General features: G+C 48.2%; 14 protein-coding genes, 2 long non-coding RNA genes and 1 other non-coding gene across 31 annotated transcripts in view; 6 read left to right on the top strand and 11 right to left on the bottom strand.

The window, feature by feature from the left end:
* Positions 1 to 1408: 1408 nt before the first annotated feature.
* On the bottom strand, positions 1409 to 22904 carry HNRNPR (heterogeneous nuclear ribonucleoprotein R). Of its 4 annotated transcripts, none has more exons than XM_015883529.2 (11): positions 22770 to 22902; positions 16862 to 17027; positions 14499 to 14617; positions 14003 to 14110; positions 13377 to 13490; positions 9661 to 9837; positions 8533 to 8668; positions 6598 to 6803; positions 5803 to 5952; positions 4176 to 4297; positions 1409 to 3981 (listed from the first exon to the last, which is right to left on the bottom strand). In XM_015883529.2, exons 1-11 carry the CDS (start codon positions 22842 to 22844, stop codon positions 3372 to 3374), a joined length of 1983 nt encoding a protein of 660 aa, XP_015739015.1. In that variant the 5' UTR covers positions 22845 to 22902; the 3' UTR covers positions 1409 to 3371. The 4 variants fall into 4 exon arrangements, with proteins under 4 accessions (XP_015739015.1, XP_015739014.1, XP_015739017.1 ...); XM_015883528.2 differs by having other exon boundaries at positions 16862 to 17030; positions 22770 to 22898; XM_015883531.2 differs by lacking the exon at positions 16862 to 17027 and having other exon boundaries at positions 22770 to 22904.
* A 3641-nt stretch (positions 22905 to 26545) lies between these two features.
* DNAJC8 (DnaJ heat shock protein family (Hsp40) member C8) lies at positions 26546 to 35372 on the top strand. Its single transcript, XM_015883508.1, has 9 exons — positions 26546 to 26702; positions 27762 to 27863; positions 29060 to 29116; positions 30124 to 30190; positions 30782 to 30876; positions 31692 to 31763; positions 32789 to 32880; positions 33735 to 33810; positions 34590 to 35372. The coding sequence occupies exons 1-9, from the start codon at positions 26634 to 26636 to the stop codon at positions 34710 to 34712; spliced, it is 753 nt and encodes a 250-aa protein (XP_015738994.1). The 5' UTR covers positions 26546 to 26633; the 3' UTR covers positions 34713 to 35372.
* A 241-nt stretch (positions 35373 to 35613) lies between these two features.
* Positions 35614 to 47554, bottom strand: LOC107323934. 3 transcript variants are annotated; one of them, XR_001559371.2, is made up of 4 exons: positions 47448 to 47554; positions 40482 to 40675; positions 38360 to 39286; positions 35614 to 38213 (listed from the first exon to the last, which is right to left on the bottom strand). It is a non-coding gene; the product is annotated as an uncharacterized LOC107323934 (long non-coding RNA). The 3 variants fall into 3 exon arrangements; XR_004309534.1 differs by having other exon boundaries at positions 38360 to 40675; XR_004309535.1 differs by lacking the exon at positions 47448 to 47554 and adding an exon at positions 44942 to 45036 and having other exon boundaries at positions 38360 to 40675.
* On the top strand, positions 39226 to 47538 carry PTAFR (platelet activating factor receptor). Its single transcript, XM_015883507.2, has 3 exons — positions 39226 to 39301; positions 41082 to 41264; positions 44031 to 47538. The coding sequence occupies exon 3, from the start codon at positions 44087 to 44089 to the stop codon at positions 45131 to 45133; it is 1047 nt and encodes a 348-aa protein (XP_015738993.1). The 5' UTR covers positions 39226 to 39301; positions 41082 to 41264; positions 44031 to 44086; the 3' UTR covers positions 45134 to 47538.
* A 187-nt stretch (positions 47555 to 47741) lies between the features above and the next one.
* On the top strand, positions 47742 to 83722 carry EYA3 (EYA transcriptional coactivator and phosphatase 3). Of its 7 annotated transcripts, none has more exons than XM_015883499.2 (19): positions 47769 to 47862; positions 53659 to 53750; positions 58761 to 58855; positions 60855 to 60898; positions 62243 to 62325; positions 63079 to 63145; positions 63785 to 63927; positions 68015 to 68152; positions 72947 to 73029; positions 73772 to 73955; positions 75220 to 75359; positions 76614 to 76697; positions 76871 to 76960; positions 77371 to 77429; positions 78199 to 78359; positions 79463 to 79577; positions 80075 to 80196; positions 80456 to 80556; positions 81358 to 83722. In XM_015883499.2, exons 3-19 carry the CDS (start codon positions 58823 to 58825, stop codon positions 81436 to 81438), a joined length of 1728 nt encoding a protein of 575 aa, XP_015738985.1. In that variant the 5' UTR covers positions 47769 to 47862; positions 53659 to 53750; positions 58761 to 58822; the 3' UTR covers positions 81439 to 83722. The 7 variants fall into 7 exon arrangements, with proteins under 7 accessions (XP_015738990.2, XP_015738984.1, XP_015738989.1 ...); XM_015883501.2 differs by lacking the exon at positions 47769 to 47862 and adding an exon at positions 47989 to 48150; XM_032448967.1 differs by lacking the exon at positions 47769 to 47862 and adding an exon at positions 50923 to 50983.
* A 453-nt stretch (positions 83723 to 84175) lies between these two features.
* On the bottom strand, positions 84176 to 86096 carry XKR8 (XK related 8). Its single transcript, XM_015883491.2, has 3 exons — positions 85563 to 86096; positions 85292 to 85485; positions 84176 to 85174 (listed from the first exon to the last, which is right to left on the bottom strand). The coding sequence occupies exons 1-3, from the start codon at positions 85991 to 85993 to the stop codon at positions 84420 to 84422; spliced, it is 1380 nt and encodes a 459-aa protein (XP_015738977.1). The 5' UTR covers positions 85994 to 86096; the 3' UTR covers positions 84176 to 84419.
* Positions 86097 to 86209: 113 nt separating this feature from the next.
* On the bottom strand, positions 86210 to 90337 carry SMPDL3B (sphingomyelin phosphodiesterase acid like 3B). Its single transcript, XM_015883492.2, has 7 exons — positions 89989 to 90337; positions 88958 to 89055; positions 88276 to 88419; positions 87908 to 88080; positions 87568 to 87748; positions 86916 to 87049; positions 86210 to 86706 (listed from the first exon to the last, which is right to left on the bottom strand). Exons 1-7 carry the CDS (start codon positions 90258 to 90260, stop codon positions 86335 to 86337), a joined length of 1374 nt encoding a protein of 457 aa, XP_015738978.1. The 5' UTR covers positions 90261 to 90337; the 3' UTR covers positions 86210 to 86334.
* Positions 90338 to 90407: 70 nt separating this feature from the next.
* RPA2 (replication protein A2) lies at positions 90408 to 93421 on the top strand. The gene is made up of 9 exons (XM_015883497.1): positions 90408 to 90535; positions 90623 to 90717; positions 90906 to 91007; positions 91141 to 91254; positions 91688 to 91762; positions 92105 to 92218; positions 92533 to 92640; positions 92819 to 92913; positions 93028 to 93421. Exons 1-9 carry the CDS (start codon positions 90520 to 90522, stop codon positions 93110 to 93112), a joined length of 804 nt encoding a protein of 267 aa, XP_015738983.1. The 5' UTR covers positions 90408 to 90519; the 3' UTR covers positions 93113 to 93421.
* An 864-nt stretch (positions 93422 to 94285) lies between these two features.
* THEMIS2 (thymocyte selection associated family member 2) lies at positions 94286 to 100886 on the bottom strand. The gene is made up of 6 exons (XM_015883490.2): positions 98595 to 100886; positions 97335 to 97445; positions 96534 to 96674; positions 96224 to 96424; positions 94911 to 96095; positions 94286 to 94797 (listed from the first exon to the last, which is right to left on the bottom strand). The coding sequence occupies exons 2-6, from the start codon at positions 97426 to 97428 to the stop codon at positions 94703 to 94705; spliced, it is 1716 nt and encodes a 571-aa protein (XP_015738976.1). The 5' UTR covers positions 97429 to 97445; positions 98595 to 100886; the 3' UTR covers positions 94286 to 94702.
* A 124-nt stretch (positions 100887 to 101010) lies between these two features.
* Positions 101011 to 112171, bottom strand: PPP1R8 (protein phosphatase 1 regulatory subunit 8). The gene is made up of 7 exons (XM_015883493.1): positions 112045 to 112171; positions 108594 to 108654; positions 106055 to 106208; positions 105263 to 105483; positions 104520 to 104664; positions 103852 to 103916; positions 101011 to 103661 (listed from the first exon to the last, which is right to left on the bottom strand). The coding sequence occupies exons 1-7, from the start codon at positions 112107 to 112109 to the stop codon at positions 103308 to 103310; spliced, it is 1065 nt and encodes a 354-aa protein (XP_015738979.1). The 5' UTR covers positions 112110 to 112171; the 3' UTR covers positions 101011 to 103307.
* Positions 107323 to 107488, bottom strand: LOC116654360. Its single transcript, XR_004309556.1, has one exon.
* An 83-nt stretch (positions 112172 to 112254) lies between the features above and the next one.
* STX12 (syntaxin 12) lies at positions 112255 to 120030 on the bottom strand. 2 transcript variants are annotated; one of them, XM_015883494.2, is made up of 10 exons: positions 119843 to 120030; positions 118954 to 119023; positions 118424 to 118523; positions 117150 to 117287; positions 116670 to 116713; positions 115129 to 115200; positions 114701 to 114806; positions 114141 to 114213; positions 113898 to 113980; positions 112255 to 113387 (listed from the first exon to the last, which is right to left on the bottom strand). In XM_015883494.2, the coding sequence occupies exons 1-10, from the start codon at positions 119952 to 119954 to the stop codon at positions 113295 to 113297; spliced, it is 891 nt and encodes a 296-aa protein (XP_015738980.1). In that variant the 5' UTR covers positions 119955 to 120030; the 3' UTR covers positions 112255 to 113294. The 2 variants fall into 2 exon arrangements, with proteins under 2 accessions (XP_015738980.1, XP_015738981.1); XM_015883495.2 differs by lacking the exon at positions 115129 to 115200 and having other exon boundaries at positions 119843 to 120029.
* A 1219-nt stretch (positions 120031 to 121249) lies between these two features.
* On the bottom strand, positions 121250 to 125962 carry LOC107323924 (guanylate-binding protein 1-like). The gene is made up of 15 exons (XM_015883489.2): positions 125742 to 125962; positions 125549 to 125661; positions 125356 to 125465; positions 125068 to 125273; positions 124804 to 124956; positions 124630 to 124730; positions 124149 to 124512; positions 123939 to 124066; positions 123754 to 123863; positions 123475 to 123659; positions 123159 to 123401; positions 122807 to 123087; positions 122523 to 122735; positions 122192 to 122458; positions 121250 to 122059 (listed from the first exon to the last, which is right to left on the bottom strand). The coding sequence occupies exons 1-15, from the start codon at positions 125932 to 125934 to the stop codon at positions 121844 to 121846; spliced, it is 2883 nt and encodes a 960-aa protein (XP_015738975.1). The 5' UTR covers positions 125935 to 125962; the 3' UTR covers positions 121250 to 121843.
* A 3941-nt stretch (positions 125963 to 129903) lies between these two features.
* Positions 129904 to 132125, bottom strand: CITED4 (Cbp/p300 interacting transactivator with Glu/Asp rich carboxy-terminal domain 4). Its single transcript, XM_015883728.2, has 2 exons — positions 132019 to 132125; positions 129904 to 131775 (listed from the first exon to the last, which is right to left on the bottom strand). Exon 2 carries the CDS (start codon positions 131761 to 131763, stop codon positions 131146 to 131148), a length of 618 nt encoding a protein of 205 aa, XP_015739214.1. The 5' UTR covers positions 131764 to 131775; positions 132019 to 132125; the 3' UTR covers positions 129904 to 131145.
* Positions 132126 to 216059: 83934 nt separating this feature from the next.
* On the top strand, positions 216060 to 224832 carry CTPS1 (CTP synthase 1). 2 transcript variants are annotated; one of them, XM_015883683.2, is made up of 19 exons: positions 216060 to 216184; positions 216294 to 216471; positions 217126 to 217296; positions 218512 to 218612; positions 218718 to 218834; positions 219080 to 219163; positions 219474 to 219554; positions 219970 to 220121; positions 221013 to 221145; positions 221477 to 221565; positions 222063 to 222157; positions 222682 to 222744; positions 222824 to 222867; positions 223413 to 223509; positions 223607 to 223662; positions 223748 to 223844; positions 223991 to 224135; positions 224501 to 224591; positions 224715 to 224832. In XM_015883683.2, the coding sequence occupies exons 1-18, from the start codon at positions 216107 to 216109 to the stop codon at positions 224583 to 224585; spliced, it is 1866 nt and encodes a 621-aa protein (XP_015739169.1). In that variant the 5' UTR covers positions 216060 to 216106; the 3' UTR covers positions 224586 to 224591; positions 224715 to 224832. The 2 variants fall into 2 exon arrangements, with proteins under 2 accessions (XP_015739169.1, XP_015739170.1); XM_015883684.2 differs by having other exon boundaries at positions 216079 to 216184; positions 216302 to 216471.
* A 414-nt stretch (positions 224833 to 225246) lies between these two features.
* Positions 225247 to 242748, bottom strand: SCMH1 (Scm polycomb group protein homolog 1). Of its 2 annotated transcripts, XM_015883681.2 has the most exons (15): positions 242654 to 242748; positions 239691 to 239774; positions 238604 to 238672; positions 238080 to 238150; positions 237558 to 237792; positions 236587 to 236675; positions 236033 to 236276; positions 232116 to 232348; positions 231599 to 231725; positions 230623 to 230823; positions 229931 to 230116; positions 228344 to 228475; positions 227009 to 227212; positions 226663 to 226796; positions 225247 to 226354 (listed from the first exon to the last, which is right to left on the bottom strand). In XM_015883681.2, the coding sequence occupies exons 2-15, from the start codon at positions 239713 to 239715 to the stop codon at positions 226229 to 226231; spliced, it is 2076 nt and encodes a 691-aa protein (XP_015739167.1). In that variant the 5' UTR covers positions 239716 to 239774; positions 242654 to 242748; the 3' UTR covers positions 225247 to 226228. The 2 variants fall into 2 exon arrangements, with proteins under 2 accessions (XP_015739167.1, XP_015739168.1); XM_015883682.1 differs by lacking the exon at positions 228344 to 228475.
* A 23-nt stretch (positions 242749 to 242771) lies between these two features.
* The window catches only part of LOC107324023, a 6735-nt gene continuing 5713 nt past the window's right edge, over positions 242772 to 243793 (top strand). The window contains exon 1 of the long non-coding RNA XR_004309536.1: positions 242772 to 242963. This is a non-coding gene — a long non-coding RNA (uncharacterized LOC107324023). The remainder of the gene's footprint in view (positions 242964 to 243793) is intronic.

Raw genomic sequence — 243793 nt, 5'->3', positions numbered from 1 at the left:
CTTGAGAGTTTCTTTAGAAAAAGCTTTAAGCAATGCAGTTGTCATTCTTTCTAATGATTACACTATAGATGATGAGTCCTGAAAGCAAACAGTTGCTACAAAAAAAGTAAACAAACCTTTTTATACTTTGGGAAACGCAGGTTAATGCTTAATGAATTAGTAAAATTAAAAACTGAATTTAGTAAATTGGTTATGTTAAGAATGTGCAAGTAAAGCCTATAACAACATAACAGCTGTAAAATCTTTTGCACAAGAGTTTTGGAATTGCTATAAATCTAGCAACCTACTTTTTTATTACTTATAAATCAAACACCAATACAGACATTTAAGCAACTGCTATAAATGAGTGATCAAATGATGACTACAATCCCATTTCATGGCTCCTCCTCCAAAACCAGCAGGACACTGATAGAACTTTAATATTGGCTTACAAATTGAAATCCATTTTCAACATACTTTAGAAGAGGAATTTTGCTAAGTTATACTGAAGAAAAGATCGAAGCAGATGCATGAGAGTAAATTTATTTTCTTTTGACTATATATCAGAATTGTGCTGAGAAGATTCTTCCCTCGAGTGTCTCTCATCACGTACAGTAGATTTTCCCACTGTGCTACAGTATTTTTGTCCCATTTTTTTTATTCCAATAATTTTGTTAGATAAGTTTGAGTCCATTGTACATCAATATTGAACTAAGCTGTAGTACACGTGATCTTTATGGATTCAGTGGGGTGCTGTTGCAAATTTAAGAGGTGAACTTAAGTATCCATCAATCACATAAATTGCAAAACTTGGTAATGCTATAAACTCTTACGGATTTGCATTTTCAGTTATAAAAATGTATAGCTCAATTGTCATATTCAATAAAAATATTTGGATAATTAGCAATTTTGGCAGAAACAAATACAAGATGTAGCTTTACAGTTCTTGAGGAAGACAATTTTTGTTACTTAGGTGCCTTGTAAACATTAGAATTGAAGTGTTTCACTTCCCCACACCTCCCTCCCCCCATAAACATGCACTGGCGCTTCATCTCTCTTGGGCTAACACTGGAAATCCACTGCATGAGCTGCTACCTCTCTTCCAGGATGGACCAGTATTTAATTTTGATTCCAATTAAATTGCCCTAAATCAGATCCCTTCACAATGATTAATGCAATATAAATATCTATTAAGACTACAGGGTTCTGACCAATATTGCAAAGCCTAGGTAATCACTATAAAGTCATACTAATGGAACAGATTTGCCTTGTATTAAAACAAAATTACAAGCCATATCCTTACCACAAGCAAAAGCCTGAAACGCATACCCAGGCAATACCCCTCTGACTTCACTGCTCAAGTAAGGAACAGAGAGGACAGGATTTGGCCCCATTAACTTTATGAAATAAAAAACAAGAACACAAAGAAAAAAAAAAGAAGGCTTTAACATACTGAAATACTAACTTAGGAAAACATTTTTTTTATATTAACAACCAATTACATTAATTTGAAAGGGAGAGCCTGACAAAGGGGCAAACCCATATTTGCGAACCAGACATACATCCTCGCTTCAATTAAAACTCAAGTCAAACCATGCAATTACATACCAGTCCCACAACAAATAAAGCGTGGGAAGGCTCATCCTTCTGTTAACATTCTGACCAAATACAATTCAAAGACACCAGACAGGAATAGAAGACAAAGGGAGGAGTATGACCACTGAAGCTTAACTTGCCCAATAGTCTGTTTATAATGCTGTAATCGAGTATGAGCAACATATCTGATTTGGATGTTTAGAGGTCCGGCAATAGTTTTCTTTAGAGAAAGATTAAATCCTTTTGTTTCTCTTTCTTGAGAAGCTAATATTCTTCACTGGGGTACAGAAATGGCTCAGATGCAACGGAAGAATGTCATGACTTGCCAGTTAAAATTGACATCTGGGAACGTCCAAGACAAGGGTCAATAAAAGCAACACATAATACCCCAATAACATAGCTAGGAATCTCCCCAAAGGATAAGATGTAATTTTGAAACAGCCTTTATTACAAGGCATGAAAATTCTAAGGCAAATTGTTCATCATGGCAGAACATCAAATTAAAACGTCAAGATAGAATTATGGAGAACATGGAGAGTATGTTTGTGTTATCTGTAGCAAAAAGTTTGTTGTGCCACAGCACCTGATTTATCAATTCTCATCCCTACTCAAATATTATCTTTAATTCAATAGAGATGATCGAGATCGAAACCATTTGTGTGTGTTTGTACACTGAATACAATATGGTTGGATCCTAACATAAGAGCCTCTAGAGGGACTTGACAGTACATAACAAAAAGGAACAAAATTAACACCATTGTAGGCTCTGCTTCCTTCTCCACATTAGAGAATTACGTTTGAATCAGATTTCCAGGAATGTTTGGGTACAGTTCAACACTTAAAACAAAACAAAATAAAAAGCTGCAGAATTAGATGCTGGTAAGTTACTGAACAGCAATTAAACGAAGGGTGCCCTTCAGGCTATTGGTAATTTCTCCTAGTTTTCAGTCTGATGTCCACAGTGCTACATGTTGGAAAGCACGAGAAATTTTGCATGAATTTGATCACTCACATAGGCAGTTATACTTTGAAAGCAATGTTTTTCGCAAGAATTACCAATGAAATAATGTTTTAGGACACAATTGAATTTGAAATAGGTAATGTTTTGAATAGATTTTTGAGTTTTATTGAAATCTTACATGAACAAGAAATTGGAAATACAATCACATCAAGGAACAAATTGCCACGGCTTTGACGTTTGAAGCCAAACAAATTTTGTAGGGCAGATTTTCAAAAAGGTGTGAAGTTATAACAATTTAAAAACACAGTTAACCTACTTCTAGGAATGCAAAACATACAATCATGTTATTTTCAATACAAGAAAACTTAATTTGTTGTAATTTCTTAAAACTACTAAGACAAAGCACTAGCTTTTACTTTTATGTACAGCATACTCCTATGTAGTCTATCCCAAATCCAAAAAAAAGAACTGTCCAAAAACCAGAGGTTCTGCAAAATCATGATTGAACAGTGTGCCATTCCTGCTTTTAAACTGCTAAAATGAAGCCTAAAATAATAAAAGCATTGAAACCCCAGAAGGAGTTCAGGAATTCTGCAAGCCCAGTAATGTCCAAGTGCATTTATGAAAAAAACAAAAAAACAAAAAAAGAAAAAAAAGAAAAAAAAAAAGAAAACTAAGAGACTCGAGTATATACACAATAGAGTGATTCTTCAGCCCAATACAAATGGTAGCCAATCGCTACTGAAGGATGAAACATTAAGCCAATTTTGTTTTGTAGTATGTAGAGCTATAGCCAATTCTATGTTTCCAAAATTCTCGATCCCTCCTCACTTGTCTACTTCCACTGTTGCCCATAAGTATCCTGATAAAATTCCTGGTTGTCATTATTGTAACCATAGTTACCGGCATAGTCACCACCTTGCTGGAGCGGCTGCTGAGCGATGGGTTGGGAGCCCCAGTTCTGCTGGTTATTGGTCTGGCGCCGCTTGGAATCTGGCTGGTTGTACCCATCTGCCTTTCTCTTGCCTCCTACGTTGCCCCCACGGTTGCCCCTGGCTCCACGAGCACCGCGTCCTCTCTGCTGCTGTGCAGGACCCCCTCTCCCACCCCTGGCTCCTCTTGGCGGTCCCATGGGTGCCCCCCTCTGTGAATAGCCAGCTCTACCTCTTGGTGGTGGTGCTCCCCGCCCCCTAGGTGGTGGAGGTGCACCTCTCCCACCCCTTCCTCCTCCTCCTCTTCCTCTTATAGCATAGCCATCTTCATAACCATAGTAAGGATCTTCATATCCACCACGATAGTTATGGTAGTCATAGCCATAATAATCGTAATAATCTTCATATCCGTAATAGTCAGGGGGATATCCATATCCACCTCTCCCTCCACGGCCTCTGCCTCTAATAGGAGGTGGCATGCGAGGCGGAGGGTAGTAATAATAGTCTTCATACCTATTAAAAAAAAGAAACACACATTAATTTAGCTTGAAAACTCTCCCAGAAGAAAGTATAAACTTCCCCTTGTTAATTACCAACATCACGGAGGGGAAAAGAAGGAAAAAGGGGGTTCAGTTTCTTCTAAACTCTGTGTTTTACAGCAGAATTTAACTTTGCAGTATAGTAGTAATTCAAGAATGAACACTCACGCAGTACTTCTGGAGGCCTGCCTGGCAGCCTGACGTTCTTTCCTTTTCTTATCCGGTGGCTTTGCTAACACTATTTCAATTTCTTCCCCTTCTATCTCTTTTCCATTCATTTCATTCATAGCCTGTACAAAAATTAGAAGAGAAACAAGGAAAACTCATTTTCAGCCAAGAGGAAACCAGAACTTTCAGGGGGAAAAAAAAGAAGTTGGTCGGGCTACTGCTTTGTATGTCTTGAAGAGAATTCTTCCAGGTTATTCTTTCAAGCAGTTCAAATGAGGCCAAGTTAAAAAAAAAACAACACATTTTCTTTGTATCAGAAGGTAAAAGAATCTCAAACCATATGGAGCATTATATTTCAAAAAGTTACAGTGCTACATCTGATTTTTATGTTCCTGAACTCCTTAGAAATAGTTCAAAGAGTTCTCACTACACACGCTGACATGAATACTCCGTGTACTTGCAAGGAAGGCAGAATGCACACATGAGAGACAGCATTTTTATATTTGGACTATCGGAATGCACTGAAAGAGTATCTCAGAGGACAGCAAGTATTTTTACACATAGCTGACTGTGAACAAGAAAGGACACACACTTAAGGGGGCAAAAAAGAACAACAAAAGTTGAATCTTGGCAACTTCATGAAGTAATACAGCAATCCTCAAGTAACAGACCACGTGTAATCTGTAATTATCAAATGCATGCACAAATAGTACTTGATGTACATACACAAAGTACAAGTAGGACTATACCTCCCTGTTCTCTGCTTGGAGTTACTGCCCTGCACTGAACGTGTCTGGGTACAAATACATGAATTAATAAAAGGCTCCATATGTCTGCACAGACCTATCTTCAAAAACTGTAACAATAAGGGTTTATTTGAAAGAAGCTCAGAGAGTACAACAGCCACTGGAATCAATTAATGAGTTCCATGCAATCCATATCATAATATCGCTTTCATTAAAAACAAACAGCACAAACATACACAGAACTAACCCACAGAATTCACAAACCAATTCAGCAGCCATAAAGAGGAGTCAGACAGGGCAGATATACTGCTGCATGCTACCTTAAGTTTGAAAATGAAAGACCCTCTGAACTATGTAACCCCATACACTACACAGCTTAAGAGACTCCATGGCATAAGACATTTCCTCCACCACCTTCCTGCCCCCACGCACGACTGCTTTCAAATACTTTTTATAAATAAGGAGTAACTTCTACAAACTACCCTGCAATTCCTACACAATATTTCTGCCATTCCAAAAACTACACAGTCTTTAAATAAGGGTCTTTGAGAGACAACTGATACCTTCTGTCGCTTCCTCAGAAAAACTGTCTAGGTTGATTATTTTTTCCTCCTCTTCTCTAGACTCTGCTGCATTGGTCTATACCTCTTTTCCAGTCTACTTGTTAACTTGGAACAGTTTTGTTCCTTGCAAGTTTCACATCCTCCTAGCTACTGAAATCATAGGAACAAAATTATTAGTAATAGAATTTTCACAAAAGGAGCCCTGCTATACACGCTCTAGAAACTGTCATAAGATATTCACTGTTAAGGAATTTCTAAAAGCATCTTCACAGAGAGCTCCTCACATCTGATCTAGATAAGCAAGAATAAACAACCCACCTTCACTGCTGCACCTCTGTCCTCAAAATGAACAAAAGCATAATCCTTTAGTTTCTTAACTCTTTCCAGCTTTCCAAATTCAGAGAAGGATTTCTCAAGAATTTCTTCTGTCACAGTAGTGGCCAAGTTTCTTACAAATAAAACTTTCACCTGATGATTAGTGAAAACAGAAGTCTTTAGAAGTCAGACATCAAGGAAAATGAACATTCACTTAAAACATTAAAGAATTTTTGGCTAACCTTACAAATTCCATATCCATTAACAAAAAAGAGTTACCTGTATACAATTCCTAAAATTTATCTCCTTCCATACTTTCCCCTCCAAGACCAGAAAAATATTCAACACTGATTTTCTGCTCCTGGGATACTACAAGTCCCAGTAAAACTTTAGTAAATGATCTCAAGGGTAACAAAGATTTATTAGAAAAACTAAGGGATAAAAGTCACAATATCATTCTCTATGCTGCATTTCATCTTCATCTCACTCTGGAAAAGTTTCATAAGTTACCTACCCAGTGTGCATCAACACAAGCAGAATGGTAACAAGACAGACTGGTGTGCCAATCCAGGAGGATAAACCTGTACGTTATTAATTTAAATGTGAACAAACTGAACAAGTTCCTCATGTGTTACACAGCCAACTAAATCACAGTGCTCAACCCACAGCATTTTGGATGGCTTACTACAAAAAATGTCCTGTGACTTCACTCCACTCCCTCGAACTAGTAGCATCACTCAGCTAAACCAAGTTAATTACTGCAGAAAGAAACTCCTCCCACATTCAGTTTTCACTTACCTTTGCCATGACTTCTGGATCAGGTTCCTCTACTGGATCAGCCCATTCAACTGTAACAACATTTCCCCAGACTTTCACTTTGCCACTCATTAAGCGACGTCGAGCTTGTGCTGCTGACTTGTGATCTTCATATTCCAAGAAACAAAATCCTCGATTCTTCTTTTTATCATCAGGTTGATGATATAAGATTACATCCACCAAACCCTCTGAAAAACATGTCTTTAGTATTGAGCTTTAAGAGGGAAATAAATAATCCTAAGTCTACTATAAAATGCCTTCAATTTGCTTTTGTTAAGTTTAGAGGCCATGTATTACATCTGAAAGGGATGGGGTGTAGGCACAATAAAACACAACAAAAATATTTATCCAGTTTATCCAGAATCAGGTTACCTACGTGGTGAAACTCTCCAGAACAAACTTACCTCAAGACTAGGCCCTGCAGAACATCGCTGTGAACAGTTCAAACAAAGTCAGTTTTCCATGTGGTTTTACCATTTTTACATTAGTGAAAAACCATCACAATTAATACACAGCATCCCCCAGTCCTCCAGGGGAAGCTAATGGAACTTCACTGACATCTCTCATAAATAAATAAATAAAAGAGGAGAGACAACTAAATAAGCATTCACTTTCCATTTTCCCCACTTCCCTGCAGTACTAATAAATAGCAATCCTAAAAAAAGAAGCAGTAAGTTAAAACTCCCCTACAGGACAAAAGCAGATCAAGACTTCAACTTCTCATAAAGCAGAAGCATCCTTTCAGTGATGTGCCAATTTCTTCCTGCTTGCTGTACATTCTGGTGAACAACAAAGAACTAGGACAGAAAATCTGTCACTCCTATTTCTACAGCAGCATTCCCCCAAAATAATTCTCTGTTCCCTTTTTCCTGCCACTCCTCAACAACACATTGTTTGAGACTCCCACAAATGCTTCTCAGGTGTGAAAGTTGAACCTACTGTAATTTGTTACAAATACAGAGACTTCAACATTAACCTAGAATGGATGACAGAATTGGGACCTCCACTGTTTTTTCTGAGTTCGTTTGTGCTGTTTCCATTGCAAATCATCTTACAGCATCAATCATTTAACAAGCATTAAAGCAGGTACTGGTCCTTTTTTCTTGGTGGAAGAAAAGCTGAACACAAGTCAGCAGTGTGTGCTTGCAGCCTAAAAGGCCAACTGCATCCTGGACTGCATTAAAGGAGGAGTGGCCAGCAGGGAGAGGGAGGTAATAGCCTCCATCAGCTCTTTTGAGACCCCATCTGCAGTGATGCATCCAGGCCTGGAGCCCCTGGCAGAAGGAAGACATGGAGCTCTTCGAACAGACCCAGAAGAGGCCACTAAGATGGTCAGAAGGCTGCAGCAGCTCTCCTGTGAGGGAAGGCTGTGGGAACTGGGCTTCTTTAGCTTGGAAAAGAGAAGGCTCTGGGGAGACCTCACTGTGGCCTTCCAATACTTAAAGGGAGTGTATAAACAGGAGGGGGAACAGCTGTTTAAGAGGGTGGATAGAGGCAGGACAAGGGGGAATGGATTTAAACTAAGACAGGGGGTGTTTAGTTTAGATATTAAGACGAAGTTTTTCACCCAGAGGGTGGTGATGCACTGGAACAGGTTGTCCAAGGAGGCTGTGGATGCCCCATCCCTGCAGGCATTCAAGGCCAGGCTGGATGTGGCTCTGGGCAGCTGGTTGGCAACCCTACACATAGCAGGGGAGCTGAAGCTAGATGATTATTTTATTTCTTTTCAACCCAGGCCATTCTATAAGTCCATGATTTTATGGTCTACCATAAAGTATATTTCAAAATGAAATTTTGGAATAAGATTTGAAAATAATTTAAATAAGATCTGAAAGCATCAGTCACGTTACTACAGCTATGAAAGAGGCTGAATGGTATTTTGCAATCATTACAAAAAATCATGATGAAGGTGTTTACCTGTGACTTTATTAAACTCTTCCAATATGTTTTCCTTTGTCTTGTTCTTTGGAATTGACCCAACAAATAATCTGTTGTTTGCCACAGAGATGCATACTCCAAGGTGCTTCCCAGGACGGATTTCGTAGTTGTCACACTGAAGAAATAAGAAGCCATTCACTTGCATTATCCAGTACAATATGGCTGAAAAGATCCCCATAACCTTAATATCATCTGCTTCAAGTTCTACTATCCCCATACAGAGTACATTGAATTTGCATTGCAAAAGAATTTCTAGAATTGCAATATTTAGGTCAGTGTCCATTTGGACGCTTCTAAGTTCAGGTTTTCCACAGAAAATTTGTATACTAATGAGAAACTAATGCACAAGGAACAACATGTAACATACAAACTGCCCGGGGTAAGTTCACTCACCTCCGGTTTACCTCAGACTTCAAACCTACTTCTAGACAATGAGCGACTACTTCCTGTTCTTGGACCCAATATCTTTCAAACAGGACACAGTGGGACTGAAGTTTAAACACTGGACAGCTTCTGAAAGTCTCTTAATTCTGTAAAAGCTTTCAGCCATTTAACTGTGACTATATGCATATAGTCAGCAGCACAACAACTTCAGTAACCTTGTTCACATCTAAGAATTATACAAAACTTTCCCAATTTTTACCTTAAATAAAACAGTGATTCATACATAAGATAACTTTGCAAAACAGATTCAGATTAAGGTCATAGCAGTTGAGCAAGAAGTTTATCTTCTAAAGCTGCTTTACCTAAACATCAGCCCCAGATCCCACTGGTACCTGTGCAGCAGAAGCAGCAGAACCCCGTCATGCAGAAGAATCTCAACTTGAAAAATTCACACTTATCAGCACTAAAAGAACCTTCCTTTTTCTATTAAGAGTGATTAGCTAAAAATTTAGTGTGCCTCATTTTCCTTTCCTCCAGTAGCCTGTGGAAAATACTTCACCTGGATGCAAATCTGACTTCTCCAGATAATGGCGAAGTAGAAGATGAGTGTGAGAAGGGAATAAGATACAAGACATAAGGAATCCATTGACACAAATTTACTTAATTGGTCCAACACCCAGGGAAAAAAGGCCAGTCTTTCACCAGGGGCATATTGTTACTCACCAGTTTGACTGCTTCCTGAGCTGCATCTTTGCTACAAAAGGTAATGAAAGCATAACCTCTGTTTTGACCAGAAAGAGGATCCATCATGAGGCGAAGATCCCAAATTGCACCAGCTTTCTCAAAGAGTGGCACCAATTCATCTTCATACAAGTCCCGGGGAATCTTACCAACAAAAACCTATAAACGAAGCGGACACTTAACAAAAGCTTTTTCAAAAATCTAAACTTTTAGTACTTCAAAGTTCCAGGAAGGGAAGCAATCTGCATCAGAAATAATCACAACAGAAACGCTGTAGTCTTCGCTAGTAATCACATTATTTTATCTGCTACTAAAGCCTTCTAAAATCCCAACATCAGTGTTAGATTTTGCATATACAAAACCTAGGTTTATAATTTGTATCTAAGAGACTGACCTTTCCACCACTGAAGAGGTAAATACTTCTTACCTGGTCATAAGACCTTACAGGCTACCTAGGCAGGAATCCTGCAACATTGCAAACCAAGCACTTCCTTACTCTTGCAGTATTTTCATATCATTCCCTAGTCCAATCTTGATTAGAAAGATACAGGAAAAAAATAACAACACAAAACCCTAGATATCCTTAATAAGTTGCCCTAATGCACAGCGTCACTATTAACATATATCTTATCTCTCTTCTGTTTTTGTTTCTGATTACACTAACTCAATATTTGCCTACAAAAACCTGGAAATCTCATTTTTCTTTCTCACACACAGCAGTGACTATTGAACTCAGTACAGCTCACCAATGCTAGGCACACTTTGATGTTATATTGGCATATTTTGGTTTTAACTCCAACTAAGTATTAGTCAGCTCTTCATCTTTCAAATTAAAAGAACCTCTCCTGCAACACCCTGCACACCTGCTTAGCAGATAATTCCAACACTGAAGGACATACAGAATACCCACGTAAGCATTGATAAGAACATCAATGGCTGGGGGGACTTGATGATTGATTTAAGAAATGTGGAACACTGATCATTTTAATCCAAACAGAAATCAGATCTTTTATACGTTTCTTTACATTACACAAATATTCCTAAAATACAGTTTCCAGAATGTTTACTTAATGGAGCTTAGACTCTTTCATTCAGTGTGAACAACAATAAAAAAAGAAACAGTTTTATTGTTACTGATCATAGATTTAATACCAGAGCCTATGGGTCTGCTTTACAGAAAAGCTCAGAAATCCCTGCAATAGCTGTATCCATATGCGCTGCCTACAGCATTTCACTCCAAAACCCACGCAGAGTTTTCAAAGACAAAAAATGATAGCATGATGGTAGTGCACATGATAGAACTCCAGCTTGCTATTAAGACAGGGAAACCATCAGTGGAAGAACTACCTGATTTTTCTATGCTGAAGGCTTCCCCTTCCTGCTTTTCTTCCAGTATCTTTGACTAAGTCTCTTAATTCCTATATACAAACTTCTGACTACCATGACTTCCACAAGAGGAAATATATGCTACAGACTTAAACAAGCAACAGAATTAAGCATTTCACTCTAACACATTCACCCATGACCTACATTCTAGAGTGACTTCACATATAGACCAGGAAGACTAAATGTCTCTATGGGAATAATGATACATCTAAGTGAATCTGGCTTAGAGCCTGTACATCTGAATGCATTAACAAATAAGATCAACAGCAGACATGAGAAATACCAGATGAACATCTTGAATGACTTAGATGAAACATCTACAATAGCCTTTTTTGTTATTATTTTAGGTAGAGCAATAAGCTTGAAAAGAATCTGAAATACTACAGAATATGCGTACCATGTCTTGCCTCATATTTCAGTTCCACGTGACTATTACTATAAAGAATCAGGTTAACATCAGCATCTCAAGAGCTTCTTCAAAACATCACCTGCACGTCATAGCACTCTTGATGCACTTTGCAGTCAACCTTCTAAATGCCAGATTTAAGAGCAAACACATGTGGGCCATCACCTGACTAGAAATGAGCTTACAACCCAATTCTGTTCATCCCTCATCCACTTAACTGAAGTATTCCTTGCTGTGATGGAAATTATTGAAATATTTATAACATTTGCTTTTCTTCTCAGCACATAATCTTGAAATTACTATGTACAAATTACTACTGTCTTCACATCCTCTTATTTCATTTGACCACTGCTTTTTAAATACTTTGAGCTACTTTAAGTCAACTTAAATTCTTATTATTTATACAAGATTACTTTAAGATTACTAAAAAAATAATACTGTTTTTCAGCAGTGCTTGTATATACACTTAAGTAAGATGATAAACTGTAACTAGAATGGAGAAAGTGCACCTAAGTAGCGCACGATGAGTGGTGCAAGCGATCAATGACCATCATTCAGTGTAAGGATCCATTCTGCTTCAGAAAAACCTATTTGGTGCACAAATACTTAAGGCAGATACATCTGATGAAGAAGCTTACGTAGCATGCATTTTCTTGAAATCAAAAGCAGTACTTGCATATCCTTAAAAAGAAGTTTGCCATTGCTGGCATCAGTGACAGCTCTGGCACCAACAGCTCAGCTGGCACAAGGGATACATCTCTCGTCTCTGCATACTTCTAAACACAATATTAGAAGAGAGGTTTTTACACTACCATACAAACAGAACTTAGAAAAAAAACATCAAGAATATACAACACCTGACAATTTGCTATAGGAAAAAGAACATCACAACAACGTACCAAGTCTCTGGGGTACAATATAGTCTGTAACATCCACCATAACATAAGATTGTGTTTTAGATCTTGATTACTATTTCTCTGAGCTTAACAGCTACAGGCTGAAAAAAATACTTCTGGATGTTTTATTAAGGTAAGATGATCAGTATCTCAACTAAACTGAGCTGTAATCAGGCTTGAATTGCTACTAAATGCCAGCACTGGTTCAGCTGAGGTAGGATTTTTGTAACTCGTTAGCTGGGCTAACCCTGATTCATAGGAGAAGCATTTATGTTCTTAAGGGTGTTTCCAGAAGTCACCCATTCTAAAAGCTTCCAGAACCTTATGAGTACAAGAAAACAAGCTCAATACAATCAAACACAGTCAAGGCCAAATTTACAGCTTTCCTCTGACCTCCTACAGAGACTAATCATCACCGATAGCACAAAATACTTGAGTTTTCAAGTATTTTCAGTCTTCAGGCACTGTGCAAAGTAACATTTCATATCACTGTGTATCATATCACCATATGTTGGCAAAACAGACGTCTAAACCACCTTCCAGAATAAGAAATGAAAAGCATTTCAAAAACAAAGAAGATACGATCCTCTCAGTGTAGCGGTTTCACTATCAGATCATGACAGCACTGAAGATGTGTTTTGTAAAGACTGGTGACTATTAACGAATTATTTGCTGTCATTGCAATCTAAGCTGACCTCTTCAAAACTTTGCATGAAGTATCCTAATGCAATTCACTCAAGTCTTTACCTTCTTCCAATACAATGCATAGAAATATTTGTTACTGCTTACTGAATCTTCCCATTATATCCACCTGCTTTCTTCTCCTCAAACAATGATGCATTTTTCCTGCAGAATACTGAGGGCTAAGACTAAAGAAGGAAAATAGAGATGCAAGCTTTCCTCTGCAATGTTTTAAACTTTCCCTCGCAGTATAATTTATTTGCCAGTCTTTCTAACAAATGACTTTCCACAAACACACAAAATAATGGCGTTAGTCTGTGCATACTAACCTCTGTTCCAATACCAGGCTGAACACCAGAATACACAGTATCTGGAGGAGGGCCCCCATATTTTCTCTGTCCTGTAGTTACATCCAAAGTGTAACCAGTCCTCTCTAGCAAAGCCTGAAAAAAAATGGAAAAGTATTCACAATATAGTTACACACAGAGGGTGGGGGCCACAAACAACAGAATCTGTTTCTGAGGTTACTGCAACCCTTGTTTTCTGTTTGCAATATCTTATGTAGTGGCCAAGGAACTCCAGAAGTTCTCACTAGCTTTTGGTTTTGCACAACAGAAAGACCATGTCTTAACATATTCACCAACTCCAAGACTCAGTCTTGTTGGAATGCCCAATTAGTCTCAATTTTATCAGCTTGTACAAACTAGTGTAAAAAAGACAAGATAACTCTGAAACAGATTATTATTCTTTGTGAAGTTCATGCCTGTTGGTAATTGTGCAATCAGGTACATCTACATTTCAAGCAAGTATTCTCTCTTTTCAATCTTGCATACGTTCCTTTAACGTGTGGATGCTCTTATCAAAGCAATATTGATGCCTTCCAAGCATTAAGCATTACAATTCCTTCAGTCTGCATACAGGTAGTACAAAACAATCAGTGTTTTCAACACGTTACCTTGATCTTTGCTTCATCTGGTCCCTTTGTTGATTCCTGTACTTTGCTGCCTTGTTTCTCTCTTTGCCTGTAGGTCTTCATAACTCCACATAAAAATGCACTTTTGTTCTGTAGATACAATTTACAAAAGAATTAAATCGGGGGTATGAAAAGCTCTGGGAATATACCAAATCCATACCGTGAAGTCACTAGATAAGACAATGCCAGGTACCAAAAGAATCCTCTTGATAAATGCAACAATTAACTGATCAAACTAATAGGCATGGAATTTCAAGCTATATTTTTACCTTATGTTCTCAAAAGCACTCATTGTTATTATCTGGGAGCTTTAGTTTTGCACGCAAATACCCACAACATTTAGGGAAACTTTTAAACAGGCCCGTGATCTGGGTTTGAAACATACAGAACATGAAAAGAGTTTCTACGTATCAGCTCTCCTGCCAATAGCGCACACTATTACACTTATGTGCTCACACTTCTGGAGCTCTCACCTTACCTGTACATGCGACAGGTCACTTTCTTTAAACTGCTGTAATACAGAGAGGGCTCCTTCTTCATTAAATTCCCTAAGAGCATCAATTGCTCTTTCATCAAGATCGACATAAGCTACCAACCCTAAAAGTTAAAGATAAAGAAGTTACAGATTTCTATTAAATGTCATGCAAGCTAAGAACTATGCAGTTTGCTTTTAAAAGTCCATAACAGAATTATATATTTAATATAATTACATATTCCTACACAAGTATATGAAAAAATATGAGTACAACAATGAAAAAAGTTAAATTAAAATGTATATACCTAAGCATTAACTGAAGTGCGAGATTACACCCCATGTGTAACAGCTTTCTAACATTCGGAAATCCAACAGACAACTCTGGCTCTCTTCTAACAATTTGGGTTTTGTTTGACTCTTAAGATTCACACTTCATTCTCTTGAATGGAGCTGTTCTAAAGTAAGCTGACATATGAACATTACACGTAACCTAATGTATGTGAAAAGGAACTCTCTAACTGAAGATCAAACACTCACAAAGCGCTACAAAACATTCAATAGAATGGTTTGGTCACTCTTTCCTCCTTACTTCAAAGAGCAAAAATCAATAAACTGCTTATGCCTAAAAATTGATTGAATTTCACTTAGTTTGTTGCTCTGTGCAGTTCGAGAGCCAGAATTCAAAAAGCTTCTGTTTTGAGCCCTCTCAATGTACCCGAAAAGGCTAATGTTAATTTTACAGGTACAGACTCCCCCAAGAAACACTGGACCAGTTCTGAAGCACTTTTCCTGTTTCAGGATCTTTAACAGCTTTGTGGGGTTTTTTTGCTCTCCCCTTTTGCAATGCACTTGCACAAGCTGTGGAGTATGAGGACTTTGTGTTATTAACACCTGAGCTATTGAAACCACACAGGGAAAATTAGGACCAATAACTCCACATGCTTTGCAACAGCTTGATTTCCAGAATGCAGATGATTTAACTGCTACTTGCTTTCAAAAATGCAAAGTAGTGCCAAGCCCAAGGACTACATTTCAGAAGTGATCCTGCATATCGGAAGGCACCTGTATCTTTCAGATGAGACCTCAGCAGATTAAAAAACCCAAACTTCAACTTTCAATTTAGCTCTGGTCTCAGAAGCAGAATGTTTCACTGACAAACCCCTGCACAATGTGAATATCTGCGGTGGCTTTAAGGAAATGCAAATAAATGTTGTCAGGTTACTCATGCGATGGAATTATACTAGGTAGTTTGGTTCTGGGCTGAAAAGCTTTTAACTCCCTTGAGAACTCCTCACGACACAACCTAACTAGCACACAGGTTAGACCCCACAAGTTCCTCTGTCCAGGCATTTACTCCTTCTCTCAAAGCATCCAGTGTACATCAGCATGACCCACAGTTAGAAAGTGCATGGCTATGCCAATAAAAGCTTGTCAAGGCTCGATGAAAGCTCACTGTGAATGACTTTCAAAAGGCATCATTCACATGACCCAGAATGTCATAGTGATGAAGGGATAAAGTATTGGTTTTTGAACTGCCTTCGTTTCATCGGTGGAATTTTGACTCTTTTCAACAAAAAACTGTCATCGTGCCACCAAGGCATTGAAGATAAGCACATAAAGCAGTTCTACTGCTTCTTATACATTTGTTCACAGAACACGCTCTAAAGAGAAAAAAGAAGCTTCTGTCTAAGGACAAACTAATACGGGAGGATGGGATGTTCTAAAAATCAAATAGAGAAACCTTGGTCTATAAAGAAACCTTTCCTCTAGCAGTTGCAGAGACCACTTGCTACCAGCAAAATATTACTCAATTTGCTAGATAGCTTAGTCCTCATTTGGTAAAAAAGCAGTTAGGATCAAAGTGAACTTCTCAGTGGACTGACAGACATGGGTTAAACTGTCCACTCAGAACTAGAGAGAACACTAAATCCACAGGCAGACTCAATTCAAATGTAGTCCCAGGCAAGACAAGCTCGTTGTTTCCCTCTCTAGGTCATCTGTCCAGCCCTTGAGTGTTTAAGAACCACTGTGAGGAGTTGACAGTAGAAAAGTAAAAGCAAAATGATGATTTGGATTGAAGGAAAAAAAATATGTACAGTTTAGTATGCTCAAACACATCTTTATTTGACAGCTAAAACTAGTGCTCTGTGCCCTAAAGCAACTAAGATAACACATACAACACTAAGGACGTGTCAAATATTCAGTCAATGTCAAACCCAATTCGCCTTTAGGGAAGTCAAAGTAGCAAAACATTTAGAGCTACACAGATCAAAAACAACGTATTTTTAAACCTTAATCTATAAAAATTGGAAAATGGTATGCCCTCACTTTCATAACCAATCAGAAACAAGAAATGCATATTATACCTGTCTGAAATATTTCATCAAGTCTCTCTGCCACCTTCTGTGGGAGGCCTGCCTCTATCAGTGTCTTGTAGTGTTCTGTGTGAGTTACACTGGAAGTATCCATTGGTTCTTCCTCTTCTTTTAACTGTACCGCATTACCATTCACCTGATTAGCCATTTTATTATGCTGCTGGAAAAAATTCAGGAGCTATATTACAATAAGCCAGAAAAAACTAGTTTGTAGGACAATGCATGATTTATCTAAACTAAGTTGTATACATGCTGCAAATGACCTGTATCAGAAGTTTTATTTAATATCTTTTGGATGCAGCTGATCTAAGTTGCAAAAGAAAGTACAACCCTTAATACTGCAGAAAATGTACATGGAAGAATTTACTTTTATTTTCTCCTCCTTAAGTGTACTTCATGTACAGAATGATGGCTAAACTTTCCATTGTCAGCGAGTTCACTGGTTACCATAGCAGCTAGAATGCACTGGGATACGATCATAACATCCTTCAAAGAAGAATCAGAAGAGCTAGTTGCTATTTCCATTTCCCATTCCTCCGCTTTTAAAACAATCGGTTACAATTCAGCCAACACATAACCCTGCAGGGCAGCTTCACGTACACAAACGTCAATACTTGTTTGCTAATTTGCACTTCCTTCAAACCCAACGTTCTGCATGAAACTAACCAAACACTTTCTTGTTGCACTAACAGAACTCATTAAGGATAGGAAAAGAAAAATTGCACTCGCGAGCACAGTAAAATTGCAAGCTGCAACGGAGCTGTTTGCAGGCGTTTGTACTCAGATCCCAGCTCTACAAATCAAACTGCTTTTATACCAACTTACTGGTTTCAAAGGAAGCCATGACTGCAGCGTCTCCAGTTAAAGACTTGCTTTCAGGATTAACTGAGAAATGCACAACTGTCTTGTCAGACAATTTCAATGGGCTTCGCCCAATTCATTAAGAACAGTTTCCATTTCTCAGTTCGCCAGCCAGCTGATACGTGGTGCTCTCAGATACAAAGGCTGACAAAGGACAAATCAACTACCCAGCAGAGAACATTCGGATGATCAGTTTTTGAGTTCAGAAATGAAATGAGCCTCAGGCTTTAAAAGAGAGGGAAGAAGTCAACGATCAGCAGTGAAATGATAACCAGATAGACATATGCAGCATGGCAAGAGCAATGCAATTAAGTACTGGAACACAGATACGAAGAAGACTCAAGAACAAGCTCAGTTTTCATTTTTAAGACTCTGAAACCTCAAGCTATTTACTATGCTGAAAAAAACAAGATAACCACATCTAAATCAACCCCATGTACATCCATCCCTTCTAGACTACACCTTTGTGGAAAACAGGCTATGATTTACATTCCTGAGCCAAAAAAGTTGTTCTTTTTTTACTACAACAGCCTTGACTTGAAGGGCAACCTTAGAGATAGAACACAGCCTCATGTTAATTCTCTATCAGCTGTTCATTTCTTTATGCAGAGAGGAAACGAGGTGAAGTCTTCCATAGCTACATGGCATTTATACATACATTCATTCTGTTTCTTGACTCAGAAATCACTTTCTGTCAGTTTACTCCACAACAGAAACTTAATTTCTTAAAAGCAAACGTGATTTTAGCCCAAATACAGGAGAAATAATTGATACCTTAGGACTATAGTAACACTTACATCTCAATACAGAATTAACTGAGCATTCAAACACTGACTGAATGCCAGGATTCCACACGTACGGATACAAAACATCATGGCAAATGAAAGCCAGGCTGATGTCTGCAACCTAAACTGCATCTGCAACAGCGCTAACTTGAAACAGTGCAGGACAAAGGGCTCAGTTACAGAGAAAATACTTTGACTATATATATCAAAAATGCCTCAGATGTTATACAGAAACAAAGATATACAAAAGATCAGTGGATTTTTGGCTTCTTTTCACCTCCTTACTGCTTTATAGCATCCATTACTTACACACATCTTCTCCATACAGAAACAAAAACCCAGGAGGCTAATCCAAGTGATCAATCCAGAAAGCTATTGAAAACAATTACAAGGGCCAACGAGGTTCGGAAGGTTTATAGCAACCTTACAGCATTCACTTTTTCTTCTGTGAAACCAAATAGGTTTCCAAGTATCAGATTCTAATACATTCAGCACTGCTGAGCACGTTCTTGGACTTGGGTAGAACTGAACCAAAAGCTGAGCACTATTCTGTGTCAGTTAGAAACACCTCAGCTCCAATAACCCAGAGCCATACAAGATCTGCAGCCCAACAGCACTGAGACCTTCACACCCATCAGTGTGTGGAGCTCTACCTACCAGCTCCGTATCCCATTACTACACAGCACCACAGCTGACCAAAGGCTTTTCTAAGTCGGCTTTCAGTCAATTCAATGTAAGTCCCAGCACTTTAATCATTAGCCGTACAATCCATCATCCTTTAATAACTATCAGCCTCAAAAATAAACTTAAAGTCAAATGCCGTCTGTGTCCACCAATCATGAAAGCTGTGTTTGGCTGATGAAATTTCAGCTATTTCCTGTCCCACAACCTTCACTAGGAAGATACTCTGGGAAGCTTTTAAAACAATGCAGCTGTCAAAACACCCAAATCCCACCAGCAGCCTGAAGAGATGTATTTCTCTTCACCTATTACATTAATAGATGCTACTTTGGCTTTGCAAGCACAGCCTCAAGTCTGACATCAGATGGATTTTCCTTTCCTGATCAGCAACAAGAGAAGCTGCATCTCTTCCAGCACTGCAATCCTCAGCCTGCATCCAGCACATGCATGAGTGAAAGCCATCACTGAAACAAGCCCCTCATGTAGATCTCCCTCTTGACATCTGCTAATGCAGCCATTAAGACAATGCGGCAGTAAGGAAAAAATGATTTCATGATGTTTTTTATTCTCCTCTAAAGAAGTTTAGTAGTGAGTTAATGAGTGATTGTGTTTGTACACAGTGTGTGTGTGGCTCAGCCTGACAGGCCACAAAGAAAAGCACAGGCATCAAATACTGTGCTCCACAGTCTCCTATATATTGAGAAAGAGGGAGACTGAATAGCAAAGACTTTTGGTGTCCATTATAAGCAAAGGTTCACATTAGAATGTGTTGGGATATGTGTTTGCTTTTATTACATGCAGAAATGGATGAATTTAAAACAGCATATAAAAAACGTGCTTACCGAGCGAGCAGTAAATACACATTGGGGGCAACTTTACACAGCCAGGGAGGTTCCATTGGTACCTGAAACGCTGCCCACCTCCAGCAGCTCCCAGCTGCAGCACTGCAGGCAAGGGGAGGTGATAGGGGGTGGGTTTGTTTGGCAATTCACACAGCTGTAACTGCTCCTTCTGAAGGCCAGGGATACTCACTCATAGCTGACATACTTGGGAGCCATCCACTATCTGTCACCTGGAATTCCTGCATCTCAAAAGCTGGACTTGCAGAGTGACTTGTCCCTTTGTTTTTTGTCAAGTAGATGCTTTTGGATTAGTCAGAAATGAGTTTCTTATTCTTAATAACTCAAATGGCTCTCAGTACTTTTCCCAGGGATAAAAAAAAAGCCTGCAACACACATCAGCACCAGACAGTGCATGGCAATGGGGATAGAGAAACTTAATGTCAGCCTTACTCTGACAGTCACTGGAACAGCCACGAGGTCACCACTCCTTCTGTTAGACCCATACTCCAACAGAGGTTGCCACCCACAAACAAAGTACTGACCACTTAATTACACATTCCCAGTCTAATTAACTGAAAACATGCTTAATAACAGCTTCATGGAGCAGAAACGGCAACTTCTGGTAGAGGGAAACAACAGTGTTAACTACGAAAGGCAACATATTCATTATCTATCAATGCTGTTTGCAGCTTTGCTATGTAACTTTTGATTTCATGCAGTAACTAAAACACTTATTTAGCTCAGGTGCACTGGAAGCATTACTAAACTCGTGCATTAAAACAGCACCCAAGTCATTTCTGACTGCTTACGTTGCTATTCCTCCTATTGAGCACGTTATCTGTAGGTCCCTGTTATCTACAGGAGTTAAATCAGATTAAAATAGCGTTAAGCTGTGACCTTATTGCTTTAAGAAACGGTTTCAAATGAACCACAAACACGGTCCCTATGAAGTGTTGAGTTACACTTCAAAAAGATTCTTATCTAAGCAGAAAGAAGCACATGCACAAGGAGATGGGAACTCGCACAAAGTCTGAATGGGGAGTTTATTAAAACCTCATTAGATTCCTGCTACACCCCTTTATTTCTTATGTGAATGCATTACTGCTATTCCCTTTGTACAGCCATCACAGAAAGCACATTTTAATAGCTTCATTACGATACATTATTTATTAGTATGAACTGTGGGAAGACTTGTTCGGAAGTTATCACGCCCTGAAAGACCTACATGTATTATCCCAGCTGCCAGCACTGAGCTCTCAGCCTTTCCCAAAGCATCATCTAACAGAATGGGATCTGAGAAACCCCATTGTGATGCTGACCTAAAAGCCTATAGCACAGCGTCCCCACCAAGTGACTCACATGCAGGTTAGCAAGATGCACACTTGTTTCAATACAGCTACATCAATAACTAATAGGCTTTGCTAACTTAAATACAGTCTGAACATCCTCCTTCCTAACTGGACTTGGCCATTTCGAGCTCATCTGCTTGGCTGGGTCATACACAACAACACAAACAACACTCCAAGCTGTGCTTCAATCCAAACAAGCATTGTACTGATGAGTTGATCCTAAAGGAATGTGGCTTTTCATTTGCTTGCAGTGGGTTTTGTTTTCTGCCTTAAGTTCAGTGTTAGCAGGAAGCTCAAACATTGCACTAACAGCAATGGCACCGAGACAGCAATACAGCATCTAGGAGATGAACCCAGCGAGCAGACTCTACCACATTGCAAACGCAACAGTTTGCATAGAGAAGTAAAAACGACACTAAGATACAGGACTCTGGGAGAACTTTTGCTTTGCAGAGTCACACAAAACAATCTCAAATCAGAAACGAAAAACAAAACGAAACAACCCAGCACCGGGTACATTAACATCTTTAACAGCAGGAAAGCATCACTGCTGGGGGTAGGGGAGGGGAAAGGGGTTGAGGGAGATCCAAGCAACTTCCTTCATGGAGTGATGGCCGTTAAGGCCCAGTAACACACAGTATCACAGTGTTGTGTGGGTTGGAAGGGATCTTAGAGATCATCGAGTCCAACTGGGATTCGAGCCTCCTGTGTAGCAGAGCGGCACTTCTACCACATGCGCCACAGGGGATTCGAACCCGGGCCTCCGGTGTTGCAAAGTGGCGTCCTTAACCAGAACTTAACAAGAGCCTCGTTTACAACATAACGATAACAACACGCGTTTAACTCGGAACGTTTCGGTAACAACCTTAAGTAAAAAAAACACCCTTAAGCGAAGCGCTGAAGGTCTCCCTGCAGCTGCACCGCGCGGCGCTGCCACAGCGCCGTGTTTTCCGCCCCATCCCTGTGCAGCCCCCCCGCACCAACCAGCGGCAGCTCCACCACCTCGGAAGGGCCGCCCAGGAGCCACCACGGCCCGGCAGCAGCAGCGCGGCCCAACCCGCTCCGCTCCCGCTCTGTTCGTGCCGCCCTCCCCCGCTGTTCCTCAGTACCCGCCCTCAGGCCGCTCCCGGCCCGGTTCCCTCCCACCATCACCACTACCATAGCCATCACCATCACCATCCCCATCACCGCCCCCCGAGCGGCCGAGCCGCGCCCTGCGACGCCCCCGACCCCGCGCGGCGCTTCGGGCCCGCCTCCGCCCGATCCGGGCCTATCCCGAGCGCACTGCGGCCCTCCCCGCCGCGGGGCCTACCCGGCCGCGGAGCACCCGCACCGCACGGGGGAGACTCCCCGGCGTCCTCGGCGCCTCCCGGGGACTCACCGGAGCAGGCCCCGCTCGGCGCAGCTCGGGCCCAAGCAGCGACGGCAAATGGCGCGCGCTCCTCCTTCTCCTCATGGACGGCGCTGCGACCCCGGCAACACGCGGGGTTTCCCGGAACTGTTTCCAGGGACCGCAGCTTCGCCCACTCACAGCCTTCAGCTCTAAACGAGCAGTCGGCTCCACCTATAGGAAGAGGGAGGCGGGACCAAGCGTGACTCGTGAAGACCAATCGGAGGGAAGCGCTGTAACCAATCAGGCGGCGCCTTCAACCCGGCGCGCCGGCGGGGTCGGAGCTGCGGCTCTTAAAGGGGCAGCGCCACCCGCGGCCTCGGAACAAAGGGAGGGAGGGGGCGGCGGAGCTCCGCCCTGCGGCCCGGCTGGGACAGGGAGCCCCTGGGGTCCCGGTGGGGTCCCGGTGGGCGCTGCCGGGGGTTGAGCTGATGGCTCTTAATCCGAAGTGCGGCCTAGTGGGTGTATAAGGGAACCAGCCCTAAGCGAGTGCTATGAGTGCACTCCCCCCATAAGGGCTCTGTGTGGGACCTGCTCTGAAGGACATGAGCTGGGTTTCTGCTGCCCAGGTGTGCAGTAATTAGCTAATTAACCTGTGATTAAATAGTGTTTGCCTGCTGTGCCTTATTTGCTCGCTCAGGCACAGGCTTGAGCAGCTCATTGGCAGCACTGCTTTTCTCATTGGGCTTTCTCTCACCCTGCAGCCTCAGAGCTATAAGCAGAGCAGCCCTGTGCGGTTCTTGCTCTCTCAGTACTAAATCCAACTGCAAAATGTTGCTCCTGAAAGCTGCATGTATGTTAACATGTATGTTAACATATGTACTTAACATGTATGTGAAGTGTGTGTGCTCCCATTGTGAAGCTGTGTGTGTATGATGGGTGTAAAAGCAGCTTTGGGATCTAGAGGTTGTATCTCCAGTTTCTAGTCTTGACTTTGGGGTCTAGCATAGAGCTGTATGGGGTACAATTACTGCCTCAGCCTTTTGCATTGATTAGCAGTTCAGCTGATTGGGAGTCAGTGATGTGCTTAAGGAGTTGTCACAGCACAAAAATGAAGGGGAATGGAGGGACCTAAGCAGAATTTGGCATTAAACATGGATTCACTTTTAAGCTACCAGATGATCACCATGAATCACCTTTACAGGATCTGGCACTATTGCTTTTACTCTATAACATGGAACGTAAACCATTTCTGTTCCAACTGGTTCCATCAAGCAGTGGTTGATGGGTTATTTCTATGATGAGGTCTATGAGCTTTGTTTCATGTGACCTGACCAAATTCTGATGTGAAACCAGGTCTGCATCCTCCTTGCTCTGAAAGAAATGCCTCCTATTTATTTCCAAGGAAGCTACAAAACTCACTGGTCTCCATAGATGCTCAGTGAGGGTAATGGGTCCTATATTCTGTACATGGAATGCCTTTAGCCAGGAGTAAGCTGTGACATGAAGGCAGCAGGTTAGTCCAGTGCAAGACAACAAGCTGAGCCTGTAAGGAAGTTCCAGATGTACTGGAACAAAGAGTAATTATAAATGTTTGGTTATTTATTGCTAGAAACTCCTGGAATGATGTTACAGGTCTGTACAGGTGCTACAGGAATTACTGGTATACAAGACCTGATTTAATCAGGACACACAGGGTTTTTGTTCATGAATGCATGCTGTAAGTGGCTTCTGAGCATTAGGGTATTATAAGAAGGATCAGTCCAACCCAGAGGGTCAGTAGAATAACAAGGATGTACCAGCGCTGGAAGGAAGGGGAGAAGAATCCCCTTCTTTTTGTACAGAAGGGATGGCTAGTGGTGCCATTGGTTATCCCAGAGCAACAGAGGAAACGTGGAACAAAAGCCCTTTTATGGCCTATTGCATGGCTGCACTTTGGAGGCCATCCAGCACCATCCTTGCAGCTTTCAGGTCTTAGGCTGCAGCTGTTGGCCACTCAGCATCAGAATTGCCTGAAAACATGAAAGCAAATTTCCTTAAGCTTCATCAGTAGATCTGGTATTGCTACTGTGCCAGGGGACATCAGGGTTTGTAACACGTCCCAGAGGCATGATAGGCAATAGGGATCCACATCAGAACACTCATAACACCTCCTAGCAAATTCCCTCTACCAAGTGCACATAAACAGGAAGGGGAATGGCTGTTTACAAGGGTGGTCAGCAATAAGACAAGGGGGAATGATGGTTTATAACTGAGACAGGGGAGGTTTAGGTTGGATATTAAGAGGAAGTTTTTCACCCAGAGGGTGGTGACGCACTGGAACATGTTGCCCAAGGAGGCTGTGGATGCCCCATCCCTGCAGGCATTCAAGGCTGGATGTGGCTCTGGGCAGCCTGGGCTGCTGGTTGGTGACCCTGCACATAGCAGGGGGTTGGGACTGGATGGTCCTTTTCAACCCAGGCCATTCTATGAGTCTATAATACTTACAACCAGACAGCGGATCTTATTTTATACCCTCATTAAACAGTTAATGAACAGAAGAGAGACACCGAGCAGTTTATTTGACATTGCTGCCAACCACACCGTAACACAACACATGTGGATAACTTTGGCCAAAGCACACAGTCTGCACGGCTGTCTTACACCGCACATAAACACCACCCAGCTTAGTCATCATCCTTCAGCTCCTTGATCTTGTGCTTGTGGCGCTCGATCTCCTTCTGCAGCCTCTGGATCTCCTTCTTGTGGTGATCGATCTCCTCCTCGTGGTGTTTCCTTAAGGCTGCCAGCTGCTCCCGCTCCTTCTCCCTATAACAGAGCACAACGCGGGGTGGGCCCCGCACACACCGGGGTCCCGCAGCGGGGCAGGGCTCAGAGCTCAGCCCCCCCTCACAGAATCACAGAATGACTCGGGTTGGAACGGACCTCAAGGATCATGTAGTTCCAACCCCCCTGCCTGGCAGGGCCACCAAACATACACCTTTACTAGATCAGGTTGCACAGGAGACCCCATAGATCCCCATAGAGACCTCACAGACCCCCACAGAGACCCCATAGATCCCCACAGAGACACCATAGACCCCATATTGAGACCCATAATCAAGTGCCATGGCCCGTCAAACCTGGCATCCTACAACCTCCTGTGCATGTCCTGTCCAGGCCCTAACCACTCTCCTTAGTCAAACTTCCCCCTAACATCCACCTAAAATTCCCCTTTTACCTCAAACCATTTTCCCGTGTTGCTATATCAGTCCCTTTCCAAGATTACTCCCCTCCTGGCAGTAAGTTCCTCACGGTACTGAAAGCTGGCAATGAGTCATCGCCAACCTCTCTTCTCCCAGGCTGAACAAACCCAACCCCTCAGCCTGTCTCTATTGAGGTGCTCCACCCCTGATCATCTCCTGTCACTCCTCTTGGACCCTTATCCATAACTCCACTGTCTATTTTACTCGATGCTTCACACCCGTGTCACCACTGAGTACGCTCCTCTCTGCGCCTGCCTTTTACCGATACGCTCTTCCGCTCACGGATAGAGCCCGCACCTCGCCATCGGCTCCTTGCCCAGCTCCCGAGTTGCATTAACAAGGCGTGAGTCTCCTCACCTTGCTCAGGGGTCCGTCACCCCACCGTTCACACCTTGCCCGCACTCAAACCTGCGGATCCGAGCTCTGCACGCCGCTGCTTGTTTGCTGACCATGATGCTCATCTCAGGCCGCCGCAGCGGCACAGGCGCCATGTCGCCTGCCCTGACACCGGGATCCGCGCGGTGACGCGGCCCGCCACCTCGCAATGTCCGCGCTTCCTCCGCCCTCTGCAGCGTTACCACGCGTCGCCCGCGATCAACGTGACTGGCAGGCGCCTTCTTGGTGTCGTTGTCGCGCTGGCGCATGCGCACAACGTCACGCGGTGCTGGCGATGGCGGCTCCTGAGGAGCGCGGGGCGGGGGGCGCCGCCGAGGAGGCGTTCCTCACCTTCTACAGCGAGGTAACGGCGGCGGGGGGGCTGCGAGCCCGGCCCCGCTATACCGACATCAGTCTGTCCCCTTACGCTAAAACGCGGCCTAACATGGGGGTGCGGCCTGGCGGGCGGAGCGGAGCCTGTGTGGGGGCGGGAGGGGGCGGCCCGAGAACTGCGGTTGTGTGGGGATGTGAGCGGCACGATGGGCTCCGCTGTGGGCTTGCTCTGTGCTGCTCTATGCTGGGCTCTGTTCTGCTCTATCTCTCTGTGTGCTCTATTTGCTCTCGTTTCTCTCTAATGTTGCTCTGTGCTGCTCTATGTTGCTCTGTGCTGCTCTATGTTGCTCTGTGCTGCTCTATGTTGCTCTGTGCTGCTCTATGTTGCTCTGTGCTGCTCTGTGCTGTTCTCTGCTCTGTTCTCCTCCCGCTGGATCCCCGCAGCTCCTTTGCTCTGTGTGCTCTGCTGTCAGCTCCCAGCTCAGCCCGTTGTTCCTGTGTGGGAGCTGGAGGGGGATGACCCCACTTTTTCTCTGTGCATCCCTCAGGTTGCTTAATTGAGCACTGTTCAGTGAACATCTACGTATTCCTTTCCCTAATGATGAATAGTGATTGACAGTCCGGTCTTTGGTTTGGGTTTACAGCGAGAGGATGGGGAAGTAAATTGCGCTGACTGGATAAAAATGGTCAGAGTGAAACGTATTTGCTTGCTTACAGTGATGTGATGGCATCCAATGGGCTCTCCTGGCAGTGCTGGGTTAAAAGCAGCTTTGCAGCTGGTATCCAAGGTATCAGGATGACGGCACTGGGAAAGTGTAGGAGTGAAGTGAGGGCAAAAAGGCTCCGTTGCTGAGCAAGACGTGGAAGACAAAGACAGAAATGTTTTCTGGGTTTCTTTTATAGCTAAAAGATGATGCTGACGGTGCTGTTACACTGTGTCCTGCTAATGTTGAGTTACTACAGGCTTGAGATGAGCAAGAGGTGTTGTGAGTTATAGCACCGAATGATAACAATTGGTGTAGCCATCACATAGGAAAGCAGGTAAATATGTTGTTATGGTTGGTTAATGAGAGCGTCTTTTGTTCTGCAGGTGAAGCAAATTGAAAAACGAGATTCTGTTCTAACATCAAAAAACCAAATTGACCGGCTGACCCGACCTGGATCTTCCTATTTCAACTTGAATCCTTTTGAGGTTGGTCTGATCGTGTTCTCCTGTCTGACATAGCACATCCCATTCTAGATTTACTGAGTATTTCTTAATGGAAAGAGGCCAGAATCAGAAAGGTACCGAATTCTAACCATGGATTACAGTGCAGGAGACAGGAGGATGATCTATATGTGCTTGTTTTCTTTATGGCAGGATGAAATTGTTGTTGCCATGCTTCTCTTGTTTAACAGCACTGGCAGAGTAATGCTAACTGCTTTGTGAATGATAACATAACAGGTGGCACGCTGTCAGGTTCCCTTCTGACCACTGTGGTCTTAGGGTTTCTGATTGTCCTTTATTTTGGGTGTTCATCCCACTGAACTTCTGTTCATAGAAGGATAGAGAGACTCACTTGTTATAGCAGAGAGTAATCCTGGAGGAGTCACTGGGAACTGCATAACTCCATTGCATGATGTATTGTGTTGTTCCAGTTGCAGTTAAAATCTTACAAGGAAAACACTGAAGGGAATACATTGTGATGTTCTGGGTATTCGTACAATCACAGATTGGCTTGGGTTGGAAGGGACCTTAAAAGCCCACTCAGTTCCAACCCTCTGCCATGGTGAAACTATTGCAATAGGTGACTTGCAAACTAAGGTACAGCATCATCCACAGGGGTCCAGAAGCAGAGTGCAGCCGGTATTGAAGGAGTCCATTAAATGGTACAGAGACTGGAGTGAAGTGCAGACCCTGCAGCCAAGTTCTGTGATCCATAGTGGTTCCCTGGGCAACGTGAGATGTTGGCAGCATCAGGAGAACCTGACAATACTGACTCCTAGAAAGAGCAGTGTTGGAATGGGGACTTGAGCTGTGAATTCATAACTATGGAAGTTCTGTGACCAGACTTAAAGCACTGGGTTGGGCATTGCTCAGAATCTATGTTCAGCTGTTCCCAGCCTCTCTGATATCTAAAGACAAACAGAAATGCAATGGAGTTTATTTTCTGCCAAATTACATTGGCACACTGAAAGAAACATAGCACTGCTAAAAATACAGTGTCCCAAACATGGTGTCCCTTAAAACGTTTCCATTTTACTAGGTGAAAACTCATATCCTGAAGCAGCTCCCATTGGGGTGAGCTTTCTGATGTGCCTGTATGCTGATGAACCAAGTTTTCAGAGCTTGCCCACCTTGAAACGTGGGGCATACAGTTGAATTTGCTCTGTTGTTGTCTTTTTTAGGTTCTGCAGATGGATCCTGAAGCTACAGATGAAGAAATAAAGAAAAGGTTCCGACAGGTATTTGACTTTTGCATTTGAAGCTTCTGAAATGAAACAAGAAGCTCTGCAGAGATTGTGCAGCTGTGCTTGGGAATGGGGAAAGCAGTGGAAAAGCTGTGTCTGGGTAGAGACAAGCAGCTGTTTTGTGAAGAAATGTGTAGAACAATCTTTGTATCTGTGAGGGGAAAGCTGGTCTGTGCATGGTTTGCTGCTTTGTAACATGAGTGACTGAGCCAATGTGAACTGAAATGCCCACGTATAAGCAGTGTATTGAAGTTTAGTCCAAAGAGGAGGTCAACATTTGACATTTACCTTTCTCTTAAATACATTATCTTTGATCCAGAAGTATTTATTTTTGAGATTTCTTTAAGAATTTCACTGTTTTTTTTGTGGTTGGGCTACCTGAGAGAGCAGCAGCCCTGCTCAATGCCTCCTCTTCTTTGCTCTGTGTAACACAGGGAACATTATTCCAGATTTCATATTCTGCTGGCAATAGTCAGTGTCCTGTCTGCTCTACAGAGACTGCAGGGAAATGTTTCCTTAATTTTCAGTGAAGGAGTCTAAGGAAAAAATGTACACATCTTTTTAAGTAGTTTAATATTTGAATAACTTTAGAGATCCTGGAGGACTTCTTGGGAGATGCAGGAGAAGTGGTAAACTATGGCTGAGGATGGTCTTTGTACATTTGTTTCTTTTTAAGACCAAAGGTTTGAAACTCATGTGTACAAGTGGTTCACGTCAGCCCTGTGCTGCTGTGGCTGGAAGGTGTCTGTATGGCTGCATTGCCCAAACTGCAGCTTCTCTTTGCCTTTTTGTTACAGAAGTTGGACCTCAGTTTCACTGAGAAACCTTCATTAACTCTTACCGATGTTTAGTCTACTGTGTTGTCGTCTGATTTGCTTGTATACAAAGGGATGTCATCCCCTCTGATTCCTCCTATCTAAGCTGTTCTCTCACAGAAAATACTGAAGTAGTCTTCTCTTTTTTTTACAAAGATCTTGATGGCAAGATTGTTTCTTTTGCAGCTGTCAATATTGGTACATCCAGACAAAAACCAAGATGATGCAGATAGAGCTCAGAAGGCATTTGAAGGTAAGTGACTCTCACCCTTGGCTGAGCTGCAGTTGGGCTGTTTTATTCTGTTTATATACTGTTTATTCTGGAGCTGTTTTAAATGCTTGTAAGGCCCCACCAAAGGACAGAATTGCTGCAGAGGTGTTTTAGACGAGGGAGAAGCAGATGTTGGCAGCTGGTTGGCATTTCAGCAGCAGCATTTCACTAGGTGGCAGTAATGGTATTGTTAGTTTGCAGTAGGACCAACTCATCCATTGGGCTTCAGGATAGTTCAAGAAAAACTGTTTATTCTGTGCATTAGATTTTATTCAGAGTGTGTAACAGTAATAAGATGGTTTCAGAGGCACTGCCAACCTCAAGCTAAACCTTATACCTTGTAACTAAATCACTTGATAGGATCGATGCTTTAACCCTATAATGTTCAGATGTTTCTGACAGTCTCTGACACTACCACACCCCACATCTCATTTGACTGATATCATGAAATCATTTACCTGGATGTAATAGGGGAAAAAAAAAACACAAAAAACCCTCAAAACCCTACAAAGTAGCAGTGATGCCTTTTGATTGTGACTACTGGTACTATTAATGTTGGTACTTGTTTTTTAGCTGTAGATAAAGCATACAAGCTGCTGCTAGATCAGGAGCAAAAGAAGAGGGCTTTGGATGTGATACAAGCAGGAAAAGAATATGTGGAACATACTGTGAGTATCCCATAAACTGTTCTTAATTTGATATTTTTTGTTTCTCCTGGTTGTTAAAAGGTGAACTGAACAAAACTCGTGATGCAGCTGTGCAGGTGGACTGAGCTTCTCAAGGCATGAACGGCTGTGCTTTGTCCGAGGCTGCGTTTGTGCTCAGTACAGGATAACTCAGTGAAATTTGGTACCTGAAGTAATTAGGTCAAACCACAAGATCTGACCTAAATAGTTTTTTTTTGAGTCTGTGAATGAATGATGCAGTTCAGATCTGTGTGGGTGGAAGATAATAGGTGGTGAAAGCTGAAGACTGGGAAGTTTTGGGGAAAAACTTGACCTATAAGATAAGGAAAGGAGCTTGGATTGCAATGGTCAAGACGTTGGTTGAGTAATATGAGCAGACTATACATAACAAGCTGATATGGGAGAACCCAGATGCTGTAAATCAAGGAACACTTTATGTTCTGCTTGTTATTGTTAATATTTCAAGCATTGCAATGCAAAATAAACTTCCTGCTAGTTTGGATGGTACATGTTGGATGTAAATGTACCTTAAAAACAAACTAACAAAAAAAATAGGGGATTATGTTGAATGAATAGTATCTGTTATTTTTAATGTCTGCAGTTCATATGACATTGATCGTGTGTATATTCGGGCTGAAAGCCAGGAGATTTTCATGTAAAATAAAACATAGATCTAAATCAAGAACTTACAGTCATCCAAACAAACAGTTCTTCAAATAGAACACAATACTATTTAGATATAGTTGGGGGATCCTTATAAAGCTTTGTAGGCTATTACTTTCATTCTTAATCTTTAGGTGAAAGAAAAAAAGAAGCAATTAAAGAAGGATGGAAAACCTCCCAATGTAGAAGAAGATGATCCTGAAGTTGTAAGTTTGTGTGTTTCCAAGTGACTGAGGAGTACAGAATGTATTTTAAGGAATGGGAATCTAAACCAGTATGCAGACATTTCTTTGTCTGAGAGTTGTAAATCCTTCTGCATACAGAAGAGTAAGTTGTGACTGTAGAAGTATCATGTATTGAGTAATATCCAGCCTGGAAGTAGTTTGACTGTACTGTAAAGAGGAAAAGCATTATGATGTTACCTAGATCAAAATAACCAGTTCTTTCCTAGGAGCAAGGCACTATTGCTTGTCCATCATACACTCTTGTTTGACTTGAATTTCATTGTATGTTCTGAATGCTGGAGACATTCTTACTGTCAGCAGAGAGAACCCATTGCAGCATGTCTAAATGTGCTTTTAGGGACAAGTTGTAGGAAGGCTTGTTTCTAGCATATTGCACTTGAGGATAGAGTTGCTGTTTTGAGGATAGATCTGCTGTTCTGCAACAAATTCGTCTTACAAATTCATCATTTTTTTTCCTACAAAGTGTTCTTTTTCCTTTTGGTGCCATCCCAGCAACTCCATAATGTTCTTATTTTGCACTGATTTTCAGAGGTCTTTTGCTGTTCTTTAATAGTGAAGTTTGTTTTAATTACAGTGATATTTTCCACTGCAAAGCCAGGGCTAAATTGTTACAACACATCAAGGATGTCAGCTGGGAAATCGGCATCTATACAGTGACCATTTAACCTTCTTTTAATATGTCAAATATTGTGGCATTGTAGAACTCGATGGACAAAATAGGAGAGCTTGAAATGAAGTTCAGTTTAGGCACAGAATGAAAATGAAATATTATTAGGTTATTAAGTAGCTGCTTCCTGGTTACATTAGGGCTAGAATATAACCATTTCCTATGTCTCTGCTATGGACTGAGCTCAGTGCAGGACATATGCATGTGCCCACACAGCCTTGCTTTACTTTCTTTTTATGCTTCTCACATTCTTCTGTAGAATAGATTTTTCTAACTGTGTTAACGTGCCTTGTTTTAAGACCAAATGTGTGTTTTACAGTTCAAACAGGCTGTGTACAAACAGACAATGAAGCTCTTTGCTGAACTGGAAATTAAGAGGAAAGAAAGAGAAGCTAAAGAAATGCATGAAAGGTACCAATAGCATTTTGCTTGTGCAGCTCAGGCTCTGCTTTGCCCCTCACACGTCCTAGGAAAAGATGAGAAATTAGAGAATCTGAGGAAAATAAATGTTTGAACTGACCTTTGGGAGCCATCTGGTCCAACCTCCTGCTGAAAGCTCAGCCTTGGATTAGATTAACAAGGATCCTGTTAAAATGAAGCTTGAATACCTCTAATGATGTAGATTCCGTGTGTTCTTTATTGAGTACAGATGTCTGTGCTTGAAGAATGTGAATAGGGAGCTTTCCCTCCTATTCTTAAGATACATTTACTATGCTTAAATACTCTGTAAAGGCTGGCAGAATGAAATGGTTTTAAGTGTTGTTTGCGTGCAAACAGTTGATTTTTAATTTTAACTAGTTGCCAGAAATATCTTGTGGCACGTGTGATTGTAATCAGTCGCCTGTTGCCTGAGTAGCTGCTGTAGATGCACTTCACAGAGCAGGGCTTCTTGCGATAAAAATAAAGGGAAAAACCTTCTCCTTCTTACTTGCACACTCATGTGTTTATTAACTTCTCAAAACATGTACCCTGAGCAGTTGTAGATAGTTATCACTAGAGTTATTAAGGATTCCAACTTGTTTTGCAAGAGATGACTCACTGATTAAATGTGTCTGCTGTCAGTGGTGCCATGCTGTCATCTCTGCTCGCTCTAGTTTTGAAACCAATTGTTTTTTGCTGTGCAGCCACAGGAGTGCATAATTACTGACAAGAATTGTAATGTACCCAGAAATTGGAAGAGCTTTCAGAGAGGTGTTGAAAGTGTCACTTTGTGTCTTTAATGTAGGTGCTTGTGGTTCACAACTTCATTGTGGCTTCCCTTCCAGGAAACGACAAAGAGAAGAAGAAATTGAAGCCCAGGAGAAAGCTAAACGAGAACGAGAATGGCAGAAGAACTTTGAGGTAATCAGCAGCTGATCTAGCCTGTAATTCTTCCTTTATTACACACCAGAGGGCAAGTTCTATGGCATAGAGAGCAGGGTGGGCAGGAAAGAATTTAATAGCCATGTGCAGGACCTCCTTAAAGGATGTGCCAGATTATTCATTTACACTCAAGCTTAGTCCCAGACTATGTTCAAGAGGCCTTTATACAACAAGATGTCTGGCAGAAAGTTCTGTGTGCTGGGCTGGCATCCATTGGAAAGCAGACAGATGGGATTTCTTCCAGTGACTTAAATGGGCAGATTTTCTCTGTTCATATGTTGTACCATATGGATACAGGAAGCTGGGTATCCTGGAAAACACTGAACTGACTGCATTTGTGTAATGCTGCTGTGTTGAGTGCACAGTGGAGTTATGTCATTTATTGCCAGGTACAGCAATGTGAGCTGCTGGTAGCGTTGCTGGCAGAAGTTCTGTGATCTGTGGTCATTGTGGTTGGAGGAGTTGGGTGTTGTTGCTCTGCAGATGCAGGGAAGGATAAATGCTGAGGAAATGTGAACTCATATTACAAGCAAATAATGATGTACCAAAAAGGAGAACTGCAGAGCTATTGATACTGCTCCTAAACAGCTGAACCTCTGCACTTGCAAGCGTGTTCTCCAGCTTTGCTGGTGCATGTCCTGGCTGCCAGGGTGCAGCATAAGGGGCAAATTGATACTGATCTCTCAAAGCTAGTATGCAAAATCTATTCTCTGGCTCTTGCAGTTGTTAACCTTCCTCTTTTTCTCCTTTGTTTCCAGGAAAGTCGGGATGGTCGTGTGGACAGCTGGAGAAATTTCCAGGCAAATACAAAAGGCAAGAAAGAAAAGAAGAACAGGACCTTCCTGAGACCTCCTAAAGTAAAAATGGAGCAGCGTGAATGATCTTGGCAGCACTGCCAAAGAGCAGCTCCCCAGTCCCCTCCCTGCTTTTAAGGACTCATTGTCACCTAGAGTAAGAATTGCTTTTTAGTAGACTGTTTGTTTCCAGTTCAATTAATTATTGGTCAAAGTATTTTTTGTACTCAGTCCATTTGAACTAGGGCCATAGTCTGAACCCAGCCAGGAACTCGCTAAATGTAGAATACATGGCTTAGGAGGGTCCTCCCATTATTGCTGTCCTGTCTGTCTGCTGCCCTGTAACTCGATGTTTTGTACCTTACAGAGATTGTGCTGTTTCACTATATTCATTTCTAGTTTGAGAGCTGAACCAAGTGTCAGAAATGCATCTGTGCCTGTCCAGGCATCATCTTTCTCAGCAAGTTCAGCTTCAGAAAGGTCTGAGCTGATTCTGGAGATGTGCTTCCATTACTGTTCAGTGCAGATGAGCTGCTGTTAAGAGACCTGCAGCCCCCCACTGCATTGCATGGTGCTTGGAAGGACTCTTCTCCCAAGATCTAATTTCCATTCTGAAATCGCAGCTCTCAAGCTTACACTTCTGTTAATCTCAGACCAGCTGGTCACTTTCTGTAAAGATAACAGAACGTCTCAAATAATAGTTAAGTTGCAATGGTCTGTATGTAAAATAAATTTTTACCCAAGTTACCTTTTTTTTTTCTTTTTTCTCTTTTTTTGGCGAGGAATTATTCAAAGATACAATTGTAAATTGAATGCTGGCCACTGAGCTGTTACTACTGCTCAGTAACACTCGCCCTGGTAAGGTTTTGTAGTTGTTCCAAAGACGTAATCAAGCTGTGTTAACACACAGTTCTCTGCAGGAAAAGCAGCTCCCAAACATGCCTTCCTTATAAAACTAAGGTAGACTGAACTGTACAGCACTGCTGCGTTCAGACAGTGAAATTCCTTTTTATTGGCATTGCTTGTTCCTTCATCACCTGGGAATGCTTTGGAGGGACACAACTTCTTTGAGGCAGCAGTTAGACTTAATCGTGGGGAAAACATGAGCTCACTTTAGTGGTGTTATCTCTGAGATGCATCTCCTCTGCTTCCCGGATGAAGGGCTGTAAGAGACGAGCAGTGCTGGGCAGTAGCTCAGAGGGTAGAGCTCTGTTGTGCAGAAGATCCAGCTGGAGTCTCTCACCCAGAAGATGTTGTTGCTTTCACTCAGCTGGCTCTGGTTCCCGTCAAAGTATTGCTCACTTGGAGTTCTCTCCCAGTGACTTTTCTCCCAGACATTGCTTTTGATTTTGAAGTCTTGGTAGCATTTCCTTTCACATAGTTTAATCACTTTGCTGACACATGGTACTGACCTTTCAGATCTTCTTTTCACACTTGTTTGTCTCCCCAAGTAGAACAGGATGAGTCCTGTTAGAACTTGAGATGTTTCTTATGACCCATGTGAAGTTCCTGATTCTCTTTCTCAGAAATGCATCTGTTTATGAGTGTGACCAATGGAGCGACACAGCACTGACCCTGAGGGCAGCAGCCTTGAGCTCCTTCAAGTCATTAGTTCCACTGAATGTGCCTTGGCCAGGGCACAAAAATGTGTGTCTTCGAAATAAGGTTGTTCACTTTCAATTTAGCTGCTCCTGTTTCCTTTCTTCCTGTCCCACCTGTATGTTTGTATGTCTGAATATGCAGTTTTTCTCCTGCCTTATCAGCCAAGTCCTCTGAAGGTTCTCACCAGCTGGGTGGGCTTTAGCAACAATAAAATACCTGGCCCCTTGCTGTCTATTTCCCTGCTCTAGTAAAGGGAGCCTGGGAGGTTAATTTAGATCCTTTTGTTCCTTGTTTGAATTGCTTGGATGGATAATAAGTGAATGTGCAATGCGGGCACCCAATAGATGCAGTCTGAGCTGTTGCTCGGCCTCTGCATTGTACAACAAAGCTGTGAGATAGACTGAATGAAACACACTTCAATTTCAAGAGGCAGAGATGATGCAAAGCCTGAAACCCCCAGATCTTCTTCTTTGGAGCTGTTTTTGGGTCAGTGCTGTGTGTAGGCTGAAGTATTTGTCCTTGATATGTAAAACAAGAAATCACATCAGTGGGAACAAGGAGATCTCTAGGAATCCCAAAAGGATTTGGTTCCCTTCAAAGGCCAAGGGGTTGCCTTTCCCTTTGCAAATCAAGCTATGACAGCTGTAGAAAACCTGAGCGATAAGACAGAGATGAAATCTGTTCTTGAAGAGGCATAAACCATTGTGTTACTTAATATTTATCTTGGGTTGTAGCACACACTGGTGTGCTCTCATTTACTCCTGCTGCTCAGGATTCCTGGTAGCGAATAGATCAGAATTCTGTTAGGAAAGGCAGAATGAAGTGGAAAACAGTCCTCCTTGCTGTGAAGCCATGGGGTGGTGGTGGTGCCTTACAGATTACACAGATGCCTGGTTTTTAGACATGCTTTACTGTATTGCCTTCATAAAGAGTACATGAAAACAAGCAGAGGTACAGAGGGAAACCAAGTCATCAAGTTTTTCCCTTCCTGAACCCAAGAACAAGAGGTTATGGAGGGAAATGAACAAGAAATTGGTTGAAAAGACACAAAAATGCCAACTGAGGACGTCTCTGCTACATACTGACAGATGCTGGTAGAGATACCTTCTTCTGCTTATCATCTCCAGCTCCATGAAGCCAGGTGCATTGGGTCCAGCACCACCTTGTCTATGCTGAGTATGTGGCTTTATCTTCTTCTGGACTTCTTCTTCTTTCCCAAGAGATGCCCTGTCCTTGTGAATGCATGGAGAACCCTTCTTTCTCCTACCCTGCCTATTTCAGGAGCATAACTGTAGCTCTGGGGGATTACCAATAGGAATGGCAGTGCTGGATAGAAGGACCCAGGTGGGAGATATCAAGGGCAGGTGCTCTCTTCTTGCAATTAGGAGGGTTTTGTGCTAGACTAGGCTCTCTCAAAGCAAACGAAACTGAGGGATTGGGCTTCAGCATAGCAAGTTTCCTTCACAAAGAGTTTGGCTGTTGCATGCAGTGCTGTTATCTGGAGCGCACAGGCTGTCATGGCTTCCTTTTCTTCCTATAAACAGATGTAGAAGCAAGGCCTCCTCTGCTGGGACAGTTGCGATTCACACAGGAATGGGATCTGGGTGTTGTCTCTTGTCTTGTGCACCAACCTGCTGCCCCAGGGCCTGACAGCAAGTGTGGCTGCGCTGTGGGCTGAGATCTCTCCCTATTTCCCAGGGCTCTGCTGCTGCAGTGCGGTGCTCCTCTGGCTGCTGGCTGCTGCTGCTGTTTTGGCAATGCCTTTTGCTGCTAGGACTTGGTGTTGTGCTCAATATGGGCACAGAAAGGCTTTCAGACTCCTTGGGCAAGAACAGCTACACGCTTTGGGAGAGCTGAGTCTCTCATTTCTAGCAGGAGATCTGTAGTTTGACCTCTTCCATACCACTGAACTGGACTCTTCACATTGCCAGCTTCTCTGGCAGTACCTGCTTCATTGAGGTTTCCCATCCGAGACACCCGCACGTCCTACAGTGGCAGAGAAGTCACAGAATCATTAAGGTTGGAAAACCCCAAGGTCCATCCCCACCCCCACCATGCCCACATCCCTCAGTGACCACAGGGTGACCTGCCAAATACAGATCCAGTCAAATTAATATTAACAGTGTTCTCACCAAAGCAAGGATGCAAGTTGAAGATAATGGGTCTTATTGGACGCATCCTTTTCAGCTGCAGGCACACCCTGTCTGGACACTTTGCTGTGTTGACCAGCATTCTTCTGTGCCCCTCCCAGCAGTGGTTGTTCAGCCCTTTGTGGCTGTCCCAGCTCTCAGAATCCTCATGCCTCCTTCGTTGCAGAAACCAGTGCTGGCTCTTGTTAAGAGAAAGAAAAGCCAGCAGCATTTCCTTGTTAAACAGCCTGCGGTGAATGCAGGCAGCAGAAGGAAATGTGGAATCTCATTACAGCACAAGTGACTCAGAGTGGTGTTATGCCTGTAGTCTGTGCAATGTCGGTGCACACCTGGGGAAACCCCACATGAAACCTGAGCAATGCCCTGGGACTGTGTCAGTGAGCCAAAGAGTGAGCGAGCCCCAAAGAAAGAGTGTTCTATCCATCAGGCTGCAGCCTGGGGTGGATTTCTGGCCAGTGTTTCCTCATGGTCCTCTGGGACTCCCACGCTGAGCAGCCCGATGCTGACACAGTGCCTCCCTGTAAGTCAGCTGCTGCTGCTGAGGTGTTGGAACAAGCATGGAGTGCTGCTCTGGCTGCTACCCATGCTTGGAAGGGAATGAGAAGCCTGGAGGATGCTGAGCCCGGATCCCTGGCGTGGAGCTGCTGCAGGTGGGGCTGCCCCATCCCAGGGCACAGGATGATGGCAGAGAGCAGCGAGCCCCTGTCCTGCACAGCCATTTCCCTGTGAGATCCGTGCTGTGCACCAGGGTGTGGCTGGGGCATATCCGAGCCATGTTGCAAGTGCCAAGAGGGAAGTGAGTCACCCACCTGCGAACCAGCGCCTTCTTTCCTGTCCCTGCTCCTCCTGGTAGAGCTCCTTCAGTCCTGGCTCAACGCTGCTGCTCACGGAGGACCAGCGCCTGCTGGGCTGGACAGCCCCAAGGTAAGGACATCCCATCCCTTCTGCTCACCTCCCTCCTTCCTGAGCTCACCAGCTCCTTATGCTCTGTCTCGTTGCTGTGTGGATGTGCATCCCCCTGAGGTCTCTGACCCGAGGCTGCCCTCACCCTCTCTGCCTGAGTGCCCCCAGCAGATGTGTGTGTTTGTGCCCTGAGTGGTGGCACGGCCCTGTGCCCTGCTGGGAGCTCACAACCACAGAGTAGCAGTGGAAGCACAGGGATGTGGTGGTAGTACAGCCTGTGGCTGTTTGTCTGGGGGCTTCGTGTAACAAAACCACCCAGAGCCTGCCTGGCTCCACGCAGGGCACATCTGCAGAGCTCACCCATTGCCTGGGACTGGCAGGGCTCACACCCACTTGTGTCCTTGTCCCACACACAGCACTTCATTGCTCCCATCCTGCCGGCACTTCGTGTTGTTCCTATTTGCTACCCTTGTCACTGAACAAAGCAGCTGTGTGTGTGTGCAGAGCCCACCTGCTCTAATTGCTGCTGCTCTGCTTGCACTCCGTGCTGAGTTTTTCTCCCACTAATTCAATCCCCAGGGATTTGCTCCTCCAGGATCCAGCATCCCGGATACAGCGAGCAAAAGTATCCTTTTTTCCCCCTTTTCTTAATAAAACTAAAGGCTCGTTCAGGATGGCATTCAGTGCAGGTGGACTTTGTGTGCTGGAAGACCCAGACTGCTCTGTAAGTCGGGCTCCCAAAACCACCATGAGTTTGAACGCTGGATTCAATGTTGTACATTCAGAAACAGCAGCAGCGCAGCCCCAGAAGAGCAGGGAGTGATTTCTGACCAGAACTCCTCCCCAGCCCCAGACGTCCCAGGCTTTCATTTCCTCTAAGAACTTGGCTGCTCAGGACAGCACACTTTGTTTTGCAGTTCTGCAGCCTTTGCTAAGGGTCCCCTTCCTGCAGTGACATGACATCCTCACCGGCTGCTCTGTCCAAAGCCAGGGACCAGTTGCCAGCCAGCCTCCCTGGAGTGCTTTTAATTTGTTTTTAATGTAAGTTCCCAGAATCGCTCTCACAGGAAGGGCACAAACAGGGCTCTGGCCACTTGAGGAGGACCAAGGTCTTTGGTTCAGCTTTGCAGAGCTGCTAGTGCCTCCTGCATGAAGCTTAACCCCCAGCATGGGAGCTGCAGTTTGGAATGTGCTGGCCTACCTGGGGCTGTACCTGAAGCTTTGCTGTACCGGCAGCTTTGCTCATCACTGGCATCCTCCTGTGCACCACACCGACTTGCATCCCTGTGATGAGTTCTCCTCTGGCTGCCCCAGTCGTGGTGGTAAGAACATGATGGCGAGTGGTCCAGGAGAAGATCTGCCATGCTGTGGTGTCCCAGTGCCTGCAGAATGTACCTGAGATCAAAGCAGATGTGACACAGCTGTAATCCTGGGTCTGTTTGTACCGAACACAAATGTAAGGAGACTGCTAAAGAACGAGTCTATCTGGGAGGTATACAAGTCTCCTGGCACTTCCCTTCCTTCAAGTTATTGGGTCAAAACTCTTCTGGCTTCTGCCACTCGTCTATTTAGAAGAAGGTTGTTCAAATGCCACCTGATCCCAGGGACGAGGAGTGGATTCCTATTCTGCTCCTAAAGGACAATTCCAACCCTGCCTTCCTTTGGGATTATCAGAAGATGTTTTGAGGAAACAGCTCTAAGGACTTTCCAGATCTTTGCTGCGGTTGATTGCCTTTCCTCTACAAGGCTATTTTATTTCTCATTTCCTTTGAGCTGATGTCACACGTTTCCTCTTCTCTAGTGACTCTGCAGTCATGCTGCAGTTGCTCCCATTCTGGTGTCCTCTCCTTGAGAGCTGCCCTCGTGGAGACCTTTCAGACCGTGGTCAGAGCAAATAACTCTTAGAAGAGGACCGAGCACACTCAATAAGACACCGATCTCTACTCAAGCAGAAGATGGGCACATTGCACTGAATCCATTTGTGGTAAGCACGAAAGAGATTTTATTGATGCTATTCCTGCTGAAAGATGTTTATCTGATGTCGTGGCCATCAGCCAGTGAATCCTTACTGGGAGAGCATGGCCCATAGGAGAGACTGGGACTGGAGTCTGTGTTTCTCCCAGCCACTTCACTGTGCAGCTGGTGACTTCCACCTCTAGTTCTTCACACGGTAAAGCTGATGATAGAAAGCTCTGGGGAGTGTACTGGGCACTGGCTTTGGGCTACAGCTACCAGGGATGTGTAACACAGTGCAGCCTGATGCAAGTGGGTATGGGACCCATAGCTGCCAGCTTGAACTCAACTCAATTCAACTTTTCTCTCATTCTGGCACAGAGAATGTTTGTGTTTTATACAAAGGGGAAGTGCCTCAAGAGGAGAGACTGAGTGAGATGACCCATATGGTCACAGTGGCTGAAATAAGTCTGAATATGTTTGGAGGGGAGCGGTGCCACGCTCTCTTCTAGTTGCATGATGTAGAACATCTGGCTTGGCAAACTAAAAGGGAAAAACTCTCCTGAGATTCCCTGAAGGACCTTATCAGCACTGGCACTGCACAGCCAACTACTGCCAAGGTAGATGAGTTTGACCAAGCCCTGCCAGAGCTGTAGAAGGCATCGTCCCCTCCCACCACCCATCCTGCACCTTTACCAGAGCATAGTTACAACTTAGAGCACATCCATGCGTTCATCTCTCCAGTCAGATTGCAGCCCCAAACCTGTCTTCCTTCTGTGTAAGGCTTTGCAGGTGGGGAGATGAGCAGGTTTAATTTTCTACCTGCTCAATCCAGCAGCTGGGGGCAGGTCTGGAAAAAGACAGCAGGGAAATTCATAGAGCCCCAGCATGCAGCAGCAGACATGCAGGGATGGAGGGATTTCACTGCAAGCAGAACCTAAATTGACTTTGTGGGTAACATCAAAGATCCCAGCCCCAAACAGCAGAACTGTCTGCTGGAGGTGACAGCCAGTCAGAATGGTCAGTTTAGGATACAGATTTGAACCAACTATGAGGTCTGTAATGATCTTAGGTAATTAGGTCTTCATTTTACTTCTTATTCTGCTGTTAGAAGAGTGCATCAAGCACAGAGATCTGCATGAGTCTCTCTTCTCTCTTCACCCCTTCCATGAAGCTTCTGTGCCTGCTGCCCCCTGAACCAGGGATGCAAACCCTCTCATGTCTTTACCTGGGGTTGGTCCCCACTGAGTGCTTTTCATCTATAAATGAGGGTGCAGAAATGGATGACAGTAGGACGTGCCTTGAACCCTGCATAAATCAGAACAGGGAGCAGAGCATCCAGCAGCAATGAGAAGGCCCCATAGCAGGACATGGGCATCCAGAGTTGTCACATCCATAGGGCACCAATGAGGAGTGAGGAGGGACAGGCTGGGGAAGGTGACTGCTGCCTTCCTCTCCCCCCAGCAGGGAAGTACAAAGAAGTATGAAGGTGTTTGCAGAGTTTTCTGAGGAAAGGGGCAGTTTTCTTGAGGTAGAGCTGACTTCCCTATTTGGAGAGGAAAAATGCAGCACTGCAAATGAGGAACCAACCAGCATGTGGGCACAAAAGTGTCTCAGAAAGGGTTTTGTGCCCCCGCTGCTAGGGAAGATGCAGTTTTGAGGCAGAATGGTGCTTGCCGAGGAGGAAGCTTGCTGTAAGACACTTGTTGTCTGTGGGGCTGGCAGAGCACAGCGAGCACATTGCAACGCGCAGCACTTGGCTTTGCCCTCATCATTTGCACAAGAAGTTTAGGCAGTGTGACTGGTGGCAAGGTTTACATGGGAAACCATCACGTCCTGCATTTTACAAACCCTGTGTTGGCTTGGATTTGTTACAAGCCCTGTGTGATGTGAATGAGCAGCCTCACACACACTCTTTTTGGTGGCTCCCCACCACAAAATAGCAACTCTGTGATAGTTGTCTCCCTCCGACTTCCCAAGGAAGCAAAGACCAGCAGAACTGGGAGAGGTGAGACCAGTGCCTTACAGGGCAATGGTGCTAGAGAGAAGAGCAGACCTTGTGTCCTCTGTATGGTAAAATAAGCAGGTTGGAGTATACAAGGGATTGATCTGAATCCCACCCAGATCTGAGATGAGAATACAGATCGCATTGATGGTGCAGAAATTTGATGTCAAAGCTGTAGGTAAGGTCTGAAGAACTACTAAGTGAGGCGGGGACTGGTAACATTGAAATCCTGAAGGCATCTCTTCAGTGACTGTGTTTGTCATTTACTTTCACAGGAAAGCACAGAACTGCTGCTGCTCCAATTGCATTTGATGCAGAACTTGGGGTATGTGGGGAGGGGGGGAAGAAGAAAGAGAAAGAAAGAGCCATGTCAATTTGAGAGAAGCCTGAATTCAGAATGAGGGCACAACAGAAAACAGGCAGGCTTTAATAAAGAGAACTAAGAGTCAAGAAAACCCTGTTTGCCAATAGCAAAAGATGAAGAAGCTCAGTCAGTGTAGCTGGGAGGAGAGGAGGGGATGGTTTTATGTGTTATATGAACCTTTGTGCAGAAGTCTTTAGAGATTAGTGATCTGAGATCTACAGAGTAGCAAAAAACACTGATGAAGGCCCAGCGTATGGTGTGGGAATGGGATAGATGTCGGGACCCAAGGGGACAGAGCAGGTGCCTGAACCTCAAACTGGGGCACTGTGAAAAGCTCCTATGTTTCCAGACAGCTGAAATAGAAAGCTGAGCTTTGGCTTAGCAATGGCACAATCCCAATCAGCTCTTTTTATGCTTCTTATTTGCAGATAATAGAAAAGCTACAGCAGGAATTGTGGGTCACACGTGTCCACTCCACAGCACGATGTCTGGAGAGAGCAAAGATGCTGCTGCAGGCAGTGTGTGCCCAATAGACTCTGAGTTTCGCTACAGCCTCTTCACTGTTTTCTACAGCATCATTTTCATTCTGGGCTTTGTTGCCAACTGCTACGTGCTCTGGATTTTCAGCCGTATTTACCCCACTAAGAAACTCAATGAAATCAAGATCTTTATGCTGAACCTGACAGTAGCTGACCTGCTCTTCCTGGTCACAATGCCACTGTGGATTGTTTACTATCACCACCACGGGGACTGGATCATGCCCAAGTTCCTCTGTAACGTGGCTGGCAGTTTATTTTTTGTGAACACCTACGCTTCTGTTGCCTTCCTGATGGTCATTACATACAACCGTTACCAAGCTGTGACGAATCCTATTAAAGCAGCTCAGTTTACCACCCAGAGAAGGGGTATCTTTCTGTCAGCAGCCATCTGGATCATAACAGTGGGCAGCGCTTTGTATTATATTTTTGATGATAATACGAACGTGGAGAAGATTGGCTCAAATAATTATACACGTTGCTTTGAGCGCTATGACTCTACTGGCGATGTTACACCTGTTCTTGTCATTCACGTCATCATCTGCACCCTCTTCTATATCATTTTCCTATTTATCCTGGCCTGGAACATCATCATTATCAGGACCCTGTTCTCCAAATCAGGGCAGCAGCGGAAGAAAGCTCATGTCAAACAAAGGGCGCTCTGGATGGTTTGCACTGTGCTGGTTGTGTTCATCATAAGCTTTGTGCCTCATCACATCGTGGACCTGCCCTGGACACTGACTGTTCTGGAGCAATGGAAGAAGGAAAACTGTCGCTTGCGCCAGCAGCTCAATGATGCTCACCAGGTGACTTTGTGCCTCTTGAGTATGAACTGCGTGTTGGACCCAGTCATCTATTGCTTCCTCACCAAGAAGTTCCAGAAGCACGTATCACAGAATCTGAAAAGCATGAAAGGGAGTCGCAAGTGCTCCAAGCAAACCACAGATACGGTGATTGAGGGCACCATCCATCAAGAGGATGCTGTTGGGTTCTAGGTCAGTCGGTTTTGACTGCAGAGACCGAGGTACATGAATGAGTCACTCATCAGACGAAGGCACGGAGGGACATGACTGGAGCAGGATATTACTTTTCATTTTTCCTGTTAGAGGAATGAACGCTCATTTGTGACAGGACAAGTGCACAAACTGGAATGCAGGAGGTTCCCCCTGAACATCAGGAGGAACTTTTTAATGTGAGGCTGGCACAGATTGCCCAGAGAATCTCCTCCTTGGAGACCTTCATAAGCCACCTGGATGTGGTGCTGGGCAAGAGGCTCTGGGTGTCCCTGCTGAAGCAGGGGTTGGACCAAATGGACTCAGAAGTCCCTTCCAACCTCTGTCGTTCTGTGATTTCTTCTATCGCTCTCAACTAGCAGAACTGAAACTTGTAAAAATCTGTGAGAAAAGCATCTGTCTGAGTTGTGGGCACTGCCAGCAGCTCAGGCAACCTGCTTTAACCTGAAAGAAATGCGGTGAGTGTCTGCAGTGAGCAAAGTACACTGCGATTATCCATTACGTCAGCCCTGATAGCACCATGCCTGGTCCTTCGCCTGCTCAGCTTCCAGGAAAAGTCCAGTATCAGAGCTGTAAGACTTCTAAACAACCTGGTGGAACGTGCTGAGCAGCTGTTAGGAACTGGCTTTGCTCACAGCTTTTGTCACCAGACAAAGGTAACACAAGGAAGAGAAATCGGCAGTGCCTCAGCCCCCATCCCAAATCAGCTCCCCAAAGGGGGCTGCTGTCTGCCCTGGTTTCTTGTATGACTGCAGAACTGGAAAGTAAGTAGCCTCTTGCATTCAGATTTTGACTAGCTGGTAATTTAGTGCCTGTGGAGATCCCACCTCATTTTGGATGCCCTGGGTAACAGAAGACAGCTGTCAGCACGGGCAGTATGAGGAGACAAAAAAAAACCAACTTTAAATGCTTCTCTATCTTCATTCTTATTTATTTAAATGAGGATTGTAAAAAGCAACTGCGCATTGTTCCTTCCTTCCATTGTGCCTTTTTATTTCTGCTGGCTGGTTCTTGATAATCTACCACAAATGAAGTATTAGGTTGGGTCACTCTCTGAGTAAACCAGTGATGCATAGTGATGCAGTGCACTTTGCAGAGATGAAATACATGCAATTGGGAAAGACTTGAGAGTCCTCACTCAGGGCTGGCAGCAGCCAGTAGGGCCCTAGGGTAGTTTTCCAGGGGTGCCTATTTCTGTTACAAGTCATGAGACAATTGAGGTTTATTTTTCTGACTGTGATTACTCAATCCAGCACAGGAAACTGGGCAGGGCAAGGAAGGGAAGCTACTTGTTTTTAACAATCATTTTTTGGTTCCTCAAACTACATGGGAGAGTCTGGCCGGTAACGTAAGAAAAGTCTATCTGACATGGCAATACTTGTTGTGTTCTCAGCAGCTTTCACATGCCCACCAGTTATGAGGAGAAGGTGAAAGAAGAGCTGGAGTCTTTCCAAAGATAAAGACCAACATTGCTATCAGACCTGTCTATGCATCAGTGGAGATGGGTGTCCTTCAGCTGTATCTCCTGCAGCTCCTCCAGCAGCTTTTGTGCTTATATGTGTAAATGAGCAAAAGCACTAAAAGGCTTTTTTCTTTTTAATGCCGTCTCTGATGGTGAGCTGTGCACTCAATTCTGTACCGGGCAGAGAGCAGAATGTGACCATGAGGCAAATGCGTTCCCTCCTGGCTCCACTATGGTCACTCACACAAAATACCTGCTGACACCTCTTGGTAGACCCACGTTCAAAGCTTTGCTCCACATCTGCAGCCACCCAGTGCACAGCGAGGATCACAACGCTGCATCTAAAAGCCCAAATCCTGGGGAGCTGGAGGAACGTGCTTCAATATATTTGCCCTCCTGAGATGGCACATTCTGGCTGAGATGCTTTTCCAGCTGGCAAAGCTTTCCTCCTCACCACCTACATGATGGTAGATCTCACTTGCTTCATAGCTGCCAAAGCACCCGACAGAGCTTGAGTCTGGCAACTCTTGGAGGAAATGGAAAGGGATTATTTGGTGTATAAGTTGGTCTTCTATAGATCACTGGGAAACTTACAGCCATGTTAAATACACACAGGGTTAAATCCACACAGGGCTAAATCCACACAGGGTTAAATACACACAGGAACAAAGCAAACAAACACAGAAACCAGCTGTAAGACAAGTGAGAGCTGAAGGGAACAGATGGAAACTTGCTTCTAAGGGGAAGGGTGAACGGTGCAGGAACTGAGGCCACTTCACGGGATGATGTCGCAATAACTAAGTCAGCAAAAAGCCATTTTAAACCAAATCTGACCTTCTGCTCCTGGCGCTTCTATGTTGCAGGACGGGGGTTTGATTTGCAGTTGAAACCTCAAACGTTCCTCTAAATAAAGCGTGTTTCCAAACGCGTTGCCTTTCAAGGTGTCCCTTAAGGTCTCCTTTAATGTCTCCTTTCTTCTCACCTCGCTGTATTGACACACACGGCACGTTCTCCACACACACAGTGCGGCCTGTCATGGTGACAAGGCTTTAACACCGAGGCCCCACAGACCCCATTGCTCCTTCCCCCCTCACAGACCCCATAGCGCCCGCCTTCTGTATGGCGGTGATGTCACTTCCATTATACCCTCATTCTGTTTCCGGGTCCTGCTGCTGCTGCGGATCCGTGGGGCCGCTGCCATGTCGGATGCGGGTCCCGTTCCCGGGTGCGGCTGTGGGGCCGCTTCTCGGTAAGAGCTCATTGAATGTACCTGGATGAACCTCCGCCCTTCATCCCCGCCGCCGTTCCGCTCCTTGGATCCCAACGGGGCCGCGGCTCGGGGGAACGGGAGGAGCGCGTGGCTCCGTTACTGTGGGCCTGAGGAGATGCCGAGGGCCGCTCGGTTGGATCCCAGCGCTCGGCCGCATAGAACCGCTGGTCCGGCCCGGTTCGGTGCTCAGGGGGATCCCGGTGTGTCCTGACGGCGCTGGGGAAGAGACTGAGCAGCTCCCTGAGCTCGGGAGTGAGGATCGGTTGTGTGAGTAACCGGGAAGCACGGCCTGTAGGGAGCTGATTGTCCCTCTCTACTCGGCTCTTGTGAGGCCCCATCTGTTGTACCGTGTCCAGGTGTGGAGCCCTCAGTACAAAAAAGACATGGAGATTATGGAAAGGGTCCAGAGGAGGGACAGGAAGATGATCAGGGGCTGGAGCACCTCCACTATGAGGACAGGCTGAGGGAGTTGGGTTTGTTCAGCCTGGAGAAGAGAAGGTTGCGGGGTGACCTCATTGCAGCCTTTCAATACCTGAAGGGAACTTACTATTTATTCCCTTAAACTCTTGGAAAGGGCTGACAATAGCAGGACACGGGGAAATGGTTTTAAGTTAAAAGAGGGAAGATTTAGGTTGGATGTTAGGGGGAAGTTCTTCACTAGGAGAGTGGTTAAGCCCTGGAACAGGCTGCCCAGGGAGGTTGTGGATGCCCCGTCCTTGGAGGTGTTCAAGGCCAGGTTGGACGGGGCCATGGGCAACCTGATCTATGGGGTCTCTATGGGGTCTGTGTGGTCTCTGTGGGGATCTATGGGGTCTCCTGGGCAACCTGGTGTAGTAAATGTGTATGTTTGGTGGCCCTGCCAGGCAGGGGAGTTGGAATTACATGATCCTTGAGGTCCCTTCCAACCTGGGTCATTCTGTGATTCTGTGACCTGTGATTCTGTGTGTGACTGGGCCTGTGGTGTGGAGCTGCAGCTCCAGGCAGCCCTATGGCAGCTTTGCAAAGAGGTAATTCAGAGAATAGAACGGTTCCTTTGGACGAGACCTTATTTATAACAGTAATAGTTGGGTTAGAGGGGACCTCAAAACCCCCCCAGCCAAATCCCTGCCATGGTCAGTCTGCCAAGGGCCCATCCATGGCCTGGGACACCTCCAGGAGTGGGGCACCCACAGCTCTGGGCACTGGTGTCAGTGCCTCACTGCCCTCTGAGTAAAGAATTGCATTTCATATCTAACCTAAATCTTCCCTCTCCCCTGGTGGAGCTTTGTGCTCTTCCCACGTCCTGCCACTAGTTATGGAGAGAAGAGACCAACATCTTCCTCTGTACCTCCTCTCCCCAGGAAGCCACAGGGAGAAATGAGGCCACCTCTTGGCCTTGTCACCTCGAAACCGAACAACCCAAGTGTTCTCAGCCTCTCATAGGTCAGGTCTTCAGCCCTGTTACCAGCTTTGTTGTCTGGGTACGTTCTTATTATCTGTAAACCTGCACGTTTTTGTCTGGATGGGTTTGTTATGGGCTTGCACCAGAGCTTGTGCAGACATAACCAAAAGGATGTGCTTGGGCTTGGCAGTGCCATGATCAATTGGACTTCATAGCTGTGTTGGACTCAGATCAGCTCTTGATGTTCCTGGTTTGTAGAACCATAGAGGTTTGAGTTGGATAGGCTCTTTAAAGGTCATCACCTCATTCAGCTCCCCTGCAGTGCACAGGGACATTTACAGCTTGATCAGGTTGCTCAGAGCCCCATCCAGCCTGACCTTGAGCATCTCTGGGGATGGGGCATCCACCCCTTCTCTGGGCAGACTGTTCCAGTGCTTGCTGTGCAGAATTGCTGAAGCTTTATGTGGAGCCAGCTCTGTGCTAGGGTGATTGTTTGGTTTCTGCACTGCATGGTGAGGTTAAATTGCTTCCATACTGAGGCTAGTCCTTGATGTGGACTATCTATAGCAAGTCAGATACATAATGGATCATCATACCAGGCCTCTTTTTTCTGTATGGAGCCAGCTCTACTTCCATTCCTGTGATGCACGGAGTCTATAGTCTGTTAACTTCCAGCTAGCAATTGAAACTCAATCATATTTGCTATTAGGATAAGACTTGCACAGTTGTCATCTGTCTCAGTTACTTGGTTCTGTGACTTTGCAGATCATCCTAAATTCATGGTACCAAATGAGATGGGCTTTTGGTTAGAACCACAGCAATTTGCATGCCTCAAATCACTGTTTTCATAATTAACAGCTTAAAAAATGCCTAGAGGTTATTTAGTTGTATTGGTTTGCAGAGCTGTGGACCTACAAACCTGACTGTGTGCTATTAACTTCTGTGGGTTTATTAAATCATCTCACCGGGTGTTACTTTGTACTTAATGCAGTTCTGCAGATTTTACCACACAACCAACATTACGCAGCTGGATTCTCACTTGTAACCTTTAAAAAGGCAGCCGAGGTGAAGGTCTGGCAGTGCTCGAGCCCTTAGAAATAGTGCAGTGTCCTTCTGTGGCTTTTGCCTGTATCTCAACCCTTCCATGCAACGTCAGTGGCAGTTGTGGCACCTTGGTAACTGTGTGTTGTTGGTTTATGGGGCGGATTGGATTGCAAAACTGTTACTTCCCTATCACAGATGTGTGCGGCTTTGTAATAATTCCCAAGTCATTACTGACTTCTGAAGGATTTACAGCTTCTCAGAACTTTGCCTGGTAAAAAGTTGAGGTGTTTGGGTGGGTTTTGAATTGATAACATCATAACCTTTATTAAAAGGGTTTCCGTGTTTTGTGTTAATGTGTTGGAATATCTCTCCAGCAAATTAAATGTACTCTGTCCTAGCTTTCATGTACTGAAGGATGGTTACATATGGGTACAATACTGTTGTGGTTTGTTAAGTGAATGAAGAACCTGAAAGTGGTGTGTTTCTGTGTGAGTCACGTTATGCATCAAGATTCAAGACATACAGCAGTTGTTATATGAGGATGGACATGATTAACACAATGCCACCATTCTTATTTATCAGAAATAGGAACATTTTAAACTTCTGCCCTGCAGATGTACCAGGACCTGTCAGGATGGAGGTGCAGGAGAAATTTCTGAGTGCCTAAAGGGAATGGTGAGGATTTGATATTTTCTGTATGATCTCCCAGCCAGCAGTGCTTACAAGCAGAGCACCTCCAAGCATTGCTGCCTCCAGCAGCAGCTTGTTTTGGCCACCTGAACCATGACCAGCAGCACACACTGATTTGTTCTAAGTTGAAGGAGGCATTTGTCAGCTTTTCCTTGCTTTGTCTTGTCTTTAATTTATTCCTTTTTTTCCCCCCTTTCATCCTAATTTGTCCAGAGGTTTTTAATTTGTTAAAGGGCAGCAAAGCAAGCTGCTCCTCAGCTGTGGAATCATACTGGGCTCTTTTTTCATCTCTTAGATAAACTCTGGAATTAAGAATGTGGGTCATCCAATTTTAGAGGCAATTAAAAAGTACTTTAGCTCTGCAGAAGATGCTCTGCCCTGTAGTTTAGCCCTATCTAGAAAGCTGTTCTCCCATCCCAAGGAATTCCTCTGTTGTGTTGTCTGTGTTTAAATGCTGATAGTCCTATTTGTCTGAGAGTCAGCTGGAACATAACATAAAGTGCGTGGCAGTTTTAAGCCTTGGGTGATGGTTTTCTGTAATTATTATATATTATTATGTAAATCTATTTTGAAGATTTTACAGAGTCGTTTTGCTAATTTCTTTTCCGTGATGATTCTAGTTGCCATTCTATATTTGGGAAAGCATAAGAAATTCCTCCTTAATTATAACTGATTTGAGATGAACAAAGAATGCTGCATATTCAGTGCCGTTATCATTTGGAAAAGCAGGTAATGAATTACTTTTCAGAACAGAGGAAACTGAGTGTCAGCTCTTTTCAGAACTGAGTGGCAGCATTCTGAAATATGTTTAACCATAGGCTTACAAGAAGAAGTTTCCCCGCACTTCTTTCCTGGTAAAGACATAATTGTGCTCACGTATGAGTTGGGGAAAATGCTGTCACAGAAAACAGTTCTGTTGAATTTGAGGTTTTAAAGTTTTGCATAGAAGTCTGCTCTCATTTGCAATAATTTTGTTCAATAGCACTAGAAACGTTCTTGACATTTCAGAGACCATTGCTTTGGTTTTTCTGCATGTTAAACCTTTGTTTCCTATCCAGAACTTTTGGGGCTCAAGGAGAGGAGTTCACCTTTGTAGGTGGTAAATGGGCTCAAAGGTAATAAGAAATCATTATTTTCTTTGTTACCTTCCCCATACTCTGGAGAACTTTGCAGACACAGACATGTTCTTCTTTTTCCACTGAACACATTCTTTCTCTCTGCCATGCCAAGCCTGCTGCTTTGTTGGCATTTTTAGATATGAAGAAAAAAAAAGATATTTTTTAAGCCAGGAAATGAAGAATACTTACACTTATTTGGCCTGAAGGAAGCCAAGAAGTCCAGATAGGTCAGACTGTGGACTGTGGTCAGCAGCTAACACAGAGATGTGGGTGCCCCATCCCTGGAGGTGCCCGAGGCCATGGGTGGGCCCTGGGCTGCCTGATCAGGTGGGGGACACCCAGCCCACAGCTAAGGTAAGGGCTGGATGGGCTGTGAGATCACCTCCAACCCAACCATCCTGTGCTTCATGGGAAACATGTCATTGTTGGAGATAGAGGACAAGGCAGGGATGTCCCCTCTGCAGTCCTTTGTGCACAGGGATCCCACAGCCATGTCTGCAGGCAGCGTGGCACCTGGAGGATGTAGGGGGGCTGCCAACAGCACCGATGCCACGGGAGGGAGTGGTATAATGAATATGCTTAGTTACAAATAGTGACAGTTGCTGAGCATCAAAAACAGGCATTTAAACTTTTTTTCCAGAGTAAAAAATCTCAAATATCCAGTACTTCATTCTTTCCTTAATGATTTTATATAGATATATTTTTTTGAGCAGGTTACTTCAGCAACTGTTGTTGCTAAGACACAAATAGTTACAGATGTCCCCAGGACTGATTGCAGGTGATAAATACCATGGCTGCCTCTCTTGCAAAATAACAAGAGAAATATGTCCATTTACTGCAGTGCCACCTTTTAAACCTAATTATGGTGACAGCTGAAAGTTTCTCTCTAAGAGAAGTGTAGCTTGGTTTCCTGGCAGTGTGTGGTGGTGCCTGTGTTAGTGAAATCTCCCAGTTGTGGTATGAGTTGAATTCTTATGTAAAGGGGAGTTATTGGCTTTGTTACTTTCCTTATGTGTGTATAATTCATGGTGCTGTGCTTTGTATGTTAAAGGTGGTGCATGATGGTTCGTTGAGCTGTTAGATCCATCTAGAAGAAATCATTGCCCATTTTCTGGGCTCAGTGGGAGCTGTTTTGCTCAAAGATGAAGCCGTTATTTCCAAGTTTTCTTTTTGTGGAGAAAAAAAATCCCCAACACAGTGTGTTTCCCCATTTAAAAATGTCCCTGTTGGGTTTCAAAATCAAATTGAACAGAGCTGCAGACAGCCTTAAAATTGGTGATGCTACAGGGATTTGAGAAGAGCAACATGAAAGTTCCTGCTGGTGAAGTGAGCAGTGCTTAGGCTAAATACATCTTTGTGTTACAGCATTGAATTCCTCTATTTTTATATACCACACTGTGCACCCCCCGTCGCTTTAAGATTGTGAACATTTGATCAAACCATGAACCTCAAGTCCTCCAGATCTGTGTTTACATGCTTGTCGTGGCCACGTGTACCCTTATAGATGAGATGCATAATCTGCCTTCCCTGTAACTTTTGCAGGTTTTTATTCCGAGTCTTCCCCAGTTAATAAAGACGGAGAGAGAGATCGAGCGTAGAGAGCAGCAAACAACCCAGCAGATCTCACAGCAAAGGTTTGTTCTCTGGTGTTTGTCACAATATTTGGGCAACCCCGTGGGGTGTGGGTGTGTGTGTGTGGGGATGGAGGAAAAGCAAAGAACAGCCAGGCAGAAATCTTTGCCATGAGATCTGCTGAGCTGTTAGAGATAGGAGATCAGCAGGCTGCTGTGTGGCACTGGAGAACTGTACTTAACAGTGGATTTAACAAACCAAAGCTTGACGTGTTGTAAACTGCCTTACAGATGGAATCTGGGGGCAGTTTTATTTCTGGAGAGCAAAGACTGCTGCCTGAGGAGATGGATGCTGGCAGCATTACTCAGTAGAGTTGGGGCTCTCACGTTTTGGAGTTAGAAATCCCACTTCCTTTTCCCTCTTACTGCATCTGTGTTTTCCTGGCTGTCTAACACTGAATGCTTGCCTTAGTGTGTCATCGTCTGGGTGTGGTGTTACCCTCTGCTTGTGGTGCTCAGGGATGTGATTTAACAGTGGGTTGTTAGAGTTAGGGTAGTATGGTTAGACTGAGGTTGGACTTGATGATCTTGAAGGTCTTTTCCAACCCGAGCAATTATATGGTGTGTAAATTGACTTGTGAATTCATGGTGCTGCTGGTTGCTCTACTTGTGAAAGCAAATGCTTTGTTTCTTAGTGGAGGAGGAGAGCCAGCTGCTCATGGCTGTCTGTCCTTCCATGACACTGTAGTGCTGTGTTACACACCTTTCCTTCTCAGCCTCTTTCCATTGTGTTGAATTTGTGCTCAGACTTACCTGACAAACCGTTTTATGGGGAAAGGCATCTGTTTACTCATTCACTTGGTTTGTGTTGTTGTGATGGCACAGTGTTAAAAAGCATTTTTATCTTCTTGACTGAAGGAAGGGCAAACAAAGCACACGATTCCATTCCTGACTGTTCCGAAGGTGCCATCTCAATGTACCACCCAACCCAGCAGCCAGGACGGTGCTGTTATTCATGTCATCTTGTAATCAAGAACAAAACAGGAGATTCTGCACAAGCTGTGATGAGTGCCTGTTCTTCCAATTCTTATGGGAGCTCTTAGGAAGAGAGCTGGGTTTGCTGTCCTCGTGCAGGCAGAATGCAAGTTTGGCTATTTGGGATGTCAAGTTAAAAGTGTTCTGACAGCTTGACTGATGAAATAGTGTCATAGTTGGGTATGAGGGGATATGAGGAGGGAGAAAATAGTGAAGAAATATTGCCGTAGAACAAGGAAGTTGTGTGCAGAGGCGCGTTCCATTGGAAAAAATGAGAAGCTTAGACTCTTCTTCTGTTGCTTAATTCCTAGATCCACTTCTCTTTATGGTAAACTTCTGGCCCTTGAGTAAATGAGAAATGGAAATAACATAGATCCCATTATTAAGCATATCCCAACAAAGCATTTTGTTTCAGATTCTATTAAATAGTTTTAATTTCATTAGGTCGGCTTAGTTTTTTTTTCCTGAAGGAAGCAGTGGCTATTTTGAAGTAAAACAAAACCATATTCAAGCAGCTTTTTTTTCTTCCTAATCAGTATAATTACAGCTCATTGGTTTTATCACATTATCCTTGCCTTTAATTATTTGCAGCTTGAGAGAAGAACTGTTATTTTATCTGAAGCCAAAGCAGATGGGCTTGTAATGAACAAAATTAAATAGCAGTCCAGCCCGATGCTAATAGCTGGTAGCTTTTGGAAATATATCTAAAATATCAGCATTGAAAGAGTTTGATCAATATATGCTTTGCATTTGGGGATTTTAAAAATAGGATTTATTGCAAGAAACCATACCTGGGCTTTCAGCAGGGAGTTAGTGCTGTGATGTTATGCAGAGCAGAAGGCAGACAACTAGTCTGTGTAATTCTCTAATCCACACCTATGCTTTAATGCCTTGTTTTGAGATTTATGTAATGTGTTTCAATAAACTGAGCATGCAAAATGACCTGACGTGCAAAACGCCTCTCCTGGCTATTGCACAGCAGTGGTGTGCTGGGCAAGTTGGGGTTTAGCTGGCTTGGCTGTTCAGCAAGTCCATTTTAAATTGAAAACTGTTGTTTAATTCAGATATTACAGGTAAATAATGAAAAACATTCCATATAGGAAAGAATTGTGTGTTTTCAGCTTTTTGGAGCCTAAGTTTTGACTTCTTCTTTTTTTCATGTTGTTTCTTTCACATTGCTAACACAGAATAGCTTGTGGCACACTTGGTTGTGGTTTGTCAAAGCCTTTTCATTCATAAGCTCAGTCCACCATGGAAGTGTTCTGACCATCACACCTCACTGTGGCCTTCCAGTATTTGGAAGGGGTGTATAAACAGGAGGGGAATGGCTGTTTATGAGGGTGGACAGTGACAGGACAAGGGGGAATGGATTTAAACTGAGACAGGGGAGGTTTAGTTTGGAAGTTCTTCACCCAGAGGGTGGTGACGCACTGGAACAGGTTGCCCAAGGAGGCTGTGGATGCCCCATCCCTGCAGGCATTCAAGGCCAGGCTGGATGTGGCTCTGGGCAGCCTGGGCTGCTGGTTGGTGACCCTGCACACAGCAGGGGGGTTGGAACAAGATGAGCATTGAGGTCCTTTTCAACCCAGGCCATTCTATGATTCTATGAACTTCCTAGACCTCCCCCTCCCAAAAAGTATAATCAAAATGTAGACAGGAAAAGTGACCAAACCCAGCTCTCCCAAAACTGTTGGTCTCCAATTTCTTCTTTTCTGAGGTTAGTGAGCAGTTGGGAAGCTGTGGTTTTGCGTGGGAAGGGGAGGAGGGCTGATGGCAGTTGATGTTCTGTATATAGTGATGACGTGGTCACCTCCACTTACGTACAACTGCCACAGGATGGGCTGAGTGCAGTACCAAAGCTATTGCAGATCTGCTTTGGTATCTCTTCTGCTGCGGTTGCCTATGGTTTAAAAATGTTTAATAATAGAAGCTGTGCGGTAAGCTTATCTAAATAAAGCACAGCTGCCTTGAGCTTTATGTAGGTTAAAAATCTAATGCTGAAGTTTTGAGATGATGAAAAAAAAACACAAAAAACAATACCGAAAAACAGCTGTTGGCCTTGAACTTTTACTGATCAGCTGTTTGCCAAGTCAGATGATCCACCAGGTTCAAGCTGAATGGATGCAAGGTGCTGGGGTTGCTTTTTGGAAACCCAAGCACTGCACCCAGCTTGGAGGCTCAGAGGAGGTTGGCAGCGCTCAGCGCTGCAGTGCTGTGCCCATAGCAGGCTGCTGGGGATGCTGCATGGAAACAGCACAGAGCAGTGCTCACTGCAGCCTCCTCCCATGTGCAGCTGTAGCTGGCAGCAGCTGTGCCCTGCCTGCCTGCAGTGTGAGCCATGAAGCATGGAGTGCGGTTCCCCCGTCTCTGCCCCCCGTGTCCTTGTGGAGTCAGTGGTGGATGAGCTCAGGGCACAGCAGCTCTCTGCACACAGGCAGGGTGGGCAGTCTGGGCTGAAAGGCCACTGAGTCAAACATGTGCCACAGCTGAGTGTGCATCCCCAGTTTTGGCAATGTGAAAAATAAGGGGAAGAGTAAATGAAGCCATAATATTACAGTGGCTGTCAATGGAAAAGGACATCCTGTGCTCTCACTTGCATGCTCTTGCCTTTTTTCCTCTCCTTTGGCTCCCCTAAAAATGGGTCTGTGTGAGGCTGGAGCTGAGCCCAGTGGAAGGATCTTAGCAGAAGTGCTGTGTTTTGGTGGCTCTTTTCTATGTGTTTTTTTTCTGTTTTATTGTTTTTCTCCATAGCACAAGATCAAATCCAGCCTGCATCACAGCCATATGGCTGCTGTGCCCAGCACAAAGGAAGGGTATCATGCAAGCAAGATTGGGTTGCTGGAGGTAAGGGAGAAGCAGGAGCTTTTCCTTCCTCAGCAGCTCCAGCTGAAACTGTGGCTTAGGAAACCTTTGCTAAAGAACAGCCCTGTCACTCCTCACAAGTCCAGCTGTGCTGCTTAAGCACATCCCTGTCACCCAGAAATGCACGATGCTTCTTCTGGTTGTTCTGCTTGCTTCTCTGTGAGAACACTGAGACATTTTCTGCCCTACCTGCTGTTTCTGGAGCTATAGATTCTCTAGAAGGCAGTGTGACAGTGATGTTTTTTCCATACTGATCAGTTCAGTTTTGGAGTTCAATAAGAAAGTATGCAATGAAACTGTAAAATCAAAGGACAAAGGAGCAGGACCAGACTGATGTGATAGCAAATTCAAACATCGCTGCTATTGGCATTTGTATCCCACACCTGTAGTTATAACCTTTGAATGACGCAGCTTCTTTTCTGTCTTGGGTTTTCTGTATTATCTCTATGGTTAACAGTTAAAACTGAGGGTGAAAGTTGTAATGGTGCCAACGTAGGGGCCAGCTTTGCTGAGTGGGCTCTGGGAAGAGGGGATCCCAGAAGACCAAGTCAAAATATATGGTCAATGGTCAATGAATGCTGGTCTATGGCAACTTTTTGGTGCAGTATATAGGAACTCTGTGCTAAATATGTGACTGGGTTACTGTCTGTTAACTTTTTGGTGCTCATCAAACACCTCTTTTTTGAGGGCTGCAGTTGGAATAATAAACTTTCTTTGTGAACTTGACAGTAAGCAGTGCTGTATGTAAATTCACGTACGCTCTTGTCCTGATTTTGTGTGTGTGTGTGTGTTTGTTATATAAATGTTCTAAATTAAAACAGGTTAGATTGAATCACTCTGTTTACTGACCTAGTAGACCAGACTCGATCATTTAAAGTGTCTTTAAAATCATGGTGCACGTGTCTGATTGACACGTTAGCTTCTGTGGTCAGTATGGTACAAGCAAATGATGTAGAAATGTGCCACGTGATGAAAAATGTCTGTAAGTTGAAGCTTAAAGCTAAATCCCTTGTTTATGAAATCTTTCCGTATATGAATTTTGTCTCTTACTTGCGAGATGGCAACACGAGTTTAGAAAGCTTGTGGGTGGAATATATAACAATTACCATTCTCTGATAGCCTAAATGATAAGTCCCCCCAAAAGTACATAAAGCTATGAACACCTTTTTTTGACAGGCTTTGAAGACTGCCGAGGAGGACACGATTTGAATCATTCAAGCATTAAAATAGTAATACCCATGGAAGAGCCACAAGATTTACCCGAGCAACCAGTAAGTACATTTAAATAATACTCAAGGTGGGCATGTAAAACTAATCAGTGATCTCACGAACTCAGCATGCAGTTATTGTATTTAATAATGGGCAGTAAGGCTGTCCTTTATTAAAGCAGTAATAAAAGGAATGTGTGCCTAAACTCTGTAGTGCTTCTATGTAAAATTATGCCTAGTAATTATCTGTTTTGCTGAGAAAACCAGACCATTTATAATCCTAGAAGAAATTAAAAATCACTGTTTTAATGACAGAATCTGCATGCTGCCTGTTACCTTATAAATAAGTTTTAGTTATTCTTGTGCCTAAGATCTTGAAAAGGTTCCACAACCCTAAGCATGCCATCATCTCTATTGCTGGAGAGCATTATTTACAACCCTTAATTGAACAGGGCACTGATGTAGGTAGGTGTATCTTAAGATAGGAATTGCTGTCCAGACTTCCTAGATATCTGTGATTCTGCCACATTAAAAATACCGATGAGGTTAAATTATTTAAGTTATGCTTTCTGACACAACGTGCAAATCATTATGAGTGTGTGTGCATAAAACACAAGGCTAATCAGCAGAAACAGAATTGGAAGTCTAGATGTCTGCAGGATTTAAACTAAAATAAGAAAGGAAATATCTGTTATTACAGCATTACTTAGCCAAAATTACCTTTATTAACCTTTATTATTCAGGGCATAGGAGATGGAGCACGGCTTGTTTTTGGCACATGAGAGCATTACCTGTAAGCAGACTCTTTAATTGTTTGCTGAAGGTTTTCTATCTAATTTCATTTAGGTACCTTTTGCTGCTCAGTCATTCTGAGGCAGAATTTGAGACTATACTGATCAAAGCTGTATGATGTGATATCATCTTTTCAGCTTTATCACCCAGAACTGATACTGCACAAACTTGTTTTCTTTCTCAAATGATTTTTCTTTTCCTAATAATGGTCATTGCAAACTGTTGGTGACTGAATCTGGAGCCTGTAGGGAAGTCGTCACACTTGGAGTTAAATGTGTTTTACTCCCTCCATTTAGTGTGCATTCTGCTGCCAGGGATGCTAAACAGGCAAGACTTTTGTCCCTATTTTTAGATGCTTTTTCCCCTTTCAGATCTCAATTTAAAGTGGAAAAGTCTGTGTGAGACTCAGTGCTGGAAACCAAATATAAACTTGGGAAGTAAAAAAGTGAAGGAAAGTTTAGAGAGAAGTGACCAAAAGTGACATTTTCCATGACAAAAATAGTTTAAGAAGTGCTATTATTTGGCTTTTACAAGTGATTTCTTGTAGTAATCTCTTATTTGTTGAATGCATTGTGGACACATGTAGTTGATTCTTATGATATTTTATTTAATCCTGGAAGACAGGAAGTGACAAAAGTCTTTTTGCAAGGGCTGATGAACTTGTGTTATGTGCATTGCAGACACCCACAGAGCTGATCTGTTTGGAAGGAGTTCTCATATTGGGCAGTAAATGTGAATGATGGGGAGAACCCTGAGGTGGGAAGGGCTGCAGTGCTGCTGAAAAGACAGAGGAAAAATGGCTGTCAGGTGTTTGGGCTGAAGGTTTTTCTCAACTCAAATTGCCACGGGGATGGTGGTTAAACTCCACATTCCTGACTGGTGTACAGTCCTTTCTTCATAACATTGCTACAGGCAGTAATGCTACCATTGCTTTGGTTGTGTTTGCTTCAGCAACTCATCATCTGGTTGGTTGGGGGTTGTGCTTTCCACTCAGAAATTGGTCTATGAATATCAGTCTGAGTGGAGGTGATCTGACCTGAGGCAGAAGCTGTGTCTTCCACCCTTTTCCCTTTCCTTCCTTTCCCCTTTGAAACTTCTTTTTCTAATGAAAACTTGTTAGTTAGCTGTACAGTTCAATGCAAGGCTTTCTTTTCAACACTAATGCAAACTAAAGTAACCACTGGTGATGTCCTGCTGGAGGTCAGTGTGTGCTGATTCTGCCAAGGACAGCTCTTTTTAGTTGTGCCTCTGAACATTTCTGTCCTTGCAGGTGAAGAAAGCCAAGATGCAGGAATCCCGAGAGCAAAGCTTGAGGTATGTCACTTTGAATTTTATTTTAGTGTGAAGCAATTACTGGTGCTCTTATATTATTATAAGCTTCCATTTTAGCAGCATGCATATTGCTGTATTTGTCAGAGAGATGGGACAAATATAACCCAGTTTTGTGTTGGCTGTAAGAAAAATAAATTAAGCAACCCTTTGGTATTAAACCTGAGTTATATTAGTAGTTAGATTATTATTAAAAAAATAATAATGAAGGGAATGCTTTGACAAGAAGCAGTGAGCAAACAGTGTGAAATTCACCACCTAAATGTTAGAATCTGCTGGAAGCTGCACTTCCAGCCAGCATAAGGTGAGAGGAGCCCAGCCTAGGAGTGCCTCTGCTCTCCTAGGTGGTAAGTGATGGAAGATAAGAGCACTTGGGATGAATTTGTACTAAAGCACAGGTGTGTGTATGTTGAGGAGCAACAGTGAGAATGCAAGAAGAAACAAGGGCTGATATAGTATAACCAGAAATTGTATCTATTGTCACATTTTCCATAGTAAGTGATAACTAGAAGTAGCTGTACAGCTCTCAACCTACTTGCAAGCTGCATGCAATTTGACAGCCACAGGTTAACTGTCTCACAGAATCACAGGACTTTTTTCCCCCCAGAACAGCAGTAGATGAATGCTCCGAATCTTCACTGGAATGTGGGGTTTTTAATTGCAGAACTCAAAGGCTACTAGCATTGCAAAAAGATTTTCAGTCTGGTTATGAATGTTTTCAGAGGGGAGAAATGCCAGTTAATGTGTTTTGAGCAAACTTAATTCCTTCTCCCCAGCCATAGGAAGGAAAACAACACACATAGGAGAGCAAATCCACAGCACTCACTGCTCTGCTCTTCCATCGCCTCACCCTGCCCAGCGCTGTCCTGCTTGCCCCAGGGTTTCACCTCAAAGCCATCAGGGCAGTTGAAGGTGGGTGGATGAAGCATAAGCAGCCCCACAATTTTTTCTGCTCGTTCAGCAAATTAAACTTTCATGGAAGAGCCTGGTGGGTGTCTGAGGTGCTGCAGAGGAGCAGGAGGCTGTGTCCAGGTGGGAGGAAAGAAATTTGTGTTTCACACTGCAGATGGCAGTGCCAAGCTGCTGGGTCTGCTGGGCTGCAGCTTCATGTGGAGAGATGAGTTGCTGAGTTAACGTGCTGAAGCTGATGGCAGTTTTATGTCTAATCAGAGATGCAGATCTCTCTCTTAGGTTCTCTGTGTGAGATAACAAAAACTAGCTCTGCACACTTTGGTAAGAGTCAGTTTTTCTCAGTGCAAAAGGCTGAAGATATCAAAGGATGTTAATGCAGAGTTTCAAAGCACTAATATTACAGTTTGTTTATTCTAGCACTCATGTGAGCAGCACAGAAGTCAGCGATCAGAAACCTGAATCTTCAAGCCTTGGTTCAAACCTTCCCATGTCAACTGAGAGTAAGTATCTTTCAGAATCCTTCAGCTCCCAGTGTGTCTGTTCTCCTCATTTCTGCCACTGATCTCATTACTTTTGTAATTCATCAAGTGCAAACTTCATCCCCTCTTTGTAATACTGTCCATGCTGTCAGTTGTAAGGTGAAGGTTTGCTGTGGGGCTTACAAAGCATTAGTGCCTGTGTGTGTGATGGTAAGCAAACTGACAGACATATTGCTTAGCTTGGAGATCACTGCACCTTATGGAGTGGTATGCCATAAGGGGCTGTATGGTGCCAGGTTCTGTGCTGGAGGTCCAGCATAACCTCACTTTCCTGGTCTGATGGACAGCTCATCATTTATCAGGTCTGCTCATCTGAATTCAGGATATTACAATGGCTGCTGGGTTAAAGATATACCAGCTCAAGCACCCCAGTGCTATAAGTGGGACCTGTCTCATAAGGGTATCTGAGATGAGTTTGAACTCGGGTTGTGCAGCCTGAGTGACCGTCTCTTACCGGTTCTAGAGTGTGATTGCTGTGGATTTATTCAAAAAGAAAAATGGAAGCACCGCATTATATGCAGTGAATTGGCAAGAACGTTTTTAATGTGTTTTAATGCTGTGGGTTTTGAGAATTTACTTCAAAACAGATATCCAAGGTACTAAACGACCTTCTTGTGTTGGTGAAAGTCGTGTGAGTGTTCAGGTAGTTAAGTGAATTTAGTTGTTGGTTTTAGAAATCTCCTGTGTAATTACATAAACTATTTTTTTTTCCAGTTATGACATGCACTGACTATATCCCAAGGTCATCAAATGATTATACCTCACAGATGTATTCTGCAAAGTAAGTTGAACAACTGTTACTAAATTCAGTAGCTTCTTTCTGAAGTCATCTTTTAATATCATTATGTATTTCTTTAATTACTCTGACCAAACTCCCCTATATGCTAGGCTAGGCAGCAGGCACTCACTGCTGTGCATGCTGAGCCTAGCAGAAGTCATCCTTTGGCTTCAATGGCCATTGTCTTATGATCCCAAGGATAAACAGATCTCTTCAATTAATTAACAATATGGTGATCTTGTTGAATAGTATTTGAGAGAGAAACAAGCATATAAGAGGAGTGTAAGATGTTACCATATTTCAGCATCATAAAATGTTTTCTCATTGTGTGGTACAGGAGGTCTAAATCTCCCGTGTTTGCTTTTTTATAGCCTGTTTGTTCCATTAGTTTTGATGCTGCTGTATTCTGTTAGCTTTAGGATTTGCTGCTGTAAGGCACCATAGGTGAAACTAACTGCTCATGCCTGTTGGAACATAGGGTTCCTTCTGCCCTGCTCCCCCTGCCCTTACAGTCACAGTAATTGGGGATTGTCTCTTCTTTCTAAAGTAATTTAATAATGTGTCCTCTGGCTTGGAGGCCGAAAACTGCTTATGTGAAAAGTTATGTTGGTTGGTTTGTAACTTTTCTTCCTTTTCAATCAGGCCATATGCACATATCCTTTCTGTACCTGTATCGGAAACAATGAGCCCTTACCCTGGTCAGACTCAGTACCAAGCACTACAGCAATCTCAGCCCTACACCATCTACCCTCAGACCACCCAAACCTATGGACTACCTCCTTTTGGTAAGAAATACATTTGCAAAGATTTCTCAGTGCTTGCAGTTATTTTCTTACATCTCATTAGAAAGCAAATATTAAGATTAGGTGTATTGGAGAGAAGCACATAGAGGAGAGCACACACTTAGCTTAAATTGTAGATCAGCATGAAGCGATGGGAAGATGTGTGTAAAGGGCAATAGCTGTGGTTTCATGTGAGTCATCTCTAGATGAAACTTCATCTTGTAAGACCTTTTTTGTTTTTTGTTGTTTTTTTAACAAAACTGCTTTCCTGGACAGTAATTTGAATGTAGCCGTGCAGCGTGCTGAAAGCTTGCCGGGTAAGAGTCCTGTTGTAACTGAACATCTGAAGCTTGATGACAAGGTTTGAGCTGTTCCTTTGTATGTGTGGTAGCAGAGGTAGTTTTGCTCCTCAGTGCCTGGCTCTGTTGTGAGAGAGGAGAGAATGTCACCCTTCTATGCAGGTAACACAGGGAAAAAGTGCTGTCAGCTGTGACGTAGCCATGAAATGTTTGTCGTGGGGATTTTTGTGGTCGTGCTGCCTAGGTGAATTAACAGAGCCACTACAGTGCTAAATTCTTAGGGTATAAGTTTTCCTTAGCTGAAGAACTAAATGCCTTTCTGTCCTAAGCCGAATCATATATATGTATATGTATTACAAAGGAATTAATTTGTCGTGTTATTTTTAAAGATGGTATGGAAAAACAGATGCAACTGGGCTCATTCTTATTAGATATAAGTGATATGTGGTTTGGCAGAAATTTCTACCTTTTCAAGAATGGTCAGTGTATAAAGCTGAAGTACTCACCTTTTTTCCTCCTTTTCTTTCTTATTTTTCCTCCCATGTGTTATCAGAAAGGAGGTTTTTCTATTTGTGCTTGAGAGCATCCTTAGGAATAGAATGATTTGACCACAAGGCTTTACTCGCACAGTATCAAATCAAATTTGTGCTGTATTAATTCTAACAGCCTGAATGCCATAAGGAAGGAGCTTTGCAGGGTGTCACTTGTAGGGTAGCTAGGGCAGTTGGTCTGCTATCTTGCTCCTTGTCTTTTTTGTGCCATGGTAGTGTTGGCTGCCCATAACAGACATTGGAAAGCACGTTTCATCCCTGATACCTGCATTCCACTTTCAGTCTTTTTAGTGCATCCAAACATTGGCTTGTGGTTTCATTTCTTTCCCTGGGTTGGTGCTTATTGGTTTGCTGTGGGCAGTGCACTGAGCCCACTTTGAAGGTTCATAGGCATTCGGCAGTGCTGCGTGGTGATGTTTGTGATGTTTTGGTGGTGGTAGCTGTGGTTACTGTCATTTTTTTGATTACTTTTTTTTCCTGTAATTAGGTGCTTAACTGTCAATTTCTACTGTTGCTTCAGAGTATCTTCAGGAGACCTAGGCAAGAGATAAGCCTTTTCTATTGATTCCATAGCAACTCTTGTCCATTAAAGTTCTTCTGAAATGCAATCAATTCACTTACTGAAATGTCTTGATAAGGATTTTGTGGAGTATTACTAAGTAGCTGAATTTTTAGTCTAAATTTAAGTGTTATGGAAATGTTAGAAGTCACATTTCCATCATACTGGAGTAGTATGAATGTCATCATACTGGGAAGATGGACAAATCCAGGTGGATGATCCAGGACCAACCATGTGCAGTGCTAAGGGCAGTCTAATTTTGTTTCTACTCACAGTATTTCTTTGGGTATGTGAGAACTTGACTAGATCGACTAGTTGGATTAGATATTTTACTAGCAGATCCAACATTTGCATCTCTTCTTATTGTGGGTTTAATTCTATGCCAAAAAGAAGACATCATGGATTAGGAGCAAAGAAGAAGTATTTTATATGTGAAATTCAAGCCAGCTGTCAAACACTCAGTTCAGGGTGCTGCTTTCAGAGAAGAGATGGCCTAGGTATATAAATATCAATATATATTCTTTCTTTTATATATATATATACATATATATAATCTAGTGTGTGTATCTGCCAATTTTCCTTGTGCTATAATAATTTTTTTGGCATTTAATGCCCTGTTATGTGCCGAACATAACGTGAAAATCAATATTAAAATAAGAGTGATGATATATAAGTCTTGTGGCTTCAAGCTGTGTTAGAAGCACTGTAGATACAGTGGTTTACATGGACTCAAGGAGAACATACAAGTGGTGATCCACTGTGTGGGGCCTTTCTGTCTCCATAAATGTGCCCTATGACATCCCTTTGCCTCAACTGCAGTGCTGCCATCTGGTGTGGGGGTGTTTTGTGCTCCCTTATCCTGTGTCATCCTTGAAGCTGTGCTGCTGCAGAACAGCAGGAAAGGACACACATCACCAGGGCCGGGGTGATCACTGACCAAGGCAGTTGTGGAAGGCTGGGTCTGGAAGATGCCTGAGTTGGCTGCTGCACCTGCATCCAGCCAACCCTGTGGGCACCTCTGACGTGTTTATCTGATCTGGCTTTACACCCCTTGTGTGATAAGCGTCCTGCAGCGTTCAGATGTTGTTTGTGTTTCACCATCACAGTGGTAGGCATGTTGGTATGCTCTGTGACTGTCTGATTTTGGTGTTCTCTGCTGCTTTCCCACCGATCTTGCACTGTAAGGAAATGCTGGTTACTGTCCTCTCTAAAAGCTACTTAAAAATACCACACCTGCTCTCTTTTAGGAGATCTGTTTCCCATGTATTTGCCCTGCAGTTTCTACAGTATATCTGCAATCTTCCTTAAATCATTCTTCCACTATTATTTGCTAATTACTGTGGCTTTCAAGGTTTGAAACCGTAATGAACAGGAATCAAAACCCTGAAAGACCATACAGATAAATGACTTTATATGACTCGTGGCTGCCAGTTTTTTTTACACACCTTCATGAGGCTGAATGGATTTTGAGATGGAAGGTCATCATTCTGCTAGCCCTGAACAATGTGTCTAGCTCCAGATGGCCTTTCTCCCTCTGCTTTGTGCATTCCTTCTTGTTTCTGAGTAGATCTTCCCAACTAATTCTTGCTTTTTTACTGCAGGCCAGAAAGAAGTGCCTTCAACTAGGTATAGATTAACCCCAGCTGGTTAGATTTCTTGCAGTGGAGATTGCAGCAACTTTAACTGCTGGCTGTGTTACGTACTCTGAGCTGATAACTGGAGTCATAAATGCAATTAAATGGTGGTCCTGACCACCCTTCTGTCAGTCTGCTGTTAAAAGACTGAATGTAACTCTCTTCTACCCACTTCAGAAGATGGAATATCTAATTCCAAGGGAAGTTTTTCCTGCTTCCCATAAGCAGATCTTTGTCTGGGAAAAGCTGCAGCATCTTGAATCTTTAGCAGTCAGCTTTCAGACTCCAAGACTTATAATTGCAAGAAACAAACAAACAAAAAAAAAGAGTTTTGAGTTCAGAAACAGTTTAAAAAGAAAACAAACCTGAGGAGCCCTGAAGAATCAGGCCTTGGTGAGTTCCTGAGGTCAGACACTGTTGTCACTGCTGCCAGCGCAGCAGAATGGACCTTAATGCAGCACCTGAACTGAAACCACACTGCCTGCGTGTGCCACGTGCATAGGGATTAAAAATCACACTGCTGCGTGTCCTTTGGCCAGTATTGGTACCGATGGGCATGAATGATTCTAGAATAACAGCAACTCTAGGGGATAATTTCCAGTCTTTTTTTCCTTTGAGCTCTATTTTTCCTTGTGTTCAGTCTATGAAAAGGACTGACTTTCAGCTTGTTTTTAAGTATTTGACCCCAAACTTAATGATGGGGTACAAGTGTTGAACTCGGAAAATTCCAACCCCAGTTGGGGATCAGCAATGCCTTCCTACCCACGTGGCAGTGAGCCTTACTGTTACACTAATGGATTTTTTTATTTGAAAGCATTGGAAGTTGGTCTTGTTGGTGTTTTTAATGTTCTTTTTTCAGCAAGTTTTGACAGCAGCCCTAATCCATGTGCTGCCTGGCATCCAGGACTTTTTATTGCAGAAATTAAGCATTTTCATGTATGATTTGTTCCTTGTTTTTGTGACGAGCCAAAACCTTACTCTGAGGTAGCAGTGTGCTGTTTGGTCCCAGCATGTTTATTTATAACTGGTCCGATTTATCCGATTCAGGTGCACTGTGGCCAGGTATGAAACCTGAAAGTGGTTTAATTCAGACTCCATCTACAAGTCAGCACAGTGTTCTTACCTGCACTACAGGGTTAACCACAAGCCAGCCCAGCCCAGCACATTATTCTTATTCCATTGAAGGTAACTTGGCATGGTTTTTATCTGCATCTCTCTCCACCTAATTGAGTACCACAAATAGAGAGGCTTGCACGTTTGCTCTTGGTTTGTGCATGCTTCTTTATGCTTTGTCTCTTTTCTATTTGTGCGTGTGTTTGTGTTTGGTTTTGTATTTGCTGTGTACCTCTGTATGCACCAGGCTGGCTTGTTGGTGCCATGCTGATGGACTTCACAGGGTGAAGAGCAAATGGGATGGGGAAAGGAGGCTAAATGTTGTGTTCTTTTGCATGTGTTTACTGGGAATGTTCTTGCAGTTCTTTGTTGGTAGATTTTAGCTTGAAGTCAGTAAATACACTGACTGAGACTGGATTTTGTTGTTGTTATGTCTGAAAGCAGAGGGCTCATGTACAATACATACACACACACAGCTTATACCCTCACACATTGCTTGTGTTGCTGCGTGAGGCCTCCAGCGTGTTAGATCTGCTAGGAAATGAATTTGTAATTACAGAACTGGCCTACAGATACTCCCAGTGCCAGCAGTGTCATATCTAAGAAGCCATGTGCTGAATTTCACCAGCTTCCAAAGCAGTTTTTATATGTAGATAGGCTATTGGGCTGAATAATCATATTTTGTTGCTTGTGGCAAATATGTGCAAGTAGGTTTTTCTTTCAGACTTGAATTTTTGCCACTTGTGCATGGGTAATGAATTATGAAAATTCATCTCTATGATGTTTAGGAAGCAGTTTGAGAGTTCTTCGTGGTTTTACATGTGTGATTCTAAGACTTCAGGGATCTTTGGTTCATCCTCCTGCTCAAGGAACAGCTGGCACTGGATTCAGAGTAGGTTGCTCAGGGCTTTCTCCATTTAGGTTTCACAAACCTCCAACAGATGGCGATGAAATCTCCTCCAGTGACTGTCATGATGGTGAAATGTTTACCTTTGTCAGGTCAGAGCATCTCTCCCTTCATGTTGTGACCATTTCTCTTCTTCTCCTGCTGTACACCTGCATAAAGAACCTGACTTTCTTCTTGATAACTTCCTTTTTGATATGGCAGGTTGATATCAGACCCCACTGAAACCATCTCTGCAGCACGAGCAGCCTTGCCTGAGGATGGTTTCCCAGAAGTAAAGAGGCTTGTTACTTCTCTTTATCCCCCCCAGAGAAGATGATGTTATTACTTTTCCATATAACACTGTTCTGGCTATGAAGGAGCTTAATGAACTGTGGTCAATTAATGATCTATTCAGGAAAGTTTTGGTCAACAATGAAGCATAACAGCATGGTAACATCAAGTGCAGGAACTAAGGAATGTGTATAGGAGAAGCCATATAATGCAAGGAATAATTCTGTAGCCAGCCTGCAACTGAACCTAACAAGATCTTCTAGGTTTAAAGGTTCCCCCAACATAGATCTTAATTAATACAGTATGAATTTGGTTCCATTTACTTGACTTCATTAGGGGCTTTCAAGCTTGATTCTGCTGTACAGCCTTCCCTTGCAGGGTGTGTGCTTCAGCTCCCTGACCGTTTTGGTGGCTCTGTGCCAGACCTGCTCAAGTTTATCAACATTTGTCATCTGCTTGAGGCCCCAAATTGAATGTCGCATCCAGATGTGGTGCCAATGCAGAGGGGAGTAGTTAAGTAATGAAGAGGTTTTAGCATGGATTTTGCAAATAGAAAAGACATATAATGCTGTGGTACTTCTCAGCCTTGACTCACTGCAACAGTAGATAGCCCAAGAGTAATGTTTATTCTTAATTTACTTTTCAAAGTTACAGTTTAAGATTAGAAATACAACAGGTGACACCAAGTTGAGTGATGCAGTTGATAAGAAGGAAGAAAGGGATGTCATTCAAAGGAACCTGAGCAAGCTTGAAAGGTGAGCCATTGTAAACCTAATGAGGTTCAACAAGGCCAGGTGCAAGGTGCTGCACTTGGGTCTGGGCAGTCCCAGATATACGTATGGACTGGGAGAAGAGCTCAGTAAGAGCAGCCCTGTGGAGAAAGACTTGAGCAGCAGTCTGCACTTGCAGCCCAGAAGGCCAACTGTACCCTGGGCTGCATCAGCAGAGGGATGGCAGTGGGCAGGGGGGGATTGTACCCCCTGCTCTGTCCTCATGGGACCCCATCTGGCTGGAATACTGCATCCAGATCTGGGGCCTCCTGCATGAGAAAGATGTGGATCTGTTGGAGAGGGTCCAAAGGAGACCATAAGGATGCTCACATGGCAGGAGCTATTCTGCTATGGATAAAGGCTGAGGAAGCTGGGGGTGTTCAGCATGGAGAAGAGGGGGCTCTTGAAAAAACGCTTCTAAACAGGAGGAGAGTAACTTTTTACATGTTGTTTTGTTGGTAGGCTCAAAATTGTTTTTCTCCAAACAAGGCAGTAGGGTGATGCACTGTTATATGGTGCTGCTGGCCCAGCAGAAACGTTTGACAGTGCATGACCAGCATGGTTTAGTCTGCAGACTAACTGTGGACTGGACTTACATAATATTTAAACCCTGGTGATACCTCAGGTGCACTTAGTGGCTAAGAATGTGTTTTTTGGTAGCAGCTGGACAAGCTGTGGCTGTGATGGTAGGGGCAGAGGCTCCGTGAAGTGCTGGAGGTGACGTGCTTCCTTAACCTCTTCTTCCCATGTGAACAAAGCAGCCAAGTGAAACGCAAAATGCATTAATCACCATTTCCCTTCCCTGCAAGTGGGGGAGAAAAAGAGAAGAGAGAAGAGACGTGGCAGCTTCAAGGCACAGGTTTGTGTTTGCAGATCTGTGAACACTGAGGTTGTGAAATGGTTGTGAATAGTCCTTTTGGCACATCCATGCCAAACATCTTGGTGTGGTTTTGGCCCATTTGCAGGTAAAGGGGCTGACCCACAGAGCAGAATGAATTGTGTGATTTGGGTAGTGAGAGCTATTTGTAAAGAACTGATGTGTCGTGTTGTATACGTAAGGGATAATTCTAAATCTTGGAATGAGACCAGAGTTTATAAGGTAAACCACAACGTTCACTGTGGGGAGGCTGTGTTTTAGCAGAGTCCCAGCTCTTGGAAGCTCTTTCTTTGTGATACCTTGTGTGATCCATCTCATTGGCAAAGCAGCCTCCTCAGATCACTATAGATGAAAAGGTTTAGAATGATTCTGGCTTCTTAGCAGTTCATCTCCTCCAGCTTCCTGGCAGCTTCACTCTGTTTGGCAGGAGTGCCAAAAGTGCCCTCATTTTTTTTGAGGTTCTCATTGTAACACATACAGTTTGGAAACTGTCCCCAGCTCTTCAGCAGCTGCTTATGAGGAGTATCCACTGCTGCTTCTGATAGCTGCATAGCTACTGTTTGCACTTGAGTGTTTTCATTGCCATTATCACTGTTCAGTGCAACCTTTCCCCCTTTTCCTAATGATTCACCTTCCAAAACTTTCTCCCACCTGTTTTTGAACACTATCAGGGGATTCCCAAGGCCTCGTTACTTGCCTTCATTTTTGCTTCTGCAGAAAAGACCTCCTCTCATACTTTGTATTTTTGCTCCTCTCATACTTTGTATTTTTGCTCCTCTCATACTTTGAATTTTAATGTATCTTTTAAGATATAGTTCTTTTGTCTTTTATCTTTTAAGATATAGTTCTTTTTTACATCCATTTTGAGCCATGTTTTAGATCTGTTCCTCTTTCCAGGAGATGATCTCCATGTAGTACCCGTGTTTGCCATAATGCAATGTCTATTGATTAAGAGTTTGTGGTGGGGTCTTTTTCCCTTTGCAGCTTCCTTAGAACAGAAAGACTGAAGCCTTCAGGATCCCAAGCTCTTCAAGTCTTGGGTTGAATTCTGCATGGATGTGATTTGCAGGAAGGCTTGTCCTGTAATGGTAGTATAGTAGGTGATACCGTGGATTTCTGCAAGCCTTTTCCTAAGTGTCTAACTACTGTTGGTTTTGTTTGTGCGCAGAGAAAGAAGGTTTAGCACAACACAGTACTCCTTGGTAACCCTTGATTTAGTACATGCTGGCTTCGTTTGTACTGATTTCAGTATTTCTTTCCACTAATCCTTGGGGTTCCTGAAACCCTGTGTGGACCAATATTTAATGGTATGGCCCTAGAGCTGTAAGACCATAAAGGCTGCTAAATGACTCTTGTTCCCAGAGGGTGCTCTGGCTGCTCTCTCTGTTTTAGAAGAGCTGAATGCATTGACATGAAGACTATTAAACTAACAACTCAATGTCTCTAACAATTTGTCTTACATGAGAAGTTCTTTCAGGATCTCTCTTCCAGAAACTAGATGTAATGTCACAGGGCATGGGGAGAAGCATTCTTCATATATTATTTGAAATATTTTTGCTCCTTCCCTGTTGTTTTGATATTAATTCCAGAGAAAATAGAAACTTCACTATTACCAGAACTGATTTAAACACATTCATATCTCTGGTCTACTCTGATTCATTTCTAATTGCTGATAGTTAAATATCAAGGTGTGATCTTTGTCTTCTTAAAACTTGTAATTAAAGGTATGAAGCTGTTTTAATTGAACTCCAGATGTATAGCAGGCATGGAAAGAAAATGTTTTCTATTTAGAAACTTTGGATAAAGTTTCTGAAATACTGAAGAAAAACGTTTTTAAAGATCCCTGTGTGCCAACTCTCCTCCTCTCTAAGCCCAGTGGAAATATAGCTGGTTTCTAGATACAGCCCAACACTTATTTTGTCTGCTAGAAGCACAAATACATGCATATAGACCTTGTAAAAACTTACTTTATACCTGAAATTGGTCCTGTCTCTCATACTCATCATGAACGTATATATATGCAGTAATTCTTAATTTTACAGCATCAACTACCAATGCCAGTCCAGTCTCTACATCCTCAACTGTTGTCAATATTTCCACATCAGCAGTAGCCAGCATCTCACAGGTAAAATTTCCTCCTTGTTATATTTACGTGCAACATCTTGTTCACTTCTGTTTAACACATTGTTCAAAACTAACATAAGAAGGCAAAATATTTGCACCACTTTAAATGAAAAGCAACGAGCATTAAAGTTACAGGGCTCTGTGTGGAACTCAAAGTCAGCAAGATTACTTTGTCTGCATCTTTGACCACGCTGCTGTTCCCTGTGGCCTTTGCAGCAGACTTCCTTGAGCTGTCCATAGCTGCTTCCTTATCTGCTGTTTGTGTTGGAGCCTTAAGCACAGCACTGAGATCCTCCATGAGAGACAGAGGAGAAGAAGCAAATGAACAATTATTAGAACCAAACTAAGGGAGGGTTATGTTTGGACATCTTTTGAATGCCTTTGTTTTCCCATGGCAAGAGAATGAAAACAATAAGCACAAATAAGCAAAGAAGTGAGAGTGGACTCGGTACTCCCTGTAACTGTCACATCATTCACATAAATCCATACTTGAGGGAACTGGAGGCAGAGGAAGGGCCCTGTGTTTACTGGCCTTCTGTGGGCAGAACTTACCTGCCTTGTAGGCATTGGGAAGTTGTATCTCTCAATCCTTTTGGAGGATTTCCTACGTGTACAAAAGGAAATAACATAAAGTTAGATTGTGCTCTTGCTGACGTTTCTCTTTGACAAACATCACCTGGTATAAAAGTCATCGTAGATAATGCTGTCTGAATCCTATCGTAACTGATCCTTTCCTCTAATAGGAATATCCTACGTACACAATCCTTGGCCAGAGTCAGTACCAGACGTGTTACCCAAGTTCTGGCTTTGGAGTCATAACACCAGCAGACAGCAACGCGGAGAGTACTGCATTAACAACAGCTACGTACCCATCTGACAAACCAAATGCCATGGTGCCTACACGGACGGTGCAGAGACATTCCTCTGGTAATGGTTGCATCTTTAACAGGGTAGCAGTAGTACCTGATCTCTACCAAGTCCTCAGATTCATTCAGACAGATGGAAATCAAGGATAGCTGACTGCCAGTGAGCAAAGCATTCGTGTCAGTGGACTTGAACGTGGTAGTGTTCAAAATTGCTCTTTTGTTTACCGTATGGAATTCTCCAGACAATTGGTGGCAAACAGCACACGGTGATGTTGGAAATCTAGAGGCATGGTTCCTCCAGTCTTCAAGAAGTATTTGTCCTCTATTTGGAGTGAACACCAGGAGACCTACCCTCCTGAATTTGTTTTCATTTGATTGTGAATGCTGTAAGCAACTGACCTGTTATCTCAAGGCACTGGCCAAGGGCAGGTCCAGCTGTTAACATTCTCATTGACATTTTCTAAGTTCAGGAGCACTCTTGAATTGACCATCCTACATGAATTTTCATGAGTATTGCTCAATTTTCATGAATTACTTCATGCTCGAGACCCAGACTGAATTCAAACTCTTTCAGGTTGTCTTGGCTCCATGGTCAGAAACTGCTCTGGGTAATCTGACTGCTAACTCTGGATGAAGACATGGCTCACTCTGTGCCTTTCTGCTGTCCTGACAGAGTTCTAATCCTATTTCTCAACTAGTCAGACAGACACCAGGGATGCTGAATCTTCTGAGTGAACTGTTAGTAAGGATTCAGGGATTATCTCCCATTGTGACCATAGTACTCTGTACATCAAAACACTTATTCATTTATTTTAGAGTCCTTTCCCTTTGGCAGGAGTTCTTACCAGTTGCAGAATAGGCTCTGTAGTTTATTGATATTTCAGTAATGGCCATGCTGCTTGGCCACATCTTCGTCTCCAGGGCCAAGTATGTTCCTGTGATTGATCCATGGGGGTATGGCAATGCAGCTGTAGGGTAAGCATGTTTGATTTACAGTTAGCATCCTGTGGGTTTGTGTGTGATGAACACACTGCAGGTGTCTGTACATGGGCTATTGTTTAACTGTTGGTCAAAAGCTGTATTATGGTGGAACAGGAGTGAGTAGTGTCAGCAGAGGTGAAAACAGCACGTCTCGTATGGGATTGTTCAACACAGAAAAGGCATTTGACAAACCTGGGAGATCTAGGATGGACAGACATTACTCAATACTTACTTCTGTAGTTCCATTCCAGACGAAGAGCTTCTGATATGGTATCAAGAAGCATTAAAAGAAGCTGCTGGATAATAAAACAGGGGATCAGAGCTATTTGAATTCTTTTCTGCAGGAGATGCATCCACAAGTCCGTCATTGTCGAGGGCGACAGCAAGTAAAGAGTCAGATGAACAGGCGAGAAAAAATATCCCTGGGAAGAACAGAGGGAAAAGGAAAGCAGACACCTCTTCTTCACAAGACAGTGAGCTGGAGGTAAGTGGGAATGTTTTCTATGGGCAGAGTTGCAGAATGGTGTGGTGGTAAACATTTCTCTCTCTTTATTTCTTTCTGTATCCTTGGAAATGAAAGGGGATAATCTAGGAAATTCCTATAACTTGTTATTTGGGAATTGCACTAGATTAATTTTTCAGTGGCTCTTGACAAGTTTCACTTAAGCATGTCTTGGAATCTTAGTGGTTTCAATGGAGCAGACGTCTGGGTGTTTCTAGTACAGTCTCCTGCTTGGAGCAGGGCTGTCCCCATCAATAAAACAGGGTGACTGGCATCGTTCAGCCAAGTGCTGAGACTCCTAGGTTAGAGATCCTGCATCTGCCTGTTGATGTGTCCTGAAACTACCACACCCACCTGCAGAAGGCAGTTTTCTTTCTCCAACCAGAATCTCCCATGCTGTAATTTGCCCCCTTCTTTTTTCCATTGCAGTTTTCTATCCAGCACTACAGAGGAGAACTTGTCTACATCATGTTGGCAGTTCCCCTTTCATGTAGTTGTGGGCTGTTAGCAAATCATTCTTGTTTTGTCTCTAAACCATCACACATCCCTCAGCCCTCCTCTAAGCTGGTGACTTTCTTAGCAGTCCTTTGCTGGCTGTTCAGTTGAACAGGGGATGCCATACTCCATGCCAAGCAGAGTGGAACTACCTTCCTTCCATCACCTTGCAGTTCATCTTATCTACAGGGAGAGTGTGCTGCAAGTCTTGTTGCACCTGGTGTCCACTGAGCCATCCAGAACTTTGCATCTTGGACTTATATGAGGGGTTATTCTATCACATATGCAGAATCTGCAATTATTCAGCCTCTTGTAGTTCCTCTTGGCTTAACTTCTCAAGTTAATCTGAGCCCATCTGTACTGAAACTGTTTGTCATGTCAGCAAATCCTCATTATTTATCTTAATAAAGGTGTCTGTGATAAACACCAAGGTCATTTACCTGATGCTGTCTACATCACAGGCAGTAAATTTCTACACTAGCAATGCTTTAAAGTTCATTATCAGTTTGGGCTTGGTTTTTTTTCCTTCTCATTTTGTAGCTGCAGAAGCAAGAGAAACTTAGAGCAAAGTGTGACCAAGGGTCTTACCCTGTGTGCTTGGTTTAATAACTCATTTAGCCTGTGCGATGACTACTGTTGTTCATATCTGCAACTATCTACAAAATAAACCCTAGAGCTTGCTTTATTGTAGGACCATACTTAGAATATCTCAGCCCTAACTTGCCTTTATTCTCTACACAGCGAGTGTTTCTCTGGGACCTGGATGAGACCATCATCATTTTCCATTCACTTCTCACAGGATCTTATGCTCAAAAATATGGCAAGGTAATACCTCCTCTTATGTGGAAGGAAAATAATCTGTTCTGCAGAAGTAAATGCCAATTTCTGCAAAATGAATAGAAAAACGATAGCTTGTTTTAAATATATAACGTGATGTTTCTAACTTGTTGCCAGTTTTGGGGAGAAGAATTTGACATTATTTCCTTTTGTTTTGCCAGGATCCAACTCTGGTGATTGGCTCAGGACTCTCAATGGAGGAGATGATTTTTGAAGTAGCTGATACTCACCTGTTCTTCAATGACTTGGAGGTACATGGCAAATGTTTTTGTAACACAGAGTTTGTGAGGGCAGATTTGCTTCTCATCAAGTCAGTACTGAAATGTAAGGATCTGCCAAAACTGAACGGGTTCTAAACATGTCCAAATTAAAAGGGTATTCTCTTTTATCAAAGACAGGCATCCTGAACACTTCTGTGTCATGAGCTTTGCTAGCTCTCTTAGGGGTTTCTACTTGTGCCTAAAGCATCAAGAGTATTGCCTGCTTTGTATTACAGTTTCATCCTGAAGCAGGAAGCACTTTGCTTACAATGTTCCTGCTTTGAAATGGAGATGTGGAGGAAAAAGTGACCTATAAGCCAGTATCTCTTTTTTAGTCTGCAACTTTTGGTATCTTTCTGGATTACAAGAGCAGCTTTTGACTTTTTTTCTGTCTCAAACAGGAGTGCGACCAGGTACACATAGAAGATGTGGCATCTGATGATAACGGCCAGGATTTAAGGTGGTGTACTGAGCAGTGCATAAATGTGGAACATGCAGTCTAGTTTATTTTGTGGGGCTTCAGAAAGGGACCAAACTGTAATGGGGTTATGGAATGGAGGTCAGCATTGTGCAGGGGCTGAAATTTAGCAGATGGTGTTTATAGATGGTGTTTATTTGCTGGGTGGTTTATTGTGTTGGTTTCTTGGGGGGGGGAGGTTGTTGGTGGGGGGGTGCAGGTTAAGACCTACAGAAGGTTAAGACTTGTGGAATTTCAATGTGAATTATATTGTCTGACTTGAATATTACCTGTGTCCTCAGTCATGTGAAATGAGTGGAACTAGTGCTCCAAATTTGATGATTTTTGGCATTTGAGTCTGCCTATATTTTGCACCCCTGTGTGAGCTGACCATATACACGCACACAGGCAGAGTAGATCAGTATTCTATTGCATTAGTGAGCTGAACTGACTCATGGGGGAGGTCTGAGAAGTGTCTGTATTTCAGGAAGAAAGAAACAACACTGAGATTTATCACTGCAGAACAAGAGGGTCTAGTGGGAAGAAGGTTTATACCAAAGAGAAGAGAACAAAGAGCAATGGCAGGTTTTGTATTGGAGAGTGAGCAAAAGGGGTTGCATCAATGTATTTCAGTTCACAGTTCAGGACTGGCAGCAGGTGTAGCTGGGTGTTAGTGCACACTGCCCAGTGTGGTGCTTTTCCAACCCAACTGGAAAGGTCACCATGATTCTGACACTGTGACACACGTAACAGATCAGTTTTTCTTTAACAGCAACTACAATTTCTCCACGGATGGCTTCAGTGGCACAGGAAGCAATGCCAACCACAGTTCATCAGTCGGTGTCCAAGGTGGAGTAGATTGGATGAGAAAACTGGCCTTCCGTTACCGTAGGGTACGAGAGATCTACGATAAGTACAAAACAAACGTTGGAGGTGAGTGCTGCCGTGCACCAGGACGTGGGACACTGAGCAGTTGGTGACACCAGACTTGGTCTTTCTTGGTAGCAGTTCCATCCAGTAGCTTTTGCTTTCCTAGATGTTTGAACATGAAAAGTAACCATTCTGGGATCAGGTCTCTGTGGAATCTAAGAGGGTGCATCTTCCAAAACTGAGCAGCATTGCAGTGCAGTCTCCAGGTTACCATGTATTAGATAGAGGTCAGTCAATCCTGTATCTCATAGAAAGGTCTGGCTCTGTGTCCCATTGCTACTTTTGAATGAAAGGCTGCCTATTTCTGCACAGAATGGGCCTAAATGACCTACATATCACTCCACTTAGGCCTTTTCACATGTGTCTTCATGAAATCTGTTGCTGTGCCATTGTCACCAAGTTATACGTTCACCCTTTTGGCTTCTGTTCTTGAGGTCTGACACGACGTCTCTAAGTCTGTTCACAAAGTCACTTATAATGTTTCTATTAATGGCTTCCCTTCCGAAGCCAAAGCAGTAATGAAAGTGCAAACCACAACTGTATTTCATAGCAAATGTCAGTAAAGTTCTGTTTAGTTTGAATCTTGTCACTGACATCCTGAGAAGCTGGAGCAGCACTGGGTGACTTGGCCTGCTGGGTTTCAGGTTTGGGTGCCTTTAGCCTGTGCAAAAGAAACTCAGTACAACATTTTCTTGGACTTAATGAAAAATGGGTGATCAAAACTATAACTTTCAGGCATAGAAGTATAAGTCTGCATTTCAGTGCTCTACTGTTACCTTGTTTCTGGTAGGGAGCAGATTTTTTGCATCTTTTTATATGTGGGGAACCCAGATGTGGAGTTTTTCAGGACCCATCTGAAAATACGTGGTGACATCACACAGCACCTACTTTTGTGTTTTGAGAAATGCATTTTATTTCATGTGTTCTGAGGGCTACACAGGGCTCCATTGTGTCGCTGGAAGCTGATTTCCCCTGTTGTCTTGTTATAGTCTCAGCTTTCAGATGACTTCAGTATGATATTGGCTATGACAGGATAGGCAGGTGTTAATTGAGCCATGGCTCTGTCTGTGTTAGACTTAGCTGAGAGAATCTGTGTTGCTTTCCAGGCCTTCTCAGCCCACAGAAGAGGGAAGCTCTGCAGCGACTAAGAACTGATATAGAAGTGTTAACAGATTCTTGGCTGGAAACTGCATTGAAATCCCTGCTACTCATACAGTCCAGGTATGGAAACTGGAAACATATCTGTTGCTTTCTCAGCAATTCTTCTCACTTAGTGCAGTTACAGTCGTGCCAACATGTAATTCTAGGGCTGCTTATCACAGAAACTTCACTGCTGAGCACTCTGAGATCTTCCTGCAACAAAGTCCGTTGTTAGGAACGTCCTTTTAGTAAGACTGTGCTCACAAAATTGCATTCCTGCAGAAGAACCATCTATTCAAAATAAATTAAACAAAGAAAGGCAACCTGATCTAGTAAAGGCGTATGTTTGTTGGCCCTGCTAGGCAGGGGGGTTGGAACTACATGATCCTTGAGGTCCCTTCCAACCTGGGTCATTCTGTGATTCTGTGATTCTGTGAAAATCTGAGCCTTAGAGAGGCTGGGCAGCAAAACTGATGGTGCCTTTGGAAAGCTGAGTGAGCTGCCCAGGGTGGCCTTCAGCACTACAGGCTGCTGATAAGCTTTTAAAAGTGCTTTCTTTGTTGTTTTCTCCCTTTCAGAAAAAACTGTGTGAACATCCTGATCACCACGACCCAACTGGTGCCAGCTCTTGCCAAAGTTCTCCTCTATGGATTGGGAGAGGTGTTTCCCATTGAAAATATCTATAGCGCAACAAAAATAGGTAAGGGGCTGTGCTGGATAGCTGCCACTCAGGTGTTTTTTGTGGATCAGCTGGGATTTTAACACAGGAAACAATTTCTGCAGCTAAGCAGCACTTGTGACTGAGGAGATGCAGATGATTGCTAATAGTGATGGCTTCAGGGCTTAGAAACCACAGTGGGCATTCTCCCCATCCCAGTAAGACAGGAATGTATGTTTGTTTTGGCTTGTTCAGGCTGTTTCTGCCTAAAGCTCATTACGGTGGGATTGTGTTTTGGCAGGAAAAGAGAGCTGCTTTGAGAGGATCGTGTCCCGATTTGGAAAGAAAGTCACCTACGTGGTAATTGGAGATGGGCGTGATGAAGAGATTGCAGCTAAGCAGGTGGGTTTCTGTGGATATGGGGCAATGGGTTGATTCAAAGAGGAGCTACAATAGCCCTCTCTTTTGCAGGGACTCTTTTTTCCAAGTCTTGCTTCTTCAGGCCAGTCAATGAGTGGAACACTTTGCCTTTAACACAACATCTGTCACTATTTAACACAGGAGTTACCTGGCTCACAGGTTTAAATTTCCTGTTTTCCTCTTGTTTAGGATTGCAGTTCTGGTGTATTTGCGATCTGTTAGTGTAACACTGTCCCTGTAACAGCATTGTGGTGTAGAATGCCTTGATCACAGCATGGAGAAAGCAATTTCACAGCAGCTCTGTGGCAATCAGGATTTGTTGCCAGCAGTCAGATCAATACACAGCATCTACCATCAAGTCTGAATCACAGATAAGGAGGGACTACCAGTTTGATTGATTTGGACAGGCTATCCACTTGAAATTAAAGGTGACATGCACAGATTGCTGTCAGGACAGCATCTCTCAGGCTTCACACTGTGTCAGAGCTGTTGTCTGCCTGGATTCCCTCGCAGTCCTGGGAAGGCTTTGCTCTGTGAAGCTGCATCTCACACCCCAGCGTGGAGGTTTCCATTGTGACTGTGTGAAGCAGCTGACAGTCAGTGCCTGTCACAGAGAGGTGTGCAGATAAGACAACCTTCAGATACCGCTGCGGCTCCTTTCTAAACGTGCTGCGCTCTGTCAGTGCTGTCACAAAAGCTGTATTGCATAACAGGTGTACCTTGACTGCTTCCACCCAGCTGTAAAATCACCCCAATAAAACTGACCTTATCTTCTCGTTCCAGCACAACATGCCTTTCTGGAGGATCACAAACCATGCAGACCTTGTGTCCCTCCACCAAGCCCTCGAGTTAGACTTCCTGTAAGAAGCCGGAGCAAAGATGTGACTGCGGCTCCTGCAATCTCTCCATCACTGGGGAGGCAAAGATCTCCTACAGCTGGGGACTCCATTTTCAGCTTGATGAAGAAAATGTACCTAATGCAAACTGTCCAGTAGGCTCCAGGTCATTTCCTCAGGAGCACAGACCCGGCCGAGTCCAAAGGTGTCCTGTGAGAAGCACTAGACTCAGCAGAGCTAGAGCTTGACTGGCGAAGAGACTGATGGAATCCAGCTGAATTCTTCTGGCAGGTAGTCTCCAGAGGGAGGGGGCGACACAACTCTTACAGACACTTCTGCTTTTCTATTCAGCTTAGTTATAGAACCCAAGTAAACAGAAAACCTTATTTTTATAGAAAAATACTGATGGCGGAGCTGAACCTCCCTTGTTTTGCAAAGCCAAAAAGAGCTCTTGGTTTGGTTTGTTTGTTTTGTTTTCCATGGGAAATATTAATGAAAATGTCAGAAATACCTCTACTGCTGTGCAAACGTGTCCTCTCTCCTTCTCTGGGTGTTCAAAAGCAGTTAATTTATTATTATGTCCTTACATTGTTTCTTCAATGTGGGATTGATCCCATTCTGGGATGTAAGAGGTTCCTTGTTGCTGTTGGTTGTTCCCATTGGCTTCTAGGCAGTGTGTCTACAATGCACGTAACTGAGCCCTGCTAACGAGCAGGGAGTGATTGGATTCAAGCTGTCCATGACCCAGACCATAAATCCCACAGATTGTTCCTGGATGTGAAAATGAAGCTGCCAATGAACCTCAGAGACAGCGCAGCACTATTGGAGAGAGCTGAGACCTGAACAGAGCCCTCATTTGAGCTAGAAGTGATTCGAGAGAGAACTAAATTCTCACGAGTGTTACAAGGAAGGATAATGGGAACTGATCTTTGCCTCTGCTTTTCTGACTCCATTTGTGAGAATATGTTCCCTTTGGTAGAATCAGATTCAATTGTCTTGTATTCTTTGCATTAGCCTAACTACATAGTTAGAAACAAAATAAAGCCCTTGACGGGAGGTACTTCATTCTGTAACACACTGTGACTTGGCAGCCTGCAGCACGCTGGCCTCAGAAGTGATGGATACACTGATTTATTTGATTTGATTTGATTCTTTTGCTACCATCTCAGAATATAAGGCTGGGGTCGGTGTGCTGCAGTACTGCTGGCCAGAAAGGCAGCTTTAGGCTGGGGGCTGCTTTTGTGCCAGGTCAGGCTGTGGGCAGTGCTGTCTGCCATCCAGCTGTGCCCCCTGATGGCACCAAACCAGCAGATGCCTGAGGTTCCTGTACACAGGATGGATGCCTGCTTTGCTGTTGAGCCAAACACCGCAGCTGCACCCAAACCCTTCCAGTCTGTGTTTCCAGCTCAGCATCACCCAGCTGTGTCCGCTGGGGGCCAGTTTCAAAGGCACAATGTTACTTAGGAAGGATGCTGGCTGCTCAGGTTGTGCCCACGGGAGCAGGTGATGTTTGCTGCATTCCTTTCATGGCATTAATTACTGAGGAATCATTTCTATCAGTGCTGGGGTGGCTCAGCACACGCGTGGATGTGTCCTATAAGGGACTGCTGTGAAGTGTGTCACTGCTGGGGCTGCTGAAGGTGTGGATTGGATCCTGGTTTCAGCTCTGGTTTTGGCTGTAGAGATAAATGCAAGTCAGAGGAGTTTGCTTTTATCTGAGATGGCTGCAGGAGTGGGAGCCCTTCCCTTGGCACAGATGACACTGCAGCCAGCAGCTCCTGCTTTGGTTCTTTAAAATGTTTGAAGGGAATTTTTAAGATGGTGACAAACCTTCAGCTGAGTGTGGACCTATTGCAGCCAGTGGCGTTTTATACTGATATTTATACGTCTCCTTGAATGTATGTAAAGTACTTTTATAACAGGAGGTTGGTGGTACATTTCTGTGTTTGTTTAATAAAGGCTGATTTTGGTTTTTCCCTCTGCTGGCTGCTCCTCAGCATTTTCCTGCCTCACCCAGCAGAGGCAGCTCCTTTAACCTGAGCATTGATTTCCTTCTATGTCCCTTTGCTGTTCCCAACCCGGCTGCAAGTTGAACTGCTGACAAATGCCAAATGGAAGCAGCCTCCTCCCGGCTCCTCACTGGGCTCCCACATCACTGTGCAGGCCCTGGGGCTGCCCTTCGTCCTGTGGTGGGAGCTCACAGAGCCCCTTGTGTGCTCACATGGGAGCCCTGGGGCTGCCGCGTGTGCTCTGTGTAATGGGAACTGTCCTATGAACTGGAAAGAAAAAATAAAGTCTTTTATTTTCTATAATAGTCACCGTTTCTGCCTGTTGTCCACCACCATGGTCCCTCCTCAGCCTCCACTGTGGCCGTGCTGGCTCAGTGCTGCAGGGCTCCCATTGCCTGGGCTCTGAGCCTGCAGTGATGGCCAGGGAGCTGCAGTGCCAGCACTGGGTGCCCATGCTACAGCTGCTGCCCCTTCAGCCCCACAGCAGCTGATGTGGGGCTCAGCCATGGGGGATCCCCATTGGTGAGGTCACCCTGCAGTGCCTGGGCTGCTGCTGCTCAGTGCTCCCCCCACACCAGGACCCCCACAGTCCCACCCCCCCTGCCCCTCTCAGCCACATCTCAGCACCGTGCAGCCTTCAAGTCTCAACATTAAAACAGCAAAGGTAGAAAAGTCTGATTGCAACCAGACGCTCGACAAGGAGCCGTCACATTATGTCACACCGGGGGTGACGTTGGCAATAGGCACCAGGAGAAGCACAGACAACCAGGTTTTATGGAAAACGTGTGTAATAAATAACAAGAACCAACAGTGAACCAGTGCACAGTCCTACCTAGCACAGAAGGCCCAGCACTGAGCCTTCCTTCCTGCATCCCTGCTGTGCAATGAACTGTCAAACTGCATCCTGCGGACACACAGGAAGAAGCAGAGAGAACCTCCCCAACAACTCCAACCACTCGGATAAGGCACAATTCCACCCCAGGGAGTGCAGGACGCAGCCTCACACAGCAGCTGCCCCATTCAATAGACGCGGCTCTGCCAATGCAGCCAGTGGGAAGTGGGTCCGTGCGAGGCAGCGCAGCCGTGAGTTCACCAGGTCCGGCTGTGAGACACCACGGGGCTCACAGGGCTCTGAGATGCTGCGGAACTGCACGGCGCCATCAGCTCTTCCATGTGCATCCACTTCATCACCGCTCGGTGGCTGCGCTCGGACATTGGGGTGCAGCCACCAGTAATAGGTGACGCGCAGCAGCAGCCCCAGGACGTAGCAGGACAGCGCAGCCCACAGCGCTGGTTTGAGGTGTGGGTGCTGCTCCTCAATGGGGCAGCCCCAGAGCCAGGCCAGGCTCAGCAGCGCGATGTCCACCAGGATGAAGCTGTGGTAGATGATGCTGCGCTGCAGGGTCCTCCCCGGGGCCACGTTGAACCAGCTGAAGTAGAGGATGACGGCCACCATGGCACGGTAGAGCTGCTCAGGGCCCGGTGACTCCATGAAGTCGGTGCCCTGCAGGCTGACCCAGATGAACATGGCCAGCCACACCAGTAGGAAGTGCACGGCCACCCCATAGGGCAGCAGCAGGGCAAAGAGGGCGAGCGCCAGGATGCGGGGGCAGAGGAGGAAGAGGTTCCATAGGAAGTAGATGACGGAGGAGCCCCAGCCCATCTCGTACTTGTCCTGCAGGAAGGAGCGCAGGGACTGGTGGTAATCCAGCAGGGACCAGGTCACACACAGGAACGCCGTGCAGATCCCCATCCCTGCAAACAGAGCAGCAGCCATTGGAGAACACAGACCTGGTGCTGCTCCGACACAGCCCAGCACCGCAGCCCGGCACAGCCCCGACCCCCCAACCCCATCAACCCCCGGCCCCGCACCCTGTGCCGGCTCAGCCTTGTTGGTCCTCAGGACGCTATAGAGCAGCACCGCGAGCTGCGGGGCGTTCTCCAGGAAGGTCTCGAAGAGTCTCAACATGCTGATGTCGTGCAGCACAAACGCCATGTGGCTCCGCTCCTCCCCCGTCGGCTCGGTCCGGCACAGCCTCCAGCCCAACCGCAGCGCCCGGCAGCACCTACCGGAGCACGGGGCGCTCAGCGGGGCCGAAACCGCACCCGGCTGGGAAGGAGGGGGACGGGAGGGAGCCGGTACCGGTAGAAGAAGCCGAGCTGCAGGACGTGCATCGCGGCCAGGAGGCGCCGGGGCAGCTCGGGCCGCAGCTGCGGCGGATCGGATCGGAACCACAACCAGCTGCAGGCCTGCCGGGCGGCGGAGCAGGCGGCCCACAGCCCCAACCCCAGCGCCGCGCAGCCCGGCTGCCCCCCCCGAGCGTATCCCACCGCCACCCACACGTCCGCCCCCACGTCCCACGCCGCCGCCGCGGCTCCCACCGCCAGCAGCAGAAACTGCCACGGACCGAACCGAGCCGGGTCCCGAGCCGCCATCCCCGGGGCGCCCCGCCCGGCACGGAACCGCCCCGCCCCGCAGCGCCGCCCCACGGCCCGGCTTTGGGCTCCCCCGTCGGAACAACACGCTCCTCCTCCCATACAACGCAGCGCTGCTCTGGAGCTGCCTCCAAACATCCGCTTGTATGAGCGGATCTTGTATGAGCAGGGCAGCTGCTGTGCTGCCTTTTAACACGCGGTGAACTACGGGTGAGTTACAACCTACATGGAGACCTTCATCTTGTGCCTCAGGAGCAGCAGAAGGAAGATGAACACCCCGCTGAGGCTCAGCCTGGCACAACAAGGCATTGCAACCACCCTGAGGCATTAAGCTTCCCTATAGAAGAGCTCAAATCACATCACTTTAACTTTTACTACAAAGCACTGATTACTTCTCAGTTCTCAAATAAGTTCCCAATTCCAAAAGCTGCCGATTCACACACACTATGAAGCTGCCCTCCTCTCTGTGCTCTCAGTCCTTACAGTGTTTGCTGGGGCCCAAAGATCCCTAAGAGCAAAGAGAGGAATAAAAGGCAAATGCTGCTGATGGCGGAGGTGGAGCTGTTGGCTTCCAGGCACTGCTCGTATCTGCTGAAATCAATTTCCTTGATGGCACAAACGTGGTCGACGCGGCAGGTCTCCCCACACGGGGTGAGATCGTATCTGACAGAGTTAAACTCATAGTATCGCTGCAGGTACTTTGCATCCTCGGATATCCTGTCCAACACCGTCTGCATGGATTGTGTGGAGCCATCAGGCACCTGAAAGGCGCTGCTCAGCCGATATTCCTCCTCCCATACTGGGCCCAGCAGGTTGGCACGAGTTAAGTTCAGGTAATAAGTCACCATGTCCTGCAGGGTGAGAGAAATGGAACCAAAGGCAGATGAAGAAAGGATCGGCCCTTGAGTTCAGGATACGTGCCTTCATGATGCTCTTACAGCATCCCTGTGTTAACTATGAGACTGTCAGAGCTCAATTCCTGCATACCCCTCTTGTGTCCCATAGTTCTGCCCATGGAGGAATAAAACACTCCCATAGAACTGCAGTGGGGATCCCCTACCTGCACCTGCAGGGTGTCTGCATCGTAATCAACCACTCGGATCCCAGGGTTGTTGGCTCCGTTGGTCACTCCAGGTAACGTTGTTTTCCAAGGGGTCACTCCAGGAGCCAAGAACATGACGTTGATTGGGGAACCTTAAATAAAGGGCAAAACCAACCATGAATGGCAGACACCAGCATCTCAGAAACAGATCACTGCAAACAGCCAGCTTTAATTCTAACAGTACATGTATAAAGATCATCACATTGACCAGCACAAGGGACTGATCATTGGACTGCAGCTAAAAAGAGATATTCCAAAGATGGCTCTTGTAGTGAACATGAGCTCAAAGGACACCACACAGAACCCCAGAGGAAAGGTTTGTAATCATCCCCTTTTGCCTCAGCTCATGTCCAAAGCCAACCAGCACAGAGCAGCACCAGCAGCACGGCTGGAAATGATGCGAGGGGAAAATGGAAGGAGGGCAGCAGCTGTAGGCTGGGCTCAGGGATCACTGCTGTGTATTTTAGCAGCCATTTTAGAAAGCAAGATAAGAATGAGCCTCTTTGGGCTTTCTCAGCATCCAGCCAGCAGTCACTGAATGTTCTCACTGTCAGTGATGCTCTGGGGGTTGGCAGTGATATCATGCAACCATGAGAGCAGCCAGATCTACCTGTATCGCTGTAAAACATGCGGAAGCTGTCAGTGTGATGGTGTCCAAAGAACTGGGCCGCAATCACCCCGTGGTGCTTCTGCACTATATTCAAGTATCTCTCATTGAAATCCCTGCGGAACCACGGCTTGCCTCGTTTCTTCTCAAAGAAACCAGGAGGGACGTGACCCACAATATAGACCTGCAAGAACAAGGAGCTGCACTGAACACACTGCCCATGCTTTGTATAGAGCTGTCAGTGACAGCATAGAGAGGAGATAAGGAGCAAGAAGAGCTTCCAAACTTGGACTGAACCCTCTACAAAGTCATTTAGTTTCATTTTTAAGTCTTATTTTAATACCATTTCTTCTGCTTTAGAGGCGTTGGTCAATGTTTCCTCCAGCCATTGGAATTGCCCTCCGGGATCTTCCTCACCCGCTGTCTGGCTGTTCTGGTCATAGTACAGGTTGGTATTGAGAACAATCATTCGCCCCCTGGTATTTGGGCTGGGCAGCTTCTCACTGTAGAAAGCTCCTGCAAAAGGCAAGAAGGGAAAGCAGGGGAGGCTGAAGCATAAAGAAATTCATCACACGCTGGAAAACACAGCATTAAATTGGACCTTTCCTCTGTAAATACTGTTGCTCTGAGCATAAGAGCATTGAAAACTATTTGTGGTGCTCTCCTAACCAACCCCATAGTGCTGCTAATGTGCACCAGCAGCGCCATTACCTGCTCTGAACAGAGGAATTGAAGCTTCATTCAACCATGAACGCCACAGTTCTGCTGTTTGGTTGTAGATCCTGTTCTCCTTCCCTGGAAACTGATTCTTGGGGTGGAAGTCGTGATTTCCCATTGCTGCGAAGACTTTAGTATCTAAGAACAGAGAAAAAGCAGAAGGGAGATGTCTGTAGTTGGTTCATGGTTCCTCATCATCAGAGTCTCCAATGACTCAGAATGAACAGCTGGTTCAACAGCATTATAAAGGTGTATCACCCACAGTGCAGCCACACTGAGTGCGGATATAACACTGCAAAGACCCCTCCCTATGGATGCCATGGGGCTCCTCAGGGCAAAACACCCCCCAGATACGTCTTTACAGAGCAGTCAATGAGCTCTCACTGTTGTAACACTTCTCCCCTCACTGCTAAGATGGATTCAATAGAACTTGTGCAGTATTCTACCTAAATGAGCAATAAGAGAAACATTTATTTTCCTCCCTCCTGAGTGTGTTAACAACAGTGTGTCACACACCTCAATTCAGACACACCTCAACCCACACAACAGCTGAGAAGAGGACAAATAAGTCAAGACCTTTTCTGGGCCTTCCCCAGTTCTCTCATTGCTCCACACAGATTAAACCTTCCCATCCAAACCTGCACTTCTCTCCCCTTCCCATCCCCTCCCATCCTACCTGGAAATACCTGTTTGATCAGCGAGGTCAGGTTTGCGATGATGTGCAGAACCTTCTCTTCTCCGAGCTGCTCATCAGGGACATGAGGAGTATCATCCCTGGAACAGCAGATAGAACATAGACGTTACTTGTGACTATCAAGGCACGTGGGCAGAGCAAGGCACTGAACGTGCACCTGAGCCTTGTTTTCTTCCTTATCTCATAGGAGATAAAGTCAAGGTCTTTGGGGTAGGAACTTGCACTGTGCACATGGGCTGAAGCAGAGAAGCAGGAGGAAATGGCTCCAAGTGGAAAGCTGCTCCGTTTGGTTCTACTTTATATGTGGGCACTAGAAGCAGGTTTATCCCATTTCAGCACATTTATCCCATTCCAACGTGTTTAATAGATGCTACAGCTGAGTGGGGCATCACGCAAGAGAATATAATGCAACCTGGGGTCAGAACTGGATAACAGCAGGGAAGCAAAAGCTGCCTGCGTTCAATAGAATGAAACAGAATTGAAAAGGAACCCAATGAATGCTCCAAGTAAGGTGAGGATTTAACATGGCTACAGCCCATGGCAATAGACAGGAGGCATTTAACAGCTAAAGCCCACGGCAATAGATAGGGGGCATTTAACACAGCTAAAGCTGAGTCTATGGTAATAGACAGGAGGCATTTGACACAGCTACAGCCCATAGCAATAGATAGGGGGCATTTAATACAGCTAAAGCTGAGTCCATGGTAATAGATAGGAGGCATTTAATGCAGCTAAAGCCTATGGCAATGGATAGGGGGCATTTAACACAGCTAAAGCCCACAGCAATAGATAGAAGGCATTTAACACAGCTACAGCCCATAGTAATAGATAGGGGGCATTTAACACAGCTAAAGCTGAGTCCATGTAACAGACAGGAGGCATTTAATACATCTAAAGCCCACGGCAATGGATAGGGGGCATTTAACACAGCTACAGCCCATAGCAATAGATAGGGGCCATCACTTTGGGACTCAGCCCGCAGGGACTCAATACAATCGGTGCTGTTTCCTCACCCCGTCCATAGCACAAAGTCCGGCCGTGCCCGCAGCCGTTTCATGGCGCTCACAGCGGAGCTGAGCAGCGCCCAGGGCGCATCACATTCGTAGCTGCCCCACGGTCCCCCCGGTCCGGATCCCCCCGACGGGCAGCGCTGCCCGGCCGACAGCGCCTCCTCGTAACCGGGATCCCAGTGTAGGTCCGTCAGGTGCCAGAATGTCCCCGCCATCACCGCCGGCTGCAGCAGCACCAGCAGCGCGGCCGCCCGCACCGTCACCGCCTCCATCATTGAACCTTCACCTGCACGGCCCGCCCCGTCGGGGCACAGAGCCGGGCAGCGCCAGCAACCAACATGGCGGCGTCGGCATCAGCACCGCCGGAAGAAGGAGGGATGTGATTGGATCTTAGCGCTGGAAGAAAGAGAGAGGTGATTGGATCTCGCTATCGGAAGCTGGCGGAAGACGGAGGGCTGTGATTGGCTCCTGGTAGCGGGGCGCGGGACGCGGTGCTGGAGGAGCGGGTGGCTCCGCAGTCGGTGCTGAGGCGCCATGTGGGGCGGACACGGTGCGGGACGGGCGGGTGTGGGGGGATGTGGGGTGTGGGGTGTGAGATGGGTCTGCGCAGCTCACGGCTCCGATCATCCCTTCACAGGTAACTTCGATGGCGGTTACGGCCCCGCGGGGGGATACACGCAGTCACCGGGAGGATTCAGTTCACCAGCGGGCGGGCAGGCCGAGAAGAAGCAGGTAGGGCTGGGCTATGGGGCTGGGCTATGGGGCTGGTTATGGGGCTGGGCTATGGGGCTGGGCTATGGGGCTGTGGGGCTGGGTTGTGGGGCTGTGGGGCCGGGCTGTGGGGCTGTGGGGGCCGGGCTGTGGGGCCCGGGCTGTGGGGCTGTGGGGCCCATCACGTCCCCCTTCACCCCCCCCCACAGCGCAGCCGCTCGCAGAGCATCGTGCCCTGCACCGTGTCGCAGCTGCTGGCAGCCGAGCAGGTGGACGAGGCGTTCCGTATCCATGACGTGGAGATCTCGCAGGTGGGCACCCCCTATAGTCCCACACCCCCGTATAGTCCCACACCCCCTATAACCCCACACCCCTCTCCCATTAAGCTGGTTCTGATGGGCCGCTGGTGTCTCACCCCGCCCCCTGACCGCCCTCCCCCCGCAGGTCACCGTGGTGGGCATCGTTCGACACGCAGAGAAGGCGCCCACCAACATCCTGTACAAGGTGGATGACATGACAGCGGCACCCATGGACGTGAGGCAGTGGGTTGACACCGATGTAAGCAATGGAACCGTCCTGAGGTGCTGCTATGGGGGTAAAACAGTGTGTGAGCTGCATCAATGGATGTCCCTGTTAGAGCCAGGCTGGGTGCTGCGGTAACAGTGATCAGTTGGCAGTGAATGTGGCTGGAGATGAACAGCTGCACTGAGCTGAACAACTGGAAGTAATTAAAGAGATTCTCAGTTGGTTTATCTACAGGTTTGCCATAAGATCCTGTGACTGCTCCCAGAATGCACAGCTGGCACTGATTGCTGTCAAGCCGACAGTGCATCCAAATAAGGATTTCCCATCTGTAGCTACATTTACCTGACTGCTTGTACTGATTGAATGGGTGTCGTTTGTGTTTGATTGAGATAGCAGTCCTAAAGTTGTTTAGTATGATAACTGAGAGATGGATCAGCAGCTCTTTGCTTTCTCCTTTCTCTGTAAGGAGGCAGGTAGTGAGAATATCGTGGTGCCCCCAGGAACTTACGTCAAAGTTGCTGGTCATCTTCGGTCTTTTCAGGTAAGGTCATGTGCGACTCCACAACAAACAAGGCTGGGGCAGCAGCATAAAGGGTTGGTGATGTGGCAGAGCAGGAACAATAATCACAGCATGTTATATAGGAGTCAACTCATAGCAGTCATCCTTGAGATCATGCTGTATGTGTTAAAGCAAAGAGCAATTGCCAGCTGGATCAAAACTTGCCCAGACATGGGCATTTAAGTTGAAAACCTTTGCTAACTAAAGGCAGATGGACTCCCCACCCGCTGCTGCTCCTGTTCCTAACTAGAGTGCTTAAGTTCTATGGCAACCATGTTCCTGTTGCTCCCCTGTTAATGGTATTTGCTGTCTTTTCTCTGGAAGAACAAGAAGAGTTTGGTGGCGTTTAAGATCATGCCTCTGGAAAACATGAACGAGGTCACCACGCACATACTTGAGACTGTTAATGCGCATATGATCCTCAGGAAGAACCTTATGGTGTGTAGTTGAAGGTCATGGTTCCATTACAGCTGTTACTGGTGATCTAAAGGGAGGGACCTCTGGGTTCAGTGGGAAACTGTGCAAGTTGTGGGTCTGGAAAGGCTGAAGGGCTGCAATGGGGTGTGATGAGAGTCTTGATTTCCATTGAGAGACATTCTCATTGCGGCCAGTTTTACTTGGTTTCTGTTGGAAATCTATCTTTAATTATTATGCCTCTGAAAGAAGGCTAAGTCCTTCATGTCCTTCATGCCTTGGGTTTGCAGCAGCCTGTGCACAACAGTTCTTTTATTCAATTACTCTTGTAATTGCAGTCAGCATCAAGAGCACCTCAGTCGTTTACCTCTGTTGGAATGAGTGACGTGGGGGCCTATGGTGGAGGCAGCCTGCCTGTCAATGGACTCACAGCACATCAGAGTCAGGTGGGTGCCAGCACCTTCTCCAGAGCACAGCTGACACAGTGGGTGCTGCTGCTTTGTGTTGTAGGACCAAGAAATAAAAGCTCAGTTATTCTTGGAAGGCTGATAATCCTTTTTTGGCCCCGCTGTTCAGTGCTGATAGAGCTGAGCTGTGTGCTGATGATGGTTCACGTTCTTCCAGGTGCTGAACCTGATTAAAAACTGCCATTCTCCAGACGGGATGAGTCTCCAAGAGCTGAAACTTCAGCTCCACAATGTCAGCATACCAACAATCAAGTAAGTGTGTAGAAGCTGATGTTTTTGGGGGCGTCAGGTCCCACGTAGGTGGGAAATGGTTGAGAGGAAGGCATTGATGTGAGCCAGGTACTAATGGACTTCTTTCCTTCCAAGGCAAGCAGTTGAATTCCTTAGCAGCGAGGGACACATCTACTCTACTGTGGATGATGATCACTATAAGTCTACGGATGCTGACTGAAGCTCTTTCCACCTGGATTTGCTCCCAGCCAAGTGCTTCTCGGTGTCTCGAATTAACCTGCTGAGCTTTGCAACTTGGAAGGTGATGTTTGCTTTCTAACATGTGCAAGTCCCACTTATTCAGTGATTCCCCACACCCCGAAATTCAAGGACAATGTAGCCAAGAGAAACGTTCTGTTAATGTACAGTAATCATGACTGGATTTATAATTAGTTTGTGCACTTAAATCTATATTTGTACTACGAGGTGGTCTTGTTACTATGGCTTTTGAATACTATTTTCATTAAAATGTAAACTAGGGTGGTCTTAAGCTTCTGTGGCTCTGGAGGCTTTTGCTCCTTGCTAAAGAAGGAAAGCATTTGCCATTAGAACTCAGCTGTGTGGGTACAAACAGCCTGTGCCGTCACAGGATTGGGTTGTCTGTACTTAATATTTGCTTAAGCTTTTGAAATGAGTTGTTTCAAGGGGTCGAATGGATAAGAACGAACAGCTGGATATGAAGACGTGAATGATTCTAATGAAAGAAGCTGCAGGTTGTATCTGGGATCCACCTGGAGTCAGGATCATCGCTGCCAATAGGAATAAAGGACAGAGCATTGTGGATATTGGTGATGCAGCAGGGAGGAGGTGATGAGTTTTGTTTCCTCTTTCTCTACCTGGCCTTGCTTTGCTCACAGAGGCAGCATCCTGAAGATGGCTCCTGCACTGTGTCTGTTCTCACTTGATTTCCTGTAGTAGAAAATGCAGAACTGAAAGCTGCCTGCTGGGAATCGACAACCGCAGCAGTTTGTGAGCTTCGTAAATATTCAGAATCACTTAACGACCCTGTGAGGAGCCCAGCTGTTCTCCATAGACCGAGTGTGGTTTCTGTGGTGAGTGTTTAGCATTGCTAAGAGGCAGGACATAGGATTGTTGGAGCAGTCAATGGATGGGAGCCCTGTTTGCTGCACTGTGCTGGTCTGCTCGTAAAGAGCTGGTTCCTATTTTCTCCTTAGCACAGGACCTACTGGAGGAAGCTTGTTCCTCCCTGCTTATCAGCTGTGTGAGTGGCTTTCCACAAGAGCTGCACACTATGGCTTTCAGCACAGATTTTTATCTTGTCTGAGAGGAGGAACAACACAAATCTGAACCCAAAGCTGCACAATGAGAGAGAAAATAAAAGCCCAAACAGCAGTTGGCTGATAAATGGAACTTAAAGGTTTATTTTCCAGCTCTGATTTGTACCTGCTTGTGGTCTACAGCAGCTGGGACTGGAAATTACCCCGTGTTGGTGCTTCTCGTGGTGTCTCCTATCAAGTTCCCAGGATGGTTGCCCCACTGTACGCTGCTCTGGTGCAACTGGAGAGTCCCATAGGCAACAGCTGAGGACACGACAGCGTGATATCCCAGCACAGCAGAGCAGGGAGGATTTATTCTGCACATGTGGCTGCTCCTCAGGCACGTGAGCTGCTTGCATTTGTGGATAGTGGGGACATATGGAGGCAGATAGAAGTCATGCTGTGGATCGCCGAGGTTGTATTTGTTTAATAGCTTTAATTTAATGTAAGGTTTAAGAATAGTCAGAGTCTGGACAGCTTCAGAAACTGAGGGGTTAAAAAGGAAGAATAGTCTGCACTTTGCGAATTGTCTTCTGAACGCTGCTTTCAATGGCTTCATAATTGTGTTCATCATCGCTGCTCTTCACATCTGGAAGAGAATAGCACAGACAGTGCGTGTAATTGAAGCTAGGCCATGGCAGGAGCCCCAGCCTGCTCCCCTTCCCCTCAATGGGAAACCCACTGGGGTTCGCATCCCCTCACCTGTATTTCCAGGACTGTCATGGATCTGTGGGGCTGGCAGCCTGCGGGGGCACGGGCTGTACTTGTTGGGGGTGCTCTGCTGGATGGGGGGCTGTTCTGCCTTCAGAGGTAATGAAGGAGCCGGGTGGGCTGGGGGGCTGGTGGGGCGCTGGGGGACGGCAGGGCGCCTTCCTTTGGGGTGTGCCTGGTTCTTCCTGCCCTGGTGTGTCTGTGCCTTTGGTTTGGGGGGCCGTGGGGGTGGTGGGGCCGAGCCGCCCGGCAGCTGTGCCAGCAGTTGGTAGTAGAAGGCCTCGGTCAGCTCCTCCACGTGGGAGCAGTGCGTGGATGGGCTCTGTGTGCTGACGGGCTCCTCGGTGAGGACGAGGGAGAGGTCCAACCAACGTGGCGGGATCTCAAAGCCCTCATCCGGCTCCTCGCAGAAGCTGCTGAGCAGGAAGGGCTGGGAGATGCGGGCCTCCAACCGCAGGGAGGAGAAGGAGCCCAACACGTCCCGCTCCATCGACGGGTCCGTGGCCGCCACCCTCACATCACATGGCAGCGCCATCTGTTCCAGCAGCTCCTCCAGCCCGTACTTCTTGTTGTCACCCACCTCCTCCACGAAGCCGCCCCCCAGGTCCAGCGGCAGCAGCAGCTCCTCACCCTCCTCATCCTCTCCATCCTCGCCCTCGCTGCGGCGGCGGCACAGTAACCGGGTGCTGCCGTTGTTCTGCAGCAGCCACTGGGCCTCCAGCCTGTCTCCCACACTAAGTGGCGGCACGTCATCCCCGCGGCCCTCGCAGTCCTGCGTCACCACCACGTGCAGCCGCTGTCCTGGCTGCAGCCCGGCCGCCAGCTCCTGCACCCCCACAAACTGCCGGGGCCGCAGGCGGAACCGGCCCCGGTAGGAGCTGGAGAGGAGGAAGCGGCGGGTGCTGCTGCGGGCCGAGGCCAAGACCCGCCATGTGTGGGAGCAGCCGTGGATCTGCAGCCGCTGCCCCTTGTGCAGGCGGGAGGCCCAGGAGCTCTGGAAGATGGCGGCGCCGTGCGGAGCCTCCAGGATCTCGGCCTGTGCCGGCAGCAGCTCCTCCATCCCCAGCAGCTCGCTCAGCAGCAGCGGCCGCGCAAAGTGCACGTCTTGACACTCCTCTGTCACATCCTCCACGTCCACCTCCAGCGTGGAGGGGATCTTCACCTGCTCCCTGCGCACTGCGGGAGCACAGCCGCCCTCATTTTGTGCTCACCCCACTATAGAGATCCCTTCCCACACCCCACTCCTTGCAGCCTCCCATCCCAGCACCAAACCCGTCCCCTGGCACCTCCACCCCAGCACTCACAGTGCATGATGGCCTGCACCTCGTACACGGGGCTCAGCAGCAAGGCGTGGGGGCTGATGCTGGGGCACAGCAGGGGCTGTGTCTGCCCTCCGCTCTGCCCCACAGCCTGGAGCAGGGTCAGGCCCTTCTGCCTACTGCCCTGCACGGGGGGTCCCTGTGATGTAGGATGCGACGATGGAGCTGGAGAGGGCTGGAAAAGACCTGTGGGATGGCAAAGCTGAGGACCCTGCGGCCACAAAGGGCTCCTGGGGCGGAGGGCCCTGTGGGGAGAAGTGGAGCGGGTGGGATAGATTAGAACTGCCCGGCTTACCCTGAAACGTGGGTGGCAGCTCTGACTTCTGCCCCGTCTGCACATCCTCGCAGATCACCTTCTGCAGTGTCACAGCCGTCACCTTCAGCAGGTCACCGGTTGACAGGCAGCACTCGATGCCAGAGATCTCATATACGGACCCTGCGGGGGGAGGAGGGACCTGTCACAAACTGGACCTGGTCACATCAACTGGATCTGCACCCCGTGCTGCCCCTGTGTCTCCCATTCATGGGCTGGGGGGTGGAGGTGCACCAGCTCCACTGCTGCCCAGCAGAGCACAGGGATGGGGAGCTCTCAGCAGTGTGGGGACTCCAGGAGAGGTACAGGAAGCTGCCAGCACCAATCCTACCCATAGATGTTTGCAGGTTGGTTGGAAATGGGGTTATTTCTGCCCAGTTGACTCATTCTGAGCCCTGATGCTTTGATTACGGGGGGGTAGAGACTGTTATTGGTCACACAATCTGCTGCTGCTGACCTGGATGAGTGGGGGCTGAATATGGTGGAGCTCAGAGCAGCTCTATGGGGTGGGCAGCATCACCTGGGCTGCACCCACAAGTGCTGACAAGGTGAGAAGGTTCTCAGTTACCTTAGAGAGATCCTGGGTGAATCAAGGAGATTGGAAAAGCAAAGCTCCTGACAAGGTTAAACGTGCCTCCCTGATGAGTTACTAAGCAGTGTTAGTCCACCTGAACTGCTTCTCCTCTTTACAGGGCAGGGCAGGAGAACCCAGGCTGTGGTGACATGGAGAGGGGATGTGGGGGGGTGGCAGAGCCTTGGAGGATGCAGGTACCCTGCACTCACCTTGGAAGTAGACACCGGAGCAAATCCTGAGGATGCGGGGAAGGGTGGTGGGATCCAGGGAGCAGATGTATTCCTGGAAGGAGACGGGCTCCATGGCTGCACTGCTGGGTGCTGCGGGACACGGCAGGGAGTGAATGATGTAGGAACCAGCTCCGGGCTGTGCTCTGACTTTGCATGCTTTTCAGTTCCGCTTCTCACAGTAGTTCCCTCTCTGGCCACAGCCCATCTCTGCTCTGTGACAAGGGCTGTTGTCCTGCTGACACCCCCAGCCTGGCACCCACCGCAGCACTGGTGGTCAGGGGGTCCACGCCACGCATGGGTGCAGCAGCCTCAGCCAACAGAACGCTTCCCTAATGCTCAGCCTTGCATATCCCAAGCTGTAAATACGGGCATTGTTGTGTTGCAATCCCAGCCCCCTGGCCATATTAGTTGCCCTTCTCTATGAACTCTATGAACCCTCTTGAACTTAGGGTTCAATGCTGGGTTCAGTGCAGCCATGGGAAAGGGGGGCTGGAAACAGAAAGGATTAGGTCAAAAGTCGGAAGGGAGGAAAATATGTTTAAATATAAAAGATCATACAGGAAAATTCAATGGTCAGAAACCTACAGTGGCCTAAAGGGAACAGTGATAATTAGTAAAGCCAGCAAAACCAATACCACGGAGCTGCTTCCAAGCTCAGGAGCAGCAAACACAGTTAGAGAAGATCCTGAGGACTGTTCTTGCTCTTCTTGCTGAGGCTGCCATTCACAGAAGTGAAAATCAAACAACAAAGCAGAGTCAGCATAGAGGAAACCCAGCACTTGCATAGCTCTGCTCATGGGCACTTGGTGGTGGAGCCAGGAGGGCTGGGATGCCCGTAAGAAGCCACAGAGCAGCTGCAGGAGGGAAAAAGCAGCTGTCAGGGCTGTGTCAGCCCCAAAGCCAAAGCCTTGGGCTCAGTAAAGGAGTGGAATGAATCACTCCCAGTGTTTTCACTTCCTCCTGCCCCAGCACTGTCTGTAGGAGGACGAGGCCAACAACCCCAGGAACCATTGGTTCAACACACAATGAAACTGCCTTATTCCCATCCGTGCTCAGCCCTCACTTCCCCCATGGCAGCTGAAGGATGTCACCTCACTGGGTGTCCCCTCTGAGAGTCCCAGCACAGAGGGGTCCTGCCCAGCAGGGCCGTGCTGTGCAGACAGGTCAGCTATGGCAGCACAGAGGGCATGGAGACTGCAGCTCCTCACCACGCATGGAGCACAGAGCACTGTCACCCACCTTTTAGCTTTTATCCCCCTGAAGCTCTAACGGTCCATCGGGCAGAGCAGAGGACTTGCATCAGAGGAAGTTGCCCCAATCCTCCAGGTTCATCTTGCTGACAGGAAGGTGAATGCAATTGCTCTTTTCCTCCAGAGCACAAAAACACCTTTTGTTATCATCGCTGATAGAACAAGGTGAAAAAAGGATGATGGAAATGGTTTATATACATTCAGGCGCTGAATTGGGTATGAGAGTGAGGCAGCTGACACCAACACCCTCATGCAAACGAGTTGTCATCTGCATGTGGGGCAGCCAACACACAGTGATCAAAAGAGGAAGACACAGAACCTATCAGATAGATGGGCCCAGCGATATCAGCCCAGGAAAAGCTGTTGGCCAACACTGGCAGAGGGTTCCCATCAGCCCACACAGCTCCTGGCTGCAAAAGATAGAGCGGACAGGAGGAGCCCTTTTATAAGCAATGGTGAAGGAAGTTCCATCTGACTGCGATGGGAAATGCTGCTGTGCCAATGAGGGAGCAATGCAGAAGGCTGCCCGGAGAGGTCTGGGCTCATAACCTGATGCTGCCTGAAGGTTATGGAAGCCTTAGATAAAGGATTTGAAACTTCCAAAGGGGGAAAGTGATGTCTCAAAATGACTTTGATATTTCGGTCTGGTTGAGGTATTTGCTCGAGGCCAAAGTTCTGCTTTAAATTCCAGATATCCCACTTCTCTGTGATGAACAACACTGGGTGTTCCTCTTCATGACTACAAGACTCTCATAAATAAGAACTGACCACCTCCACGTGTGTATTCTCTCCTGTTGATGAGGAGGAGTGAAAGAGCAGCTTGGTGGGCACCAACCAGCTGGCTGAGGTCTATCAGCTGCAGCACTGCATCTAAAGGAGAGCTCTTTCCACAGCACAACAGCTCAAGTGATGCATTCACAGGCAGGAGGGTTGGAACTGGATGATCCTTGAGGTCCCTTCCAACCCCAGCTGTTCTGTGGCTCATGCTGGGCTGTCTCCTGGCAGAGAGAAGGCTGCTCAAGGTATGTTCCTCTGCATCATTTCCATGTTCACTGTACTTCCCTGAGTCCATGGATTGCTCTCTGCTGTCCCTGAGATGGATCAGTACCTCACTGGGCCCTTGGCAAAGCCCTCAGCTGTGCCACATCCTAACCAACACTTTGGGATCTGTGCTGAACCAAAGGGCCACATCCATGCCCGTGGACAGGCCCTATAAGTACACGACATCCTCCACCCTTGCACGTAGGGCTGCTTGCTGCTGAGTCCCTGCAGTAATTCACAGAGAACAAATGGACCATGGCAGATATATCAAATAACCAGAGTGGTACTTGGAGCACATTCGGTATTTAAAGCCTCCTCAATCATGTTCTGCAAACATGTCTGAATTGACCAGGATGTGCAGGATGGTACCAGATGGCATCCAGTTATACACGAGGTGGATGTGGGCTCTTCAGCAGCTTCTCCTCTTCTTAAAGCTCCCCTGAAAAGGACGGCATTTCCTGGAGATCCATAGGAAGCAAAACACGACACAGAGGCAACCATCAGAACTGCTGGACAGCCATGGTCAGTGTGAAGGTACAGGCTGTTTGGAGGAGGGAAGCAAAAAGAAGACAGGGACAGTGGGAGTTACAGTCACTGATACCAGTGAGTCAGGTACCACTGATGGGTTACAAGACTTCCAGGGAAGGCTAATTTCAAAGATAATGACCCAAACCAGGTCTGGCTGCCCTCAGCTGGGCACAGTCCTACTTTCCCCCCTCTACCTCACACTACCATTCCTGTACACCATGCAGGCAAGGCCCAATAGCACTGCAGAGCTTCCATGAACGAGGACCTTCATTCCCTGGGTGAATGAAGACACAGCAGATGCTTAAATATTCCTGAATTGAGAAGAACTACTGATCTTTAGCCTGTATCTTACTACATCCAACAAAGCTTAAGGATCCCCCCCAGCAGTACGCAGCAGGTTATCTTTAAGCAAGCCTCAGTTTACTGCTCTTTACTACAGCTCTCCCAGGGCAAGCTGCAGAGACACAGTGTGACAAAGGACAGCACAACAAGGTGAGTCTGCAGGCCAGAGCCAGCAAGCTAAGGCAACAAACAGAGCTAAGCTGGGCTCTGAAGTTTAATTTTGGTAGAGAGATGATTCAGAACCTCCACTTAGCAACAAACCCAATGATAAGCAGCACTATTTTGTCCAGAAGTGCAACGTGCTGCAGCACAAGGCAGCAAAGCATCAAGTCACAAGAAGCTGCTTTAAAAGCTGCAGCCTGAGCCAGCCACTAAGAACAAGCCTGCAGCAATAGGTTGCAGTGGCACAACTCCTTTAATAGGCCACAACAAATGTACAATCTCCACTGCAGAAGAAGTGTAGACTGGGAACGAACACACTACGCTCTCCAAACTGGCAAAATCTGCATTTAATTTACAACATAGTAAAGGTTACAGGTAAAAAGCTCAACAGAAAGTGTGAAAAGGCCTATTACATATTACACAAGTGTACAAACTTCTGTACAAAGCCCCTGGATGTTATACTGTCCCCTCCTGTACTGGCCAGCTATGGCCGCTAAGCTCTGAAATAATGAGAGCTTGTACAAACCCAGGGAGGAGAAGAGCTTTAAAAACCAATAAGCAGTAAAGCTTCCCTTTTCAAGAAAGATCTTGCAAAGAGCCACTGGCAAAACCAAACAAACCATGAAAAATAATAATAATAATTAAAAAAGAAAAGGATTTTAAAAAAAAGATGATGACCTGTTCAATGCTTACTTGCTCTAACTAGTCTTACTGTAAAGAGTTGCCTTCATAAAACGGACTGGCTGGAAACAGAAAACTCTACGTCCTGGAAATAAAGAAATCAAGTGTGAGATTTATAGGGAGAGTACGGAGTGTCTGGAAGAAGGATGTCTCATTTTCAATAGCAACTAAGCACAGAGTGGCACAACTATATCATGGAGAAGTTACCAGGTTTATCAGAGTAATAGTTTGAGCTAGATACGAAGGCATGGGGGGGAACAAACCAGTCTCTAAAGGCATCACTCCTATGGGTGGGGTGGCCACTAGCTCTATTTGCCTCGACGCCATGATAGATGCAATCACTCTGCAGATGCAGAAGTCACACTGATTTTGAAGCATCTGTCCAACACAAGTCTGCCTACAGCACAGAAGAGGCACTATAATAAAGCACTGCTCCAGAAGCCATCATATGTTCACAGAAATTCTTAGCCTGGTAGCTACAGTACTGTACACACTAATGAACAGCTGGGTACCACTGTCATTTTAGTGCACATTTCCTGGAGGAATCCTCCAAACGAAGGAATGTGGCTACGTAGCTGAACTGCAATATATAGTGTTAACATCAGAAATAAACCTAAGGAAAAAAAAATACCCCAAAAGGGCTCTGGCCTCACCTTGTATAAAGGCATATGATCCGAATAAACCTGAATCAGATTTTCAAATCTAAAATGGAGGATCTCGTGGGCTAGAAACAACGGCCCAAATCACATCTCTCACTTTACTCAATGGGGAAAAATGAAATAGTTAAGAAAAAAAAGGAGAAAAGCTCATGTCGTGAAAGCAACTTGAACTTGGCACAATGCTTTATCCAGGGTGAGGCAGAATCTCTACTGAGAGTTTGTATTCCAGCTTTAGGTTGCACATAATTCTTATTCTCTGTTAGCAGCAGCCAAAATACTGCAGAGATTGCAGTCTTAGTTGTTAAACATGAGAGTCCTGTAACACCGCTGATGGCTGCTTACGTTTACCTGTGCCTTGCTGCACATTCTAAGCTCAGAAACGCTGTTTGCAAGTAAAAATGAAACTGTTTAAGTTAAAAGGGCCACCGAGTTTAAAAAAGTACCTTCTGTGTTAACTCCACCTTGAGTTATTACTACGTTGTTGTTGATTCTTTGTACACCGTAGTTTCCAGCCACCAGTCAATTGCTCCCAGGCTTGCCATGCTTGTTTGCTGCCTCAAACACCGACACAAGCTCAGATCCATCCATGGGTGCCCCTTTATCCACCCACAAAGCAGTCTGTGGTACAACACTGGACCACGGCTCAAGAAGCCCAGAGATTCCTCACCCATGTCAACTCCAAGTTCTCATAAACTCATGTGATGCTGCAGTGCTTTAGGTGGAAATTAAAACAAGTTTTAGCCAAAGTAGGAAAAAAAAAAAGAAATGCCCCACGTGTGTGAGGCTTTGAAAAGATAAAACATAAAAGCTGTGTTCTGCAAGTTTTAGAACTCAGGAAAGTGGGATTTCTGGAAGGCCTGGCCCCAAGAATATCAACTTCTGATACAGCTGACCTGCTATGAGCAAGCCTGGCAGGAACGACGTTACTCATAGTAAGCACAACACCTAAATACACACATTTGCAGGGTCATGCCATAAATGATAACTAAACTGTGTGATTCTGCCCCTTCAACTTATATGATCAAAATTCATAGTAAAGACCTCTGGGGATAGAGGCTAAGAAAAGGCTGCCATATATTTTGGTTCAAAGGGAGATGGTAGCTATATTGTCGTTGTCTTTTTTTTTAAACAGTTATAAAAGTGTTTGAAGACAGATCTTTAAAGGATTATTTCATTTCTCCAATCTCCGTATTACATCTGGTTAGGACATTAAAATTTCAAGAGGACAATACCACACATGAACAGTTTCTGGAGTTCGTAACTCCCACCCTCCCTCAACAAAACCTAACTCAGATCAGTAGGGAAGGGGTTGGCTTCTTGCCCGGCCATGCCTCCTTAGCATATTTCTTCTTCTTGGGTTCATTCACAGCTTCAGGATTAAAGACAGCAGGATTTGGAGCTGGGTTCATGTTAACTGTTGAGGGTACAACAGGAGTCAAGTCCACATCCGGGGCAAGATTGGGGTAGGGCATTGGCAGACCACCAATGAGCGCTGTCCCATGGACGCCGTGTGATTGGGAACCCGCATCATTGTGAGTTGGAGGCAAACCACCATATAATCCTCCGCTGTAGGGAAAGTTTTGCATACGCCGTGTTGCAGAGTCATCCGTGGTCAGTGAGCCCGGATTGTCCAACCGTTTTTTCTGTAGAGGAAAGCATTTTAACAGTTATTCAAAATACAAGAAACATGAAAGCTACTTAAACTAAATGCTACACAATTTTTGTTACAAAATCGTTTCCACCACAGCACATTATGTTTCTAAGGTGTAACCCACACGGTGAGTTAATCACTGTAATAGCGAATTGATTAGAGAGTTGAAAGTCACTTTGTACCTTGACAGGGACTACTGCTGTCTGTACCATGTTCCTGAAACGCCCAACAGAAGGGTCCACATCCTCTGCAAAGGGAAGAACAGTGCAGCTTTCAGAATCAACAGAGGACAAAACAGAACATCTGTCAAGTAAGGACATAAAGGAATCTACATGAAGAATTGGTACGTGCATCTACTTTCCTAAAAGCCAGCACTCTAGAAGCCTTCAGAAAGCAGAAGCATGCTTTAATAAAGAACAGTGACTGTTGGGGACACCTAGTGGTTTTGTCTCTTTGGTTCATGAATTACTCTGACAAGGAAAACTTCCATTCAAATAGAGAACGAGGAAGTGATCTAGGAGGAGGGATAGATGGACAGTCAAGTTTACACCGCTCAGACAGAAAGGAATTGTGGGCTGAAAGGTGCTGCTGGACTGTGCATGCTCAAAGGCACAAGAGCTGGTCCTGAAAGGTCTTGGGAGGCCTTGAAGGAGTCAGAAGAACTCAATGCAGCCTCTAAGGAAATCAAACATGAAGATGTTCTGAGAGCTATATTATGAATAAGAATGGTTGTTATGCATTACCAAATTAAGGCATGACTTACGAATAACTGCACTACGAATATTAACCATATAAATATTATTAATGTCATTAACATAAAACAGCTACGGAACTGGAGTGAACTACTTACCTGGGTTGATGATTTCATCATCATCACTAAATGTCACTCTGGAATTCTTCCGTTTTCTCTTTGGTCTCTGAATATCCAAGTTTCCTTCCTCTATAGTTAGTGTGGAAATTCTTTTGTTGTGGGCTGTATTAAACTCTGTCAGGTTCTAAAAGAAAGAATTAGAGAAGAAACACTTTAAGCAAGAAGTGTGTGAAGTCTGCTTTTATCAGCAGCTGTGCATGCCAAAAGATTTCCAAAGTTTCAACTCTAGACCCCTAGGAAGAAAAAACGTTTTGATGCTGGAACAGTTCATCTAGAAATGCTGTTGAGTGTTTTTGTAGTGATGCTAAAAGCAGAGGATTAGGACCAAATGATCCTGAGAGCTCCTTTCTAAACTCAATGACCCCGTAATACCATGCAAACTGCTTTGCCACTTTCCACCAGCTCTCCACTTACTGTTATCTGGCAATGGGGAACAGCATGGGAAATCACCAGTGATATAGTTGGCAAGAGACAACTCTTTGGAAGGTCTGCAGTCCCACTGTGAAAAGACTACTTGAATAGTGGGATTATTAGAGTACTGATTCTGGGATACCCTATCATGGCAGAATTAGATGATCTGTATGTACATTTCTGCCAGCAGAAGACACCTCAGACCATCTTCATGAACAAGAAATGAAGAACCTGAACCAAGCAAACAAGTAGAAAACACCACCTGTTGCAGATGGGTAAACCACCTAAGAACAGTGGACCATCATACTCACGTCGAGCTCTGTCTCCTCTTCTGGCAGGCCCAGCAAACCCTTGAGCTCTTCATCTTCACCACCCATTTTCTCATCTCCTTTAACTGCTGATGGCAGTGTCTGAGGCTTCTCTCGCAGAGTATAGGCCCGCGTAGAAGCACCGAATGAAACTGTGGAATCAATGGGTATCTGCTGGGGTTTGTGAGCTTCCAGACGGATATGACCCAAGAATGTGCCGTGTGCTGAGAAGAACATCACAATGGAAAACAATGTTAAGTCATCTGCTTGAGCTCACAGCGCTCAAACCTTGAGAAGTTCAAAACCTGTACGTGGTTTCCAGAGATACAAACCAATGAAGCACTGCTGAAAACATCAGCTGTGTGTATTTTACCTACCATCACACAAACTAAGACAGACTGCAGAAGATCCTGTACGCCCCAAGGTACCCTGTCTGGAATCATTCTCTTGGTGGAAAACACAGTATTTCAGCTTTCAGATCTTAAAAACCACCCCCAGAATAGAAAGTTTCATCACAATTGCTGAAGGTCAAGTGATTTTCTTTCACTCTCTTCGTCTCTTAAGAGTCTAGAAATGCCGCTTTAAACATGAGGGGAAGCAGAAGTAAGCTGCCTGGAACATGCACCTACTTGCTCTTAACCACTGCCAATCTTTCACTAAGATGCTATTTTAGATTATGACCATCTGGCCACACAGTGCAAACAAGAACAAAATAGAAAAGGAAAGCATATCTCATTCAAAAACGTTGAAGCACTGAAACAGTAACACTGTTGGATTAAATGCTCTGCTACTTACTGCTGTTTAGATCTATGAGGAAAACCCTCTTGAGATGTTTGTGATAGACCAAGGCAGCATGGACCCGAGAGCAAGACTGGTGGTCAATGGTAAAATCGCACAGATCAGGATTTCTCCCAAAGAGATAGTATTTCTTCTCATCAATGATGAGTTTCTGAGGTAGAATAACAAACAGAAGAGGATATTAGACACCTAGAATCTTTTGGAGCTTCCTGTAAAAATTCAAGAATGTGAATAAACAAAGTAAATGCATAACAAAGCATCATAAACTGACTGATATGTCAGCAGTGTTTGACACCATTTAACACAGAAATTTCCATTTTTCCATTCAGAACAGCTGAATGTGGGAGATGCCCAGTTACTCCTGTCTCTAACATCTCACTTGATGCATCAAGAACCACTGTTTAATCAGAAATTCGCCTTCAAGCAGAGCATCTGTTGACAAACAAGGTCCATGTGTAAATAAAATGAGAACAGTTATATTCTTCCTGTTGGAACACCTGATGCATGCAGGTCTCTCCTTTGAACTTACTTGTGCCTGGTGAAGAACTGCATACATTGAAGACTCACTATAATTCAAACTAGAACAATACACTGATAGACTGAAAGAGTCTCCCAGATTCTTGTATCATCTGGGTACTTCATTATCACTGTCTCTTTGCAAATACTGGTTTTCACAAGACCACCCCTTTTCCTCTGCAATCCCTAATCAACACTTAGCATTCCAATGTTCTCCCTTGCCACATTTATTGCCCCTTAATATTATAGTTGTTTCACCCAGCTACTGAACTGCGAATAGCATTTGTTATAAGGCACCTTTTGAGAAAGGTGAGCTGGGCTTTGTGGGGATCCAACTTCACACCAGCAGCTCTATGACAAGCAGTACACAGTATTGCCCCCATTCAGTACAGCACTGAGTGCTCTTCCCAAATTCAATACCTCCGTACCCATGAAATCTGTGGTTTCAGTTTGTGAGACAGGTGAGCCTTAAATTCTATTTATGCATATTCAAACAAGTTACCTAAAGAAAACTGGCATACAAATAAATGGATCTTTAAAAGCTTGTTTCTTACTCCATATTTCAGCATTTAGCTGTTTTATGACTTCAAGGACCACAAAAATCGATCTCATTCTTGTCCAAAATCTACTCCAAAACAAAGGTCCAATAGGTTTTCATTCACACTCATTAAATGGCGTTTCAAGAGGTTTTGTGAAGATTGTGAAGATTGAAAGTCTTGCCTTTACTTCACTGTAATGTCTCTAAGATTTTCTGTGCCTCTGAGCTATAACCCAGTGTCATCCTTTACACACTGAGCTTAAACACTGCAGGGCTTGTTTTCATGTTGCACTTTTCAGACCCAGCAATCACAAAGTATTCCTCAGACCTCTGGAAGAGACCTGGGATACAGATGGCTCGGTTAGTATCAAGTGCTCAAGGAGCCACTGCAGCAAGCAGGACCTCCAGGCTACACATCCTTACCATCCATCCTTGGAATCTGACAGGACCAGGATGATATTTCTACATGACAGTTTAACAATACTGATTTTGTTTGTGTATTGTCTAAAGCCATGGTGCATTCTCAGCTTCTGCAGTGCACTCTCCTGCCTGCAGTCTGGATCAGATCTCCCTTGATAGCCACTGTGGATTAATTTAGCAGCGAGCTCCATATAGGCTCTTCCATTCTCAAAAATCCAAAAGAAATATGACAAGAAAAACCTTGTCTTGTAGAATAAGTAGAATAATTCTCCCAGGTGGGAGGGCTGCAGTGAGGCCACCTGCCAGAGACCCAGAAAAACGACAAAGGCACTGCCAGCTGGCTTTGCTCACCATCTCTTTACATGGCCTGAAAGAAATACTGGAAAGCCTGATGCCACGTACAGTCCTTACCACAGATGCTATTGATAGGATGGCAGTGGGATGGCTGAGCTGGCAAGCAGTCCTAATTCAGCTCTGACCTCTGAAACTTCTAAAGCAGTTCCTAACATGCAACAATACTGAAAAAAAGACACGGATCATGGTTTGAAGACAAAAAAAATGCAATGGGATTGAAAGCTATTGTGGGCTAGGGAGAGCCAGTGAAGGATAGATGCACTGAAGGATAGTCCAAGTAGCTGGTAGAGCCAACTCACCTACACATTACATGATGCAATGAAGTACAGTGAAGATGTGATTACACATGTTGGTACCTAGTTCCTTTCAAATTAAGGCTGAGCAAAGATCTCACACAGGTCAATGCTGGCACTGCCAGCTACCTGTGCTTTCAAATGTGGACTAACTAAGAGCAATCTCTTAGAACAATCTATAAAATCAACAAGTTATGGACTGTCCCCATAAAGCCTCATTTTACTGGCTTCTGGCCTGGGAAAATATAAGCTTATTAGTAAATTCTCTGTTTATTTTTCCTTTGCAAAGCATATTCTGGTATCTTAATCAATTTATAAAATACTTCTGAGTAGGTGTGGAAAGTGCCATGTGATTTTCTACCACCGGTGTCTTTATCTGTGATACACTCAGCACACACACAATCTGCTCTCATACCTCAATGAGTTTGTCTCCTTTGACTACATCCAAATGTAAGCCAGGTGGAGGTTTTCCTGCCCTGGAAAACAAAGAAAATTAAGTCTAGTATGAAAGTATTTAGTGAGAAGTTCATTAATAGCAGAGCTAATACTCTATTAGATCTACAGATCGATGCAACACAAATGTAAGTAAATTTATTTGGGGAAAACAAAGATTAAACAGCCAAAAATTGTCCTTTTGCTCCACGCAGGTTCCTTCTGCCTACACATAAACCACAGATGTTTACAATGAGTTGAGCTAACAGAACGCAGGGCATTTCAAGCTTCATTGCTCCAACCATAAGACAGCGACTTCACAAACCAAATAGAGCAGCTCCCAACAGGAAGCCCACAAGGAGAGAAGGGGACAGACTGGACCTGTCAGTGTAAGGGCCTCCCCAGGGCTCTGTTGTCACATTACCTTAAGAACAGCCAGTCTCTGAGCTGTTGAGAGGAACAGGATCTTCTACCATCCTCCCCCCCCTCCCCTAGAACTGATGATGGTCAAAAACATCTGAAGGGTTCCAAGCTGAGTAATACAAAAACACTGGCTACCAACACAGATAGCATGGAAGAAATGACAGCATTCAATGGGAAGGGGACCTTATCCTATGAAGCAGCTTCATTCCTTTGGGAAAACCCTTCAAATCAGCACGTTCTTAATTGCCCTCCACAGCAGGTCCCCACGAGCTCTATTTTCTGGATGACTTCTGAGAACCGTGGCTGCTTTAACTGAACAAAGCATTCCATTTGGATTAAAGCAATTGTAGAACTTCACCTTAATACTGTTTGTTGCCTTGTTACAATGCACAGTTCCACACAGACTGCACTGCTTCACTCAGGTTCCCTTGGTTACCTGCTTAGGAATAAGGTCTCCATACTGCGTACAGAACTGCATATAGAGCCTCTGAAAGAAGGGCCATAAATACCCCATTAGAGAGAACTAAAGGTCCTATGGCATCTGCTCCTCAATTCAATTCATTCCCTCAAAATACAGCCCAGCAGTTGGACATGGAGAAATCCAGGCCTTCCCATAGCAATTCCAATTGAAAACTGCTTAGTAATGATTAGCAATGATGTATTTCAGAGGGACATCATCAAACTAAAGCAACATCCGAACTGGGTTTTGATAGAACAGCAGGGTTATGGATGCAGAAACCATCTGAAATGGAAAGCCTCACTGAAGCAAACCCTATCCAGCCCATAGAGAAATCCGGAGCTTTAGCTGCTCAGGACACAGACAGGCCAAATCCAGTCCCACTGTGTTCGTTTAAAATCAGGTCAATTATTTAGGTTTTTAATTGTGGGCTCAGAAGACTAATTAAGCCACTTCCTAACATCTCAGTGTAGGTGACTGCTATGCACATCCTCATGCTGAACTTCAAGGACAAGGCACAATTTCCAGAGCTCTAGAGCTCACCAGAGACCTGTGTAAAATCACTGTCAGGATATGTAACCCATACCAGCATGAGAACTAAACCAAAGCCCGGACTTTAAGCCATTGAAACCCTTGAACTTCTTTTCTACTACAATATTATCCATGTTAAGGAAGAACAGATACAGCAACAGAGCTCAAAAGCATGAGCAACAGTTTAAAGACAAGAAAAAAACCTACAATACTGGGCAGTTATGGTTAAGATATATTTCTTATATAGGTGTTTGTAGCCCTTACAGCAGCTCCATGTGGAGACAGAAATGAAACCAACAGGTAAGTAAAGACTGTGGCTTTGGTTCCAATACAAGTTAATGAGATTGGAAGGCACTCCCTGCAGAAGAAGCTGCTACTCACCATGAAGACTCCCCAAAACATGATGGATTCTGAACACCCACAGCTTTCCCTGCTAAGATCCTCCCGGCTGTCCAAACCAAAGTTTGGGTTATAAACACACTGAGATTCTCTGGAATTCAGAGCCTCAGACTGGTCCAGCTCTGTCACTGTGAGCCAGTTCCACTCTACAGAACCACTCTACAGAACTCATCACTTAGTGAATATCCGGACTATATTTTACACTAGTAAACTCTGGTTTACTTGTGAAGTACTTCAGGAAGTTATAGTAAAAGATCATTCAGATAAAAGGGGAAAGAAAGCAAAAAAGATTGGAATTGTTAGGCAGAAACAGGGCCCCACTCTCCCGAGGTGACCTCTTACTGCTGGGTGTGAAAACCCCGGCTTGGAGCGGATCCCAATGCAATGGATTGTGCTTCAAACCTGGGTCAGGTCAGCAGCAGCACGGTGCAGAAAGCTGCCTGGCTGTGAGCCCCTGCCCTGCCTGCAGCAGAGCCAGAAAGCAAGAGAGATGAAAAGGCCATTCACAGGCACAGCCCTCCTCTCCATACGCTATTTCTTTAGGAACTGTTCTGCAACAGCATTCAAGCAACTGAAACTGAGCACTGAGTAAGCCATACATCTCCCAGCTGTTCCATCTACAGCTTTCAGTGGCAGAAGTCATTCACATTTATCACCAAATGTAAGTCAAGTTGTTCCACGCTGCAGGTGCCCCATCCCTGGAGGTTCTTGGGGCCATAGATGGACATGGGGCAGCCCTGCCATGGCAGAGGGCTCGGAACTGGATGATCTGGGTAGTCCCTTCCAACCCAACCATGCTGTGGTTCTGTTTGCTGCTTTGATCTAAATCATATTGCTGTTCTGCACGTCACCATCTTGTCTCACAGAAATGCTTGATACTGCCTATACCCAGCTCAGACACTACTTGGATTTAAGGTTTAGATGGGTTTACAAACGAAAACTGAAAAGCACGTTGGCCATGCACATTGAGTACTCATTGAGTCCTGCCACCCAGCACTAACAGCCCGGACCTGCAGCCGGATGACTGTGCAATTAGAGCGGAGTGCTCTCACCATCCATCGCCTTTCAGCTCGGCTGTGCCATGATCCGCTGCTCCCATCCATCCCGAGCAGGGCCCGGCGGGGCAGCGGGGGAGGCCGCACTCCAGCCCAGCTGCGGACACGGCGCTGTGCAGAACACCGGCTGAGCCAACCCCAAGTCCCATCCCCTCCATCACATCACATCATCCCATCACATCCCATCACACCATATCGCTCCGGCTCCCCGCTCTACCTCCATCCCCACACAGCCGCGCCCGCCGCCCCAGCGCTACTCGGTCGAGGCGCAGCACCGCCACATCTCGGCCTCACACAGCACCACTCCGGCCCGAGCCGCCCCCATTGGGCCCCGCAGCGCCGAGCCGGGCTCCCTCCGGCCCACACCCCCGACCCAACGCTGCCCCGCTCCCCTCGGCCCGCTCAGGCTCGGCCAGGCTCCATCCCCCCGGCCGTGAGGCGCCGCAGCCCCGCGCTTCGTCCCGCCCCAGCGCCACTCCCCCGGCTCGGCCCGACCCGGCCGGGCAGCCGCTCTCGTCCCTCTGCGAGCCCCGCAGCAGCGCAGAGCCGTGCGGCCGCGGCCCGCTCACCAGCTGGGACACTCGAAGAGCGAGAGGCCGCCTCCTCCTCCGGCCGAGTTCGCGTTGGCCGCCATCTTGCATCTGCCCCATTCAGGCGGGGGGCGGTCCCGGCGTGCTCCGCGCCGAGAGGGGCGGGAACGAGCTTCTCCACAGAGCGGGGCTTAGAGGAACCTGATTCTATCGCTGTTTAATCTTGCAAAATAAAGAAGCTCCGACAAAGGCCTTTAAAAGTGTTTATTGATAGTTATTAGATGGAATGATGGCGTAAGTAGTGCAAACCAATGTGCAATTTATTGGGAGAACACCCCTCCCCCTTCCCAGCTTTCACATGTATTTTATTACGCAGGAGACGTGGAATAAAGGGTTAGATACAAAATGGGTCAGTATGATGCATTTACCACACGATACCGGACAGACTGCTGATCCCTCAGTGCGTGTCAGTTCAGGGCTACAAAGTGGGGAGCTCAGCTTTGTGTTTTAGTGCTTTGAGAACCAAAAATGGAAGAGATTTATTCATCCAATGATAAACCATCAGCTCATTTCTTCAATGACATTGCACTGCTAGATTGGGTGTCCTTAGACTTACAGGACTTACAGTACTCAACCGGTGCATTAAAATAAACCAAAACAACCCCAACCATGCACAAAAATTAATAAAAGCAATGAGTCTCAAGGCTAAAGTGACCGGTTCCTGAGCACACTTGTTCCATCTATCACCCATGCATACTTCTTGCTTTTCAGATCTGCAGTGGCATCTTTTCAATCAAATTTAGAACCACAGCCACCCAGAGACTAATAAAACCATGGGGCAGATACCAGAGACTTGAGAAACTGCTGGATTAAGGTAATGAAAGTTAGTGTTGTGCCCTCTTTGAATGTCGTTCTTATTCCAGTCCAACAAAGTTATCTGTACATATAAAAAGTTCAATGTCTGCCACTTGTCAAGTGAAACAAGACATCTCCAATTATCGATCACACTTCAGCATACAGTCGGGACAGGGAATAATACATTACAGAAAGCAAAACCACGAGATGTTAGTTACATAAAACAATATAATTTGTATATAAACTGATAAATACTGTCTCCATGGTTCACTAATTCCAAATACTAGTTGTCTGCACATTAGTTGCTAATAACTATTACTAGAAGTAGTTCCAGCTTGTGCTCTCTCAGGGTGGTTTCATTTCCAAAACTAGTCTGCCTTTTCGTGCTGGGGGAAAATATTCTCAGCAATGAGACAAGAATCCATGTGAAGATTTCACCCTCTTGCCCACCAGATAATTAATCCTACGAGTATAGAAGCCACAGCAAGACCAAGAATCAGGATGCAGATCTTCTTACGGGATTTCTTCTAAAGAAAGAAGAAGAAAAAGCCACTGATACCATGAGCAGATGAGGAAGAAAAAGCAAGTTTGGCAGCTTGTGTTGCTAAGTATGGTGAACCAGAGCACTCAATACCTGTCATTATTCAAGGGAAGTACCAAGTACGCAATTTCACAAGGTCTTTAAACAGCATATGCCACAACTGAAGGTTTAGTTTTAGGTCTAAGAAATCCAATTAAGTCAAAGCTAGCAGAATTTGTTACATTTTAAGGCAAATTCAAGGCTTTACTTCAAGATAACTACAAATAGGGAAGCCGACACCACCTAATATACATTTCATGCAAAGGTCTGCCACCAAGGCTGCAAAGGAAAGCTAAACCTCTCCAACTATCTGGATTTTCCAGGTAAAACAAATGAAAACAATCCCTCCTGTAGTTTGATGCAGAGATAGTACTGCATTTCTACAGCTTAAATGATGTAGCATACAGTTACTGTACTTGATTGTACATTTACAATAATACAAGCATACATAATTTACCTGATAATAGGCAGCTCTCTGTAACTGCTCACTGGCTCTTTCCACATGAACTTCTGCACTTTCCACATTTGCCTCTATGCTATCTGTGGAAAAAAACAGAGAACTTGTAAAACAATTCAGACTTCTGGTGCTTAAAATAAAATAAATACAACATTTTTTGTACAAAATATCAGAAAAATTGAACTACACAGAAAGAAAGTGCAGCTGAACTAGAAAAGAAGCTCCTTATCCAAACACACTTACCAATCATATCTCCTTGGTCATGAATCATCATGGCTAAATCCTTAAATATCTGATTGACATCCAAAATGTCGGCCTGAAGACAAGTTTGACAAGTTATACAAAACACTGGTTACAGTTCTTTTGCAGCCTAATTCTTAGTGCCTCTTCAGAACACACCACTAGAAATAACTGAATAGATGCCATCACTCACTGACTCAGGTGACTTGATGTTGCTATTGATGGAACTTGGGATTAACATAAGAGCTTGCAATATTCCCACTGCTCATTATTTTTTCCATGCCACTAGCAACTAACAGAGCAGGGAATTGAGATGAACACTGTCACGAGTTACTCCTACCATCTCTGAAGGACCACCAGTGAACACTGAAGGAAAATATACCTAGTCTCCTTAAACTGGAGCAGGGAGATTTATCTTGGAATCAATCCTCTCTACAAGGAACTGTTCCTTCACCTTCAGGTCTCCTCAGCCCATCCCATTAGATAGCACTGCATGAATTCTTTGGTTTCTACCCTAATATTGTTAACTATATGTTAACATAAGCGCAGGATCTACTCTTCACCTCTAATTGCCTGATTGCCGTTTCTCTTTCTTTAATAAGTTCAAGATCCTGTTCAGTTATCGCCACATCTTCTTCTTGAGACTGCATTTGGTTCCAGTCTTCACCACTGTGAAGGGAAGGAAGGATAGTAAAACACTGTTTCTTTCAGCACAGGCATATTTTCTCACTATAATTACACTGAATCACCAGCATGTTAAAGCTGAAAAGATTCCTACAGAACACCAGTCTTGCAACTACAGGCTTATGGCAACAATTACAAATGAGAACAATAATGGGGACAGACCAAGAGAAGTGAGGAAACTGAAAAGCAGTACATGCATAGGATAGTTTGTGCTAGGATGTGACCATTACCTATAGCATTATAGAACAGACCTCATTTCAGGTTGGTTTTTTTTTTTTTTAAGTTTGTTTTTTAAGAATATCTGTACCTTCCTTTCCTCTCACCATCCCCCACAAAAAGGGGGGAATCAACCAGGGTGAAAGTCTTGATGGAGAGCAGCCTGCAAGCACAACATTATCAGATCAAAAGAACACCTGACAAGCATCCTGGCTCTAAGATTCTCACTTGCTATCTGCCATTTGGGGATACGAAGAAAGGGTTTAGTATGTTAATTCATTAATTTAGCAAGAACTACAAATTAAAGTCACACATCAAGAGAGATGTTTAGAAAAATCTCTGCACACCTACCCTGATGACAGTACTTCATAACTGCCACGTAAGTTACACACACTGATTACAGTGAAGGCAGTACCAATAGTACAAAGTCATCTATGTGTCCAGCACAAAAGAGTTCTTCTAGGGTAATATCTCCCTCTTCTTCTCGGAGGCAAACGTATCTGAAAGCACTGTAATATACCCAACAGGCACGTTGTGACATAACTCTACGTAGTAAGTTCCAAAGGCTCCAAGTGCAAAAAGAAATGACAATAAACTACTTGACTAGATGGGATACAGCAGAGACATTCAGGAATTCAGCTGAGTTGACAGGAGAATCTTCAGGTGTTTAGGGCACAAGTTTCTGATGTGCAGCACATAAGAACAATTTTAAATGCAAAGTAGTTGCTGCACGATACTGCATCTCACTGAGATGAGGGCCTCTGCATGAACAGGTATTTATGTGGCACCCCATGCAATAGTGAGCAAGACTTCAAACTCATCACAGCATCTTTATGACTGAACAAAATAGGGCTTTCACTTCTGACTCAGCACGTGGAACCTCAGGACTAACAAAGGGGGACACACACCAAACAACTGATCAGGAGAGGATGGATGAGACATTTCAGATAGGTGCCTCGAGTTAGAACATTGCAAGGTTTATACAGATAAGGCCTACATACTTCATCCTCTATTTCTCAGGCATGCATAGTGGAAACTGACACAGTAATCACAAATGCTTCTGCAGTGTCTTGAGTTCACTTGACTCACACTGTAGAGCTGATGCAACATTCTGCAAACTCATCTGCTATGCAGGCACAAAGTTACCGCAGAATCTATATATATGTCTGATATTTTATATCGATGTAGACTACGCATGTTCTGGTATCAATTTGTTATTTCTTCCAAGTTTAGAGCAGCCTCATCCACTGCTTTACAATGGCTCCATCTGGGCTCATAGATAACACCCAAACTCATAAAAGAAGTAAAGAGTTTTTCTTGTGGAAAGAGTTATGTGACAGAAAATACGTCTGGTAATCTTGTGCTCACAGTCCAGAACACCAGGAGGGCCAATTATCATATAACAGAGACTGAACTATTCCCAGTGGGACAGCCTACATTTCAACAGGGTCAAATACTGTCATGCATTTCTTTTCCTAAATGCTGTGTATTAGCACTGTAATAGCTGCATAGCATCCTTCTGTTTTTCATTCAGCTATAAAAGAGTTGTCCAAGATACAATATATCTATAACAATTTTAATTACACATAGGTTAAGAGTGTGCCCCGAGAATGCAAGAATGCAATTCTTTACCTATCAAATGAAACAAGCTGTTCTTCTCTGAACCGCTCATCAGCCTGGAATAGATAAATGAGGTGTTAATATTTCAGATCAGCAGAACTACCAACAAGCAAAATCAACAGGAATATACTGAAGAAAAAGGCATTTGCTGTCCAGAGACAGCATTGTCTCTTCAACTTTCAGATTTAACCTAAGGGAATTTAGACCAGATTTAGATTCATCTTCAGACTTAAATTCAGACTGTCTCAGCAAATCAGAGGCAGCTGAAAGGCAAAGACAAGAGTCTATTTACTCAGATCACTGATGTATCATCAGCATATCAAGATGTGTGCCTACTAATTACAACATCTGGAACAGCAAAACAACCTACTGAGGCCTCATTTGTGATCAGTAATGCATCAGTAGACAACCATGAAGCCAGTGGGCAAAGACAAGATCTCCAAAATGATTTGTAGTCCACCATATCACAACAGAATGCCTACAAATACTTACAGAGATACGGGAGCCAGCTCTTGCCCTTGCTACAGTCTCTTTTTCCTTCTCTGACACTTGCCTCTGTACTGCCTGGAAATTATTTAAGGCTGCAGAGAAATCATTCATTAAACGTTCTTTCTGAAGCCTCTGTTGACGCTAAAGAAACAAAAACAAACGTTCAGATATTACCATTCGTGTTACTGTAACCATCAGACTCTCCAAAACATAAAATGAAAAGTAAATGCTAACATGTAAGTGATCTTCCCAGCATTCTGGGGTAGAAACAGGAGAAAAAAAAGCCCATCACACTTTCATGTTATACCAAATGCTCTATGCTCTACCTACTGTGGAACTGCCCTGTGCATGTTTCCCTGGCATGTCCCCTTTGAAGGTTGTGACATCCAGTACATGGGAAACAAGTAGCTGAGAAAAAGACTTGACCCAAGGACAGTCAGTACTACAGCTGATTCTTACAGTTGATTTTCCACTACAGAAATTCTTCAGCTTCACTCACTTACAGAAGTCACTGCCACATTCAGCAACATGGACTTTGCTTACCAGAGTGAGATTAACTGAAAAACACTTTCTGAACAAATACACGAAACACTGCCGTATTTACAACTGGTATTTAAACCTTTAGATAGAGAATTGGATCTACTAAGACAACATCTGCTGACCCATATCCACAGATCATCCCATAACAGTATCACAGGAGCAGGTAAATCAGTATTGTGGCAGTGATTTAAAGTGGAGACAGAAGACTCCAAAGGCAGAGGCCCATCCCTTCCCTTCCCCACAGGAAGGGATGCCCTGAAAGACTGTTTTGCCAGAGACAAAGTCACCTCAGCAGGTTTCTTTAAATGTGAGTAACCTGAGTCAGCTCCTTCCCTCCCCCACCTTCAGTTCAGGCCATAAATCCCGTGGAAGGAAAAGTTTTTTTGATGTAATTACAATTCATACTGACATTCAGCTTGCACTGAGTTTTTATCCTAAAACATGGTCTCGCATCACCAGATTGCTCTGTAAACAAGATTATTTTCTCAGAAATAGAACTACATACTCAGCTTTCCCCAAAGTTTTAGAGCTATCTGCTGCTGATAAATGATTCCCCCTCAGCATCATACAGTCAGGATGTAGCTGACTGAGTTCGTCTTCCCACTTCAACAACTGCTTTCATTGCAGAAAGCTGCTGTATCTTCAGCTGTGCCAGTTTAAGCTCCGTGAAATTGCACTCTAAGCCAGCTTATCAAGTAAGCAACTAAAGAAAGCTCTAGAAAATTCTACCTGCATACCTGTTCAGAAGCAGACAGAGGAAGTGGTAGAGATCCCAGTTCTTTGAGATACTCATTGGTCGCTTTGGCCAAGCTGTTTGCAGAGTGCTGTAGCTGTTGTCTAAAACAATAGTTCAGAAATAGTTACACAGGTTTCTTCCAAAAAGCAACCCAAGCATTTCAATCTTTGCAATAAAGACCAAGTAAGGTTTCTGAGCTCAAACATCTTTAAGAACTCAGATACTGAATTCCTGCAGATCCATGAAACTTCACAGAGAAGAATGATACAGATTCAGCTCTGGGAAATGCAAGGCCTTCCCCAGTCTTCCAGCTCTTATGTTTTCCAACAAGGTTGTGATTCAAAGCTGCTGGTGCAAAGGATCTACTGAAGCAACACTTCCATTAGCATCACAACACAGGAAGCCATTCACATACAATTAAGTTTATATTAAGTTTATGCAGTAAAGCATCTCTCCAAAGTAACTCCCTCCTTCTAAGAATAAAGGTGAAAATAAAAGAGCCTAAACAGTGTTTATCCAATTCATACTTACAAGTTTTCCTGCAGTTTGCTGGAGTCCTGCTTGGTTCCCAGCTGGCTCATCAAATTCTTTATCTGAGCAGCTGAAGACAAAGAGACCACAAGATTAATATGAGTTCTAGTGTATTTTATCCCTACTTTAAGCTAGAAAGCTTCTCCAGTGAAGGACCTCTCTCAACATTTTGCTTAACTCAAGCTGATAACACAACACTTAGACTCTGCATTTCAACATCCCCATTAAACTGTTAATATACCTGCAAGGTAACCACCCCTTCCCAGCCTCAGAAGGGAATGTCTGAACAGATGAGCCAGCTGACTCGCTGTATTCTGCAGCTTCACGCTCTTTAACGTCAGTAAGAGATGCTGGGAGCATCGTGTAGGACAAAAGTCCACCTGGTGGGCTCCTAGCAATTCTCCTGCTCCCTCAAGCAGCAAGGCAAGACCAAGAAGAACCACTTAACACTGTTCTAAAGGCAGCTGATTTTCCCCTATAGGGAAAGAGAAATAAGGAAGTGCTCAAGGCTTCAGTTTCTCTTCTCCTCAGGCCCTTTATCAAACACACAGTACAGTTAATGACTGTAATGGTAAGTCAGCTGCTCTGTGTGCTCCCACCCACCCTGACTGAAGCTGTAAGACACTTGTTTCACCTCCAATTGGCAGCACACCGGGAAAGGGCGGCTGCTGGGCATGAGACCCGGCCATAGCATCCTAAGAGGAGCTGAACTAATTAAAGGAGGAAGCGAAAAAGAGAGGAGGAGAGAAAGCTTTATGACATTCACTCCTCTCAGCAGCACAGATGCTGTTTCCCCAGCCATCCCTCCGCTGTCACAGGCAGCAATGGAGCCCCGCCTCACCCCGGGCCCTCAGCAGCTCCCACCGCGGCCCTGCCCGCCGCTACTCACTGTACTGAGCGATGCGCTGCACGTTGGCGCTGCATGTTTGTATGATTCCACTAAAATCCCTCGGCGGGGCCGTCGCTCCGGCCCGATATGGATCCAGCGGCCCGTACGACATGACCGGCTGAGTGACGGCTCCTCCGGGCCCGGCTGCCAGCACCCCGCCGCTCTCTGCGCATGCGCCACCGCTGCTGACCGAGCGCCCGCCCTAAAGCGAGGGGACGAGGCCTGCGCATGCGCGGTCGAGGCCTTTGGTTGCCATGATGACGGGAGCCCGCCTTAGAAAGGGATGGAGGCCGCATGAACCAGAACATGGGCCTAATCTGACCCAGCCCTGTCCTGCTGTCATTATAAACTCACCCCAGAGTGGGATTGCTACACACCAAAGTAAAATCTGCCCCCAAAAGTGGCACTGGGGTTGCCTCAGGGTGAGACTCCATTTGGTACTGAGGTGAAGTCTCGCACTGTCCCACACTTTCACCCACAGTTCTGCATCCTGCCCCCAAATTCAACATCTCCCAAATCCCAAATTTTCACCCTAAATTCCCCGTCACCCCATCAAGTCTGCGTTACCTTTAAATACAAGGTTCCCCAAATCCCCTTTTACTCAAATCCCACAGCTTCACCCCAAATCTAGCATTGCCTCAAATCCCTCCTTCCACCTCAGATCCCACAGCTTCAACTCAAGTCCCACATTGCTCTAAATCCTACAGCTTTACTGTATTGTAATGTACTGCATTACCCAAATCCCACGGCTTCGCCCCAAGTCTCACATTGCTCCAATCCTTCAGCTTTATCCCATATCCCCCAGTATCATCCCAAGTCAAGTCCTAAATCCCACAGCTCCACCTCAAGTACTGCATTGCTCAAATCCCCGTCTTGCTCTGAATCCTCCAGCTTTGCCCCGAGTCCCGTGTCACCCCATAACCCTGTTTCATCCCAAATCCCCCAGCTTTGACCCAACCCCCCTTTGCCACAAATCTCATGGTTTCACCACTGTTCCCCCAGTTCCATTCAACCCCCTATGGGATACTGCAGCTTCTCCTGCCCCTGCTGGTCAATGATGCCCAGGCTTTGTTACACCAGGTGCTGGAGAGCAGCAGTGCCAGCATGAAGATCCAGGCATTTTTGTGGCTGTTGCCATCAGAATTGCACCAGAATGCCCCCCACAGGTTCCCAAAATGGACAGGGAGCCCTGGTTGAGGCTGGCCAGGTGGTTCATCAGGAAGGATTTGCCGCTGTGATAAGGCTCCTAATGGCCACCACCACCAGGGGCTGGACCACCTCCTGTAGTGCTGTGGGGTAGAAACAAACACCCCACACTTTATCATGTGCCCTTCTGTATGATGTCCTATGGTATGGAACATCCCTTTGGCCAGCTTGGGTCCCTGGGTGGAAAGTGCCACAAGGTGGTGCCACGAGGAGACAGAGCGAAGTGTAATTACTGATAGCATCCAAGGTACAGGTCTCATAGTGCAAAGATCATTACTATGTTGAACACAAATACCATGTTAGTTTCTCAATCAGCAGTTTTAACATATTGAAAGTCAAGATCATAAGGCACAGCAAAATGACATCTTCAGTCCCACTCCTAGAGATGGTAAACAACGTGACAGACACGTAAATAGCAAGTAAAGTGCTAAATGATGTTGTTCCAAAAAAACACTGGTATATCTGTGCCAAAAATACCACAATAAGTAGCAATTATCAAGCTCATAACACATGGTATGGTATATTCCTTTGGCCAGTTTAGGTTAGGTATCTCAGTTCTGTCCCCTCTCAACTCCTTGTATCCCTCAGCCCTCCTCATTGGCAAGGTAGAAGGAGAAGCTGAGAAACTGAAATGTTCTTGGCTCTGTACAGAACTGCTCGGCAGCAACTAAAATGGCACTTTGTTATCAATACTGTTTTTCTCCTAAAGCCAAAACATAACATCAAACCAAATGCAATGAAGGAAAATTCAATGCCGTCGCAGCTGAAACCAGGACACAGGGATGGATGGCTGGGCTAGAACAGGTGCTGCACTGCATTGCTGGCAATACCCACTACTTTGCCGACCACACCAGGCAGGAAGAGTGAAGCCACATTGCCCAGGAGGCTCACAGCTGACCCGATCCATGAGCGTTTCTTAATTTTCTTCTTCTCCTCCTGCAGCCGCTCAATCTGCCGCTCTGCTGCCTTTGCCTCACGCTCGTAACCCTCCTCCATCAGCCTCCGATGTTCCTGTGGGACAGATAGTGCTGCTAGTACCACTGCACGATGCCACAATGCATCCACAGCGCGCTGGTACCACTGCACAACACCATACAGCCACAACATGCTGGTTCCACCATGCAATGCTGGCACAGTGCTCACCTTCAGGCGGTGCTCCAGCATGCGGTCCTGCTCCTTCAGCCGCAGGCGCTGCTCCTCCAGCAGTCGCTGCTCCAGCTGCCTGCAGTTCTCCTCCAGGCTGCGCTGCTGCTCCTTCAGGCATGACATCTCTGCATCCCTGGCTGCTGCCTCCTTGGCTGCAGCTGCCTCCCGCTGCTGCTCCGTCATCACCAGCCATGCATCGGTAGCATGCAGCATTTGTGCCAGCGGCTCCTTCTCCCGCAGGAACACCTCCAGCACTGCATCTGCCTGATGGTACAGCTATGAGGCACCGCCTGCACCACCACACCAGGCTCCATCACACCCCACTCACCTTAATACCCTTTTCAGGCCACTGCCGGTACTCATCCAGCACACTGCACAGATCATCCTGGAACCGCTGTGCACCACCCGGTGCTGCGTAGTCCCCACAATGTATGCGGAGCTCCACGTCCTGCCACAGGTTCTTCAGCACCTCCTGGCAACGCTTCTCCGATGCCTTCTCATTGCTTAAGCAGAACTCCTCCTTGGCTGCCTCCAGGTCTCGCTGCACCACCAAAACAGGTCTGAATCGAACTGAAATCACCCCCAGAACCCCACAGCGTGACAGTGACTCACCATCAGCTGACACTGGTAGGTGCGCTCGTTGTCAGCAAAGGCACGGGACAAGAAGAGGGTGATGGCGTGGCGCTCCCAGCGCTGGTGCACATCTATCAGCGTGGCACGCGAGTCTGTGGGCAGCACCAGGTCCTTCTCCATGCCCTTCTTGTATTCAGCTACCGCTGCTGCCACTGCTGCAGTGTTTTCAGTCCTTGCCAGCGCCGTCACCGCGCTCTCCACACAAGGCACTTCACCTTTTGCAATGGTAGCCACATATTTCTCTGCCAAGGAAGCCAGCACTGCGGGAGACACCACCAATGAGACACATCACACCCACGTGCCACCCCATCCTCATGCCACCACCACTCACTGGTGCCCGTCACCTGGCGCCCGCCTGGCAGCTCCTTCACCGGCGCCTTCTCCCAGATGTATTTGCAGAAGGCATCCGCCTGTTGTCGGAAGCGTGGCTGCAGTTCATCCTCCCGCAGCTCCTCCAGCCGTGCCAGGTTTGCCTCAGACGTCGGCCTCTCCAGCACAAACAGCTTGCGGTGTATGAAGAAGTCACACAGGCAGCGCCGTGTCTCATTGTACTCCTGCACCTTGCGCCCGTGCCCTGCATTGCCAACGTCATCAGCAAGGTGCCACCCCCCATAGGGACATATGGTAACACACGGTGATGACTGTACCGGGCTTTAAGCGCAGAGCATCCTCCAGGTATTCATCCTCAGTCAGCAGTCGCTCGCCATCCCGTAGCTGCAGTGTGAAGTCACGCACAGTCCAGACAAAGCTGGGGAAGACGCGGCTGAACTCAGCTGCTGGATCTGCATCCTCCACCCGCACGCGTATGTGATTCGTCAGCTCTGTCACCAGCCTGCAGGACCCACATCAGCACTGTCACCATGTGAATGCTGTCACCACCATGGGAACACATCACTGTGTCACCGCCCTCCCACTCATCCCCATACCGCAGCTGATCCAGCCCCTGCTGGTCGATGGTGTGCATGCTGTTGTACACCAGAGTGCTGGAGAGCAGCAGCGTCAGTGTAAAGATCCAGGCATCGTTGTTGTTGTCACCCTGCACATACAGTTGGGTTTATGAGGGCTCAGGGAGCTCTGAGGGGACCTGGGGCTGCTTACCCCTGGCACTCACCTTGTTGGGGTCTTCCTGCCCCTCAGTGTCCAGCAGCACCAGTGCCACACCAGCCTGGCGTGGGTGCGGCAAGCACCACATCCAGATACCCTTGGTCTCTGCTCGCACTGTGGGGCCTAGTGGGAAACCTGTAAGCAAAGAACCATCAGAAAACCCCAAACTCCTCAAAACATGCCCCAAAATGGATGTGGTTCCCTCCCACCAGCTCACCAGTACGCCGCTCTGCCAGCCGGTTCATCAGGAAGGACTTCCCGGTGCGGTACAGCCCAGCGATGGCCACCACCACCAGGGGCTGGGTGACACCACGCAGCACTGCCAGTGCTCTGGGGTTGAGTGACAGTTGGTTGCTGCCATTGTTGTACACCAGGCAAAGTGGGGCTGGCATCGGGAACAGTGGGTGGGGGGACGGTGCCACATCCTCCTGTTGTAGGGTGGTGTCAGTGTGCCATGGGGAGGTGCTGGCCTGGGGGATGTCACCATGCTGTGGGATAGCATCACTGGTGTCATTGCTCCTCAGGAAAGTGTCACCTTGCCAAAAGCTGGAGCCCCTCTTAGGCCACTTGTTACCAGTTTCCTGCGTGGGGACAGCACAGTGTGGGAACACAGAGACGACGTGGTGTCAGGTCACGGGAACATGGAGACAATGTGGTGTGGGGACTTGAGGACATCACAGCGTGTGCCCCCCATGTACCTGCTGTGCCATCTTCTTGGCCTCCCGGCAGAGCCGCCCAACCCGCAGCACTGCATCCCTTTGCATTGCATCCACCACTCGCTCTGCCAGCGCAGCCAGATCTGGGGACACAGCATCCTTAGAGGGGGTCCCCACTGCATCACCCCCATCAACCCTCAGGACCCCCCAACTTACAGGCACCGCCCACCTGCCCCCCTCCAGGTTCTGTTTTAGGTTTGCAGTCCAGCAGGTGGGTGCAGAGCTGGGTTAGACCCTCAGCATTGCTGTCGGCCACACGGAACAGCTTCTGCTCAGGGAACAGCGTGAGGACACAGTGTGCTACGGGGCCTGTAGGGACAGTTGGGTGACATGGGGACAGGAGTGGAACAGGCGGCTGTGAGAATGTGGGGATACAGAGACATGGGGGCTGGGGACACGATGACTGGGGACGCAGTGCACCTTGCGGGTTATCCAGTGCTGGCTCCAGCTCGTGGTCCTCAGCCTCCAACACAGCCTCTTCCTCGGGTGCCAGGGCTGTGCTGTGCAGGCTCCAGATGAAGGGCGGCAGCACGAAGCGCAGCAGACGTATTTCATCTTCTTCATCCTCCTCGTTCTCCTCCTCCTCCTCCAGCAGGCGCAGACGAAGCGGCACCTCCTGGGCGTAGCTGTGTAGTCAAGGAAAACAGCAAAACAAACGAACAAAAGCCGAAACGGGGAAACGAACCGCACCCTGAACATAGAGGATACGCGAGGAGCTCCAGCTGTTCCTGTGCGTCACCACCGCCATCTCCACTGCTATACACCAGCACGCTGCCCAGCAATAGCTGCAGCAAGAAGAGCCGCAGCCCGGCGCCATCCTATGGGAGGAGGGAAGGGGGAGAATTGGGGGGCGCTCAGTGGGGGATCGGGGCCGCCCCCCCCCCCGGACCCCGCTTGTTACCTCCGGTTCCTCTCCCCCGAGGAACCCTCCGGCGTGCAGCAGCAGCAGCTCCCGGTCGGGCCACTTCGGGTGCGGGCATCTCCTCATCCACAGCCCAGGGCTGCCGGGGAAGCCTGTAGGGCAGCGGGGAAAGAGCGGTCAGAGCTCCGCCGGCCTCGCTGCGCCCACTCTTCCCTCCTCCCAGCTCCCTTACTGCAGCCTGGTCCTGCCAATTGGTTCATAAGGAACACAGAGCCCCCGTCGGGCGGCCCCAGCGCCGCCACCACGTACAATGGAGCGGACAGAGCCCGCAGAGCCTCCAGACCCCGGGGGTAGAGCCGAATGTCCCCCCCCGGCCCGTCCGGAGCCGCCAGCAGCAGCGGCTGCTCCATGGGCTGCCGCAGCATCGCTGATAGTTTCTGTTTCGATTCATAGAAGGAATGAAACTCACGCCTGGTTCGCCGCTGTCTGGCTCTCCCCATTGGCCATTCCGCAGGCTAAAAGCGAAAACTTGGCGGCTATTGGTTTTCTTGGCTGTCAGTAGGCGCAATACGTGCTGTGATTGGCTGCGGGGAGGGAATTTTGGGGACAATTCGAAGCAATTCGGGGATTTCAGCACTCTAAGCTGTTCGGTTTTGATTCGGTGCAGCTCAGTGCTTTATGTGGGCTGTCTGCGTGTAGCTGTTGGTATGTCCATTGCTTTACCATAAGGGGATCCACAATGGACCAACATTAAGACCATGGACAGATGGGGTTGGGATGTTGGCATGTCCATTGCTTTGCCATAAGCACTATAAAGGGGATCCACAATGGACCCAACATTAAGACCATGGACAGATGGGGCCCCTCACAAAGCACAGGCACTGGATGGAGTCACTGAATGCAGCTGTTGAATTGCAGTATCTGTACTGATGGGGTGTCTTATAGACACACCAACTGAGCAAACTGCTGTCAGGATGTGAAAATACAGCCAAAAGGGAAGAACCAACACTGGCAAAGCTTGTATTATGTATTTTTCCTATGGAAGTGATATCAGTTGTAACAACATCACTGAGCTTATTAGTGTTCATCAATGGACAGCCCTGCCCTGCGGTTTGTTTAGTTAACAAAGCTGTGTTTCTGAACCTGATCATTTACACATTACTTTGTCTATCTGAAAGGACCAGCAGCTGCTGCTGGGCTGTGCTGCTCTCCCAGGGCCACCGGGAGGCAGCAGCACCCTATGGGTGTTCTGAGTGACCCCGGGTGTCAGATCTGCCCTTCAGAAAGGGAAAGGTCTTCAGAAACCGCCTCTAATTGAGAAGCCTGCAAGATACCTGGGCTTACATTGGGGTCCTTAAAGCTCCCATGTGGTGCCCTTGGGCTGAGCTGCTCTGCTTGGAGCAAGATCTGCAGAGTCCATCCTTTTCTCCTAGCTGTCTTGTTGCCACTCTCACACCATGACAGAGGATTTACCTCTCTTTTCTTTCTTTTTCTGTCTTACTCCTGCAATGCTATGTATTTTAGCCTGCATTCCAGTGATCTGTGAAAGCATGGGAAGGTCTTTTAATGCAAGGCCATCCCCTTGCACTCCTCCAGCACGCTCAAGTTCTTCAGAGTTCTCACATAACCCTGATCAGCAGTGCAAAAATGAAGGAGCTGATGGAGCATCGTGCTGCAAGAAGCATCGTGCTGCAAGGAGCCTCCCCTCTGCCTGCTGGCCATGCCAAACTGCAGGATAGGAAGCTGTGTCCCCTGCCTGCAACCCTGCTGGGCCCTGGGAGCTGAGCACACTGAAGCAGATGCAGAAGTTTACATGCTGAAAAGATGAGGAAGGCCTTTTCAGCTCTGAATGTTCTTTATTCTTTGCAACGGAAAGTGCCTTTTCCTGAGATGTGCTATTTATAAACAGCTGGGGGCAGGGACTCTGGCAGCTCGACTTTCCTTGCCTTGAATTCACCTCCAGATCCTTCAGACATAAGTGAATAGAGCAGATCTTGCAGCCCATCTGCTGGGACACCCTGCAGCACCGCCAGCTTTGAAAAACACTTTGGAAACACAACTTAATTTCACCCAATAGGGAAACACTGCCCTGTGCCCCTCCAGCAGACCAGCAGCTCTATGAGGCATTGCGGAGCTCCTCTTCCTCAGGGACACCACAAACCTTTTCATCAGAAACACTGAAGAAGGCTGTGTTTAATTATTAAAACTAATGCTCCTTCCCTGATCTAACTGTGACCCCTCTGCAAACACAGCTTGCTCTTGGCACTGCTCACAGAACGGAGTGGGAGAAGACAAGAAAGCTGTTGAACTGAGGTCTCCTCACCCACTCTGTGCTTCATGGGTCATGAATAAGAGACAGGCTTTTGGAGCAGGCTGAACTTGGAGAATTCCCTGGAAATGTGAACTCAGGGATATTTCTGGCAAATCTGGAAAGGAAATTATCTTTCATCCGGAGGCTTCAGGATGCAACGTAGCCCTCTTTGCACTGAAAGGTCCCAGCGCTTCTGAGCTATACACACACACAAATGGCAATGGGACTTGGATGGCTTGCCATAACTTCTCTCACTTTGCTACAATGCCTTGTAACCGCCTTTTGCATTTACAGTTGAAACAGGAAAAGCAGGACTTGGTCCATACCTTGGTGTAGCAATTATGAAGCAACCTAACGGCAGCCTGAAACCAGCATCTGAAAGTTATGAGTGTTGTAATGTGCCATAACCTACTACATACCCCAGAAGGGACCTCCATCTTACAAGTGCTGCTGAGAGATGGACCACAGAGTAACCCAGTGGGTTGGATCAGAGACCTGAGTGCAGAAACCCTCTTCTCTCCCCCTCCTTCAGCACACTGAAGATGTGTCAGCTCCTCTTCCTCACCCTACTCTGTGCTGCATAGGTCACATTAGCACCATACCATGCAAAAGTTGCTACAAATGCAATATTATCCTTTGGAGTCTCTATAGAGGTGGTCAGTGCTTGAATCAACCAGCAAGCAACTGAAATAGGAGAAACTGGGAAAGACATGAGAGCAGTGCAGCACTGAAACAAGGATGTGGAGTGATGCCATTCTGTGAGGCTTTCAGAATTTGGCTGGATAAGGCCCTGAGCAATCTGCCCTATCTCTGAAGCCAATCTTGGTTGGAGCAGATTGAACAGTGACCTCCAAAGGTCCCTTTCAGTTCAAATCTTCCTATAGTTCTGTGATGAATAAGTGGAAAATAGAACAGCCGGTCCTAATTATAGCACTGGAGAAATACATGACACACTGTGCGTTATCTGCAAACTTCATCATCCTGCAGACATGTGGGCTGAGGACAGAGGTGTAAAGAAAGGCCTTTTCTTTCTGTACTTTCACACACACACTCCCTGCCTCGAGGCCTGGTCTTCATGAGTATAACTACAAAACCTATTTGGATTATAACAGAGGACAGGAGTGCCCCAGCCACCCCATCAGGAGCAGGCAATGGGATGGGAGAACCTTCCTTCTTCCCCAGCAAAGACAAGGGACTCTTGTAGAGGTGCCTACAGCATCATTTGACGGAGACAAAAGCACATCCTGCATAGAGGCTACTTTTGTCCTCAGGGCTCCCCAGCTGTTATTACACTGTCATTCAGCTGCAGGGTGGACGTGGTTCCCTGCTTTGTAGCTGTGACCCTACAAGCCACAACGGTGCATCACACCGCCTGCTCCCCCCGCGGCCACAACCAACATCCTATAATACACCTGTTTATTTTAGGTTCAGCTCTTCTGATCTGAGGAACAAATCCAGCTGTCAACTTCTAGCTGCTTAACTACAGCCTCTGTGCAGAGAAAGCAATGCTCCTGCAGGTCTCTGACAGCCTGCTGCCCCCAAGCAGACAGCTCAAATGGAGCTCTCACACTAAGAACTAATCCAAATCGTGGCCAAAGTTATTCAGCCACTTGAACAGCAGCATCCACAGCTACAAGGAGACACTTGGGAATATACCTGCAGTGCAAGAGGACTGGTTAGGAACCATACAGAAAGAAAGAAACTCGGCTCTGGGAGAGAAGGAAATCCCAAAGGCCACCTTGATTTTTAGGACCTTTATGGCATAGAAAGCAGCAGAGGCCTCTGAGTAACTCAGCTGATGGAGCTGCATGTGGTCTGCAAGAAGAGTAAGGAGAACCCATGCATTTGTGCGAGCATCATGGGGTCAGCAGCAGCCTCCACCTCAATCCAGAGAGCACCTCACCTTCCCAGCCACACTATGAGGACTGACTTCAATCTTTAAGCTCCAAACACAACCCTTACAATTCAGGTGTCAGGCTGGTGGTGATGGGATTCACCAAACAGCAGCAACGAAACCACTTCTTCCCAGTGTTCCACATTGCAACCCATGGCAGAGACAGCTCTACACAAACGCAACACCAGAGACGTTTCAGCTTTTATTTGCAAGTTCATCTTACATTCTCTCTCGGCCGTTGTCAGCAGCAGGGGGCAGCAGCAACTAAGAGTTACCGGCAGCTTTCCATAGAGCCTGGAAACGAGAGACAGCGGACGAAACAAAACCCCACCGGCTTTTAACAGTTCACCTTCCCCAAGTAAGGGAATTAGGAATCGAGTCATCTTTATCGCTTTCCGAGGGTGTTAGATTTACACCGCCCTGTGTGCTCAGCACAAAGACCTTGGGTTGCATTGACCACCTGAAGCGCAGCTTGAAAACTATCCCAGGCTTTCTTTTTATCCTTAAGCCAGCATCTTAAAGCTGCAGTGCTCTCCACGCATCCTTCCCAGCAGTCCCAAAGCCAAATAACAAAAGGAGCCCTTTGCAAATAAATAATCATAGGAAAAATAAATAAGATTAGCTCTGGAATATACAGTTGCACGGTCTTTTATTTGGTTTCAGAGGTGGAAAAAAAGTGGAGCTAAACTGCAGCTTTAAGCCTCGTGCCTGAATCAGCCTCTAACAGTGGGTAAATTGTTACAGTCCATTGCTAATTGTACATGTTGGAGACCCATAGTTCCACAGGGATGAACGTTTAGGCACCTATGCACACCCTTCCCCAAGGCATAGTTTATTTTGTAGGGGAAAAAAAAAGCCTGCTGGAGGGGAAGTGCCCCTTTCTGAGACACGGCTGGAAACCTATTCACTGTCACAGCAGAAAGTCCCAAGAAATAATCTAACCCCACCCATGTTTGCAAGGGCAAACTGGTTCAAACCATGCAGCAGGGAGACAATCCTCTCCTCTCTCTCTGGGGATCCTTTAACTTTGCTGGCACTGCAGAATCCTTGAGCAAATCCAGCTCCCATCAGGGCTGCCAGCTGCCCACCGCTCCCTGTGCTCAAAGCCTGGTCGTGGAAAGTCGTAAGTCCATTACTTCCATTTAAGCCAGAAATCCTGTTAGTGCTATTTAGAGGCAGCTCTACAGCAAGAGCTCTTGATCTGCTCTGTTTGGGGTACACACTTTCCCCCCACCCCCATGAACTCCCAAGTGAAAAAACACACAGAAGAGAAAAGCAATCCATTGCAAGCCAGTGTCCGATGATTGTCTCTTTAGGGAGGTCAGGAATCCAGACAGGGTAAGGCAGGGGAAGGGAGGAGGACGGCAGGTGGAGAAGGAAGTCAGAAACAAACTCAAAACCACTAAGACACAAGGAGGAGCTCAAAGCCCCTCAACAGCTGATGGCACTGGGTTGCTGTTTGCTAACAAAGTCTGAAATGAAGTCGAACTCGTTCTGTCCCAAGAACAGCTCTGGCAGCTCCTGAATCCGGTCCAACCCCAGTTCCAGGACAAGGGATGTCAAAACCTCCTCGTCTATGAGATCAGTGTCCATAACGTTCAAGGTCAGAGCTGGTGAGGGCATGTGCTGCATGCCTGGGTGCTGGCTCGGCCCCACTCTGTACTGCTGAGCACCAGCTCCCATGGGCCCGTTGCTCATGCCCAGCGGGTGCCCCTGGTACTGGGTGTTGAGTTTTTGTAGGTGCATACTAGCCATGAGCTGCTGGGTGCCCACCGGCCCCATGTACTGCTGCTGCTGCTGGTTCGGGCCATTGAACATCATGGCATTCTGCATCTGGTGGTGGCTCATCTGCCCACCGAGGTTGGGTCTGGGCCTCATCGCACCATCCATTCCGGCCCCTCCATACGGCATCATCTGCCCCGCTGTAGGTAGCGTCCTCAGCACATGCTGCCCATGCTGCGGTGGTCCCTGCAGCCCGCTCACACCCATCCGGTAGCTCTGCAGCCCGGTACCACCGTGGCTCATGGACATCATCATGTGTTCAGCCATAGCTCCGAGCCCCTGCAAGGCGACACGCGGCTCAGCGAAAGGCTCCCGCAGACAGCAGCGCTTCCCACTCCCGTCCGAGACGACTTCCACCGAGGCTCCCGAAGCAACCCCCACCTTCGCCCCGGGTGATGGAGCCGAGCTGCAGCCCGCCCGCCCGCAGCCGGTTAAAGCCCGGCGCGACTCGAACCGCGGCGCCCCTCCGCACCGCCCCGGGGCCGCAGAGGGGAGCCCGGCTGTGCCCGCCCGGGTACGCACCGATCCGGGGCTCCACCGGCTCCGAGCACCGACAACACCGCACTGCTCGGCACAGCTCTGTGCAGGGCGAGCAGCTCCCTGTACTTATAGAGGAGCGGGCAGGGCGGAACGCACAGCCCGGCCCCCCAACACCCATTGGAGGCTCGGCGCGGTGCTGCCCGGCCCCCGACAGCACAATGCTCTGCCCAAAGCCCGGCCTGGCCGCTCCATCCCAGCACGGTCCGATACGGCAGCTGGTGGGGCTCTCTGTTGTCGCGACATGTCATAGATACGGTGTGACATGTCATAGATACGGTGTGAAGGCGGCCGGCTGCCTTCAGCACAAAGTTGGCACATCCCCACCATGTTCACCCCCCGGATCTGAGACGCTGACTCCTTGGGCAGGATTGGGGGATAGAACCGCCCTGCAAGCCTGTGTCATACAGACTCTCCCGGGACTCATGTAAGGGTGGGCCTGGGATGCTGGAGAAATACTGGCAGGCCATTTCCCAATCCATGCAAGCAGGGAATGGTGGTGCATTCATGTGAAATACTAATTTGGAACTGCATTTCCATCCATTATCTTCTCTTAGGTTTGGTATAGCCCTCTCCTGCCTCCTGAGCAGGGACATCATGCACTCCTGAGTCACCCACCTTTGTCTTCCTCTTCCCCACTATTGCTCTGACAAAGCCTTTGCACCCCATCACACCGTGGTGGCTGTGCTGGATTTCTTGCTCACACTGAAGGATGTGCATGTAGTGGTTTGTTGAGAGCTGCTACAGCCCAGTCCCTACAAGCAGGGTGCACCATGAGAAGGGCTTTTGCTTGCTTGCAGTTCTTGCAGCATGGGCAGCAATGGGACGCTGCTGCTGTGCAGTGAACCCTTACCAACACCATGAGTGAGGTTGCTCACACAGCAGCACCAGGCAGATGCTCTCATTGCTCTGCCAGCAGTGCCCTCCCAGCAGGGATGCACTGATGCTGTCTCAGCACAGCTCATAGTGAGGTGGGTGACTGTTCCCAGCAGAGATTTGCTGGTATAACTCTTCTTGCATCAATGTCTTTACTCTGCGTGCAGTTTTGCTCACTGTGCCCCAGTGTAACCTACCTGCTTCTCTGCAGAGCTGTGCTGGCCAGGTAATGTTACCATGGGTAGAGACCTCAGCAACACACTGCGGTGCTCCCTGCAGGACCTGATTCTTCCCCCCACTGTGTGAAAGCATTTTTCCCCTTTATTTTCTTGTTCTGATGGAACTCAGAGATTTCTTTCTGCAGGCATTAGTGCTGCATGGTTACCCACTTGGAAGGCAGGTGATGGCAAAGCTAAACTTGCTTCCCCAGCTTCTTTCCACCTTTGTGTGTGTGCTCTCCTGTGCAGCCTTTAACTTCAGCATTACAGTTCATAGCTCTGATAATAACAGCTCCTTTCTGCAGACTCAGAGCAGGCAGTTGCATGGAACTAGACAGCATTTACATCTTCTGCACAAACCTCGTGCTCGCAGACCCTGCTGAGGAGGAGGAAGTGCCTTATAGAGTGTTTCAAAGGTTGCTAGAGTTGTTTGTTTTTAACTGTGTTATTTCAGTAATAAGGCCCGAGCATCCACTGTCACAAAGGGGCTGAAGTTGGGCAGCACAGGCATAGCAAGGGAGCAGCTCATCATACAGCACTGACCTGAGGGGCTCCTCTTATGGAATAACTTAAACAAGTGGGTTTGCTCTCAGGGCTGAGCAACCAGGAGCAGCAAACACCTTCCCATCAGAAAGGCATAGACAGAGCTCAGGGCATTGACCTCCGGGATGTTCTGAGAGCTGCTTTTGTTTGTGTCACCTTCTGCCTCGTTAAGTGCCCTGGATGAGTTTCAGGTGTTGTTGGTGAGCCTCTAAACCGATGAATCAGTTGTTTAATTGGTTAATGTAATTATATAATGATTGTTTTTTTAACGCCGGAGATTTTCCCAAATGCATTTTGTAGGGCTCACAAACACGTGCTCTGCACATATACCCAACCTGGAGGAGAGTGTGCCAGAGCCAGAACACTCTCAGTTCTGTGTAGGGCAGGAGCTCCTCAGTGAGTGCAGCAGATAGAAGGGGCTCTCCATGTTTAAATTGAAGACCCTCAGGGTGGTAAATGGCTCATTCACTTTGCAAACAAGTCAGTAGATGAGAGAGAAAATCTCCCTTTTCACACCAGTTTATCTCCCTTCTCCTTTGGGAAGCAGAAGCCAGAATAGCAACTCATCCATCCTGAGCATCATCCAGCCAGGGATGGAGCACTTGTGGTCGGGGTCAGCTCTTTGATCTGCCTTACGTTGTCATGTTTTACCTGCATAACCTGCAGTGTTTGTAGCAGGAAAAGGAGGGGTAAGGGGCAGGGAGATGTGACCACAGAGCCATTAATCAGCCCTTGGATACAGTGGAGCCTTTCTGGGAAAGCAGATAAACTGTTTGCATATCAACTCTGACCCTGGGGGCTGTTGGTTGGTCACCTCTGCCTTAAGTCACCACAGAGGCCACATCCAGGAGCATGTGGTGTCATTCACAGCTTCCTGATGTGGGATTTTCCCAGTCTGCCTGCCCTGGTGCCATCAGCTCTGCTCTAAAGAGCGGGGTGATAATGCTGCAGCATCCAGGAGATAACAGGACAGATTGGAGAGCTGACCCCAGCCAGAAGAGCTCAGTTTCTGGCTGAATTATTTTCAGGCTGGATGAGTTGCTGATCTGGTTTCTCCTTCCCAAAGGAGAAGTGAGATTAGCTGGCGTGAAGAGGGAGGGGATTTTCATGCTTCGTGCCTGGGAATTAATGAGATTGCTGCTCTGGAGGCACCGGTTTGGCTCTGCAGGACTTTGGGATCTGGAAGCACCACCTGTGTTTGTGTCTCAGGTCAAGGCACACACAGGTTCATCAGCTCAGCAACCTGAGCATCAGGACATTGCAAACCTTTTCCCTCCCAGGGGGGTGCCTGCAGCCTGCTCTACACTTACACTGTGTTACTTGTGCTTTTGAATATAGGTTTCCTCTCCTCATATTTTATCCATCATGACTGCACTGCTCTGGTGATATCACTGTGGTAAAGTCTGCATGTTCCCAGACCTATGGGGACAAGAGGTGGGAACACACAGGCTCCATAGGAACACACACTCCATAGGATGTAAAAGGTACCGGTGGATGGGGACAAGGTTATTCCTCTGATTAAGCTGTTCTCACCATTCGCTTTATCTTAAACCCACCCAGCTGCTATGGGATGTAATTCACCTTTGCAGGGAGACTGCAGAACAACTCGAGTAGCCACGTGAGCCACGTATTTGGGTGTAAACAGAAGGATCTGAGGAGTCTCGTGATTCAGAATGGCCTGGATTGGAGGCTGACTCCATGCTTGGCTCTGCAAAGCTCCTACAAGATAGAATTTAGAAGTTCAATTAATATTAGGCTCCTTGATGTGGGCTGTAGCTCTTGTGTCTCACAGGAGTCTGTGACAAAGGTAAATGCTGGCCAACAACAGCATCTTTTAGACACCTGTTACCAGGGCTATTTCTTGTCTCCAGGTAGGCAAGTGAAGGCACTGAACAGGATATCTCTGGAGGTGTCCAAGGTCAGGTTGTATGGGGCAGCCTGGTCTAATGTTAGATGTGGAGATGGCACCCCTGATCTCACCAGGGGGGTTGGAGTTTGATGATCCTTGAGGTCTCTTCCAACCCAGGCCATTCTATGAATCTATGATTCTATGATACTATGAACTGCAACCCCAAATTCCCTCTCCCCATTGTCTACATGCTGAAGGATTAGGGTTAGGGTTAGAGTTAGGGTTAGGTTCCAAAGGCACAGACGTAGCCAGGCCAACAGCTGAGCTTGGTGTCAGTGTGCTCCAGACACTGAGCTGCTGGCCCAGCTTGTAAACAACATTTTTTTTCCCTTCCCTCTGGGCTAATCGTGTTCTGTGGGGGCAGATAACATCACTGGAATCTTTCCAGTGTCCTTTGCAAGCGCCTCCTGCTTTGGACTTTGGTTGAGACGCACACGACTGAGACACGAGCTTCCCCCATTGCTTTCTCTTGCCTGCTCTCTGCTCTCTCTCCCTGCCCTGTGCCTGTGGTTTTCATCCCGCTGTCTGTGCTCCATGGGCTGCACCCCACTGCTCTAATCCAGCCCTGGTGATAGACAGGCTGTCCTTCTGCAATAACACAGGGCTGTTATTGCATGGCCCCCTCTTCGCTCCCCATGGTCATCCTGCCCACTACCAACTGCATTCCCTTCCCCTGCACAAGCCAAGATCCCCTCTCATGCCCGGAACCTGTAGGTCTATGTCAGCTTAAGAAACCCAAGGCCTGGCTGCTGCTGGGTGCTGCCACGGGACCTTGCTGGGTATCGTGGTCACTGGGGTCTCCCTCAGGCTGGGTTGGAAGCACATAGCAGCAGTTTATCTGGTGTTGAGCCTGTTGAGTCAGGGCTCCCATTGCATGGCCACGTCTTGGGACCCTTCTTCCCATTCCTCCCAGCATTATCCTATTGAAATCTGGCCTGTGGAAGCACAGCTTCCTTTCCCAATGGTTGGGGTGCTCCTCACTCTGCACGGCACAGACCTGGAGGTTATTTCTCATTATCTCTTGGTGCCCATATGGCAATGCACTGTGCTGGCAGTTTCTCTGCTCCACTGAAGCTGTTGTGCATTTGGAAGCAGGGAGCAGCCATGGCCATAGTCGTGGCTTTCTGTGGGGCTTAGGCTGGAGTTTCTTGCCCTGTCACCAGAATGAGCTGTTGCTGTTTATCTGCCTTCTCTTTTCTTCATGTTATGCAACCTCTTTTTCAACAGGCAGTGGCTGTTTTTCCTCAGGTCAAAGTGGCTTTGGAGAGAGAAAGAGAAACAGCCTCCTGTCCACCACTCATTGCACTGTGTGCATTGGAGAGGTGCTTTGAGTCCTTTGCATTGTGTTCCCTCAATTCAGGTCCCAGCGTGGCTTATGGGCACAGGGTGGGCTACAGCAGAGCTGGGAACAGATGCTCCTCTGGGTATATCCGGACCCTCATGGCTATGATGATACTTCCCTGCCTCACTCTGCTCCTCTCATGCCCTGGAGGGTATTAGGATGCCTGAGTGCTTTTTGTCTACTAAGCAATCTAAGATAGGGGGAGGAGGAGGGAGAAGCCCTGGGTAGATGTGAGCTTGTGGGTGGGTTGGGTGCCTGGTTGCTCTGCTTGGTGTGGTTGGGGAGGAGGAGTGCGTGACTAAGGGCCACTGAAAGTTGTGTCCTGGGAGAGCTGCCTGGGATCCAGGTCACGGGGACCTGTTTCTCAGGTTCCTATTTTTGTTACTCATCAGCTCAGTATTCCTGAAAACAAATGGTGTTGTTGTCAGCTGATTGGCAGCACACGGTGACGGAGCGTGGCTGTGTCCTGTGGGAGCTGCTGTGTGTTTACATAGCTGGATTCCAGCCTTGCTGTGCCCACCAGCAGAGCACTGTGGGCTGTGCAATGGGGAGCTGCTTTCAGAGCAGCCTCCTCCCAAGCCAGGGCATGAACATGTTTGTTTTGTTTTGAAGCAAGAAAGAGAATAATTCTCCCATAGTCCATTCTCCTGGTAAGAGCTCAGAGGGAGCCCTATCTCCTATCCCAAAACCAAAGCAGAATGCACCTATTGCTATTTATGGTGAAAGAAGCACCACTATCCAGCTCTCATTGGAGTGCTGCTACCTGGGTTTCAGCAATCTTGTGTTAGCAATAAGGCTGAGGCAGCAGATTTGAGCAGTACAGTGGATGTGTGCCAGCTGCCCCAGGTCACCCCAAGCAGGGGGGGTTTGCAGAGGAAGCCCAGTGTTCATGTAGATGCGTTTTTTGCTTACATGAAGAAAGTGGGCTGGATGCTTAGGTGAGTTTTATCACTTAATTGGGAATAAGTGAAAAAGATGCAATAGCTGCAAATGCGGATTCTTGGCCAGAATCCATTGAAATCCACAGGAGATGCTGGCACATGTGATGTCAGGAAAACAGTCGCTGCTGCCGTTGTTGGGATTAAAATGCAATTGCCCTTTTTGGGAACAGTGATTGCTGAAGGCATCTGTTGCGTAAGGGACAAGCTGGTGAAAGTAGCAGAGTGCCAGGAGGAGGGAGGCTGTGCTGTGTGCATTGGAGGGGAGCTTTGAGTCCTCTGCTCTGCATTGTGTTCCCTCAGTCTGGGTCCCAGCAAAGGCAGAGTTGGGGTAATCCGTGCTGGTGGGTGCAAGGAGGATCCTGCTTTGATGCAGGATGCAGAAGTAGGAGTCACAGAATGGGGTGAAGGGAAGGAGAATAGGAGCCAGAATATGTGGCAAACCTTGTGCATGGGAGACCTGTTTGGCCAGGGGGGTTTTGCTCCATGTCTGCATTTTTGGAGGCAGCTGAATCATCTGGGGCATTTCTCTGCTGCTTCAGGGAGGGGTGCTGTGGGTGCTGGCGATGGCACTGTGTAAGCAGGAAGGAAACTGGTTGAGATGGGAAGCAAGATTTCCTTCTTGCTGTGGATATGTGGCATTAGTTTGGCTCTCTCTTTTGCATAAGATACACCCTCAGTTTTGGAGACCAGTTTGGATCAGTGAACTCACAACCAAGTGCCAGCTGTACATCAACAAGACAAACCCCAAGGCAGAAGTCCAAAGAGCTCTGGGACCCCAGGAGCTGAGCTCCCTGAGCACTAAGCAGAGAGGAGCACTGTGGTGATGGGAGCAGGGTGAGAATGAGCAAACAGGAGCCAAACTGCAGCCAGGGCAGTGATCCCTGGGCTCTCTTCTGGGCACTTAAGCTGGAGATTGCCAGCTAGAAAGGTGCTGTTTGCTTCTTGAGTTATAGGAGTTACCGTGAGCACACAAACACTGCAGGTACTCCTGGAATGATCACCCTTCACTGCTGATAACACGAGCGATGCACGTGTCCCATGGCTCCATCTAGATCTTGGTGTGTGCTTCATAGCCTCCATTTTTTTGGTCACTGGGGAATGCTTTGAAGCCTTCGATGGGGCGAGCCAGTGTCACTGCTCAGGAATGTGGCAGGTATTGTCTGTGCAGTGTTTGGGTCCCAGTTTGGGTGTGTAGGGGGCCGTGGCAGGACAGCCGGGTTACTTTGTGATGAGCAAAAAGGAGGCAGTGCAGGTGAATGGCCCCGTGGTGGCAGCCATTGGGGTAGCTGAATATTTTGCTGCTCTTGCATGATGCCCACTGTGCTGCTTCCTCCAGGGCAGCTGCATTGAGATGCAGGAGTGGTGAAGTCTGGCTGATCCCTAAGTGGGCTGCAGGGCTTTGGCCATAGGACTCTGTTAGAAGAAACTTGCTTCAAACCATTCAGATCAAGGCTTTGTCCACTGCAAAAGGGGGTGGGGGTACATGAAGAGCAGCTCTGATAAACGTGGGTGTCTCTGTGTCAGCTTTCTCTTCTCTAAGGCCCCAACTCTCAGCCTTTCTCATAACTAAAAAGCTCCATTCCCTGCATCATTTCCATGGCCCTGCTCCAGCAAGTCCATATCTTTCTTGCATTGCAGTTTGCACAGTGCTGCTTCTCTGAGAGCTATAGGGGCGGGATAAAGCATGCCAGGAGGTGGGAGACCCCTGAGCTACTGCAGCCATGGTGTTTGGCTTTGCATTGGGTGAGTAAAGCATTACACAAGGAAATGGGGAAAGGTAGAAGTGTGACCATCCCCTGCTAGCTGCTGCTGTGGGGTTAACAGCATGAGCAAGTTTTGAAGCTGGTGTCAGGAAGGATCAGGAGGAGATGTGAGGGGTTATAAATATCCGGCTCTCAAGGGGCAAAGCAGTGAGATACTAATTTCCATGAACAGACTCCTGGAGTGTGACACCCTTTTCCCTCTCTCATGTGGTTGTGTTCCAGATAACAGAAACCACTGCTGATTTCCTGGACTCGCCATCTTTGTCATGAAAACCCCCAACAGCAGCAGTTTATATATAAGGCTTAAGGAGCAAATAGAGCTGCTATTCTGAGAAGCACTGAAACCAGCAGCTTTCCCAGCTCAGCACTTCAGTTCTAGTTCACAAGAAGCTCAAGGCACTCCAGAAGGAAAGTGGGGCTGGGCTGTAAAAGGGGCAGTGGAAGTGGGTCCTGGAAGGGTTTCCTCCCTTCTCTGCTTCTGCTGACTCCATGCAGTGCTTATCAGGAGCTTCACCAGGGAACCTGCCCTCCTGGGAGAAGCCCACAGATGCAGCTGCCTGTTAGAGCTGCTGCTGCAGGATGCACACTGGAGATTATTGACTCTGCCTGTGCAACTTGGGACCTTTCAGTGCCCCGGGCTACAGCAATACTGCACTTGTCACCAGGTTGGGGCCAGATATCTTTGTTTTTTCAGAGAAAAATATCAATGAGTTGTCAGGAGCTGAACTGCATGCAGGAGTCTGAGCTGGATATCTTCCTAGTGTTGACCACGGGGTCAGATCTGTACTGGGACTTCAGTGCTGCTGCACCTTCCCTGTGGTGGGAGATGGGGCTGTGCCTAACAGGGCCAGCAGAGCTGTGATGCTGAACCCCCATAGATGTGAGGGGTGAAGTTTGGCTAAGAAGGGTCCTGGCACAGTGATGAGATCTAATGCACAGCCCCCAGCACATCAGGAAAGTGGAGGAAATGTTGGTTTGGGATGAGAAAGCATCAGCAGAACCCTGGGTGTGCTGGGGGGTTTATCCTGGAGAGGATACAATTGAGGCAGGCAGGAGCACACATACAGCAGAGCCTGCTGGAAGGTGAAGGGCTCTCTGCTATCTCTGATGCCCAGCAGATGACACAGAGGCTTCAGCTTCAGGAAGGAGGCTTCCTATTAGACCAAGGGAAGATCTTGCTTCTATTCAAGCTTCAAAATAGGACAGTGCAAGGGCAGCTGATAGACCTGTCTGTGTCCAAGGTCTCCTTGCATCCCAAGGGGAGGCCAAGTCCAGTCTGTGGGCTTCTGTGGTCCAAGAAACTGGATGGTTTGTTGGAAAAGGAAGCTCCCATAGAACTGAGGCACATAGCTTTCAATGTGCAGCATCTACCTGCATCTTCCTTCTCCTTGTGGAAATAACACCCTTCAGGGCAAGAGAGCATCAAGCACCAAACTGGGAGCACTGGAGCACTGTGTGTCCTGCAGGGCTTCCCTCCAGCACTGTAGGTAGCTGTGCTGCCTGAGTCCCACCTCACAGCAAAATGACCCCTTCTCTTGGTGCATAAAGCAGATGATTTCCAATATGTCACCAACTCCGGCTGTGCAAACTCTGGGCTTTTGCAAGCTACAGTATTGACAGAACAAGGAGTTAAACAAATACTGTCTTCTGCTGTAACGTTTGTTATTGTGGGCCACAAACCACAGGAAGCTTGGCCTGGCTCCAGCATAGAGACCTGCATAAAGATTCCCATGTTAGCAGCTATCTTTGAGATGCAGCCTCAGTGTGGGCCTTTCCCAGAGAGGATGCAGAGATAATGGTTTAAAGGGGCATGTAAACCATCTCTCTCACGGAGAGCTGCCTCCTGTGCTCCAGGCTTTCCTCTTCAGCTCCCAAATACAGGCAGGATCTTTCAAGGAACACATATGCATGGAGAGAGGGGCAGCAGGCTAAATGAGGCCGTGTGCTGGATTTGCTCAGCTTCAAGGAGTGACCCCAGCAAAATACCCCAATCCATGCCAGCTTTGAATCCTTTCACAGCAATAACCTTTCCCGTGTTCTCTGATGGAGTGCTGGGACTTGGCTCGTTACAGGTCTTAAATACACAGCTTTAACAAGGACTACATCCGTTGTGCCTATACATTAAAATGCTGGTTGGTGTTAAGTTCTTCTAGCTTACATTACTGGTGCCTCTTCCATAAGATAGAAAGAGAGAAGGGTTGAGGTAAGTGGAGAGCAAGCGGGTGGACTTAGTCATCAATTGGCTCCTTTCCCTGAAGCAAGAGGAGTTGCTGAGCCCTCAGGGCTCCCTGTGGTTGTGCTTCCAGAGGTGTGTGTACAGCCCTGGGTGCTCCCATAGAGATGAATGACCATTCATAGTCAATGACCATTCACAATAACTGAGGAGGAAGTGCAGATAACTGCGGGCAGCTCAGATCTTCCCTTCCCTTCCCTTCCCTTCCCTTCCCTTCCCTTCCCTTCCCTTCCCTTCCCTTCCCTTCCCTATGCCCTTGCCCTCCCTTCCCTTCACCTTCCTTCCCTTCCCTTCCCTTCCCCTTCCTAACCTTCCCTTCCCTTCCCTTCCCTCCCTTCCCCCTTCCCTTCCTTTCGCTTTCCCTCCTTCCCCTTCCCTTCCTTCCTTCCTCGCCCTCGTCCCCTTCCCTTCCCTTCCCTTCCCTTCCCTTTGCAGCACATGGCTACAGGTGAATGTGCCTCCAGGCCAGATGGAATTGAACTGGAAGTGAACATTACTGGTCTCAGAAATGGGTTTACATTGGGGCCAGAACTGGCTGGGAATACTTCTCTAGGACTTCTGTAGCCTGAACAAAATATCTATCAAGAAGTTATGGAATTGAGGCCAAATGAAGCAGATTCATTCAGGAGATGAAAGGTCTGAGTTGAACCAAACCTGTTTCAGAGCAGTTTTAGACTGAGATGTCTCCCACTTTGACATCCTGAAATGCCTTGTGGGAGGGATCTTATAATCCAGACAGATGAATGCATGAGATGGACATGGAAGGAGGCGAGTGAGGAGGCAGTGTGGAGCAGTACAGCAGGGAAAGGATCCTGGTCCCATTGCTATAGGGGACGTGGTCCTAGAGCCTCCCCCCAGGATGTGCCTGAGCTCATGTCCCACTCCTGCTGCAGCCCCGAGGTTGTTTTTCACCGAATGGAGGTTTTTTTTCCCCGAGGTTTGTGCAAGATGCTCTCAGACAGAGCTATAAATACCTCAGTGCTTCCTGTGCGGCTCTACAAGGAGGAAGCTGCTTCCCCAGCAGGGGAAGGAGGCAGCGGGCGTCCTCGTGGGTGCAGGCAGCTGTGTGTGCTGGGGTTATGGGGGGGTCCTCCTTGTGCACCCCTCTTCCTGGGCTGGGGATGGGATGCTCGGGAGGAGCTCTGCTGCTCTGTATCAGGCTGGGTTTAGCTTTGGTGTTTCTAGAAAGCAGGATGTGGGGAGAACGTGGCAGGATGCTGGGCAGGGTGAGGAGTGTAAGAAGCATTCAAAGAGAGTGAGATACTATTAATCCTTTCTGAACAAGGTCTGCTGCATGAGAATATCCTGAAGTGCTGCTTTTGCTGATGCAGACAGCGACAGTCCTGGAGAGGGAGTTTTGCAGTGGATCCAGTGGGTTTGCATCTCAAGAGAGATGAGGGGAAAAGGCGACCTCTCATACTTCAAGACCAGGTTGGACAGGGCTCTGGGCAACCTGATCTAGTAAATGTGTATGTTTGGTGGCCCTACAAGGCAGGGGGTTGGAACTACATGATCCTTGAGGTCTCTTCCAACCCGGGTCATTCTGTGATTCTGTGATTCTGTGATACCACTGTCACTCTGCTACTGGAGTGGAAGGGGAGGAGTGCTGGGGCCGACCCACAGGTAGGGGATGGTGAGGCACCTGTAAGCACCTCATGCACTAATCTCCAAGATTGCTGCAAGGCCTGTGTGCTATCTAGAAGCATGAAACCTCCAACCAACCTCTGGGCCCTCTATGCGGTCTCCTTTGTCAGCCTCCAGCACAGATATCCTCTCTTTTCAGAGCTATTTCTGTGTTTATTTCTATGGGGAGAGATGCAGGAACATAAACGTCCTTTGGGGAAGTGGAGGGAATGAGCTGTGCCCAGCGGATGGGCCACACCTTCCCAGTGATCCTGGATGGGACTGGGGAGGGTTTATTCATCAGGAAATGCATTTGGGTCACATAAAGATGGTTTGCAGCATTAGGATGTGACTGCCAAGAGTTGAACACAGAGAGTGGGCACTGCTCACGGGTGCAGGCTTTGAACTCTTCCAAACTCCCTGTTGCCTTTGCATTATGGTCCCAGTGAGTAGCACTGCAGGTTGGGAAACCAACAGCACCTGACAGCACCTATGAGTGATGTGCAGCCTTGCAAAGGAGCTCTCCAGTCTGACTTCCCTCAGCCCATGGGGCATCATTCAACTGCTGCACTCTCATTTGTGGTTCGTTGTGGAAGGCAGAGCCTGAATGAGACGGAAGCATCAAGCTGATGTTGCATGTTATTTTGTGAGGAACTTGCCTGAGGTTTTGCATTTGGGAAGCCCCAGGGCTCAAACTGAAAACAAAATGGGTACTCATGCAATTTCTGGTCCCAGAGGAAGCTCCATTCACAGGAGGTGCCAGGCAGAATCTTGGCTGTCACTGAGGAAAATGGGTCTCGAGTGGAGGCACTCAGACTGAAACACACTGAGACTCAGAGGGAGAAGCAAAACAACCTGCTTCCCTTCGTGCCTTGAAGTGATCATTAAAATGATCTCTAAGCTGATCTGTTGATACAGCAGAGTTTTGTTTGGCTGCTCAGTTGCTGGCTCTACTTTGCAGGTTAAGAAATGGAAGAGCAGCCCATGGGAGATCACCCCTGGGTTCCCCATCATCGTGCAAGAAAAACGATGAACCAATAGAGAACTCAATTGGGCAGCACAGATATCGACCTGGGGAGAGCAGCCCCAGCACTGAGCGATGTAAGAAGAGGCAGGACATGTCAAAGGAAACCCCCACATGGGACAGCAGGTTTTGACCTGGAGCAGCACCAGTCACCAAATGCTGAGAGCCATTTATGGACCAGCCAAGAGAGAGGAGGCTTTTCACACCTCTGCTGTGTGTGTCAGCTCTGATGAGAGGGGCTTTCCAAGGGCAAGACGAATCCAAAGTGGGAATGCGGACACGTGCTGTGTGGGGGATGCTGATGTGATGAGGTATTTGCAGAACCTGTAGTTTCTGGCTCGTGCTGCTTGGAATGAGGATGTGAGGATGTGATTTTCCCAATAGTCAAGAAGTAACTTGAAGCATTAATCACAGGAGAGCCCTGCTAATGAGCCCAGGAAAATCCAGCAGTTGGGGCTCTTGCAAGAGAGCTCAGTGCCTCCTTCTGCTCCATCTTCTACCCCGATGGAGCTGAATGTGTGAGAAGGAGCCTGAACGTGTGGGAACTCACAGCTGTGCAGGTCAGCAGCCCCTGGAGATGAAGTTTGTACTGCCCCATGGATGAATGCAAATGTTTTCCTATCATTGGAAAGCAAAATGACAAACCATCTACTTCCATAAACAACAGTTCCCATTGGTGCTGAGGTGATGGTAGTCCTTGCAAGTTTAGGACACATTACGGTTGCAGGTTCCCTGTGAAAGCAATGGCTGTGCTTGCTCAGCATACTGTACTCAGCCAGTTATAGATGCAAGCTCTTGTTCAGCTGCTGTTTCATGTCAGCTAATTGCTCCCCACAAAGTGCCTCCTCTTTGGCCAGCTCTCCCACTCAGCCCAATGACACCTCGATGTAGCCCAGCTCTACATGCAAAACCTTGCACAGCTATTGTGTCAGCTTTGTGGGCCCCTGGGACAGGTCCTTTTGTAAGGTCCTCTCATCTTGGTGGATCTCAGTGCTCTGCAGGTTATCTGCTCAGCTATCCCTGGGGATGGATGAGGGCTCTGGTGCAGATTCTGCCTCCTGCCCATTGTCACAGGGCTGTCTGGCACTTTGCAAGAGGAAAGAACGATGTGCCTGCCTCTGAAAGGTACAGTTTGTGTTATACCAAGGACAAAGTGACGAGATAGAACACAGAGTGCAGGCAGAGAGGTTGAACTGCCCATTACAGGATCTGCTTTCATGCATCTATCTCACAGGCTGGGGCTGAGCTCAGGTTTGTATGACCCCGCTGTGGCTCCTGCCCTTGGGGCTGCCTTCCTGCTGCAGCTTGGCCCCGATGCGTTGGGAACTGTTTGTCCTGACCATGCGAGTGGGTAGATCTGGGATCAAGCTTTGCTGATTCTCCTCCAAGGAACAGGAGGGAAGGAAGCAATTTCTGTAAATTTAGCAAGAAGGTCCTTACATCTAATTGCTGGAAGTGGTTGGGGAAGCTGACAGACTATAATCAGCTCATCAACAAAAGCAGAGCTCCTCTGCAGCACTCAGCACCACTCCGGTCCAGCCCAGAGAGAAGGGATGCTGCTGTTGCTTTGTGTTAATTGGGAATAGGAAGGGGTGGCACAGCTCTAACAAGCAGGAGGAGGGCTAACTGTGGTTGCCAGGTCTCTTATTGATGGGATAACGTTCTTGAAATGTGGTCTCTCCATCAGGCTTTAGGGAATTGCAGCTGTGTGAGGTGATGCACTGAGTCCCTTTGCTCTGCCCTTTACACCACTCACTGCTGCTCCATGGGGAGCCTGCACCCTGACCCTGAGATAACTTGCAATTACAGACTGAGTCAGCCAAGCACACCCCAGAGGTGTTATCCCTGGATGCACAGGCTGAGACAAGAAGAGACTTTTCCTTGTAGCCTCCCACAAGTGCTGGCTCCTTCCAGATCAGGATAATGTACTGCATTGTGGCAGTGCACCACAGCAACTGCCTGCAACCCAATGTCCTTCTATGAGCAGGAGATGGCCTTGAGGAGGAGAGAAATGCATGGATCTGGTCTACCCAAACCATGTGGCCTCGATTTGTACCAGGGAAAGGTCAGTTTGGGTATTAGGAAAATCTCTGAAGCAGTGATGATGCATTGGCACACACTGCCCAGGGCATGGTGGGGTCATGGACTCCCAGTTTCATGGGTACTCCCAGTTTGCTCTGTCTTGGATGGAGGTGCCTGACACCTTCCAACCCTGTGACTCTGCTCTTTGACCAGTGATCACACACTGCTTCATCAGCCCCTGGACCGTTGTGAGGGTTTCTCTATCTATAGGACAGCACTGTTGGCCATGAAGAACAGTTCTCCACTGTCACAGCCACATAGTGCTCTGGCCCTATTCCTCTGTGATCTTGTAAGTTCCATTCACAATTGCTCTGTCCTGTAGCTGCGAGTGATGAAATACATGCTCTCCTGCATTTTCCAGCATTCAGATCAACTGGGATTACACCAGTGCCCATAATTTTCCCTTTTATCACTCTAGAAAACCACTTGCAGTAGTGTGTGTCATCTGATTCGATGGTCTGGAGTTTCCTCAAGCCAAAGCCATGCAGAGGTCTAAGATGTATAGTGTCAAAGACTCTACACCCTTTTCCTCTACAAGGACACTCTGGTCAAGGGAAGATTTAGGTTAGATGAGATGAGGAAATTCTTCACTCAGAGGGCAATGAGACCCTGATACTGCTACCCAGAGCTGTGGGTGCCTGAGGCCATGGATGGGCCCTGGGCAGCCTCATGTGGTGGGGGACACCCAGCCCATGGGCAGGGGTTGGGGCTGGGTGGGCTCTGAGTTCAATTCCAACCCAGCCATTCTGTGGCTCTATGATTCTATGACATAAACTAGGCAGGTGGGGTGGGCATGGAGATATGCAGGGGGCTGAGCCCACCCGGAGGAGATCAGCTTCTGTTCTGGCAAAATCTCTAGTAAGGGTGAAACCTCTACCTTAAATTCCTGCAGCTCAGCTGAATGGCAGCTACTTGCAGTTCCCAGTAAACACTGGGAAGAGCTCCAAGTGCTTGCGTGGCTCAGATAGAGACTGCTGTGAAGGAAAGGTTTTAGTCCCTTAGGGGCAATTTCCCATTAAAATGGAATTTGAGAAGTTTCATTCTGATGCCAGTAGCAAACACAGAAAATGTGGTAATTCCCTTTAATGGGAAGGAAAACCCTTGGGACTAGCTAGAGAATGAGCTTGTAGGTACACAACAGCCAGGTGAGGACTCATCCAGATCCTCCCAAGGCCACAGAGGTCCCTTAGCAAAGCATCCTGCAATTTAGAATACAAAGCAATATCTCCTGTGCTGTTAGGTAACAAGCCAGCTTGAAGGTGTGGTGACAGTGAGTGTGAACAGGCTGAGTCACAAGGCAGGAGTTTAATGCTCATGATGGGGGATCATGGCTGGGAGAAGGTGCTGTGATTGGGTGGACTGTGTAGTCCCCTATGACGTCAGTATGTGGACTGCAGGGCCATCTGTGTTACTGGCCACAGAAGAGCAGAATCAGTAACATTGGAAAAGTTCTCTAAGATCATCTAATCCAGCCACCAACCCATACTTCCCAAATTTCCGGGCCCACGTTGACCACCGTTGCTTTGCATTCCTACCTGCCCACAAACACTGCTTAGCCCAGTGGTGGAGATTCATCCCCAGGGCATCTCAGAGAGGATGAATCCCTTTTGTGGTGGGAAGGATGATTTTAGTTTGCAAAGCCAGAGCTTTCTTGGCTCTCCTGGGGCCAGCCCTGTGTAGATGCAGATATTAAGCTGATGCAGATATCACTGTGTACAGAGTGCTAACCTGAGCACAAGGACAGCAGGAGAATCAGCCGGGATTCAGTGAGGGCACAAAGCAGGAAGGAGTGGTCCCATTTCTATCATATTCTGGGCATATTCTCATTCTTCCATTGCAGAAATGAAGACATTTGTCACTGCAGCTCTGGTTCTGTGATGTGCTGGCTTTTAAGCTGCTTCAGGTCCCAGAACCACAGGGGATAATGCTCCTTGAGATGAACACCAAAGTCCTCCCTCCCTTCCAATGGTGCTGGAAGAGATTTGGCAGCTCCGGTGCTGCCTGCAGAGCGAGGAGGTGTAGGGCTGTTGTGGGTCCTTCTATAGGGCAGCCTGCAGAGGGTTCACAGTGACAAAGCTGCTCTGTCTTCCTACCAGGACTGCGCTGCCAAGTACAGAGCACCAACACTCTCAGGCATTGCTCTGTGTCTGCAAATTGTGCTTCCCCAGGGTTATTTTGCTGCTGTCCCCATTAAGATGTGACAAGGCAGAAGGAGATTTCCAGCTCCCCTATGGCCAGGACTGGCATCATCCATGGGAAAAGACAGCAGGGAGCTACTTCAGGTGAGCTGAGTGATGACAGGCATTAGCCCAATGCCAGGGTGCTCCCTGCCCTCAGGTTCTTGGGCTCAGCTCATTGCTCCTTGCCCTCCTGTCCCCACCATGGCTGCTGGGAAGCAGGGGATCTCCTGTCTCTATTTGGGGAGGGTGTGTTGGTAGTGCTAATTCCTGCTTCTGGGAAGGAGCAGATGCCTGGTGTCCAGTTGGACCTGTCCCTTTGGCAAGCACTGGGGGAGGATGTGCAGGAGAAAATGGGTGACCTTACAACACGTACTGCGGGCTCTCTTCCTGGGTTTCACAATCCCTAATTTGGCTGGGGGAAGCAGCAGCCTTCTGCACAGCAGAGATAGTAGATGTCTAATTCACAGGCGGGCGTTTCAAGTCCTAAGGCTGGCCTGGATCTGCAGGTCCTGGAAGAGTGTTGGGATTAATGCAGAAACAAGGATGTTCCTTTCTCTTGGTGCTGCTCCCTGTTTACCCTTCCAGGCCTAAAGCCACACTGCTCACATCACATCCAATTACATCCTCCATCCATTGGCCCCCATAGTTTCAGCTTTGCAACTGATGTCTGTTCTTCCACGATCTCAAGGAGATTCTCCTCGTCCTTGACTGCTTGAGGCCATTATTGGGACATGCTGTTGTAAGCAGGAGGTGAGGTCAGTGGGGAATTAGCAGCTCCTCCTTGCAGCCCTCTCTAGGTGCCTGTAAATGAGTGGTAGATTGGTAACATCACGAGATGGTCTGGAATGAGCAGAGTGGTTCCGCCATCACTAGAGTGTGAGTTCATATCTGAGCTATGGAGACATGGATGCAATTAGCAAGGTTTTTCAGCTTTAAATATACAGCGGAAACCCAGAGAACATATAATCAGATGTTAAACATTGTGATTAATGCTGTCTAGATGAGCATCTCAGCTTCTTAAGGAATCCAGACGTTCTCCGCCCTTCCCAGTTTCCATGGGGCAGGCAGTGGTGGATGCAGGCAGGCAGCAGGCTGTGAGCAGATGGCACTGGTGGGTACCGGTCCACTGGGCCCAGCAGGGAGCTGCTCAGACACATGCAGCAGAGATGAAAGCAATTAACAACCTCTTGGTGTATTTACTCTCATGACATTGCTTTGCACCATCCATCTGGTCGTACCAAGCCATGGGTTGGTTGGGGAATGGGTACATGTGTGCTGGGCTCTGTCAGGTCATTGGGGTCATCAGTCACCTGGGTCTGAAGAGCAGATCTGGAAGATGCTGTGATAGCGATACTGTGATAGAATGGATATTTAGGTTGGATATTAGGAAACAATGAAAGAGGAGTGAAGTGTTGGAAGAGGCTGACAAGGAAGGTGATGGAATCACTGTCCCCAGAGGTATTTGAGGGAAGGGTGGATGTCACACTGAGTGATGTGATCTACAGCAGTCATGGGCATGGGCTGATGGATGGACTGTATGGTCTTATGGGTCTTTCCAATCTGAATGGTTCTATGATGCCGTGGTAAAGGTTGGATTAAAGACCTCACCTTGGGTGCTGTGTTTGTGCCAGTGGATGAACAGCTGTTACAAGAACAAGCTGTGCTTTGATACCCTCAGTGTAAGCTTCTTGATGCACGTGTTGCTTGCAGTTGACCTGTGAAGCAATTGGAAAGGGGGAAGCACTGAGCAGGTGCTAAGGACTGCTTGAGTTATTAGTGCAGTCACGTGGAATTCAGCACTAACCTCGGCTATAAAACCATCCTTATGAACGTGGGTAAATAGAACCATCTCCATTTACCAGCAGGGAAAATGGAAGTGTGAAGGAGGAAGGGGACAGGTTCATTCCCACCCAACAACAAGTTGAGAATGGCCCCTTTGGTTACCAGTTCTGTGCTGCAATCACTGAATGCAGTTAGCTCTCATAAAGTGCAGGAACAGGCAAAGGCACAGAAACTGTGACAGAAGCCTGACCTTAAAGAGGCAAAAAGCTCTGTATTTTTGCAGGGGGTACCTGGAGCAAAGCTGATTCCAACAGAGCTGCCCCATGCAATTAAGCAGGGTTGGTTTTTGGAGGTATATTCCTCGTCCTGTGTCTGTGTGAACCCACCATGCTCGTATCTCTGTCCTTTCCTTTCAAGGTGGAACAGGGCCATGGGAGGTAGATTCCAGTCTGCAGGTAGTGAATGGGGCCTTTTTGCACAGTTCTCTTTACACACAGAACTGTGACTCCTGGAGCAAGATACAATCTGTCCCACACAAGGACAGAGCTCTGCTTAGTGACCCATCGCGCTGGGCTGCAGCCCCTACCTGAGCAGTTTCTCTGTTCTGAGAAGACAACCAGAACAGCCTGATAGAACCCATTCCTTGGTGCCTTGGTCTCTGGAGGTCACCCTGAGTGCAATTACCTTCTCCAAGTGCAATGTGAGGAGATCTGGCAGAGCCACGAGTGACTCACAGTAGTGCATTATAACCGGTGTAAAGCTGCCAGCTCCAAAGTGACCTTGCTGTGGCACAGTGTGCTGGCACCTCCATGGATCTCAGGCCTTGAACAGCCAGCAAGGACCATTCCCAACCCCTCATCCATGCCAGGCACATCACTGCCTTCAGCTAACTGTCTGGGATAGGTGTGTGGTTAATAGCAATCTACTGTATGCTTTGTGCAAAGCACATCTGCCTCTTCAGACTCCCTCACTGGTGGCTGTCATTACATTTATAACATTAACCATCCTGTTAATTCAGTGGGGACACCCACATTGCCCATGGTGTGGAGAAGCCATGGCACTTTATCCATCACTTCTGGAGCTGCCTCTGGGCTAAAGACCCATTGCTTACTTCAGGAAGGAGCTGTTTGCATTGAGATTCAAACCAGGGACTCCAACTTGGGAGCATGAAGATACTTTTCCTCCCCTGTTCAGACCAGACACCAGCAGGTGTGATCAGCCAGAGATGCTCAGGTGTTTGTAACTCCACTGTCATTTACAATGAGCTCACAGTCACTACTCCATGCTTCCATAGTATTCAAAGTGTCCTTTTTTTATAGCACGGGTATCCTCCAAAACTGATGGCTTCACGCACCCTTGCAAGATGTCCCTTCCTTGCCCAGGAGTTCAGCTGGCAGCACCAAAAGGCACCCAGCAGTCAGCATACAATTACATGCTGCAACATCAGTCCAGCAACATCACTCTGGGGAAGGGCTGTAAGTCAAGTGATGGATTGCCACATGGAAAACCCTCATTGTGTTGCACTCAGGAATTCCAGGTGCATTCAATTGGGTTTGCCTGCTCTCTGTCCAGAGGAAAACACCAATATGACTTTTAAAATGGGGAATAAACCAAAATAACCACGTATTTTTTTTGTTTTTATATTTATTTTTCTTGCCCAGGCTGTGAATAAAAACGCATTCTCTTAAGAATCAATACATTTATATGCAGATTCCCAGCGCATGAATAACTCATTGCTATAAGAAAGGCGAAACACTATAGTGGCCTGATTATGCAGTTGTTTTAAATAAGCAAAATTAGTTGTTAATGAGACCCCTATGCATATTTAGGGAAGCTGAATAATTTATTAAAAGCCAAGAAGTGACGGCTGGAGAAGAGAGGGGAAAGCCAAGCCGCTCTTGTGAGATTGATTGTGTTACTGAGCTCAGTGGAGAAGAGGGCACAAATTAACCCTTTCTGAATAAGACTCAGCTAAAAGCACAGGCATTCATGAAGGGACTCTGCAGATAGACCAGGAAACGTTCCTGTCCTGAGCTGAGCCAGGCACTTATTCAATGGTGCTATGAATTAAGGCTCATTGTTAGGTGGTATCCCAAATGTTGGGCAGCTCGAGACCCCACAGCCCAGGAACATCCATATTTCAGCCCAGTTTGTAAGGAATTTTTATAGAGAGAGTGGTGAGATGCTGGAATAGCTGCCCAGAGAGGTTGTGGGTGCTCCATCCATGGAGGTGTTCAAAGCCAGGATGGATGGGGGCCTGGGCAGCCTGGGATGGTATTAAATAGGGAGTTTGGTGGCCCTGTATGCATCAGGGGGGTTGGAGCTTTGTGATCCTTGAGGTCCAACCCAAACCATTCTATGAATCACCAGCCAAGAGGAAGAAAAGTGCATTTCCAAAGGCCCCAGGTCATAACTGTAGGACAAGAGAGGGAACCTCCTGGCTGTCAACAACTGTGGCCATAGTCTAGAAAGTCTGCCCTGAACTTCCCCATAGCAGGAAAGCATCTCCCATCCCGGGTGCTCACAGTCTGCCCAGTTCCTCGTACCATTGGCTGGGAGAGATGTGGTCCTACATGGGGTTTTTCTATCAACATCTCACCCGCCAAGATGCCCCTTGGAAACTCAGCTGTGTTGTTCCAGGCAGATAAGAGAAATGGGTGCAGAAATCTGGGGAGAGGCCAGACCAAGAGGTAACTCTTATAGGAGCTGTGAGGGATCACAGAGGTCACAGGAGGTGTTTCATCTCCATGGGGTGGATGTGGCTGCCCCAGCCAGCAGTGCTGGTGGCTGAGCTGGAAGGAGGTTTGATCTTCCTGCCTGGGACAAGCTTTTGCTTGCAGGGATTTATCCTTCTTCTTTGTTTGCTGTGAAGGTGCTCAAAGACTTTCACAGTTCCTTTGGAGTGAGTTTTACATCAAGAGATTGGAATAACCCATGCTAAGCTCCCAGCAGAGTCAATGGCACACTCAAGGGATACTCATTGCTGGTGATTTCCCTGCTCACAAGCAGCACAGACTGCAAACAGTGGCCCCAGAGCTGGCATAGGTGTGCTGCTGGGAGCCTACAGGTGCCCTCAGCCCTGGGGAGCCTTACAGTTGGGTTGCACTTCAGATACGAAGGGAGAATGTTTTCTTAGGGAGGTGACGTTGGACTGAGGGCTAAATTGATTTCCATAAATATTTGAGCAAGGCTGAATTATTTATGACCCTCCGGTGACACAATAGAACCGATGGAATCGTCTGTGAATTTTCCAGATGATTTAGTTTAAAAATGCTGCTCGTTATTATTTATGTGGGTCAGATCTCCCTTTGCTCCTGGCTAGGCCTTGCACATGAGTTACATAAACACAGAGTCAATATACAAATCTCTCCCTTTATCTGTCTTAATCTGCCAGTCAGTAAGCGAGCAGCAGCCTTGGTGCTCTGTGGTGCTCCAGAGGGACTGTAATCAGAAACCTTTGTCATTCAAATGAATGCAGAGAGGAAAGAAAAGAAAGGAAGAAAGAAGGAAAGAAGAAAAGAAGGGAAGAAAGGAAAATGAAAGAAAAAAGGAAAGAAATGGAAATAATGAAAGAAGAAAGAGAGGAAGGAAGAAAGAGAGGAAGGAACTTGAGGGAGGGAAGGAGGGAGGGAAGGAGGGAGGGAGGGAGGGAGGGAGGGAGGAAGGAGGGAGGAAGGAAGGGAGGAAGGAAGGGAGGAAGGAAGTGAAGAAGGAAGGAAGGGAAGGAAGGAGAAAATGAGGAAGGGAGGAAAGGAAGAAGGAAGGAAAGAAGGAAGGAAGGAAGGAAGGAAGGAAGGAAGGAAGGAAGGAAGGAAAGGAGGAAGGAAGAAGGAAGGAGGAGAAGGAAGGAAGGAAGGAAGGAAGGAAGGAAGGAAGGAAGGAAGGAAGGAAGGAGGAAGGAAGGAAGGAAGGAAGGAAGGAAGGAAGGAAGGAAGGAAAAGGAAGGAACAGGAAAGGGAAGGAAGGAAGGAAGGAAGGAAGGAAGGAAAGGAAGGAAGGAAGGAAGGAAGGAAGGAAGGAAGGAAGGAAGGAAGGAAGGAAGGAAGGAAGGAAGGAAGGGCTTCCTGCTGCTTCTGAAAGCTGTCTTCTGGGTGTGGAGGGAAGAGCTAAGGAAATGCTGGAAGCAAATTGAGGACCAGAGGATGGTTTTGGTCTGAGCTGAAGTCCACAGGGATCTGTGTGGCTTCAAATATCCTTTGGGTTGTGTAGTGCTGTTCAATTGCTGAGCAGTGGAAGCGTATCTGTACGGGGAGGTGAAGCCAAACTGCATTAATTAAATGGCTTTGAACAATTTCAGCTGACAATTGAAGTGGACTTCATTTAAATAAGATCAGTTCATATTCGTTTTCTGCTCACTCATGCTGATGAGAAGCATTTGTGAGAGCAATATTAAGCGGTTTTCTCTCAACACAAGAAGAATGTTAACTTGAGTGGGAGGAATAGATGAGACACACATAAAGCCTTGGCTTTCCCAAAGCAAACTCCACACTGTAAACTCAACTAAACTTACAGCTGTGTACTTTGGGTCAGCTCTTGCTTGGGGGAAGTTCTGAGCAGAGCTGAGTTGGGCAGCACCCACTGGGTCTCTCTCCCAGCCCAGGCCCTTGGATGCTGCTCCTGAGCTGGCATTTCTCCTGTTGCTCTCACTGTGTCTGGGTGTTGGCTGTGGGAATGGCCCAGCTGTGTGTGCTGTGTAAGCAAAGGCAGAAGGGCTGTTTTCACCCTGTGCCCTTGAATGGCCACGTCCTACCTAGATAATCATTAGCCAGGCTAAACACAGCAAGGCCAGGCTGTCTTGGAGTGTTTCTCTCTATATGGGCTGGATGGCAGCTCCTGCAGGGCTGCAGTAGCTTCCAGCCCCACATGCAGAAGCATTTGCTTCCAGCCCTCCCATGGCTGAATCCAAGCCATTCTGAACCAGCACTTCACAACAAACTCAGAGCATTTTTCTCTGCTGCAATAGCAAACCCTTCAGACCCTTCATGTAGCTGCAGCTCTCCATTGCCCCAACTTAGTGCAGCGCTGCAGGGAGCAGAGCAGGGTTAGGAGCCATCAAAGGGAAGCTGTTATATCACCTGCAGACATCTGTGCTTCAGGGATGCAATGAGCTGCAACCCCCCTCTTTGTGGCAGCGTCTGTAGGGCTGCCCCACAGTGGGCTGTGTGTTGGGGGAGCCTGCAGCAGGCAGGCTGCTGGCTCGTTCCCATACAAAGCTCTCTTTTTGCCTGGTCCTCCGGCCCAGGAGGGTCTTGGGGTCAGCAAGGCTCCTTCCCTGGAGGCAATGAGGCAGTTGGGCTGCGTGGGGGAGGCGGGCAGCCTGCTGTTCAGCTCCTTTGTTTTGCTGGATGGAAACAGGTGGATCGGAGGGGAACGCAGTCCTGCTGCAGGACGGCTGCAGTCCGAAGTCCAGCACTGCCCTGGGCACGTTTCCTACAGGAAGGGCAATGAGGAGCAGCATCACAGCTTTGTGTGATGGAGACTTTTGGCCTGTCTGGGTGAGATTGGAGGCCTGGACACAGTGCTGCCCTGCTGCTGGGATGGGGAGCAGAGCTGCCATGTGCCTTCAGCTCCGGCTGCAGCGGACGTCTGTCAGTGTCACATGAGCCATCAGCAGACAGATGGCATTTTACTGCCTGGCTGGAAGTCGCCCCTTTCTTTTCTTTCCTCCCCCTTCCTTTCTTCTTCTTCTTTTTCTTTGTGTGTGTGTTGAAATGGAGAGGAAGACAGCAAGGAGAAAGTCTGCTTGCCTTTTGAACAGTCTCCTGATGCTCGCAGACATGACCATCTCCTTGTGTCTGAGCCATTTGTGCTCTGCTTTCTGGCTGCCCCCCTCACAGAGCTACACATGGGGCTGTGTGGGGCCAATGCTGAGCTGGGTAGGAAAGGTGGAAGTGTAGCCTGGGGGATCCCTGTAGCCCACCCGAGCAAGCACACACCTGATGGCTTTTGGTTCTCCAGGGCAGCCAGATCTGAGGAACCTGGTGAGGATTCACTACAATGGGATGGGGATGGGATGACACATATGCAGGACTTGGGAAATGCATTGCCATGCAGCCGGCAGAGCTGACAGGGACAGGTAGCAAAAGCAAAAGCCCTGCTGAAAGTCCCATGAGGGAAAGGTCGAGGCACTCAGATTACCTCCTACACGATGCTGGGTGCAATAGAAGAAATAGAAGAACCAACACTCAGTCCTTCCTGTGATTAACCAGCATTGTCCTAATGATCATAGAACCATCGAATGGCCTGGGTTGCAAAGGACCCCAATGCTCATCCCATCCAACCCCCTGCTGTGTGCAGGGTCACCAACCAGCAGCCCAGGCTGCCCAGAGCCACATCCAGCCTGGCCTCGAATGCCTGCAGGGATGGGGCATCCACAGCCTCCTTGGGCAACCTGTGAACAGTGCGTCACCACCCTCTGGGTGAAAACCCCTCCTAGCCCCCTGTGTCCAAGCAGTGCCTTATTTGCAGGTTCTTCCTAACACCAACTGGATTCCATTCCCAGTGCCAGTTATTCATGCACTGGGTTCCTTCAGCTGCCCTTAATGCTTTGGGCTTTTTGTTGTGCTGCTCTCTGTGCTGGGAGGTGAAAGCAATGCTGCTAACCTCTGCCAAACCCTCCTTCCATGCTTTGCTTTGTCCTGCTGCCAGTGAAAACTGTAAGCGTGCCTAAGGCTGAGCTCCCCACCTATCAGTACATCAGCAGTACCTTGTGGTTTCTGTGGGCTCCTCATCTGTCCAGATACACGTGTGCTTCACCAAGCGGCCAGACCATGAATTCTGCATTGTCCATAGTGACTGCACTGGTCCTGTATGACAAATGCTCCCTACTCGTGGCTCAGTTGCTGCAACAAGCCTCATGTCCTGATAAAAACTTAACAGGTCTCACCCTTCTGTTAGCCCTAAGAGTGGCTTTTCTCCCCGTGTCCCTGCACCACTGAAGAACCCAGTGTTAGTAACTTAGAACCTTAGTGTTAGAACCCAGAGTTACATGCTGCTGTTTTATCAGCCCAGGCACTTGGGGAGAGCACCAAGTCTTCATGCAGAGCCCTCTTCTCCTCCTGGGAAGCATCCCACATTTGATTATTTCCAGGAAATCACTTAGAAATATGAAAAGCTGAAACCTGGCCTGGAAAACAGCAGAGTGGTTGCATCCTGGTTCTGAGATCACCCATTTGTGGGGTGCAGAATGGGTTGTGCCCATCATCCCACAGCTGGGATGTGGTTCTGTCCTATGGCAGGAATGCAGATGCCTGTCAGAAATTCACCTGGAAGGGCTTCTCCATTAACATCCAATCTTGTAATCTCAAGAAACAGAGCACTAGTCTGGCAAAATCCATCTCTGTAAAGCCTTGTAATTGCTTTTAATTATATTGTTCTATTTTAAGTCCTTGCAAAGAGCTGTGCATTGGTTGTTCCTCTGCCTGGGATCGCAGGCAAATGATGAGCCTGTGAGGGCATCTGAGTCATTATTCCTCCCCTTTATAAACATGTGGCCAGAGTGAACTTCAGCTGCTCTTTGGAAACTTCACCAGGCTTCAGGAGTTGCTGGCATTGAGCAGCAATAGAGCTGCTTGCCCAACCTCCTGCAAAGCAAACAGAAAGTGGAGCAACGTCTGGCTTTGTGACTCTGGAGGTGACAGCACCTTGGGACTTCATCTTTTCCATTCCCCAGCCTGGGACTCCAAAGCCAACCTTCAACAGCTCCTGGAGCACGTCAGTGTGATGCTGCTGATGGATGAGGAGCAGGATGGGGAGCCCCATAGAGCTGGCAAGGAGTGGGATGCAGTTCAGGGGCAAGGAATGAGCTGGACCTGCCCTTTCCTATTACCTGACCTGCTGTGTTTTGGTGCTCCCAGCTGAGCTGCACCAGCATCCAAACCACGTTAAGTGCAGCTTCAATTATAACCTGAGTTACACACTGCTGAATCACTGTCCTGTGGAGGCAAAGTTTTGTTCCCATTGGCCTGAATCCAGGCGTGATTTATTTATTTCTTTTTACCTGAAAATTGGTGGGAAGTCTCATTAGCCATGGCTGAGTTATGGCAAGTGATGGCTCTGAGCAGGAGCAGGGCAGTCAGCTTAACGCAGTGACATCCCTGGCTGCTGTCTCTGCCACCGTCCCATTGTAGGAGAACCAGATACAAAATAATGAGGCACGGCCTCTGCTTGTGGATGCTGTGACCTTTGCAAGGCTCTGAGGCGGATGGCACGCAGCCCATTTGCAGAGCCCAGGCTGGGCAGCAGTGCCAGGAGCTGGAGAGATGCCTGAGTGAGCTGTGATGTGAACAACCCCTTTGCAAAGCAGCTACTGACTGTGAAGCTGCCTCGTGCATCTTACTCTGGCAGGGTGGGGACTCCTGTTGGGCTGAGTGCTGCAGGGGTCCCTGGCTGAACAAACCTGTCCCACCTGTCCCTGTACCCACCATCTCCAGGTCAGGAGAGGTCAGGGGCCATGTCCAGGTAACTTATAGTGGTTTTACTTTGGAGCTGAGCACAGCAGCTGGGCTGCTACAGAAGTCAGGGACATCAGCAACCTTGTGTGCATGGGCTGCCCTGCAGGGACAGCTGATGGACACAGGCTTTGCTTGGAGTTTGTTTCCTATGTTGCCATGACACAAATATGTTCTGCCTGTTATTGTCACTGGCAGTTATCATAACTGTTTGTTGCAAAGCCCACATTCCAGGACAGAGCTGCTGAGCTGACCAAACCCCAGCTGTACTTTGTTTGGGTTTGCAGCCCCCAGCCTGGTGGGTGGGATGGGGCCCTTGGTATGGGAACACCAGAAAGCAGCATTGGGAAGGAGTGAGGGAGAAGTCAAGCTGCAGTCAGGAAGGTCATTGCAACCCATGAGCTGGCATTGGCTGGACTTGGTGTCCCAGGCTGCCTCAGTCACTTGCCATGTGCATGGTCCCCTCTGACTTCCATCTCCCTCTGCTCCATCCTCACCTGGGCACTGATGTATAGTGGGACTGGGACACTTGGCCACATCAGCATGTCCTCCCTAACACAGTCCAGCACTTGTCCCATGACTATCCCGGTAGTTAGTGTCCTTCACTGCAAACTTACTTGCAGCTTAATGGTGGATTATCAAAGCAGAGTGAAAACATTAATAGAGAGAAAGCCTGGGTGCCCTTGGCCTGATTTTGCATCAGACTAATGTGCTGAGTGCATGGCTTGGCTGGCAGCAAGAGTATGGCCATGTGCTGGAGCTGCCTGGATTCCTGGATTTCTGTCTGTGAGGAGCAGCTGGAAATACTGCCCTGGGCTTTCTGTGTGGATTCTGACCTTTTTGTCAAGCTTGCTCAGTGTCCTGGCTCTCAGTAACACTGGGGAAGCCATGCTGTGCTGCTCCCTGTCCCCCCAAACAGACTTCCTCAGTGCCCTACTGGGTTTTCCCTGCCATGTCTCACAACTGCATAAAGCAAATCTCACCTCCCTTCTCTCCAGCAGAAGCAGGGTCCCACACACAGCCAGGATATGCTACAGCACTGGCAAACCCTATGGGACTACTGTGAGGGTGTTTCTCTAATCTCTGGCTGTGAAAATTCAACCTATGAGGGACGTACATTTACTTTGTCATACCAAAAATCTGCAGAGAACATCTAGAAAGTCCATCTACCTGGTGTGGTGTTGGGCAGCCAATTTCTTGGCACACCAGCCTTGAAAGGAGCCATTGGGAAGCATTAAAACCATTCCTGGTGCATAACTTCTTTGCCCATGGTGTTGAGCCTTGTAGAGTCCTATCTTAAGAGAGATGAGGGAAGAAGGTCCCAAATGTGCCTTGGACCAGGCACTCAAGGCTGTGCTGGCCCACCCTGGGCAGCCTGATTTAGTGGATGGCAACCCTGTCCATGGCAATGGGGTTGGAACTAGATGATCTTTAAGGTCCCCTCCAACCTAAACCATTCTATGGTTCTATGATTCTGTATGGTGGACCTTGGATGACCATGAGGTGTCCTAATGGAGAATGTGAGAAACGACCTCTCCTGCCTGCACATCTGCCTTGTGTGACTCCATTTATCCATCTGTGGCTCCTGCCTTGACTCATCCAGATAGCGGGAGCCCGGCTTTTCTTCTGTTATTAAAATAGCCTTGGCCCCTGCTTGCCTCCGCCCCTCGGCCCTCCAAGTGCTTGGCATTACCATAGCCCTTTGTGGAGAGCCACGCTTCTGTTTGTCTGGGTGAGCAGCTGAGGCACGAGAAATGTGCCGATGCCATTCAGGGGCTTAGTCTGGGAGGCATTGTACCTCTGAAAGGGATGGTTAGGGCATTTACATAAAAATGTGCTTGATACAGATAATATGAGTGCTTGTGGGGGTGTGCATAAGGGGCAGGGCTTGGAGGAGACACCCAGTTCTTCCTTTTCATCCTCATTAGTCAGCAACAGAGGTGTGCTGTGCGATAGCTTTATCTGACTTCCAGCGCTGCTGGGGCTCGCCTGTGGCTGCTCACTGGGGGCCCAATACAAGGGTAATTTCTTTCAGCTGGGGCCAGAAGTGAGCGAGCCTGCTCTGTCGCTCGCGCAGGTGTTGTCTGGACTGTTACCTCATACGCTGACAGCCCGCACCTCCTTTCTCATCCCCATCCCTGTACCTGCATACCCCTCAGTACATGAGTCGCAGACGACAGAGCCAGCTAGGGATCCATATCCCTCAATCCCTATCCTATCCCCTATCTTATCCTATCCCTATCCCTATCCCTATCCCTATCCCTATCCCTATCCCCATCCCTATCCCTATCCCTATCCCCATCCCCATCCCTATCCCCATCCCTGTCCCCATCCCTATCCCTATCCCTATCCCTATCACTATCACTATCTCTGTCCCCATCCCCACAAGCTCTGTGCTGTTGATTTGCCCCCAGGCAGATGCTGGGTGTCAACGACTGCAGTGCCAGCTCAGGGACAAGCAAAATGTCCCCCAGCACCTCCACCAAGTCCCATCAGTTACATTTCATTGGTGTGTGTGGAGGTGACCTTTAATGAAGTGCCTTGAGTCCGAGCACCTTAAAACACTCAAAAACTGTCTTCTAAGTTTATGACTCAATGCTAAAAGTAAAGCTAAGAAATGGCAACATAACCACACCGTCATTTTGGACCTGAAAGCCTTGAACTGAATTGAAATCCTTAAGCATTTGAATAGATTTTATTTTTCCATGTGTAAAGATGCAACCTAATGGAAAACCAAGACCTTGTACAAGAACTCTCTCCCTAAGGACAGTTTTTCATGAAGATTATGATGGGTCCTGAGTTACTGTCAGGCTGCAGAATCATTAAGTGTTGTGGTGGTGCCCAGAGGCTACGATGTTAATAAGCACCTAATTTTAGCAGTAATTTAGCCTCTGTTATAATTAGTAGGTCGTTGTGCTAGGTGCTGTATAGACACAATTGAAAAGACAAGGCTGGTCCCAGAGGGCACATGGTTAGTGCTGGATGTTCACAGGTCCACGTGTGGGCTTTGGGAGGACAAGCTGTGTTATGTCTGAGAGTGGAGAACTGGGCATTGCAGCAGGATCCACACATGGGGTGCCTTCATCCGTGCAACCCAAAGGGAACAGCTCTGAAATACTCAGTGGATGGGTGAGGATTCAGGATCTGTTGGCACTCAGAGCTCTCAGGCCATGCTGGTACAGCATTGCTGGGCCTCCCTTGTATATTCCCATTATGGTTTGCTGGGCCCATTGAGCACCAGTGAGCTGACAGACATCCTCAGGGGAAAACAAAGACTTCACAAAGCAAAGCACAGAGCACAGAGTTCACTGCAGGTCACCTTTGAAATATCAAGAGGAGCGTCCAGGAAAGCGGGTTGGTGGGAACCCATCAGTGAGACAGCACTTCCCAAGGCTTGGAAAGGTTTTCTTCCCACATCAATTATAGCAGGCAAATCTTCATTCAGGATTTTAATAGTCTCTCTTTGCCTGCCACAAAGATTCAGAGTGTATGAGCCGTGACTTGTTGTACCTTTCTGCTTCATTCTGGGTAGAAGCAAGTTGGCTTCGTTGGGGTCAACTTACATTAATGTGCTGCAATTTTGCCTTGTTATCCCTGGAGAAGAACTGAATCCCAGGGAAGCAAATGCTTCTCATTGTGGATGTGTAATTCAACCTCACTTATAGTTTGGTGGGACTTTAAGATAGATCCTAGATGATCCTAGAACATCATCTGGATGAGCAGATCTGGATTTGCGGATGGGAAGTTACTGCTGACTGTGTTGTGTCCTAGCTCCATTTCTACATCAGCACCATTGACTCTCCCATGTCCTTGTCCCATGGTGACTTTTCCTTCCTCTCTTGGTGCTGTTGCACAGCGGATGAAGATTTAAATGCTGACTGGGGCGGGAAGAAAAGGAGAAAGAATGGCTTTGCACCGTGCTGAGTCAAATAACAACCTGGAACTGAGATGCTGGGCCACAGAACCATCCCCCTGCCAAGGCTGCTCCTTCAGCTGGGAGTTACCCTTCAGTTAACAAACATGAGAATCTATGTAGGAAGGTCAGAAAAAGTCCAACGCTTCCCCCATGAGAGCTCTCAGTGTGTTGGTACCCGGAGCCCACTTTGGGTATTACCAGTCTCTCTTCAAGGGAGCAAGTCCAGATCCCTGTCTGCTCTATGTGGGCTCAACACACCCTGCTCGATGCTGCCCAGGGTCCTACATGGTGCCTCTGCATTGAGCCAAGGTTTGCCTCCAACTGAAAACCTTTGAGACCAAGACACTGGGTTCAGTGTGCTCATGCACCTCATATCTGTTCCTGCATGTGACATCCATAAGCTTTCTGCATAGATGTGATGGCCCAGCAGAGCCCATTTATCTTCCATATCAGTAACAACCTGGGAGCTGCCCTGGATAAGAAGAGCAGAAAACCTTTCCTAGTCCTCCTTGACCGTGCCATACTGCAGGTTGGCTTTGTTGGGTCCCCAGTGAAAGGCAGATGCATCCAATAGAGCACTGCCTTGCTGCAGCCCAGCATGGCCCAGGTCTGTGTGCACCTCATGCAGAGCTTTGCTGCAGTGCTCTTAGGAGCAGGGCTCATTCTGTGCAGCTCAGCATTGCTCTCCGGCACAGTTGGGCAATGGCTGGCAGCAAAGCTGGGATTGCACAACCCTCACTTGCACAAGTCGACGCTGCTTTGGAGGAGTGTTTGTCTGTGAAGAGCACTGGACAAATTGGAGTTGCATAACTCCATCCTGTGCCACTTTGGACTCTTTCCTTTGTTGTTAGGATATATTTTTTCCCTTATCATTTTTCCCCTTTTCCTTTTCGCTGTGTTGTTTCTACTTAAGAAACCCCAGCACAGTCTGGACACGTTGGCTCTCTCCCACTCCAGCCTCATGCCTGAATGTGATCCTCCCCGATCCCATTCACTTCTCAAAGCTGTTTCTTTCTGTGCACATTGGTCGTTGCTTCCAAATGAAGGAGCTTGGGCTGTCTGCTTAATCATGACTTTGGGACTCAAGATTGCAAGGGTCAGTCTGGCCATGGAGATGCTGGATCCATGCAACAAAAGCAAACAAAAAGGCCCCCAAATCCATTTGCAAACCAGGGTTGTGCGATGCTCTGAGCTCACAAACACAGCGTTGCACCTCTCCCACTACCTGAGCTATAGCAAGGGGAACAAAGCAGATGCCTTTGTGGCTGAAATGGCAGCTGATCCTGGTGCACTGGCAGCCCAGATGAGGGAGGAGGGGTCGGGGCAGGGAACGAATAAAGATGAAAAGCCATAGCAGAAATGCAGTTTATAAGGGAGCTCTGAGCTTTCTGCAGAGGACAAGGTATTGCCACGCAGCTATTGTTCCCAGAGATTCCTGCAGGACAGAAGCACATCCATATTCATACATACACCTTCTATGTCTGAAAAGGTTCCTCGCTACAGTGTTTAAATACCCGCTGCACTGTTGCCGTTTAGATCAGGAGCGAAATAATCCACGATGAATAATGTATCCAATGAATCCATCCCCGCTAATTGTGGAATATTCACGAGCAGATGGCAATTCGAGGCAGGTTGTTGGGGTTTTTTTTTTCCACGTTCCTTTTTTTCTCTGCTCCGAGGACGGAGGTTTGCTGTAAGTAGGTGATATTTGAAATTCAAGCTGTGTTCCCAAGTTCCAATTGGCCACTTGTGACATGGTGCTGTCCCTCTTTCCGCATTGGCCGGCTGTACAAAGTACTTTGGATACAAATACTTGCATGTGCAGATTTAAAATGCAGTTTCCATGGTTACCCATGCGTGCAGCTTTGAACTTCACTTCCCTCCAACATTTGTGCTACTAAAACTCATTCAGTCCAAGGCTCGTGCAAAGAGGACACAAAAGATGCATGAGGCTATATTTGCATGCTTTAATTTAGATGGTTTGTCTTCAGAAGCCTCAGCCTGGATATTCACTGGGCTTTTCTGCCACCTCTTCCTTTCATGGCTTCCAGCCTACAGGAATGTTCTTTCCCAATATTATCAGCCTTTGTGACGCCAGTTTAAGCATCACAACTGCGCGCACAGCTGGTTGATGGCTCTATCTGCAGGTCGATGCAAACATCTCCTAACCTGTTCTGCGTTCAGCATGGCAAAGGTGTTTGTTTTCCTGGTCATTTAAACTTGGTTGCAATTTAAAAGGGGTTTCATGAGGTTTTCTCCCCGTGGCAATCAGGAATGACAAGGAATGAGGGTCTGTTCATCTTCCTTTTGCAGCAGGGAGAGGAGAGCTGGAAGAGTTTTGAAGTCGGGGAGGTTGGAAAGAGCTGAACTTGTGGGAAAGTGAGTTGTTTTGGTTCTGAAAAGAGCAAACAAGACGTCAAAGTCGGAGCACGGAGCCCTACTGTACGTGAGTCATCAGGGTGTGTATCTGTCCCTCTCCAGCCCTGAACATGCTGATAACCAATACCTCGTTTGCATTATTTTCCCCAATACCTTCCTTTATTGCAACAAGAACGGAGTTTCCCCAGATTCCCTCCCCCTTCCCATGCTGGGATAGTCTAATAAAAGTTATTGTTGCTTCCCCATGCTGTCACGTGCCTCGTGCAATGCTCCTGCAGCCTCTGGATAAACAGATGAGAGAGAGCAAAGGTTAACCACGATTGATGTCTGGGTTTGTCACCGCGCTGTGGGAGCTGCGTGGTGGGGAGCGGAGCCGGGTGCTCCCAGCGCACACAAAGCTCAGCAGGAGAAAGCAGCGCCGCTTTCACCGCCAACCAGTAATGAGTGTTTCACCAGCGTGTCCTGGCTGTACTTCAGAATAGCAGTGAGATGAAGGCGTTGCTGTCAGGGTCAGCCCATGGTTTGGGTCCTCCCCGAGCCCATCCAGCTCTGCTGTTGGCAGCGTTATGGTTTTAACCCCTGTGCATAGCAACAAGTTGGAGGGTGAATGAGGACAGGGAAAGTACAGCGTGCACCGGGCTCAGCTGGGGACAGATCAAAGCTGGAGGGACTGGGAAGGCAGCGGATGTTCAGACAAATATTCACACCTGGGAATATTCACATCACGCTCCGGTGCTGGGAAAACACCCGACTGCCCATGCTCAGTGCCTGACCTTTTTAACTATTCAGAGTGCAAAAGCAAATGGCTTTAAAGTGCTATCTGCTCTAAAACGGGTGACAAAGCATAACAATGACCCCTTCTTCTTCAGCAGATGTGATCCTCAGCCGCTTTGTGCCCAGCTGTGTGTATTCAGGCTCAGGGCTGTTGACTTTAGCAAGAAAATGAGTGCTGTCACCCTGCACGGTTTGCCAAGCTGCCCCTTGGACAGCCCTGGGTCGTGTTCCTTCATGTGCCACAGCCACGGGGCCGCCTCTCCCATCTGTCCTTATGGCAGTGACACGAGGATGGATTTGTGCTGAATGAGTTGCTTAGGGAGGTGGTGGTGCCCCATCCCTGCAGACACTCAAGGTGAGGCTGGAGGGGCTCTGAGCACTGATGGAGCTGTGGGTGTCTCTACTTGTTGGACCAGATGGCCTTTAAAGTTCCCCTCCAAAGAATCATAGAATTTCTCAGGTTGGAAAAGTCCTTAAAGATCATCAAGTCCAACCACAGTCTAACTATACTACCCTAACTAACAACCCTCTGCTAAGTCATGGCCCTGAGCAAATGATTCTGTGATCCTATGTTTGGAGGGATATGTGCTCGTTGGCTGAGCACAGCTGTCCCAGAGCAGTGAGTGAAGCCCTACAAATGCAGTGCAACCCCTGCCCAGCTGTGGGTATTTGGAAATCATGTGGGCAGCCCTGAATGGCAGGGGAGCAACTGAAAAACCCAGTGAGACAGACATGGGGTGGCTGCAGATGGGGCAGTGAGGAGGGGCACAGCGAGGGCAGGGGTTGCTGTAACAGCGGAGCTGGAGGGTTTTAGTAATAGTTGCTGACAAAAACGTTGTCAGTTGCTTTGTGGGTTGAAAATCACTTTAAACTCCTGGTTGCACAATGTAGGTTTCTCAAGACTTTCCCCAAATTGCCTCCTCTGGCACTGGGGAGAATTTCACTGTGAGAAGAAATTCCCTCCAAAAAGCCCAGAGAGAATCGAAGAGATGACAGCTCTCTGACCCACGTCCCACTGCTGCCACTGGAGGTGGCATCTCATGGTGTGGGGGAGACAATGTGCTTACCCCACGTTGGTACCCCCAAAGCCCCTTGCCCCTATGAGCAGAGCATGTGGGACAGCCCAGAGCTCACACTCCCTCTTCTTCCTCATCCCCTTGGTCCAAGAGCACCAGCAATACACTCCGCCTTTATTTGCTCCTTCTTGGCTATGGGCTGCAGGAGGGGCAGCTGGCAGCAGATGGTCTCTGGTGGAGGGGTTTGGGCAGACAGGGGGTGCCCACCTGGAGGGTCCCATTTTGGTGTCTGCCCCTTGCATAGGCAGCTCCCAGCTGATTGTTTGCTGAGATTATGCTGCTATTTCTCTAATTGAAACTGTATTTGGAGCAAAGGGATGGTGCCTCTGTCCTCCCTGGGATGTTCGGCACAACAGCCTGCATCAATTGGATCTGTATCCTGAGTCAGTGCCTCCAGCAGGGATGTCCCATGTCACTGGGATGGTGCCCTTGTCCCCACATCAGGGTCAGGTGCAGCGTCCCATGGGTGTGGGGAGAAACTGCGGTGTCATTCTGGGCTGCCTGTCTGGGCTCAAAGCTCTCAGGCTTCTAGGATAGCCCTCCTGCACGTGGGTGCAGCAGTCACGTTTGCAGCCAGACCCAGGGAGGTGTGAGCCCATGGGAATCTGTAAATCAGTGCAAGTGCTGAAGTGGAGAAGGAGGAGGGTAAAAGAGAAGGACACCCCAACCCATGAGGGCTTTATGGCTGAAAATCACCTTGCACACACACACCCTCCTGGAGGATCTGCCAGAGTTCATCTGCTATCAGCTAATGGCTGCAGATAAGGGCTGGAGCCATTTCTGTGAGCTCTGTGGGAACAGGGCAGCTTCTAAGTGGAAAAAGGGAAATCTTTCTTTTTTTTTATTTAATAAAAGAAGAAACAAGTTGAGCCCTGTGAACACCTGGCAGGAGGCAGAGCTTTGCTCTTTGGCAAGGGAGGAGAATGGCACCCATGAGCCCCCTCAGCAATGGCTGGGGGGCTGTGGGACCATCCTGAGGCTGTGAGTGGTGGGATGGGAGTAGGTGATGGTCCCAGAGCTGCACTGTGCTGCTTTGGGATCCCAGTTGGCAGAGTGCATTTGCAAGCATAATCCCCTTGAGAACAGCTCACGGGAAGGTGCCGCAGGCTGTGCTTGCAACCTGGCAATGCTGGCCTGGCTGCTCAGGTCTTGTCCTGTCAGATGCAGATTTGCAACCTGGGCCGTCCTGCTGGGCCAGCTCTGCTGCTCCCTGGCTGTCTGTTTCACACAGAGCATCTCTGAGCTGTGCCACTGCCAGCTCTACCGAATCAATGGCTGTGGATGAGCCTGCAGAACCTTCCCCTGCACCTTGAACTAAGCCTCATCTCCTTTAAATGAACCAGATCTTCTCTGTGTGTGAATCCAACCAGATGTGACAGAGCTCTGGTCTAAAATCCGCAGGGCTCCACAAACTAACAAAGCAGATGTGGGATTCTTTCAGGGATCTACTGAGCTGGAGAAAGGATGGATTTCTAAGGAGACATGATGGCAAACTAGACTATGGTGTGATATAATCTCACGACTCTCTCCATCAGTCTGCAGAGAGAGCTGATGGCTAAATCCAGCTTTATTGCTGAGGCTGGTGCTTTTCCAAGTTGCTTGTAAGAGGGAAGGATGTTGTCATTTCTGTGCTAAACGATGCAGTGACAAACCCAAGCCCACTGTGCTTTTTAGGCTGTGATGTGATGTGATGCCAGGGATTAGGAGTTGAGCTCAGTAAAGCAGGAACTCAGAGCTGTCCAGAATGGTGATGTCTGCATGTGAAAGCAGCAGAGAAAGCAGTGGGAAGGGTTAAAAGAATGGCATGTGCTGATTTGCTGGATCAGCAGATCTCCAGCAACAGAGCAATCCACAAGCAGCTTCTCAAGACATCTGGGGCTGTGCAACAAAGGGCAGCCTAAAACAAAGGAGAGATTACACCCAGAAAGGAGCCCAACCAGCCTGAGTACATCAGCAGCTCCCAATGACTCACCAGGCAAAAGATCACAATCCCTCAGTTCCTGAGGGATTCCAAAGGCACATCCAACCCCAAGGCCTATATAGCCACCCAGCAGGGAAAAGCCCAGCAGGGTGATGAGAGACTGAGAGCTGTTGTCCTTTATTTGCCATGCCTTCCAGTGGCAGCTCTGTTGAGTGCTGGACTGGATGTGTGCAGCCACAAGCCACATCCACATGCCTTCTAGCAGCCTACAGGGGCATGATCAGTTGCAAAGGATTTTTGCAGTGGTGGTGTTTTCTCATAACCCCAGAGCTCCCAGGTTAGAGGCACTGACCAAAGCCCTTTGAGCATAGAGATTAAATTGGGCTGCTGGGGGGCACTGGCTGCACTTGCATACATTGCAAGCCACCTCCATGCAGCCCTCAGCCATGCATGATCTCTCCTCACCTTTTGCTGCCTTGGCATTAGCAAATGTTATAGTCATTATATGGATATTACAGTTCGAGTTGTTTAACTTTAACCCAGAGCTGCCTGCAGTCTCTGGCCAGGCTCTGCTGTTATTAGCTAGATAAAATGTGATTTGCTTACACATTAGTGGCCTCAACCCCATAAAAAGAGTTTCAGTTTCCTGCTGGGTCCTAAACACAGCTTGATGACAATCTTACGAGTGCACAAACATGGGCTCTGTTTTTCTAAGCACACCTGCCCCAACAGAAAAATATCTGGTACCAGCTGTGCCCCACAGCCTTCTCCATGTGACCCAAACCTTCCTTTTATTATCCTTATTATTTACTTAATCTTTTGAGTTTTATGCCACAGCTGAAACAGAGGAAAGGGCAGGAGATGGAGCCCTTTGGAGAGATGAGTTTGTGGAGCTGTTTGAAACCCGGGTTGTTGTTTTTTAGCCCTAAGTACAACTGGTTGGTTCCTTGTCTTTCCATAACTGCTGGGACTGCCTATCTCCCTTCTGTGTGTGCTGGTCCCTGGCAGCACCATGGGGTGCCTTGCCATGGGGTTTCCTTTATATCAACACCAACACTGTGCTTTCTGATCAGCCATGCCATAATAGTTCACATCCTTCTTTTACAGAGGCAGCTCAGCCCTCTAAACTTGGGTCTGATGATGTGGCCTTTGTAGCTCTGACATTTACCTACCCAGGGTGGCAGATGTTCCCTACCCAAGGTTTCTCAGTGCATCCTTTCCATCCCATCAACAAGAGTAATGCAGGGGATTGACTGGGAGAGACGGTGCCACAGGTAATGAAAAATGCAGTTGTTTGGCCTATGTCTGAGACAGAAAGCACTACATCTTAATCCATGCAGTCATAGAATGGTTTGAGTTGCAAGGGACCCTTAAAGGCCAGCTAGTCCAACTCCCCTGCACTGAACAGGGACACCTACAACTCTATCAGGTACTCACATCCAGAGGTGGTCCAGAGCACCACTGGTGCCCTCAGAGATGGCTATGTGAGATGGCAGCTGGTAAGACATGGCTCACAGCTCCTCCTTGGAGGGCTGTGTGAGCATCACCCAGCTGGGAATGGTTTGGGACCACTCATGGGCTTTGTGTTGGGGCCTTGAGAGCTTGTTGTCTGGGTCTGCATCCCCCAGCATGGGGGTGGCTGGATGGCAGCCAGCATCTCTGCTCTCCCTGGGTGCCAGCACTGAAAGATTGGCTCCTCAGCCTCAAAGGAGTTGCAAGCTATTTTTGTTTTCACTCACTGTTTATACCGTCTTTGTAAAAAAACATATGGTTGATTGGTTTCATTTTTACGTGTCCCTGCAGTTTTGTACCCTCTGCTGCCAGAACTAACTGAAAAATGCTGAAACCATGAGGAGTGCAGGGAGCATCTCCTCGGGGCTTTGTGTATTTCCATTGCTCGCAGCTGCCATGCCAGCACTCTGTGGTCCTTCAAAAGGCTCCAGTCTGGCCCTCTTAAGTCGAGATGATTTCAGACCACTTTCAAGCTCTTGCTGTGGTTGATTTTACTTATAACTCAAGTGTCTGAGAGAGGTGGGCCTCAGTCAGCTCAGAGAAAAAGCAGCAACGCAGCATCCCCTGCCCCCATCACATCCTGTTTCCTTCCTAACCCTTACCTGTCCCCGATGCTACCTCCTGCCCTAAGGGCTCCTGCTCTGCACTGTGCTATGCATCCCAACAAGGAGCTGCAGCTGTTTGAACAGGCAGGACTTCCAGCAAACAGGGGAAGGACACAAAAGCTGTATTTGCATGAACCAGAAAAGGGGAAATGAGGAAGGAAACATCACTCTCCTATAGAAAAGCCCATGACTCACAAAAGCCTCCGGCCTTGCCGACCAGGCAGTTCTGTGCTGGCTGAGTTCACTGGCATGTGTTTGGCTTCATTTCCTCTCTTGGTTCTCTTTGGCATGGCTTGTTTGTTGTTTATTTTTTCATGAGGACTTGGCAAGTGATTTAGGCAAGCAATTATCAGATGATTTTCACTAGATCTCACTTTCCATTCCATGGGGTTATGAGCATCTGAAGCTTTTCCTGATTGAATCAGGACAAAGTGATTGAAAATGTCATGGAAGAGGCCATCGAAAAAAATACTTGGTTTGAATGAATCCAACATTTATTATAACAATGTGACAGGAACAAAGCATGTTGCTGGGCCTCTGCAGGAAGCAGGAATGTCCCCTCTGGTTGTATGGGAGCCATGGTTTGGTTTGGCTTAGCTCATGATGAGTTGGCTCCTGCTGAAAAGCATGGCCATGGCCACAGGAGGAACACATGGAGGTACCCTATAGTATGGCAAACAGTGCATAGAGCCCATGCTATCTTTTGACTGTTGGCTTTTGAGTAACCTCGGAGATGCAAACACCAACCCTGAAGACTTTAGGTTACCTCCATGACAATCTTGTCTTGGCTGAGCTGTGTGGTTCATTTAGGTGACTCAGACAACCCCTCCTGGATGTCTCCTCTGGGATGGGTCTCCAACAGCTTGGGAGAAACCTGTAAAACATGAAAGGACCCCACGTGCCACAGGGGCTTTGGAAAGGAGCATCCCATAGAGGGGAGGCAATGCAAACACCCTTCTACACTTGTGGGTTGGAAACTCGATCCTCATAAAGGAGATCAATAACAAATTTCTGGCTCCTTTGAGCACAGATTTGGGCTTTTTAATCTGGATTCAACCCGCAGGGTTTGCTAGGGATGCTGTGATGGGTTCTGGGTGTGCTGGGACCAGGTGGCTGTGATTAAATGCTCAGACCACAGCCAACTGCAGGTTCATTGCTTGTCTTCCAAGGTTCTGCTCCTCCTGTGGATGAATTTAGACCTACACAGGGCTAATGCTGCAGAGTGCCAGAAATAAACTCTGTTATCTGCCAGAGATATAGTTTACAACAGTACAGTGACCTCAGAGAGGATCTGCAGAGGAAAAATAAACGGGCTGTGTCCTTCTTTGCTTCCTTAAAAAGGCTGCCTAGCGGAGCTTCCTTGTTTTTCACATTGGGTTTGACAGGAAGGTCACATCTGACATTTCTTGGTTTTCCTGCAGGACTTGTTAAGACCCACGTGCAGAATATGGGCTTCATCTGACCCTCCCTGGTGAGCACTGAAACTCCAGGGGCTGAATATTTTCTCCCTGCTGTTTTTTTCCCTTCTTTAATTATTATTTTTACCTCTTTGAATGAAGCAGAAGATGTTTAACCATTTTGATACAACTGAGGCAATGGAAAAATGCTTCCCTGCTGGTTCCAACACAACAAAATCACCTGTTCTTCTCCAACCAAAAATACAAGATCTGACTTTCTGATGTTGAAATAAAACAAACAAGCTTCTAGATTCTCCCCCTAAGGAAAACAAATGGTCTTTGCTATTCCAACATGGCCCTATTTGGACAACTCAAGACTGGAGATTCAAAATTAGAATTTGAGAATAAAATAATCTGGGCACGGATTTTAAAAAGAGCAATGAATGGAAAAGACTTTTACCATCATTTAGGGAATTCCTCCCTTTCTTCTCTGACCAGTCTTTGCTTGGCTGCTTGGTGCTACTCCCCTAGGAGGAGATATTGGGGAAGATGGGGAGCTATCTGCATCCATAACATGAAGTAGCTCTGTTTTGTTCCCTCCTCTCATCCTGAGCAATGAGTCAGGCTGCCCTGCCTTCCTTCTTCATCTCTGTGGGTTCCTGCTGGTCCTGTCCTAGGCTGGGTGAAAAGGAGAAAATATCTCTCCAGGATCACACTATGCCTATTAGAAGCAGTGGTTCATGGCTAAGACAGAGGAGGAAAGGGCAACAAATGTGGCATTATGGGCAGGTATAAGGTCCCCATCCCTGGCAGCAGCACACAGCACAGCAGGGAAAACCCTTCCCTGGGTCCTGGCATCCCTCCTTCCTCTTAGTGCTGCTACAAACAGCACAGCAGTGACTCACTCAGGGAGCAGGGCTGAGCTGGCTCTGCTCACGCTGTCCCTTGACCCTATGTTCCTGCCAGTGATGCATGTTTTCCATACAAGTCCCACATTGGCTGTGAGCACCCCAGAGGGGATTTTTGAATGGACACAGCCAAAGGTTTGCATCCTGGGAGCAAATCAAAGCAATCTGTGAGGGTGAGAGGAGCCATTCACACAGGGACCTTTGCCATGAGGCACAGACCTGCCTGCAGAAGGCACACAGTGCAAGGCCAGCTCTTGGCATGGCGGGTTTCCTGGTGTGCTGGCCAGACATCTCTGCATGGGGACATCCCTGCTGCCTGCTGTAGGACTGCACCACCAAAAGGAAGGGCCAGCTGATGCCACTCATTTGCTGGGAAGATTGTGCTCTGACTTCCCTTCAGGTGTTCTGAAAAATGCCAGAGAGGACCATTAGCACAGCAGGATAGTTCACAGCAGCTCCTGCCCCATAGATCTGACCCACATCAGCCCCACAGCAGCTCCTGCCCCATAGATCTGACCCAAATCTGCCCCACAGCAGATCCTGCCCCATGTCTGTGCTCAGTCATTGTGTCTGCTTACACCCCATCCATTTCCCTGACACTTGAGACCTGTGGCTCAGCTGCCACATCATGCGGCCTTTGGGTCAAGTCAAGAGTTGATTGAGAATGTACCCAACCCACATACATCTGTGTTTGTGCAAAGGTTGTTTTGTCTCTGGCAGGTCTTGATCCTTTTCCCACGGTGGTTTTGCATTGCATTGCATTGCATTGCATTGCCATCATCCTTCCAAGAAAAGCTCTCCAAGTACCTTCTGCAGGTGTCAGAGCACCATTTCATGAATGTCTTTGGGGACAGATTTGCAATGCATTATGTACAGCTGTCAGCAAGGTGTCCTCAGCATTTTAACACTAGAGTTGGGTCAGAGCCACCTCCCAGGGAACAGATGACCTGAAAGGTGTCCTCAATCTATCAGATCCTCCAAATTAAGTCCTGCAAAATGAGACCGGTAACAAGGCCAAAGAAGGGACACAACGTTGTGCAAATACCGCAGGCTTATCTGCTTATCTGGATTATGCAACAGGCCTAGAAGTGCTTCTATCCATAAGAACTTTTCAAATGGTCTTCTGAGCTCTTAGGAGGTGTTGCAACACAGTGGCTCGCTGCACTCCAAGGTGTGAGGCATTTTCAGAGGAAATTCTTGATTTACCTGTTGGCTTCCAGGCAGACACAGTCAGTGTGTGTTGCTCAGCCCTCACCCAGCACTTGCTCACGGGTCAATGTGTGACTTTCCTGCTTCCAGAAAAGCCAGGGATGAAGCAGAGATGGTGTCTTGCAGAAAGAGTCACAGCTACCCTGTTGTGCTCTGCTTGTGGTGGATGGGAGCCAGGATAAGGCCACAGAACCATTCTGCTCTCTGAACTCCTACATTGCTTTTCTAACTTGACCCTGCCAGCAGGAACTGAGCAGGACAGCTGTACTAGGATGAGTGGGATCAGGACCCATAAGCTCCGAAGCGTTAGGGTCAGCAAAGCCATTTATGTCATGTGGGAGGGGTGACAAAGGCAACGACCTACATGCAGGTCTGTTTGGATGCACCATAAAGACAGAGTGCAAAATATCTTCCCATGCTGGAAGTAAAGGTGGGCACTACCCTGGGAGGAGAGCTCTTATCTGGAGATGAGCTCCCCCGTTATGTTGAATTTGGCTTCCTCATCTCCTCTCTGGTTTCCATACAATGCCTGAGGTATGGATGGCCCCGTACCCATCTCAGCTCCACCATACTGGTGATTTGAGGTGTTTCTCTTCAATTGGTAATTCAACAAAAATATACAGCCATGACAGGGAGCTAATTAGAGGTGTCCCTGCCTACAGCCGTGGGTTGGAACCAGATGATCTTAAAGGTCCCTTCCAACACAAAGCATCCTATGAAGGAACCTGCAATCCCTCCCTATGGGATCAGGACTGGGGGCCACTTGCTGCCCCTCTGACTTTGCACACACTAACAAAGCCAGGCCCCATGGCTGAGATGCTCACAGAAGGCTGTGGGGATGCCCCAGGCTCATGGTGGCCCCTCCTGCTCCCCCCAGCTGCTGGGTGCAGGTGAACAGGAGGGAGGTTATCTTTAGACAGGAGGGATAAAGATACTGAGAGCAGATTAACCGGGCAGGCCCCGGAGCAGGTAATCTGCCCATGCTCTGCAGCTTGCACAGCTCTGTCCAAGTGGGGGATAATGCTGCAATATCTGCCAGAGCCAAAGCCTGGCAGTGCATTGGCCTCTGGGTGTGTTCTCACTGGGTTTTTTGCACACTCCTGCATGTGGCACCTGGTCCTGAGCAGGATCAGATGCCTTGCAGTGCACCTCAGCCCTGGACTTGCTGGATTTCAGAGCAGCTGTTTGCACACTCTGCCTTGAGCAAAGGAGCACTGCACAGCCAATGTTTGGCTTAACTGCTTGAACTGGCTCTTGGGTTTTGAACCTGCTGGGTAGTGATGTGTAAGCACTCAGGATGGTGCAGCCCCCAGACTGATGGAACAAAGGGGAAATTGCTGCAAGGAAGGCTCTTGGCTGGTAGGGCTGCTCTTCATATTGTTGTGTGGGTGTGGATAAGAGCTGTGGAGAGCACTGCAGGTGGGAAAGGGCAATACAGGTTCCTTCAGGGTTACTAAATGCTGTGACTGTCCTGCAGGCAGAAGGGAAGCGTGTCAACCTCAAGCAAGCAAAGTGAAAAGAGAAGATGAGAGTTCTGCAGGAACACAAATGGGTTTTTCTTTATGGCTGCTGTTCGCCTGGCAGGATGCTGTCTGATGATTAAACCAAAAAGCACATTCCGACTGGCAAAGGTTTTACTCTGAGGGACAGAGAAAAGAGGTTGCCTTCATTTTTAGGTGCTCAGCTGTTCTTTTTTTTTGATGAGGGCATGAAAAGCCAAAACAGTAAGATTGCCACTTTCACAGATCTTGGTCTTCATGAGTAATGGCATCTCAGCATAACAGAAGGCAGTCGAGGTAAATCCATCTAGCAGCTGTGTCATAAACATCCCTGGTTCAGACACTGTGGGGAAAGGCTCTTGACTCATCAGCCTCCCTAGACATTGGGAATAAAGGTATGAAAAAAAACAGAAGAAAGGCCAAATTGTTCATAATTTGGAGGTGGGATGTGAAGCTTCGGGGGTAACTCTATCCTTGAAGAGACGGAAGGGTGGGTCTGGTTTTTTGGTGTGAATCTGGGGGTTAGGGAAGGTGTGGGCACTGAGTCAGATATCAAGGGCATTATCAGGTCCTGTGGATGGAAGGGATGATTTTGCACATTAAGGGCCAGACTTTACATACAAAGAGGTGATGAGACAAGAACTCAGCCTGGCTTTCAGACACAGTCACTACCTTAAGGGCAGAGATCCATACCCTGTGTGTGTGCTGCTGTTGGGATGTGGAGGTAAAGACAGTTTGTTCTGCTTTTCTTTCCATTGTGCATGGGTACACAGCCTCCTGTACAATAATGCTTTGTTTCCCTCAACCAACACCACTCTGTCAGCGATGTAAATAATTTTAGCACATCCAAACAGGAAGTGGCTGAGTATTTGGGTGTCTGAATCAACATCCTGGAGGCTGGGCCTTTGCCACCAGTGCAATTACTAAATGCATGAGTCGCCTATGGATGGAAGCGTTGGTCTTGGAAATGGCAGAGCCAGGAAAACTGAGTGCCAGAATGTGACCATTGCCAAATAATACCGTTGCTTGTCCAGTTAGTGTGGCCACAGACTGCTTCATCTCAGCTTCTCCATGCTGATGCAGTCATATTTCCTTTCTGCTTGTGGCATTGGGATGGGAAAGAGTAGAATGGAAGACTGGCACTACTGCATTGGTGAGCAGCACTCAAAGGCTCTTGTGATCATAAGCTCAGTGGGACAGTGGGGAAGCCATGCACAGAAGGGAAGTTCTTCAAAGGGCGAGTGATGAGGTGATGGAACAGGCTGCCTAGAGAGGCTGTGGTTGCTCCATCCCTGGTGGTGTTTATCCATGTTGGATGTGGCCTTGGGCAGCCTGGTCTGGTACCAGACCTAGAGGTTGGTGGCCCTACCTGTGGTTGGAATTTGATGATCCTTAAGGTCCCTTCCAACCCAAGCCATTCTATGATTCTATGACTTCAGAGCCACCAGTCAGAGCTTCTGAGCTTCCTGGGCCAATTTTAGGAGAAGGAATGGGCCAAAGGTTCCTTCCAAAGTACTTCACTAAGCCCTCCTGGTTTCCTGTTAGTAGAAATAGTCGTCTCCTAACTTACACCCTAAGATCTGCTATAGGTGTTACTCATTGCGCTTCTCTTTTATCTCTCATGCTGTTGGAGTGTGTTGGAAGGGTTTTTTGCAGGCCCGGGAAGAATACATTTATAGGCCAGTGCCCAGAAGCTCCTATTGTTTGTTATTTACAAAGGAAGAAGTCCCTCCACCAAAATGACAAAGCCGAAGAGTAACAGAGCACACAGCCTCATTTCAACTCTGTTATCATTAATAAAACACATGGAGGTTGCAGAGGGAGCAATGCACTGTGCTAGCATTGTGTTCTCACCTTTCACAAGTGTGTTTCCTGCCTTGCACTGATGAATTTCAGACAGTGAACCTGGGGAGATGGCAGATTGGAAGGGAAAGCAGTCCAGATTTGGGAGGGTAAGGTTCCAATATCTTGCAGAATGACATTAAGATCTTGATTCAGATCAAAACAGAGCTGTTACATCTCATGGGGGAAAACCTCACTCCCAGTGTTTTCCACCAACTCAAGTATCAGTATTAACAGAGAGTGACTTTTCTCACAGTGAATGTGGTATTGGTGGAAATGCCAGAGGTGACTGTAGGAAATGGGACATGACTTTTTGCTCTGAATAAAAATGTTTGGGGGCCGTATTGCCATGGCTGCAGAGCTGTGCAGTGCCTTTGTCCTGCTGTGAGTGTGCAGAGCAGCGGGGTGGGAGACTCTCAGTCCTCTCTGCTTTGTGAGTAAGGAAATACTTGTCAGTCCACAGTGTCCACTGACAGTGGGGTTGTGGTCCTTCCCAACAGGGCAGGGAATGAATGGTTAGGACACAGTCCTGGGGTCTGAGTTAGAAGTGAACTATTTCTTGCCATTTGGGCGCTGTTTATGGCAGTACCAGCTCCAAGACAAGCCCAAAGTACTTACTAAAGATGACAAAGCCCATATCAAAGCCATGGGAGCAGTGACTGCTGCCATGCAGGGGACACCTGTAACCCATGTGCAGTGCTGGAGCATCATGCTGTCTTCTTGACCTGCTCTTGAACACTTCCCTGGCTCCCTTCGCCCTGTACAAGGCATAGAGACATACCAGCATTCCTGTGGTAGCTGGTATTGTGATCCAGCTGTGGATCCAGCTGTGCTTTCTGATCTGCATGCAGACAGCACAGGGCAGTGCCACCATTCATCCTCAGCTACTGGTTTCTCCCATTTGTGGTGCAGAGCTGGGCTGGGACAGGACTGAGCCAGGATCCTGCTGCAGGCACCCCTACAGGTTGTGCTTCCAGCATGAAGTTTCAGCCCCATGGAGAGAAGGCAGGATACACACAGTGCAGGATGCTATCAGTGCTTGCTTGATTGCTAACACCAAGTGAACCAGCTCGGGCAGCAGTTCTGTGTGCTCTCAGTAGGAGCCTTCCTCACTGTGCAGCATCCAGGCCTTCACAAGTTGGTGGAGTTGCACCTTCACAGCCCTGTATGTGCAATGAGGAAGCACTTTCATGGCCACAGTCCAACATGGACTGTCCCATCTCAGTTGCTGGGGATTGGGTATGGAAAGGAAGAGCCTGGCTTGGTGCCCAAGCCTTCTGCAGAGGTGGAGTTGGCAGCGTGGCTTGGGAACGCCTTGTGAACAAGGTGCTTTTGTCCTGGAGCTGTGACTCTTGTGTGGAGCATTTCAGCTCAGCCACTCTTCCCCTCCCCTCCAAACAAGGAAGGACAAAACGAGTCCAGCTGGAACTGAAAGAGCAGAGGAGGCCTGGAGAGCAGGTTGGGTTAATGCCTGGTGCTGTGACCCCTCTGCTGCTCATCTAATGGGCTCAGCACCACTTTCACGAGCCCACATTGTCCCTGACTGACTCTGCTAGCCATAATGACCTGAAAGGAGTTACTGTAGTGCTGGAAAAATTAAGGCTAGCAGGGATCTCTAGAAGTCTTTGGTCCAACCTCTAGTCCTTCTGAGTTTTGAGTGACTCCATGGATGGAGATACAACCACCTGCCCCACTGCTCGGCCACTAGACCAAATGACCTGGAGATGAGCAGAGGGATATAGACTGGGGACCCACTCTACACATGGATGTAGTGCACCCCACACCATCCCAGTACTCTTTTACCCCATCTAGAACCTCATTCTCCAGAATACCATCACCCATAGCATGGTCAGAACCTGCCCACCGGTACCCCTGAGCCAGGGGCAGGACAGAGGGAGCTAAAGGACCAAAGGATCACACCTATGTGTGTTCATCAAGGCCAACAGATAGATTTTCTTCCTGGGATGAAGTTAGAGCTGCCTGGTAAGAATACTGTGTTTCCCATGAAAGTTTAGGGGGACTTTCACATCTCTCACTGTCGCTGCCATTCCGCGTGCTCACAAAAGTCCCCAAGAAAGAGCTTAGCAGGCAAATAGTTTGGGTGGAGTTGCCAACTGAGTTAAATAAGAGGAAAAAAAAGAAATGTAATGTCATACATTTTTTGGCCAAGATGTCTTCTAAACTTAGACAAAATGAGAAGCCTTCCCAGCAGCTTTTGGTGGTGAGAGATGAGGTTTGTTTTTCTGGCTGGCTTGTTTTGCAATAAAAAAAAAAGAGCCGTTTTGTGTCAAAACAAAGTTTGAGATGACAACTTTTCAATCAGCCCAAGGGACAGCCAAGCACAGAGCCTGCGGGTTTCCCTTCTGCATCTCTGAGTCATTGCGAGAGTGGAGGGTCTCTATTTTTAGTCTCTGCACACACTAACTGATACCAGCTACAGAGACAAGATGCCGTTCAGCACCGTGTTGCTGTTGTGCAACACCAGCACCAGCACAGTGTGAGTCCAGGCTTGGGTGCACAGAGCAGCACCTCCATGGAGGGGAGCAGCTGGAGGGCAGTGCCAGTTATAACATCCAGCCATTGAACCTGGCAGCTTGAGAACTGTTTGGATTTCAGCATGTCAAAGTGATGCCTCCTAGGAGAGAAACACCTCATAGCCTGGACTGGTGGGACTGCAGCCAGGGTTGTAGTTTTCCCTTGTTTTATTTTCAAGAATTAGCTTTGAAATTTAGAAGAAACACTCTTTCCTTTCCTTTTTTAGTGGAAGGAACTTCTGTTTTTATGTAGCTCCCCTGGGTGCAGAAGAGCACAAGTGGCTGCAGAGCAATGTGACTTGGGCCAAGCGTGGCTTTGCAGACACTTGGTTTGGAGCAGCCACGTTCCTGGAAAGCTTTGCCATAGGAGATGCCATGTCTTGCAGTCTGGAGAAGAGAAGCCAGGAGCTCAGTCCATTTGGGTTTGCCCACAGGTGTCAAACAAGCAGGAGAGAGACTTCCACAACCTCCCACGGTGGTTCTGCATGGGGAAACGAGATGCTGTGTAGATGTGTCTATGTGGGCAACGTGATGCGTGGGTTAGCACAAAGAGGAAGGCAGCAGGTACGTGGTCAACCCCAATGGTTAAAGAAAAGGTGCTGCAAAAATAACTCGCCGATGAAGAGACTTGAGCTGTAGGTAACCTGTCTGGGACATGGACCTTGTGTTGTGCAGTGAGGTTAGCTGCAGTCTGTCTGAGAGACACGTACATCTCCCTTTCCTGGCAAGCCACCCGTTACTGTATGAAGAACACTGCACACATATTGGTTCTGCAGCAGTGTCCTCAATAACCGCTGCTAAAACCACCATGAGAACAGTCCAGCCCTAGGAAGATATTCATGAGATGGAACAAAAATGCCAAGCTACTTTCTGACCGAAGAGATGCTGCTGCTGTAGTCTTGAGAAAAAAAACTGAAGTAGAAAGAGAAAGAAGGGACTGGAGGAGCTCAGTTCCTCTGTAACTCATACACATTCACCTTCTTCCTTGAACCACTTTAAGACGTGTAGAAGCAGCAGGTTTTGTTCACCTGACATGACTCTGGCATTGCTCCACACAAGGACATCGTTCCTGACGTCCTCCATCACAGCTGGGATAAGGACTGAAAGCCCACAGCATGATTTGTGCCCCATCCATGGAGGCAATCAAGGCTGGGCTGGATGGGGCCTTGGGCAGCCTGATCTGCTGGTTGGCACCCAGCTCATGGCCGGGGGTTGGGACAGGGTGGTCTTTAGGGTCCCCTTCAACCAAAGCCATTCTGTGATTCTATGATAAGATTCTATGACTCAGGCACAACTGCAACATTAGTTTGCTTAGAGTCTTGTTCAAACAAGGTCTGTGAATCTTCAAGGGCAGATATTCTCTCTGGGCCCACATCCCATGAGTTGGACCACTGAACAAGCTCCTGCTGGGTCTTCTGAGCTTTGTAGAGGCAGTCTGGTGGGTCAGTTCTACACAGATAATCTGTACGAAGGATGTCATTCCAGTTGCAACCTCCCCAGATTCTCTCCATGTTCAGCTTTCCAAGACAATGTAAATGTGGACAATATTTCCCCATGAGTAATGGAAGAAAGCAACCACCTGAAAGGTTAGATCTGTTAATCTGTTGCTCCTAAAAAGTCAGAAATGGTGTGAAATTTAGATGGGAGATGGAACAATGGCAATGTCTTTGCAAAAGCTCATTTTACTTTGGCTTATTTTTTGGCCTATCATTGCTCTAAACAGTACGAAAAGGATGTTTTGTCTGGTTCTGGTAGCAGGTAAATCAAGTGAGATTATGCCAAGACAAATGTGACATAGCTTCTGGGCAGTGTTTGGCCTTGGTGTACAGAGCAACTGGAAACCAAGTGATGTTGGTGGATGATAACTCTTCTCAAACAAAAGGTCCCTGCAGCCTGTGGTTCGTTTTGAGGAAGTCACAGTGTTCCTTCATGGTACTGAAAATGGTTGTGTTCATGCAGAAATTACCACGTCTCAGGTCCAGACCGATGTGTGTGTGTGCAGCAGCTGTGTTCATGATGACAAATCTCATGAGGAAGTCTGCAAACAGACAATCCTTCAGACTGTCTGCTTGGAAACCGTGGGTGTCTTGTGTCCTTTGGGGACACTCTTGCATTTCCCATATAACCTCCACGGTCAGAGCTTGTTGGAGTTACCCTGTTGTGAATCTGCCTTGTGAGGATCCCGTGCAAACTCAGTTTTCAGAATGGAGTTATCAGGAGCAATATGAAGATCTGAAGCACTCGTCATGCTCTGGAAGTGGCTCCTGCCTGCACTGCGATGGTTTCATAGCACACGAGGGATATTTCCATTTCTCCATACATCCATTTCTCAATGTGTTTATTTGTTCTGTCCCATCCCAAGGCTTAGCTGGCTCAAAGTGAGTCACCAGCACACCAGAACAAAAGCAGACTTCTCTTGGTGCACCTGATGGCCTCTTACAGAAGGTTATTCTCAGGGAAGTCGCACCCTGTGTGTCACAGACATCTGTCTCTGTTCACCTGGTTTTCCAGTGCTGAGCAATGATGCGGAGCCTGGCAAGAGGTTTGAGACCTTTCCCTGAAGGTCGTTTCTCTAAAGGAAAGCAGAAGAATGAATAGAGTTCTGTGAATGCCTGAGATTGTGAAGCTCCCCAGCTTGGAAACCCCAAACCACAGACACAAGAAATGAAAGCCCACCAAAGGGCAAAACTAAATTATCTTTATTTGTTGTTATTTTAGGCAGGATTTCTGTTTCCCAGGATTAGAAAGAAGCTTTTCAGTGCTTGTGAGGGGCCCAGACACTTTCACACCATCTCATTGCCCTACAACATCTCTGTGAGCCCACAAAGAATGACAGAATCAGGAAACCTGTTTGGTTTTCAGTTGTAGGAGTTCTCAAACCTGTCTATTGCTAAACTCTGCTGCTGTATAGTTAAAACCTGCTTTGTGCAGCCCTGGAGGATCCACATGAAGGGAAATCTTTTGCTCTAGAAGACTTCTTTTCCCTTTGCTGTGCTAGGGAAACATGAATCCTTCTTACTTTAGGATGCAAGAAGAGGGTTCCCACTCTGGTAACCGTTGCTTATGAAAAGGCTAAGTACAGCTCCTGCAGAAGCCCAGGGGACCTTCCCATTGGCACTACCTACATGCATGTGTGCTGCCTTCTGAAAGCTGGGAGATAATACGGGTCAATATCCTCCTGTTTGTGAGCTCTGTGTCTATAGAGGTGTCCTTTGTTCACTCCGTCCTTGTCTGGCGGTGAATGGCGTGTCTGCCATTCAGCAGCACTCGGCGGCGGTTACACGTTCTGCTGTAGACCCTTGGATTGCACTTCATTTGTGAATGTATTAACAAAACTCTTTGACAATAATAAGCTTTAAGTAATGAGTGGCAACTGGTGAATGGAGCCTCCATCTGTTCTCACCCACAATGTGCAAAGTCTACCAAAGTCAATGGACTTCTCTCCGCTGAATTCAATGGGCCTTTTGCCAAAATGTGTGTGAATAAAAAAGATTCTTGTGCATATATTTATGAATGGGGAGGGAGGGGGGGATATGTGCAAATCCAGCACCCACTAAGTGCCCATGAAACTGATCCTAATGCACTTTTTGCAGACTCACAGTGACTGTCTGTCTGGAAACATCACGCCTTCTAGCTGCAGAAAGGTGAACATTTTCTGTGGATTTGGGGTCACTGCTGTTGCTCATCTGTGTTCTTGAAGCCAAACATTCACATCAGCACTGGAAAGAGGACTGAGACTCGTGGAGGTAAAGCTTACCTGTCTCATCTGTTGCCTTCATATTCAGCACAGACTCACTCACAGCCCCTCTTGGTGAGCAAAGCTATGGGGCAAAATGCTGCAGGAATACCCTGGAGTGGACCCATCTCAGTGTAACTGCCATGCCAGAGGTGCCCAGGATTGGATCGGTGCTCCTGCTATGAGAAAGCCAAGAGATGAGCACAGCTCTTGGCAGAGCAAAGGAGCAGATGCCCCAGGACAACACCTCTACTGCATCAGAGGAGGGTCATGTCAGAGGGCAATGGCACTGCAAAGGACAGAGCTGCCCTAGTGCAGAAATCTATTTGCCTTTGATTTCCTTACCACAGCTGACATAGTGTTTATCTGGTAATACAAAATCCAGAGGTGTTGAGACTCCAACAAAGGAAAATGAGGCTTGAGGAAAGATTGTATGTGTGTGCAATTGCTCTCAATTCATTAATTTCTCTTTAGAGGCACAAGAGCTGTTGCAGTGACACATATGGAGTGAGCGCCTAATGAACCCAATTAAGAACAACTGATTATCCTGCTGGAGTGATGTGTGTTCTCTGTTATCCCTCCACATACTCCCTTTGGACATGATGAGATGCCACAGGCAATTGAAGAGGAAAAGCAAGGAGTTAATCTTGGATTTGTTCTGATATAACAGCTCAAGTTCTCAATTCAACTCAGCTCAACTCAACTCAACTCAACTCAACTACTTCAAGTCAAGTTTGTTCTCAAACTGAGTTCTGACAGTTCAGGGTATGACAAAAGCAGCATCTCCCAGCACTTCCCTGTAGCCCTTCATTCCTGTTTTAGAACCTGGAGTCCAGGGGGAGAAAGCAAAGTACTGGAGGATGGAGCAGGAGGAAGGTTGGGTGTGCTGGAGCAAAGGGTCCTGATGGTAATCACGGGTCTCTTCTCCAATGGAATGGGAACACAGGGAGGAACCCTTGTCATCATGTCACACTGCCTGAAGGTGCCTGACCCCCAGCCTCCTTCCTGAGGCTATCAGTACACAACAGCTCCATTTACTGGCAGTGCCAATCCCTTCTGCCTCTGTGTGCCCTTAACCTAAACCTTTCTCCCTACAGCTCTTTGGAGGGACGCAGATGTGGTCACTTTGTGGTTAATTTGTTATTTATTTGCATGCTTACAGAATGCTGAGCATCAATTTGGAGCCTTTCAAGATCCTGGGCAGGGGATCAATTGTGCTGGCACATTGGGAGAGGGCAGAAGCCCAACACCTCCTGTCTGGGTGTATGGCAGCCATGCCTGGCAGCACCCTGCAGCAGTAGCACTGCTCCTTTGTGTCTCCCCAGCCCTTGGTAGCTGTTGTCTCATCAAAGGCAAACATCTTAATGACTTGAGCTATTCATGGATTTCCTCCCTGTTATCCTGGCTAAGCTATTTGCTCTGCTCACAAGCTGGCAGGCTGTTCCGGGTCATCTGAAAATGCTTGGTAAACTTTTGCACATCATTAGGTCTAAGTAAGACTGCTATAATGCGATGGAGAGGAGTTAAAAGGCAATCTGCCTTTTATGAGATATGCAGGTAACCTGGAGATGGGCTCTCATCTCCAGCAGAGAGTCAGGAGAAATCTTTGCTCCCAGGGGACATCTTGCTATTCTCCTGCTTGTGGGTGCTCTCTTGTGCCTCTATAACACCCACAGTCCTCCCCATGCTGTCATTTGAGCTGGCATTCTACAAGCTGTCACCCAGAGGTCAGATGCTCTGCATTTCATCCTTGGAAGCAGAGCTTTGCTGTTGATACTGGAGTCACTTTGTTGGTGGAGGGGCTCGGGGTCAGCTCGGTGGCAGATGGCATCTCTTTACTGCTCCCCCTTCTCCTTTTCAAGCAGGTGGCTGCTTCCCTGTGTGCAGCAGCAGTGTGGTGGAAATTGTGCTGTGCATCGACTGTAAGGGACAGGCAGCACAACTTGAAGATCTGCTGGCTACGTTTGCTATGGAGTTTCTTTTTCTATTATCAAGCCCCACATACTGCAGAAAGCTGCAGCAGGCTGTTGTGGAATAAGAACTGTTGTTAATGATCAACCCCCCTTTCTGCACCATTGGGGTGGTTGAGTAAGCAGTGCTAAGGAGCAGCCCATGCTGCTGTGGGCACTGATTGCCTGGGCCAGCTGATGCTTTTCCAAGCTACTTCTGGGACTCCTTGCAGTGCAGACACCCGTCCCATTAGACAGGCTGGATCTGCTGTGTCACCTTGTGCACACAAGGCAAACCTGAAGGCCCCTTGGGAGAGGTAAGGGACCTCCAGGATATCACTGGCCAATGCATCATGCTGGAGAGATACCCACCCATGGGCTGTACTGCCTGGGAAAAGCCTAATTGCAGTGATGCTGGAGGGCATCCCTTTCCCAGAGACATAAAAAAAGCAAGAGCCCAGGCCATGCTTCCTAAGACAACTCACTTAATCCACATTTCTAAGCTTTTCCTGCCAATCAGGATGGGGCTAAGCCAGTTCATTAGTAAATGAAATGAGATTATCTGGCTCCGAGAGCCTGTGTGAGCTTACAGGTCCCTTCCAGCCCAAACCCTCCTGTGATTCTGTGGTGTTCTGAAGTGGCTGAACTCCATGTGAATGGGTTACACTGAAAGAGAAATCAAGGAGCAAGAAGGAGAAATAGATCATTTTTTTCTTCAAGTTGCAAAATGGAAATACCCCCATCTTTTCATGGCTCAGAGCTGGGCTCTGGCACTGGAGCTTCTCCATTTGGATTCACTTTCTTTCTTGTCCCCCACAACTGTTCAGGTCACATTTGCTTGCCCATTGGCTGCCATACAGAGAAGGTGAGATGCATCCCACTTCAGCTTTGGGCTCCAACTCATTTATTCCAAACGTGTCCCCTTCACTTTTGGACCAAGCAGATCATTTACCATTGAGGTGCCGCATGAAGGGTGGATCTGGGACACGTGGAGACACTGAGAAGAGCTGTTGGCTTTGATATTCTCCTTCATTTGCCAGCCTTCTGTCTGCCTCTGCTTATGCAGTCATTGCATTTGGGTATCCTCCTCTTGCTCTTCCTATTTGGAGGACTGAGCTTTGGTTTTTGATTCCTAGGTAGAATTTCTTTTCCCTTTTCAGCTTCCAGAGGTTTTGTCCTCCCAAAGTGGAACAAAAGGTCTTTGCATGCCAGCATTAAGAATATGCTGGCATGTGAAAGCATGTCTGCGTGCGCTCATGAATGAGTCCGTGTAGGTGGAGCCTATGGAAAACCATTGACATACACATTACCAAACCAATGTTTTTACAATGGCAGACAGAGTTTATACAGCTGACAAGCAATTGCATGTGAAGGATCTGCACAAAGATGACAACAAACAGGAGCAAAGAGAAAGGAAATGAAAATATAGCAAAAGACATTTTGGTTTTACACAAGTGGAAAACCTTGTCACTACCAATGCAGAGTAATGCTGGGGAAATGCTGTAGGGAAAACGTTGTGTCTCCAGCATGAGAGAAGATGATGAGAGGATTTTAAAACCAAGTCAGACTTATTCTTGTTGTAAAAGACTGAAGCACTGCTGTGCTGGAAGGGCATTAAATGTCGCCTTGTAGTGTTTCCAGACCTGTATTTTATTGTTTGTTTGCCTTGTTATGGCACACCATCCCAGTCAATGCCTTCGCCTCCTTCAGGCTGAGTGCATTCCATGCTGTTTTTACTTATGGCTGCCTCTGCTTTGCTGTGGCTGGTATGGAGCCTGGTGGGTCTCCACTATGACCCAGCTCCCATTGCCCAGGTCCTGCTGGGCCCAGAATAGTTCCCGGTGGGAGAGGGCAGTGTTGGATAGGATGGTAAGACTGATATTTAGGTAAGAGGGAAAGTGCCTGGTGTTTGGCACTGAGTGTCTGCAAGAAACACCTCATCTTCCTTGTTTATTGAGGGTTAGGGAAAAATAAGGCTGAAGGAAGGCACTGAGCATCATCATTTGCTCTGTCAGTCTGGTCTCCATTTGCTGGCAGGACTTGTGTTGCTTCAGTGTAGCTCACCTTCACCTTTTTGCTGCCTTGCATTTCTTAATGAGACTTGTCAGGCTGAAATTTCCCTTTACACCCCCCACCATGTGGGCTGCCATCCCTTCTGCCTTTTATGGAGCAGTTGTTGTCTTTTTGTGCTGATGAGCATCCCCACTGAATTACCCTCAGCTGCTCTGTGCAAACACTCTGCATGAGCCAGGCTTTTTAGGGGTGTTTCTCTCAGTAACAGGTCTTGCACTTTTCCACTTCCTGTCTTTTGTGCATTGACACCATCAAAGAGAGACCTCGCTGAGAGACCTTAAACTGGAGGGCTGGGTGATCACCAAGTGCATGAAGTTTAATGAGGGCAGATGATGGATTCTGCACCTGGATGGAACAGGAAACCACAGGTACTTGTACAGAGTGGGGCAGCAGCAGATGGAAAGGATCTGGGCACCCTGGGATACCTATGGAAGGAGCAAACAGGTTAAGCTCAGCTGATCCACAGAGTTAGAGGAGCAAAGACATCCTGCTTGTGTGTGTTACGTCGCTGCTGTCCCAGTTCTGTAAACATCCTCTCACCCAGGCCTAAATCGGTCTGTCACATGTGGCCATGCCTCTCACAGCCCCACTGTGCTGCAGATCATGATAAGCAGCTCTGGTCATGCTGAAGGAGGGGGAGATTGGGCCAGGTTGGTGCCCATATGGAAGGGGAATAAATGCCATGGCATCGGATAGATGCAAATGCATGTACCTCGTCCCATCCTTTCCATTGTGAAGACAGAGAACGTCTAATGTATTTTATGGAAGAGATAGAGAACCCAGTAGGTTTTGCTCCCAAATGAAGGCGCTGCCCCCTCAGTCTCACCTGGGCTCCAGGTGATGCTGCTGCTCAATGCTAAATTCTCATTCAACCTTTAGCTCTGTGCAGTCCAACCTGTGGAAATTTACTGTGCAATCACTGCAATGCATGGAAAATGCTCTTCCTTCCTAATCCCCGACAGTGCTCTTACTGTAGGATTACTGCTGCTAACAATAGCATTTAAAACACTCCGGAAGAAGAGTGATCTTTCCAACACTGGTCCTGGTTTCTTACAGCGAGAGTTGTGGCACAGATCTTAGGAAACAAGGCAGGAAAAACCCATGGGTGTCAAGGAGAGTGCTTCAAAAAGTAGCAGGGATTCTCAGGGATGTGTGCAGCCTTGCTTCCATGCTGCAGGTGCCTCAACTTCATCCCTTCGTATGAAATCTGCTGTGAGAGCCTCCCAGGCAAGCAGAGCCAAGGCTGAGGAGAGGGGATGGGGAGAGGCTTTGCATCCCACCCTGATGCCTTTCCTGGTGGCTATGGAAAGCTACAGACATACTGAAAGCAAATCCTCCTTATGCAGCTGGACATGAGCTGTGTCTGTGACAGCATCAGATGGGAAAACATCACATGCTGCTCATGTCCCTAACAAGGCTGTGTCATCAGCAGCACGCTGAGAGGGTGCAGTGAAAGCTGCAGGTCTCTGCTGGTGGCAGGGGAAGCTCAGGAGGGGATGGAGTTTCTGGTGTACACCTCAGCCAGGGGCAGCTGATCTTCTGCCCAGGTGAGGATGTGCTGGGCACTGTGGGGCTGTCCCTCCTGCTGAGCCCTGAGCTACACTGGGGGTGGTGGTAGCAGAGGGATGGGAGGCTGTCATTAACATCCCCATGTCTCATAGGGCTGCATGGGACCATGGTATGATTTTGGGCCAAGCCAGGCAGTGCTCTTTGAAACAGTTCCTGGAAAAAAGGTCAGCATGGACTGCTGGAATCATGGCTGTGTGTGCAGCAACGTGAGAGCAGCCGTCCTGGCTTGGAGGATGAGGCAGTGACATAGATAGATTGCTCTGTGCCATTGGCCTCAGGGCCAGAAAAAAATCCAGGCGTGTTTAAATCACCGGCACAAATACAAGAACTGTGGCTGCTGGTAAATCTCTGAGCATCTCCTGGGCAGCCGTATGGTTTCAAGTGGGGTGAGGGAGGGTCAGGGCTGCCTAGAAAGGCCCTTCTCCCCAAGCTGTGCCTTTTAAAGGCCCCTTTCTGCCCAGCTCCTCATCACCTGCCAGCAGGAGCCCTGCAGTGTGCCAGGGTTGCACAATCCCACGCTTAAGGAGCAGGCAATAAGGCATCAGGTTTCCCAGCTCTTTTCTGGACAAAAGATTCAGCTCATTCTTAGGATACCTGAATGCACCATTCCTTTTATAATCACCTCTGAAGTGCATCGTGGGTGCAGGCAGTGGGTGCTGCAGGACAGCATGGGGTGAGCCATGCAGTGGGGCTGCAGGTCAGGATCCATTTTCATCTCACTGAGATTTTATTTCCTTCCAGATCACAAAAACTCCCCGTGTGATCTTGAGGGTGGTGGGGGAATCCTGAGCTTTGGATGTTACATTGAGCACCATCCCAATGCAACCTGAGTCCTCTCTGATCCATCCTCTCACTTATTCTCAAGGGGGAAGTAGGGGAGGACTGCAGCGAGGCCGTGCTGCAGCCCTGCCATGCATGGCTTGGTCTGTTCCATGAGACCTCAGTGGTTGAGTTAGAAAGGTCACTGTATCAGTGGGTTTCCATCAGAATACCCTCTTGCTGCTCAGGTCTATCGTTCTCTTTTTCTCTTTTCCCCTTTTCATTTCCAACTCCCCCCTCCCCCCCCTTTTCCTTCTTTTCCTTTTCCCTTCCCCTTCCCCCTCTCCTCCCTTTTCCCCTTTCCTCTATCCCTTCTTCTTCCTCTTCCCTTTCCCTTTTCCCCTCCCCTTTCCTCTTCCCCTTTCTCCTCTTCTTTCCCTTCCCCTTTCCCTTCCCCTTTTCCCTTCCCCTCTCCCATTTTCCCTTTTCCCTTTCCCATTTGAAACTATCTCATCTTCCAGGAATCATCAATGTCAGGAGAACATTGCTGTATGAAACTCCTCAGCTCAGTCTGCAAAAGTCCATATATATATATATATACACATACATATATATATGTATAACCAAGCAGCTGTGCTGTTATCCCACTTCATCCTCAAGTGGAGCAGAGGCCAATGCACTAAGCAGGCACTCAGCCCCCAACTTCTCCCCATGGAGATGCACAAACCCCTGCAGCCCTATGTGGCTACCAGGAGCCTGAGGGGCTTTGAGACACACACATCGCTGCAATCAGAGCTTATAAGGGCTGCTCAGTGGGATGGGCAGAAGAAACACACAGACCAGGAAGCAACTGCTGAAACCGCCGGTGATTAAAATGCAATAAAATGTTTTCCTTCATGCTGCAGAGCAAGAAGTGCGGCGTGCGTTTTGCTGAGGAAGCAGAAGTGGTTGTGTTGACTGAATGAGCAGCTAATGAAAAGCATTTCAAGCAGGAAGCAACACTGATGAAGATTAGGAGCCTGCTTAAATCTAGGAGAATGAAATGGCCCGGGCAGGATCCTCCTGTTTTACACCTGATTTAGCATTGATTTACTCCACTCTACACCAGTAGGAGTGGAAAGGAGTGGGAGCACCACTGTGTGCCAGAAACTGCTCAGGAATGTGTCTCTGTCAGCAGAACGGATCCTTCCCCCAGTCCCGGATAGGGCAGATCACAGCTGGGGGGATGTCAGCCCTGTGGCTGTTGTTGTGCTGCTTCCAGTCCCATTGCACCCATTCCTCCTTAGAGTCTGGCTGTGCAGAAAGCTGGCAGTGCCGGCATCCACGTCCTCTTTAGGGGGGGATTTGTATCCTCTCCTGCTGCTGTTATGAGCCAGAGACCGCAGCCAGACACAATCCCTGTTGTGCTGTGACATGCAGTGCATGGGAGCAGGACAGATTCTGTTGGGAAAGGAAAAGGGAAGAGAGTTCAGGGGATGCATCCAACATGAAAAGCTCTTCTGCAGGTTTGCTTTCAGGAACAGCAGTGTCAGACCTGGTTCACCAGCAGAAGGAGCATCACAGTGAGGCTGGGCAGCCCTCGCATCCCTACCCCAGGGCAGGATCCTCTGGGGAAAGGGGGGGATGGTGGATCACTCCCCTCTCTGAGCCCACACAAGTTGTGGAAGCTCTCCTGTTCTGTGCTGCTCTTGGTCATGCACTCCCTGCAATGAGGAATGCAGCAGCGGTTCCATCTCTCACTCTTGCTCTCCTTACCAATCAAATGGAAAGGATGCTCCGGATTTCTTTCTGAGCTCATCCTACCGTTATGGCCTGGGATTGGTATGAAATAAAATCAACAGGAATTTTGGTGGTAGAAGATCTCTTTTAGAGATGATCTCTCAGCTCCCATCCCTAGGCAAAGCGCTGTGCAGCCTTTCCCATCCTCCTGCAAGGCAGGGCTGTGATCCTTACAGTAGCCTCCATATTCTTCTCCACATCTTCACGTCTCTTCTATGCAGCGTGTTACAAAATCCTCTGTGTGTACAAACTTGTTTGGATGGATGTTCCCTGCCCCATCTCTTCCTGCTCCCTTCAGGGCAGGAGATGTAACTCACGCCTGACAGTGGTTCCCATCGCAAACACCAGCGTGATGCTGAAGGTGGGCAAAGATCCTTCATGGGCTGAACGCTGGCAAGGATCCATTCATTGTAAAATCTCAGCTCAGCCAAAGCCCCAGAAGGATTCCTGGTCAAACAAGAGCAGACATGCCTTAGCCTGATGCTGAGAGATACTGACATGGAGGCTGGGGCAGCGGAGCACATCTAGTGGCTGCAACACTCATTTGGGGGGTTACTTGCATTCAAGCCTTGCAAGACATTGGAAACACAACCCAAAACAGCAATCCTTCCATGGTTTGTCTTTCTTGAGCAGTCAGTGCAGCTCCACGCTGCTGATGTGTTTTGGCTTCATACTCACACACCATAATGTTCACTGCTCAGAAAGCTGCTTGCTGTGTGAGTGCCCTTGTGGGTGTGCCGGGACGCAGCCTGGAGAGCTGCTGCACTGCCCGTGCCAGATTCCACAGCCTGGCTGGGATGTGCTGCGCTGTGGTTGCACCCAGATCCCATTAAGGCTCATTGCCTGGCTTCCTCTGCCTGCCTGCTGCTATTATCAGCCTGGATGCACCTGCGTGTTCCAACGCTGACACACTGGGTGGTTCTGTTAAACGGGTTAAACCAACCTGTGCTGCAGAGCACACGCTGGGGAAATCCAGCTCACCTGACTCCAGCTGTCAATGCATCTGGAAGTGGGTCCAGGATAGTTCCCTGGAGTTCAAGCAGGTGTGGTCTTGCTGATGTCTCATACTAAACCTCTTCTAATTCAGTTTCCTTGCTGGATGTCATTCTGCTGACCCCCTCTGGCCCATGTCCTGCTGAAGGGCTGATGGTGCTGAGGGTCACCATCTCTGAGTCTCAAAAAATAGGATCTGCAAAACGTTTGGTTCTCCTCTGGGTTTGCAACAACAGACAGCTTCAAACTGATTTCCAGGTGTACAAATATAGCCCGTGGGGTGTGGAGATGATAGGTAGTAAAGCCATCAGCATGAAGAATCAGGAAGGTTTGTCATGTTAATGACCAGAGTATTTGGAAGCACCCATCCTGGGAGCAGTGTGAGACTGAGAACTTGTTTCACTTCAGACTTGGTTGCTAAACCTGAAGTGTATTGCAATGTCATGTGGTTGAGTTTGCACTGAGCCTTGCTTAGGGGTGCTGCTGTCCCCAGAGCCCAACAAGGGCAGTTGGGGTGATTCTTGGCACTCTCAGATATAGCTAAGAATGAAAGGCTGCTGCTCTGCATGCTGGAAATACAGCCACAGCCTTCCCCTGGAAGGAACCGGTTTGCATTGCTGCTGAAGTATTAATCATCACTAAACTTTCATCAGCCATTCTCTATGCAAGCAGCAGAAGCCCCAAGCTCATTGACAGAACCAACTTCCCACCCAACCAAGTCCTCATTGTACTCCTAGGTGAAGTCAACTCTCTGGAGAGGATCCTGAACCTTTAATAGGTTATGCTCAACTAATATATAAGCTATAGGTTACTGGGAAGCCATGAAGTGTTAGGATGCCATTGATGCGTGAGCTGATGGTGACATGAAGGTTGGGCATCCATTGATGAATGAACTGATGGTGCTTCCCGGCTGCCAAGGTTGGATTAAGGAATTCCTCCATCTCATCTGCCCATTCCTGCTGCTGCTTGGTACCCCCACACCTGTGGGTGGGGGGTCCTGAGCAAAGCAGTGCTATCAGACAAGTATAAAAGTTACTGCCCCCAAACTGGTCTTCTTATGTGACCAAGTTGGCCATCCCCATTGCCACGCAGCTCCCCAGCAGCTGTATTGACACAACTGAAGGGGTGGGGGCAAGAATTTCTTAGACTGGCTTTGCCACTAAAAACGTGTTGGTGGCACCACACCCTCCATCTGCCTGGGAACAGAGCAAGGTGGCAGCTCCATCCCTGGCAGGAAGGTGAGCCTGGCGTGAGAAATCACAAAGGCTTGGTGTATTCCAGCACCAGGCAAGCTTCAACAGCGTTCCATTTGCATCCTTACAAACAACAGGGAAGAGCCAAGCTCTAAATACTGTAATTTTTCCCAAATTGATTAGAAGGAAGGAAGGAAGGAAGGAAGGAAGGAAGGAAGGAAGGAAGGAAGGAAGGAAGGAAGGAAGGGAGGAGGAGAGGGAGGGAGGAAGGAGGAAGGGAGGAAGGAGGAAGGGAGGAAGGAGGAAGGGAGGAAGGGAGGAAGGGAGGAAGGGAGGAAGGGAGGAAGGGAGGAAAGGGAGGAAGGGAGGAAGGGAGGAAGGGAGGAAGGGAGGAAGGGAGGAAGGGAGGAAGGGAGGAAGGGAGGAAGGGAGGAAGGGAAGGAAGGGAGGAAGGGAGGAAGGGAGGAAGGGAGGAAGGGAGGAAGGAAGGGAGGAAGGGAGGAAGGGAGGAAGGGAGGAAGGGAGGAAGGGAGGAAGGGAGGAAGGGAGGAAGGGAGGAAGGGAGGAAGGAGGAAGGAAGGAAGGAAGGAAGGAAGGAAGGAAGGAAGGAAGGAAGGAAGGAAGGAAGGAAGGAAGGAAGGAAGGAAGGAGGAAGGAAGGAAGGAAGGAAGGAAGGAAGGAAGGAAGGAAGGAAGGAAGGAAGGAAGGAAGGAAGGAAGGAAGGAAAGGAAGGAAGGAAGGAAGGGAAGGAAGGACAGGAAGGAAGGAAGGAAGGAAGGAAGAAAGAAAGAAAGAAGAAAGAAAGAAAGATAAGAAAGAAAGAAAGAAAGAAAGAAAGAAAGAAAAGAAAGAAAGAAAAGAAAGGAAAGAAAGAAAGAAAGAAAGAAGGTGATGATTCCTTCCTTAACCACTTGAGTTAATTTACAAGCACTGAGCTTGTCTGTCCCCTCCATTTAACACAAGGCTCTGTGGGAGGCCAGAAGCCTTATGCTAGCAGTTAAACATGAGGTGGGACTTAAACTGTTTTTCCATTGACAGCATTTCAGGCTTGGATATGCCTGCTAAAAACCCAAAGTAGTTGGAAGTAACGCCTATTTCCAAAAGCTTCACCTCCTGTTAGCCCACCCATTTACCTCACTCATCTCAATTCCCAATCCTTGGAAAGAAAGAGATGCCCAGAAGTTCTGCCTACAGCAATGCTGCCTTTCATCTGAAAGCCTCATGAGGTCCTATACAACATCAGCTGTCCCATGATCCATGTTCCCATGACTCCAAAGTGTTTAAGCATTTGCTATGCTCATCTCTGATGTCAGGAAAAGCAAAAGATGTGACCTGGGCTGCAAAACTGGGAATGTGATCAGCAGTATTAACTATGATCTGGGGTCACACCTGACCCAGGAGGCACCAATTATCAATAATAGACTGATAGACCAAAAAGAAGTAATAAATCAGCAAGGTTCAACAACAGAAAGTGGGGGTTTAAACACACTGAGACCCAAAGCAAGGTGCAGACTTTTAGTAATAAATGTAAATTAGCCCATTGGGAGGTATTCAGAAGGACTGTGTTAACAGCTGTTAAAGCAAGAGTGTTCAGTTGGGACACTGGAGAGATAAATGTGAAGGTAATTATGAGGATAAATGCTGTGTCGTCTGTCTGCTATAGCGAGACTAGGAGCAAAGCATGAGTGGGCTGCAGCCCCAATGCTATCAGTACACACAGCTGTAGCTGTGCCCTCTTTGTGCTCTGTGTTGCAGTACAGCTTGCATGCCCCAATTGCACAGAATTGCTGCAAGCTGCAGCCATGCAGCACTGGGGCTGGTACCTGCAGCACCCAACTCCTGCCCCTTGGCTGCCATGCCAGCTCTTTCTGTGTCCCTGATCACAGAGCCCTGCGAGTGACTTTGCTTCCTGCTCCTGTGGTCTTTTTGATCCCTGTCTTTCCCATATGATACTATGATATACAAACTCAGAGCGTCAGGGGAAAAAATCAGCACTGTCCAGAGTCAGCATCAGATGTCGTTCAGCTCTGGCATCTGGGCACTACTTGTCCTTTCCTTTGCATTCTTATATTACATTTCTGAGAAGGGGCATCTTGGGGCCAGCAAAGCAGAGTCTCCAGGAAGCAAAGAGTCATTCTGATGTCTTTGTTGGGGACATTTCCCATCTACTTGGAAAGTGGAAAGTCTGTGTTTTCCACTGATAGCTGAACTGAAACAGAGTTTCTGCACTGACAGTGTCATTCTTGCTGTTGGTTTTGTTCTTTTTATTTCCTTATCTCAAAGCTGAACGTAGTTCCTCATTCTAGCAGTGATGTGATCCTGTGCTGATCTGGCATTCTGATCCCTGATGTCACCTTGGAGAAGGAGGGTAGCATTTCTCATGGTGCAGAAATACAGCAGGAGACACAAAGGAATTCATAGATAGAAAAACCCCCTTGCTTGTCCTCTCTGAGCCCCAAGGCTTTATGCATCCTGCTGATTCTAGGCAGCCACTGGTCACAACTGCTCTGAGTTCTGTGCTGGACCATTTATTTAAGCATTTTGGCTGTGACAATAACAGGGCAATGCTTCATCATTCAGGGCAGAAATAGCACAGATGTAGAAGAAGAGGATTTTATGCAAATCTTTTGTTTCTTGCTTGTAAGAATCCAAATATATCTCCACGTTTCACCCGCTCAGAAAGCCAGATGGTCCCCACTGCTGGGCAGCTCCATGTTAGGAGAGCTGTGTTTGCTGACCGCTGGGGAGACAAGATGAAAAAAGAACTCAGTGCTTGATCAGGAAGTGAGATTTCCAAGAAAATGAGTATTTGGGGTAGCTGACATTTGGTTTCAGTCCCAAACAGGCTGAAAATGAAACTTTACTGCATTTTCTTTGAATGGAGAACTTTCCAGGTGGCCAAATGCTGCCCACCAGCCCCAACTGGAAATCCATTGAGAGGTGATGGCCTCACATTGCACCAAAGGAGGGTCAGGTTGGATGTTAGGAAACATTTCTCCTCTGAAAGAGTAGTGATGTATTGGCACACACTGCCCAGGGAGTGGTGGGGTCTCCATCTCTGGAGGTGATGCAGAACTATGGGGACATGGCACTAAGGGATGTGGGCAGTGGGCACATTGGGTTGGGCTGGGTGATCTTAGAGGTCAACTTTCCCAGCTGGAGATATTTCCAAGAAGAAAGTAGAGCTCTGTGAGTTGGTATTTTCCATTCAATGCAGAACCAGCAGCACTTTCATTGCTGTAAGTTGGAAGCAACCGGAAACCATGACTGCTTCTCTAATTTCTCAACAGCTCAAACAATTTGGTTTGGGGTTTTTTTCTTCCTAAGAAATAAACTGTGTCATCAGCTTGTGATGATCTCTTCATTTTTTTATGGGTTCTGTGTGGATTGAAGATAAGTCACCGTAATGAATGTAGCTTTTGAGGATGGTTGGGGTTGTGTATTTTTAAAGGTAGTGCTGCACTGGGATATGGAGCACAGACAGATCCCAGATTCTGCAATAGATCTGTTGGAGATCTGCTGAACCCTTCATGTGCAGGACAGCTCTTGGAAGATCCCCATGGATGCCAAGGCCAGAAGAGATGGCTCCTGGTGCTTCATGTAACAGCCTGGAACCCATGATCCTTCCAGTTCTTCCCCTGAACCCAACGCCTCATACAGCCTTGCAATCCTTCCCACTGTAGAGAGCACCATAGGCAAGCTCAGGCCTCCCATGGTTACTTGCACTTGTAATCCCCACAGCTCACTTTTGCAGTTGAACATACAGCATCCCCTTGGTTCACACCCTCTGCGGCTGAGTGGTGAGCAGACACGTCTGTGTTTATCTCAGCTTGGTGATAAAGCAGCTCCCATCATGCAGATGCTGCAACAAAGCATCACCAGATTCCTTCTGCTAGCATCCACTCAGTGTTCCACCTAATAAAGGACTCGTGAGACTTCAGAACATGTGTCTTCTTCAAATAGACTTCAAATATACTTTACAATTCCATTTCTCCACTGTTGTCTATATGGCAATGCATCTAAAGCTTTCCCAAGGTTGCCCTTGGTAGGAAGCTGAAGACATCACATAGACATGAAGGTGCAGTTTGAACTAAATGCTTCTCCTCACAGCAGCTGTACTGAACCTCAGAGCTGCAAACAGCTCACTCTGTTTTAGCTGTTTGTGTGCCTGCTGTAGAGCACAGTAAGGTTTGCATCTGGTTCACCTCTAAGTTGTTACTCAGAACAGACGGTCCCTGAACCTCTGGTCTTCAGCTGTAAATCACATGTCAGAAGTTCTCTAGATTACTTAAAATAACTCAAGACAATGCTGTGAATGCCATCTGGGCCTGATGGTCCCTTTTAGCTTTGCAAGCTATGACTACATCAGGAGATTTCAACATGATCATCCTGCAGATATCACTGGAGATATCCAAAAGGGGCTGTCTGAGAGGGAGACATCTAGTACAGCCTTCCCTGCATTACCAGCAGGAACTCCATCAGAAAAGCAGAAGTGGTGATGCTGATATGGGCACGGCTGCGGAAGCTCCTGTGGATGCTCTGAGCACTGCGTGACTGGTGAGGTCATGTTGGTCCTCTGAGTTATCTGACACAGGGGTCAGGGTGGGGAGCACCATAAGAGTGTGTGCTCTTGTGTATCTCATCATGATTTCATCACTTCCAACATTTTGTGTCTATTTAAAGTGGTTTCTGGTTACTGGAGTATTTCATCCTATAAATTCAGAGGTCTGATGTGGGTGAGTACAGAGAAACTATGAAGTAATATCCTCCCAAGGTAGATGCACTCCCAAGTGGAGCAATATCTCTCTTCTGTTGGGGCTTTTCCTTGAAGCAGCTGAACCCTCGTGGTGCTTTCCTGACAAAAGCAGGGGCAAGCATGGGAAAATACACAGCCAATCTGCAGTCTGTGTGCGATGGCCTTGCTAAGAGATCTCTAACATAGAACCTCTGGAGCTGCCACAGCCATTGCTGGCCTTGCAAACCCCACAACCCACCTTGGCTACATCTCCTGGTGAGGTGGGTTTGGATTTCAGGAGGAGGAGATCTCTGTGCATCCACCACTCGTCACATTCATTTTTGAAGGCAAATCCTATACAGCCAAGATGGGAGCGGAGATGTAGTGCTACCTGTGCCCAGCCCAGGTGTGCAGCTCCCAACCCATCAGCCAACCAAAGAGAAGATTGAAAACAGAGAGAATCCCTTTGAGTGAAGAAAAATGTTATATGCCAGAAAGGAAAATGTCATTTAATGAGCCCGAGGCCCATTCAAGGAAGAGATCTGCTGTTTACCTCTCTCTGTGCTGTGAAATCTCTCTTAAACAAACACCTGCTGGAGACATAGAGCTGCTATGGATTGGATTGGCAGCACGTTTCACACAGCGTTATCAGTCAGCTAAAGAGAACACTGCACCCTTTTCAAAGCTCTTTGCCTGTGTCGGTGGTAGACAAGGACTTCATTGTTTGTTCTGTATCTCCCACTTTATCTGGTGAAGGGTAGAGAGTGCACCTAGAATGGAGTGGAGACCAACTGGGACACAGTGGGAGGTGTCCCTGCCTATAGCAGGGGGTTGGAACTAGATGATCTTAAAGGTCCCTTCCAACACAAACCACTCTACAATTCCGTGATTCTATGAGAGAATCAAATCACAGAAGCATTCAGGTTGGCAAAGACTGCTAAGATTATCTAGTCCAGCCATCCACCTACCACCAATATTGCCCAGTATTGATATGGCATCTAACCAGATCTGCTGCATGAAGATACAGCCTTTCTGAAGAAGGGCTGACGTTGGAACAACGCAGGGAATTGTGCTTCAGAGCCAGAGCTCAGTCAATCCATTGACCAGTGATGGTGAACCAAGATCGGGGGTGGAGTGCTATTGTTCTGAGTGGTGATGCAGTAGCACAGTTTGGGGCCACCATCCATGGAGATGTTTCTGAACTGTGGAGATGTGGTCAGTGGGCACGGTGGGGTTGGACTTGGTGATGTTTAATTTATGGTTGGGAACCAAGTTCATGGGTGGATGCCTGAGGGTGGCTCTCAGATTTCCATATGCTGTGGGCAGGGGATTCAGCCTCACCAGTGCTGCAGGGTATGACCCATCTTGGACAGGAGAAGGTGATGTGATGCAATTCCACACAGGACTCTGCTCCCGGCCCCAAATAAGTCACTTTGTGATGTGATGCACCAGACTGAGGGCACAGAGGGGCTGATTGGGCTCCAAATTGTTACGATATCAAAATCTGCATGCATATGCTGTGGATTATCATATTATATCCATACAGGGGCAAGTTCATTTCTATAATGACATCGATATGTTAGAAATGTTCAGAGAAAAAAAACAGCAAAACCATTTGGGACTTGGAAAGAAGAAATGAAAAGCATTAATATTTTTGGCACGGCTCTCTGCTTCAGCAAGGTCGTGCTACCAACCCATTATCATCTATGAAGTGTTCTCAGGAAGAGGAAGAAGAGATGGTTTGGAGCAAGTAGGTGTGATGAGATGGAAGGTACAGAGCTATGTTTCAAGCAGAGAGCACCTCTAGCACGGTGCCCCATTTCCTCCCCATCGCTGTCACTGATTACCTTCTTTATCCCCACTTCTTGTTATTCAGATGGGAGGGAATCATTGTGATAAATATTGATGGGCTGCTGCATGGGAATGGCGCTGTGTGTTGGCAGATGGCTGCTCTTCAAGTGCGGTGTGAATGGCATAGAAATAAGTGGCCAGGATGGAATCCTGCTGCCGAGTGGGGGAACCCCATTGGTTCCCAGTCTTGGCTCCTCCAGTTCCACCTGACTATGTAAAGGAGATGGAAGGGGATGGAGGATTTGGTAGCATGGGTGACCCTGTGGCACATGGAAGGGGTTTAACACTGCTAGGGAAGGCGGAGGTCTACATCCATGACCTGGAGAACAGCACAAAACCCGCCTGCAAATTCCAGCTGCCTCCAAATGCGTTTCAAACTGAAACATCCTGAAGACTTTTAAGCACTTGAAAGCATTGAGACGCTAATTAATTCTGACGACGTGTATGTTTTAATTATTCACTGACGCTGTGCTGCTTTCTCAAGTAGAAAAGGGACCGAGCTGGAACTTTTTAAAGTGTCACTTCCTCTGCTACATAAAGCAAAGTAATTGTGTTTAATTAAACTGAGACCAACAAGGCTCTATTGTGCGACGCTTGCGAAGAACCCTGTGAGATAGGAAATGTCAAAGATTAAACAAACCTCCTCTTAAGCAAGCAAAGGGGAGAGGTGCTGCTGTTTATAGAATCAGAGCCAGGAGAAACACAATCATTAGGAAAAAACAGGTCATATGGAAAAACAATACCCATCTCGGCAATCCTTCGTGCAGATACGACTTGAAGTTCATTACTCATTGTATTCTTGCACAGAAGGCTTTTTGTTCTGCTTTTGCTCCAAGTCACTTCTTGCACCGCGATGGCGATGGGAATGCGTTTGGAGGATCTGTTTTAACAGATGAACACAGATGCCTTTCACGTCATTCTTCTTTGGTGTAAAGGTTGAACGAGGCTGCAGGGGAGGAAAACTGCGTTTCATTAATTGATATCTATGTATTTTTTCACATATAGATGTGTCTCCAGCCTCTTCCTTTCATATCCATGTGCGGTTGAAGGGGCAGAGAACACACGAGGTTATTTCCTCGTTTGAAGCCTACTTTAATTACTTGTGAAAGAATGTGACTGTTGGCTTTAAACTCCAACACATCAGTACATGTATTCATGTGCACAGCAGTGACGGGAGATTTCTCGCTGCCTGGATCTCATCACGTGTGCCCCGATGACACCATAATCCCAGATGCTCATTCAGACATAAGACACATATCATTAAAATGCACTTTAATTCCCCTCCTTGGTGCTTAGAGCTATTTCCACCCCCAAAAGGTGTAATATACACAGACAGACAGCTCATGGCTGCCAGGCAGGGGGATGTGGGCAGAGGCACTGCTCCAGACCTGGCCCCATACTTTGCATCCCACATTTGGGGATTCCAGAGTGCTAACATCCATCCACATCATTCTCTGCATTGTTGGGTACAAGCGGACATAGCAGATGTCTCTTTCAGTTTGGAAGGTGTTAAACTTGACAAGGATTTAATTAAGAACACAGACCTGGGAGAGGCTCCTGGGTCATTGTGTCCAGTGCCTGAAATAACACCCTGTCCCATAAATCCCCTCCTGGGCAGCTGGTCAGTGGTGGAGGGGTGGGAGCTGGTTGCACCCTGTACTTCCAACAGCCATTGCTGATGTCCTTGTCCTTCCCCAGAGCAGATCTTGATGGACCTCATGCCCCATCAGCATGCCTTCATTTCTCTCTTCTGCTGCCCAGGCTGGCAGGTCATCTTCAGAACCACTCTTTTGGGTTAGGATAGAGGAAAATGGCCAAAAACCCCAATGTGTTCCTCCCCTCAACCTGCTGGTGGGTAAACCAGTGGGTCTCCTGCCTCCCAGAGGGTTAGAGACCCTGCCCTCCTTGCCTGGGGGTATTCTCTGTGCTCCTTTGTAAAGCAAAGGTGCTCTGTCAGGGCTTTGCTCTGCTGGAGACACAGCTGAGCCAGGGGGGGCCCTGGTGCAGACAAGCCCTATTAGCCACGTTTCCTTCATCTGTTTGCTCAAAGTGCCCCAGGGCTGTCCTAGAGGCAGAGGATGCATTGAGATAACACACAGATTCATTAGTGCCCTTGCTTATTAACTAAGACCTCCACATCAGTGATGTGGCTCTGTAATTACATTGGCAGACGAAGCTGTTGGATGGAGGAACGCCGGCGCTGGAGCTGCAGGTTGGATACAAAGGGAGGGAGTTGGTGCTGAGATGCCAAGGAGAAGTGAGAAGGTGGAGAACTTGGCCAGAGACAGAAGTCAGGGGCTCAGTGTCTGCAAACAAAGCAGATGTCAGCTTTGCTGCTGCCCAGCAAAGCCCTCCACCTGCCACCCCCCACTAGAGGAAACCAGTCCTCCTAATCAGAGGTGTCTGTTTGCAGGGATTAAATGGAGATCAGGCCGTCTGAGGATCTTACTCTTTCCTGAAGGGATCCTGGTTACTTAAAGAAGTCTAATTTGCTGTCCTCATTACCATGGGCTGGGACCGAGATGCTGTGATGAGCAGTGCTCTGCCCAGTGCAGCAGTTGGCTTTTCAGAAGGATGGCACAGTGCATATTGCAATTCACCTTCTGGTCAATGGCAAGTGCTTCACTGCTTATAGCAGAGAGCTCTCATGGGCCCATTGTATGGCAGTAGCCAAAAAAGTTTTCTTATCCCAGCAGGCCCTCAATGTGCTGGCAGTGCTGGGCATGTATCTATAGGACAGAAATGAAGTGGATATAGAAGTCCTGCTCTGAGTGAGAGGTGCCTGGAGGCCTCCAAAAGTCCTCTCCCATCTGTTGTGATGGGATCCATGAAGGAGCAGGAAGAAATGCAGATGGGAAAGAACAGCACTGAGCCAGCTTGAAGCTGCCAGAACGAGGGCATGTCAGATGGGTTGGAGTTGGAAGAGACCTTAACAGCCATCACGTCCAACTCCCCTGCAACAAACAGGGACCCCCACAGCTCTACCTGGTGCTCAGAGCCACTCCAGCTCGACCTTGGCTGGGCAATGTGTCTGAAAGAGCTTTTTCCATCAATAAATATGGAGATGAAAGTCACCCAGATCCAGGAGGTTTGCTGGGCAGAACTGTAAAACACCACGGAACTCTTACATAGGAAGTACATAGGAAGCTCCAATATCAATTACACACTGAACAGGCAGTTTCTATTAGTTTGGATAGCTAAGGAAAGATTATAAATGAGTCATTTTATACGCAGTTGATCTACAGCATTCAGCACAGCTGCTCCAGTCCAAGGAGATGCTGTGGGAGCAGTGAGATGAGCATTGAGGTGAGCACAGTCCCCATCCCCATGGCTGCAGATGGGAGATGCTCATCCAAGCAACAACCCAACAACCCAAACCCACCAGGGCTGCAAATGCATGAAGCTGCAGAGCTGCATGGGGCAGTAGTTGGGCTACAAAGGGGAGATCCCAGAGTTGGTCCCATACTCTGTCAGGAGCAGCATGTGGGGCATCATTCCTCCAGGACATACAGATATGTTCTTTTTATCCTGCGTGTAAATGATTAATGAAGGATACAGTGGAAAGCAGATGCGCTGTTGCCACAGTAACTGAGGGACTGTGCACATGCTGAATACTGAAGCGATGATCTTGGTGCGTGTTGCAGTTATTTTAGCCTTCATAAGATTCTGGTTAATTATTAACACCGTAAGGTCCTAACCTGGAGGAATATTTATAAGTGTGGCTATGTGCATAAAGAATCCCTTTCAATTTTCTCTCCCTACCCCTCTCCCTCCCTGGGTACTGTTAGAATTTTATCTTCCTAACATCTCCCATTATCTCACTTTCAACTACAGTAACTTATTACCATCTTTAATTTTTAAATAGGATAATAATGCAGGAGAAAACGGGAGTGTGGGAATGATTCATGTTCATTCACCTCTGGTGCCTCTCCTCACTCTGAGAATTGCTGTTCCCTGACCATCTCCTCTCCTCTCCTCTCCTCTCCTCTCCTCTCCTCTCCTCTCCGTCTCCTTCCTCTCCTCTCACTCTCCTCCTCTCCTCTTCCTCTCCTCTCCTCTCCTCTCTCTCCTCTCCTCCTCCCTCCTCTCCTCTCCTCTCCTCTCCCTCCTCTCCTACTCCTCTCTCTCCTCTCCTCTGCTTCCGTGCTCCTCTCTACCCTTTTCTCTTAACCGCTTCTACCTCTTTCCCCTTCCCTCCCCTTCCCCTTCCCCTTCCCCTTCCCCTCACCCTTCCCCCCTTCCTTTTCCCCCACCCCTTTCCCCTTATCCCTCCCCTTTTCCCCTTCTCTTCCCACTGGTGATGCTGTTGGCTCCATTCTCTGAAGGCTGGACCCGCTCTAATGACTGAGCCATCACACTAATGCCCTCAGCTGATGCTTTCATGGCTCCTGTTCCTTGAGGTGACGATGGCCAGAAGGTGCAGAACGCTGCAGGAGCAGGTGCAGGACACTTCCTTCTGCATTAATCCTCAGTCTAATCTCTGAAGATCAGCTTAAATGAGATAGACTTAAGCCTTGCACACCCCTTCCGTATTCCTTCCTGCCCATTATGATAATGGAGTGCAGTTGTGCTCACATGTTTCCTGCCCTTCCTATGAATCTTCCTAAATTTTTATCCTCAACGATTAAAGTGCATTTCAAAAAGAGACGAGGTTTATATTTTATGGCTATAAGAAAGATCAGGGTTAGGAATAAAACTTCCCAGGATGGGACCCTTCTTATGATGCGATGCAGAAGCTGCAAGGCGTGCCCTCTCTTTCTGCTCCCAACATCTGGCCTTAATGAACTGCTGGCATTAAAAGCAGCAGAATCGATGCTTTAAGCCACAGATCACCAAGCCCACATGTTTTGAGTGTCTTTAATGACAGAGAAGGAATGGGGAAGTTATCATGATGGAATGCAGGTCTGCATGGGATGAGGTGCTGTCATGGTGTTGTTCTGTTCCCAAACAACTTGATCCATGTCACAGCCACTACAACTCGTGTCATGGCTGCTGCAAGTTGGTGATGTGCATCCCCATGTTTGCTGCCCATCTGCTTCCATGCTGTGCACTCTGCTCCTCAAACACAGCCCTGGGCTTCTGAAGAAGATGCCAAAAAGTGATGCCAAGAGGCAGGAGGTGAGAAGCTGAAGCATGCACCCAGCCAAAAAGCAGCAGAACACAGAGCCAAAACTCGAGTGGGAGTTTCAAGCATTCCTTGGGTTGCTCAACCTCTACCACAAAGTCCTATTGCACAGAGCAGCTGTTGCTGGAGCCCTCGGTTGCTTTCTCAATAGGGAAATTGTATGGAGATAAACTCACGAGCATGCAGAGATCTCCAGGAATGTCAGGCAGTTATTGATGTCTGATTCAGGGTTCATTCATCTGGGTGAGAAGAGATAACAGTGGGTGCCATGTTTGCATCTCCCTCCATTGCTTCTCTTCATTGACCAGGCTGTGAGAGTGGCTGCTCTGGTCCCACATTAGTGTGTTATCCAACTGTACTGGAGGGGCTATGCCCATTCTCCATACTCTTGTAAGCTGAGCCTTCATGAACAGTGCTCAGAAGTCCCATAATCTTCAGGGGAATATCTCAGTCTTTTATACCAGAAGCTGTCCTTGCTTAAAGCACATTGCCACCATCAGCACAAGACAGCACCAAGACCTGCAGCTGTGCAAGGGATGACATGGAAATTGTACCACTGCCTCGCTGGCACCTGATAGGGTTTGCACAGCCAGGCCAGGACGAGCTGCACAACATCCTCATTTCTAATGGAAACATGTATCGCCATCACAATTATCTGCTCTGCCTTTTAATTAAAGGGCTGTTGCTTTATCTGCCTCTGCTTCCTGCCCACCCCTGTCAGAAGCCTCCAACTGAAGTCAGGCTGCAGAGCACAGTTTCCTTCCTGCAAGGAGCAGAGCAGAGAGCAAGGAGGGTTGTTTGCAGCACTGGCAGCTCTCCTCGGCATTGTTTTGTCTGAGTTTAGGTTAGAAGGTGAGCAGGAGGTGAGCAGGACATGAGGCTTTGCTCCCTTGTGGAGCTGTGCTGGGGTTGGACTGGGGGATCTCAGAGGTCTCCTCCAACCCTCATGATTCTATTATTCTATCATTCTATGACTCTATTCTCCGTCTCTCTGAAGCACTGCAGAGTGCTGCTTGTTTGCTGCTCCCTTCCAGCTGAAGGCTGTTGGATCCTCTCCTCCATCCCCTGGGTCTGCAGGGACTCTCTGCTCCCTGCAGTGCTGGGGAGCACCTGGTCGAGGCCCACACCACCTAATCACGTCCCCCTGATTAAGGGGAGAGAGGCAATTACCCTTATTTGTCTTGTCAGCTCTTGGATGTGATGTGTGGCTGATGGTAACAGGCAGCCGCTCTGCCTCGGGGCTGCCCCGGGTGATCATTTACATCGCAGTCAGATCTCAGCTCCTGCTGCCATCCTCCCTAACGAAGCTCCAGGTACCAACCCCAACCCCCCCAGCACGGCTGTATCCAGGCAACAAAGACGGGCTGCCCCTCACCAAGGAAGCACTTAGATGAACACCTCCAAAGGCAAAGGATGCTGCTAATTAACCCTTGGGGCAGCGCTGAGCCCTGCTCCATAACGAGCTCCTTTGTCCCGATGGAGCATCACTCCTACCTGCACTCGAGCAAAGTGGTGTGGCCCTTCTCTCTGAGTGGTGTTTGGTGAGGGGTTGGGAGGCATTCAGCTCCTCTTCGTGCCTGCAGCTCCCTAGAAAGGAGCACTTAGAGAAATTTCATGTCAAGCTGTTAGGGCCTCCTGTAGCTCTTGATAAGATGCTTATGGAGTGTGATGGAATTCAATGGGAATGAGGAGAGCGGGGCTCGGTCTGATAGAGCTTGATTCAGAAACTCCACCAGGAGGTGGACCTGATGCTGCCCTCATCCTCCCTAAACACATGTAATAACCCAACAAGTTCAGAACATTCCTATTTGGTATTTCTAAGACTGGTTACATCTTCTTCCCTGAAGTCATGTAATGTTGAGGTGAAGAGCTGAGGGAGGGAGAGATGGTGTTGAGTGCGGTGGTAATGGGACAGGCCTGTGCAAGGCTAATTCATGAGGGCATGGGGGCAAATGAAGCTTGAGCGGCTTTTAATTCACCATACCTGGAGGTGCTGCAGGACTGTGGGGGTGTGGGCAGTGGTCACAATGGTGTTGGTAGTGAGGGATGGGTGATCTTTGTGGCCTTTTCCAACCTTCACAACTCTATATCTATGATCTCTGCATTTTCACTTTCCCCAAAGCCCATTTGCTTGGAATGAACCCGTTCCAAAGTGCAGACATGGGGTACATTGGTCCCTAAGCACCATTCAGCTGAGCAAAGGCATCCACAGACCCAGCAGCAATCCCATGGCAAAGATATTCCAATCAATGCATCCTCAGCGGCTGCTCTCGAGAAATCCTTGCACCAAAGTTGCTTTTGCCTCACACTGTGTGACTTATTAAGTGCATCAGCAATCTCCTTGCAGCGCCTCGGGGAAAGCACAAGCAGCAATTCACTTCCTTGCACCTGGAAAGCCCTGTGGCGTCCAGCAGCCCCAGCGATTAGCAGGACTGGAGTGGCTGTTTTTTAGAGGGGGGGGGGTGTGCACTGCTGTATGGTGGGAGCTTGTAGCTCTCTCTTTAATTGGAGGTGAATTTAATTTCAGTAATGAGCCCGGCGCATTCCTGCTCCTGATTAGATTTGCGCGGTGATTAACCCGGCAGATATTCATTCACTTGGCCAACCGCCCAGTTCTTTCCAGTTGCAGTGGACCGAAACCATCCCTTGCCTTATTCCCACACTGGGAAGCAAAGTCACCCAAGGGCATTGTGGCAGAGGGACTCCAGCACACGCTGCTTTGATAATATTATGCTTGAATTTCCAGCTCTCCCCCCCATTCAGTCCTGCTTGGAGGGCACCTTTCCCAACTGGACCCCATAGAATCAAGGGCAGAGAGACAACGGCTGTGCTCACTAAGATCTTTTCCTTCCTTCGGGGACTGTCTGAAAGGGAAATAAGGCAGGATCAAGAGATTAACACGTGTGGATCACATCCACAATTTGACCCTGTTGGGATATTGTAATATGGCCCAGACGCTTGGGAAGGTGTTTAATGTAAGCCAGCATGACTGACATCTCCCCATACGGGATCTGAAGGCTGTCAGATCTCAGGTTATTGAGTGTCCCACTTAGTGACAAATATATACACCCGCTAAGTAGGGCACAGAGCTCTGGTTCACCCTGTCTGAGCTCAGTCTGGAAGCACACAGCCATGGTTTTCCAGGTCCCTGTGACCACCTGCATAGCAGCAGCAGTGATTTCAAAGAGCTGTTCCTACAGAAGGCCCCTGTTCCCTTGGAATCCAAGGGGATGACTGCTTCAGCAATTACGTCTAGGTTCAGTTTGCTTTGCCTCATCTTCCATTCAAGGATCTTGTTCTGTATTTCACTACTAGGTTAACAGCTCACAAAACCATCAGCACTGCACTGTGCTCCTGCATGGGGTGGGGGCTGCACCTTGAGGAGCTCTGAAATCAAAGCATGCTCTAAGTGGAAGAGAAGACTTAAGCAACATAGAACTGTAGTCTCATTAAGGTTGGAAAAATCAATGGAACATGTTGCCCGGGGAGGCTGTGGATGCTCCATCCCTGCAGGCATTCAAGGCTGGATGTGGCTCTGGGCAGCCTGGGCTGCTGGTTGGTGACCCTGCACACAGCAGGGGGTTGGGACTCGATGAGCACTGTGGTCTTTTTCAACCCAGGCCATTCTATGATTCTATGATCATTAAATCCAGCCACTGGCCCATCACTGCCATGTCCACACAGAACCTTAGTGTTCTCCAGCCTCAACCCATCCCCACTGTGTCCACTTATAGAACCATAAGCTCAGTCATTAAGGTTGGAAAGGACCAAGATCATCCAGTCCAAGATCATCAAGTCCAGGCATTGACCCACCGTGCCCACTCACAGCATCACTGAATCCTTAAGGTTGGAGAAGACCTCCAAGATCTTCCATCCCCATCATGCCCACCGAGCTGTAACTTCACAATAAGTCCCCTGGGCTTATGGAAAGCAGAGCATCACCCCGTCCTTTGGATTCAGCTTGGAAAGAATTAACAGGGAACATTGTCTGAAGAATAAAGAACAGGTGTTAGTCCAGACTCAGGCTTTCATGGCAGGCAAGGATTATTTTATTATAATTAATATTCTTACTTCTTATAGTTAATTACTGGCTGATTCTCAGTGCTATAGGACTGCCTCCATCTGTGCTCCAGATGATCCTGCACACTTGGAGAGCCTTCCTTTCCAGGAGGATGGTCCACCCTTGTTTAGATCTTGTCTATATGAACACAATTATTTTGCATGAACATTAAACAAAGCTATACTAAAAAGAAACCCAAAGAGACAACATCGCCCTGTTTTCCTGTGCTTAAGCCTCATTTGAAAACCCATTTGAGACCCTTTAATTTTTCATTCTGAGATTACAGATGTGTTTGTCTAAACATCTGTGATAGCTGGTTAACAGGATCAGGTCAGCATTAGACTAGGCCAGATAGAGATAATCTTTTCCAGCCCAATAATATTAATGCATAAATTCTCTTCTCCAACTTAATTTATCACCCAGACACTCTACCCCCAAAACCAGGCAGCTGCACCACCAGTCCTGCTGCTGCATAGAATGGCTTGGGTTGGAATAGACCCCAAGGATCATCAAGTTCCAACCCAAGGGCCACTGACATCCAGACCTGGTACCAGACCAGGCTGCCCAGGGCTCCATCCAACCTGAACCAGGATACCTTCAAGAATGGGGCATCCACAGCCTCACTGGGTAAGAAGTGCAGGAATCCACTCATCCCCCCCAGTGATAACGCAGCCACTATCAGAGCTCCCAGCTGATGGCACATGGTGACTGTTTAATGCCAAGCATCAATTTAATTTGATTGCTGGGAATAATGGAGTGTTGCGTTCCCTCCACTCATTTCAGTGGATTTGAGCACAATTAATTGGAAGGGATGTGTGTTTTTCCCTGAGTGCTCCCTCTTGTAGTTGCCGATTAATGCCCATATGCAGGAGCCAACTGCGGGGTGGGTGGACACACGGACCCATCGGGGTCTCAATATTCCTCTTGGGGTTTTGCCATTTGTTTCATTGCTTTGTGATCAACATTAGCTTCAGCTCCACATGAATGATAAAGAAGCTCCCATTTGACATTCAGCCACTCAGAGAGAGATGATGGAGAAATATAGGGAAGAGAATCACCTTGTCTCTTAAATCCCACCGTGCTAGTCCTTAAGACTTTCTTATGTACTTAATATACTGAAATGGCTACAATTAGCCAGGATTACAGTCAGTGCATTGGCTGGAATCATGTGTGGTAACCCCAGAGTTACAGAAGAGAATATGGAATAAACAGCAAGAAACCTCCATCTGAAATAAAGCGGGGGGGAGACGTGGATGTGAGTAGATCACTCCGCAGTAATTAGCTGCAGGATGGGGCTGGAGAGGGGAAGTGGAACAGGAGGAGAAGCTAACGAGGTCAGAAGACAGCAGGTGGCGTCCCTGCAAGGAGAGGGGAGAGGATTCACAACCTGCTGCAATCACAGCAGCACCTGCCTGGGATGGATCCAGCTACCGGAGCTGGGAGAGTGAAAGGAGGGAGAGGGTTTGTGCTGCACCATAAGGCTGCGAGTCTTTCTCCACTGTTTGTTTCAGACATTAATTAGGTCAGTGCTGCCCTTATAGGAAACATGAGGCTGGTCCATGCTCCAGCTTGCAGGATGGTGGCGGGCAGAGCAGTGATGGGGCTGGAAACTTGTGGTGCATTTCACCTCTGTGTTTGCCCTCAGTTCTGAGCTGCTGTATAAAGCAGTGCTGAGAAATACAGCAAAACTGGGACAGGCCAGAACGGGGTCAGCACAGAGGAGAGATTGAAAAGATCCATCAGTGCTCAGCACCAGCAGCAGCAGCGCTCCCAGGGGGTCTTCAGAAGGAAAAAAACAAAATCAAGATACAGCTTATCCTGAACTTGACTCATAACTTTGTTATAAGAGCGTTATAAGAGCATAAGTCTGAGCTCTTTGGGTACTGAGCTATGAAGCGGCTTGAAGAGAGGGCATTCCTTCCTGCGGGGTTTGTTACACCACTCAGCCCCATGAAACCCTTCCTGGCCCTGGTTCCTATACCCACTATATAAGTGTGTTACTATGAAAGGACTGGGATGGCAGGGACTCCCAGATCCTACCATTGGAGGAGCAATTCTGGTTCCTTTGGTGGAAGAGCAGGGACAGGGCTGGCACTTCAGGGTGTTCTCCAGCAGCACCCAGTGAGTCCCTATGCAAGGAGCTGCCTTTCTTTCTCCATGTCCACTGCAAGCATCGCTCTGCACCTGAGGATGTGGATGACAGCATCTCTGACCCAGCCAAGGACCATGGCTGAGCAATGGGTCCGATGGGCACAGCCTCTCCTTTCCATGAGTCCTGGGAGTCCTCCAGGCACAGACTTGGGGCTCCAGTGCTTCAAACCTCACCCACTCACCCGTGCTGCTTTTCATCTGCCTCTGGTTTGTTCAGCCTGTCCCTAGCAAGTGACCCGTGAGGATTCCGGCAGTGTTTATGCTACTGCTGATTAGCAAACAGCCATGTGACCTGCTGAGAAAATCTAAGTCAAGTCCTTGTCTGGCTGCTGACCCATGTAAACAGCAGGAATTACTGCTCCAGCTGGAGCAATGCGGGTCTGAGGTCAGGGGATTAAGCTACAGGGAGCGAGGGCTGCTTTGCTTCTCAGTGACAGCCTCTGCATGGAGGTTGAGTGACTTCCATGCACAAGCACTAACTTCCTGGCTCTGGTTGATCCTGGTCCTTGGAGACAAGCAGGGAGCATCCATCTGTTTGATCATGGGTCTGGGAAACTGGCAAAGGGTGCAGGGCAAACAAAAGGAGCTTAGAGAAGAAGCAGAGTGATGAACAATGGGAAGACACACGGCAGCCAGAACTCATTCAGAGTTATTCAGGTGCTTAGGCAAGGACCTGGTCTGTACATGCACACTGACATCCCTCCCAAAGGTGATGCTGCATCAAGGAAAGAAGAAGAAACCATCTGCTCTTCCTGCCTCCTCTCCCCTTGTTCCTCTTGAGAGGCACCTGTACTCATCACCATCATTGAGGTTCCATAGAGTGGGAGGTGAGGACACTGTCCAAATCCATAGCAAAACATAACAGCTTCTCCTTCGTCTCTCTCCCATCCGCTCTGGAAAATGATCACCCACATCAAGTGTCTCTTACATAGTGGAAACCCATCCTTCCCCTGCTCTGCCGCCATCTCTCACGCCTGCTGCCTTGTCTTGGTGTAGATCATTTCCTTGCTTCCACTCATCAATTTAAACATGAGTTAGAAGCTCTCAGCTGCCTCGTCCCATCAGCACACACACACACACACACACACACACACACACACAGGGTTTGCTTCTGCTCCAGCTAAACAAGCAATTTCTCCCTCTAAAAGTCCTTGCAACACTCCCAGCTTCGACTGCTTTGTGCCTCAGTATCGTATCCCTTTGTTATCCACCTAAGCACCCCGTAGTTAATTGCAGAGCTCACGCTTTTCTCTTGGCTCTCTTGCTTCCTGCTGCTTCATGATTCATTACTTGTCAATGAGGCTGCACGGTTCCCCTGGCAAAGCTGTGCAGGAATCCTCCCCTCTGCCCTTTGGCGGAGCTTTCGCTGCTAAAGCGTGTGGCTGTGGTGCTAAATTGCTGCCGAGGTCCAAAAGGTTTTGTTGAGCCAGCGAGGTCCTGCTACCCAGCATGGAGAGCATCAGTTGAAAAGCAAAACTCACAGGCTGAGATGGTTCAATAGCAGAGGAAAGGAGTGGGAAATGATGCCCCCATCACCCATAACCAGGATGGTGTCAGTGTGTGCAACCAGACTTGGGCAATCATATGGGGGACTCGCCTTCTTCTTGGGAAGCACTTGGAAATATCCTGCTTACCTAATGTGTCTGCACAGCTCTGCCAGTGAATAGCATGGGGATATTGTTGATGAACGCCATGGGAATCCACTGGAGAACACCATAGGAACCTGGTGGTGAATAACATGGGAACAGACCATTCGCCAGCAGTGATGGTGGCTGAATCAGTGCTCACAGCTCTGCTCCATCCCCTGCTGCACATGGACAAGCTGCTTTCCCTGGAGCCGGGCTCAGGCTGCACGATGAGAGCCTTCATCCTTCCCCTTTGTAGTTGGATAATAGCGATGATTTCGGTTTTGTTTCACTTTCCTCCTTGTCACCAACATTTCTTTTGTCCCTTTCTTCCTTCACAAGCGTTAATTTCCCTCTTTGTCTCAGCTGTAGCTGTTTCAGTGCATTGTCTTCGCCAATTGAAATGAATTCCTCCTCGATTGGCAGATCTTCGATCAACAGCATCTGGAACAAGCACAGCTGAAGCAGCTGCCTGGCTGAAGAGAGAGAGACAGAGACAAGAACAAGTTGCTTTGAGAAGCACCTCCAACACAGAAGAGCTCTGCAAACTTCAAGCCATATTCTTCATGACAGGCATTACTTGGAAGTGGGAAGGAACAGACAGCTGGGCAGGGAAGGCAATACAATGCAATGCAATGCAATGCAATGCAATTCAGGCTGGGCAGAGCTATGCTGAGGTGCTTGAAAAGTGGCCAGCACATTGAGCACAGTGCTCACCAGCAAGGAACCGGTAGCCCTGGTGGGGTTTACATCATTCAACACATAGGGAACTATCACCCTAATAAGCCAAGTTAATTATAGTGATAAATACTGAGGACCCAACTCTTCTGTTCCATAGGTTGAGAGCTGTTCCTGCACCTTAATGCTTGGCACAGCAGGTCTGGGCTGTAATGTGGTCTGACACCTGCAGTGAGCATCGGGGCCAGCAATGCCTTTGGCAGCTCCATCCAACAGCCGTTCCCTGTCACTTGGGTTTAAGACCATCCCGTCCTCTGCAGCTCCTGCAGTCATTCCTGCCCTCCAGAGGCAGGATGCGGGCAGCGCCTCCCAGCTCAGCACGGAGCTCCTATTGTGAGAGCATCATCATCATCATCTTGATTTGGGTGATGGGAAGTTGGAAAGGACGTTTCATTGATGGGAAGGAGCCCCTCTGGCTCTCTGATAACCCCTTCAAGTTTCCACTTCCACACGTTATACCTCGGAAAGCCAAATTGAATCAAAGAGTTCTTAGCTCACAGCTGCGTTACGTATTACAGCTGCAATTGGTGCAACGAAGCAAGAACAAAAGCTGAACGTCTCCTTGTGATGCAGAACGAGATCTAACAAAGGGCACAATCAGCAGCAGCTGAACGTGGAGAGAAAAAAGGACTTTGCAGCACTTCTGCTTCCAAAGTTAAAGCTGCCCCTTGGGCTGTGGGCAGCACAAAGCAGCCAAGGGGAGCACATAGAGCCCGGCCAGCACCAGGGTTGCAATGGAAGCTGATGGCATCTTGTTATTGAGCTTACAGGACTGTGCCCAAACACCATGGGAAGCTCCAGCTCTGGGAAACTACTGATAACCAGCAGAATGCCTTCATTAATACCTCGATTAGCTTATCAGATGTAGGGCACACTGAGCTGGACGAGGCTGCTGATGCCTCAGCAGAATCCTTTGCAGTGCTGGAAGGAATTTGGGAATCATTGAGGATTAAAATTCCTCCGGCCCATCCGGTTTGTCCCTGTGCAAACACAGCAGCATCCCCGCATTAGGAAGCAGCGCTCCCCATGCCATGCGCTGAGCTCAGCTCTGCCCCATCCTTTTCCTATTCAATGGCGCCCCCTAGCGGCCATCTTTGGTATTACACACCACTATCACGCCGCGCTTATTAAGCCCCGCCCTCTAAGCCTGCCAAGCCCCGCCCCCTCTGCACTGCGCATGCACCCGAGGGGCTCCGCGCATGCGCACTGCAGCGCGCCGGCCTCATGCGCTTGTGCGCCCAGCAGCTCAGCCCGCAGGATCCCGCGCGCGGGAACAGGTGAGCGCCGGTTGTTCAGTGCGGGGGGCGCGCCGGCGGGAAGGAGGGGCGCGCCGGCGGGAAGGCGTGGCGGGAGTTGTCTTGGCCCCATCCTGAAGCGCGCTGTCAGACCGGCAGGCAGATGAAGTACATCCTGGTGACGGGAGGGGTGATCTCGGGTATCGGCAAAGGGATCATCGCCAGCAGCATCGGCACCATCCTCAAATCCAGCGGGTTGAGAGTCACCTCCATTAAGATCGACCCCTACATCAATATCGACGCCGGAACCTTCTCACCATACGAGCACGGTGAGCGCCGGGCCGGGGGGAGCCAGAGAGCTGCGGAGGAACATCCAGTCCCACCCCACCCTGAGTGCATCCCTCAGTGCCGCAGCCCTGTGGTTCTGGAGCACCCCCTGGGCATAGACCCCCCAGCATTCCTGCTTGAGGATCTCCTGTTGCTGTTAATCGGGAGTAAAGGCTGATCCTTTCGGTGTCTAGTGCTAGATCAGACTCTTCAGCGGGGTCTGTGTGGTGATTGGATGGGGGGAAATGGTTCCAAACTGAAAGGGGAGATCTAGATTGGATATAAGGAAGAAGTTCTTTACAATAAGGGTGATGAGGTGCTGGGATGGGCTGCTCATTGGGGTGGTGCTGCCCATCCCTGCAGACACCCAAGGTGTGGCTGGAGGGGCTGTGAGCACTGATGGAGCTGTGGGTGTCTGTGCTCATTGCTGGGAGCTGGACCAGATGGCCTTTAAGGGTCCCATCCAACTCAAAGCATTCTATGATCCACAGCCTCATTGCAGGGAGCTGAAGCGAGCACTGAAGTCCTACAGACCGAACCACCCCATTCCCCCAGCTGCTCCCCATAACACTTTTGTTGCAGTCCCTCTGCCACACACAGCCTTCAACCAGCAGCCACGTTGCTCTGAGCTCTGTGTATGTTCCTCTGTGCTGCAGGAGAAGTATTTGTGCTGGATGATGGCGGGGAGGTGGATTTGGACCTTGGTAACTACGAACGCTTCCTCGACATCCGCCTCACCAAAGACAACAACCTGACAACTGGGAAGATCTACCAGTATGTCATCAACAAGGAGAGGAAGGGAGACTACCTGGGCAAAACAGTCCAAGGTGATGTGAAGCTTTGTATCTTGATGCTGAGGAATGTGGTCTGTATTCCTGTCCTGCTTTTGGATTCCATCTCGGTTTGAGGCCTGGCCCGTCCCTGTGATGTGTATGATCCTGTTAGATGAGAAATATAACACAAGCCAGCAGTGTGTGCTTGCAGCTTGGAAGGCCAGTGGTATCCTGGGCTCCATCAGTAGAGGGATGGCAGTGGGTGGGGGGGATTGTCCCCTCCACTCTGCCTTCATGAGTCCCCATCTGCAGTACTGTGTCCAGATCTGGAGCCCACAGCACAAGAAAGGTGCAGAGCTTCTGGATTAGCTCCAGAGGAGGCCACAAAGATAATTAGAGGGCTGGAGCAGCTCCCATACAAAGACAGGGAGCTGGGCTTGTTCAGCTGTGGGGTGACCTCATTGCAGCCTCAGTGTGTTTAAAAGGGGGTTGTAAACAGGAAGGTAATCAACTTTTTACATGTATAGATACTGACTGGGCAGTGAGGTGCTGGCACTACTGCTGCCCAGAGCTGTGGATGCTCCATCCCTGGAGGTGTTTAATGCTGGGTAGGGTGGAGCCCTGGGTACATAATCTAGCACTAGACCCAGAGGCTGGCAGCCCTGCCTGCAGCAGGGGGTTAGAACTCGCTGATCCTTGGGGTCCTTTCCAACCCCAGTCCCTTTGTGACCCTATGGATGTGCTGCCTGACCTGTATCTGGGACTTGGATCTGTCTTTCTGACACAGCCAGTCCTAAATGGGAACTTCAGACCGACATGGATAATTTGCTGGCTGGCTAAGACAGTTACTTAAGACAGTTAACTCATTTAAATAACACTATAGTGTCATTAGAAGACCTAAAGGATCTCTGAGGATCAGATCAGCCTCTATCCTTCTCAAAACCCCCACACAGCTGTTTTGGATAAAGATTTCTGTAGGCAGTTTAAAACAAGCTGATTCTCTGAGCTCAGTGCGTGGAACTGTTTGTACTGGAAGCTTCAAAGAAACATCACTCACATCTGTTTAAATGGAAGCTGGGCTGCATTTCTTGCCAAGGCACCTCTTGCAAATGGCAGCCAAAAAGAACCATTTCAAACATATCCAGCCTTGAAAAATGCACATCGGTGCTTTGGGAAGAGATTTGGGATGCAGCAGCTGTTAGTTATTGAGAATTTCATCTGCAATGAGTGGAGATGGGGTCTAACTTGTTCTCTTGGCTTCTTTCTCAGTGGTCCCCCACATCACGGATGCCATACAGGAGTGGGTGATGAGGCAGGCGCGCATCCCTGTGGATGAAGATGGAGTGGAACCCCAAGTTTGTGTGATTGAGGTGTGTGATTCAACTGAACTATATGCATGTGTTAATGCACTTCAATGGGCCTTTAATGGATGCCACGATGCTAACTTGAATTCTAAACACCTTTGTCTTTCCCAGCTCGGTGGCACAGTGGGTGATATTGAGAGCATGCCCTTCATTGAGGCCTTCCGCCAGTTCCAGTTCAAAGCCAGGAGGGAGAACTTCTGTAACATTCATGTCAGCCTTGTTCCACAGGTATGGAGCTCATCCAGGTGGATGCTTCCTCTGAACCACCTGTTTCACTGCATTCTGAAACCCTTTCAGTCTTACTCGGGTTTCTTCTGGTTGCTCTCAGCCATTGGGATTAAAATACAGATTGAATTGAAGCTGGTGTGAATTGTCTAAGAGCCAGGTCAAAGGAGATGAATAAGGATGGGGGGGTCCCCAGTCATGTTGTGTAGCATCAGACCTTAATGCAGCTAATTCTTCTCTTTGACCAGCCGAGCTCCACAGGAGAACAGAAGACAAAACCCACCCAAAACAGCGTCCGGGAGCTCAGAGGTCTCGGTCTCTCCCCAGATCTGGTAAGCTTTGTTGTTTGGGTTTGGTAATGAAGCACTGACAGTGTGATCTAGCACTCAGTGGGGGGTTGGAACTCCATGATCCATCAGGTCTCTTCCAACCCAGAGCCATTCTGTGGCTGTGACCCTGTACTACAGGGGCAGCCTGGCCTCTTTAATGCTGAGGCTGGGAGCTCTTGCATTGGTCCTACACCACAAAGCTGTTTTCTCTCCCAAGTCAGAGCCTATGGAAGGATGGCTTTGTTCAGCTTTGTTAGCGGGTGCCTGAGTGCTTCTGTTTTGCTTCACAAGGGTGATGTTCCTGCTCTGTCAGATCGTTTGCAGGTGCTCCACTCCCCTGGATACCTCCGTGAAAGAAAAGATTTCCATGTTCTGTCACGTCGAACCAGAGCAGGTAAGTATTGCTGTCTGCAGGTACACGCAGTAAATGTTCTGGCTGTTTGTTGGGTGCTGTATCTGAGCACAGAGCTGATGTGTTCCAGCTTTGCCTTTCTGGGAGCTGCATAATTCATTTGCTTCTTTGTCTTACCTACATCTTTACATCAGCAAACATTACAACAATGGTCCCTTTTATGCTGGCATTTTGTTATAAGTAAATACACTTAGGCTTGGAATTCAGTGGCATCCAAGGTATTTTCTGTCTAGCTTTTGACCTCTAATGATGTTATTCTTCCACTCAAGCCTATGTGAAGGGAATTGCACAGGAGTTTAAGTGGGGCTCGCAGCTCTGCTGCTGGCCAGGGGCTGTGAGTAAGCTGGATCTCACCATGCACTTCCCAGCCCTAATGCTGTTGGTATTTGATGCACAGGTCATCTGCGTTCACGATGTCTCTTCTATCTACCGGGTTCCTCTGTTGCTGGAGGAGCAGGGGGTTGTGGATTACTTCAGGCACAGGTTGGACCTCCCCATTGGCAGGCAGCCCCGCAGGATGCTCATGAAGTGGAAGGAGATGGCTGACAGGTGAGCTGCGGGGTTGGGAGCCTGGTGGGATTCCTCTGCTTGTAGCTCATGGGGTTATGAGTGTAACCCTGTTTCCATTCAGTGTCGTCTCCTGCCTTATTTTCCTCCTGGGGGGAGAGGATGGAGGTGAAAAAGCTGTTATTGTATAGCACTGCAATCTGTTTGTGGGCATGTGTGGCAGTCATTGGCCACGTGGATGAAGAGCAATGTGCTTTGGGTGCACATTCAAGAGAGTGTTCTGTAACTCAGTGATGCTGGGACACCACAGGGCTCCATTGGAACACCAAGCTGAGGGTTTTCAGTCTGCACCTGAGCCCTGACACATCTCTGCCCTGGGAAGGAGCAGAGCTGAGTGATGCTTCCCTCCCATTGCAACACAGAGCATCTCATTTGGGCAGGTGCAGCTCTCATTGAGCAGTGTGATGGAAGGTACCTAGCAACTCTGGCATAAAACTCCATCAGAATCCCTTAGCTGGGAGCTGGGAGTTCACCACGTCAAGTGCTGGGAGCACAAAGGAGGCAGCACAGCATAAGCTTTTTGTATCCTTGTATTCCTGGCTGTTGCTTTGAGCTCTGTCAGCAGTGCAGGGATGCTGTACAGGAGAAACAGGCAGAGTTGTGCTTTGATCTCTCCTCATAAATTACTGCTGGCTTTGTAAAGGCACTTTGGATCTATTCCTAACAGCTTTTCCTCTCACTTTGCTTTTTGTTTCTTACGTTCTTGCTTTGACGTTTTTAGGTCACACTTGCCATGGGAGGCCTGCTCTTCCACAGGAGGTTTCTCTTCCCATTGGCAGACATGCTGAGCTGTTCCTGTCACTCCAAAAGGATTGTCAGTGCTTTCTACCCCCATTTTCTCTTAGTAACCCTCACATTTTGCTTTACCTTCAGGTATGACCGTCTCCTCGAGACGTGCTCCATTGCACTTGTTGGCAAGTACACCAAGTTTTCAGACTCCTACGCCTCCGTCATTAAAGCACTGGAACATTCTGCACTGGCTATTAACCATAAACTTGACATCAAGGTGTGTTATTTCCCCCTCCCAAATCCACCTGCAATGTCACCCCTCTTCACATGGTTACTCAGACCATGTGAGAGTGGATTATTCCACTGAGCTTTGAAGCTGTGTTGGGTTATAGCATCCAGACATCTGCAGTCAGGTATAGAACAGCAACATCTGTGGGTATTGCCCACCAGTTATGTTTAATGATGGGGAAGGGGGTCTGGTGTCCATGCACGGAGGCCTTGCATCGCCTTATGGAACTGTGTAGCTGTGTTCCAGGCTTCAGAAAGAGAAGGGGATGGTTGTTGCAACTGGAAAACCCATTCCTCATTGTCTTTTCCTTTTTGCTCAGTACATTGACTCTGCTGACTTGGAACCTGCCACCCTGCAGGAGGAACCTGTCCGATACCACGAGGCCTGGCAGAAGCTGTGTGGTGCCCAGTAAGATCCTTATGTTTCTTTGGGCTGTGGCTGATGTTTGCTGCTGTTGATGCTCTGGGAATGAAGAGCTGTGCTGTAAGCCTGTGTCTTAGGCACCGTGCACAGCTATGCTGCCCCCAAAGTCTTATTGATGGAATTAAGGAGAGAAGAAGTGATAAATGGGAAGAAGAGGTGATAAATGGGATGGAGGGGAACTATTAAGAAAGGTGGGGTATCCTCTGAAGGGCAACAGGAGGGAAAATTGATATGCACAGCAGAAAGGAAGTGGGAGAAGAGGTGGGCACTGCTCAAACCAAAGGGGAAGGGAGGGAGGGTAGAAGTGTGCCATGCAGTTCTGTAGGGAGATATGAGGAGGGGAAAAGTTGTTTTGCAGTGCATGGAAATGCTGAGAGCCAAAGAAATGAGAAGAGGGGGCAGGTCCAAAGTGTCATGGAGGAGAAGCTGTGGGAGCTGTGCTGGTGAGCACTGTGTGAATGGAGTCTTTCATCCTGGTGCAGTGGCGTTTTGGTTCCTGGTGGATTTGGTGTTCGGGGCACAGAAGGCAAAATCCAAGCTATTTCCTGGGCAAGAAAACAGAAGAAACCCTTCTTAGGTGAGAAATGGTTTTCATCCTTATGGAGAAGTAAAGCAAAGATGATTGAATAACAGTGTAATGGACTTCAGTATGAGCTTTGCTGACTTCCATCGCTGTCCAGACTTCAGAATGTCAAAGATAAGAGCTGAGGGCAGCAGTGCTCTGTGCTCAGCTGTGCCACCACCTGAAGCAGGACATCATGGAGCTGGGGTTGGCTGGGGTGGTAACGCACTGGAACATGTTGCCCCATCCCTGCAGGCATTCAAGGCCAGGCTGGATGTGGCTCTGGGCAGCCTGGGCTGCTGGTTGGTGACCCTGCACACAGCAGGGGGTTGGAACTGGATGATCACTGTGGTCCTTTTCAACCCAGGCCATTCAGTGATTCTGTGGGGTGTGATGGCAGATCCCTGTGCTGAGGTCTGAGCTGCAGGGCAGGCTGTGATGATCTCACTGTGTTTGCAGTGTTGGTGCACGTGCTTCACTGCGTGGGCTCAGAGATGCCTCATCCCCACCTCATCTGTGTTCTGCCTCTTCTTCTGCAGGAGTCTGCTTGGGAATGCAGTTGGCAGTTGTGGAGTTTGCACGCAGTGTTCTTGGTTGGGCAGGTAATTGCACAGCACCATCTGTGAACTTCTATGAGAGGGACTTAAAAAGTGTTTCTAAGCCCTGGATTTAACATTACAGATGCGAACTCAACAGAATTTGACCCCAACACCACTCATCCAGTGGTGAGTAATGCCACAACTTGCTTGCTGTATCTTCACTATGCTTGAGTTGGTTTCCATCCCTTCTTAATCTGCATGGAAAGTGCTGTTTCCTGCTTGGCTCTATGGCACCTGCTGCTTCTGAGGGCTCTGTAGAAACCAAAGTGTTTTCTCAGAGGGGGAAAGACAAAGCTGCCTCTCTTAAAGGGCACTTGGAAGGCTGTCTGATTTCATAGGGGGATGGACCACATGCAGTGATAACCAGGTCCAGTGCTGTCAGTATCAGCTTAATGATGACATCAGTAATGAACAGAAGCAGACAGCAGTTTGTGGGTGGGTTTGTGAGCTGTGTTCTCAGGCTGCATGCAATCCCACCACCCCCACACTGTATGTGTTCCATATCGCCTTCCTGGAACATCACTCTGCTGCTCTGCCTGGTCAGGACATCATCCCTTGGGCTGCTCTCCTTGTTTTCTGCAGGGATTTTGCTTTTCCCCTGTTAATGTTCTGTTGTCTACATGGGGCTGTTTGTGTCCATCAGCCTCATCCTGCTCTGAATATTACCCCAGGTGATCGACATGCCAGAACACAACCCTGGGCAGATGGGTGGAACTATGAGGCTTGGCAAGAGAAGAACTCTCTTCCAAACGAAGAACTCAGTCATGAGTAAGGCATTTCCTACCTGCCTTGTTCTGAGGGCTCATGGCATTGCATGGAACCGGTTGGTGTTTGCTCACAGATGTTCACTTTGCTTTTGGTGCAGGGAAGCTGTACGGCGATCATGATTTCTTGGAGGAGAGGCACAGACACAGATTTGAGGTACAATTGCTGCTGTGGCTGCTGGTCTCCCCTGTACAACCCAGGCACAAAAGGGGGATGGATTCTCTTGCTTCTCATCCTCCAGGTCAATCCAGAGCTGAAGAAATCTTTTGAAGAGCAAGGCTTGAAGTTTGTCGGCCAGGATGAGGAAGGAGAGCGGATGGAAATCATTGAGTTAGAAGGTGAGTGTGTCACAGGGTGAGCTGTGGGTGTCAGCATCTTGTAGGAGCAAGAATCAGGGTAGGGAAGACCCTGTTATCAGCAAGCACATTCAGCCACAGACCTGCAGACTTGTTGCTGATGCATTTTGCTTTTCTTTCCCTTGTAGACCATCCATTCTTTGTGGGCGTTCAGTACCACCCTGAATTCCTCTCCAGACCCATCAAGCCATCCCCGCCGTACTTCGGGCTGCTGCTGGCGTCTGCAGGAAGGCTCGCACATTACCTGCAGAAGGGCTGCAGGCTCTCACCCAGGTGGGTTGGAGAACAACCACAGGCCTCTTGTGGGGCAGCACAGCTTCCCATGGGGTGGAGTGTCATTGATTGGTTCTGAAAGCTGTTTGATGGATTAAAGGCTGTTGGCTGTCACCAGGAGGCTGGAAGGGAACACGTGGTGCAATGGCTGAGCAGTCTGTTTGCTGGTAGCTTTGTTGGTGTGCTCTTAAAATATCTGTTCCAGAATTAACCTCAGGGTTTGCCAATTGAAATGGACACACGTGGCCCAGCCCCAGCTGGATGGCTCTGCACGCCTCACTTCTCATCCTCGGGCAGAAGGAGGCATTGCTCCCAATGCACAGCACTCATCCTACATCCTACAGCATTGCCTCTGTCCTCTGCAGGGACACATACAGCGACAGGAGCGGCAGCAGCTCGCCTGACTCGGAGATAACGGAGCTCAAGTTTCCATCCTTCAATCACGACTGATGCTCGGTAACTCCTGCTGCTCCCAACCCCTTCCCTTATGGAAAGGAAAGCTCCTTGGCTGCAGTGCTGTGTGTGTGGATGTGCATCTGCTGCCATTCAGCATCACTGATTCCTTTTCTTTTCCTCCAGCTGCGTCGTGGCTGAAGAAGAGCCCCCATTTGGATTTCTGGGCCCTCTCACAGCAATACGTGACAGCTCTCCGCTTCTGCCTTCCCTAAGTTATGGTTTATACACTTTTGTTACAGCATCCTGCTCGTTTCCTCAGCTCGTCTTTTGCTTTTCGCCGTTGATGTTGAATTGCAATGGGAGGAGCCTCAGTGAGCTCCATCCTGGTGGTACAAGAGTGAGATTTGGGTATGGAAGGGGGAGAATCCTGTCTGCCTTCTTGCAGGGATGCCATTAGTACAGAGCAAAGCACGGCTGCCAGGAGAGTGCACTGTGGCCAAAGGGCAGATGGGCAGCAGCACACGGTGCCCCCAGCTCTGCTGTGCACTGCTGGGGCAGCAGCTGTGCTCTCCTTTCTTTTCCTGCCTCTTGCAGTGTGAGCACTGCTCCCTCTGCTCTGTGGCCATGGAAGAGAAAGGAAGTTCCCCACATCAGCATCTCCTCTTCCCCCAATCCCCCCCCTCCTGCCTGTGCACACAGCAGCAGTGCTGCAAACTCTGCGTTATTCTTTTATTTATAAACAAATAGAAGTAAAATAAGTGCAGAAGGAAAACATGGGCTGAGCCCATGAGGGGGCCTGGCTGCAGCGGGAGCGGCGCAGGTATGGGTGGGGGGTGCAGGACCCCCATCTATGGGACCCCCCTGTGAGCAGGGAGCGCAGTGCTGGCAGTGCTGTATGATGAAAGCCTTTCTGTCACTTTGGGTTTGCAAGTTTTGCCTTCTTTTTGCTTTGCAACGTTCCCCTTTGGGGTAAACCTGCCCCCGCCCCCCCTCCATCTCTCCCCCCCCCACTGCAGTGAGGGAATGTGGGGCAGCAATAGGGGGTACCCCAGGGATGGAGAAGTGCAGTGGAGCTCCCTGCTTGCTCTAAGGGCAGCACAGGGGCTCTGCTTGGTGGCCCTGCCTGCTGCTGCATGGGGATGTGCAGGAATGGACCCCGCAGCCCCGGCCAGCAGCTCAGAGCTGAAGTGCCATCACAAATAAATACATCAGTCAGAGCCCCCTGCCCAGTGCTGGGCTGGGCTGGAGCTGCAGGGAGTGGGACGGCTGTGAGGAGATGGGCTCTGCACCTCCAGCTGTAAATCCTCAGGAGCTGTGAGTTCAACATACAAAAAAAAGTCCTAGTTTCCAATGGACAACTCCTCATCATAAAAAAGGCGAAGGGAAGAGAAGGGCTGATGAGTCCCATAGTGCCCAGCCCTGCTCCTTGCCCCCCAGCCTCTCCGTCTCCTGGGCCTCTCCCCAGTCCCAAATAAATACAGAGGACCCCTGGGGGAGGGGGGCAGCGCTGTGCCTCTCCGTGCTGGCGTGGAAGACGGGCAGTGCTGGGGGTGGGCACCCACCCTGTTCCATGTGGCCAAACATCCAGGGGGGCAGGAGGGGCTGAGGGCACAGGGCCGGCTCTGCATGGTGCGTCCCTGCAGCTGGGCTGCGGCGGTGGCGTGGGTGGGTGCGTGCGGACGGACTGCTGAGGGTCCTCAGAACTTGCCTTGCTTCAGCTTGTCGATGTGATAGGTGAGCTTCAGGGCCGGGCCCAACTTCAGCCCCATGTACTTCATCATCATGTCACTGCGCAGCAGCAGCAGCGCCTTCCCATCGATCTCCTGTTGGGATGAGAAAGAGCAGCGCCATCAGAGCCAGGCAACCCAGCACCATCCCATCCCCTGACTGGCAGGACAGCCCTTCGATAGGAGCTTCAGGGCACTCTGAGCTGTGCTTGCAATGTGCTTCTTGCCAGAAGAAGTTTGCAATGAAATGAATTTTAGGATTCCAAAGGGAAGAGCTCGGTGTGGTTCAGTGCCGTGAGCTGAGCTCTCCATGCACACATAGAGCATCAGAGCTCAGACTGGACCGTGCCCTACACAGCCGTCACTGCTCTGCCCCTTCCTGGCATGGACACAGACACACTCACGTGCTTTCGGAAGAGATCAGCGTGGGGTCCCAGCTGTGGATCTGCCTCCCGGATGAACTGCATCACCTCCTCCACCGTCCAGCATGAGGGGTCACGGCTGCTGAGCCGTGTTCCATCGCGGTACCGCTCGGAGCCTGGGGCACAGTACATGGCAGTGATGTACGTGCATGCAGCAGCATCTGCAGCCACACATCCCTGTTCCCCCCAGCCCTGCTTGAAGCAATGGCTCAGATGGACAAAGCGCATTGCAGCCCCCTGATGGATCCCAGTTCTGGCACTGCCCGGTGCTCTCCTGCAGCGCTCCCTCCCCCAGCCCATTCCCATCAGTGCCCCCAAAAGCTCCTACCTGTGGAGCCGAGCCTGCCCAGCGTGAAGGTGCTGCCCTGGCTGAGGCTGCAGGGCTGGTGCAGGTGCCGGTATCCCTGCAGGCGGAACTCCCTGGAGCTTCGGCTGTGAGCGGAGGCGTTGACGGCGTTCAGGGCAGAGTCCATGGGGTCCATGCGAGGCTCGAGGGGCCCGGGGGGTCCATCTCCCAGCACGAAGGTTTCACCTGGAACACAGCATGCTGCAGTCAGTGCATGCGGCCGTCCCGTCTCACCTTAAGGGCAGTGAGCAGCTTGGCCAGCTCTGGGCCCAGTGCCCCACAGCCAGATCCACCCCATAGCCGGACCCATGCAGTGGCTGCTTTGATGCCTGCAGCTCAGCGTCCTGCCACTGCTCCCAGAGAGAACACTGCATTGCAGCCCTGCACAACTGGGGCAGCAGTGCAGGCTGTGGGGCTGCAGGGCAGCACATGGCACAAACCTACAGCGGGCAGTGCTGCTCACACCTCAGCACAAAGGAGGACATGAGGAGCACAGCTGTGCCTTTACTACAGCACACACGACCCAACTCCAGCACAGGCAGATCCAGTGCTGCATGAGCCGCCCTCTGAGAGGCAGCTTCTGTGTCACAGAACACCCAGCAAGTCCAGCAGCACATATGCCCCATGTCACAGTGCCCACAAACCAACTGCACATGGCGCTTTCTGTGTGCTGGGAGCCCCTCTGCCTGCACTGCTGCTGCCCATGGTTGCACCCCATTGGCAGCACAGCACAGTGTCATACCACAAACAATGCCACGAGCAAAGGTGAGGTTGTTCCTTCTGTCACCCAAGCACCCATCCAGGCTCTGTGAAGCCCTGCACCCCCATGCAGGAACAGTGGCCATGCAAGGCTGCGTCGGTGCAGCGCTATGGGTGCAAAGCTCACCCTCAGAATGCCTCCAGTCCAACAATGAACAGAGTCACTGTCCCACACATTACAGCAGTGTGCTCAAGGAGCAGTGCGAGGCTGGATGGACCCCCAACCCAGCATGACGACCCAAACTCACTTCTCCCAACACCAACAACTGCAGCCATTTTGGGAGGTGCAACAAGGAGGGACAGCACATGGCCCAGCATGATTGCAAGGAACACGAGGGGAAGGGCAGCTCCCAGCTGAGGCTGCATTGCACAACCAGCCTGTGCACAACCAGCCCATGCACAACACCGCAGCAAACCTCAGAGGCAGACAGACTGAAACAACAGGGCTGCATTAGGAGCAGTGACACAGCAACAGCTGCTCTCTGTGCAGCTCCCCTCCTACACCCCTCCTGTTCCCAGCTCTGTGCCCGCACTGCTGGGAAGAGATGCTGTGCTCACCTTCCAGCGGGTGACGGTCATTCTTTGGTAACTTGGGGGAGAGAGGAGCACTGTATGGAGGGGAATCTTGGCAATAACGCTTTGTACCCCGGCCTGGTCCCTGCAGAGTGCCGTCTAAGGAACTGCTTCTGTCTAAAGAAAGAGAACAAGCTCTGTTCAGAGCAGTAGGGAAGCAAGGCAGGTCGTGCCACAGCCACCCATGTGCCCCACCACCCCCAAGGCGCAGCCAGCCCACACAGCACTCTGCATGTTGCTCTGTAAGTTCTAGAGACCGGGGTGGCGAAGCTCACCAGTGTTTTTTGCTATCTTCACCCCAAGTGCCACCTTTGCTCAGCTCAGCCCCATCCCATCTCCCTCTCTCAGAGCCCCGGCAGGTTCTGGTCCCATGGTTCCCATGTTGAGAACCATGCAGTCCATCCCCAGTGCTGTGGCCAGCAGCATAGGGCTGGCATCACATGGTGGCACAGAGGTGGCACAAAGGACAGGTGCTCACCCAGCAGGAGATGTATTACAGCCAACAAAGGAAGGATGGGGAGGGGAAGGGGATGGGCAGAGAAGAACACGACAGAAGGAAAATGCCCTCAGTGCAATGGATGCCCTAACCCTGTGAAGGTGCTCCAACAGTGTGGGACCCCAGGTACGATGGACACACATATACACACGCTGGGCAGGCACCAAACACATAGGGCACACATAGGGCAGAGTGGGAGCACTGCACTGGAGCATGGAGCAGTGCTGTGCAGCACCCACCAACAAACCTGCACACCACTGCAGCTCAGCACCACTTGGTGTCCTTGCTAGTAACCATGGCACAAACAGAGACCTGCTGCTTTATGCCTTCCCAGGCTGGGCCAGGCAGGACAGCACCCGCTCAGAGAGAAATGAGAAGGAGCCGAGCACTGGAGTCAATGCAGACGCTGAAGGCGCAAGGCGCACTGCTGGGGCTGCCAACACAGCAATGGCTGGAGCTGTGCAGGAACACAGCAGCCCTGAGTGCTGCTTGAGATGAGGAGACGTGGTTACCAAGCTGTCAAGAGCAGATGCAGGCTAGAAACCAGCCCTGGCTGCTGTGCAGCAGAGCTCCCAGGTAACACTGGTACCCACACATGGTGGTTCCAACATTCCTCCTGCCTGTGCTTTCACACTGACCTATGCATAGCACTGCACACCAGCCCTGCTCCAACCAGCAGCCATCAGCTCTGACTGCTGGCAGCTCCACTGCTCCCTGACCCACTCCTGCTTGGCCCCACGGCGGCACACGGGGGGGGGTGGGAGGTGACACAGCGACAGCTCTCACACTCAGCACGTCCTCATCCTCCCACAACCTCTGCAAAGGACGGAACGCCCCTCACCAGAAACCACTGCATTTGGGCACCTCAGAAAGACAATGGAGCAACTGCTCCCCGCAGAGCTCAGTGCTGAGCTGTGCTTGCTGCTCACCCATGTACCCCCAGTCCAGCACAGCACTCTGAGCTGCAGGCAGCAGCATGGAGTTGCTGTAGAACACACTGCTGCCTCCCGAGCGATGGGGAAAGCTGGGTACGGGACCTGGGGTCCCTCCGGTGCCACCCCCGCCCCAGCTCCTACCTGGTAGATACCTTTCGTGGTCGTACTCGTGTGAGCGCGGCGCGTGGCTGTGTTGGGAGAAAGGCTGGTTCCCAAAGAGGTTGTCACTGCGGAGGTTGTGGCACAGCTTCTCCAGGAAGCGGAGGACGTAGGTGATACTGTTTACTGCAGGCAGGTTCAGAGTGTGCTGTTCCCGATCAAACACAGCTGGAGATAGAAACAAACAGAGCCCAACACATAAGGCCCTGACAAGGGCAGGGGGCCACACCACCAGCTGCTGCATCTCCGCATTGACACTCTGCACCAGAGCTACCAGCACAGCCCAGACGGGCTATGGGAGTGGGGCTGTGGCATGGGGGGCGGAATGGCCATCTGGGGGGGCTGTGCTCCCATGGCCAGCTCAGCAAGGGCTCAGGGAGCATTAAAAACCAGGGCTTGGGGAAGAGAGACTTCATGGCACGGATCTTCCTTCCAACAGGAGCTGTGGAGTGCCCACCCATGCTGTGCCATCCTCTCCTGGGGCCCAGCAGCGCTGGGATGGAGGTGCTGCCTGCTCCCCAAGGACATGCCCCTGCCCTGCACCAGCTGCTCAGCAAGAAGACAGAAATCTTCTGTCTGTTCCCAGCCCAGGGCTGTGCCAAGCTTCATCTTCCAGAGAGCAGATTCTTGCCACGACATCTCCGAAGACAAAAGTGCTGCAGGCCAGTTCTCACCTGAGATGACCTCTCCCCCGTGGCCTTGTTTTAAGAAGGAGAAGACTGTTTTCTGATGGTAAGCGCAATCAATGCAGGCCTGCACTGCTTGCTGCAGGACAACAGAGGCTCGAGCTGGTCCAAAGTGGTCCGGCAGCCGCTGTATTTTCTTCTTGTCTAGGTGGGGCCCAGCGCTGCCGTTCTTGTTCAAGTAAATGCAAACTGCCAAGATGAGAAACGTGTTCGCTGTTAACCCACTCAAGAACGCATGGTAAAGATGCCTAACATCCAACCCGAGATATGCCTGGGTTTCAAAGGCTGTCAAAGTGCTCCCAAAACATGAATGAGTCCAGCACGGCCGCTGCCCAAGAGCTGTCTTGCTTTGGGGAACCACCCTGGAATGTTCCTGCAGGTGCTTCTGCTGCTGTTGCTGCTCCTCCTGGGGCTGCTCCCCAGCTTTCAGTCCCCAAGGGTCTGCTCCAGCTGGGGAGAGCAGCTGCACTGTACACAGTGAGCAACCGGGGGAGCAGGCTGCTTTTGCTCTGGGGAAACAAAGGGCCCTACCCACATCCATTGCTCAAACATACACAGGACCGGCACTGCGCTCCTACACAGCTGCACAGAGCTGCCACTGCTCTGCTCCCTCCTGTCCCTGTGTGCCCCAACACCCTGCCCTGAGCAGCACAGCCTCGCTGCTCAGCAGGAATGGTTCTGCAGCACGCTGCCTTGGAGCTGCGTGGGCCCTGCAGGGCTCTGTGGTCAGCTCAGGGATGGGGAACCCCACGTCCATCACAGCCACTGCACATCTCCAATACAGACGGAGGCAGAGGAAAAGCTGAGCTCACGTGTCTCTCCTGTCCTCCCTATGCAGAGCTGGGCCACCTCCACTCACATGCTGGCTCACATGCTCACAAAGAAGTAGGAGTGCCCTGCTGTGTCTTGATGGCTGCAGTCCCACATGTACAATCTTTCCAGGGGTGCGGCCCGAGAGCCTTACCTGTGGGAGCCTGCATGGCAGAGCTGGGGACTGTAGCAGCGTCCTGGGGCACAGTGCTTGTGTCGGGTTCAGGGGTACTGGTGGTTGGAGAGGTGGGTGCTGGGCTCAGCAATGTCCTAGGTTTCCTCTGCAGAAAAAGAGGATATTTCTCCTTTTACCCCCACTCTCCTCCACCACCCACGATCGCCACATGCTGCTGTGCATCCAAGATACAAGGCACCATAGGCCACGGCGCGGTGATGACGGGGAGCCTCAAGAACCGACGCACTCAACACCTGTCTATCCCACACAAGAGCAGCAAGAGGACGAGCCCCAGCCCTGCCAGCCCTGCAGCTCATGCTGTGCTACCCCATGGCCAACACAGCTCCAGAGCTTCTCCATGGGAAGGCCCTGCAGGGCACAGCTGCTCCAAGGTGCTCCCAGCCCCATGCTCCCCTCTGCTCTCCTAGTGCTGCACAGACACACGCATGCAGCATCCCACTGCCTCACACCCGCCTGCATCAGCACCAGCTTTTACCTTACTGCCAGGCTTGGGGCCTCTCTTTCTGGGGAATTTCAAAGGCTCCACTGATTTGGAGGGCGCAGGCATGGGGTGGTGGATTAGCGCTTTGGTCGTTCGACCACGCTTCTTCCCTGCTTTGCGACGCCCTTGCCCTTGTTGATGCCCCAAAACAGTCTTTGTGCTACTGTGCATGCTAGGCTTCTCCGAGTTTACTTCGGAGGCAGGTAAAGGGCTCTTTGGAATCACAACTGAAATAAAAAGAGAGAAAGCAAATGTAATTAAATCAGGCGAGGATGAAAACAAGAGCAGCCTCCATCTTTAAACAGCATCATTTGGGAAAATCCTGGAGTGGCCACAGCCCCTGGGACCGCTCAGTTCTTCCCTGAGCCCCTCTGGGGCTGGGGCTGCAGCATGACCCTTCTGTTCCAACTGCTGCAACAAGGAGACCACAGCAACCCCTGCTGCACTGCAAGACACATATGGATACCTCTGGCACAGCACAGAGCTGGGAGCCTGCTTATGTGCTCAACACGTGTTCACACAGCAGGAGGTGCCAGAGTGAGGGGAACCCTGACACAGCCTTTAAATACCAAAGGGATGAGTAAGAGGAGGACAGTGTGTGCTGTGTGCCTGGCAGAGCCACTCTACAATTGAGGGCTCTGCAGAGCAGCTGCAAAGCTTTCACGCAGAGTGAGAGCCACGGGACAAGGGGAGGGCTGCCAGGTGGGAAGCATGGTGTCAAAGAGATGGGGACAAACAGCCATCCTCAGAGTGAGGCATGGAAGGAATGACTGCAGTCCTGGGCAGCTCCGGGGGTAGCAGGGCACCGGGAGGGCCCCGCTGCTGTTGGACACAAAGCAGGGAGTGGAGCAAAGTGCTCCTCCCCACCAACAGAGAGCATAGCCCTGCAGCACCCGCTGCCCACACAGCAGGAGGAGCTTGGAGGGCATCAGTGCAGCTGACAGGAGATGGGGAGGGACACAGCTGTGGAGAACAGAGAGGCGAGCACAGAGCACTCCTTGTTAGCAGACCGCAAAGCCCAGCAGAGCACAGCTCTGTGGGTGCTCCCTTTGGCCACTGGCACAGGAAGAAGCCCTTTGCTCAGAGCTGATGTTTGAGGGGTCCCACTGCATCATGCCGGCTGTCCTGCAGAGCACACAGCAAAAGGGACCTTCCACATGTCACAGAACAGCAGAACCAACGGCATGGGGTGAAGTGCCACAAGAGCGGCTCAACACGCAGGATGGCCGCCCAGCAGAGCAGCACTATTCACCCCAGCACGGCGACAAAGCCAGGTGAGATGAGAGACCAGCTGGGCACCACAGAGCACTATGCAGAGTGGGGATGTCCAAATGCTTGTTACCAGTGCAGGCATTGTGCCGATCACGCAGATGTGCTTAGCTCCAAAACCCAGCTTTCCATTTGTTCTGGGTACAGGAGAGATATCACGTGCTTTGCACCTACTGGGCAGCAATATAACATCAGCCTCCTGGGCTGGCAGAGCACTGCTCCCAGACAGAGCCCTGGGGACAGCACTCACCACCACTTCCAATTGCACACAGGACCCCCCATGCACGACAACCCACCCAACTCCTTGCCTGCTGAGCCATCCACCACCTTCCATGCCATAGGAAATCAAAGGGTGAGCTGAGCCACGTGTCCTTTTTGTCATAACACAAAGGCAAAGTGTTTGGGTACGGGATGAGACAGTGCCAAGTGGGTGTCCCCCAGAGCTGCCCATCAGCCCCCCTCCCCCAGCAAACCTGCAGTCAACATGAACACCTCCTGTTGACAGCAGCACCTGCTTCTGCATCCCCTTCTCCTGCCAGCTCCCCTCCTGCTCCCAGCAAACTCAACATGCTTTTTTTGCTGTTATTTACTCTGCAGGGAGCATCCTTCTCAGCGTGGGAGCAGCAATGCTTTGCAGCTGCCTGCTGCTGGCTGTGCAAGGAGCTCTCAGTGCTGGCAACCCAACCCCAGCTTGTGCTCCTAGTGCTCACAGCGCCTGGGCCCAGCCCTGCAGCTGCCAGCAGCAGCCCAGTTCCAACCCAATTCAGGAGCACTGAGCCCACTGGGGCACATGGTTCCAATGCAAGGGACAAGAAACTGCTGTACCTGTCTGCAGTTACCTTCACAGCAGGTCTCCCCCATGCTGCACCCCATGCCCTCTCGCCCCAAGCACACTGCAGTGCAATCCCCAGTCACTCTGAACCCCCCGGATCAAACCAAAACACTCCCATGGTGCTCAGGCCACTTCGGAGTGTTCCTGTAGTTTCATTCTGCTCTTGTCTGAAGTGCATTTTGAGCCTTGGCTTCCTGGTTAAACATTAGCTGGGCACCTCTGATGTCTCAGAGCACAAAAGGTGCGCTTTGTTCCATTTTTCTTCTTTTTAAAGCCATTCAGAAGTTATAAAAGGATCAAGAAGAGCATTGTGACGCTTGCTCTGTGCAGTGAGTGGGGCTGGGTGCTCAGCATCAAGCACCAACAAGGACACATGATGTGGCAGCACTTCCCCAAGTGCCAGAGCTGGGCTCGGGAAGCTGCCTGGGCTCCAAAGCACTTTCCTCCCCCCTCCAAAACATGGGGTGCAAGCAGAACACACAGCATTGGATGCTCTGCGGATGAGCAAAGGCAGGACAGCCTCCAAAGCACCTGGGAGCACTACAGCCAGCACTGCATGCTTGGGCTGCAGGGCTCACTTCTTCAGCAGCATCAGTCTGAACTGCAGGAGAGAATCAAGCAGCACAGGACTCTGCCTTCTACAGCACGGTATAAGAGAGGGAGCAGCACTCCCAGCGCAGACGGCACTGCAACTCCACAGGTTATGGGAAAACTTCAGGGTAGACCACAGAGGAAAAGCACAGATGTGATGCTGGTGCAACACCAGCTCCCAAACAAAAGTTCTGCTGTGACCTGCAGCAATGTGGGGCCACTCGTGCTGCAGCACCCACAGCAGGACACTGCTCCCAGCACTGAGTGCAGCACTTGGCTGCACTCCCGGTGATCACCTCTGCAGGAAGGAGAGAAACCAAGCAGTGGCAACCAGAACAAGAAGTGCTGCAACACATTAAACAGAAAGCCTGGTGCCTGAGCATCAGCTCCACCTGCAGACACTGAGCACTTAAACACATCCCAGGGCAGTGAGGGTGCTGAGAGATGGAGGCTGTCCTGAGCTACACCACTGCCTGCCATCAGAGTGCTGCAGCCAGGGGGACACATTGCAGGGAAGGCTGCAGAACAGCCCTGGCCTTCAGCAGCAATGTGCTGCTCCATGTGTACAAGCAGGGCTACAGATGCCACTCCAGCAGCAGACATCTGCAAGGCCGTGCTCTGGTAATGGGGGGTGTCCTCCCCACCCACCCCGTCCAGGGCACTGCCCAGAACTGACAGCTATTAACCCACCCTCATCTCTTCCTTCTTATCACAGCCACTATTTCCCTCTACAGTTCGCTGTACCCTGAGCCATACATCACTCTCCATCCTCACGCTCCCCAGACGTGACTTTTAAGTAAGTGAGCCACGACCCTTCTTCTTTAGGTTGACCCTGAGAATCAATTTTCTGCTCTGTTCATATTGGAAAGGGGCTCTTTGGATTCTCGCTCCACTGCTGCCCATGACCCTGGAGCAGTTTGCTTCTCCACCCCAGTTAAGAGCAGTGAAAACTGAAGCTGCTCAGACTCCCTGAGGAAAGACAAGTTCAGCAATAGCAGAGCACACATGAAGGCCTTTTCAGGAGCATCACACAGCATTCACATTTTGCTTCTGCCCATGCCTGTGTTCTTCCATGTTCACAGAGGAGACACATAAGGCACGCCAGGATAACCACCATGAGCGCAAACAGGAGCAGCCCCACGGCGTAAAATCAGTAATGCTTGTGGTTCCCTTATTGTATCCTCAAGTGTAAGAGTGCTAGGCAATGAGTTGGCCTTACCTTTTGTTCCAGGGGGCTGCAGATTATCTCCAGTCAGCGAGCACCAGCCTACGGGAAAGATGTCCCGGGAATCATATCGGCACCAGTAATCGAAGGCACCTCTCCAGCCATCAAATGTTATGAGGACCTCAGAACCTCTCACCTCCCCAATGGTGGCCGGGCAGATGAAGTGAGGGTTCTTCCTGTCCACCGCCTCCAGCTTCATACCTGTCTTGAAGAAGTTTTGGGATGGAGATGGTGGTTCCTATGAGAAAAGGAAAACGAGCTCAGAGAGCGGCAGTGCCCACCTGGAGCAGCGCTGCCCCTCCATTGCCACTCACCTCCATGAGCAGATGGGGTGGGTGTGTGCCCTGTGAGCTGCCTAGCTTGCATCCCCATGCTGCTGGGCACAGCCCATACAGTGCTGTGTAAGCACTGAGCCCTACCCTGAGCCAGCAGCAGCTGCATGGAGCTGCCAGGGGGAGCAGCACGTGGCAATGGTGGTAGTGTGCTCATCTCCCATGCAGGAGGGGGATGTACCAGAAGGAAACACATGCTCCCAAACAGCCAAATACCTTGTGAAAAATCCGGATGGGAGCCATCTCTGCTCCATTCAGAGTCTTCAAGAGGAACATGGGCCAGGAGGAAGCGTTCAGCCGGAAGCCTGCAAGGAGAGAGCAGAGATGGGCACTGTCAGACTGACATCCTGGGTTGCAGCCACAAACAGCTGCTCTGACAGAACAGGGAGAAATCAAGCCAACACAGATCTGCAGTGTGTGCACAACAACCTCCTGATGCCATGCAACCCAATGCTGCAAAGCTCGCACCTCCTGGCACACCCCACAGACCCTCTGCCACCCCCATGGGATGCACAGCAGCTGCCACAACCTCAGAGAGAAACTGATGGGACCTCTTACACTGAGTGTGCATGGAAAGGGAGCAGTGGTGTGTGTGTGTGTGTGCGCACAGGCGGTGCTACAAGGAGTGCAGGAATGCCATGCCATAAACTGCAGGCTCACACACCCTGCAGGCAGAACAGTGCTCTGCTGAGAGCTCCCCATGCTGGGCACAAGAGCATCTCTCCTGCTGGGACCAGCGCAGGGCACAGCACAGAGCTGGGCACAGCACACTGACCTCCTTTTATAAGGTCAGAAGTGACTTTAGCTCTGTAGCTCGATTACTCTTATTGCCATCTGCTGGCAAAACTCAGAGCAGGCAGAGCTGAGAACACAGCTCTCCTCTGAGGCACAGAGGAAGAGCTTCAGAAAGTGCATGCGCTGAGCCTGCACTTGAGTTGCAAGAGTGTGAGCTGCTCATCTGTGCACCAACAGCTCCTGCATCTCCGCCCCAAAGCATCCCCACGTAGAGCACAACGTGCACAGGACTCAGAGCTGTGGGCATGCCTCACCAACAGCCCAGAGAGCCGCGGGGGATGACAGCACTGTGATAGCGATGGACAGTGCAGGGGCTTTGTCCCAGATACATGATAAAACCAATCCTGCTTGTCCCCATGGACAACGCGGGCGCTCACTGAAGCTCAGCTCACCCAGAGGAGGCTGCAGCATCCCTCCGTTCTTCTCACAGTTCCCGATGGGTTGGATCTCAGCTGAGTCCACCAGCCGCCAGAAGTCATTCTTGTTGTCGCTGCCGTCGAGGCGCAGGCGGAGGCGGGCGCCTGTCAGCCCCACCACTGTGGCAATGCACGTGGATGTGGTGTTCCGCGGGTCCTGGGCTTCCAGTTTCATGTTGATCTTGAACTCGTTGGCAGGAGGAGTGTAAGACTGCGGAGGGAAAGAGGAGATTGTTAGAGCCAGCACATCCAGCACTGCGAGCACCGCAGCCTTGTGAGCACCCCACGGCTCTCTGCCATCCGGCCCTTCAGTGCTGTGCTTGCATTTGCAGCACCTAAACCTGTATTGTTCACCTTTGCTTCAGCACATGCTGATTTCTGGTAAGCCTCAGATACCCTGAAGCATCCCCCGTGCCAAAAAGGGGCCCACCCCCAGCACAGCACTTCTGGGCTGCAGACTGTCTCCCTCAGGTTTCCCATTCACCCTCAGCCCCTCACCTGCTTGAAGCAATGGGCAGGCGCTGGGACAGCACATGTCTCCTTCAGGTATTTCTCCCAGGTAAAGTGACCTGAGGGGAGAAAACAGAGAGTTCAAACAGGAGCCAGGACGAGGGAACAGCTTGGACACTCAGCGTCTGACACTCAGCAGAGCAGAGATTGATTCTGGAGCACCTTTAAGCAGACCAAGTATGATATGGACAGGCAGTGCTTGCAGGCAGAGCATCAGCTTTGCGCTCTGATGTCTTCACCTTTACAGATATTTCCTACAAGCAAAGCACTTCACACACCCAAGGGTCAAACTGCAGCAGCTGTGAGTGAAGAGTGAGCAGTGCAGCTCTGCACCCTCGTGCCCATGTTCTCATCCCACTGCATTTAATGTTGGTCTGAAGCTCAGAATGTAAATGGAGTTTCTCATCCTTTGGGTTCCATTGGTACATTTCAGCCCCCGAGGGGATATCAACCCCCTGAAATGATGCTCTAAGGAATAAAAGGAAGGGAAAGGAAGGGATGTGTGCTCTTACCTTGATACTGGGAGGGGGACTCTGGCGGGCGGCTGTACTTGTGCTTCTTACCATCCTTCCAGTCTATGGCTATGACAAGAAACAAAGCACTTGTGTCAGTGAGGGGCACAGCCTCCTACACACAGTAACAAGCCTGGTAAGAGCTGCACTGCAGTGGGAGTAAAGCTTGCTACACAAAAAGCACTGTTGCTGTTGGCAAATCCTCCTTCGTGTGTCTAAAAGATGACTGTCTTTAAAAAGGAGAACGTACTACTGCTGCCCTCACCCTGCAGCCAGCCCCATCCTGCTCTCCTGCAGCCAGCCCTGAAGCTCATGCTTCATTAAAGGACAAGCAGTGATGGGAGGAGGATAACACCGCTGTAAGAGAAGCCAAAGGGATGCTTAAGAAAAATAAAGGAAGGAGATAAACTGAGAGTAGCAATCTCCTGCCATGAGCCCCATGTGCACGCACAGCTGTGAACAAAGGGCTGTGGAGGATGTGCCCTGCTCTGCTGCTCCCTTCCCCCATGTTCAAAGTGCTGAGATGAGCTCCCTGCTGGCCATGCACATGGATGGAACACCACTGAAGGAAATCAATGGGGTCTGCAGAGCCCAAGGTCAGCACACGCTCAGCTGCAGGCAGCCTGCAAGGCAGAGCCCTGAAACCTGTCTCTACAGCAGGGATAGCAGCAGCCAGCACTGTATGGCTGCAGCCACATAGGGTAGGCAGCTCCATGGCTTCATGCCTGTGTTGGAGGAGCAGCAGCATGTGCATGCACAAGCAGATGGTGTGGGCACAGCCCTGCTGCTGCTGCTGCACACAGCTATGGCACAGCATGCTCACTGCTGCACACAGCCATGGCATGGTATGCACACTGCTACACATAGATACAGCACTGCAGGGCTTGCTGAGTGTGAAGGAGAGGTTGTGCATCATCCTGGGGACTCAGTACCAGCCGGGGCACCCTGGCAGTGGCCATGTCCATCATGTCCATGCACACTCTTGCTCTGCTCTGCTCCTAGTGGGGCACTGACAACACATTCCCTGTGCCCCTGTGGCCCCCCAGCTGTGGCCCTGCTCAGCCCTGTGCAGCACAGCACAACTCACCTTTCTGGGGCCCTGGTTTCCGCATTCTATCACCGCTGCCGTCCTTATCGTGGGAGCGACTCGCCTTGAAGTAACTGAAGACACCTAGGACAAAAGAAAGAGCCATGAGAAAATCCCCCAGCTGTGGAGCATGTGAACATCTGCAGCACTACCTGATGGCACCACTGGGAGAACAGCAATGCTTTCACTCCCACATTGCACAAACACCTCCTGATGAACACAGACCCGTTGTCTCAGCCCCCAAACCAGCAGCCCTTCTCCCCATGGGGACAGCAGGCACAAGAGGAGCAGCAGTGGGACACCACTGTGGCCCTGGGATGCAGCTGGAGAGGAAGGCAGAGTCCTGCTTCCTATTGCAGTGCAGCCAATGGGCCACCAATGAGCACCGCCTGGGTGCTGAGTTCAGCTTTCATAGAACAAAACTATCACACCGAGAAGGATTTGAATGACTGAGTCTGATTAGGAATAATAAAGGAGAGAGCCCAGGAGAGCCATAAAAATAAGGGATAGCATGAAGGGAGTGCAGCCCGGCACAGCGCAGCCGCCTCTCCTCTCTGCCCCTCTGGGGCCCATATGGATCACACCAGCATCTGCCAAGGAGGCGCCGTCACAGCCAGAGGCAGCTCTCCATCTGGGGCAGCGATCCCAAAGTAAGAAGCAAAGTGCAGCCCCATCCAATGGACAGCCTAAGGAGGCTGGGAGAAGCACCCTGCCCATACTGCTATGTCCTCATGCTCCCACCCCACTGCACAGCTCTGCTCCCATCCCATTGCACAGCTCTGCTCCCATCCCATTGCACAGCCCTGCTCCCATCCCACTGCACATCCCTGTTCCCATCCCACTGCACAGCTCTGCTCCCATCCCACTGCACAGCTCTGCTCCCATCCCACTGCACAGCTCTGCTCCCATCCCATTGCACAGCCCTGCTCCCATCCCATTGCACAGCCCTGCTCCCATCCCATTGTACATCCCTGTTCCCATCCCACTGCACAGCCCTGCTCCCATCCTATTGCACAGCTCTGCTCCCATCCCATTGCACAGCCCTGCTCCCATCCCATTGCACAGCCCTGCTCCACCCACTGCACAGCCCTGCTTCCCATCCATTGCACAGCCCTGCTCCCATCCCATTGCACAGCCCTGCTCCCATCCCACTGTACAGCCCTGCTCCCATCCCATTGCACAGCCCTGCTCCCATCCTATTGCACAGCATTGCTCCCATCCCACTGCACAGCCCTGCTCCCATCCCACTGCACAGCTCTGCTCCCATCCCATTGCACAGCTCTGCTCCCATCCCATTGCACAGTCCTGCTCCCATCCCATTGCACAGCTCTGCTCCCATCCCACTGCACAGCCCTGCTCCCATCCCATTGCACAGTCCCGCTCCCATTCCACTGCACATCCCTGCTCCCATCCCATTGCACAGCCCTGCTCCCATCCCGCTCCCAGCCTCCTTGTTTTCCTTCCTACCCATGCGGGGAGAGATTAATTCATCTCTTCCTTCGGAGGAGGAAAGGAAATTGCAGCAGTGCAACATGTCAGGAGAGAGCAGCAGAGCCGGGCTCGCCGAGGACGTGCATTAATTACCGCCTGCTATTTTTATCCTGTGCAGAACTCCAGGCTTGGCTGTGACTGAAGGAGCTCAAATCCCCCGAGATGCAACGCACCCTGAGCTGCAAACGGAGCAATCCAGCAAGTGCTCAGCAAAACTTCTGTGTGCTCTTAAGCAGAAGAGAAGGAGCGATGTGACACAGCAACGTCACCTCCAGTGGACGAGCTCGGCACAGAGCAGAGCTGGCTGCTCCTGTTCACATAACCAGCATCACCACAAGGCCTTGCACCATGCAATGGGGCAGGGCTGGAGCACAGCAGCAACTGCAGCCCCTCAAGCCCTAAAAGCACAGGATCACCCCATCACCAAGGCTGGAAATGACCCCCAAGGTCATTCAGTCTGTCTGTCCCCTATTGCTAATGCTGCCTCAAACTCTCCTTCAGCAAACAAACAGCAGAGCTGCATTCCTTTGCCCCATAGCAGCGCTCAGACCTACTGAGAATGGGGTCACTGAGCCCCATGCAGTGCCCAGCCTGATCACAGCACAGGTCAGCAGCAGAAGGGCAGGTAGAAACCCCTGCAGGGTAGAAAGAACATATGAAATGGGGACAGTGACACGGCTGATGTGAGAATAAAGCTTTGAAGTGGTTCAATTGAGCTGTGGGGATGGGGAGAGCAAAGGTGTGTCAGAAAGGAACAGCATCGCGGCCATGGAGCGCTGGGGGGAGCGGCTTCCCTGTGCTGCCACATGGCTGCTCGCAGCCACTCAGCGCCCGCTGCTCGCTATAAACAACAACAGTCAACAGAAAAGGAGGCAAAAATCAAAGCCGGGCCCTTAAGCTGCTTCTCTGCTTTATCCTATGGGAGCTGCAGGCCCTGCTATGGCCACGGCCGATGCTACGCGGCACATCCCAGCACCGCCCGGCTGCTGGAATCGAGGCCGCGGCTTTAAACGAGCACCAGGGGTTGAACGTGCTTCTTTTAAAAGAAGAGTATATAAAGAGTGTATAAAGAGCTCAAACCCTGCCCTGATCCCGACCCAAAGCACAAACCCTGCCCGACCCTATACACAAACTCAGCCTGACCCCCAACCCGACCCGATCCCCAGGGGCTGTAGAGGCCCGACGTGTCCCGGGGCAGCACTGAGCGATGTCCCCCCCGGGGTTGATGCCTCTCCCGGCTCCATCCCTCGCTGTCACCCCGCAGGGCCGGGCTGTCCCGCACCGAGCGCTGCGGGGCCTAACACAGCACACAGCACGGCCAGGGTGCGGGCTGCCAAGGCTCCGGGGTGGGCTCGGATGGAGGGAGGGCCGCGGGCGGAGCGGGCCGCAGTGACAGCCGAGCTCCGGGCCCGGCCCGCCCCGCACAACGGCCGCGCTGCCCCCTCCCCATCCCCGGCCCCGCCGCCCCTCACCTGCCCGGCCCCGAGCGCTGCGGGCTCCGTCTCAGCGCCGCGCCGCCAACGCCGCCATGTTTGCTCTGCGCACTGAGGCGGGGGGCGGCCGCCGGGACACAGAAGCGCTCAGCCGCCCCCTGCCGGGCCCCGCCGGCACACGGAGCCCCCCGGCACCGAGAGCCGACAACGCGGCTTTGCACGGCCTGACACGCAGCTCCGTGCAGCCGGTCAGCCCTATGCACACACTGAACGTGGTTGTGCCACATCTCTGCTTGCTGGATTGCCCGAGGGTCCCGATGTCACCTCCAGAGCTGCTCATGTCGTGGATGTAAAAGATGGGTTGATGGGCTGTGCACAGCAGAGAGAAATAGGGAAAGGCATTTGGAGTGGTGGGATGGATTGTAATGGGATTGGATGTGATAGGATGGGATGGGATGGGATAAGGTGGGATAGAGGGGTGTAGAATGGGATGGGATGAGGTGGAGTGGAGATGGGGATAGGGTAGGGTGGAATCAGATGGTTTGGGATGGGATGGGTGGAGGTGGGATGGGATGGGATGGGATGGGATAGGATAGGATAAGATTAGGATAGGATAGGATAGGATAGGATAGGATAGGATAGGATAGGATAGGATAGGATAGGATAGGATAGGATAGGATAGGATGAGATGGGATAAGCTGGGATGGAGTGGCGTAGAATGGGATGGGCTGGGGTGGGGTAGAGATGGGGATAGGATAGGGTAGGGTGGCGTCAGATGGTTTGGGATGGGATGGATTGAGGTGGGATGGGATGGAGGGGGGATAGGAATGGGGGTGGGATGGGAGTGGGAATGGGGATGGGAAGAGGTAGGGTATGATAAGATGGGATGAGATGGGATGTGATAGGATAGGATGAGATGGGATAAGGTGGGATGGAGTGGTGTAGAATGGGGTGGGATGGGGTAGGGTGGAGATGGAGATGGGGATAGGGTAGGGTGGCATCAGATGGTTTGGGATGAGATGGGTTGAGGTGGGATGGGATGGGAATTGGATGGGATGAGATGGGATGGCTTGTAATGGGATTGGATGTGATGGGATGGTATAAGGTGGGATGGAGTGGCATAGAATGGGATGGGATGGGATGGGATGGGATGGGATGGGATGGGATGGGATGGGATGG

Source organism: Coturnix japonica, chromosome 23 (assembly GCF_001577835.2).
Source record: "Coturnix japonica isolate 7356 chromosome 23, Coturnix japonica 2.1, whole genome shotgun sequence".
NCBI lineage: Eukaryota > Metazoa > Chordata > Aves > Galliformes > Phasianidae > Coturnix > Coturnix japonica.
Note: the sequence above shows the minus strand (reverse complement) of the source record. Positions and strands in the feature narration are given on the sequence as shown.

Bases quoted from the DNA above. Each gene is read 5' to 3' on its own strand.
- CITED4 (XM_015883728.2), bottom strand. From the start codon at position 131,763: ATGGCTGAACACATGATGATGTCCATGAGCCACGGTGGTACCGGGCTG.
- PPP1R8 (XM_015883493.1), bottom strand. From the start codon at position 112,109: ATGGCGGCCAACGCGAACTCGGCCGGAGGAGGAGGCGGCCTCTCGCTC. The intron at 103,917-104,519 runs GTAAGTAGTTCA...TTCCCTTTGCAG, and splicing joins TGATGAAATCATCAACCCAG to AGGATGTGGACCCTTCTGTT. The intron at 103,662-103,851 runs GTACAAAGTGAC...TTTCCTCTACAG, and splicing joins CAGCAGTAGTCCCTGTCAAG to AAAAAACGGTTGGACAATCC.
- CTPS1 (XM_015883683.2), top strand. From the start codon at position 216,107: ATGCGCACTGCAGCGCGCCGGCCTCATGCGCTTGTGCGCCCAGCAGCT. The intron at 222,158-222,681 runs GTGAGAAATGGT...CTTCTTCTGCAG, and splicing joins ACAGAAGAAACCCTTCTTAG to GAGTCTGCTTGGGAATGCAG. The intron at 222,745-222,823 runs GTAATTGCACAG...TTAACATTACAG, and splicing joins CAGTGTTCTTGGTTGGGCAG to ATGCGAACTCAACAGAATTT.
- EYA3 (XM_015883498.2), top strand. From the start codon at position 47,820: ATGCGGGTCCCGTTCCCGGGTGCGGCTGTGGGGCCGCTTCTCG. The intron at 58,856-60,854 runs GTAAGTACATTT...CTGTCCTTGCAG, and splicing joins AAGATTTACCCGAGCAACCA to GTGAAGAAAGCCAAGATGCA. The intron at 80,197-80,455 runs GTAAGGGGCTGT...GTGTTTTGGCAG, and splicing joins CTATAGCGCAACAAAAATAG to GAAAAGAGAGCTGCTTTGAG.
- RPA2 (XM_015883497.1), top strand. The intron at 91,008-91,140 runs GTGGGCACCCCC...CTCCCCCCGCAG, and splicing joins ATGACGTGGAGATCTCGCAG to GTCACCGTGGTGGGCATCGT. The intron at 91,255-91,687 runs GTAAGCAATGGA...TTTCTCTGTAAG, and splicing joins GGCAGTGGGTTGACACCGAT to GAGGCAGGTAGTGAGAATAT.
- LOC107323924 (XM_015883489.2), bottom strand. From the start codon at position 125,934: ATGCTGCGGCAGCCCATGGAGCAGCCGCTGCTGCTGGCGGCTCCGGAC. The intron at 125,466-125,548 runs GTAACAAGCGGG...CTCCTCCCATAG, and splicing joins TCGGGGGAGAGGAACCGGAG to GATGGCGCCGGGCTGCGGCT. The intron at 122,459-122,522 runs GTGAGTGGGGTG...CTGTACCATCAG, and splicing joins GGCCTGAAAAGGGTATTAAG to GCAGATGCAGTGCTGGAGGT.
- PTAFR (XM_015883507.2), top strand. From the start codon at position 44,087: ATGTCTGGAGAGAGCAAAGATGCTGCTGCAGGCAGTGTGTGCCCAATA.
- STX12 (XM_015883494.2), bottom strand. From the start codon at position 119,954: ATGTCGTACGGGCCGCTGGATCCATATCGGGCCGGAGCGACGGCCCCG. The intron at 114,214-114,700 runs GTGAAGAGTAGA...ACTTGTCTTCAG, and splicing joins CGGCAATCAGGCAATTAGAG to GCCGACATTTTGGATGTCAA. The intron at 113,388-113,897 runs GTAAATTATGTA...TTCTTTCTTTAG, and splicing joins AGAGAGCTGCCTATTATCAG to AAGAAATCCCGTAAGAAGAT.
- SCMH1 (XM_015883681.2), bottom strand. From the start codon at position 239,715: ATGCGGAAACCAGGGCCCCAGAAAG. The intron at 238,151-238,603 runs GTAAGAGCACAC...TTCTCCCCTCAG, and splicing joins GTCCCCCTCCCAGTATCAAG to GTCACTTTACCTGGGAGAAA. The intron at 230,117-230,622 runs GTGAGAACTGGC...TTCTATCTCCAG, and splicing joins CGGGGGAGAGGTCATCTCAG to CTGTGTTTGATCGGGAACAG.
- SMPDL3B (XM_015883492.2), bottom strand. From the start codon at position 90,260: ATGATGGAGGCGGTGACGGTGCGGGCGGCCGCGCTGCTGGTGCTGCTG. The intron at 87,749-87,907 runs GTATTAAAATAA...TTGTTCTTGCAG, and splicing joins CCTCTAAAGCAGAAGAAATG to GTCTATATTGTGGGTCACGT. The intron at 86,707-86,915 runs GTAGGGGATCCC...CTCACCCTGCAG, and splicing joins CAGACACCCTGCAGGTGCAG to GACATGGTGACTTATTACCT.
- HNRNPR (XM_015883528.2), bottom strand. From the start codon at position 22,844: ATGAGGAGAAGGAGGAGCGCGCGCCATTTGCCGTCGCTGCTTGGGCCC. The intron at 17,031-22,769 runs GTGAGTCCCCGG...AATTTTTTCCAG, and splicing joins GCCGAGCGGGGCCTGCTCCG to CAGCATAATAAAATGGCTAA. The intron at 14,111-14,498 runs GTAAGGTGAGAG...TTGTATCTACAG, and splicing joins GTGACCTGTCGCATGTACAG to AACAAAAGTGCATTTTTATG.
- DNAJC8 (XM_015883508.1), top strand. From the start codon at position 26,634: ATGGCGGCTCCTGAGGAGCGCGGGGCGGGGGGCGCCGCCGAGGAGGCG. The intron at 29,117-30,123 runs GTATTTGACTTT...TTTCTTTTGCAG, and splicing joins TAAAGAAAAGGTTCCGACAG to CTGTCAATATTGGTACATCC. The intron at 31,764-32,788 runs GTAAGTTTGTGT...TGTGTTTTACAG, and splicing joins AAGAAGATGATCCTGAAGTT to TTCAAACAGGCTGTGTACAA.
- XKR8 (XM_015883491.2), bottom strand. From the start codon at position 85,993: ATGTTTGGAGGCAGCTCCAGAGCAGCGCTGCGTTGTATGGGAGGAGGA. The intron at 85,486-85,562 runs GTACCGGCTCCC...GTGCTCCGGTAG, and splicing joins CAGCTCGGCTTCTTCTACCG to GTGCTGCCGGGCGCTGCGGT. The intron at 85,175-85,291 runs GTGCGGGGCCGG...CTCTGTTTGCAG, and splicing joins CAAGGCTGAGCCGGCACAGG to GGATGGGGATCTGCACGGCG.
- THEMIS2 (XM_015883490.2), bottom strand. From the start codon at position 97,428: ATGGAGCCCGTCTCCTTCCAGGAATACATCTGCTCCCTGGATCCCACC. The intron at 96,675-97,334 runs GTGAGTGCAGGG...CTCCCCCCGCAG, and splicing joins CTCCGGTGTCTACTTCCAAG to GGTCCGTATATGAGATCTCT. The intron at 96,425-96,533 runs GTAAGCCGGGCA...GCCATCCCACAG, and splicing joins GCTGCCACCCACGTTTCAGG to GTCTTTTCCAGCCCTCTCCA.